This window comes from Artibeus jamaicensis, unplaced genomic scaffold (genome assembly GCF_021234435.1).
Source record: "Artibeus jamaicensis isolate MK-2021 breed Jamaican fruit bat unplaced genomic scaffold, CSHL_Jam_final contig_471, whole genome shotgun sequence".
Lineage (NCBI taxonomy): Eukaryota > Metazoa > Chordata > Mammalia > Chiroptera > Phyllostomidae > Artibeus > Artibeus jamaicensis.
In genome coordinates this window covers 8,417,687-8,691,887 of record NW_026521850.1, presented here as the reverse complement: position 1 = coordinate 8,691,887, position 274,201 = coordinate 8,417,687, and the positions used below count along the sequence as shown (strand labels likewise).

Genomic DNA, 274,201 nt, shown 5'->3' with positions numbered 1-274,201 from the left:
AAATAGTCATTATCATTAATACATTTATTTCCTCCTGCCAACAACCCTAAGAGGTAGCTATATAATTCAACTAATTTTACTGGAAATTAAGGTTCATCAAAGTGAAGTAACTTGCTCAAATTTGCATAGCCAGTAACTGACGGCCTCAGCAAGTGTGGGATGAATTGATTTACTCACTCAGCAGATAGTATCGAGCACGTGCTATCTGTCAGACATGTTTCTGGGAATGAATGAATGAATGAATGAATGGCATCTCAGTCGCCTAGAACCAGTGTCTGTCACAAGTCTGTGTTCAATAAATATTCATCAATTCCCTTTCATTACTTCTCTGGGCCCTTCGTGTGAAATCAGAAAATAAAGCCTCACCCACCTGCCTCCCCAGGAATCTACTGATGAAAAAGTTTGAGTATTTGCTGTGTCACCAACTCTTTACTTTGGTGAATGCAAAAAGGGGAAAGACTTGGACTTGGCTCTGCAGAAGGCCTAGACAGGACAGGTCGGAATTCAACATACCTTGGGCTCCCGGAGTCAGTAAGAAATTATAGAATGAAGGATGCCCTTCACAACATTCATCAGAGTCTCTCTCACTCCTGCTCTGGGCTCAACCCTGAGGGAATAGACAGAAGGTGTTCAGATGTAGTTCCTCTCCCCACCCCCACCCCGGTTTAGGTTGAATTGCGTCATCTCAAGATTCCTGTGTTAAAAAGTCCTAACCCCCCAGTAGCTTAGAGTGACCTCGTTTAGAGATAGGATCTTCACAGAGGTAATCAAGTTAAAATGAGGTAATTAGGGTGGATCCTAATCCCATATGATTGATGTCCTTATAAAAAGGGGAAATTTGGGGATAGACCTGTGAACATGAAGGCAGAGATAGGGTGATACTTCTAAAGCCAGGGAACATCAAAGATTGCCAGCAAACCACCAGAAGCCAGAACAGGGGCCTGGAACAGCCCCCAGCAGGAGCCGAGCCTGCCAACACCTTGATTGCCGACGTCTAGCCCCCAGAATGGCAGAACAATAAATTTCTTCGAATTAAGCCACCCAGTTTGTGGTACTTTGTTTTTCTAGTTACAGCAGACTGATGCGCCTCACAAGTTCACAGTCGCAGTGTGCTAAGGGCTGATGGAGGGGGCAGGCGTTGGGGTAGGGCGCTGTAGAAGCCTGGAGGCTCAGAAGGGCAGAGTGTGAGCTGATGGGGTGAGAAGACGCGAGGGACAGACACAGCAATGGCTTGGGGTATGGAACAAGCCAAACCAGACAAAAAAAAAACACACACCCCTGAGCATGCATTGTTTTCAGGAACCAGTGTGTGATGACTTTGATGCAGCTGTAAGGGAAGGGAAGCAGAGCCGCCTGCAGCCCCCAGGGGTGGGGAGGTGGGAAGAGGATCAGCCCTATGTCCAGCCACAGAGCTGGAGGAGCCAGAGAGGCATGTAGAAATGACTTGTGACCTCAGTTTGTCCCCAGGGCACTTTTTTTCTTAACTAAGTCTCTTTGGTAATGTTTCAGACCCGAAGTGAGTGGCAGAGGTGGCATTGCCTGTCTATAGCCTCCCAGAGGCTTCCAGAGCCCAGCAGAGGGCGACAGAGAGCCTCCAGGCAACCAGGGCCTGGATCTTGAGAGGCAGAGCCCAAGGCCAAGCAAACCCCACTGGGCCTGGCGCAGGGTCTCTGTACCTGTGTATCTGCAGCGTGTGGAGGGCGACTCTAGGTACCCAGCGCTCAGAGACCCCTGCTTCAGCCCTCCTGTCCAGCAGGACTGCTTCCCCCTCAGACTGCAATCCAGCCAGAACTCCTCCCCAGGGCCTGGATACAGACCCATTAATCCCTAGCAGTACCACCAAACCCAACTGACCTGTAATGCCACGACTTCTGCTCTGGATCTGGCTGTGTGACCTCAGGGGAGCCATCAGGGTCACTGTGCCTCAGTTCCTAACAATATAGAAACAGCCAGCATTGCCTAAGTGCACCCAGTGTCCTGAGCTCTGTTCTAACCGCTTAATATACAGGGTCTCATGATCATCCTAGGCACCTAGAATGTTCCAGACATGAGGAAAATGGGTGATCAAGAGTCGGACACAGTCCCTCAGGACCATGCATCTTTACACCACCTTACAGATAAGGAAACTGAGGCCCCGATTGGCAGTCATTGGCTCAAGGTCTCAGAGCAAGTAAGTGGCAGAGCCAAGATTCAAACCACGCCCATCTGCCGCGCCCCCCCCCCACAGCACCACTCCCCACCCCCCTGATTATTCTGGCCCAGCTGGAACCCAAGTTCCCATGTTCCCTGGGGCTTTGGCAGAGCAAAAACAAGGTTTCCTTCTCCAGGTTTCTCATCCCAGCTGGGCTGACTCCCAGCTGTGCCCTTGGAGGCCCGCCTCTCTGTCTTCACCTCAATTTTCTCATCTGTAAAGTGAGAGACCATCGCCGTGGCCCTTAGCTCCTGGGCATCGGATGAGAGCATGCAATGAAAATGGTAAAGCCATTCACTCCTCCACTCCTCCATCCGTCCCATCACCCAGTATTCATTAAGCCCCTCCGTGGCGCTGGGCTCTGTGCCAACTCTGTGCCAGATCACAGCCTGGACAGGCATTGGTCTGGGAACTACACCTCCAGCCCACTCTGCCAAGCGCCCTAAGGGACACATACCAGAGCATGGCCAAGGAAGGACCCCCGCGTAGGCCTGAGGCAGCAGGGTGGGCAAGACGGGAGTTAGCACTGAGACCAGGAGACCAGAGGGGGCATCAGCCTGCACTTGCCAAGGGCCTTCCCCCCACCTGCAGCTGCTAGGAGCCCGGTGTGGGATAGGCCCTGCAAGGCTCATCCACCCTCCGTCAGGATACACACACGTCCGAGGGTGCCCCCCCCACCACCAAGAAGACTTGGCCATCTTCCCATTGCAGGAGAAGCAGCCCGTGATGCTCCTCGTTGCTAAGGCAACTGGGCCCTTGTTTTTCCTTCTTCATAAATAAGCTATAAATAGACAGGGCAAACCTGGGCACCTTCCTTTGCATGAATTAGAGCAGCTGCTTCAGGCTCCAGGGCCCTGGTGCAGCACCCGGTGCCAAGCCTCGCTGCACAGGCAGGCGACAGCCAGCAACACCACGACACAGCTCCAGTGGAAAGGCACCCCACCCACGCCAGACGTGCCTGGGGCACGAAGCAGCCTCTGGGGCCCTGCTGAGACCCGCAGAATCCCAACCACTGTAAGCGGGGCCTGGGATGGGTGTTTAACTAGGTACCCACGAGACAGGAGGGGCTCCGAGTTGGCCAACCCCCACTGCTAGCGAGCGGGATCGAACATCCTCCATCCCTCCTACCTGGCACCTGTGCACCCATTTCAGACCCTACAAATCCTTTCCCCTCCTGGTTTAATTATCACGGTTAACATCTACCGAGACCTTTCTAGGTGCCAGGCCCTGTGTCAAGCACTTTACATGCCACAACCCCACGAATTCTGCCAACCCTGGTGCCGTTACACTTTCCAGCTCCTATGTGGGAACTCTCAGCTGGGGGAGAGGAAGTGCCTGGTTAAGGAGGGAATCGGGATTTGAACCCAGGCTTGTCCTGTCACTTGTTCTTAACCCAGCCTTCCTGTTCAACATGTTTCATTCTCTTAATAACCTATGAAGAAGGGAAACCCTACGTAGGAAATGAACAGAAAGAGAAACGAAGTCTTTAAAAGGACCAGGGCGGGCCATGGCCACACAGTGAGAATGACTTGGGTCCCTAGAGGGCGGGCTGCAGAAAGTGGGGTCATTTCCCCTGCAGAGGGGGGATCCAGGGAGCCATGACTACCTGGTGGGGTGGGGCGGGCTTCCCGGAGGAGGTGAAGCTGAATGAACAAGGTCTGAGGATGACAGTGGAGAGAAGGGGAAAGCGTTCCAGAGGGAGGGCTCCGCTTGTATGGGGAGAGTGTGTCGGGTCCGCAGAACAGCAGGGAGGTCCGTGTGCTGCCTGGGAGGGGCCAGGTGGGGGAGGTGTAGGCAGGAAGTGGACAGGCTCCAGCGCCGAGGACCTGTAGGCTGGTGCAGAGCCCGGCCTGTCCCAAAATGGCCAGGGAGCCATAGAAAGCCTTCAGCACAGAAGAAGCATGTCCTCTCGTGGCAGAAAGGGCTGCCTGCTTGCCAAAAGGAATTTGAGCAGATCATGTCACCCAAAGACGGGCAAGGTGTCCCACGAGCTGCTGGACCACAGCGGAGGGGGACACACCAGACCTCGCCGGATTCGTCTCTGAATGTGAGGACAGGGACATCTTCCGGCTCCATCTTCTTCCCCATGGTTCTAGACCCTCCGTGCCCTTCCTCAGCTGGAGGATGCTGCCTCATTCATTCACTCACTCACTCATTCATTCCTTCCGACATTCCTTAAACAAACTCCAGTTCTGTGTCTGCCACAGGAACGCAAAGACTCTACCCTGAAGGGACATGGGTACAGAAACCAATGAGATGGTTCGAGGCGAGAAGGTTCTGATAGGGGCTGCACAGGGTAGCAGAGGCTAGCCGGGGCCTCGGGAAGGAGAGGACAGGTGCTGCAGAGGAAAGGACAGTGCAGGCAGACACGGGGGGGGGGGCATGAAACAGCTGGGCCTGCTGGGGAGCGTTAGTGAGAGGACTTAGAGGGGAGGCAGGCCGGAAACTCATCAGGAACCAGGGCAGGCAGGACCTGGGAGCCGATTCCAGGGTTAATCTGTGGAAGGCTGTGATCACATTGGTGCTTTGTGAAAACTAGCTTGAGAGCGGTGGGAAGGGGGAGTGGGCAGAAAGGGACTGGAAGTAGGAGAACCATGGACCAAGGAGGAGAGGAAAGTGACCTGAAGTAGGGTGGTGGCAGTGATGACAGCGAAAAGGGACATCACAGGTGGACAGACGGACAGGATGTGGTCAGAGAGTACATGTGCAGAGCAGGGAAAAGGCAGGATCCACGTTCTTCGAGGGGGTCTGAATCGAATGGGTGAGCAGATGGTCCCTTGGGGACGTGTGTTGGAGGTCTGGGCTGGGCGGGCGGGGTGGGACTTCTCACCCCTGAGTGTGAGTGAGAGGCCACGGCAGAGTGGGCAGAGGGAGTGGAGGGAGCAAGGTCATTGTCGGGGGCGGGGAGTAATCTTCAGGCAGGCAAAGGTGAGGGGTGGGCAAAAGGTGGAGAGAGGAAGCAGGCAGGGAGGCAGGGCGGGGGGCGAAGGTCGGCGGAGGCAGAGTGTGCTGGGAGAGGAAGACCATTCCCACAGGCAGCAAGCAGTCTTCCTCTCAGGTCGGGCAGACTTATCTCTAGTAATAACCCTCAGGGTGAGTGAGGGTTTGCTTGCCCTTTGCTCACGTAGTTTGGAGTGTGATGTGGCACAAACTTTCTGGAAAGCCGATTGCCAAAGTAGTTCAAGATCCCACACAGCACAGGCCTAGAGTTACCGTTTGTCACGAGGGCAGCTCTCGGGTTAAGCGCTGTTGCCCTTCACAGACTCCTGAGAAAAAAGGGACCCAGGAGACTCGGGAGAGGATGGATCCGCGTGTCGCCTGGACTGAGCGATGGTCCCTGAGGGGAGGCAAATACCCAGACTCATCAAATTGGGTCCATTAAACCCATGCAGTGCTTTTCATATATCAATTAGAATTCCATAAAACTATTTTTACAAAATAGTTCAAGATCCTTGAAAAAAATTCAGAACATTTAATTCAAAAATTCCCCTTCTAGGGGCTCTATCCTCACACAAAGATTAATATGTAAAGATGTTCGTTGTAGCATTATTTATAATGAACACACTCATATTACACTTTATAATGGGTTATATCTTAGATATATGGACAATGGATTGTATGTATTGGATAGTATAACGGACTATACATTACAATACGCAGCAATTTTATAATGAAAATCTAGAAAGTGCTTTAATGTCAAACAAAGAGAAAATGGCTAAGCAATGCATCACGGCATACGTGAGGCGATTAAAAATTGGGTTTTCAACGCACCTTTGATGACACGGAAGAGAGGGCGAACATAAGTGGAATGTATGTGGTTCCAACTTCATGCGTGTGCACATGTACATTACATTATGTGTGTAAAAAAGAAAGCCATCTGACTGTCAACCACGCCACTTCCTGGGTAAGATATCAGGTCCTTCTTCTCCTATTTGCATCATATTCTCTGCTGTGCATGGTCATTAGTTTCCCCGTTTCATTCTGAAGCCGGTCGAACCTTCGGGAAGTCTCAGAGCAGTACAATGAGCCACTCCCCCAACGCCCCCCCTTCTCTCTCTCGGGAATCAACTGAAAGTTCCCAACACTCGACCCCTAAGTACCAGAGCACGAAGCTCCAAAAAACAAGGACATTCTCCTACACAACCACAAAACCGTTCTACGGATTCGGCATTTCCATCTAATATTCAGCCAACTTTCAAATTTCCCCAGTGATCCCAATAATAATCACCTTTATGGTTTTTGTGGTTCAGGGTCCAATCAAGGATCATACGGTGAATACGGCTGTCCCTAAAAGCCTCGGCAGAAGTGTCCTAAAAACAAGGACATTTGCCAACAAAACCACAATACTGCGGCCACATTCAGGAAATTGAAGATGGGTTCATTGTTATCTTACTCCCAGTCCTCACCCGCACGTCCCCCATCTCACCTTTCGCGTCTTTGTGACCCAGGATCCTCCCAAGGGCCCCACCCCCACACCCCCAGCGACATCAGTCGCCGAGGGTCGGCAGGCTCCTTCCGTCTGGAGCCATCTCCAGCCCTTTCTCCCTCTTCTCACGCGGAGGTCAGCGGGCCTTTTGGAGAAGGCTCCTCACCGTGGATTTACCTGATGATTTTGGCAGGTGAGCACTTCCGGCAGGAGCGCGTCCTAAGTCACGCCGTGCCCTTCCCCCGGGCACCACACCAGGGGGCGTGCGATGTCGGCTCGTCCCGGCCTGAGTGGCGTTCAGCGTCAACATTTCCGTGAGCTGGTGTCTGTCACTTTCCTCCCTTGGTAAAGGCACCTTTTTCTTGTCGTCATTAAGAAGTGATATTGTGCGTGGACCTTCAAGACTGCGCATCTCTTCTTCCCGGCCTCCCTCCCAGGGCCGAGAGCCAGCGCCCGCGTGGTGCGTTTTGCCCAAATCGATTACTGCGCCGTCCAGTGTATGATTTTCTCCCTCCTCAGGTGGCGCTCTTCTGTGAAGAAGAGCTTCCCCTTATTCGGCTCCCTCTCTTTCTTTAATTATTCTTTTTTAATTCAAGGATTCTGCTCTGACTGGTGTGTCTCAGTTGGTTGGAGTGTCGTTTTGTCACCAGAAGGTTTCGGGTTCGATTCCCAGCCAGGGCGGGTGCCTGGGGGGTGGATTCCATCCCAGCAGTTCGAGTTCTTACTTGATTTCTGGCACAACATGGTGTTCCGGACAGGGAGGGGAGTACTGGCTGGGGCCACCCAGCCTCCCTGACCGGGGGAACAGCCACCCACCTCTGGACCCACGGGGCGGGCCTGCAGGAGGCCAGCAGGCAGCGAGGGAAGCAGATTCGGATTTCTCTCTCTCTCAGAAGCAGTAATAGCCCAGCTTTAACGAATGGCCTGGCTTCGAGGAGACCGGGCACCAGCCCACTTGGCACCTCATTTGACATCTCATCTGTTTATTTCTGGTGCCCGGAAGGAGGTTAATTATGGTGCAAAGATAAAGAAAAACTGTGTCCTTTCGCAGCTTCCCAAGGAAAGGAAAGCGTAGAAGGGAAAGGCCTGTGAGCGTGTGTGTGTGCCCAGGTTCTCCGGGCCCCCGCATCGCCTCCCCTCTTCTCTCCCTTCCTCTTTTTCTCGTTGAGGCAGACTTTGCATGCAGTGAAATGCAGAGATTTTAAGGATCCAGCTGGCTGGGTTTTGAGAAACGTGTAACCAGCGCCCCAACCAAGATATAGAACCTTTCGGCCACCATGGAAAGTTCTCTCATGCTCCTTCTAGTCAGTCGCTCAGACAGGCAGCCACTTTCTGAAATCTAAAACTTGTAGAACTTCACGTGAATGGAGTCATACAGTGAACCCACCACCTTCTTGCCACATAAAAAGGTGGTGGAAGCCCAGCAGCACTACATGTGCTCCCAAAGTATTTCTGGGGCTTTGCCGGGGAGAGAAAGGAGCAGAGTGCTTGTGTCTGTCTGTGGGATCTCTCTCCATCCCTGCTCCTGGGGTGGTGGCTGAGAAGGGGACCTAGCCCTGGCTCATTCGCCTACCCAGAAAAAATCACCTTCCTTAGCCGAGAAACTATGGCCGAGAAACCCCACCAGACATGGCAGGAGCTTGTCTACCCGGCAGTGAGGCCCAGACATTCTGGGCCCCCCACCCTGTGCCCCTTACTGTGGGGACCCCCCGGGGGACTATGGTTCTGTCCATCCACCAGCAGGAGCAGCGAACGGCACCAGTGACCAGCCCATCCTCCTGCATTTCTGCTGTCAATCTGCCCGCTGCCCTGGGTTGTTTACTGGAAGCTGGCCTCCCTGCAAGGGTTCAAAGCCCTGGCCCTGGGCACGTCTGCGGCAGGAAGCAGGCCGGCCAGTAATTGGCGGTGCGGCTGTGCTAAGCGGCCAGCCCTGACCCGGCATCTTCCTCCTGTCGCCGCCTTTGAGGGCTCCACACTGACCTTCCAGCCCGCAGGGACTTCCTGCCGAGCGCCAAGCCGGCAACAGCAACAAATTACTCGTTCCCCGAGAAATCTATTAAAAGGTGACAGCAGTTTGGGGGGCAGGTGGCCAGGGGGCCCCCAGTACAGGAAGCCTAATGTCTTCTGCTCCCAAGAGCCCAGAGCGGACTCCTGCTGAACTAAGGGGGAACTGAACTAGAACTCTAAACTGGGGGGTGAAGGAAAAACGATTCAGAACTCAGGAGAGGCTGAGGCCCGTCCTGGTTTCACGAAGGGAGAGGAGGCAGGATCCGGAGTCCCCCAGATCTCGGCTCCAATCTGCCATTTCCACTCTGGGTAACCCTGGGCAAGCCACTTGGCCTCTCTGAGCCTTCCACGCCTGTGAAGGAGATACGACGCCCACCCTTCAGCTTGGCAAAAGGCAAATAAACACACGTGAAGTGCCAGGCACCGTGAGCTTTGCTGGATCAGAAGTGGGCTGTGTTTATTTCATTCTCCAACTGAGAGAGAAAGGAGCCCAGACTGACCTCCGTGCACGTGCCCACATCCACAGTGATGTGGGGTCCGAGCCACGGGATCAGGTGGGGTGGGGCTGCAGCTGCCCAGCCTGGAGGGTGGGGGCAGGCAGGACATGGTAGCCTTTTATTTTCCCTGGGTGAAGAGCTCCTCCCACCTCCAGCAAGGCTCTGGCCGAACACTGGACCATTAGATGAATGAACGAAATGAATGAATGAATGCCCACATCGTTGGTAGGTGCGGCACGCCCAATAATGGCCCCCCAAAGACGGTGACACCCTAATCCTCGGAACCTGTGAAAATGTCACCTTTTATGGCAAAAGGACCAAAAGAGACTTTGCAGATGTGACTAAGTTATGGGTCTTGAAGTGGAAGATCAGCCTGGACTCCGCAGGGGGTTCAACGCAATCACAAGGGTCCTCAGAAGAGGGAGGCACATCATTTGTCTGCTGGGCCTGCTTGGGCCCAGACTCCAACGTCGGATTTTCATCATTTGAGGAAGAGCGGCCGTGCCCACGTGACCTGATGGTTTGGAGGGCCAGAAAATGCCAGCTCTGCCCCTGCCAGGGTGGCTCCGCTGGTTGGAGTGTCATCCCCTAAACCGAAAGGTGGGGGTTCAATTCCGGGTCAGGGCACATGCTTAGGCTGCGGGTTCAGTCCCACAGTAGAGACGTGTACAAGAGGCAACCGGTTGATGTTTCTCTCCCTCTCTTTCTCCCTTCCCCTCTCTCTAAAGTCAACAACCATGTCTGTGGGGGAGGGTAAAAAAAAGAAAGGAAAGGAAAGGAAAACGCCAGCTCCTGAGGGACAGGCAGCTCCTATCTCGCAGTGGCCGCACGTCCCACGGGCAGCTGCCCAGTGGGACACCAGAGGCTGGTGTCCTGAGGGTGAGCAGTTCTCTGCTACAGAGCCATGGACTGGCTTCCACATCCCAGTTAAAAGAAATGGTTTTTGTTTAATTGATGCGTCTGATTCATTTGGCAAATTGCCCATTTCTTAAGTGCGTTAATCACTTATTAATTGATTTTTGGTGAATTGGCCTTTCAGGTGATTGGTTGTTAGCAAAACTGACTGGTGCTGGCTTCAGAGCTGGCTGATCCAGCTACAGAAAGAATGGCCTCAAGAGCTCTCTCTGGGCAGCTGTTACCATGCGGTCCCCAACAGCCCGAGGATCACCCATCCTTGGGCTGACACGGTCCTCGAGTCATTGTGTGAGGGCAGGGGGCAGCCGGGACTCCCGTCTATCCCAAGCACCCAGCCCGGAGCCTGGCGGAGAGGGGGGCAGAACAGTGGAGAGGAAGGAAGAGAGACGCAGTCCCGCCTTCCTTGTCAAAACAGAGGGACGAATGAAATCCTGCAGGGACCCACAGACAACAGCCCACTCTTCCTGGAGTGGCAGGAAAGTGGCCAGTGACACCGAGCTGAGCCCCGAAGCGTGGCTAAGAACTCCCTAGAGTTCCCAGACATCCGCCAGGCAGGGAGGCAGGAGAGGCAGTTTAAACGGCCAGTACGGAGTGTACAGAGGCCTGGCCTCGGGAGAGAAGGCAGCGTGTCTGGAACTTCACGAGGAGCCTGGTACAGTCCCACAGGGTGTTTGGAGAAAAGAGGGGACAGCAGAGGGGACTGGGGACATTAGAAAGGACTTCCCGATATGGGCGGAGGAGTTGGGATGCAATCCCCTTGATTTCGGGGAGCACCTGCCAGGCGCTCACTGACTTGGTTGCATCGCAGCGACGTGGTCAACTGTTAAACCAGATTAGGAGGAGGGAGCCCCCAAGTCCAACCACTGGTGGGGGCAGAAGGCCCAGGACCCCAACCCTGCCTGGGCCTCCGCGCACCCGCCCTCCCCTCCCACTTACTCCAGCCTGGATGTTTTTCTCTGCGCTTGATGAAGTTAAAATGAACCCTCTCTGGGGTGAATCACAGGCGTTCAAATTGGATTGGCACGCAGACATGGAGCAGTTGGTGGCAGGAGCCAGGGGACCCAGAGAGCAGGTTTTCGCTGGAGGGGACGTGAGCTTTATTTCCCTCTTGGTTGCTGACGAGGAAGCAGCTGTCCTTCCCTGATTATTTTTACCTCGAGTCACAGCCGCTGATGCTGAGTCTCCCAAGTGCCCACCCGCCTGCCAGGGCCAAGGTGCGGAGCCCTCACCCCGGCCCAGCTCCACCGTGCGCCTTGAGCTCCACCTACCGCCAGCTCCTTGCGGGACAGCAAATAGCCCCTGCCTCGGGTCCAGACCCTTCCACTCCAAGGTGGGTCACCACCCAGAAGAGAGAGAGCCAGAGCAGCCTCGAACAATGTCTGAAACAAAAAAAAAAAAAAAAGAAAGAAAAGAAAAAGAATAAGAAGGAAAAATTCATGATCGATTCCCTTCCTCTCACACAATAGCTCATTTCTTCCCTTTGTTTTAGTTCAGATTTTTAGTCTAATTCAACCAAACCTAAATAGCTCTGTTAACTAGGCACTTCCAGATCTGTCCTGTCTTTCTATCCCTGAAAAGCCTGACAGGTAGATGCATTAGCTCCGTTTTACAGCTGGAGAAACTGAGGCTCAGAGGGGAAGCAGCCCACCTAAAGCTCACACAATAACAGAGTAGGAGAAATGGGACTTGAACATGGGCTTCTCCAACTCCAAATCTTGTGCACCGGCGGCCGCATTTTCAGGTCTTTGTCCGTGTATCTGTTAGAAGTACTCAGCTGCCACCGACCACTGGGCTGTGACCAAATGGGGCTTATTTTCCCCAGCAGCAGGGGGTCTCTGGCAGAGTCAGCACTAGCACGTCATGGACCTGGGGTCTTTCAATCCTGCTGCTCCGACGCTCTCCCTCCCACCCTTTAAGTGGACTTTATTTTTTGCAGTGGTTCCAGGTCCACGGCAAAATTGAGCAAAAGGCACGGCGATTTCCCAGCTACCCTCTCACTCACCCGTGTAGAGTCTCCTGTACTGTCAAGCCCCTTCGCCAGAGTGGTGTGTTCGTGAAGCTGGACGACCGTATCTTACCACGTCACGATCACCCCAACCCACGGTTTACATCAGCATTCGTTCTCAGAATTGTGCATTCTGTGGGTTTGGACAAAAGGGTAGTGACTTGTCGCCATCATTATGGAGTCACGCAGAGTGTCTCACTGCCCCACGAACCCTCGGTGCCCCGTCTACTCACCCCTCCCCGCCCTCAGCCTCTGGAAGCCACTGGTCTTTACCTAGTCTTTGTGGTTTTGCCTCTTCCAATACATCATATAGTTGGAATCATATGGAATGCAGACTTTGCAAACTGGCATTTTCCACTTAGTACCATGCGTTTACGTTTTCTCTGTGTCTTCTCATGGTCTGGTAGCTCCCTTCTTTTTGGCACTGAGTAATATTCCACTGTCTGGACGGACCACAGTTTACTTGCCCCTGCGCCTGTGGAAGGGCATCTTTGTTGCCGCCACGTCTGGGCAGTTCTGGATGGAGCTGCTATACGCTCCTCTGTGCAAGGGCCTCGTCACGCGTAACAGGTTGTGTTTTGGCAGGCTTGCTGCCTCGTCATCACACGGGGCTACTGCTGCTCCAGGCATCTTACTTGTATCCATTTTTTTTCTTTTACTGCTATGTCGAGACAAGGGGCTCGTCAGAGCCTCTGGCCAGTAAAGCCGATGAACAGCCCTTGGCTGCCCGCCGACAATACACGGGCTCCTGGGAGGAGAGATTAGGCCGGGCCTCGGCCCAGACTGCTCCGGGTCCAGGCAGCGCCCCCACCCTCAGTGCCGGCCATCTCCAGGAGTGGCTCCTGGGGAACGTGGCCCCACAGGAGAGAGGGACTTGCACCGGGGGCTCCAGGGGCAGGGGTCCGCCAAGGGTGGGGGGAGGATCTGGGGGTCCTCAGGCAAGGAGGGCCCGGAGACCTCCGGAGGAGCCGGAGAGAGCTGGCGTCAGCAGCCCAGCCGCAGAGGGAAAACGCGCCGGCGCGCCGGGGGAGGCCTGGGTCCGAGCCTTCCCCGGCCTGAGAGCCCGGCCTCCTTCCTGGGCTCCGTTTGCACAGGTGTAAAATGGGGCCCCAGGGAGCCTGTCTTCAGGGAGATGGTCCACGTGCGGAAGGGCCCACCCAGGGCCGGGCACGGCAGGGCTCCTCCCGCCGTCCTGGTCCTGCCCGCCCTCCTCGCTGGCTGGGGAGACTGGGCCGGGGTGTGGGGAGCCAGGGCCGGCCTACTTTCTGCCGCCCGGGAACCTGGGGATTGCTCAGAGCTCGGTCCGTCCCGAACGAGGGCCCCTCGTCTCCCAGCTTCTCGGGCGGACAAGTCTCCAACCTGGAGAAGCACTGGGAGAGGAGCACCTGGAACGCAGGTGCCGTGTCCGCCTCGACTCCCCGCCTCCTCCCTTCAAAACTAAACCATGGTAAGATGGTACGTTCTGTTCCGTGTATTTTACCACAATTTAGAAAAGGAAACTGGAGCCCTAGCTGGGTAACTCGGTCATCCCGTCTTCCTGATACACCAAGGTCGTGAGTTCAATCCCCAGTCAGAGCACATATGAGAATCAACCAACGCGAGCATAAATAAGTGGAACAACAAATTGATGTTCTCTCTCTCTCTTTTCTCTCTCTCTCGCTCTCTCTCTAAAAATCCACTAAAAATTTTAAATAGAGAAATGGAAAAAAAAAACCAGCAAACCCTGTGTTGCCGGCAGGTTGTGTTGACAAGAGTAAGTTAAGCGTTGACAAGGCTGCTGCCAGGACTGGACCTACTGGGTCAAAGCCATTTAAATGGCATCACGACCCATGAGCTGTGTGCTATTCACCAGCCACAGGTTACAGGTGGGGAAACTGAGGCTTAGACAAAGTACCCAATGTGCCTCAGTCAGAGTCAAGATGTCCACCCTCTCTCTGCACCCCCGGCCCCACCACCTGGCCCGGGCTCTGCCCCCAGCGGCCCAAACCGCCCATTCCCTTCCCCCAAACAGGGCCTCTCCTTCTCCTCGTGTTACCTTTTGAATGATGTGGATGAAAACCAAAGATCCAGGTTCAAGGCTGGGCTCTGCCCCTTGCCAGCTGTGTAACTTGGGGCCAGCCCTCCCGTGGAGAATGGGTTTGATGCAGCCCCTCACGGTAGCTTGAAGGTAAGGAGACGAGGCTGGCGAGGGGCCAGCCAGGGCACGCGGTGGGCTGGGTACGAAGTGCTCCCTTCTCCTCCACCTCCTGGTCCGAGACAGGACTGCGAAGACCGAGGATGCTTCAGCTTCCACAGGTGTATTTAGCATCTCAGCCTCACAAGGTGGGCCCTCTAATCGGTGACCTTACCTGTGTATTGTGGGGAGATGCATGACAACAGGCCCTGCCCTGAGGGACTGAGTAACTCGTGGTCCGCCGGATTCCCACGTCTCGGGCTGGCCCAGCGTCTGCCCGGTCTGCCAAGGAGCAGGGTGCAGCGGGATCCAGGCGCTGATGGGCTGGGGCCAAGGGGAGAGGACTCTTGGCACCCCCACAGGTACCGCCGGCACTGTGGTCCCGCCGGCACCGTGGTCCCGCCGTGAGGCAGAGAGCTTGCAGATGCAGCTGCCAGCTTTCGGTCCCCCAACTCCTCCTGTGAGCCGACCGCAGGCACCAGGCCAGGTGAAGTGGGTGAGGACCTGGGCTGCGAACAGAGCGGGGATCCATGCGCCCGAAGGGGAGGCTCTGGTCCCAGGCCCACCAGCCCAGAGAAATTCCCCACTGGCCTCTTTTGGAGGGGAGACGAGCAGCAGGGGCCAAACTCTGCATCTCTCTCTTGGTGGATAAGGAAGGTGGGCAGTTATGTATGGGCCAGCGTGAACGGGAGTGAGACAGTCAGCATTTACTAAGCCTCAGCCCGGGACCACACTCCCACAATTTCCTCCACCCGTGTCAATGTGGGGGTATGTTTGGACACAGGTGTTGTTTAAAAGAGGGGAAGGTGCCCTGGCTGGAGTGGCTCAGAGGATTAAATGCTGGCCTGCAAACCAAAGGGTCGCCGGCTCGATTCCCAGTGAGAACACATAACTGGGCTTTGGGCCAGATCCCCAGTAGGGGGCGCACGAGAGGCAACCACACGTTAGTGTTTCCCTCTCTCCCTCCCTTCCCCTCCCTCTAAAAAAAAATAAATAAAATCTTTTGAAAAAAAATTAAAAGCAGGAAAGTGACAATACATCAGGGCTTTTCAGAGTCCAAAATGTGTGAACCTCCTGGCCTGCCACACTGGGACGTGTTTGATTTATTTTCACGTTTACAGACTTTACCTGGGAGAGGGAGAGAAAATGAACTATCATTGGTGAGGGCTCCAGGCTTCCAGGGGGCAGGAGGCCAGCTGGGGAGCCCAGTGGAGCGTTTTTCAACTCCAGAGTTTTCCGAGACCCATTTCTGCCTGGCCGGGCTCTCCCCTGCCTGAGGAAGCAACCAGGCCACCAAGAGCAGCCCCCAAATCACCTGAGACTGGGGTTTCCTCAGTTTACCGAGCGCCTGGCCGCAGCAGGCCTGGCCTTGGGCTGGGCAGACGAAGGAACAGCAAACTGGTCCTGTAGGTGGCGCCCCTGAGGGACTGGGAGGCCAGTCCAGCAGGAGGGACAAGGTGGTCAAAGGTCTGGGGAGGTGGCTGCCTGGGGAGATGGGGACATGGGGGCAGTTTCGGAGCAGGGGAAAGGTGACTGCGTGGGGTGATGGCGAGGCCAGTGAGCTCAGCAGAGGCCTGACAAAGCAGAGCCGTGAACGCCAAGCTGTGAACCCCGAAGAACTGGAGGAAGCCTGCAGGGCCCTGAGCTCTGCGTCCCTCTGTGGGGGCCCAGCACTTCGTCCCTTCCACCCCCAGTTTACCAGGGCGACAGCATTTCCCAGCGGTCCTGGAAGGGGGTCCTGGAGACCATCCCGTTGTGCAACTAAATGTCATCCCCAGTGGGTGGGCCACCCCATCCGGGTGTCCAGCCCAGTGGGGTGTGGGAGCCAAACAAGGGACAAGATGGCCCGGCAGACAGAGAAGTAGCAAGACAGGACGCTGAGCCGATTTTCTTTGCTTTCTTCCTTCCTGAGTCCACACTGGCCACACCTGCAAGCCCTACAGCTCCTCACCCGCCCCGCTGGATCCAGAGTGGCCCGCTCTACCTGCCACTGCCTCCTCTCCCTCCTGGTACCTGAGCTTCTGGGATGGGGGAGCCAGGGAGGAGGCCAAGGGGACTCACAACTACTAGGGTTCCAAGTGGCCACCTCACACCGTGAGGTCACTGCGAAGATTATAAAAGATAAGCCCCCGGCATAGAACTAGAATAAAAGCATCCACTAGGTGCTACACCTTTTTATACTCACTCACCAGTTTTATTACTTGCACGGAGGAACCAGGCTCAGGACAGAGAAGTCGCCCACCCAAGGCCACACTGTGCAAAGAACTTGAACCAGGTCTGACGGCAGGGCCTGCAGCTTCTACTGCACCCCACTGGGGCACACAGTAGGCACTCAGGGACTGCACACGTGGGGGTGGGGACCTGACCCAGCCCCCACCTGCCTTCTCTGTCAGGTATGGAGTCTCTCTGGGACCCCCTCCAACTCCCCCAAAGAATCAAGGAGCCCTCAGGACACAGGTTGGTACAAGGGAGTCCCCAGATGCTCCCCTTCCCCAGTTCCACCAGCCTGCGATCCACTGGTGCACTGGCCTCCCGTGCAACGAAAGTGAGGAAGCGCCATTTAGTTCAGGCCCTACACGCCTGGCCCGGGGCTGAAAGTTTCTCTCCTGTCCATCTCATCCCTGCCATTACGCCGATGACAAAACAGGCTGGGCAAGAGAGACAGCATGGCCAGAGTCCGTCCCTGTCCAGCCCAGAGCGACCCCAAGCCGAGTGTCCTTGTCCTCCCACCTCCGCCGCCCCACCCCCCTCAGGTGCTCACTCGCCACTCTCCCACAGCACCCCTCCTCTCGCCCTGCAGCTCCAGTGGCCCTCGGTGAGGTGCTGGAGACTGCAGGTGGGGTGCGCAAGTTCCCAAGGCAGTGGCTGAGCTGATGGCAGGCCCCGGAGTCCTGCGCTCAGCAGTTTGGCCACTTGGCACTGGGTCCCCCAGCTGGGGTCCTTGCTTCACCGCTGCCCCACACCATCTGGGTGGCCCAAAGAAAGGCCCCTTTACAAAGAGCCCCTCGGAGGCGTGAGTGTGGGCTGGGACAGTCAGGGAGGTAGAGGCTTTGGTGATCTCCAGAGATGGGAGCCCACAGTGGAAGTCCTTGCAGATTGAGCCCAGAGGAAGTCCCTGTCACAGAGAGGGTTGATTCCGGGTCATGGGCCCTGGAGCCCCCACTCCTTCCTTCCCGAGGGAGGTAGGCAACCAAAGTCAAGGAGGGACGCTGCTGCAGCGCCGAAGGGGCTTCAGAGGTAGGATGGTGTGCGCAGCTGGGGAGGCTGAGGTCCCAGCCGGTGTATCCCGGCAGGCGCGCGAACCACGGCGGCGCTGGTGTTCTGGGAGAGGACCACCGACCCGGCGGCGCGGCTGCGGAAACCCCTGCCCGCGCTGGGGGCGCCAACGGTGTTCGTGCACGCGCAGTGGGACGCTGCCTCTACCAACTCCGCCGCGCTGTCCTCTCCGGCCGCGCCAACACTGGCTAACGCGCGGCAGCTGCGCGCCTTGCACGTCGCGCTCCTGACGCGCGGGCACCTCGAGCCCTTCCTCGCCGCCTTCCGCGCTGAGGGCCGCTGGCACCACGTGTGCGCCACAAGGGAGCAGCGTGGCTGGCGCTGGGCTGTGTTCGCGAACCCGCAGCGGCCCGCAGGAGCTCGGGGACTGGGCAAGGGCCAGCCGGTGCCACCTAGCGGCATCCTCGCACCGGGTCAAGATCAGGATTCTCGGTGGTGGCTTCTTCGCGCCTGATGCCTTTAGCGGCAACCTCACCGACTTCCACCTCTGGGCCCGGGCACTGAGCCCCGAGCCGCTGCTTCGGGCACGGGCCTGCGCGCCTCCCTCAGGCAGCCTGCTCTTCCGATGGGACTCTGGTGCCCTGGACTTCACACCCTCGCTGCTGCCGCCCGAGCTGGTGCGCCTTCTCTGTCCGCGCACAGCAAGCCAGACCTGGTCCCGCCCTGTGGCTCAACGCCCCGCCCCCTGGGCCCCTTACACTGCTTTCTGATCTTGGGACCCAAACCAGCTTGTGACAACCTGGCCACCGGCAACTCTGGCCTGCCCTGTCCTCTCCAGGATGGGGGGGGGTCCCTTGGGTATTCGTCCAGTGCTAATAGCTTAAGCGGGCTCACCCCCTAACTGATTTGCTCCGCTGGGTGCTGCCTGCAGTGCCCTCCTTCCAGTTCCCAAGCCGGGAGTCCTGGTGCCCTCTCAGGAGTGCAGGAGCCTTTAAGGCGAGTGGGTCTTGGGGACCACTGGGGAGCCAGGATGTGGCCCTGACACCTCTCCTACCTCGGCCAGTGCCCTCAGAGGAGTGCCCTACGTGGGATCCAGGATCCGGCATTCAGAGCTCTTTGCCCTGCCTGCAGCGGGGGCCCTTCCTCTGCTGCTACCCGACAGGTGTGCCTGCGCCGTGTTCTGGGTTCTGCTGAAGGGAAAGCTGGGTATAGACCAGTGCGGGCCCAGCGGGAGCGAGCTGTTGACACAGCCTGGGAGTTCAGAATCTTTTCAGAGTCTCAGGGCTTCCAGGGACCACAGGTCAGTGGATCCATATAGACCTGAGGGTGAATCCCAGCTGTGTGATCTTGGACAAGTGATTTTGCCATCCTGTGCCTTGATGCCCCCACCCAGAACACCATGTATAAGACTCCAGACACACAGCCATCAGAGTGTTCTTCCTCCCGGGCAGCGCAGGGTGGGTGGGGCTCCCTGGGAAGAGTGTTGCCTAGATCCCAGCCTGGCACCCCTTCTGCAGAGACCTATCGGCAGCTGCAGGAAGCCCAGTTGTGGCCTGGCCAGAATGTTATCAGCTGAGTCAATGCCTTGGCCAAGGCCATGGTGGTAAGCCCACTTCCAGGGTGCTGAAGAGTCTGGGGCACCATGGGTGACCTCCCTGCACCTCACTTTCCTCACTTGCAAGGGGACACCTAATGTGTCTGCAGGAATTAGGGTTGCTTATGTTCCCTATTTTGGAGTCCTCGAGAACCGGGGAGCTTGTGACAAGGTAGACCCGCCAAGAAGGCCCTGGCAGAGCCCAAGTGTGGGTGCTGGGGATCCCCTCCTGACAGCCAGACCAGCAGTAAGTGGCCCCTCTGCCCACAGCTCCTCCATGACCCTCTCTTGGAAACCCAGAGAGACCTGTCCCCCATCAAGGCCTCCAGCTTCCTGGGTACCCAGGCAGAGGAGGCCGCGCCTCTGGGGCCGGCTGTGCTGCTTGCTGCACTTCCTGAAGAGTGTGACAGCCCTTGGGGCTGGGGAGCTAGAGCCTTGATGGGACCCTGGGAGGAGCTGGGCCAAGGTGTCTGATCTGTGGCCAGCCTGGTCCTGGAGGAGCAGCTGGCTGGTTCGTGGCTGTCAGTGAGCGAGGTGAGGTTCACAGAGCTGTGGGCAGGGGCCTGGGCTCTGGTTCCCACTTTGCCACCAGCAGGTGGCGCAGCCATGAGCTCCATCTCCCTGTCCGTCAAGAGCAGTTCCTCTTTGGTCCTATTTTATGTGAATCTTGGTCCTGTGTATGTGAATTTTCACATACAACTGCTCTTGGACGAGAATTAAAGATTATTAAGAGCCACTGATCAATATGGGCTTGCCCCATATCCAAGAATCTGCTGACCACCTTAAGTGGGAGGTCCTCCGGGCTGAGTGAGTGTTCAGCCACCATATCTGCCAAAAAGGCCCGGCCTCTGGAGAACACCAGCAATGCTATCCAGACGGTGAGGGTGTTGGAAACCTCACCCTAGTGAAAGTGGCTGCAGGCTTGGGAGTGATCGGCCTAGAGAAGGGAGAGAACAAAAGGTCACGGACATTGCCTGCAAATCCCTGGGGCCAAAGGAGCAAAGATGTTCCCCCTTTGGCCCCAGAGGGCAGAACTGGGACCCAGGCTTGAAGACTGGGAGGGGATGACACAGCATGGGAGGCTGGTTCCAGGGAACGGTTCACCTGTTCAGGTGGTGAGCTCCCCATCCTGGGAAGGGTGTAAGCCCACATTTGACTGGGGATCTGAGTCTCCGTGGTAGATTAGGAAATGCTGGACTCTGAACCTCTACTTCTTCCTGGAGAATGGGGATGATATGCTCAGGCACTAGAGAGGAGTCAGGGGGGCCCTGGGGGACTCGCCCAGCCCTGAGTGAGTAGGTGCCCAGGGGTGTACAAGCTCCCCTCCCTGCTCGGTCCTCACTGCCCCCGAAAGGCTTTCTTTGGGCATTTGAAAGGTAAGCCCCTATTATAGGTCTAGCTCTGAGTCAGACCAAAGAAAGGGGAGGCATGGCCCCGCCTTCAGAGCGTGGCTTGGTTGGCAAAGGACAGGCCAGCAGACAGGCCACTTCACAATCACTGAGAACGTGTCAACCTGGAGGTCAGGGCAGGTGGGGGACCAAGTCTGAGAGGGAGCTGAGATGCGCTTCCTCCCAGGTGGCTGGCAGACTCTTGGCCCTGGCGACCTCCAAGCGGCCCCAAGTGCACACCCAGCACCCCCAGGCCGGTGAGGCCGCCACCCGTCCGCCCCCACAGCGGGGCTCCGGGTGGGGCCTGGGCTCAGACTTCTCTCCTTGGCTCTGCTCCCTGCCAGCCCTCTGCACTCCCGGACACCGCGCTCAGTTTCTGTCTTTGCCCACGCTGTGTCCTCCAACCAGAATGCCTTTTCTCTCTGACCTAGCAAAGCCCTGCATAGCCTTCAGAACCTGTTTAAGCATCGCCTCCTCTAGGAAGCCTTCCCCGGTTTGGGCTCTCTCCCGACAGTTCCTCCCTTCTCTGTTACCCCAGCATCTTGGATGTACCTCTTGTTGCATTTGTGGTGATCACATAATTCCACCCGAGGCTTGCAGAGTGCCAGGGCTCCTTCTGAGTCAATTCCGCATCTCAGGGCCAGACCCAAGCACACACTCAGGGAGTCCTTGTAGACTGAATGGGGGAGCACTTACGGCGGAACTTCAGGCAAGACTGACGTCCTCACGTGCCGATCAGTGTCTGGTGGCTCACAAACATTCAGGTCCTGCCCGTCCCCCCACCCCTGTAACTTCCTTCACAGTGATGCCCTCCCCCGGATTCACCTGGGACAAGTCACAGAACCTCTCTGAGGGGAACAGTGGCCCCCAGACCTGTGGCAGGTAGAGCAGGAGCAGGCTCTGCCAGCTGGGCCAGCCCCGCGGAGACACCTCCCCCCAGGGTGCAGCCACCCAGCCCCATTCGACCCCAGGCCTGGAGGTGCGGAGCCTGCACTTGGGAGAGGCCGGCACAGAGGGCTGCGTGTTCACAGTGCCCGACGGGCACCGGAGGGGCCCGGGCACGTGCGGGTGCCCGCAGCTGAAGTGAGGCGGCCCCTCGGGAAAGGTGGGTGAGGATGGAAGGGAGGTGCGACCCGTTGGGGTTTGGGCCGAGCAGGGCGGCCAGCTCTGCTACTTAGAGTAAGTGACCGCACCTCTCAGAGCCTGTCTCCTCCTCTGAAAGATTGTCGTGTTGGTAGTGGCCTCGTGGGCTATTAGGAGGCTGAAAGCACCTGGTAGCAGGTGTCCACTCAGCGTCCTCCACTGAACCCCACACGTCCTCCGTCAGATGTGGGTGAAGGAGGGAGCCCCCGCCCCGTGCCACCCGCCGGGGGAGGATTAGAATGAGGAGCAAAGGGCCCTGGCGCTGCCAGTTTAGACACATGACCTGGGGCTGGGTCTCTGGCTCTGCCACTTACTAACTGTGTGATCTTCGGAGGACATGTGACCTCTGCCAGCCTCAGTTTCCCCATCTGTAAGGCGGGCAGAGCCTTCCCCTCGGGCCAAGCCATGGTGCCTGCTCAGCCGGTCACTGGCTGGGGTCTCGGGCCCCTCCCACCCAGCTGGGCCTCTCTGGAGCCACGGTGGTCCACAGCTGGTTCAGCTCAGAGCCTTCCCGCACACCCTGGGGGGGCCTGGCCTAGGGCCCCAGGCCCCTGGCGGCTCTGAAGAGGCGAGCAAGATGCACAGGCGCGTGAGCCCCCCACCCCAGCAGGCTGCTGAAACCCCAGGTGCCCTCCCCAGGACAGTCCAGGCCCCCATCCCCTCCCACGCCTCCTGTTCTAGTGGGGAAATCTGCCCTTAGCCCGGGGCCAAAGCCCCTGCTCCCGACACACACACTCGCGTGTGTCTGGGCCTGCCGGAGGTGTGCTCGTGGGATGCGGCTCACTCCTGTCTGGGTCCTGGCTTCGGTGTTGAGACTCAGGGTCGGGGCAGGTCCTAACTGGAATTACCAGCAAGTCCCCAAGACAAGACTGGATGAATGGTGTCGAACCTCCCAGCACAGGGCTCTTCCTGATGTTTCTCTGGACACAAAGGGTGTCACTGCCGCACTGGCCTGGACGAGAGGGTCCCCAGCCAAACACGACCTCTCCCTCAGAGCCAGCTGGTGCCCTTAAAAGCTGGCTCTCACCCCACAGATTCCTGCACACACACGTGGGGTCAGCCATCATCTCTTCTGAGCTATGGGACGAGACCGGGGAAGTCACCACGGCTGTGACTTTCCACCTGTGATACCAAGCCCAGGTACCGGGGGCACGTCTGGGAAACAGCCACCTCGATACACTTTTCTTGGTTTGGCCTCTCCCTCCCCTTCATATTTGTTCATTGGACAACCAAAGTCTAAAGATGTTCAAGAAAAATCCTCATCCACAAGCCACCCCCATGTCCCCAAGGGGAGGTGGAAGGAAGGACCCACTTTATGCCCCGGCCACAAGGAAGCCCCATGCACTTGCTCCTCCAACTGCCCATTCCACGTAGGCAGAGAGTGAGCTTGGAGAAGGTGCCGTGATCGTCCCAGAGCCGGGGCTTCGTCACAGGTCTGGGAGACAAAAACCTGGTGGTTCCCGTTGGGACATGCAGGCAGGTGTGTGAGGCCTTCAGGGTGACCTGCTTCGTAGGAGTGAAAAATAACCTAGATGTCCGTCATAGGGAACGGTTTAACAAGCCACGTGGGGCTACACAACGGAACGGTCGGCCGAAGTTGAACGAGAAATGAGGTATTTTGCCATAAACCGACATGGAGCTACCTCCAAGATACGGTGTTTGACTTCATTATCTGTAATACACACATTCTTCCTTGCTTCTGAAAAAACATTAGCACATTTCAGAGAAAGATGAAGTCTCCCTTGCTTACCACCACTACTCCTGGACACACGCGTGTGCGCACAAGTACGCACACATCTCACAGCTTGTATATCGTCCCAAGACTTTTTGCAAATCAAGTGGACTGAAGCACATAAGTCCCCACACACTGAAGCATCCCTCTTCAGTGATACACTCGATGAGCTGGGACCAGTGTCTCCACAGGTCACACCACCGCCCCCGTCAACATGGAGAACATTTCCACCTTCCCCCAAAGCTCCTTCACACCCTCGGCTCCCCTGCTCTCGTCCCAGGAAATCACCGACCCACCCGCTTTCGGTGCCTGTAGGTCATACGGGTCTTTTCTGAAGTTCCGTGTGAATGAATGATGTGGCGTGCGCTCTGGGTGGCTACTTTCGCTCAGCTGGTGTTTTTGAGCATCATCACGGTGTTGCCGTCTCAACAGTTCGCTCCTCCTTGCTGCCGAGTAGCCTCCATTACGTGGATGCATCACAATTTGACTTTCCATCTACCTGTTGATGGAGCGTTGTCTCCGCTCCAGGTTACTATGAGTAAATCTGCTGTGAACATTCACATACGTCTCCTTGTGGACACGTGGTGTCTTTCTATTGGGTGAATACATGAAAGTGGACTTTCTGGTTTGTGTAAGTGTATGTTTAACTTCCCAAGAAACTGCCTGTTTTCCAAAGTGGTTGCACCGTGTCACTTCCCACCAGCAGCGTGGGAGAGGTTCAGCCGTTCCACACCGTGTGTCTGACTCTCCCACGTCATTCATCGTGATGGCCATGCGTTAACAGCTCACTGCGGTTCTAGGCTGTAACTCGCTCAAGGCCGACGATTCGGCACGTCTTTCTACACACTGATGGGGCATTACTGTCTTCCTTCGCTAAGTCTACGTTCGAATCTTTCCCCCGATTTTTAGACTTATTTTTAAATTTTAAGAATTCTTTATATATTTTGGATCTAAGTCCTTCATCATACATGTGTTTTGTGAATAACTTCCCCTAGTCTGTGGACTGTCTTTTCATTTTCCTGACAGTTTCTTCGGAGGACTGCGATGAAGTCCAACTTGTCAATTTTGTTTCCTTGCATGGTTTATGCTTTTTGTGTCCTATCTAGTAAATCTTTGCCCATCCAAAAATCACAGATATTCTCAAAGAAGTTTACCATTTTAGCTTTTACATTTAGGTCTATGATTTATCTCATGTTAATTTCTGAGTATTGTACCAGGTGAAGGTTGAAGTTCACTTATTCCACAGAGACGTCCATGCCCAATGCATTTATTGTAAAGGTGGTTTTTTTCTCCCACTGAATTATCTTGTCACCTTCCTCTTGTTGAAAGTCAGTTGTCTATAGTACATTTACACAATGGAATTCTATGCAGCAGAAAGAAAAAAGGAGCTCCTACCCTTTGCAACAGCATGGATGGAACTGGAGAGCATTATGCTGAGTGAAATAAGCCAGGCGGTGAAAGACAAATACCATATGATCTCACCTTTAACAGGAAGCTAAACAACAAAACAAACAAGCAAGCAAAATAAAAACAAAGACACTGAAATAGAGAACAGGGGGACAGTGACCAGAGGGGAGAGGGGAGAGAATTTCAGGGAAAAGGGAGAAGGATTTGCAAGAACAAGTATAAAGGACACATAACAACTAGGAAGGGGTGGAAATGGGAGGGAGGTGGGGAGCACTGGGCGGGGGCGGGCTGGGATGGGAGTAAGAGACAGAAAACTGTTCTTGAACAATAATTAAATTAAAAATGCTTTAAAAAAGAAAGAAGGGTCTTAAATATATATTTTTAAAAAAGAAAATCAGTTGTCCACAGATGTGCAGGTCTGTTTCTGGGCTCCGCTCTGTCCCACTGATGTCTCTGTCTCTTGCTCACTCAGCCTGTACTGTCCTGATTAGCGCAGCTACATGGTGAGCCTCAAACTCAGCCAGTGTAAGCCCCCCAGCTTGGTTCTTTTTCAAAACGGCTTTGGCGATCCAAGGTTCTTTGCATGGCCATATAAGTTTTAGAATCAGCTTGTCTACAAAAAAAAAAATTCCTGCTGGGATTTTGACTGGGACTGCATTGATCTGGCATCCTCACGATGAGTCTTTCATTCTGCGATCGAGGTAATCTCTCATCTATTTCAGGGTTTCTTAAATGTATCTCAGCAATGATACGTAATTTTCAGTGTACGAGTCTTAAAGTATTTTGTGCAATATACCCTCAAGTATTCCAAAGTTTGAGAAGTTGTTGCAATGGTGGTGGATTTTTAAAAATATTATATATATACATATATATATATATAAAAGATTTTATTTATTTATCTTTAGAGGGGAAGGAAAGGAGAGAGGGAGAGAAACATCAATGTATGGTTGCCTCTTGTGCATCCCCTGCTAGGAACTGGCCCACAACCCAGGCACGTGCCCTGACTGGGAATTGAACCATGGTTGTTTGGTTCCTAGGCCCACACTCAATCCACTGAGCTACACCAGCCAGGCTTGGTGATGGTTTTCTTAACTCAAGTTTCATTTTTTTATGACTGGTTATAAAGCCCGGTGGGTTTCATCCAGCACCCTTGCTACACGCAGCACTTACGACAGCTCTCATGGAGTTCTGAGGGTTTTCTGTGCCTGGGTCATGCCTTCTGCACACGAAGGCAGCTTCCTTTTCTCCTTCTTAACCTGTGATTTGCCCTCTTTCTCCTTCCTTGGTGCAGCGGTGGCACCTGCTTCAGTGCTGACTGGGAGTGGAGAGGCTGGACATCCCTGTCCCGTTCCCCACCTTCGGGGAAGGACATCAGTCCTTCACATTAAGTGTGACGGTCACCGTGGCTTTTCATAGGTGCCCCTTCAGATTCAGTGCCGTTCTATCGAAGTTTCCCAAAGGTGTCGTTTTCTCTTTTATTCTATTAATATAGGAAATTGCATCGTTTGATTTTCAAATATTAAAGCAACCTTGGAGCCCTGAGATTGACCTCATTGATTATATTGTATTATATATCGCTGGACTCAATTTGCTAATATTTGTGAAGGATGTTTGTGTTTATGTCCGTGATCTGTAGCTTTCTTTTACTCTTGTCCTCTGGGTTTGTAATCAAACCAACGCTGACCTCAATGAGTGAGTTGGGAAGTGTTCTCTCTTCTCGTGTTTTCTGGAAGAGTTTTGCAGGATCGGCACTGTCTCTCCTGAAATGTCTGATGGTTAGTGAAGACCAGTGACCTCTTCAGGGCTCAGTATTTCCTAGTGGGAAGGTTTGAAGACGAGCCCGACTTATGTAACTGATAGGAGGTGATGGGGGCGATTTATTTCCTCCTGAGACGGTTTGGTAACTTGCGCCTGTCAAGGAGCGTGTCCCTTGCACTGGGTCGTCGAAGTTCCAGCGCAACGCTGCTCGTAGGATACTTACCACCCTTTTACCTCCTCCAGGGTCTAGAGTGATGTTTGCCTTTTCGTTCTTGGCCGGTCTAGCTGGAATTTTACCAATTTTGTTCACATTTTCAAAAAGCTGTTACGATTGTATTCATGTATTAACTCTATGATTTAAAGTACCTTAAAATAAAAAATAATTAGAAGTGAGAGACCGTTCGTTGTGGCAAATCTGGAAAATACAGAAAAGGGTCGGGAGGACACGGCCTCCTCCTCGGAGACAGCGGCTGCCGCGGAGGTTCGCTGGGTTTCCCCCTCAGTCTTCCCTCGGGCGTGTGGCACTTATATTTTTCCCTTTTTCACAATCAAAGCCGTTGTTTGTTCCTCTGAGCCAAGTCAGCGGTGTGTTTTCCACTTTCCCTGCAGGTGTTATAGCATTGTCTCCGTCACAGACGTCCCTTGGCCATCCTGTCCTTTCAATCCTGTGTAGGCCTCGACTGCAGCCAAGTTTGGAACCACCACCTTCCCCGGGCGACGGTCCAAAAGGAGCGTGACCCCCTTCTGGTGGTGCACGCAAACCACCCACAGGCTTTTCTTCTGCCCCAGCTCACCCTGCAAACCCTGCGAGAATCCTCGCTCATGACCCACGTTCCGGCGACTTTTTCCCGGGGCTACATAGCCAGGTTCAGGGCCACCGGCCACAAATACTGTGGCAGCTTCTGAATCTCCAGCCCCAGTGATGGCTCCGTTTGCCCCCTTGGAGGTGCAGCTGGTGGAACGACAATCACCTGCTTTGCGAGCGTGTGGCAGCTTTCGTGGTGACCCCGGCACCTAACCCAGTACCAGAGACCAGGGACAAGTGTGATGAGCATGTGGATACCTGGGGCGATGACTCAGTTAGCCGGAGAAGTAATGCTTTCTCTGCAGGCAGCGCCAGGGAGCAGCGGGAAGCGTGGAGGTGACTGAGTCAGGGCCGGGCGTCAGCTCTGCGCTGTGTGACCTTGAGCAGACGGACCCCCTCTCTGAGGCTGTTTCCTCACCTGAAATGACAGGACTGTATACCTGTCTGCGACGTTACTGCGGTCGCCCACACCAAATCGCATGAAAGAACTTTGCAGAGCACAATGTTCTAGCGAGGTGACGGTGCCGTCGCCCTCCCCATTCGGGACAAAGAGCCTAAGCCCAGAGCTCAGGCTGCCTCCCTGCCTGGACAGGGGCTGGTACGGCTGGCCGCTGGTGACAAAAAAACCTCTGTGGTCACAGTTTAAGGGCGGTCAGGTTACCTGCGTGTTTGGCTGCAGACCCCTCCTGTGAGTTTTCTCACTTACATCGCCCTTATTTTTTCCTACATAGATGGGTTCACACTCTGCACGTGGTCGGGCAGCTTTTTTCTTTACCGAACAAAGTGGTGGAGCTCCTCCCCCATCTGCTCCCACCGGGTGCAGAGCGTCCAGGCGGCTCGACCCCTCCCCAGAGGGCGGGCTCGCTTGTCCCCGTATTTCTGTATCATACGTGAAGCTCACCTCGCCTTGCTTCTCACAGACGTCTCCTCCAGCCCCTTCACCCGTGACCCACGCTGGGCGGCCCCCAGCCCCTCAAACACAAGGAGGCCTCAGGCCTCCAGTCTCCCTCATCTCCCTCCTTCACCACACACACCTGCCCTCTCCCTGTTTCCCGCCCTCGGGCCTTCCCTCAGAAGCTGGTGGAGCAGGTCTGTGCTTTCTGGAACTTCAGCCTCTGGTGATAGTCCATTGTCAAGTTCTTTAACTAAGGCAATTTTTTAAAGACATCCATTCTGCCTGGGGATGAGGCAGGACTCAGGCGTTTTGAGCTTTCATTCACCATCTGCCTTGTGAGGGAGGCTTCAGGCCCCAGTCAGGGGGAGCCTCTCACCCAGGAGATAGTGAGCTCCCTGTCATGGGAAGTATGTAAGCTTACTCTGTGGGGTGCCTAGGAAGAGGCTCGTCTGTCGAATAGGTCTTAGAGTTGATATGTCCAGGACCAGGGCCCTTGGGTATCGAAGGGACAGAGGAGGGTACAGGGGTCATCAAACTCCCCACCCTGGACCTTGACCTGAGGGTACGAACATCAGTCGCTCGCTGTTCCTGGGAGCCTGGCTGGGTGGGTGGGTCAGGGAGAGGCCCAGTCCTTCAGGTCAGGGTGGTGACTGGGCTCTGGACCTCCGTCCCTCCCACGGAGAGGCACAGAGGAGCAGTCCCTACGGAGGACACTCCCCTTCGTGGGCCGCGGCGTGTCCTTCTACACACTGGCCACCATCTTCCTGCTGTTCCCGGCAGCCAGGAGACACCAGCTCCCCACTAGGCCTGGCACCTGGGGCCTCTGAGTCCCTCCTCTGGTCGGGGTCCGTCCCTGACACCAGAAGGTGGCCCAAGGCCTCCTTTGAGGCTGCGGGGCCTCTTTGGGGCTGCCCTGTCTGCTCCATTAGCCCGTCCATGGGGACTCAGGCGGGCAGGGGCTGAAAGGGGGTGGCAGCTGGCGGTGGTGTCCTGTTAACGAACTCCATGGCCTGTTCAGGGTCCCCAAGTCAGAGCGAGCTGCAGTCCACAAGAAAGAACCTCACCTTGTCCCTGGCCTCCACCGAGGACCTCCTCACGGCCCGCGAATGGGGGAGATCCAACAGGGTGGGCAGCCACTGGTGGGCTTGGGAGCTCAGGGGGCTGGAAAAAGACCTTAGGCCTATCCTGGGTGCCCTGTGGCATCTTCATTCGGTGCCATTTCCCTGGAGCAGGAGGGGCCCTGAGTGTTGGAGCTGGGCCGGGTGCTGCAGGAGACGTCACCCACTGAGACTTCGAGGGTTGGCATCGTCAGGCACCGGCCGGGGGCCCAGGCCGAGGCTGACCCTGGTTGTACCCCCTCCCACACACAGGTGGCACGTGTGGCTGTCACACACCTCCTCTTTTTGGTCTCATTCTCCTGGACGTTGGTGGAGGGACTGCTGCTCTGGAGCAAAGTGGTGGCCGTGAACGTGTGTGTGGGCCCCAGGACGATGCTCTGCTACGCAATGGAGGGGCCTCTGTGCCCCGCAGTTGCCCTGTTCTCTACTTGGCCTTGCATGACACCACCACCCCTCACCAAATACCACCCTGTCCCTGTCCCCCCACAACTTTGTGGCCGCTGGACACCACTGGCTCGACGTGCACACAAACACCCTCTGGGCCTTGGCGGGACCCGTGCCCTTCGTGCCGACCGTGCGTGGAAGGCCAGGGCCCGGTCGGGAGGGACGGGCGTGGGGGACAGGGGGAAGCCCCTCACCCACGGACACCAGGTCTCCAGGCCATTGCCTGCATCCTGGTCCACGTGCCGATGGTCACTGTGTTCAGCGCCTCCATGCTGAGCCCGCAGCCCCGCCTGCAGCAGCAGATCAGGGCCCAGATGTGGTGAGGCCCCAGATGGGCAGGGGGCATCAGGGAGAAGTAGGGGAGCCAGGTGTGCGGCTCCCTGGGTGTGACCATGTGGAGTCCATCGTGGGTGGGTGTGGCCGTGTGTGCTCATGGGTACGAGGCTGTATATAAGCACATGAGGGGTTGTTTATGCTTGTGTGTGCATGCATGGTCAGGCATGTGGATGTGTGTATAAGTATGTGCCCATGGTAAGCATGTGGGGCTGGTAAACTGACCCTGTACATGGTGGCATGGGGTGGACACCAGCCACTGTCCTAGGGGCTCACCGTCTACAGAAGGCACTGATGACTGGGTAGGGACAAGGGAGGAAGACCCTCAAATTAGGCAGTCCGCAGAAGTTCAGGTTCAGGGCGATGCTCTAGGTCCCTCCCTCTGCACTCTCCAAGGCCCTACCCTGCTGGAGAGGGGTCACCCCTGGCCTCCCTCCAGAAGCTCTGACTCCAATCTGGCCTCTCTCTTCCCCACCCATCCTCTGCCAAGGGGGTGCCACACAAACCAGTGGGTCCCCAAAAAGCCAGGGGGCTCCAGGGCCTTGAGGAGGGGAAGAGGAAGCCCTTCCAGTCTCCATGTGCCCCTGGACCCACTGCCAAGGCCTCGGCCCTCCCTCTAGGCAGCTGCCACCCCCTCCTTCCTTTGGGACTGGAACCTCATCTCCTAGTGCCACGACCCCTCCTTCATACTACCTCTGGGTCTTGGGGAAGGGACAGTCGAGACCAGCCACACCTGAGTTCCAAGTCTTGATCCAGCCCCGCAGCTCCGCCCTGGGCTCCTCCCATGTGCTGCCCCCTCCAGGAGCCCTCTTTCCTCAGCCTGGCCTGTTCTTCTCAGAGCCGCCGCCCTAGAGCCTGCCCTGGGCCTGAGCTGGCTGGTAGGCATGCTGGTGCACCCCAGCCCGGCCTGGGCCTCTGCCGCCGGGGCCTCCATTCCTTCCGGGCACCTCCAGGCCCTGGAGCCAGTGGGACCGGGGTTCTAACATGCACTGGAACCCAGAGGGGTGACTGGTTTGTCAGGGGACTGGGGAGGGAGTCACCTCCCTGTCATGGGAGGGACCCACAGCAACCGGGGATATTGTCAAGAGGAGGGGGTGGGAGCAAAACCTCAAATGGAAGTACTCCATGGCCCATTTGACAGTTGGGGAAACTGAGGCCCAGAAAGAGAATCAGTAAGATCCCGCTGCCCTAACGTTCAAGGACAAGGTGGAAGTTCCAGTGCCAGGCTGGTGCCAGAGTCACGCTGGCCTCAGCAGGAAGCTGGGGAGGGTGGTACGGGACAGAAGGCACATCTCTCCCCTCGGGGCCTGCGGCCTGCCGCGGGGTCAGCGTGGGCTGCTCCGTCGGTGAGTGCAGCGGTTAGCAGAGGGTACGGCTGGGAGGACCGTGCTTGACCCACACGAATGAAGCAGAAACGCTGGGACTGCGGAAGCCCCCTGTGTGCCTGTGTGGACCTGTGTCCTGGGCCACGGAAATGGGTCGGACTAGGTCCCTGTCCTCAGGGGGGTTGCATACCTGTGGGCACCCGGATGTGGACACAGACAGCTGCGGCCCAGCGGGTGCCGGGAGAGACGGGGGTCCAAGCAGGGTTCCCCCTGCCCCCACCCTTCCCCTCCACCTACCTTGCAGTGCTACCTCTCCCCCCACACACATCTTCCCGCTGTCTGTGCCTACTGTTCCCAGCGCCCGCCCCCGGCCCAGGTCCCCCTCCGGGCCAAGAGGTGGAGTGGCCCATCACCAGACAAAGGCAAGCCCACCAACTCAGGTGCAAAACTCCATCCTGGGTCCGCGTGCCCAGAGCTGGGCCTTCTGGTCGGAGAAGGGGGCTGCAGTGGGAACAGTCCCCTCGGATGCCCGGGTGCTCTCCCTGAGCCCCTGCCCCTGTTTTTATCCCTGAACAAGCCTTACAAATGTGGAGAAATGGACACTCTACAAAGCCACCTGCCCAAGGCCTCACAGTAGGAAGGGGCCGCGCTGGGGATGGTCTGGAGACTGAGCGGTCAACCATCAGGGGTTCAGCCTGGACCACAGCGGAGCCGGGCTCGTTCCTGGAAGCTTTGCTCCTGGGGTGCAAGTGGGGAGGCTGCCCTGACCCAGTCACTCACCCACCCTCGTGAGATGCTTTAGACGCCCACCAGCTGCAGGGCACAGCTGGAGGCGCTGGGACACAGGAGCAAAGCGGGCGCTGGGTGCCCTGCGCTGACAAGTGTGGGGGTGCAGGCCATGACCAAGATGGGGGAGGAAGGGCTGAAGGAGCGCTGAGCAGGGCACAGGAGGGTACCCACGGCGCTGGTCACCCAGGGCCTGCTGGAAGCCATGTCCAGAGAGGGGCCTGGAGAGTGAAGAAAACAGGTTCCACTGCTGTCCTCAGAGAAGCATGGCTCCCAGAGACCTGTCTGGACCTGTGCGGTTGGGGACAGAGGGTGTCGCTGCACCCCGTCTCTCGCATCCATGAGCCCTTCTCCCAATACCCAGCTCTCTTTCAGAGCTCCATGGGTTCGAATCCCAGCTCTGTCCCCTTTGCCACGTGGCCTGGCCTGGGTTTCTCCACCTCGCACAGAGTGGGGTGGGCAGCATCCTCCCGTTGCCATGGTGATGACTCCAGCTCCATCCCTGCCCGTGGCCCTCAGCTGGACAGAGCTGCAGCAGCCAGTGCCACCATCCGCACCCTCGCTGCCTCCCTCCCTCCCCCTTCTTCTCCTTTCCTCTCTTGGCGTCTTGTTTCTTTGTCTCGGCATTTTTCTGAGGGACTCTGTCTCTGTCTCTCAAGCTCTGTCGCCGTCCCCTCTCCCTGTCCCCTTCTCCTCTGGCATGCATCCCACCTAGCTCTTCCAGGGCCTCCCTCTCTCTGTCCCCATTTTGTGGACCTTTGAGCCCTTGGCCTTTCTGTCACTCACCTGGCCTCTCCATCTCTGAGGGTGACCTCTCTGGCCCATTCCCAGTCACCTCAGAGGGGCCGAGGCTCTGTCCCCACCCCAGGCCACAGGGTCCCTTTCCATCAAACGGGAGGACAAATCCACCCACCTCCACCACGGATCTGCTATGAGGGGCAAGTGAGACACCGAGTGGGATGATGCCTGTTCCTCACGTGTAGGGGGTGGAGCCAGCCACACCCCAGCCACTCCACACGCAGCCCCCTCAGCCCGGTTAGGGGGCAAGTCCTGGCCTCGCCCCCTGCTCCAGAGGAAGAGACAGAGGCTCAGAGAGGTGCAGTCCGCTCTGCTGGAGGCGCAGTCAGAGTGTAATCATGGTTCTGCTGTCCCAGGACCTTACTTAGCCTTGGAGCTTCGGGAAGGTGCACCTGCTCTCACCCCCCCCCCGCCCCGCAGCAGGGTGAGGCTGTGAGGATGGGCAGGTCTGGAGTGTGAGGCATGGAGGGAGGGAGGGCAGAGGCTGCCTCGTGGCCAGAGGCTGAGGGGGTGGCGTGGTGTGGAGCAAGGACCCCCTGGTTCTCTGCGCTGTAGTATTGCCACAGCGGCCCTCCTCAGTGTGGGGGTGGGGGCTGGGCAGTATCTCTGAATGTCTCTGGGTGAATCCCTGCTGTGGCCCCAAGCCAAGTGGTTGGGGGGTGGGTTACACGCAATGCCAGCTACACACCTGTTGAGTTTGTGCCCAGGGGCCGTACATCTTCCTAGTCTACGCCGCCTACAATGGGGAGGTGAGTGGTGGTGGGGGGACATGAGTGGGGGTGGGGCAGGAGGAACTCACCTTGATGGGCTCCAGGCCCACAGGAGCTGGGGGAGGGTCCCGGGCCTGACCCCAATGCCCGTCCCAAAGGTCGGAGGCGCGCTGCAGAGGATGACTGAGAAGAAGGCAGCAGAGGTATTCACGGCAGGCACAGGGATGGGGCGGCGGGAGGTCCCACCCGCAGCTGGGTCCCAGCTGCCACAACCTCTGCATTCAGGCCCACTCCAGCCCACAGGGCTGGGCACCCCACCCTAGGTCCTCAGGTCCCCGAGAGGCAGCTCCAAGCAACCCTGTCACCTTGGCTGCATCCTGAAAACACTGGGCTCTCAGAGGTATGTCCTCACCACCCTCCAGTACAAGTGCTACCCAGTGCCTCAGTTTCCCCAGTGCTCAGGTAGAGCTGGGAAGGCAACAGCACGTCTGAAAGACAAAGAGCCCGAGGTCCAGGAAATTCTGCAACCTTGGGGCCTGAGGGATGGCGTAGAAATGGCTGGTTTCCTCCCGCCACCATCGACCCCCCCCACTAGGGAACAGGGGCCCTGGCACCCAGCCCGGAGGCAGTATTTGCCCAGGGTCCCCTTCCCTGGGTACCCATGCAGAAGGGGCTTGAGGGGGTTCCCGAATGCAGGTGGGTGGATGAGGATCAGGGCCCTGAGACAAGGGGGTGGGTTGGATGACCTGCAGGCCAGGGCAGGAGTTCCAATCCCAGCTCTGGTTCACTGCTGTGTGATCTTGGGCAAGTCGCCTTCCTTCTATGGGCCTTTTATTTCCCATCACTGACCTGGAGGGTAAACCCTTGAGTGGATTCTTAGGTTCTTTGATAATGAGGTCCCCACCCAGGACGGGGGAGCACAGAGAGCTTCCTGCCTCCCCAAATGTCACCTCCTTGAGTGTTTTACCCCCCCAGAGACCCACGGCTCCAGGATCCCTTCTCCTGCATTGCAGAACCCAAGAGACCGGTGAGGCCGGGACAGGGGCGAGCGGGTTTTGCCAAGGGGCTAGTGAGTGTGGCTGGCAGGGCTGGGGAACCACAGGCTTCAGGGTGGGGCTGAGGCGGTGGGCTTTCCCTGGGGGTCCAAGGGCCCTCATTCCTCAGTTACCAGGCCGACAGGCTCTGGCAGCAGCTGGGAGGTGCAGACTGCATGCTGGCAGATCCTGAATGTCAAGGCCACTGCGGGGTGACGGAGTTATCACCAAGGTAGCCTCGGGCCGCCAGGGCAGGGGCGAGCAGAGGCGCTGTGGGCCCGGCCCCCTGCCCATAGCCTCTGTCCTCAGGCTGTGGAGCTGAGGGCATCAAGTCTTCGGGAAGAGCACCTCCCCCCCAGGGGGGTTCCCCTTTCCTCCTTGGCGTGTGGACGTCCCTTCCCTCCACTGTGTCAGAGTATTGTAAAGTGATTTGAGAAGCAGCCACACCTGACCTCTCTCTCACAACGAGGCCCCTTTCTTTCACTCTGCTCCTCGTTGGTGCCCACGAGCTCACCACCCGCCCTGTGAAAACGCAGTGCTGCTCGGGAGAGGGTTATTCAGGGTCCTCCTCCCAGAGCGGGCGCTCCGGAGGGGGCAGTGAGCAGGAAACCTGCCTTCCTCTGTGTGCCCACGCGCTGGCCCCCCAAGCCTGGCCTCAGCCCTGTCAGGGGTCCCCCTGCTGATACCTTGGGCTCTAAGAGGCCTTCCAAACACAGGGAGGAGCAAGTGTCCCCTCCAAGGCCTCAGTTTTCCCACCGGACAGCTGATGGGGACATGACAGGGGCAGCTGTGGGCAGTGCAACCAGGCTGGAGCCACCCGAGGCCCTGCTCAAGTTGGGGCAGCTCTGCCCGGCCTGAAGGGAACTGCGAGCATCCAGGTCCGCCAGCCTCTCTGGGCTTGAGCTCCCGCCATCTCAGGCGCCCCTACGAGGCGGGAGCTGGGCTCTGTCCCCCTCACCCCGTGATTGTTTTCAGCCAGGGCAAGAGGCCCGTTTACAGAGCTCTGGGGCTGCGGTTGTTCGCTCCTCCCCTGGCGCGGATACGGAAACCGAGGTACTGAACGGAGTCCGGACGAGCCAGGGTCAGTGGCGAGGTGGGGTCAGCTCCCCGCCCGGGCAGTTACGACAGTGAAGTGCAGGTGGTCACACAGGTGTATTGTAGGCACATTCCAACCCAGGTGTGTGTGACCCCCGAGCTTCCAGTCGGCCGTCACCCCGCCTAATGGCCTCAGGCCCCGGAGTTATAGCTTCTTCCCCTTTCGCAAAATGGGCTGGAGGCGCCCCCTGCAGGCCTGCAGGGAGGACGCAGGCGCCCAGCCGAGGGGTGCGTTCCCCGGGGACCTGAGTTTCCCCTACCCTCGCCCAGAGCCTGGACATCCCCCCGGACTCCCACCCCCACCCGCACAGCGTGTCTGTGGGAACAAGCGAGTGGCACGGCGCCCGCCTCTGAGCTCAAGTGACTGCGCCTTTGTCTCCGCTGAGTGAGTGGGTTGCTAAGGCCGCTCCTAGCAACCGAGACACCTCCCCTCCGCCCGCGGCCCCACCCTCTGGACGCCCTAGCGCCCCCAACTCCACCCCACGACTCACTCAGGTAACCTGAGCTAGAGGCGTGAGGGAGTGAAGGCTGCCAGCTGCGTGTCCCTCACAGTGCCGGCCCCACCCTCCTGAAAGCCCACGGAGCCATCGAGGCCCACAGGTGTTCTTTGGATGGAGAAACTGAGGCTCGGCAGGGGAATGAAGAAGACTGACCAGGGCACCCAGGCCAGGATTCCCACCTAAGGTCTTACCCCCGCCTCAGTTCTCAGCCCCCTCCCTATCTTGGGGGCCTCTGGGGTCGCCCACTCTGATTCTCTGCCAGCCCAGCCCAAACGGCGCCCTTCCCTCCCAGGTTTCTAGAGAGTGCTTGGGGACTTTTCTCCAAGCTCCTTCTGGGATGCCTGGAAGACCCAAAAGGAGGCCCCAGTGACAGTCACCAGCATGGACCACCACCTGCTCCCAGCCCCCAAAGCCGCTCCCATTCTCTAATGCCGAGCCCCCTCCTGTGCTCCCGCAGACCCCACCAAGGTCCCACAGCTCTGTCCCCGAGAGCTGGCTGCCCCCACCCCTTCCACCTGTCCTAGAGTTCCAATGGCCCTGTGGTGTCTCTCATAATAAACCTCTTGTGACCTGTCTCTCTTTGGGATTATCCCGGCTGGGGATGGGGACAGGATGCTGGGCTCCCTTGGGGGAGAGAGGGACAAGGGAAGCTGCCACTCTAGCTTTGGGACTCTAAGTCCCAGTGTCACCGTCAGGGTAGGCGCAGCCAACACCTGTTAGCACCCCCTATGCAGCTGGCTGGTGCTGAGCCCACTACCGCCCCGGAGCCTCAGGCCATCTCCTCAGACCCGAGGCCACCGTCGCCCCGCCTCGCAGAGAAGAAACAGAAGTCTCCGTGGTTCAGACCGGGGTCTCCCAGCTGGGTAGCACGTGGGTCAGGGTGGCTGTCGGTGTGGATGGCAGCCGCTCAGGCAGACTGCTCAGAGGGGGCGCTGGGGTGGGGGGGGGATGGCTCAGGTCCATGAACATCATGCTTCGGGAGGTGCCCAGCTCCTCGCCAGGCCGTGTGGCCGGGTCCTGCCACTGTCCGTTCTGAGCAGGAGTCTTCTCCGAGGCTGGGTCTCTTCTTGGGTTGGATGGTTTCGGGGCCTAACTCGGATGCTGTGCTAGGGCGCGGCCCCAGGGCAGGCCCCGAGGCCAGGGGCAGTCAAGGGGGCCCCCAGGGACCAGGACTCAGGGCACAGAGGCTAACTGTCCTGTTTGCCTCTGGCTCAAGCGCTGCCTGGGCCAGAGGACGGCGGGGCACAGTGTTGGAGTGTCAGAGCAGCCACCCTGGGGGGGCAGGTGATCACGCCAGGCTTGGGTGGGTGGAGGTGGGCCAGGGCAGAGCCAGCCAGAGCCCCGAGGCCCTGCAAAGTACAAGCTGCCCCTAGCTCCCTGCAAAACCTGTGTCCCCACCCTGGGCCCTGCCCAGTTTTCATCTGGGACAAAATCTACAGGGGGTGGACTGAAGTGGGGGGTAGACCCTCCACACAATGACGGAGGTCTGGGTATTTCATTCTGGGGGGTAAGGGGCACTGGTGAACCTCTTGAGGCCAGTTCATCATCTGCATGCAGAACAAGGAACTTTAGCTTCCGAAAAAGAGATGGGACAAGCTGGACACTGAAGGCAAAGCCCTGGAAAGGCACCTGGAGCACGGGAAGCCTCTTCAGAGGCTGGACTGCTCACTGCTGCCACCAAGTGGTGGGGGAGGAGGAAGCAAGGGAATCAGTGAGAAGACCAGGCCTTGGGGCCCTGGGCTGGCCACAAGATGGTCAGAGAGGGCCAGGCCAGTGCTCTCAAGTCAAGGGGACCCAGGTCTGATTCTGTCCCTGCACATCACTTACCGAGAAGCACTTGCTGAGGGCCTCTCCTGGATCATAACTCCTGCCTTATTGAGCCACCATGGGGGTGGGGAGATGGGGGATGGCACACAGTAGGTGCTCATGTGAGGGTTGCTCCCTCCTGCCCAAGGTGGGGTCTGAGCCGCACCACCAGGGTGAATGGAGGCTCGAGCCACAGAAACTAAGCGTCTCCCAGGCCTGCTGGGTGCGCCCATGGCCCAGCAATGAGCTGGAGCCCAGAGCTCCCCTACCCACAGCTCCTGCTATTCCCCTGCACCCCATCCTGCCTCCCCAGAGTTTCAAACCAAAGGTTACCTGCATGTCACCTCTGTCCCAGTTGGAGTGCTACCTTCCACCCCCCCACCCCACTCTAGCCCACCCAGGCCCACGCAGCAGCTTCTGCTTTGGCCCACAATGTAAACAGCCAAAGGTAGCTGGAAACTAATTGCAAAATTTATTCCAAGGCTGCAGGGGCTGGGAGATTCTTAAGGGCACTTCTCGTTTGGGGCTGGGGTCTCTGGCTTTGGTGGGGGCACACGCTTCAGTGGGCAGGGGTGGGGGACTGAGTCAGGCTGGTGGAGGGCGGGGGCAGAAATGCCCAGTCACCTCCTACTGGGCAGACTGGGCGCAAGCTGCAACGGCAATGAGAAAGCAAAACAGGTGGGTGCCCAGCCAGGGGACAGGGGACGGCTGAGGCCTCTCCCTGGGGGCCTGGCCTTGGAAAGTGTCGTTTAGGACACAGGACAGAAGGCCAGGGTGTTGAGGTCCAGCTATGAGGGTTTGCAGCGAGGGACCCAATGGGACGGAGCCAATAAGGGAGGGGCTTATTAGCGATGTCCCTGATCTGAAGAACCATACACCCTCCCCGAAGTCACCCATATTCCCACCCACAGAGTCTCTGAGCCCCCCACAGGACATGCTGCTGACCACTGAGTTGAGGGGGTCCCAGAAACAGTGACCCAGCACCATGGGTGGGGTCCTTGGTATGAGGCTATGTGGCAGGGGTGGGCACGGACTATACTCGGTGCTAATCCCCAAACCCCAGCCTCAATCCTCAAATCTGTCCCCTACTCACCACACACACACACACACACCTTTCAAGGAATATCTAGATTCAAAAACAAAACAAAGCAAAAAACTTCCCTACTGCCTGCTCGCGCAGCCTCGCAGGTAAGTACCAGCCTGGCCGGCTGGCTGTGGGTGGGGCTAGAATGTCGAGTGTGCGGACCTTCTCCTCCAGTGGGAGGGGAACAGAAAGACCATTGCAGCAAAATTCTTTCCGGATAACAAGCCGAAGTTCTCCTCTGCGAGGCCAAATGGGGCAGAGGGCTGAGGAGGGGGTCCTCCTGTCCTAGCCAGGCTCCCAGGGCCCGGGGACCCGCTAGGCCCTGTCCAGCTTTGTAGAAACCCAGTTATCCCCAGGTCGCAAAACAGAGGACTTTCCTCCTGGCCCCTCTGAGGGGACTGGAGACCCCCTCTCCCCAAGTTGGTGCCATTCAACCCCTTTCTACCTGTTTCCAGGACAAGGGAGGGGATGACCTCTGACACAAGGGACATCGAGGCCCACCAGGGACTCCTGAACCTCCTCCCCAGACCTGTGCTCCAGACCCCAGGACAGACGACTGGGAGCTGGGAGCAGGAGGAGGGGTAGGGGGTGGTCAGCAGCCACCACCTGGGGACACTCTTGAGTGGCAGGCAAGTGCCAGTGGCTCGGTGGGGGCCACCCCAACTCAGCCAGGCCCTGCCGCCCTCACCCACTTCCCAAACACAGGGCTCCCCAGAGCACAGGGGCATCGGCCAACGTACAGGGCGGGGCTCCTGGGTCAGCACAATAAAACAAGCCATCTGGAGGGCCTCGGGGCGGCTGCACCCCGCCCCTGCCCGGCCGGTCCGGCCCCACCGGCCCCGGCTCAAGTCTGCTTGGCCTGCAGCATCTCGATGAGCAGGTTGTTGCGGGGCATCTCGTTGCCCAGGTGCTTGTGGTACAGGTACTCCTTGGCCTGCGTGCTCAGCGCCCGCACCTCCACCAGGCACAGCAGCAGCTGCTGGAACTTGTCCCCGCAGTGCGGATAGTGGCACAGGGTGTAGTCCAGCAGGGCGGCGTTGGCCTTCTCCTGGGCATCCTTCACCAGGTTGTGGTTGTTCAGGAACTTCACGTCTGCAAGGGAGGGGCTCCGTCAGCGCCGCCGGCCGGCCCACCGCCGACGCCGGCAGCCCCGTGACGGCCCGAGACGTGGGCACTGCCACCCGCAGCAGCAACAAACGCAGCCAAAGTCTCCCTGTCCCCACCACGGCGCCATCACCATCGTCACCACTGTGGCTGGCAAACACCGCCACCGTCATCAGTCACCGATACTGACACCCTGGCGTTTTCCTCAATTGTGGCCACTGCTGCCGCCACCCACCAAACTTCAATCGTTCCTGTCACCAGCATCACCATCGTCACCGTAGTTGGACACTGCTACCTCAGCTGTCACCAAAACCAGCATCCCTGCAGTTACTGTGATTACCACCAGCCCAGCCCCTGTCATCAACCACCCGACCTCAGTCACCTGTCATAGTCATTACTACCGTTGTCATCACCACGCGTCACGGTGAAGACCTCTACTGTCCCCAAGACCGTCCCCAAAGTCACCAGGTGGATCCCTGGACATGCTATTTAACCTCTTAAGTGCCTCGTCTGTCAGATGGGGGGCAGGGGTGACAATAGTGCCCACTCCACAGCTGGGAGAATTCGGGGTGTCGATACGTGGGAGGTGCTCAGGGGGACAGTGTCTGCAACCTGGAGAAGCCCAAGATGTCAGTCGTCAGTATCATTACCCCAATCCCCACCGCCTCTGTGATCAACCCCGTCCCTGTCCTCATCTCCACGGCCAAACCCGTCCTGTCACTGTCATCCCCATGGTGGTCCCCACCACTGTCCCCACCACGGGAGAGATGCAGCATGGGTGGAAGGGTCCCGCCTCGCAGCTGCGAGGTGAGTGCGGCGGTGGCCCTGTTCTGGAGGGTGACAGGCACAGCGTGGGTCTACCCGCTGACCAACTAAGAGGCTCCGGCACCGCAGGGAGACTCCCACGGGGCCACAGGGGCCATGGACGTTCTCGGTGGCGGTATTCATGGTGACAGGGAGGGGGCCCGGGGGGCCACGCGGTGGCCGCACCCCACACAGTCCTATAGGTGGCGGTAATGGGCCGGCGCTAACACAGAGACAATGCCTGCATCTTTAAAAGCTGGAGGCTGAGTGGAAAAGAACCAAAACGGGCAGATTCAGAATGAGGTCTATAAGGCAAAGATCTCTGCATAAATTTAAAGAGCTGCACACAAAGCAGGCGTGTTATGTAAGATCAGGGAGGGGCCTGCGTTACACAGGAAGGGACTAGTGTCCGTGGGAGGGGGTGGGGGTGGCTGGCTCCGAGTGGACCCAGGGTCCTTCGTGCCATGGACAGGTGTGCGATCGGTGCACCCACCCCACACTCCAGGTCCAGGGAAAAGACAAATAAATAAAAATGTCTTTGGAGACAGATGGGGGTTCAAATCCCGGCCCCACCATGTAGGAGCAGTGGCCTGGGCCCCGCCCCCCCCTGACCTGAAAGGCCCTCTTTAAGTAAGGGGCTGTACCCGCCTTGCAGGGGCAGGGGCGTGGGTGCAGAGGTCTACACAGGTGCCTGGGCCCCCACGGGTGCCCCACGAGGGTCAGTTTCTTGTTGCCCAAATCCTCTTTTGGCTCCTGGGCAGTACCTGCAGCTGGTGCCCTGCATGAAGGCTAAAGGTCAGCAGGAACCCACAGGATCGGTCCCCCACCCCCAAATCCTAGCCAGGACTTGCCTGGGATGTGGCGTCCAGTGGCTCAGAAAAGGGCCATCCACCCGTCCACTCCCCCTGTGTCCCCACCTCCCCAAGCCCTGCTGCTGCGGGGGAGCTGGGCGCCCAGCGTGGGCAGCCCTGGGCCCTTCTAATCCCTCTTAACACCCAGTGCGCGGGGAGAGCTGTGCCCTCCTGGCAACCCTGATCCCCGGCCGCCCCCGAGCGCCTGCCGAGGCCTGTGTTGTCCGAAGTGGGATTTAGGGAAACCCGAGCTGGGCCTGGGGGAAATGGCTGGACCTGGCCCCAGCCCTCCACCCCTGCTCCCAGCCCCTCACCCCGCTTTGGTAAGTAAGCCAGAGCCATTTTCTTCCTTGCCTCCCCAGCATGGCCATTAGCGAATAAGCCCATCACTTTTGTGCCGAGAAAGAAGTCCCCCCTTGTCCACAGAAGGACAGCTTGGCGGCGGATCTACAAGCTGGATTTCAGCCCCTACTGGTCCCCTGTCCCCGGCCTAAGGGGCCTCTGTGCGGTGAGCAATCTGCCCAGCTGTCCTCAGGCTGGCCAGCTCCTGACAAACTCAAAGGCCGAGGCAAGTGCCCCCACGTGGCTCCATCCCCATCGCAGCCTCTCTCCATCTTAACACTGTTCCCTCTGCCTTTACCCCTGCCACTCCTGAGGCCGGGCAATTCTCCCGACATTGTCTTCTGACAATTCACAATAGGAGGCTGGGGGTCCAGAGCAGGGTAGGGACCAGCTCAAGGGTGCGCAGCAGTGAAGGGGCCCAGAGGAAGTAGCTGGGGCCGAGGGGAGGACTGGCCAGGACGCTGCAGTGGTGGCAGGCGGGGGAGGCGGCAGAGGCGGCAGGAGGACCAGAGCCTCGGCTTTACCAGGATTTACTGTTCTCAGCAGCACCGGACCAGGGACAGCGGGGCGGGGGCCGGGGCTGAGGACGGAGGAGGCACAGCTTTCAGGGACAGCCCCCCTCCTAGCAGTTCCACGGGTCTCTTGGCTCTCCACAGACTGGAAGTGCCCACTGTGCCCACGAGGTGGGCACCAGGGCTGCGAGGGGAGCCCAGTCACCAACTGAGCCCCAACAACTACAGTGGAAGCGGACCCGGTTTCCTGGGCTCCTGCCACACACCTTGCTCCCAGCTCAGTCGACCCCCGCAGGCACCCGGGCAGGCAGCACAGTGCGCCCCCCCACCCCCAGCAGGGGCAGTGGGCAAGCCCGCGACACACAGCAGATGCCAGGCCTTGATTCAAAACCAGGTCTCTGGCTGCGAAGCACTGTGAGCGGTTGGGGGCGGGCTCGAGCCAGGACACAGGCTCCTGGAGGGCTGGACGTGGCAACTCCGTGTTTCATCCAGTGCAGGGGTCCCACCCGAGGGCCCCGCCTCGGGTCCCAGTTTCCCCAGAGAGGCTACTCTGGGCTCCAGACTCCACCTTGTGGTTCTCGCCTTGGAGGAGACTGTGGTCAATCCTGACCCTCTCCCAGCGCCCCCGTGGCCCCGTTTAAAGGGACTATATGAGGACTGTGGGAGAGCAGGTGCGACAGAGCCAATGCCCCACAGAGCACCGTGCCCTTCATCCGCCCAGTGCAGAGCAGGGCTCACACACACCGAGAGACTCTCTTTTAGGGTGTCACGGGTTCAAATCCCAGCTCTACCACCAGCTGGGCAAAGTCCTCGGTCAAAGTCCCTTCCCCTCCCAGGGCCTCGGTTTCCTGTGACCTGCGAAATGGGGCCAGATGAACATCTCCCTCATAAAGCACGCAAGAACTGGGCCTAATCTGTGTGCCCAGACTTGGGCCCTGCGCTGCCGCGGTTTGGCGGTGGGCACCTTCCAGAAAAGCCTGACCGCGCCTCCGAGCCTGCGAGCTCCCAGCAATCCTGGCGGTGGGGAGGCGGGAGGGGGCTGGAAGCTGGCGCCCCCGCCTCAGAGAGCAGCCCGCCAGCTCTGCGGAGCTGGGGGCCCCCAGGTTCTCAGAAAAGCCCCCTTTTCACGGTTTAATTGAATATTTGAATAATCCTTTCATTCCGGCGAGGCATAAAGAATGTTGTCCCAATAGCGGTGACTCAGGCAGGCGCCCCCGCGCACAATGGCCCCTCGAGTGGGGCTGCATTCAAGCTGCCTTTTGTTGGCGCGGAGCAGTGGGTAAATTGCAAACGCTTAAGGGAATGCTGCCTCCGCCGCCTCAATGGGAGTCAGGAAATCGAATGTTAGGTCGATCCATTAAGCTTCGATTAAGTCCTCTGCGGAACAATGCCCGCCGGGCCCATCTTCATAAACACCGTGATTGCCAGGAGAGAGGCACTAATTTTAATTAAACCTCCTTACCTGCCTCCTCGCCTTCCCGAGACGGCTATTTAGACGCCAAATGGCACCCTTCTGCAGAGGCAGGCGAGAAGCAGGCGTGGAGAGGGCTGGAGGGCAGTGCGGTGGGGTGGGGGGTGGGGGACAGGCCTCACACGGGTTCGGGCCGCCCAGCCCAGGGAGGCCCTGCCGCTGGGGTGACGCCCAGAATGCCTACTGGAGGTCGATGAGCAAGTGGCCAGTCCGGGCCCCTTGGGGACCCAGGACTGGCGGTCTTGGGAGGAGCACCCCCCACTTCCAGGCTCTGGGCAAATCTGCTCCCTTCTCGTGCCCGAATTTCTCCACCTCGCCCAGACCTTGGGCTGTGCCTCTCGCCTCTGGCAGGGCTCTGGGCTGCCCGCAGCCAGCCTTTCCCTGCTGCAGCCCGAAGCACCTTCTGAAATGCAAATCCAATCCAGTCGCTCCCTGACGAAGACCCTTCCCAAGCGAAGGGTCAAGGTACTTGGCCCGGCATTCAAGGCCTTGCACGTGGCTCAGGTGGCCTCCTCCCTCGCTGCTTTCTGTCCACTCAGGCAGGCCTCTCCCCTCACATCTCAGCCTCCCCGCAGTTTCTGGCCGGCTGGGCTCGGTGCTGTCTCCCTGCCGCCTCAGACCCCGAAGGCACCATGCCAGCCGCAGCGTGTGCAAGAAAGACGGAGACTGACTCGCTCATTCACTCGCTCTGCCCATTAACTTGTTCATTTGCTCATTAGCTTCATAATGATGGTTATGATGAAGGCAATGCCGGCACACATTCTCATTAAGTCCTCAGAGCAAGTTAATATGGTCATTTTACAGATGGGGCCAGAGGAAATGACCAGATGGTCATTTTACAGAGGCTCAGAGAGGAAAGCAACTAGCTCAAGGGCACACAGCCAGAGAGAGTCCAGATTTAGAATCTAGGTGGGCTGCACCCAGCCCCACCCTGCCTGGCATCGGTGCGCACACAGGCAGCCACTCTCACTCCCCCGTCCTACCCCGCCAGCCTGCTCCCGCCAAGCACTGAGACTCTGGGGCTCTCGGGCCCCAGCTTCCTCCTCTGGAAAACAGGAGGAAGGCGAGCGTGAGGGGGCGGGCACTCAAGGCTCCTTGCATGGCCCCTGGCCCAGGCCCAGGAAAGAGGGCTGGGCTCAGCTGTGCTGTCCTCTGTAAACCCCTAGGATGAGTCCTGGATTGATCAGGGGCTGGAGGCGGGGCTGTGCCAGGCCTGGTCATTCCCCTGGAGCCCGGGGCTTTGGAGGGAAGAGGGGTTGGGGGCCACAGGGCATGTACCTCTGCCCCGGGTAGTCTGGAAAGCTGAGACCTGGTCCTGCTCTGCAGGGGGCGCCCAAGGACAGGTGGAGCCTGAGACCAGGGGATGCCTGGCTGGCAGCTCTCCCTCCACCCAACCTCCCAGGCTCCCCCACCGTGGGCTCCTGACGGTGGTCAGGTCACCTCACAAACCACCCAGACCGCCACAGAGCCCGCCCTCCAACTCCATGGGCCCCAAGCACTTCCCATCAGTCTAAGACCCTCGTCTCCCCTCTCCTGTCACCCCACCATCACACTCCGACTCCACAACGTGACACACCAAAACCACAAGCCTGTGAAAGCTCACAGCCTGCCCTGTGTGACAACAAAGACACAAACACCGAGGCACACACCCCCACCAAACTCCTGGAGTCCCCAGATCCCCCGCCACGGCCGTCAGGGCTTCCCAGCAGCTGGTCCCCAGAGCCTGGCAGCTCCTAGATGCGGCTGGGAGGAGGGTACCCCTGGAGGCAGAGGGAGGATGGGGCTCCCCCTGCTGGAGCCAGCCTGGCCAGGGCCCCCGAGTCTCCTCCTAGAGCCTCAGGTCCCAGCTCCTAACTGGCTGCCCGAGATTCAGCCCCGAAGCCCACCACGGTTGTCCCCAGCAAACTCCACAGCCCCTCGGCTACCAGCCTATTGAGTCAGAAGACCCAGCCTGGGCACCCAGCCCCACGGCCGCAGACTGAGCACCATCATCTCGGTCCCTTCACAACTGCCCCTTCCCAGCCCCCCTGCTCCCCCAACGCCCTGTTCTCAGGCAGACTGTGGCTATGACACCATCTGCCACAAAGACCAAGTCTCGACTGCTGCCCCCTCCCCATGTGACGAGGCCCTCAAGCCCCTGTTCCAACCTTCCACTCCCCCTCCACTTCTGCTGAAAGATTCATCTCCCCAACAAACTCCTGCTCGTCCTCCAAGACCCTGCGCTGTCCCTCTTCCAGGAAGCCCACCAGGCAGTCCTTGTTCCCCAGCCTGGGTTCCCCACCTCGCTGTCCCAGCCCTCAGGGCACTGGCGGGAGGCCTCTCCCAGACTGGGAGCCCCCTGAGAGCAAGGAGCACCTCTGTGTTGGCAGCACCGCTGCGCACCGGGAGGACATAGGGTAGAGATGGCTTACTGGATGAGGCAGGATGGAAGGAGGCTGTCCATTTTACTAATAATTCCCCTAATTTATATATTTTACAGCCATCTTAGGCTCATACCTCCCTCCTCAAGAGAAGGTCAGCTTCTCAAACACAGGGATTTTTGTTCATTCTGTCCCTGGTACCTTGCCCAGGGCAGTTGCTCAGCAAAAGTTTGTGGGATGCATGAATGAGTGAATTAGTGGGCAAGGGTGCCTGGGCCCCGGGAGCTCATAGTTAGAATTTGGATGCCCCCCTCCACCCAGAGCAGGGCGTTGGGATTAAAAAGGGATGCCAAGAGGAGACCCAGGAACAGAAGCTCCTGAAACCATGTGGGCCTTTTCTGGGGCTGGTATGGGCACTTCTCTCGGGACCTCAGCTGGGAACTCACCACCTTCTCAGAAGGGGTCCTCGTTTCATCACGGGCAAGACTTAGACCTGATCATGACCTCTGGACTTTCAAACAGAGAAACTGGGGCCCACAGAGGAAGCAACCCCCATTGTATGAGCCAGGTCCCCTCACTAAGGGCCCTCAGCGCGTAGCCTCTCTTGGGGTCTCAGTGCCCCGCTCAGCCACTGCCCCGTCACCTGTGACTCACCGAGGCTGAAGAGGATGAGGAACTTGAGACAGACGAACTCCTGGCGGTCCAGCTGCAGCGCATGCATCTGCAGTGCGAGCTCCTGCGCCCGCAGCACCAAGCTGTGCAGCAGCGAGCCAGCCTGCGCGGCCACCGTGCTCAGCTCCACCTGGGCAGGCAGACAGGGGCTCAGGCGAGGCTGAGCGCAGCACGGGCAGTGTCTCCCCAGGCCCCGGAAGCCCTTCCAGCCTCTGCGCCCACCCGGGGCCCAGGCTTGCCAGCCCCCCTCCCACGGCCCGCCAGAGCGGAGGGCCGCTGAGGCAGCAGTGTTGACACAGGGCAGGTGTGTGCGGAGCGAGACTGAAGGGCCCTTCACATACAAAGACCTGCTGCCAGGCCAGGGGCACACGCCGCTTCTGTGTTTGTGCGGCGTCTGCGGCACACACTCCGTGGTGCTGGGCGTGGGGGCCTCACAGGGCAAGTCTGCCTGGGTACGTGTGGATGGGGCCACATCCCAGCTCACATTCACATACACTCCCAGGGTTGCCCACCCGCTTTAAGAAGTGAACACACACACACGTATGGTCAAATCAGGGCAACACAGACGGACACACGCCCATGTATGTGTTCCTGCAGACCTAGTGACAGGCAGATCTGGACACTCACACGTGTAAGTGCCTGGAGATATTTGCACAATAAAACACAGGCAAACACATACACACAGGCTGTTCTCATGGCCTTGAGACTTCGACCTGCATGTCAACATGGACCAACACACACACACTCCGCGGCCTCAAAGTCATCCCTGGGACCAGCATTCCCTTGGCCCTGGACACCCAGGACACCTGGCCTGAGACGCCCAGAGTGAGAACTGAGGACAAGGACAGAAGAGCAAAGGGCCAAGGTGGACTCGGGGCTGGGGAGAGGGCCTCAGCCCACCCCCGGCCCCTGCCGCTGGAACATGGGAGTGGGATTGTGTTCCCACTCCCATGTTCCAGCCCAGGTATGAGTGAGAACACATACGTGGCCGTGTGCCCGTCTGTGTTGCCCTGATGTGACCATACGTGTGTGTGTTCACTTCTTAAAGTGGGTGAGCAACCCTGGGAGTGTATGTGAATGTGAGTTGAGGTGTCGCCCCATCCACTGTACCCCACTATCCCCTCCCCCCGCACCCCCTCCAGGATGCTCCGCCCTCCACCAGGTGAGACCCTCCTTCCTCCAGTGCCTACACCTCCTCTCACAAGCAGGGCCCCCCCCGGAGTGGTGCCCCCCATGCGCCCCACATTCTGAGCAGTGGGCGGCCGCCTCCCCTCGTGTCCTCACCTCCCATCTCGCCCCGTCATGTGCCCCAGAAACCTGGCCACGTCCTTCCCCACTAGACAGTGTCCCCTTGCCCCCTGCTCCGTTTCAGGAGTGTCTGTGCCCCAAGCTCCCACTCTGCCGCCCTGATTCCCTGCCCTGGGGGTGCTCAAGTCTGACTGAGCCCTTTGGGGGCCAGATCCTTCTGCTCGTTCATTCATCCTCTCGTTCACTCACTGAGGATTTAGGGCCTGCAGGGTCTTGCCCAGTCCAGCCCCCAGCAACCATTCCAGCCTTACCTTCCCCCCACACACACAGGGTCCCCCAAACCCACGGTCCAGCATACCGGTGGCTCCTGGTGGCTCGGGTCCTAAACGTCCCTCTCCGAGCCTTTCCTTACACCCTCTCCTCGGCCTGCAGTGGAGGTGGGTGGCCCCCAGCACCTTTTCACTTCATGACCAAGACCCGGTACCACCACCGCCTCCTCCAAGGGCCTCTCCACCCTTCGAACATCCCTGAGCTGCTCCCCCAGGCAGGGCTCCCAGGGGCGGCCTCCTCTCAAGGCCATGGCCAGGGCTGACCAGAGGCAGGTCAGGCCGGTGGCTATCCCATGAACTTGGAGAATGGCCTGATAGTCAGGGTCCCCAGAGCCAGGCCTGGAGAGGCCTGAGATCTCTGCTTGCCCAGAATTCTGGGAGCGGGGGTGGGGTGGGGGCGGGGCACAGTGGGGCCGGTCACCTCCTGCCCGATGACCAGCAGGATGCTGTCCTCCTTGCCGTGCTGCATCTGGCGGTAGATGTGGTCGAACACTAGCAGCTCACTCCAGCAGTTCTGCAGCAGCGTCATCTGGTCGGCCACCTGCAAGGAAGCGTCACTCCGGGGTCGCGTCCAGCATGGGTCAGCCAGGCGCCTTCCTCTCACCTCTCCCTCCCCCAACTCTCAGTGCCAGTGGGGTATGTGACTTGGGCCAGCTGCTGAACGTCCCTGTGCCCGCCCTGCCTATCTGCCTACTTCATCCAAGTGGGTCAGGGGTCTAGCGAAACAATAACAGGGACCAGCTGCAGGCCCCAGCTCTGCCTCTTACAAGTGGTGTGACCTTAAGCAAGCCCCGTGACCTCTCCGGGCCTCAGCGTTCTCATCTGTAAAGGGGACAAAGTCCTAGAAGGTGGCCTGGCACACAGCACCCAATAAATGCTGGTCTCATTCCAATGCAGGGAAAGAGCATTATTAATTTGAGCTTGTGCCCCTTTGTCCTGTGGTCACCTCTCTAGCAGCTCCCGTCACTTGAAAAGCAGCCGTGAAAAGGAAACAGAGATTTCCCTGGGCCTCATGCAGAGCCTTCAGGCTCAGGACGAGAAAGAAGGGACCCAGGTCCAGCCCGGGCAGTGACCAGGTGGAGGGCAGAGGTCTGACCGCAAAAGCAGGAACAGAAGAGTGACAGGAGCCAGATTCTGAGCCCTCGGGCTGTAGGTGGGGCACTCAGCAGAAAGGCAGGGACTGCCCGGGCAAGTGTCCTTCCGCTCTGGGCGTTCGATGCCTTCAACACCGCAGGCTCGGTCACTCCTGACGGTGGGGCGTGGGGCTCAAAACCATGAGCCAGAGCCAGGAGGGTGGTAACAGAGCCAGGAGGGCCCCGAGAGGTGCCCTGACCCAAACCCCTATTTTTCACATGAAGAATCTGCCACCCAGGGACGGTGAGGGACCCTCCTGGGGTCACAGAGAAGCATAGCCAGCCCAGGGCCACAGCCAGTGCTCTCCGTCCCCTTCTCCTCACGGTGACAAACAGTGAGCCCTCCTCGGTGTTCGGGCCATGACTGGGCGCTGTAGGTATCCGAGGAAGACACCCTACAGACCCTAGTCCCTCTCAGCCTCCGCAAACAGCCCCCATCCACCCAGCAGGTACCCCCTGGCACCTTCCCGGGCAAATGCAAACACGACAGCTAGCCGCCGCCGTACTGCAGCTGCACAGCCCTGTGAGGTCGGTGTGGCTCTTATCCCCACCGAAGGAGAGGGGGTGAGGAGCCCCCAGGTGTCAAGGGCTCTGCCCAGGGTCACACGGCTTCTTCTGGCTCCAGGTGTGCACTCTTAGCCCCCAGGGGTGGCAAAGCCCCCTGGGCCCTGGCCACCCCAGGTTTCATGGCACGCTCTCTACCGCCTTCCCTGGGGCCCCAGCCAGCGCTGCCCTCCCTTCTGGGTGCCCTCACCATCCTCTGGATGCGGCACCTGTGACATCTGATGGCGCCTACTCATGCCTCTGCTTCCCCCAGGACAGGTGGGATCTGGGAAGGCAGGACTGGGGCCCCATAGGAGGGGTCAGTGAGCAGTGGATGGACAAACCCGTGCTCCCCAAGACATGCATAGAGAGCACTGCAGAGCCACCCCTAAACCAGAGGCCAGAAGGGGCCAGGCAGCTCCCGGTCTGAGCAGAACCGCCCAGGCCTAACGAACAGCTTTCTCCTCTGTGGGGTGGAAGCCCCTCCCGCTCTCTGGCGCCCTCCTCTCCTGTCTCAGGCAGACAGAGGGAGAAAAATCATGGACGCAAAGCCAAGCCAGCAGCAGGGCACACAGGCTCCCTCAGGGCCTCTCCTGCCCACCCCTTCCCCAGCCCACACAACTGAGGGCAGGAGGGAGGGTCAGTCCTCCCGTGCTGCCTTCCTCGCCCCATCGCCAGGTCCTGAGCCCAGCCCCCCCCTCCTCCCCGGCAGAAAGCTCTTCCAAGAGCCAGTTACTGTTGGAACAGGAACGCGCCCGCGCCCGAGGGTCAGCAGCAGCTCGCCCAGGGCCGCAGGGGCCAGGGTGAATCACAAAGACGCCTCTCCTCCGGCCACCTTATCTGTCCTGCGGAAGTGGCCAGTCCCCAGAGGGCTGGCAGGAAGCCTCCCAGAACGGTCTCCGGGGAGGGAGGGAGGCTCAGAGACTGCCTGTGACCAGGCCTGGGCCAGGACTCCTCACCCTTTGCCCTATCACCATTCTGCCCGTACCCCAGATAAGAAAACAGAGGCTCTGCCCAGATGCGCACCCCACTGGGCTGGTCTTGGGGAGGGGGGCCTGGGAACTGCCAGAGGCCCCGGCCCAGGAGTCCCAATGGCCTACCTTGGGAGACCAGTTGGAGGCAGAGGAGGAGGAGAACGTGCAGGGCTGGGCTCTGCCCCCCACCCAAGGGGGCCCTCGGGAGCAGACTCCCGCGTGCCTGGATTGAAGGAACAGGGGTGGGGAGAGGCAAGAGTGAGAGACGGGGGAGAATTAGGAGATAAGCAAGCTGAGCCTCGGGCAGAAAGCAGAAGGGGTCACAGTGACCCGGCTGGCCAAGCCCTGGAGCAGACTCCGTGCCCAGACCTCAGCCCCCCGCAGCGGGGGCGGCCTCGCCCAGGGGGGCAGATAGGGGTGGCAGGGGCAAAGGTGGGCAAGACGGTGGCAGAGCTTTGGCGCCCGGGGGCCTTGTGCGTGATTTCCAACTCAGCCACACACCCTTCTCGGCCCTGATTTTCTGCTCTGGGAAATGGGAAAGACAAGCCTCCCTCTCCGGGTTAGAGAAAATGCGTAGACACGGTGACATCACAGTGAAGAGCTCTGTGGACCACGGCTGGCTCTCCCCTGGGGACGGGGCCCCAGCCTGGGTTCCCGACACCCCAGCCAAGCAATCTTTCCTGCCGGACTTTGTACTCCCTCTTCCCGTGGACAGACAGATGGACACATAAAGACACCAAAGTCCAAGATACTTGCCACACAGATGGGCACACACACGCACACACTTCTTTTTTATTTAGAGGGAAACCAGAGGGCCGCTACCACCAGCCTTTCTCCACAGAAAAGCAGGTGGCTCAGAGGCTCACTGGACCAAAGAGGGTTGGTTTTTACCCTCCATAAGTTTCCCCCTCAGCAAAAGGTCCCTCCTCTCCCCAGCCCTCCCCACTGCCCCAGGAACAAGGACATTCGCTGTGCGGGCCTTGGGGCCCCTTCTCAGCCTGGCCAGCGCGCCCAGCCCACCAGCCTCCCATCAGTCCTGCTGTCCGCCACAAATCTCCCCGGAGCCTTGACTCTTCTCAGCCTGCCTCGGAGACGGGGTATTTATGGTCGAGGAGCTGACCTCCCTCCCGGCAGGCCCCCCTTCAGAGCCCCCTGGGATAGGATCAGTCTGGCGGCCGAAGGCCAGCAAACTCTGCAACTCTGCAGCGAGGCCGGCACGGTGCTCTCCTGGCCCGGTGGTCGGCAGGCCGGGCGTCTGTCAGCCCAGAACTGACAGGGTTACTGTGGCTTACATGAAACCATATATCTGAGCAGTTAAATCTGTTGCCAATCAGGGGCCTCAGAGCTGATGTCAAGATGGGTCAGTAGGCACTCTTGGCCCTCGCCTCCCCCTCCCTGATTCCTATCTGTCATCCCCTCCCCCGGGCCTGTCCTTTCTGGGAACTGCCCGGACAGGCTGACCGCCTGGGCCACTGAGCAGCAGGTACAGGTGGCTTCTGCTACCCGACAGGGAGGAAGTTGCTTTATAAACCCAGGGCCACGCGGGTCCCATTTCTCCCAGAGTCCTACGTTTTCTCAGTCCTTCTAGCCAGGCCTGCGCACCACCTGCCGGGGTAGATCAAATCCCAGAGCAGCAGACAAGCGGTGAGGAAGGGCGCCGTTCCCGTGCTAAATCCTTTACCTGCCCTGGCTCACTGGGTCCTCGCCACGGCCCTGTGCGGGTGTGCGGAGGGGGCTACGTTAGCTCAGCTCTCCCCGTCTAAGGGAACGAGCCCAGAGGAGTGAAGTGACTTGCCCAAAGTCACACACCTGGGAAGTGGCAGAGCTGGAACCTGAACACGGTCCGCTCTGACTCTGGTCTTTGCTGTCAAGTCCAGTGCCACTGTCCGATCTGACATGCCAGGAAAGGTGAGGGGGACAAATGCCAGGAAGTGTGAGACAGAGAGATCACCAAGCTGGGAGACCGGGTGAAGGGGGAGGACCCCCAAAGAGCACCCCGAGCCCCCACATCTCGGCTCCTGGCATCCCGACAGCTTACCAAAGACCCCAGGCCTCCCGCTGGCCATCAGGCAGCAGCTACATGGAGAGCAGAGTGGGCCACCCGGAAGAGGGTGCGGGGCCCCAGGCAGCCGGGTTGGCTGTCCATCACCGGCTGCCAGAGGCCCCCCTCCTGGTCCTGGGTCTGCTCCTGCCCCTGCCAACCTCTCCAGCCCTGCCCCAGAGGGCCACCTGAGCTCTCGGACACACACTGCCTGCCTACACCTTCGTGCCTTCGCCTGCGCTCTTCCCACTTCCTGAAATGCCTCAACCTTCTCACGCTGCTTTCTGGAAAGGCAGGGAGCAAAGAAACCTGCCCCAACTTGCGTAGAGAGGGCCATTTCCCCTCCCACCGGGCCCCCTCGGCCCCTGTCCGGGCCCCCTCCGCCCTGCGTGGGCATTAGCCGTGTGCACCTCTGCCTCTTCCTCTAGCCCGGCCACCTCCTGGGTCCAACTCACTCCAGTGTTCCCGGGGCCCAGCCCAGGGGCTGCCTGACTCTCCGAGGTCGGGAGCCCCCACTGGGTCTGCTAAAATGCATCATGCCTGCTGGGGGGTGGGGGGGGATGAATGGTCAGCCCAAAGGGAGAACAGGTCACTCAGCACCGCTGCCACTTCTCTGCCTCCCCGCCTGTGGGCGGGGGACCAGCGGGAAGGAGGCTCCTCGCGGCTGGTGAGAGGCCCCCTAGGGGCTGGGCTGGAACTTATCTGCAAGGCTCCTTTGCAGAGGGTGGTGGCCGTGGTTCATATTCCTGGGCTCAATTGAGAGGCTCTGGAAGGGGAAGCAGGAAGGTTTGGGCCACAGAGAAACCAGAAGCAGGAAAAAACACTCAGCAAAGCTGGGACAAAAGCCCTTCCCATCCTGCGTGAAAAACCCCAAGAGACTAGAAAGGCGGCCAGAGGAAGCGCCCCGCCCCTGGATCCAGGGTTCTGGGGGCCGGGAATGCTCTTCTCCTCCCCTCCGCACGGGGGATCGCGAGGAGTCTACGGCGAGCAACCCAACGGCGCTGAGATCTTCATCCCCACCAGAGCCTCCAGCATGAGCAGAAGGCAGATGGGATTGTTCAAGGCCCTGTCTCTTGTCCCGTCCACGAGGGCAGCCACAAGAGGACGCAGGGGTGAAAGGGCCCACTCATGACACATGGCATATCCCCAAGCCTCAGCCAAGACAGGCCCTCTACAACAGAACCGTGGGCTGTCCCCACCAATTCCTGACTCCCAGATGAACCCCGGGCCCCCAGCTCCACGAGGCCTCAAGGGCTCAGTGCCCATCCCCACCTAATTCTCCCCTGTGCCCAGCCCAGCAGGCAGTGCCCCCGGCCCATCCGGCCACCTGCCCCAGAGGAAGCCCAGGCCCAAGTGGCGTCAGCACTGACAATGCTGCTCAAGGCTGCGGTGCCCCAGCAGGGGGGCAGCAGGCCCTCCTGTTTACGCCCAGTCCAGAACAGCCAGCGGCGCTGGCCTGGGAAGGGTGAACTTCGGTGGGCCGAGACTAAAGACAGGGGGCCTCCAGGCCAGGGAAGATGCGCCTTGGCCGGGCTTGGAGTGCCTCTGAGGGCAGCAAAGTGCCCTGGTCACAGGGAGCCAAGGTCCTAGGGCGGCAGCTGCCAGGCCATGGACCCTGAAGTCACGAGGCAGGATGACTGGGAAGTTCCTCCTGTCGGGCTTCGGTTTCGCCTGCTGCCTTAGCTGCAGGTCCCTCCGCCTCGGGGGAGGCCACACTATAGCGCAACCGGCCTCATCTGGAGGATCCGTGGCAGGCCCTGCAACACCCCCCCACCCTCCCACCCTGCTCCCCACACACACAGACACGCAGACACACGTATGGCACCAACCACCGTGCACGAGACAGTAAGATCCTGCACCTCAGCGGAGATGGAGAAGACCCAGAAGCTCTGCAAACTCAGACATGAAGACTCATCTATGGCATTTGAGGCTGGCGGGGCTCGGCGCCTCAGGAAGGGCTGGACCCTTTACCTGACGTCGGGCTGGGGCAGCCAGAGACAGTGTCCCGAGGACTCAGCTAGTCCTTTGGGGGCCTAGGTACTCAAAGAAGTACCTATAGAGACCCTGAGAGAAACAGGGACAGAGGGGCTGGAGAAACACAGAGAAGCAGAGAGGCAGCAGGCCCAGCAGAGCGAGAGGGAGAGAGGGAGGCAGAGGTCCAGGAAGCAGAGGCTGTGAGAGAGAGAGAGACTCAAGAACTAGCAGGGGGTGGAAGTGAGAGGGGAGGCGAGGAAGGCTGCGAGGGGCCAGCGGCACTCCTCGGGGGCTCCCTGCCACCACACAGTGCCTAAAGCCCGTGGGCAGCCTGGGCCCACCCGAGGAGTGACTGGGATTGAGGCCTGGGCAGCCAAAAGGACACCCCAGACCCAGCTGCCAGACAGGTGGGAGGAGGGACTCACCTCCAGCTCCTTGAAGACCATGCACCTGCGTGCCCAGTCCACGATGGAGATGAAGGTCTGGTCGGCCATCCTGCACAGGAGGTTGAAGGGTGCAGGCTGGTCGGAGCGGCCTTTGGCGGGCTCCTGCAGGCAGCCCAGGATGCGTGCCCGCACCTGGTCCTCGTCTGGCTCCAGCTGCAGTAGCTGCAGGATGAGCTCGGGCACGCCAGGCCCTCCAGAGAAGGGCTCCGGGTAGCCATAGGGCGGCCCAGGCTGCGGTGGGCTGGCGTAGGGCTCCGGGTACTCGGACTTGATGGCCCGGCCAGGGAAGGTGGGATAGAGGTAGCCAGCCAGGGGCCCGTGGGCACCAGACATGGCCATGGGCAGTGCTGGGGCCCCGAAGTCACCCAGTGGCCCGGCAGGTGGACCAGAGGCCAGGCCCTTGGGCTCTGGCGCATGCAGACTGGGGGTTAGCATGTAGTCCGGCGGGGGAGGAGGGGGTGGGGGCACCCCCACCGGAGGGCCTGTCTCCATCTTGAAGCCATTGGCTCGAATCTGTGCCTTCTTCTGCTGCTTCAGGGCCCGGTCTCGCTTGTACATGGGCCCAAACTTGTTCCGGCCACCCCGCATGCGGTCAGCACGTACAGCTGTGGGCACAGGTGAGGGTCAGGCCCCCCCCTCCAAACCACCCCACTCACAGAGCTTTCCCAGACAGTTCTGACTTTGTCACTCCCCAGTTCAACACCCTTTGCGGCTCCCTCTGCCTGCAGGTAAGGTTACTCACCTTAGTGTGGCACTCAAGGCCCTGCTTACCTTTCTAGGTTGCTCCTCACAAAACCCTGTGTTCTTTCTACCCCACCTCACCCATCTCTCTGTTCCTCAACCTGGCACTCCTTCCACCCTCCCTTTAATATTCCTTTTGCCTCAAACCCCTTCCTTCTCTTCTGCCTGATGAACAGCCAGCCCTCAGGTCACGGCCTCCGAAAAGTATTCCTAGATTCGCCCAGGTGGAAGCCCCTGTCCAAGCCCCAGATGTCCTGCCTCTTGCCCACTCTCATCCTGCTGAGAGGTATCATGCCATGTGACCCAGTCTGAGAGCTCCTAGAAGCTCAGTCTGGGTTCAGGTGCCCAGCCCAGGGCCTGGCAAGGAGATGGCGACAGGAAGTAGTAGACCCTGGACAACTTTGTTCATAGCTGGGTCCCAGTGTCCAGCTAGTTGCTGAGTGACCAGTTGACTCTGGCAAATCCCTGTTGCAAAATGACTCCCGTTCAGGCTGCCTCAGGCTCTGTGATGGGGGAAGAGTCCTCCCTTGCTGAGCAGATGTCCTTCTGCCTAGCTAAGAATATGTCACTAGCCAGACCCAAATGTTGCAGCTCTGCAGCTATAGTATGGCCCCAGCCCCTCCTCAGACCGGGAGCCCAGCCTGGGAGCTGGGAGAAAGGAGAGAGCAGGAGGCACAGAGGCGCTCAGCAAGGAATGGGGCTTGGGGGCCCACCCAGCCTCCCTCCTGCTGCGGGGGTGGGCAGCTGTGCTCCCAGACATTAGGCCCCACCAGTGATTTCTGCTGCTCACAACAACCAGCTCTGCTGGCCACCGAGGGCCTGGATCTGGGGACATGGAATTTGGGGACAGGATGAAAGGCCTCCATCAGGAGCCCTTCCTCTAGGTGGCAGGACTGTGGCCTGCAGCTCTGAGTCACCAGGGGTCTTCTGCGTTTTAAAAAACCTACGCCAGCAGCTGCCCGCTCCGGCACAGCCCAGCTGGGGCCACCAAGGTGGGACCCTGCTACGCCCACCCTCAAAGAGCCTGAGTCCTTCCTGCTGAAATGTCTTTGCTCCTCCTGTGGGCTGCGAGCTGGGGGGTGGGGTGGAGGTGGGGAGGTAAGGATGGGCCTGGGTTCTCTGGGGGGGATGGCTCCCCACTCCCCAGCTCTCTCAGGGTCTGGCTAAAAACGCGCTGGGAAGGAATCTCACCCACCGAGTGAATGGACTAAGTGAATCCTTTGGACGGATGGAGAGATGAACAGAGAGGGAGGCTGGATGAGTGAGGGCTGGACCGGGAATCACGTAAAGAACGGTGGTGATGACGATAATGGCTAACCTGTTGAGCACTGACTACAGCCAGGCACGGAACCAGGAGCTCTTCACGCAATTCTCTCACACTAACTCAAGAGGAAGGTGCCGCGGTAAGCCCATTTTGCAGAGGGGGAATCTGCAGCTCAGAGAGGTTAAGGAACCTGCCTAATGTCACCCAGCCCATAAGTGGCAGCACTGGGACTCCAACTCCGGCAAAAGCATTGAAAGCCCTGGCTCTGGCCTGCGTTAGGTGTCAGCAGGGGCGTCGTGGAGCTTTTCGCAGAGGGGGCAGCTCCGTGAGGCTCTGCCCTGAGTGCTCAGCCCTCTCAGGGGCTGGGGAAAGGCTCATTTCCCCGGGGGCCACATTCAGACGCTTCTCAACGCGGCTCTGGCGGGTCCTGCGCACGTCCCCGCCCGGGCCTGAGCAAGACCAGCTCTTACCCCTTCCCGAACAGGGCGGCTCTACGATCACATGAGGGGCCGCAGTCGCTGGGCCCCAGAAACTTTAAGAAGGCCAGCGGCGCCCTCCCCTCGCCCCTTCTTTCATCCCGCCTCGCCGGCTCGGCCCCGAGGGCAGGGGCCTGAGGCCCGCGGCGCGCGCACCTTCCAGGCGCATCCCCACGGTCAGGCACTTCTGGAAGCGGCAGAAGGGACAGCGCTTGCGCTGCGTCTTGTCGATCTTGCAGCTCTGGCTCTCCGTGCACGTGTAGTGCTTGTTGTTCTGCACCGTGCGCTTGAAGAAGCCCTGGGGGGGAGGGGAGTGAGCGCGGGAGGGGCCCCGGCCCTCTCTACCTCTCCGAGGGGCTTTGCCCCGCGCACCCCGGCCCCCGGCACTTGCGGCGCGCCATGCGCTTTGCCCTGCCCGCCAGCCGCCCCGCTCACCTTGCAGCTCTCGCATGTGAGCAGCCCGTAGTGGTAGCCGGACACCTTGTCCCCGCACACAGGGCACAGCTCGTCCAGGTCCTCGTCGTACGAATAGTCCATGCCCGCGGCGTCCGCCTGAGGACGGAGGACGGGGTCAAGGCGGGCGGGACGGCGACCGGCGATGCGACACACCTGGTCCCCGGGGTCCCCGGGCACCGCGGCCGCGCCCCGCCCCCGGCACCCACCTCGCGCCCGGCCCCTGTCCCCCAGGACGGCACCCCGGGCAAGGCCGCCCGAGGCGGGCCCCCATTTGAGCCCCCTGCGCCCGCCCCCAACTCCGCGTCCTTCCCGGGGCCTCCTCGGGCGCTGCCCCGGCGGGGCCCCAGCCCGGACCCAAGGATTCGATGCGCTTCGAGCCGGATTCGTTTGTCTGAGAACAAAACCCCGATTCTAAGAAAACGAGATGGGCTGGGCCGCGAGGGAGACGCCAGTGAACCCGGTTGGAGTGGCTCCGGGTGTTCTGGGACTCGGCAGAGGGACACAGAGACGAAGTCTGAGCGAGACAGAGAGATGGGCAGAAACGACAGCGACAGACACGGCTGGCGATGCGGGACGAGAACGGCCTCGAGCCGACAGACGCGACCACCCGAGTGCCAGGCGCACAGCGAGGCCGAGGCCGAGAGGACCTGGGGAGACGAGACAGACGGAGAGAAAGACGGACAGACGGAGAGGGCGAGAGAACGGAAAAGCCAGCGATCAGACACCGAGAGGCAGAGGCCGACGGAGGAAACCTGAGAGAGACGGACGCAGCCGCGGAGACGCCGTGGCCGCCGAGACGGAGCGAGACGGCGACTGAAACCTGCGGAGAAGGAGGCGCCCCGCCGGGGGTCGGGACGCGGAGCCGCACGGAAGCTCCCCCGGGCGGGGACCCCCGAGGGGTCGAACCCGGACAGGGGCTGGAGCCCAAAGGGTCGGTAAACGTCGGTGCCCGGGACCGAGGGCCCCGGGGGGACAGACAAAGCCCGAGACGTCGGGCGGACGGACGCGGAGAGGGCGCCGCGGGGACGGCGGGCGCAGCGCCCGGAGCCGCAAGCCGGGCGGCGGGCAGAGACCTCGGGCGGAGAGTCCAAGTCCCGAGGAGCGAAGGGCGCAGAGCCCGGGCCGGGCAGCGCGAAGGGGCGCCCACCTGGCGGCTCCTGCGAGCGGCAGCGTCCGCGTCCCACCCGCGCGGAGCCCCGCACCTTCCGGCCGCGCCGCCGGCGATGAGCCGCACCCGGGCGCAGCGCCGCCCGCCCGCGATGACGGGCGCTCGGGGCTCGGGCGCTCCCCCCACCCGCGCCTCCCCGCCCCCGCCGCCTCCGGGGCCGCTGCACCGCGCACCTGGGACCCGGGCCCCTCGGCAGCCAGTGCGCGCCGCGCGAACCCGCCGCGCCCGGCCCGGGGCTGGCCCTTCTATACTGGCGCGTGCGGTATCCGGGGGCGGAGGGCCGGCCGAGTCCTCCCCACGCCGGGCCGGGCCCGCGCCCTCCCCCGCCGCCTCTGCGGGCTCGCGCCTTCACCCCCATCCTCTGCCCCTCCCGCCCCGGCCTGTTCCCCCGGAGCCCGCGCGCCCCGGAATCCAGGCAGGTGCTGGGCGCCTGGGAGCCTCGTGCCAACCGCCGGCGGTGGGAGGAGGGGGCCCCTGTTCGTTCACCCGGCTTAGTGGCGGCGAGGGCCGCGCGGGGGGCGCCGGCCGCTGTGTCCTGTGGACGTGGGTAAGGGCAAACGCGGGGGCCGTGGCCGCGGCACGGGATCGAGGCGACAAACCAGGCTCTCGCCGGGACCTGCCGCATTTCTCACTGAAGACTGAAGCAGACCCCACTCCGTGTCCGGCCCTCAGTTTCCTCATCTGTGAAATGGGACTAACGACTGGCCTTCCCTGAGGGGCGGTCATTGGTATGAACCGAAGTGGAGTTGACAAAGCCCACGCTTAAACTTGGAGGCGATCGCTAGTATCCAGCGAGGAGCCCTGGGCAAAGCCTTTCTCCTCCTGGGGCCTCAGTTTTCTGGGCTGGAAATGGGACGCTTAGTTATCCCACCCCGCGAATTTTCCGAGGGGTAGGGAGCACCCGGAGCCGCCGAGAGCGCGCGAGCTGGTAGCACAGACCCTGGGGTGGAAGGAACCGTCCAGCTCTCGAGCTGCGCCCGCACCCGGCTGGGGGCGGGGAGGGAGCGCGCCGCAGCCCCAGGGACAAAGGCGTCCCCTGGCCCTGCCGGCTGAGCTGTCTGTCGCTCCGGGCTGGGGAACGCCGCGGTCACTCTCGGTTTCTCAGATGGAAAGATTGAGGAAGGAGCTGTCTCGCGTCCCGCCCCCGCCCCCTGGTCACCTAGGGTCCCAGAAAGCGTTGAGAGCAGCGAGGCCAAAAAGCCGCGATCTTGAAGCCGAGAAATAGGCCAGTCCCGCGCCTCTGACGGCCGCGATCCGGAGGCTCAAACCCTCGGCGGCCTGTGCCTGGGCCCCCGGACCCGAGGCTTCCCGCTGCAGCTAGAGCTGGCTCCTGGGTCCTGCGAGCCAAGGCCTGGAGACCCCGCGCAGACCGCTTCTTTCTCGCTCACCACGCCGGGACGAAGGGCAGAATCTGCAGCCGACTTGCTGTGCAAGCTCGGGCAGGTCACTTCGCTTCTCTGAGCCTCAGTTTCTCGTGCATGAAACGGAAAAGATCGGCCCTATAGAAGGGGTTCAGCGGTTTCCATGCGATTCCATGGATGAATCTTGGTGAGGAGGAAGGAGAGAGAACCAGAGCCCCGGTTAGCTGCAGAACCCCCCACCTCAAGCCCTAGAAAGAACCGCATTTACCAGAGCTGGACGGGGAGTGAGGGGCCACTGCCTCTGAACAGCTCCCCATCGGGGAGGGGCCCTCAGAAAGTGGGAAACGGGAAGGGGCACCTCCTCTGCAGGGGGGTGAAGTGGACTGAGGGGGAAGGCTGTGCTGGGGGGGTCAGAGTCGCCCTCTCTGGGGTAGAGCCCCCTGGGGTCTCCTGGACATTGGTGAGAAAGACCTAGGCTGTGTAAGCACAGCCTGGGCCCCCGGGGGGTAGGCGGGCAGGTCAGGTTGGGGCCCTGCTCCAAGCTAGTCCCCCACTTCTCCCTCCAGCTTGACCCACCTCTTCCCGGGAATTTCTTGGGCTGAGCCTCCAGGCCCCACTGCACCCACCCCTCAGTCCCAGGTTCGAGCCCACGTGGCGAACCACAGCTCCTCAGCAGCCTGCTCAGGGAAGCAACACTGATCTGGCCCAGCCACAGACCCCCCGGACTGACAGACGGACACTGGAGACAGACATGCAGACCCATATGGGTCTCCGAGACACCCACCAAGGCATCACAGACGCGCAGGCTGCTAGACTTGGGCCAGAACAGCCGTGGGGACACTGGCCACGCATCAACAACAGTGACCCCCACGGTGCCTGTCCCCCAGAGGCCTAGCTCCTCCCACCAGCCGCCCCCCGGAGGGAAAAAGAGGGAGTAGCAAGCTGGGAGGGCAGGTCTGGGGAGATCCCTGGCCCCTTCTCTGCCCAGAGCAGTGGGCACCAGCCACGCAGCGGAGCAGGCAGTGGCCCGGCCGGGCCGCAGGGCGGCACTGAGGCGGGAGGCTGGCCGTTAGAGGCCTGGGCCCAGGCCTTCACTTACGGAACGGAAGGCGAGCTCTCGCGCCGGATGAGGGTGGACAGTGGGTACCGGGGTCCAGAGGGCGGCCCTGGCGGCCCAAGTGGGGCAGTGGTGACCGTGGGCGCACGGGAACTCCTTCACGCCACGGCGGGCGGCGGGCAGACAGCAGGCTGGCCCTGTCCGGCCGTCCTCCTCCTCCCCGCCCTGGGGGGGGCCACCAGAGGCCCAATTGGTCTCTGCCCCCACGTGACTCTGCAGGCCTCGCTCCTTCTTTGTTGGTATTTCTCTTCGCTTAGGTCTATTTTTTTCTTCTCCTAAAAGAAAAAAAAAATACCCCTATCTATCTGGGGGCCGCGGGTGGGGGTGGAGGCCAAGGCACTCTGGAGGCCTTGGCCAGCTGGCTGCTCCAGGCCGTTGTGGGAGCCCAGAGGCAGGGACCCCACGTAGGCGGGTAGGCAGCCCCGCTTGTTAGCGACCGGGTGGGAGTGGGCCCTGATTTATGGCCAGCTCCCCCACCGGCCTGCAGCCCAGCCTCTCTCCCCTTGAATGGCCACCTCCCTGGGGCCTGGCCCAGCGGGGTCCAGTCTGGCCCAGACATGGGAGTAGAGTCAGGTTGGCTTGGCGTGTAGGCAGGGGCTCGGATAACTTGACCAGGTGGCCCTGCGACTTTGGCCTGGGTTTTTTCCCCCCCTTCCAGAGGTGAAGAAAGGAAGAGGGGGACAAAAGGCAAGCAGGTGAGCTGACTGACCGCCTCCTGTGCGCATTGTGCGCTGGCTTTCTTAAGGCTCCCACGTCCATGGGCTGCTATTGCTCCCTGTTGGTCGCTGGGAGGATTGAGGCTGGGTCAGGCGGCCGCAGTGGCTCCAGTCTGGGCCAAGTGGGTAGCTAGGCAGGGACAGGGCAGGGCAGAGGGGCGGGGGCTTTGTGTAGAAAGTCAGGCCTTCTCTCGCAGCTGGGGGTGCTCCTGTCCGATCCCAAGACTCGGGCCGGTCCTGGGTTGTCCTGGTCCAGTCGGGCCCAGATTGCTGCGCTCTGTCCCCCTCCCATGGCTGACACACTCATTAGCACTTCCCTTCATTCATCCCACCTTTACTGAGGGCCACTAGGTGCCAGGCACTGGTCTGGACACTAGACAAAAGGGAAGCAAAGGTAAGAAGTCCATCCTTAGAGGATTTACCTCCCAGCCACTCATCATGGGGGTTGGGGAGGGGGACTGGGGGTCAATCGCCGTTGAGAACACTTCGTTGGAGGAAAGACACCAGCGACACAGGACACCCCATCTACCTGGCGTGGGACTAGAGGGGTTTTTCTGGATAATTGAAACCAGCTGCATTTGAAAGCTAGTGTGTCTTCCTTACTGTGCTGCTTACGAGAGTCTTTTAATTGTGAAAATGCATACCAGACAGTAATTTTCCTGTCATAATTGATTCTACCAATTAGTATATTCTATCTACAACATAACATACAACTCATTCCCAACATGCATGACCTCCTAATTATGTGTTTTTCACTCACAGAAGTTCTTATAAGATTCACTTCTCTTGCATGTAACTGAACCTAACTAGTCTCCCCATTTTAATGCAACGGCTTTGTTTCTGGATTAATACCACTTGCCCTCTGAATTTAAAAAAGGAATATGCCAGCAAACACCCTAAAGGACCAACATGTCACATAATGTAACAACCAGCCGTCACGGTCCTTTGCACCTCTTTGGAGGGGGGACTTGGTGAGACAGGGACCACCTTCCCTGCCTTCCTGAGCAGGGGCTTTCGACACCATGGTGCTGTGCAGAGAACCAGCCTGGCTTGGCCTGTCTCCCGCGAGGCCTTGAGGGACTTGGGGCAGAGATGCTGGATGAAATCCCAGTTCCGCCATTTCCTCGCTGTGTGACCTGGGACGAGTCACTTCCCCTCTCCGGGTCTCATGTCCTTTCCATCAAATGAGGACAACGAGACAATCCATGCAACATATACAGGCTGCCCCTGCCCGGCACGTTGCTTGTGCTCCGTAAATGTCAGCAAAACACGAGAAACAAGGAAGGACTGGCAGTCCATCCTTGGGGCCCCTTTCTGTGTGCAGATTGACACTGCAACATCACCCTGCACACGGCCTGCCCTTCTGTGACCGAGGGATGCTCCCCGGCCTGGACAGCCCTCAAGGAAAGGCCCAGCGCTGATGCTCACTCTGTCCCCAGCAGCCGGCATGGCGCAGATGAGCCTCTGAGCGTGTGTCCAGCTGGCCTCTGCACCAAAGGCCCCCGCACGCCGCCAGCCTCCTCCTGACCTGCTGCCTTCTCTGTACGCAGTCAGCTGGCACTTGTCACCATGCTCCTCGCCCCTCATCACCCTGGATTTGTTCACTGACACCTCCTTCCTCTGTGCCACTGCTCCCCAGCCCTCTAGGAATGAGACATGCTGGGAAGGGACGGCATGGCCCTAACACAGAAGTGCCTCCTGTGTGCTGGGTCCCCTACTAACCAGGCCACACCCGTGGTCAGTCTTGAACCCTCTCCACCACCCTGGGAGGTAGGCTGCATCTTCCCCTCACCTCCCATGAGCAGCATTGGAGAGATGAGGAAACTCGTCCCAGAGTCTCCAAAAGTCACAGAGCAAGGCTGTGATGGAACCCGGATGCGAATCCAGACCCAGGAGTCCAGGGCCTGGGGTGGCCGAGTCAGGGTCCTCTCCACTCAGCCAGAGCCCCTGGGTGGCCTATTTGTCCTTTTCTTCAAGCCCAGCCCAGGTGGTCCCAGGCCATGAGACCCACCCAGAGGGGGAGGAGAAGCGGAGCAGTCCTGCCCCAGGCCCCCGCCTCCCTCCCCAAGCAAACAAAGCCCAGGGTCTCTCTTCCAAGTGGGGACTTTCCCGAAGTGCGGGCCTGTTTCCTGGAGGTGGGATGAGGAACAAACAAACCAGAGACCCAGACACTGAGATGCTGAAGATTGAAAGACAGATAGCAAAAGAAACCCTGGAGAAATGAGCATCACAGACCCAGAGACGGTCAGAGAGAGAAAGTGGGAAAGGAGAGAAGAGGGAGCGAAGGAAGGAGAGAGAAATTCATGGAGCGAGAAGAAATGGGAGAGGGACAGAGACAGAGCGACACTGAGGCAGAGGATGAAAAGGGAGAGAGGGGCAGGGCCCAGAGCTAGAGGGTGAGGGGGTGTGGATGCGGAGACCCCTCACAGGGCAGTGGGGGTGGGGCTGCTGGCAGCCACAGAGGCTGTTTCCGCTGCACCCCTTATCAGCCTGCTGCCAGATGTTCAGATCCGATGCCAATGTCAGAGAAGTCCACAGTGCCGGGTCAAGGCCGTGGCCAGCGGGAGCCTCAGCTGCAGTGTGGGGAGGGGGGCCGGGGGGACGGCGATAGACCTGCTTGCTCTTCCAGCTCTGCCTAATGGTTCTCTGGGCTGGACCACCTAGTGGGGGTGGGAGAGGCCAGGTGCCTCTGGGGACTTCTCCAGTCCGAGAGCAGGGACTTGCGGAGGCAGAGTGGGGCTCTTGGCAACATGTGGACATGTACACCTTTGCACACCCCCATGCGAGAAGCACAGGGATCCATGCACACACAGCTACATGGGAGTGGCTCAGTCCTGCACACAGCCTCGACACTGCCCCTCTCCTCTGCCAGAGCCCTGCTCTGCCTGGTCAGTGTGGTGACCACGGGCCCCTCACCTGAGCCAGGGCTGCAGCTGCAGGGAGGCTGTGCAGCCGCAGGGGTCCCAGGACCCACATTGCTCGTCTATGAACAGGACACCCACAGCATCTGCCATGCCCTTGAGGACTGGGCTGAGGGACCTGGGACCTTCCAGAATATGAAGCTGATGGAGCCGCTCGGGACCAGATGCAGGACTGGGAGACACGGGGCGGGGCTTCAGCCTTGGGCCTCGGCCTCTCCGCCGTGCTCCTGGAGCCCGCAGCGCAGCTGGGCCCCCTGCCTGGGGTGGCTTATCTCCCAGTGCACGCGCTCGGCCCTCAAGGGGTGACCCAGCCTTGCTCCCCACATTCCTCTTCAGCCACGCAGCCGGTGGGCCCCCCACAGCCTGAGCCAGGGCCTGTACTTGGGGGTGGTCAGAGCAACGACTCAGAGCCACCCCGCTGCCCTCTTGGCGGCCCTGTCTTTGCTTCCCTCTCTGCTTTTGTCTCTGAGCATCTCTCTGATGTTGTCTCTGCCCCAATGAATCTATCACCATTTTCGCCTCCGTCTTTCTCTCGGAAGATCCCAGCTTGTTTCTGTTTCCGTGTCTGCCTGTCTGTCTCTCTCAAGGGTCCTTGAGTAGGACCAGGTCTGGAGATATCTCTGCTCTTCTTTCTGGCTCCTGGTGGCCTGCCTCAATGGGAATGTATGTGAGAAATCGGGCTGTGGGCAAGGGGCAAAGGGCCTCAGCAAGGGAGACTTTCAACGTATAAGGGGGGAACTGGAGCAGGCCAAGCGGAAGTCCAGACCCCCAACCCACACTTGCAAAGACTCAGCCAGACAACGGACATCGATGAGGGTGTGGAGCTGGTGGGCTCCCTGGTGTGGCAGAGAAGACGGGTGGGGGGAGGGGAGGGGAGGAGGAGGAAGCTAGGGCTGGAGGTCTCCAGGCCTGAGGGCCTCCTTCCTGTTTGTTGGGAAGTGACTGCCTCAGAAAGCTGCTCAGGGGAGAGGAGGAAGGCCATGGCGACTTCCGGGAAGCTGGTCCGAGGCCACACTCCCTGGGCCCACATGGGGCCCGCTGGCCCTGGCTTAAAATAGTGCAGCGCCTCTGCTGGGGCGGCTGCTGCTGCGGGGCCCCTCCAGCTGAGCCCCGGGGCAGGGGGCAGATTCACCCAGCTCTCCAGTGCGCCCCAGACTAGACTGGAGGCTGTGTCTGGACAACGTAGGAGAGTTACAGAGAAAGCAGGGGTTCCTGAGTTGGAAACCCTGCATTCAAGTCTCAGCTCCAACACAGACCAGCTGTGAGACTTTGGCTGGTCCACCTGGTCTCCTTGGGTCTGTTTCCACTTTCATGAAATAGTGTCTTCCCACCTGATATCATACATGTAAAGTCCTGATACATACATGTATCATAAATGATATCATACACGTAAGGTCTTCAGAACGCTGCCAGGCATAATGTGGACCTAAAAAGTGGGGGTTTCCTTTGCCTCTCTTGCTGGCCGTTAGTCCAACTCCTCACCCTGAGGAAGGGCCCCCTTGGGGCTTTCCTTGGTTCCCGCACTGCTCCTAGGACGAGGTGTTGAACAGGGAGCGTGCAGGGAGGGCAAGGATGGGGCTGTGGTCTCCATGGTGAGACTTGTTGCCAAGGGAACAAGACTCCAAGAGCCCTGGGTCTGACAGTTGAACACTTTTGCCACAGGATCTCAGGCAGGCTGATTTCAGGTGGAACGAACGGGGGCTCTGGTGGGCAACCAGGCCAAGGTGAGGCCGAGCCCGAGCGGTGGTTTCTGGCTCTGCTGGGTTTCCGCTATTGGGCTGTGAGGGGCCGCAGCTCGCCTCACACAGCTTCCTTTTATGGATGGATTTCACCGAGCCCCAACTTTGAACCAGTCTTGGTGAATCCTTATCTGACAGGGAAAGCGCGGATCACAGAGGCATCTATCTGGGTCAGGGCCACATACGGCTGGTAAGGGGAAGAATTGGAATTAGAACTGAGATGGTGAGACTCCTGGTCAACGTGCCTGCTGTCACACAAGCTGCCTACAGGAAATGATCCCTAGGGAGAGCTTTAGGAAGCCACGTCCAGCCTGATCCCAACGCCAGCCCTGGCCACCACTTCTGCTGTGTTCTGGCTTCAGACCTACAAACCCAGATGTAATAGTTTCCTCTTCAGTTACACAGCCGTGATCTTACCTTGGGGGGCAGTCTGCGTACCAGTAAGGATCTCAGCACACAGATCCTCATGTTACACACTCAGTAGTGGTTTACATTCATTCCTGAGGTCACACGCACACTGTGCAGCCTTACACAAAGGACCGACCCTTTCTGGGCCTCAGTCCCTTATCTGTAAAACAGGATCATTATAGCACCAACCTCAAGGGTGGCTTTGAGGTGCCTGTCATCGTGTGTACAGAAAACACTTCGCCATGCTCTGAACATTAATCATTTACTTCCAGGTTATTGGTGGGCACTCAAGGAAACCAAAAGCTCAGCATCAGTTAAGTAGCAGTTTACAAACTCAGAGCAGCGTCCTCCATTTTGATCCTGGGAACACTGTCCCAACAGAATCCCAACAAGAAAATGTTTCATGCCCAAATACTTCTGGGTGGACCCAAATTAGTTTTCTTTAGGAAGGACTTCTCAGAGCCTTTCCTATGCCAACAAAGGGTGGGGATCAATAAGGGAAAGAGTGCAGCACTTCCCAGATATTTGGCAAAACAACTCCTACTTCCCTCTCCGTGGGGCCACCTTGCGGGTTGCTATGCTCTGAGGACCACACGGACTTGGTGCCTGTAGTGGTTGGCGTGGATCTAAAACAACACTGATTTCCAGACCTATTTGGCTGGGTCCGCTCTCGCCTCTTACAGAAATTAATCCTTTATTGTTGAAGAGTTTTATTTATTGTGTTAATCGCAAAAAGTTCAACCAGAGGCCACTACTGTTACAAACTCCAGACATTCATATTCGGCACTACCGAATTGCTAAGGCTGGGCAGGGAGGAAGCCTGTTGTAACTTTGGTTATCAGATGGACCTGGATTTAAAAGCCAATCCAGCCATTTACTCATGTCATCCTGGGCCAAAGGCTTCACTTCGAGCCTCAGTTTGCTGAGTAAAATGGGACGGAGACCCATAACTTGCAGAATGGTTATGAACATCACGGGAGACAATGCAGAGAAAGCACCAGCACCCTGCACACACGAGACCGTCAGCAAACGTGTTCCTTCCCCGCCTCGCATCTCTGTCTTATCTGTTCCCTCTTGTGGGCCGAGAAACAGTCTACTAATTAGTTCTGCAGCATTTCCTTTGTTCTAAAACCTCTTTCAGAGCACAAGGGCTCTCTGGTCCCTTGTGCTGGAGGAGGCCGAGGTATGGGAAGGCAGCTGGCTTCCCCTCGTTTCACACGTGAGGGTTTAATAGACTTTTGATCAGATTCTCCTCAGCCTTTATCTCCCGAGGAGCCTTCCTCCTTCCCATCTGTCTTCACATTACCCTCGGCCCAAGCTCTGGCACTTCTCTGATCATACGAACAGCAGAATTACAGGACAGTTGGGCTGCTAATTTGGGCAGATCTGGGTTCAAGTTGACTCTGACACGTCTTGCGTGACTTTGGACACACCCCTTGACCTGTCAGAGCCTCCATTTTCTCACCTCTAGGAACCCTCCCCTATTTTCTGGAGGGACAGGTACTAATCGGATGGACGACAACGACACACTAGGCAGGCCACCCACCCACACACCGCGGTCCCTGAGATGAAGCTCTGTCCCGAGACCCAGCAGATGGCTTTCCTTCCCCAAACTCCAGCTGTGGCCACCAGGGCCCCCAAGTCTTCTCCGGCCTCAACTCTAATTCCTTCGTCTGCCACGATTCCTGCCAGGCAATCCCTTGTTGTACCTGAACATTCGTACTTTTTCTGATTCGCAGCTGGATCTTCAAACGCGCTGTTTGTTGACTCCTCTCCTTGGTCTCTCCCCCCCCCACCGGGTGGCTTGCTTCAAGGCCCACCTTTTAACACTTACTTACCTGCGAAGCCTTCCAGAGTAGAACAAGCCACTCCTTTAGGCCATTACAACCCCGCGTTTGTCCTCAGTAACAACCCAGAGCCCCGTCCGCTGCCTGCCTCTCCCACAAAGATTCAGCTCCTCCAGCTGTACCACTTTCTGGCTGGGTGGCCTTGGGTGAGTCCGTTCATCTAACCTTAGTTTCTTCATTTATAGAGATGAAAACCTTTTCCAATTAAAATATTTTTTTAAATTAATTTTTACAGAGAGGGGAAGGGAAGGAGAAAGAGTGGGAGAGAAACATTAATGTGTGGTTGCCTCTCATGTGCCCCTTACTGGGGACCTGGCCTGCAACCCAGGCATGTGCCCTGACTGAGAATCGAACCAGCAACCCTTTGCTTCACAGGCCCGTGCTCAACCCACTGAGCTACACCAGCCAGGGCTGAAAACCCTTTAAATTCAAGGAGTTTCAGGTCTGTGAGAGGTCCCAACACAGAGCAGGCACCTCAGTCACTGCTGGTTCATGAATCCGAGCAGTTTGAAGCGATGCCCCTCTGCCAGATCCTCAGCAAAAGGAACTGGGGTGGGGTCAGCTACAAGCAGCCACAACAGATGTGCGGGCATGAGCCAGCTCCTTAGGACACCCCACCGCCCCCCCCTGAATGCCAGACAAGCTTCACAGACAAATGCCATGTGCAGGATTCACATTTATTGGTTCAAATACAGTACCTAACATTTTCTAAACATGCATTTCACACTAATTGGTCACATTTCCACAGGTAGTCAATTCACAGAAAAGGGCCCATCCCTCGCTGGTCGGCAGGGTGGGAGGTAGCAGAGGGCCCGGGCAGCCTGCAGCGCTCGCCAACTAGCGTCTGGTCGTGCAGGGCTGATGGAGCCAGGCTGGCAGGAAGCCCTTGGCCGGCCCTTTGGGGACAAGGGCTCAGACATCCGTTCACTTGATTCCTACACAGGACTGTGGGTAGAGGTGGATCTCGGACACGTAGCCCAGGGGTCAGCTTGGGGATACACGTGCCACCAGGGTCCCCGATGGTAGGGCTGTGCTTCCTGCGTCTTGGATGGTAGAAGGGAAACAGAGGCCCCTTCAGGGGGCCGCTTGTCACAGGCCGGGCAGGTGTGAAGGACTGCTGAGATGCGGCCCAACATCACGACGCACCCACAAGCCCCTATCACAGGCCTGGGATGGCAACACAGACCAAAACTCCAACGCCCCACGCAGGAAGGGCTTCTCTCCCGATGGAAACATGGAAACAGAGCAGGAGCTACGACGTTTTCCCCCACAGGATTTCTCAGAGAGGAATCGACCAGGATGTCACTCAAGAGGTAGTATTTTTTTGTTTTTCATGGAAATTTGAGTCAACAACATCATCACCTATTATAAAACATTTCAGAGGAAGGAATAACGATCACAAAAGGGCAAAAATTGATACTTTGGCTGGCAGGGCTGGCTCCAGGACTTGGAAGACTAGCTTCTACCAGTAACACAACTTTTCTCTTGGGCTTGGAGCAAGCTGTGGTCCGACTCACAGCTTCTTTTTGAGCCTGTGAATGATTCCCGAGCTGGCTGCGGCCCATTAGGGCTGCAGGCCAGACAAGAACTGGATTGGGCAGAGGGACCAGGAATCTTATGTGTGGGCAGAAGCAGGGTCGCTGTGGCTCATGTCCCAGGCCAGTCAGTTGTCAAGTCTCTAGGTAGCCCAGGAACGGCCCCAGAGGAAGCCCCAGCTTGCCCCGGCCCCGGAGTGCTCCGTGGGGCTCCAGCCTCTGAGGAAACGGTCCAGGTTTGGCTCCCAAGCCCAGAAAAGAAGCTACTGCTCGTGGTGGCCAAGAGAGGGGTTTCTGGGGACCCTGTAATTAAATACACATCCCTGAGCTGTGGCCCTAGAAACCCTCGCCTCAAGGCTGACCAGTTCCCAGCACCTGGTGGAATGATCGCTGGTTCTCATCCCGAGACACAGACAAACATCATTCACAGACACTGGATAGAGATCTAGCTTCAAGTTGAGGAAAATGGGAAGAACGATCAACTGCAAAGGCAGAGGGGCGTGCAGGGGAGGCTCATAGGTCATTTGGGGAAAGTAAGGGTAGTAATTTTTTTGTTTAGTTTTTTGTTTTTGAGATTTTTTTTTTTTACTTTAAAAAATCAATAAAGAAAATAAAAGGGCTGGTCTAAAAAAGACTGGATTTCTTAAAACAATTGCAACAAAATTCAAACAAGGAAAAAAGACATAAACCAGGGGCTCGGAGGAAGAGACTGGGAACCACTGCTCAGCTTCCTGACCTACAGGGAGACCAGGGTCCCTTTACTTTAGCCAACCTTGGACGTGACCTAGGGGTTGCCCACGCTAGGCTCGCCTGTCTGTCTGTCCCGCTCCCCAGAAAATCAAGAAGGAACAAACTACAGTAAGAAATGGGTAGCGGAGCAAGGGTGCAAGCTCAGAGAGCCCAAGGGTTCTAAGGCCCTGGTGACACATAGCAGGCAGTCATCTCCCTGAGAAAGGAGGTGGCAGGTAAGAGGCAGGCTGGCGTGGAGTGGGTGGCTGTCAGTATATGCCACGGAGGCCCTCGGTCCCCTCTATTCTTTCTCTGGTTCTGGAGACCAGGGCAGGGAGGCTCCTGCCTGCTGCCTTCTGTCCCTCACTCGTGGGTTGGGCATGGAGACTGGGTATCTGTCCTTTGAGCCAGGTCGAGTGCTTTCCGGCAGGTTCTGGGGAGTTTCTCCAGACCAAGGTCAAGACCACCAAACCATGTGAAAGAATCCAAAAATCTACAAAGGAGCCAGAGAGCCTAAGTTGTAGGTGAAGTTCCAAGATTGCAAATTTTTGTCTTGGGTCAAGAAAACATTCAGAGGGAAAGGAAGGGGAAGGCCTGTATGTTTCAATGCAGTGCAAGGAGGTGGGATTCTCCTTGACCACCAGCTTTCAGGGTCATCTTTTTGTGGTGGAAAAATTCTCACTCAGAATGAGTGCTGTCAGCGGCAGGAGATCAGAGAGAGGACAGAGGAGAGGAGAATGTAGAAACCACACGCACAACTTTTTTTCTTCTTCCACTAGCAAAAAGGCTACCTGTTAACCAAACATTATGGGAAGAAAGGCAAAAAACAAACACACCAAACCTCCCCCTCCAACCTTTCTGTGTCCTTCAAACCAAATTCGCAAACACATCTAGTGGCTGACCTAATGTCTCCACGCTGCTAGCTACACTCCTACCACCTCCTCATAATACCTGAGTTTGCAATGCAACACATTCATTCTACCCTGTTTAAAAAAAGCCCACGTCATAAAAGGACTGGGTGCAGAACACATTAAAGGCGGTCCACAGGTCAGGCTCTGGCTCAGAACACACGGCCACTTGGCTCGGAGATTCTGCAGGGCACTCGGCAATGAATGGGCTCTTTGTTCCGTGGAATCTGCTGCAAACATTTGTAAAGATGGATTTGTACAATGGCAACTTGCAGAACCTTTCCCGCACTCCACAAATTAACAACTTGCTCTGTTTAATGCTGCATTATTGGAGAGACATGTTCTTGCCTCATCAGAGAGCAATTTCCTTTGATACCCAACCCACTGACAAAATGCGTAAGAGAAAAGCCATTTCAAAAAATAATAATTGGACAGATGGAGGTCTAAGCAGAGAAAGATGGTGCACACAGGAGCCGTCTTGGAGAAGGGTCTCTGATATTTGTCTCTTCCCCACAGTGAGGAAAGCAGTTGGAGTCTGACCTGTAGCCAAAGAATGTGGTCTAGATGGTTAAATAAAACATCCAGGGAAACAAAACTATTGTGAACTGAGAAATAAACAGTTACACACAAAAAACTTCCCATTGATATGTGAAACAAACTCTGATTAGAGCTCTTCCTGAGAAATGCATCTCTTCCTTCTTTCTTGGAGCAGTCAGGGAAATGGCACTGAGGAATAATGCTCTGCTTTAGATCCATCAAGGGACAAAGTCATCACTCTGCTGGTACCCGTAACATTTCAGTGGGAAGAGAGAATTACAGTCTGACACAGACGACCGGTCTGCACACGATGTGGCGGCAACCGGGCCAGTCTGCCAGGCCAAGCCGGAAGAGAGCAAACGGTCTTTGACTAAAGAGGCAAAAGGAGGTGCTGTAGGCTCCTCAGGCCCACCCAGGATGCACCCCTCTCAGTGGTCTGTCTGCTGCGTTGGCCATCTGGGGCCCCTGGGTGTAGGCAGGAACAATGGCTGTAGTAAGGCAGAGAAGGGAAAAGTACCCAAAAGAGTTCCAAGACGGGTATGGAGTGGCTGCTGTCCAGAGCCAAGAGGGCCAGGAACACTTCCCAGGACCAGGTGGGGCAGGTAGTAAAAGAACAAGGGGTCCGGGAGAGGGGGCAGCCAAGCCCTTGGGAACATGAGGTAGTTTAAGGCCCCCCCTTCCCTTTCCAGGTGCTCGGGACTCCAGCCTTCCAGGCCACGGTCAGCCAGGCTACTGATAAGCTAAGGGGCGGGTGGGCCACTCTGGACCTTGGACTCTCTGTCTTGAGAAATCCTGGTCTCGTTTTGGAGAGATTAGAAGAACTCACAGTAGAAAGTAAAGGCGAAAATTCTGATCAGTAGAATGTAACGGTCCTTTCCACTGTGTGAAAAAGACTGCAGGTTTTGGAGTCAGTCTTGGGGTGGGACAGAGAACTCCAAAGGAGGAGTGCTTGTTCTTTCAGTCGGGACTTTGCTCCAGTACCCCTTGAAGCAAGGTGATAGGAAAATAAATCAGTAGTGGGCACCAGGACTCAGAGCACGACGTTTTGTTTAGCTGTTTTTTTCAGAGGGCCAATAGGAAGTCAAATTGATAAGGGAAAGGCAAAGGCAAACTTACGAGGGACAGATATCTAAGGCAGGCAGGCCTCGGTAGACCCAGGCAAGGAAACGAGGTAGCCTGCAGACAAGTCCCAAGGATTGCCTTATTGCCAGGACTCTGACCGTGGAGAAACTGACCGTGGTGGGTCTGACGGTGGGGCAGGGGTCCCACAGCGTGGTATGGGAACAGAAAGCCTTCTCCCTGAGGCCTTGTTTGGAGGAAGGACGCCTAACTTCGGCTTGGTCAGTGTGCCCCGCTCTCTCCACTTCCACGCTTTCCAAAGGAAAGAGAGGGCTTATACCCTCATCTCCTGCCTCTTTCACACTGCCTCACCCGCTCCGCTAGGTAAACCTCCTAACACCACTTTGCCCTTTTACGGTGTGTGCTTTTTCCCTGTTAGTTCTGTGGCTAGAAAAAGGCAGTTTGCTCTCTGACAGACGAACGTGAGTCTGCTGAGAACAGGTGGGAAAAGTAGGGATGGCCGCACCCCTCCTTTCCACTGAGGTAGTCGTCTTTGTTAACATTTATGGAAATAGTCATCTCAGCCCCATCCCACCCTCCCTCAAAATACAAAAAAGAACTATCTTTAAACAATGACAACACTGTAACATTAAACATCTTCACATTCTGTAAACTGCAAGGAAATGCATCGGCTGCATTCACACAAAAGCATGTGCATCGTGTTGAAGGCCATACATTCAACTCTGTCGTGAAATAAATATATAGAAAAATGAGCTTAAAAAAACAGACAAACAAACAAACACTCTTCTTGCTATGGAGGCGACCGGGAATGCTGCTCCACAGCCTCCATCTTGGTCTCTGGCTCCTTCTTCTGGAGCCTGTCCTGCCCACCCGCGGCTCTGCGGTTGGCCTGAGGAGGGGCACCAGGACAGGTCACTCCTTGACCACACTTGTCTTGCAGGAATGCAGCACCACCTTAAAGAGGAGCGGCAGCTGCTCCAAGGGTACATTCACCATTTTTCCTGGGAACAGGTGGGAAAAAAAGTTAGCAGTGGCTACTAGTGGGAGAGCGTGTTCCTCTCTTTATGAGCTGGAGGAAGGAGAATGCGGCCTGAGTGGCTGGGGCAAGGAGAGTGCCAGGAGTATCACAGAGACAGACAGACGGGGCTGATGTCGTGATACCCAGGCCTGTTTTGGTGCCCGAGGGAGCCTAGCAATAGTGCAAGTTCTACTCATTGCTATTATCCACGGAACATGTACTCTGTGCTAGGTGTTTAAATGTATTATCTCATTTAATTCTCACAATATTTCTGTGTGACAGATATTACTTTTTTATCTGTTTTCTTTTCCCCCCTGATAGATTCTCTAACTGGCATTCTATAAAAATTGCTCTGCATGGTAGTATAATGGGTTAATAAAAGTATTGAGGAAAAAAGGAAGTGAGAGTGCCACAGGGGCAAACCAACTGAGAATTTCAGGGCTGGAGGGCGCACAGGTGTCTGCACTGGAGGACTTCTCAGAGCACGAAGAGCCACCGTGAATATCGGGGGCGGTGCTTCTCCCTGACAGTGCCTTAGAGTCACCGGTGAGTGTGAACAAAATCCCGATGCCCTGCACCCCCCATACCAATCCCATCAGAATCTCTGGGGGTGCAACCCAAGCACGGACATTTTTTAAAAGCCTCCCAGGTGATTCCAGGTGTTGCCAGGGCGGAGAACATGGCTCTGGCAAGGGGGTATAATTACTGACCTCCCTTTATTTCAGAGATCACATGATGAGTATCTCATTTGGCAGAACAGCACTTTGAAAATGCTGAGACAGAAATATCAGAATGCCCCCAAAATTCCAATAGCTGAGGCCCAGTTCACACCTGCTAGATTACGGTGGGCCCAAAAAGTAGAATAAAAATTCCTTTGTCAAACTGAAAAATTTTTGCCTTCAAAATTGTACTGCTGAATCTGACGAGAACAATCTCTGTGCAGAGGCTTCGTTTCTGAGCTGCCCTTCAGTAAGTGCTGGGTAACTGTGAACAGTAATCTTCACCAAACAAAGTAGAGCAATGATAACTAAAGCTAGAATCCTTATTTAAATGGGCCCATTAAAATGTCAAGCGGCTCGGCAGGAGTCAAGACCAGAAAAAAGAGAACAAAACTTCTTTTGCAGGCATAGAACTGGGGAATTATTTTAAAGATACCACTTTAAATGAATGAGCCCCTAAAACTTATAGGCAATTCTATGAAATGAAGTTAATTTTTTAAATTGAGATAACGTTAATTCACATAACATAAAATCCACCCTTTCATTGCACCCAGTTCAGGAAATGAGGTTAACCCGAGAAGCTTCGAGCCTGCTTCCCCAGGTACAGAATGGCCGCAGCATCACCGACCACCAGGCCTGCAGAGATCTGTCCTGAGGTTAATGACTTAAAGCCACAAGGTGCCCGGCACATCACAGGTGCTCAGGAAACGTTAGATTCTCTTCTCTACAAAGAAAAGTGAAACTTCTCGTTGTAGCCTAACTTTTCTGAGGGCAAGGGTAGTTAGTACTGCTTTTATGCACTTGGTCATGGGCTTGGAGTGAGCATCCTGAAAACACTGCTTGACTCATTTTCTTCACTAGCTACAAAAAACGAGAGTTGGAAACCTAGCACCAAGAATGTTACCTGCAATATACCGAATCTCGGGTAAGCACATCATGAGGTCAGGAAAGCGGTTGGGTTGGTGTGTGTATTTATATTCAGTGAAGTCCTGGCAAATGTACCAATATCGCTTGTTCAACTGTTCCAGCTGTGAGGCACTGGTCAGACCCCTGATGTCTGCGGAGAAAACCACACAGGAAATGGGAGGGGCTTTCTAATGTGGAAGAAACACCAACTCCTCAAATAGGTGCACAGTTCAACGAAAAGTTATTAAACGTTATTACAGCAAGGGATCTTTTCTCTTCCTGATGCAGAAGAACAAAATTTTAGATCAGGGAAGAGAAATCAGATAAAGAAGGAAAAAATTATACAAGACAGTCAGTCACTAGACGGAGCCCCCAGCTCCCAGCACAGGGCCTGATACGAACAGGCACCGGTAGATGCTGAACAATTAACCAAGTGAATAATCGACCTTTCCTAACCCATCCTTCACAGCACCTTCAGATTTGCCCTTTGCGGGTACCTACACGTTCATGCTTGTACATGTACTCCTGTGGTCTCCTGTGTGTCTGCTCATACTACTCTGTGACATCACTCCACTTTTTCCTACTAATTATTATAGAGTTCTGTCTCTCTCTCTGATCTCCTCACACACAAACTACTACCCCTTTTTTATACACAGAATCTGGATGTTCTACATATAAATATTACCCAGTCTTTGAGACCCAAATCAGATTTCTCCTCTCCTACGTAGTTGCTACTGATCTCCCCCCATCTGAGGCGCAAGTAATGTGTCATGTGACATCAAAATATATTTCTTGACGCCAGGGACCTGGAATCTGCTTTTCGATGTTCTGAATGCTCACCACAGGCCCAGGTCTAGGGGAGGCACATGAAATGCCAGATAAATGCACGAACAGTGCAGAGGCCTGAGGAGGAGGTCCGGCCACTGCGGGGGAGGAGAAAAAAAGAGGAGGGGACAGACAGTTTCTGGACGAGGCAACTAAATACAGGACAGATCACTTTTCATGTCACAGGCAGCAAAACAGTTCTCCAAGAGCAGAGCGCTCGTATGCTACTTTGGGGGAAAAATACAAATTCTCCTTCCTACTCTGGTCACCAGCAGCTACCAAGCACCACTTTGCAGGCAACACTCCACATCAGCCCTGTTCAGCGAACTTCTGATTAAAAGCCGTGCTTGATGTGCATGTGTGAGCTCTTGTGCACCCCCGCTCTGGCCTGAAGGGGCCGTCAGAACCACTGCCAGCCTGTCACGGAGGCCTTATCTCCAACAGTTTCATCACTCTGCTCTTCTTCAGTCACTGGTAAACTTGGTACACATTTTAAATGACGCATGTACTGTCCTTGATGTCTGCGTTTAAATGCATTGAAACTGACTAAACAAAGCGAATCCTCTTTCTTCCACTATGAGTTATAGAGACTGTGGCATTTACGTTTGAAGAAAAAACCCAGAGCGTGCCCTGCACCATGATGATGAGGGAAGCACAGGCCTTCCATGCCCGGCATCTATGTGGTGTGCCACATTCTGTGTGGCAGTCCCGAAGGTAAAGGGGGGGGCGTGAAACATGAGGGGAAATGTTCACAGCAAAATGGGCCCATTCTTCCCATACCGAAGCCACTCACCTTGATTTAAGAAGTTAATTGCTTTCATGCACGCATACTCCTCATTGCTGACCTTCAGCTGATGGAACTTGTGATACAAGTAGATGAGCCGCTCGATCACCTCCATCCCTTCATCACTAAATCTGGGGAACAGACGGAGCTGTTAACCATGGGCTCTGAGAACAGCAGAGGTCAGGGAAAGGAAGACCAAGATTTCTGACAGCTTAAGGCATCTAACAGGAAAAAGGCTCAGGTTGGGGGAAATGGAATCCAGACTGTGAACAACAGTTGGGTCCATGGTTTGTCAAGGGGCCCAGCAGGTCACTCATACAAGCTGCTGTGCCCAAGATCAGGTAGGGTCGATCAAAAAGCCAGTTCCATCACATAAAGCTATGGAGACCTTGGGGAAGTCATATGACCCCTCTAAGCTTTGAGGTCCTCCTCTGTACAATAATGCTTGACCGCTTGGGGTAACAGGGGCTCCTAAGGAGGTTTGGGATGTGAATGTGGAAAAATATGCCATCATTAATATCCTGCTATTGTAGAGGTACAGCTTCAGTGTCAGTGGCAGCTGCCATGGTGACTCCATGCACGCCTCTGCCACAATGAATAGAAAGCTGCTGATTGTATTTTCCAGGTTCACTGTTTCTAGCAGGGCTAAGGTTATGCAGTGAAAATTTTTATTGACTTTAGCTAAGGAAGGAGGGACACATGAAAGTCTCTGTGCTGGGCACTTTATGTGTATTATCTCATTTAATTTTCTCAGCCCTATGGTAGGTGACTTATCATTACCACTATACAGATAAGAAACCTGAAGTTCAAAGAATAGAGGGGACTGGTCCATAGCATTTAGCTAGGTGATGGCAGAGCTAGAACTTGGACCTGGGGCTAATTCCCCAAGGCCTTGGTTTTCCCAATATCCAAGGTGGCATATCACAGCAGAGAAGGCTCAGTGCTTCTATCTTTGGATTAGAAGTAAGCTCCTTGAGGAAAGACCAAGTTTTTAGGCAAAAGAGCACCAAGCTAGAGGACTAATACTCTGGGTCACAGTGGGGAATGTCTCATAACAGAGATGGAAATATCACCAAACTAAGGAGGCAAAAGCTTAGTGGGGAAGTAGGAGTTTATAAAAGCTGGGGCCAGGCCCAGTCTCCCCCCTCCTAAGAGTGGGCCAAGGAGAGTTCCAGACGGGTCTTAGATACAGCTCAGTCACAGAGATGTTCAACCCAGGGCTGCTTCCTGGTGATTATGTTCAGATCTGGGGAACGAACATAATGGTACAGCCCTGTGCCAGGCAAGAAGGCCCTAACTAGGTAGGGTCCAGAACACCTGGGCATCTTTACTGCCTTCTGCATTGACCTCGTAGGCTTTGCGAGGTCCTGGGGAGAGCCTGGCTGGGACTAGAGGTGCCTGGACTTCTCAAGCACCAGGGGGAGCCACAGAGACAGCTCCTTCCCCTGGAGCCCAGGCCCTCTGCCTCCAGGTCTGGCGCCCAGTCAGTCTGAGCTCAGGCTGCTTTCTGTCAGCTGATTTGAAGTCTGAGGGCTGACTCTGTTTTTCTCTGCTCCTGGCCCAATGGCTTTTTACAACTATATGGTATTTTCCCAGACTGGCTGGTAAGACAAATTTATATTGAAAAGCCACTATAAATAAATGTATCAGCTACTGCACCACTGGTGGAGTGTTTGCTGCTTGCCAGGCACTTTGTTAAATAGTCTACACACGTCGTTCCACGGGATACTCCCGACAAATCCCCCAAATGGATGTCATGTAATCCTCTTTGTTCACAGGTGGAAGCAAAGGCCGACGGCTACTTCTTGGGTCCCTGCTGCATTCTCACGCTTCAGCCTCCTGGTAACTTGTGAGGCAAGCGCATCGCCTCAGGGTGAGGGTGAGGAAGGAGAAGAGGGGCCTTCCCCAGGGTTACACATAAAGGCACGGTGCTGCGCTAAGGTTTAGGTCGTGTTTTCTAATTCCGAGCCTGTTGCTTTCTTAGCACTACCGTGTCTGCTCCCTGACTGCATTGCTCTCGACCAGCAAGTGCGGGAGGCTACCACACGCCACTGCAGGGCACCTTGGGGGCCCTCTGTTCCCACAGGGACTGAGGCAGGGCCCGACCAGAGCTGCCCTGTAGGCTCCCGTGGTGTCGAGACTTGCAGGAGGCAGGGTCCCTGGGAGGGATGAACCCATCTCATCACGGTACTCAGTTGGCTACTTCTGTTCTTGAGAGGAAAGGGTCTTCAGTGCAAATTCCCTCTAGTATCTGCTTGGGGGGGTGGGGTAGGGTATAAAAAAGGAGGGGTAAGGTGGAGCAACAGTGTCAGCTCCTGTCATCTGGTGGCTGAGCAACCAGTGTAGCAAGTGAAGATAACACTGTCTCCCTTAATCAGCAACCTCTCGCCCAAGAGCCCGCTCTGGCGCTATAGAACCTGCAGGTGTGTGGCTGTCAGCCAGACCCCCCAGCCAGGACTGCCGGCCTTGTTCCTGGTTAAGTCTTGACCCGAGAGACACAGATGAGCTCCCAAGTGCCTGGCCTGAGTGCATGCCCCAACTCTGCCTTTTCTCTGGGGAAAGCACGTATCTCTTTTCCAAATTTCTTAGGACAGGCCACCATCACGGACGAGGCGATGGCGGGGGGGATGGCAGCCAGCCCAGCAGCCCCCACTCAGTATCCACAGGCTGACTGCAAAGCTTTCCTCCACAGCCCGCATCCCACCCCTTGATAAACAAATTGTTCTCTGTTCCACGGGCTGGCTTTCTCCTGCAGCCGTGCCTCCTCCACATCTGCTCGCTCCACAGTTCCAACGCCCCTGTAGTCTCTGTCTACAAATTATCAGCATTCAAAGCCAGAAAGTTGGACAAACACACCCATTCTTCTTCTGGGTTCCCATTACACAAGCATGCTAGGACAAGGAAAACATTCCTGCCAGGACCCCCAAACCACTGGACCATTCAGGCAGCGACTGGAGCTGACACTGTAAGTTATGTGCCACGAAGGGGGCCGGGAGGCCCGGTTGTCTCTTCTTCATTCATCTGCGGGCACTCGCGCTCAGAGGCAGTCATCGGCCCCAACCTTCGGGCAGCTGCCCCCTCACACCACATACAGACTCCGAGATGAGAAGTGAGACTGCGGCTCCGGGCCGCTTTCCAGGAAGTTACACCTCTGAGGAGGCCAAAGCATCCAGTGCAGAGCAATGGCAGAGGGAATGCGGTCTGGAGCACAGGAGACCTAGTTCAACTCCATCTCTTTCCAGCTTTGTAACCTGGAGTTTGCACCTCTCTGAGCCTTGTGCTCCTCACCTGAGGAACGGGGATAACAGTGGTGCAGTCTCTTAGGGTGGTGGTGAGGACTAAAATAATGTTTGTAAAGCACTTGGGATGGAATTTGGCACAATAAACAATCTATAATTCTTAACAACTATCATTATTAATAGCATCAGCACCATTACTCCCATTACCACAGCACAAAAAAAGAAAGGAAAAAAAAGATTGTGTTTCCTAAACATTAAAGCTAGGGTATGAGCGGGAGCGCTGGGAGGGAAATTTCCAGAGATCTGGCAGAAAGGCAGCTCGTGCTCCTGAGGTGCAAGTGCCCATTAAAGCCCATCTAGTTAGTGCAAGGCATCTTCTCCTGAGAGTGAAGGAGTCTTGATTAGGGCCAGGAGCAGTCGCTGGCTGGTGCTACAATCTGCTTTAAATCAAATTCACCCAGCTCACTGTCTGATAACAGCCTGATTAAGGAAAATGGGCACCATAAATTTGATTCAATATTTGAGAAGAGAAAAGGAGGTGGTCATGCATCATCCGGGAAAAGCCTTTTTGTGACAGCAGGAGCTCACTTGCACTCAAGAGTGTGAAAAAGTAAAGGCATTGGGGGGGGCGGGATCGTACAGAAGCGGACAAGGTAAGAAAGAGCTACGGCCAGTTCCAGACTCCACACCCTGGGTTTCTAGTAGCGAGGGGACTGCTTCCCAGTGACGAACCTGACTCCAGGGGTTCTCAGAGGTCCATTTCCTCTGACTCTTGGGCACTTCCACACGCACCTCAGACCCAACAGACCCCAAATCAAATTCAGAGTGGCTCACCTCTCAGCCTGTTCCCCCCCCGGCCCCACTATCTTGACTAGGAGATTGGTGCCCACCTGCTGGCAGCACCTCCGACTCATCCGCCTCCTTGCCCTTTCCTAACTTAGTGCTGCCCTGTCCACTCCCAGTCACCGCTGCCTTGGCCGGGCCTTGTTTACTTTCGCCTGGACTAAGGAACAGCCTCCGACCCAGACAGCCCTCTGGCGTCGTCCCTGCCAATCCGTCCCGAGCTTTACAGCTACAGGGATCTGCCTGACATGTGACCCGACTGCGTAATCACTCCATTTAAAAGTGTCCTAGGACGTAATAGTACTTACACAATAAAATACAAGTTCTTTGGATTTTAGGCATTTGAGCACCTTTGTGACCTGTCTTTTCTGTCCCTTTCTCTCCAGTCATCCCCCCCCTCATTTCTGCCTCAGATACATTCTCTCTGTACCCTACTCCGCAGGACTGCTTTTGGTTCCCTGCACAAAGCAACCATCCAAAGATCTCTAACTTCCAGGACTTTGTGTTACTCTCATGCCTTCCTCCTGTTCTCTATAATCTACCAAGAAAAATCGCATTTCGAGATGCAGCTCAAATCTTTTCTTCTGACGAGTATTCTTTGATAAAGCAAATAGAGGCCCTCACTCCCTAGCCTATGCTTAAGTCCCCCACATGCCCCTCCACCACCACCAAAAATATCACCCTAGACTGTAGACTGTGTATCTGTACCTATGTGTGTTCCAACACCCTGAACCAAGACTAAGGACTCGCATTTCAGAGTCAGAAACCACGTCCGCACCGCCTGTCATCCCAACCCCCACTCCCGCCAACACACAGAACGTGCTCAGGAAACGGGCGTGGAATCAGAACTAACGTGGTAAGTCTAACTCACATTTTCCCATTGAAGGCTTCCATAACTGAGTAAGGGTCCTAACAATAAATCTCTTTCTTTTTTTTAAATTAAGAGTTTATGTATTTATTTTTAGAGAAGGGAAGGGAAGGAGAAAGAAAGAGAGAGAGAAACGTCAATGTGTGGTTGCCTCTCTTGTGGCCCCCACTGGGAACCTGGCCCTCAGCCCAGGCATGTGCCCTTTGGTTTGCAGCCTGCACTCAATCCATGGAGCCATACCAGCCAGGGCCAAATCTATTTCTTATCCTTGAACTCACCTGAGAGCTCAGCAGCAACATGTGTTGAGTCATATTTGTTCAAAAGAACTTACCGTGATGATGGAAATAGTCTATATCTGCACTGTCTGATATGTAACCACTAAGTACATGTGGCTACTGAGCACAAGAAATGTGGCTGGTGCAAATGAAGAATTGAAATTTTAGTTTTAATTAACTTTAATTAAATTTAAAAAACCACCTGAGACTAAAGGCTACTATATTGGACAATGCAGCTCCAGATTTTCCTTGGTAAAGAACCTTCCTAGGAAATACAACTTTCCTCACTTACTCAGCTGTTACTGGGCTCTGCCTTGCTCTTGGGGTACACGGAATTAGATACAGTGAGTGGGGTGCCTTACAAAGGTCAAAGCCACAGAGAGCCCTGGATGACCAGTGATCCCTACCTACCTGTAGAAGGCTCAGGAAAACCGGTCACTTTAGAGGGAGTGAAACCCACAGGCTGCCTTTGTAGGCAGTCCGGGGCGCACTAGGGGATTCCAGACAAAGAGGGAGGCTGGGCTCACTGGGCCAGCTCCGCGAACCCTGACAATATTAGAGCCGGCTAACTGCTATCCAAACACGCCGTCAGCCCAGAGTTACAGAGCAGGAGACAGGAATTTGATGGAAACAATGAATTAGAGGCCCAAGACAAGGGGTTAGGTCATTTGCAAAATCAGATAGCTCTGTTTACAGGACAAAGTGTCAGCTGGGTTCAAAACTCTGTCATTTATAGATCGCCCTGAAGCCAGTAGGCATCACTAAAAAGGAAATATTAGAAAACCAGGGGAGAGTCAACACCCAGACTCCTCCTTCCCTCAGCTGTGCACGGGGCCCTTGAGGGTCTCAGAGCTGTGCTCTCAGCCTAAGTCTCGGCGTGTTTTTATGCCATGTGACTGGGCGCCAGAGGGAGACACGCCCCAGTCCTGTGTAGACAAGTGTGAGCATTCCACCCTCTCTAGCTTTCATTGCTGGGCGTGTATGTTTTTTTCCCTCTTTCTTGGTGCTCTGGAATCCCAAGATTACCACCATTTTATATTGTCCAATAAAGGTGAATTATTTAAATAGCTATTTAAATGTTGCTTTAAGCTTTAGTTTTCATATGGTAAGGTTAGTAAGCCAAAAAAGTTGTATCGGCAGGTCACTTGCCCCGACTCTGGGTGGCACCATGTGCTCCAGGTCTCCAGAGTGAGTGTTAAAGACCTGCTCTACACAGGGAGGTCAGAAGGATGCCGGCCGGCTGGGACGAGACTCCACGCTAGAAAACGTGGGGGAGAACAAGTCTCCTAGTCCCCTGCTCTTACTATCTCACTGCAGCTCAGATGCTTGTAAAAACGCTTAAGGCTGTGCAGTGGGGCAGGCACAGGTTCAAATCCAGGCTCTGGATTCAAACGCAAAAACCCTCAAGGGCAGAGCTCTCTCTGAACTTTAGTTTTCTCATCTGTATTACAGGCATAACCATAGCTATAATGCTGGAGGCTACAGTAAACAAGTAAGACAACCATAAAGTACTGAGTCCAATGCCTGGAACACAGTAGGTACACCACCATGAGTCCTGGGTCTTGCTCTCAGATTGTAAAACTGTACCTTGGAGCCCCTCACTTTATAAGCTAAGTTTGGATTTCTGTTTTTTCCAGATATGTCATCTTACCTCAGTAATCCAGATGTGATAAAAACAACAGCTCAGCACTCTGCTAAGCTTCACTGCACAATATCATTTGCTTCTCTCAACTGTCTTGTTGGGGAGGTTGTTATTATCCCATTTGTTACTTGTATTGCTGTTATCCCATTTTATAAATTCAGAACCTGAGGATCAGAGACTTGACCAAGGCCACAAAGCTAGTCAGTGGCAGAGTAGGGTTTTTAATGCCCATCCTCGGGTGTCAGCAACCCTGCTGCCTTGCAGGGATGACAATGGACTGGTTGCTTGGGAACGCCTCCTTAGCCAGCGGTCCTTACCTGTGTAGTTCTTCATCAGAGGGTGAATACTTGGCAGTGACATCAGCCAGCTCCCCAAAGATCTGCTTGCTGTAAACGGTGAGTGAGGAGAGCAGAATTAACTCCTGCCATGTGGAACTCAGGAGGCACGTGTAGTCTTTGATTGAGAGCTCGCAGAAGAAAGGCAGCTTCCTGATCCAGGCAATCTGCCTAAAGAGCAGCTCGTCGGCCAGGCGGCAAAGCAGGGCGAACAGCTCTGCCTGGGTCACAGTGTACCTAGAGGGTAGAGACAGGGGCAAGTCACTTCCAGTGGCCAGAGGGTGAGGATGGGGGCACCGGGAGAGGAAAATCCTAAGGGTACAAAGGGTCTCTGGCAGTGAGCTCCTTGCCTGTCACCGTCATCTCCAGCTCCATTCAGTTCAGTCTGATAAAGGGGCAGGACTAGAGCTAGCAGCAAATGCAGGGCTGCAGAGGCGGGTTTGGTGAGAAAAGGGTGCTGAAGAGAAAGGAGTCTGAGAAGTTTGTGCAGTTATCAGGGAGTATGGCTTTTAAAGCTGGTGAATACTAGTGCTTCATGCGTTAGAAAAAACTCCCAGTCACTCCCGCAGTTGTTTTGGCAATGAGGGCTCCATTAGGGGGATCTGGTGCCCACCAAATACAGGGACTGGCAGAAAAATGAGCCTGGGGCCAAATGGCTGAAAAAGAACAGAACACATTCAGAAGCTGTTCCTGTTCTCACTGCGCCCCCTGGTGGTGACAGCTCAGGAACTGGAGTTAGAGTTGCTCAGCCCTTCTAAGCTACTGCAGGATTCAAAGAGCAGGGCATTCCTCATCTCTGGGCTGGATCTCAAGGCCCCTTGGTGTGGCTCTTCCTCTAACCCCTGTATCCAGATTTATAAAGTTTCTGTGTGGCCTTCTTGCAGATATATCTGAATTTTCTCTCTGAAATTAAGAATCTAGCTTAAGAACTCTGAGGGTCCTTTTTGGAATCTGAGGGTCTAAGTTCAGAAATAGTCAAATGGCATATGCTCCAGGACAAAGGAGTACTGGGTGCAGCAGTGGATGGGTCTAAAGACTGAACTATTATCTACGCAGGTCAAGCTAACAGAGGATTGAATGAGTCCTCCCTCCATCCACTGCACACAGCGCACATGGCACCAGGCCACCATGGCTGTGTTGGCTAGGGATGCAGGCAGGCTACAACCGGGTAGTGCCTTCAGTGTCTTGTTAAGGAGCCTAAACCTGATGTATGATTATCCCTAGAATAACAGCTCATCTCTGGCTCGGAAGTGCTCAGATCCATCCCACAGTTTGGTTTACGTAGGCCCAAGCAGAAACAAAATCCCTTTCTCCTAATTCCAAAGGGATTGATTAATAGCCCGAACTCTATGAGAAAAGATGTGCAGGAGAGCCCTGGCTGGTGTAGCTCAGTGGATTGAGCGCGGGCCTGCGAACCAGACAATCGAGGTTCGATTCCCAGTCAGGGCACATGCCTGGGTTGCAGACCAGTTCCCTGCAGGCCAGTTCCCAGCAGGGGATGCACGAAAGGCAACCATACATTGATGTTTCTCTCCCTCTCTCCTTCCCTTCCCCTCTAAAGATAAATAAATAAAAATATTAAAAAAAAAAAGAAAAGATGTGCAGGAGAAAAGTAAGGGACCACTGACTTCAAAGATAAGCCCACACTTACCCTCTGATGCTGAGTCATCACTCACTATCCCTGACATATGCTGAAGACTGATAAAGAACCAGGGATGAAGGTGGATGTGGGGTAGGAAGCATTTTGAAGCTGCGAGGGCTACACAGGGCAGGGCTCACTCACCCATCCTCAATCAACATGGGCGTGCCCAATGGCTCCAGGTCCTCAGCTGACACCAGCTGGTGAATCAGACTGTATGACTGGGGATCCAGGCTGCGAGCTTGCGGGGGCAGAAGTGGCGAGTGGGCAGAATAGTTAAAAAGGTGCGGTATGTACTGATAATGTGGAGGCACAGACATCCCCATGTACTGTTCCCTGAATGCCAGGAATCCATTCAGTTCCACGGACCTACCAGAGAGAAAAGTCTCATGTCAAGCAGAATCATCAGGTCTACTGCCTACTCAAAGGAAATGGGCCAGAAGGTGGCTCAGGTGTTCTTTGGCTATGCAGTCTGTCTTCATCAAGCTGGGGACATAACTAATGGTTACATGAACTCTCCCGTTAGATAGGGACTCTGTGAGCATGGGTACTTTTGGTTTACCAGCAGACACACAAGACCTGGCAGAGCAGATGCTGAATAAATACTGGCTAAATGAATTCTTCAGATGGGTGCTACATTTAGAATTTTTAATGGATATGCATAGACTATGATGACAAAGGTGGATGTTTTATTTTTTTACTGCTAAGAAAACTAAGGCACGGACAGGCTAAGTGCCTTGCCAGGCCACAAAACAAATCTAGTACTTAGAAAAAAAATCTGGCATGTGGCAACAACTCCCTACGCATTCAAAGGAAGGAATAAATTAAGGAACTGCATGGATACAGGTTATAATGGAATATGAAGAAAAAAAGCAGATTCTTATCTTCCTTCCCTGTTTTGGAGAAATCTAGCCACTCTCAACCAATTAAAAAAAAAAACATCCTGAGGTTTTACCTGGACGCACCTCCTATTAACGGCGATCAGCACACTACGGCCCATGGCCTGTTTCGGTGAATCAGACTTATCAGAACACAGCCCCTCAGTCACTGACATACCGTCTCTGGCTATTTTCGCACTATGGTGGCAAAGTTGAGTAGTTGAGCCCTAAACCACAGACCCACAAACCCTAAAATATGTACTACCTGGCCTTTATAGACAGTGTGTTGATCCCTGTTCTGTAAGAAGGATTTCTAGGGGAAGAAAGCATTCTGTGGTAGCTAATGGATTTACTTCACACCTAACAACTCACTTAAGTTACCATTCTTGAACCAAGAGTCTCCAAACTGGTATTCCATGATAATAGCAGCAATTCTGACTAGGTTAAAAAGTTTTCCGTTTCCTAAAATTTATAAAGTGAAAATCTTCACTCCTGCCAAGGCAGAGAATTATAACTCAATCTGACATTGTCAGTGTGGCTTGTTTACTTCAGCAATAAAGTAAATGAGAGAAAATAGCTCTGTCTGAAATGCTGCGCTGTTCAGTGAAAAATGTATGGGCATGGACAGCAGCTATAGCACTTTTTCAGTCTGCAGAAGAGACCTGATATTTTCGAGGTCTTTAGCAAAAATGGGTTGCGAAATGCTGCTTTGCATCATCATGGACCCTACCCCAAAAGACTAAGGGCGCAAGAGTGCAACTGCTGAGATGGACTAGCAGGAATACCCAGCCCAGAGGGTTCCGTGTGGGTCTACTTCTGAGTGATCTCTAGATGATGCTGGGTTTGCCTTGAAGCTCACCTGGAGGACAGAGTGGAGCCCGGTGAGGGCTGGTTGCTCTCGGAAGCCCTGTTCCCAGGGGAACTGTGGTCGCTGTCACCATGGTTGCTCCAGTGATTGGCCTCTTCCTCAAATTCCTGCCCCGACATGATCCTTTCAATCTCTTCCTCTGATATCTTTGACCAGAAAGTGACACGTTAGAGTGGGTGCTCAGGATACCTTCTGTTCCTTTTTGAGGACTGAGAACTTATTTAAACCTCATGGAGATTCCCAACGCCCCTAGAGAGAAACCCAGATACCCTTCTCTCTACCTCCATAGTCCAGGTCTCTCGCTAAGTTAAGACAGCTTGGTTGCTTGCTTCCTAGCACCATGGCTCACTATGGCATTTCTCTTGCCCATTTACCCCTCTCAAGCCATAAAGTCTCTAGGTTCTTCAATACTACTCTTTGTTCTTGAGTCTATTCTTTCCCAAAACACCCTTCCTCAATAATAAATTATTACTTGCCCTTTAAGACTCAGTTCAAATGCCACTTTCTTTGCAAGTCCTTCTGTCATTACCTAGACAAAATTTTAGGTCCTGCTTCTATCCACTCAATTCTATGCAGTGAGAGAGAGGATTAATAGCATAATGGTTAAGAGTATGAATTCTAGGGTTAGACCACTTATGTTCTAACCCAGGTTCTACCACTTTCTGGTTGTACAATCTTGGGCAAGTCATTTAACTATTTGAATCTAAATTCCTTCATATGTATGGTGGAGAGAATAATAGTATCTATCTTGTAGGACTGACATTGAGGATTAAATTAGTTAATACTTTAACACATGTTTAGAAAAGAGCCTGGTGCATAGCAATAATTATGGAAGGCTGAAAATATTCATTGTTAATGTTATTATTTTATATCATATATAGTAATGAATCATAAAAATATCTTCTATAAGATCTAAGGCCATGATAGGGTTTTTAAAAAGTAAGTGGTTAATAAATGCATGTTGGATAAATGAACAAATGCTCACTTATTACTGACCACAAACCTTTACATGGATTTTTTGAGTTAAGAAAGCTGAGATAAATGAACTGACTTGACCAAGATCATACTGTGTGCCCACGTTTGGGCAGGAGTTTGAAAAAGAGGTCAAAGTACATCCAAATTGTTCAGTCCAGTGCTTAAGCTACTACACCATAGAGGGAGTGAACAAACGGGCCTGTGATGCGTCAGTTAACCCCAACTGGCCAAGCTCAGCATGCAGGATGAGCATGAGTGCTAAGGTGGAAGGCCAGGTACATTTTTATTCCTTGTTCTTATGAAAAGGATGAGAGGACATTGTCTCCTAGGTCTGTCTAATTCAAACCTGCATAATTCTTTGCTCTATGAGCCTGTGAGGAAACCCTGAGCAGTTCTGATCATAAATACAGAAGGCATGTAGCACTGAAAGCCAGCCAGCACACAGGAATCGGAGGGGAAACAAGAAACATTTAACTGGTGTATAGGTTGAGTGATTGGTTTTAAACAGATTGGACTACATGTTGAATTGAAGGGGATGTCTTTCTTTATTCAGTCATAAGCAACAACAAATAAATAAACAAGCAAAAAATAAATAAAAGGTATGCTCTCTTAGGGGCCCCGAGAACACTGACATCACTGTTTGCACTTTTTAAGTCATGTGAAGATAAACGATGCCACCAGACTACAAGATACCCACTGAGGCCCCCACTGAAGCGGCCTCAGTGACGGTGGTGAGAGCAAGACCAGAGCTGGGTGGACGTGGAATAACTTGAGCCGGGTGAAAAGGGCCAGTCCTGGTAGCATCAGCTTATTCCAGCTGGGATCCCAGGTCAGATTGCACCTGTCTCTCCCTGTGGGTGCCGTGGGACACTGGAAAACCACTGATGCACTGAATAGGCAGGTGACAGAACTTGTTGAGAGTGCTTGAAGCTGCGTTCAAATCTCATCTGCAATTTCCTAGCTGGACTTTTACTATTGGACAAGTCACTCAAATTCTCTAAGCCTTAGCTCCCTTATCTGTAGGAGATAATGGAGATACTACCACCTCTCTCATAGCCCAGGGTTCCCTCACAGGGTGCTGGAGCAAAGAAATATGCAGGTTTGAGTTATATAGACTTGGGAGGTTAATCTAAGATAAAGTTACAAAGTATGGGTATACAACAGGTGCTCAATAAATGAAAATTCTATCCCCCTTATTTTTTTTAAAGATTTTAATTATTTATTTTTAGAGAGGGGAAGAGAGGGAGAAAGAGAAGGAGAGAAACATCAATGTGTGGTTGCCTCTCGAATGCCCCCTAGTGGGGACCTGTCCTGTAACCCATGTATGTGCCCTAGACTGGGAATCAAACCAGCAACCCTTTGGTTCACAGGCCAGTACTCAATCCACTGAACCATACCAGGCAGGGCATATTCCTTGTTATTTTTAATTACGCTTAAATACAGTTAAGAACTTGGCAATCACAGCTCTCTTTCTAACACACCCTAGAAACAGTAAAGGGTTAAAAGGAAAATTAAATGCCCAGTGGTGTCAGTAAGTCAAATGCAATGATGATGAAATAGGCTTCTCTGAGTATCGGCTCCCTCAACTCTGAAGAGTCAAGAGATGTCAAGAGAGCCACACAGGGTATGCACCCACAGTGACCATTATGCTCAATGGTGAAAAACTGAAAGCTTTTCCTCTAAGATCAGGATCAAGGCGAGGATGCCCACTCCTAACACTTCTATTCAACACAGTACTAGAAGTTCTAACAGGGCAACTAGGCAAGAAAAAGAAATAAAAGACCTCTAAATCAGAAAGGAAGAAGTAAAATGATCTCTGTTCACAGATGACATTATGTCACAGGTAGAAAACCCTAAAGATTCCACCAAAAAACTGTTAGAATACAAGAATTCAGCAAGTTGCAGGATAGGAAATCAACATATGAAAATCAGTTGCATTTTTACACTAATAACGTATTATCTAAAAAGAAAATTAAGCAAACAATCTCATTCATAGTAGTATCAAAAGAATGAAATAATTAGGAATAAACTTAACTAAGGAGGTAAAAACCCTGTACACTGCTGAAAGAAATTAAAAACATAAGTAAATGGAACCATATCCTGTGTTCACAGAATGACTTACTATTGTGAAAATGCCCATGCTAAATCCCTATCAAAATCCCAATGGTATTTTTGCAGAAATAGAAAACACAATCTTAAAATTCTTATGGAAGCACAAAGAACTCTAACCAGAACAATCCTGAGAAAAATCAACATAGCTAGAGGCCTTATAGTCCCTCATTTCAAAATATACTGTGAAGCTATAGTAATCAAAACAGTATGGTACTGGCATACAGACAGACATGTGGACCAAGGGAATAAAACACAGAGCCCCAAATTAAACTCATGCACATATGGTCAAGAGATCTTTGATAAAGATGCCAAGAATATACAATGGGGAAAGAATAGTTTAAGACAAGTGGTGTTAGAATGTAAGATCCAAAAATATAAAACTCCTAAAAAAATACAAAGAAAGAAAAGCTTCTTTGACCTTGGCTTTGGCAATGATTTCTTAACTATTACACCAAAAGCACAAGCAAAAATAGGCAAATGGGATTACATCTAACTAATATACTTCAACAAAGCAAAGGACACAATCAACAAAATGAACAATTAACCTACAGAATGAGAGCAGATATTTGTAAACCATGTATCTGATAAAGAGGTAATATCCAAGATACATAAGGAATCCCTGCAACTCAATAATGAAAAAACAAATAACCTGATTAAAAAATGATCAATCCATGGCCAGGTGGCTCAGTTGGTTGAAGCATCATCCATATATCAAAATGTTACTGGTTCGATTCCCAGTCAGGGAGCCTATGGCAGGCAACCAAACGATGTCTCTCTCTCTCACGCCAGTGTTTCTCTCCCTCCCTTTCTCTCTCTTTAAAATCAATAAACATATCCTTGGGTGAGGATTAAAAAAAAAGCCAAATGCCTTGAAATAGGCATTTCTCCAAAGACATATAAACAGCCAATAGGTATATAAAAGATGCTCAATGAGACTAATTATCACAGAAATGCCAATCAAAATCACAATGAAATATCACTCCACGTATATTAAGACAGCCATTATCAGGAAGAAAAAAAAAAGCAAAAGAAATGCTGGAGAAGATGTGGAAAATGGGAACCCTTGAGCACTGTTGGTGGGAATGTAAAATGGTATGGCCACTATGAAAAACAGTATGGACATTTCTCAAAAAAAGACAAATACCATATGATCTCACCTTTAAGTGGAACCTGATCAACAAAACAAACAAGTGAGCAAAATATAACCAGAGACATGGAAATAAAGAACATATTGACGGTAACCAGAGAGGAGGGGAGAGGGGGATAACTTGGCAAAGAAGGGGAAGGGTCATCAAGGAACATGTATAAAGCATCCATGGACAATGACAACTCGGGGTGGGGCAAGAGAGTTGGATGTGGGGGGTGGGGGTAGGCAGGGCAGAGGAGAGTAATGGGGGAAATGGGGACAACGGTAATTGCACAATAATAAAAAAATTAAGAAAATTATGGACGATTAAAACTAGAAGTATCACATGACCTAGCAATCCCAGAAGAAGAGAGAATCAAGGCAAGCAGCTACAGAAGCCCATCCCTGGGCTTCCGGGATGGATTACAAAGAGCGAGGCCAAGAACTCACCTGGACTGGCCCAATGCTCTTATTCCGGCCCCCAGGCATGCCATCTTCTCTGATTGCTGGAAGGAAACATAAGCAGGAGAGTCAGAAGCACGCTCACAGAAGCTAGGCACAAAAAGAGAACTTCTTTGGCCAAAAGCACAAAGTAGTAATGGGTGAAGCCAAGACAAAAACATAGGCCTTTTTGACCTCAAAGCACATATTCTTTCCCTTATCCCAGGCCATCTCGTAGGCGGCAGATACTTCTGGCCCCTAAGGAATTAGGTACAAACTACGCACACTATGCAGTCAGTGTGCTCAACTTAGGTGACAGCATTAACAGCCCGCAGTCACGAATATCCCATCAGGATAATGCATCTGAAGACTGGTAAACTGAAGGACAGGAATAGAAAGAGTAAGTTTGTTGTTACCTATTTTTTATTTCGTCAAAGTTTGCGTCTAATTTGTAGAATGAGAAGAACAGGGTTTTTTGTCTGATTTTATATTAGATTATTTACTTCACTCATTGCTCCTTAGAAGGGCAGACAGTGGAGTTCCCTCACCATTGATTTTCCACTCAGGTGATTCAACGAAAGTATGAAGTTAGTTAGCATTTTCTAACTGTAAAAAGCATCCTTTAAATAGTACCAGCCTCATTAAGAATTACAACCACTAATGCTATACTTTCATTGTCATATGGGGCATGGAAAAGAAACCCTTGATCTGCAATTATAGAAAGGCTCTGGTGTTTGGCAAAGCTTTCTGTAAAGACAACTTCTGAACTGAACCTTAACAGATGAACAGGATTTATGCGGACAGAAGAAGGCCTCTCAGGCCGATGCACAGAAAAGCTGCAAGTTGAAAGTAAATATGGAGTGCTGTTTCTGGGAATTCCCAAGTGGCAAAGTATGGCTCAAGCGCGTGTGTGTGTGCATGTGCACATGTGTGTGTGCGTGTGTGTGCATGCATGTGTGAATGTGTATAGAGCAGAGCAGCAAGAGATGAGGCTGGTCAGGCCAGATTAGAGAGAGCCTTGAATACCAGGCTGAAACTATGGACTTTAGCAGAGGAACCTGAGGATAAGAAGGAATGCAGAAGAGGGTAGGTGAAGTTGGCCTTTAAAAAAATCTGTGATGATCACTGCAGAGGGTGGTTAGAAGGGTGGCATCACATGACAGCAAGCTTTGCTCTAATATACCTACTAGGAAAAACAACTACCATGAAGATGTAGAAAGTCCTTGGGGCAGCGTTAGCTGCCTGAAAAGGTGAGGGCTCCAGGTATAACACTCAATTCCTACGATAACTGAAAGGCTGGCAGGAAGTTCATTCCCCTTAAAGCAGACATGAGTCATGGTATCCTTAGATTATATCAGAATTAGGTAAGTTTGAGCCTAAATCCTATGTCTGCCTTGTCTGTGTAATTACAGACAAGTTTCTTCACATCTCTGAATAAATAAAACTTCAGAATAAATTAAATTTACTGAAAAATAAAGAGGGGCTATTACAACCTGTCTCGTGGGGTTACTGTAAGGATTCTACATAAAATAATACAGCTAAAGCACAGAGCCTGGCTTATAAAGTACGTACTCAGTAACCGATCCTTCCCTCTCCCCAGCCTCTTTTCTCCAAACACAAAAGTTAAGAAACCAAGGATCCATTCTCAACTTTGCTAGAGTCTCAGTATCTTCATGTGTGAAATGAAGTCAACAGAGTCTTTTTTACAAGACTGCCGTGAATTTGGAGTAGAACAACACACAGACTATGTCAGGGGAAGAAGCATGCCTGGTTGTCTGGGAGCTCTCTATCGGCTTAATTTCAAGTTCTGAAAAATCCTTAATTCCTTCTCTGCTGTTCCAGGGTCAATGGCAGTCTTCAGGCACTTCTATTCCTAATACTAACACCTCACATGCCTCTGCTTCAACTCATAGGCACAGAACAAAGATCACTGGCATATAAAATGCCGAATATATTTCTCTTGAAATCTCACTCTTACTGTCTTAGAGATGGTGAAGGAACTCAACATGCTTTCCTCTTTGTTTAAGGGACCATAAACTTTAAAGATTTACATCTTGGCAATTTCTTATGCTGATATTTAAAAGCCCATGTTGTCCTTCAACCCCATTCATACACTCACTAGGAAAGTATCAGCATCACTCCTATTGAACAGATGAACCTAAGGCCAAAGAAATGAATGAACTATTTTGCCTAAGGAGACAGAAACTGAACAGCAAGATCGGGGTTGGAATCCAGACTAGCAGACGAAGGCCGGCTTTTTTCCGGCACTATTATTTTCTATAGTGTGTGCATCCCACCGGGAAGACATCATTTTAGGTGGTACATAGATAAACGCTTATACACTTATCTTACATGCACTAAACACTACTCATTTTTCATTCACCAAGGAGATGAAAAAATTCTCTTTGAAAATTAACCCTGTCCTGACTGGAGTGGCTCAAAAGGTCACTGGTTTGATTCCCAGTCAGGGCATGAGAGGCAACTGATCAGTGTTTCTTTTTCACATCAATGTTTCTCTCCTTCTATCTCCTTCCCTTCCCCTTGCTCTAAAAAGAAACAATCTTTAAAAAAAAGAAGATAATTAACGTTTTCTAAAAAACTGACTTACAGAAAAATAAAAAGTAAACAGTCCTGGTTTAGTCAGAGACGGTAGAATCTGGCAAGATGGCGTGAAACTGCCCGCAGTCTGGGAAACAGCACAACGGCTGCAGCGCCTCTGTTAAAGCAGAGTTGGCTCATATTATAAAGCCTATAATGCACCCACATGTCACTGCATTTGGTCCTCAAAACAACCTTGGAAGGTGTACATCATTATTATTCTATGCAGTTTGGAGATGAAGAAAATGAAGCTCAGAGAGGTCAAGGGACTTGTTCATGATTACTCAGGAAAGGGCGGACAGACCTGGAATTTCCATCTGGCTCTTCTGATTCTAAAGCTGTGCTTGTTCTGTGATGCTACACTGGGCTAAGAGCAAGTATTTCAGCAGGGCTGAGAGTCTTTCCTGGCAGTGAACTGATTAAAAAGAAACAAGCAAACAAAGGGCTTTTGGGTACGAGAGCACAGGAATGGTCTGCTGCGCCTATTGTCCAAGCCGAAGAGAGCGGTGCCAGTTCTGGTTCTTCTATCTGCTCAGAAGCACAAGTACTGTTTCTGGTCTGGAACACGTGTATCTACCATCCCTCACTTAGGCCTGGCCAACCAACTGAATCCAGAAACCAGAGTCACCAGCAGGACACAAAGCTAACTACATCGATGCCCTGCTCAAAACCCACTGCCAGCTCCCTTTGCTCTGTGAGCTAAGTCCAAGCTCCCTAGCTTTACATTTAACACCACTTGTGATCTGGTTCCTCTGGGGTTCCCCACTGCCACAAATGTTACATACTATGTAGCTACAGAGAACTGTTTGTTAGTCCCAGAACATGCCATGCTGTTTTACTTACATGTTGTTGCCCTGACTCAGAAAGAAAATTTACAGTGAAAAAATCTGGCAACATCACCTTACTCAAGTGGGTCAAGTTAACATGAAGAATAAGGGGACAGACTTAAACCATGTGCTCTTGATATAATGCACTGAAATGGTACATGATCACTTTCGTGGAATTCTTGCTAGAAATGCGTAACCTGAATCTCATCATGAAGAAGCTGACAAACTCAGTCCAGGGATAGTCTACAAAATAAATAACTTATTTTCTTCAAAATTGATAATGTTATTAAAGACAAAATAAGGCTGAGAAGTGACTTCAGATTAAGATTAAAGAGATGTAAAAACTAAATGTGATATGTTGGCTCCTAGATTAGAAGAAACAAATTGCTATAAAGAACACTGGGATGATCAGTAAAGTCTGAATAAGGTCTGCTAATTAGATAATAATGAGTCATGTTGAATTTCCTGATTTTGATAATAGTACTGTGGTTATGTTAGAAGCAACCCCCTTTGAATGTCTGTAACAGCCCCCCCCCCAAAAGAAAAGAGGGAAAGAAGGGGGCTGGGGTGGGATCATTTTTAAAAAGCTCTTTAAGTTTGTAAGGAGCCTGAACTTCTACTCCTTCCAGATTGCTCATGAGATTTCTCAGGGCTCCATCTTTATCCTGGTGCAGTGTTATTGTGATGCTACAGATCTGCCTCACGATGCCACTGCACAAACGTGAACATCTGCCAAGAAGCTTTCCTTAACCCTTTTAGAATTTCAAACTAGTTAACTAGGAAGTTATGAGACAACAAAGTTAAGGGAATTTTCATTTCTTTCACATAATTACTTCACTGACATGAATTTCTCCATGAGACTCAGTTTAGCCCCCTCTTGCCTCTGATGATTTTAACAGTAGGGCAGTCCCCTTATCTGTGGTTTTGCTGTCCACGGTTTTAGTTATCTGTGGTCAACTGTAGTCAGAAAATACTAAATGGGAAACTCCAGGTTAACGATGCATAAGTTTTAAATAGCGTACGTACCATTATGGGTAGTGTAATTAAACTCTGTGCAGCCCTGCCCCCGACGTGAATCATCCCTCAGTCCAGCACACCCACACTTTGTGCGCTACCCACCCACTAGTCACCCTCCACTACTAGCTATCTTGGTTATGAGAAAGAGAAACGCAGGCCACATTCGTGTAACTTTTATTGTAGCATATTGTTATAAATACTCTATTTTCTTAGCAGTTATTAATGTTGATCTCTTCCTTTCCTAATCTATAAATTAAACCTTACCATAGGTATGTATGTATAGAAAAACATAATATATATGAAAGAGACCACAAAAAAGCCCTGGAATTTATCTATAAAAAAGTGTGTATTTATTCTTACATGTTTAAAACCGCAGTCACCTTCAAAGTCCTCTCCACCTGATGCAATACACCTATTTTTTTGGACCCTGCCTCGTTTATTTGCAGAAACGCCACAGGAGGACCCCAGCCCTGAGGGTGCACCAGTCCTCTGTCCACACATTGGCATACAGAGGCCTCTACTATGGAGCCTTTGCAGGGGCCTGGGTACCTTTGGGAGCCTGAGAATGAGCCTGAGGTGGAGCCTGAGCAGCAGCTGCATTTGCAGCCTGGGGCTTGGTCTGGGCCTTTGGCCAGCAGAGCCAGAGACCCTTGGCGATGCAGGCAGGAGCACATTTCCCCAGCTTGGGGTGAGCAATGTAGGCAAGTCTACTGAGCTTGCAGCTGCTGCCCTTTGGGATACTGGGCTTGGCCTCCTTTGACTTGACCAGGGCCTTGATAGCCTCAGCACGTGCGCTCATGGCCTTGGCGTTGTTGGCCTGCATCTTCTTCAGGCCCTTCTTATTGTGCTTCTTGGCAAAGTGCACGTTCCCCAGGAACTTGGGGCCTACCCCCTTAAAAGACTCCTATCTTTGTATTTGGGGTGTCTTGGTGCCATTTCTGGGACTGGTTGTGTGTGGTGTGGTTCTTGGACTTGGCCATATCTGCACCCAACCCATGGCTCTCGAAGCACCTGAGACTGAAAGAAGTAAAACACCTATTGAGATGTTTTTTCCACAGCTGAAAAGTTTTTGAACTCATTGATTTTGATGCCTTTTTAGTGCTTCTGCCACTTTTTGTTTCACCTCTTCCACATCAGCAAAACAACTCCTTTTGAGGATTTTTTCGTTAGGGAAAACAAACAAAAAAAGTTGCTCAGGGCAAGGTCAGGTGAACAGGTCAGGTGAACAGGGACCCATGGTGGGGCATGGGGATGAGTTTTGGTCTAAAACTGCTGAACACTCAGCTCTGTGTGCGCAGGTGCGCTTGTAAATCACCCATCATGAAATGATCAAACACATGGAAAGAGTCTTAAAAAAAACTTCACTGAAGCCCAATGCAGCCTCTCATAGCACCAGTTGGTACACTGATACAGATGGATTCCTCGAGCACCCACCCAGTGGGGGAAGCCTGTACTGCAAGGGGCCCACCCTCCAGAAGATAATTTTGGTTTTTTTAAGGTCCCCCCTTGTATAGAGTTTAGTATTATCCATGGTTTTCAAGCATCTACTGGGCATACTAGGACATACCTCCTGCAATTAAGGAGGGGACTATTTTGTTTCTCCTATCCCACGTCGTGCCCGGGCCCCCACCATAGTCAATCCATCACGCCAGGAAGCACCCTACCTTAACTGGGTTACCTGCTAAGGGACACAGAGAAATTAGGACTTGGTATTGAGTCCTTGAGGGGCTCACTGTCTGAAAATGAGGGTGGGGAAACAGACAAGAGAACAGACAGAGACAGCACAAGGTGACCAGGGCTGATGGCAGAGGGCAGTAAAGAGCTGCTGAAGCACAGATCACCTGGTAGGAGGAAGGTATCAGAGAAGGCTTCTTAGAGGATGTCATAAATAAAAGCTGAGCCTCAAAAAAAAAAAAAGTGTATACAGTAGGGTGAAGAAGAGGGGGCAGAATATTCCAGGAAGATAAAATCACACATACGAAATTCTGCAAATGGAAATATTCAAGTTTTGGCGAGCTGGATGGAATGAGGATTGCATGTGGGGAGCAGCAGAGAGAAAAGGGAGGGGTGAAGTGGCTGACGCCAGAATCAGAGGGGCCCTAAGAACCACCCTGAGGTGCCCCTTTATCCTGTGAACCGTCAGACAGTGGGGAACACGTGTTTAGGAGTACTGGGTTAGCAATGCGGACAGACAGACAGGGCCCAGCCTCCGCTCACCACCCCATTTAAATCTCACTTAACGTTTTGCTAATTCATTGCATAAACAGCCAATTTCCAAGTCTGAAAAGATATTTATGTCCAGAAATGGTGAACAGCGGAGGGCTGACTCATATATGGCAGCTGCATTTTTTAAATTAACTTTTAAATTCTGAGGTAAGTTTCAACTTACAGAAGAGTTTAAAAAATGCTGCAGAGAATGTCCATATACCTTATTCCCAGCTTCCCTCTCTGTTAACATCTTATGAAACCAAAGACTACTCACCAAAAACTAAATGGACTTTGGTACAACACTATTATTATTAACTAACGTTACAGACCTTATTCAGTCTCCCCCAGTTTCACTGACGTCCTTTTTCTGTTCTAGAATCCAACCCAGGACCCACAGAGCACGAGGCTGTCATGTCTCCACAATCTCCTCCAGCCTGTGACAGTTTCTTAGTCTCTCCCTTGTCTTCTGTAACTTTGACACTTTCGGAGAGGGTTTTGTAGAATGTAAGTTATTTTAAATAATGTCTCTCAATTTGAGCTTCTCTGTTTTCTCAAGATTAGATTGAAAGGAACCTATCCCTGTGTATGTGTATGTATATGTTTGTATACACACAGAAATATCTAGATCTATCTGCCTACACATCAGGGAGTTACATGATGTCAATGTCAGCACACTGGTGATGTTAACCCTGACTGCCTAGCTAAAGTGGTACCTATCAGAATTTTCTACCAAAATTTATTCTTCTCTCTGTAATTCCTAAATATTCTATGCAAACTACTGTATCTGTTTAAACCTATGCTCTCTATATTTTGGCATGTATCAATGGATCTTGCCTGCAGCAGCTATAACTGGACTTCTAATATTCTATTTCTCTCATTTCTTCTTTTCCTTTCTTTCTTTAAGAAAAATTAATACTTTCTGGCACCACAAAGCGATGCAGGCTCATTTCTAAAAAATGTATTGATTTTTAGAGAGAAAGGGAGGTGGGGAGAGAGACAGAGACAGAGGTATCTGTTGTCCCACTTATTCATGTGATCACTGGTTGATTCTTGTATGTGCCCTGACTGGGGATCAAACCCGCAACCTTGGCCTATCACGGTGACACTCTACCAACTGAGCAACCTGGTCAGGACCTACTCAGGCTCACACATTCCCTACCTCAGTCCTAGACTCAATCAGTAGTCCAAGGAGTCATGATTCCTTCCTTTTATTGATACTTAGAAACCAAGATCTGGGTGCTAGGTATGCTCATTGCTTTTAGCCCCTCTCAATGGACAGAGCTAGAATATATCAAGAATGGTTTGTATGACATCAGTGTAACCTTGCATCCAAGGAGAGTGGACTGGAAGGCACATGTGTGAACAATGATGACTTCACTGTACTAGTCGGTGGGAGCAGTAGATGCCTTTGAGTGAGCATGTGTACTGTGTGGCTGTCACATTCAAAATGACTGAGTGGAGCAACACAGCTGCATCGAATTTTGTGTTAAGCTTGAACATCCTCCACAAAAACTATGTGGATGATTCAGAAGGCCACAGCTATGGACAACCAGTGACTAGCAGCTTCATTGTGACGATGTGCTGGCTCATACATCATGTCTCATGCAGAGCTTTTTGGCGAAACATCAAATCACCTAGGTGACTCAGTCCCCCTATAGCCCAGATTTGGTGCCCTACGACTTCTGGCTTTTCCCAAAACTAAAATCACCTTTGAAAGGGAAGAGATTTCAGATCATCGGTAAGATTCAGAAAAATATGACAGGGCAGCTGGTGGTGATTGGGAGAACTGTGTGAGGTCCCAAGGTGTCTACTTGGAAGGGGACTGAGGTATCATTGTCCTACATACAATGTATCTTATATCTTCTTCAATAAATGTCTCTATTTTTCACAGTAGATGGCTGGGTGCTTTCTGGGCAGACTAATATCTATATACCCACCTGTATTTTGCCATATATAATATGCAGGGGTTTTTGCCCAAATTTTGAGGGAAATATAAGGATTTGCATTATACATGGGTGGTACCAGTACATAAAGTTTCTTAAATCATACTATGTTGAAAAATAAATGCTAAAATTCCTTTATAATAACCCCCCAAGTATCTAAATAAATAAATAAATACTCAAATTTTAAAAATTAAAAGGAAAATTTTTTTCCCTCAAAGTTTAGGCCAAAAATGTGGATTTCCATTATACATGGCAAAATAGAGTATCTACTGATCTCAACTCATGCATCTGCACATATCTCTCTCTACATGTTTTTATCGATCCATCTAAACATGAATCCATATGGATACCTCTGATTCTAATCTGGCACCAGAGGTTTTACTCCAGCCGTCCCCTTTCCTGATTTATGACTTCCTTCTCAGAGGTGAGAAACCCGACCCTCATTATCTACAATATAATGACTTGTTTGTTCAACCCTAGTATCCAAACAAAGTAGTGATGAATTCTAAGCCCAAGGCCCTGAGAAATAAATTTACAAACTAGGGTGCTTTGTTTATATACAGTTCTTTTTGTCTTCAGCCTTATGGTATACAGTCAAAACACTGGTTTTCCAAGGTCAGCAGCTCCTACCTTCCCGTTGCCTTCACTGCGGCTATGTGATTTATCTACTCAAATTGCAGACGGACCTCGTATATCAATTAGATTGTCACAGTCCGCATTCTGCCCCCACCCCCTGCCACATACAGGCTGCTTACAAACAAACAAACAGACAGACAGACAAAATATTGCCCTGACTGATTGGCTCAGTTGGCTGGAGCGTCATCCGGTACACCAAAAGGTTGGTTGCCACCCCCCAGTCAGGATATGTGTGGGGGGCAACTGATCGATGTTTCTTTCTTACACTGATGTCTCTCCCTCTTCTCTCTTTCTCTCTCAAATCAATAAACACATCCTCAGATAAGGCGTTTAAAAAAAACAAAAACTATATACATTAAAATCATGGTGTACAATTCTATAGGTTTTAACAAATGCATAAAATTATGTACTGAACATCATAGTTCAATGCAGGACAGTTCCATCACCCAAAAAATATTCCAATGGCAACTTTAATTTTAATTCCACTTTCCCAGTAGCAACCAGGAGGTGGCAGGGTTTCTCTCTTAGAGGCAGCCTTTGCAGGCAGCTGAGCCCGTCGGCTCTGCACACACAGGGACCCAGGAAGCAGCTCTCCGTCCCTCATATCCCTGTGTCTTCTTGCTATGATTGGAAAGGTTATGAGGTCAAGCTTCTTCTTCCCTAAAATAGGTGAGTTTGGCTGGAAGGCTCAGAATCTCACATTCCAACTGAATACGTAGGATGATTCAGCTGGGCAGTCAAGAGGGCATCCCATAAATAAACTCTGAGAAAATAATCTTCTCAAGGAGGGCAACAAAGGGAGATGAAAAAAACTACAGACCAACACAAAATCAGATGAAGGTGGGTAGATGACCATACACTCTTTTCAAGACATTTCTCGTTTGATATTGGTGGCTGCTGTGGACCAAAAAAAAAAAAAAAAAAAAGGCGGGGGGGAGGGGATTCCATGGAAAGTAACCTCCCAAAGTGATCTGATCATAAATTCTTAACTGGGCAAGTCACATTGGGTAGTCACGTCCTAGTATATTACTTCTTTAGTAAAAGGCTTATCTTTGCCTTAAGCAAGTCCTGTCCATTGTTTCCGAGCAGCTAGGTTAACAGGTCTTTGAAATAAACCTCCCTCAAGAGAGCGCATAATCTTAACCACTCTGTAATCCAATCCACATGACCACCCTAGAGACCGCACATAATCTTAACTGCCCTGTAATCTTCTTACATTCTCTCCTTAATCTCAAATGCATACTAAGAACCTGCAGACTGCAATTCTCTGAAGCATTTATCTCAGTCTGTTGAGGTCTTGTTTCCAGGTGTATCCTCTTTTCGGCTCAAGTAAACTGGCCATTCTTACCTTGACATCACTACTAAACTAACAACTGGGGTAAGATCATCTTACTTCCTTAAACTATGTCTGTAATCTGAGAGTTGTGTGTATGAGGTAATGTAGAGAAAGTGCATAAGAGTTTCCAGTACACGTAGTACTCATAAATATTAGCACTATAAATAAATTATAAATGTTCTAAATTTATCTCAATGACTTGCTATTTATTTCTGACCTTTTCCCATAATGGGCAAATTTTCAAAAGATTCTTCTCACACACCCCCCCCCCATACACAAAAACCAATTTTAAGTCTGTCAGGACGCCTGCGTTCTTTAATGTTACAAACCAATTTGGATAGCTCGCTAAAGCTGACTAACTCCCAGCCCTGCACACTGCTACTAGGACTTCCTAATACTGGGCTGAGTACTTTTATATACACTGTCACACTTAATGCTCCACAGAGAACCCCGAAAGGTATCATCATACCATCTCAAAGGTAAGATAATTGAGCATCAGTGATATAGAATGAACTGCCCAAGGTCACAGAGCTAGGCTGACTCCAAGCTCTTGCCTCCAGAGCCTCCATTCTTTCTACTGAACTACACAGCTCCCCCATCCATGACCACACTCCTCCGGCTGTGGCACTGGCCCTCTTCTGCATCCAAGTTCTTTTTGGGTGATTTCTACACTAACAAATTCTACCACCTGTATGTCAACGGCTCTACAACAGCTCTGCAGGCAGGACTTTTCACCCCAGTTCCCATCCTGTGTATCCCACTTCCTTGGTGAGCATCTGTATGTGTCCTTCTCAGGGACCCCCAACTCAGGATTAGCAAGGCCAGCGTTTTGCCCCACCCTGCTTTTCTAGCCTGACTTTTTTTTCCTGGTAGGGTCGGTACTATTAATTCAAACCTTCAACCTCAACTTCTGGCGCTGCCCAACAGCCAGCATGTCACCAGCTCCTACTGGGTGAGCACCCCCTCTCTCCCCATCTCGGGTCATTACTTTCCCTTCCTTCAAATCCTTCACGCCTTTCTTTGCATTCTTCTGAAAACTTTCTAGGTGGTTTTGTGACACCCCAATATGTTCTTCAAAGCTGCCCCATGGATAAATCCTCTTAGAATATCTTTTTTTTTTTTAATGTCATTTTGGGCTAATGGCTCTTGGAAAGCTTCCAAATAAATCCCAAATTCTTCACCAACCTAGATGCAGATTCCTGAGCATGCCTCGTCTCTGAGTATGCCCTGAGTCCAGCAAATGCAACAAAATGATGTTACATTTAGAGGACTTACTGCCTTCCTATCTTTTCAATTCAAATTGCTCCTTCCCGTCATCATGCCCTGAGAGAAGAACTAGTTCAGTATGTTAGTCCCAGTTAGGACTTGATTGTTAATTGGGATCTTGCCACGTGGAGCCTGTGCACTCATTCTCACAGAATCCTTAACATTTCAGCAGTCTTCTTCCCCATCTAGTCTGGAAGGTCCCTGTAGGCGGTAACTGTCCCAGATTCATTTCTGAGTTTTAAGTACACAGTACAAGGCCAGCATACGGTGGAGGCCCGGGAAATAAATAACTCCAAGGCTTAACGGCTGATAGTAAAGGTAAGATGGGTGAAGGGTGGGTAGTAGAGCCACAAACACCACTTACCCTTCCGGTTCATCCCCATCTGGAGGCATTTGAGCAGGCGGCAGTACTGGCACCTGTTCCTCTGCTTCCGAGACATGACACAGTTCTTGTCACGGCTGCACCGATATACCCGCTTGTTGCAAATACTCCGCTTGAAAAACCCTTTGCATCCCTCACAGGAGATGATTCCATAGTGCAAGCCTGTTGCGCGGTCCCCACAAATGAGACAGGTTCGTGGTTCAGCCCGATCATCTGGAACAGAAACTGAACATGTTCAAGTTAGAATACAGTGGAAAAATGGCTTTACACCTGCATTTCTAAAGCAAACAACCCTGCTCTGGCTAGATCAAGACCATCACCATCGCCAGTATAACTGGAAAACAAAGGACATCTTTAGAACCCTTGTCCTAGGAACAGACTTCTGCTTCTACCTGCAGATACCAAATACAGCCTATCGGAAAAAAGAACCCATACTCTTCCCCCTGGATTTCATTATCACTGGGACCAGTATCCAAGTCAGAAAGCTGGGAGATACCCTTCCTCTCCTTTATTCCTCCCTCTCTCTTAGCTTCCTCCTGCCACTGCTCATCACTTTTACCCTGTAGGAGGGTGTTACGGATTACTAAAATGCATATAAGTGCCCAGCACGTGGTACACTCCCCCCAAACGATCACTGTAATTGTTAACAAGAGGCTTTAACCACGCCCAGCTAAGCAGACAGCCACCCAACAGACATGTATTGAGCAATTATTCTAGCCTAGGCACTATTATAAGGCATGTGTACAATAGTGAATTAAAGTCCCTGGTGAAGCTTACACTCTAGCAGAACATCTACTCTGTGCCTAGGTTCCGCCCTAGGTCCTGTGTATTCAGAAATGAATCATCCTAATACCCAGATGTTAAAGAACTCACTATCTAACAATGAACGAATCAGTCAAAGAGGAAAGTCAGGCTGGAATACGGCTCTCCACTTCCTCTCCCCTCCAATTCCACTTGCTCAGGACCAAGCAAGTGCCAAAGAACAGGCATGTGACCAAAAGCGCCCTGGTACACTGGGATGTCAGACCCTGCTAAGAGGCGCAAGGAACCTCCAGGAAGGTTTTGATCAGAGGCCAAGGCAGGAAACCAGAGATTTGAGCCCCTGGTGAGTAACAGGCAAGGGTAATGATGAAGTACACAGCCCTTAGAATTACTTTTTCCAATAAAACTTTTATTTACAGACACTGATGCTTGAATTCCATTTGACTTTTGCATCTCACAAATCATTATCCCCCCAGCATTAAAAAAAAACGTAAAAGCCATTCTTCATCCATGAGTTGTACAGAAACGGGTAGTTTGCAAGCCTCTGCTCTAGGTGTTTCTAATATATATTTAAATAGATTTTATTTTTTATAAAAGTATAGGTTGTCAGCAAAATTAATTAGAAGGTACAGAGGTCGATGATGGTGGAGGCTACACATGTGTGGGGGCAGAATTACAGCCCCTAGAATTAGAGGTTCTTATTTGAATTCTAGTTCTTTACTTATTCATTTTTAGACAGAAAGGATGGGAGGGAGAAAGAGAGAGAAACATCAATGCGTGGCTGCCTCCTGCATGTCCCCACCCCCAGGTCCCTGCAGGACCTGACCTGCAACCCAGACATATGCCCTGACTGGGAATCGAACCAGCGACCCTTTGGTTCCTAGGCCTGTGCTCAATCCACCGAGCCGCATCGGCCAGAGTGAACTCCCGTTCTGATATTCATCAGCTGGGTGAACCAGGCAGTTAAGTTACGGCGCCTCTGAGTCTGGTTCCGCTTATCTGTAAATGGGGATTACAATGGCACTACACACCGTGGGTAAAGCATCCACAGGGACTCGTCACAGTGCTTGGGCCACAACAGACTGTTAACAAACAGTAGCTATGATCTTCATTCTCATTATTATCCTAACGGGTCCATATTTAATGTAATGACATTCCTGAAGAGCATTTGAACATAAGGTTCAAGGAGGGGCATGTGCTATATACCAGGTCTGTTCAGAAGGTGTCCAGCCATGTGATATAAAAAATAGAGACATTTATTGAAGAAGATACAATATATAAGAAACATTGCATGAAGAACAATGACACCTCAGTCCCCTTCAAAGTGGGCACCTTGGGACCTCACACGGTTCTCCCAATCACCATCAGCTGCCCTGTCATATTTTCCAGAATTTCATCGACTGTCTAAAATCTCTTCCCTTTCAAAGGTGATTTTAGTTTTAGGAAAAGCCAGAAGTCACATGTTGCCAAATATGGAGTTGAGTCACCTGGGAGATTTGATGTTTTGGCAAAAAAACCTCTACACTAAAGCCCTGGCTGGTGTAGCTCAGTGGACTGGATTGAGCACTGGCCTGAGAACCAAACAACTGCAGTTCGATCCCCACTTAGGGCACATGCCTGGGTTGCAGGGCCAGTCCCGGCAGGGGGATGCAAGAGAGACAACCAACCATACATTGATATTTCTCTCCCTCTCTCCTTCCCTTCCCCTCTAAAGATAAATAAATAAAATCTGTAAAAACAAACAAAAAAACCTCTGCACTAGACGTGATGCATGAGTGGCCATACTGTTGTGACAGAGTTGCTGTGGCCTTCTGAATCATCCGAATAGTTTCCACAGAGGAATGTTCGTGCCTAACGCAAAATCTGATGCAGCTGTGGCTCCACTCAGTCATTTTGAATGCCACTGCCACACAGTGCACATGTTCGCTCAACAGTGTCTACTGCTCCTACTGATTAGTACAATGAAGCCGTCACTGTTCACGCATGTGCACCTCAGTCCACTCTCCTTGGCTGCGGGGTTACATCACACTCACGCAAACTGTTTTAGTTATATTAACAATGGCTGCAGTTTTTCTGGACAGACCTTGTATAGAGGCTCTTGCTCAAAGTCATAAAGCAAACAGCAGGTATGCAGAGAGAAGCAGATACATGAGACCACACAGGGAAACAGAGAAAGACAAATATGTAAACAAACAAACTAAAGTAAAATGGCCCTAATGGTGCCCAGCCAGGAAGCACGTAACAGATTTCGATACCTCCTATTCTTGTAAAGGACTTAAAGGATATTTGAAGCATATTTACATTCATTACCTCGCTGGTACCAGGCCAGGACTAGGGTTATTCTTATAGATAATGGCAAAGAGCACTCCGTGAGCACCAACTGTGTAATGTTCACGGAGCTTTTATGTGTGCTGTCTCCTTCATCACAGTACTGTGAGAAGTGTCATTATCCCCATTTTACAGGACTTAGAATCTTAGAGTTAAAAAGTGCCTTAAAAATTGCCTTGTACGAATCTTTACTTAAACTCTCTAAGATGAGGCAAAAGTAGGTTTATAGTTGTTCATATGGAAAATAATACAATAATTAATAAAAACATAAGAATAATCTGTTTCACATACTCACAACTGTAAACCTACTTTTGTCCCACCCTGCATGTAAGAGTCATGATCTGCCCAAAATTTTGTTTCTGCAAAATGTTCTAATAATCAGTAAAATATATTTTTTAAAAGAAAAAAAGTTCTAAAAGGAGCTTTATTACTCACAAATATAATCGTACATGAACATTATTAGAAAAAAGGTAACATGCTTGTCTTTGCTATAGTCTTAAACCTTAAAAAAAAAACCCTGAAGATTGTTCCTAAGTCAGAAATTATTCTAGTGCAGGTACAGGGACTATCATATTAGATTTCATTCCTTCAAATGTTAACACTGCTGCGGAGATAGATAAGGGGGCAGCAGATGCAGAGCTTGGCTGGAGTCTCTATGGACACAATTTTCAGAGGCAGAAATGTCAAATTCAAAGGAAATAATGAAAAAGATGAATAAAGCAGCTTATGTGGTTGGCCTGGGAGATTAATAACCATCTGAACCAGGCACAGAGCCCTAGCAACACCTCTTCAGAGCACCACTGACATACGTCTGCTCAAACAGATGAATGTTGCATTTCTACAGCGTTCAGCAGGAATGATAAGTAAATGAGAAGAAAGATATTTATAAGCAAATCTGGTCACCAATATGAGTTCTTGTTTCATAAAAGTGGAAGGACTCCTTAGTTATAACTAACTGAGGTTGCACTGCAGGTTAAGTCTCAACCAAAGAGATTATATTAACAGCAATATCTGACACCATGATTTCTACAGAGAAGATGCTCATTTTACTGAATGAAAGAATGAATGAATGAATGAATGAACGAACAAACGAACAATAAATGAGTAAATGTTTGTGCAGGGCTTTCCAAATTACAAATCATAATCCATAGTATCATGAGTAGTATTTTTGGAATAAAGTAGAAAATATCAAAGTGCATCACATGGAGTACAGGTATTGTGAAAGCTTTCTTTCATTTACTGTGTGTGCAAGTCGTGTGTCAATACACACATGTGCATGGTAGAGTACTAGAATCACTGGCTTAGTGGTTCAGACACACTGGGTATGAATTCCAGCTCTGACTGCCACTTCCTAGCTTTGTAACCAGGGACACAACTCGATTCTCTAAGTCTCACTATCAACTATAAAAGAGAGATAACATCAGTAGTACTCACTTCACGAAGTTACTAGGGATTAAATAATATAGACATACAGTGAATAACAGCTAACCCACACCCAGAGCTTATTATGTAATAGGCTTTGTTCAATATGTGTTGCATATAACAAGTCACTCATTCCTTACAATTCTTTTTTTTTCTTCAAATATTTTATTTATTTATTTATTTTTAGAGAGAGGGGAAGAGAAGGAGAAAGAGTGGGAGAGAAACGTCAGTGTGTGGTTGCCTCTCATGTGTCCCCTACTGGGGACCTGGCCTGCAACCTAGGCATGTGCCCTGACTAGGAATCAAACTGGCGACCCTTTGCTTCACAGGCCCGCACTCAATCCACTGAGCTACACCAGCCAGGGCTCATTTCTTACAATTCTATGTAGTAGATATTACTATTCTCTCCATTTCACAGACGGAAAACATGAGGTACACATAGGTTAAGTAATATGCCCACGGTCTCATAGCTAGTAGCCAACAGAGCCACAGTTCAAAGCAGACAGTTCTGCACTAGGCTCTGAGACCTTTCACACCATACTGCTTAGTACAATGCCTGACACAGAGGAAATGCGCAATGAATGTTAGCTGCACCATTGTTACTAAAGATAGGTTTTCTGTAAGATTAGAACTTGATAAAAATTTGCAACTTTATGGAACATTCTGGGAAGTATTTTGTTTAAAAAAATCAATCTTAAACAAAACCAAAAAATACTGCTTTAATTAAAAGGGGGGGGGGCGCCTGGCTGGTGTGGCTCAATGGATTGAGTACCAGCCTCCAAACCAAAGGGTTGCCAGTTCAATTCCCAGTCAGAATTGACTGGGCATGGGCATATGCCCATGTTGTAGACCAGGTCCCCAGTAGGGGGTGCTCAAGAGGCAACCACGCATTGATGGTTTTCTCCCTCTCTTTCTCCTTCCCTTTCCCTCTATAAAAATAAATTAAACTAAAAAAACTTTTTCAGTGGATTGAGCGTGGGCCTGCGAATCACGCGATCGTGGTTCGATTCCCAGTCAGGGCACATGCCTGGGTTGCAGGCCAGTTCCCAGGAAAGGACTCACGAGAGGCAACCACACACTGATGTTTGCAACCACACACTGATGTTTCTCTCCTTCTCTCCTTCCCTTCCTCTCTAAAGATAAATAAATAAAATCTAAAAAAAGATAAAAAAAAACTTTTAAAAGGGTTTGACAGAATTCAACACTTAGGAAACCAGGAATAGGGAAAAACTTGTTTAATATGATAAAGGTTATCTACAGAGAAGTACATCAAATATTACACTTAACTGTGGCATGCTTTTAAAAAGCTTTTCTTTTGATATTGGAAGTAAGACAAGGATGGCCCATTACCAATACCTTCATTCAACATTATATAAAGGTTGAAGCCAGCAAAGTAAAATAAACTACATATAAAAACTAAACATATCTCTATACTAGCCACAGATGAATTTTTAAAAGATGGCATTGACAACAGCATCAAAAAACATAAAATGGCTAGGATGCAATCTTATAAAGATATAAGATCTCTATTGTTAAGTTATAATAGTTACTTTATGTAACATATTTCTAAGATAAATTGAGGAAGCTTCAGTAAATGGAGAGAAACACTATGCTCACAGACTGGAAAAGTTATTACTGTAATGATGTAGATTCAGTAAAATCCTATTCAAAATCTCAACTGTGTGTGTGTGTCTAACTTGACAAGCAATTCTAAAATGTATATGGAAATGCAAAAGAACAAAAATAGCAGACACTGAAAAACAAGACTTTATCTACCATATATCAATATCTATATATCAATATCCATTTCAATAGCAATTAAAATACATTTTATTGGCTTAAGGATAGACAAACAGACCAAATAGAACCAAATGGAGAATCCTACAACACAGTCATGCATATACAAATATTAATCTTATGATAAAGATGGCATTGCAAAGCAGTGAGGAGAAGACATACTTTCCAATGAACAGTGTTGGGACAATTAGAGAGCTATAGGGGAAAAAAAAGAAACCCAATCCTACCTCACACCATGCAAATGTTTAATTCCAAGGAGACTAAAAAAAAAACCAAAGTAACTATGTAAAAAACCAGAGTAACATTCCTCTCAGAAAAAAGAAGAATATCTTCAGGATCTTGAGTTAGAAAGATATTTTTAAAAGAGGCCATAAAAAGCACAAATCATAAAGTAAAATGTTAATAAAATTGGACTGTATTTAAATGAAGAACTTTGATCAACAAGTAAAAAGCAACCTAGCAGAAAACGAGGCAAGAGATCTGACATGGATTTCACAAAGGAGGCTAAACAAACTTATCAGCAGATGCTCAAAGCCATCAGTATTCAAAAATATGAATTAAAACCACAATGATGTATTGGGTTGGTCAAAAGTCTGTATGATTTTTCCATGAAATAAAAGACACATTTTCCATTTTCACCAATAACTTTATTGATTAGGATATTTTGAGTAGTCTGCTATCTCCCATGTGGTATAATGTCAATTATTCTCAATTCGTGTCTCGATTTGACCACTATCAACTTCAACTGGTCTACTCACCTGTGGAGCACTGTCCAGAGAGAAATCTCTGACATGAAATTTCGCAAACCACTTTTAACATATTCGACCAGTCACAACTTCTCCATACACTGTACAAATTTTCTTCTTGTATTTCAATTGCGTTTTCACCTTTTTTAAGTAATAAAACATAATATGCCGAAAATTTTGTGTATTTTCTTCCATCTTCAATATTAAAATAGCTACCAAAAATTCACCAATTTTGATAATTTTTTAAAATGCAAACTGATATGACAGCTGCTGTCACAATATGATCTAACAAAACTGTTTTGAATGAAGTTAAAGACAACTAAGTGCTACCAGAGCCATCTTACAGAAAAAAAAAACACAAAAAAAACGAACGAACTTTTTGGCCAACGCATTTCCATTATCTATCCATTAGAACAGCTAAAATAAAAAATGACTTCAAGTTATGGTAGCAATTTGAAGAAACTAACTTTTACGTACTGTTAGTAAAAGTATTTATTGGTACGACTACTAAAGAAAAGAGTGTGTCATTGTTTTTAAAGTTGTGACCTATCCCCCAGGATCTACCCAACAGAAATGTGTGCACATGTATATCAGGAGACAAATGAAAGGATGTTTAAAATGGCATGTTTTGTAAAAAGCCCCAAATTAAAATTAACCCAATATTCATCAACATTGCTACAGACAGTAGCAATGGAATACTACTATATAGCAGAAAAGATATTTGAACCAATGCAACAACAATGACATATGATGTTGGGTAAAAGGAGTCAGAAAAATATACTGTAGGATTCCATTTATATTAAACCACTTAAAACAAACAACAAAACGAGCACAGAGGAGAAAGAAACACAGTGAGGAGAGTGCTGGGTTGGAAGGAGCTTTTGGATCCTCTATTCTTGACTTGGGTGGTACTAGCTTTATATTAACCCATTAAGCCATATATTTGTTTTATGTACTTTTCTCTCAGTGTTAGATTTCACGATAAAAAGGTTAAGAACAAAAGCTAGCAGGGCACTCCAGGAAAGAGAAATGACATCAGCAATGGCAAAAGGAAGGAGAACGAATGTTAAGTTGTGTTTGCACAGCTTATACACACATATATTATATATTACATATTACAGTTAAGTAGTGAGATCTTACAAAGAGTGGTCAGAGATGGTCTCACCATTCTTCAGACCATCTTATGAAGAATGGTCTAGAAAACTAGTTTGGAAGAGACTGAAATAGATTTTACCCCATAGATAAAATGGTACTGAGATTTTTAAAAAGAGGTATGTCTGGGTCAAAGTGAGATTAGGAATATTAATCTCAAATGATGTGCAGGTAGGTGGATGGCAGGGGCCATCTAGATTCCAGAGGGGAGATTCTAGGAGATGTGAAAGTGTCAAAAATAAACTGGAGATTCTAAACCAATGCGGCTATCAAAAATATGGTATCATTAATAAAGTTGGAAAGCAAAAGCTGAGTGAGGGACAAAAATCAATGACTTTAGTTTTAGAGAGGAAGACGGGTGAGTCAAGCAGAAACATATCCCAGGCAAATGATTTAGGGGGCAATGGTTAAGCTGGAGGGAAGGGTCTGAAAGTCATCTACACACGGCAGAGTTGAAATGATGGCAAATTCTCCAAGGAAGGAGAAGCAACAGTAGGATGAAACATGAGAAACAGAGAAGGGAAGGGAAAGAGACATGACATGATCGGAGGAGAGACAGGTAAAATTTAAAATCCACGGCGGGTCACAGAGTAAACTGGCCAGTGATGGAGCTGCTTCAACCTTACTACTTTTCCAAAGACAAACTTCCCATTACACCACTACCTCCGAGGGGGGTGGGGTGCGCGAAGAGAGGGGTGATATGAACCAAAACTGAGCCTCGGTGCTGCTGCTGCTTTTTTTTTTAAGCCAAAGAAACATGAGTTACAACCAAATCTGACAAAACAAAGAACTAGAAGTATTCTTAGGATCCTGTGAGTGAACACTAACTACCTTCATATTAGTGACCAGTTCTACTTTCATTTGGCTAAATACAGACCAAAGCCCATAACCAAAACACTGCTTACTCTCTCTCATACCTGGACTCAGCTCTGCCAGTTAACAAAAATACCTCCCCCACCCTCAAGACCAGCATTTTACCCATTCCAAGGGTTCGGGTTACACAAATTACATTTGTAAACTGATTTTTATCAAAACCTGCTTTTCACACTGTGATGAAGGCCAGATTTAGGAAATGGAGAGTACAGCTGCTCACTCGACCAAAATTATACCGACATTTAAAGGCAATCTGGAACTTGCCTGGCTAAAGGGTATTTAAAACAAAGGGGATCTGTTTCAAATGGATTACGGGTTCCAGCTCCCTGATCAGTTGCACATTGCCACCATCTGAAGGGAAGGTGAAGGCCTCGGGTGATGTGGCAGAGCTGAAATCAGAAATAGGTATCCTCAAAACTTCCTTTGCAAACACAGAATTTAAACAGAAGTAAATAAAAGTCAGAGGATTTCTCCTTTACCCATTCATCTCATCTTCCACTGCACATACCACTATAAAAATCCATTTCCAGAGTCCATACATGAGTTCCTCATGTTCCTGGGAACATGAGTTCCTAGCATGAACTGAATGATTGGGAGTTATCCTTACAGGCCATTGAATAAAAAAATGAAAAATGACAAAAGAATACGTTGCCATCATTAACTTCTTAGGCCTAGAAATAAAGATGAAATGGCTCACAAATTAGCTGAAGCCACAGGAAATGAATCCAGGGAAAGGGCTAGCCTGTCACCCAACAGGTGGGGGCAAGAAAATAAATATTCAGACCACAGTCCCTGGTTCCTTCATGTCTCTTAGATGTAGGAATTTCTGAATTAAGAATCAAGTTTCTACTTATCATGATAAATTTTCATATTCATTCACATTTAGGTTTTCCAGTTGAAGGAAAGAACCTGCAAAACCGTGGTTTGTCCTACTTGGATTATTAATGGAAATAGGAAAAAGAGAGTTAAGTCTAAGGAGTCTTCTTGGAAAAAAAAATACAGATATTTAATCAGTAATAGACAGCTTGGAGCCACATGCTACAGTTCTAAACAAATAAGTATTTTTGAAGTTGGGAGTATAAAGTAGACATTGACTCATTAATAATTATTACTTCTTGCTTTAATCATCTCGACACTTAGTCACTGATAACTACCTGAAGGGTCCCTCTGTGCCCTTCGCGTACCTCACAATATTGGTGAGGATTCAGCTAGGCTTTTGATCTCAGACTGGTCATTTTTCTGCATACCAAAAAGTAAAATAATGAGTATAGAGTTTTTTTAATAACAAAATTTCTCTTATTTTTCAGTTATATTTTTATAGTTATACTTTTTGCCCAGTTTTGAGACATAATTGATGCACAGCATTGTGTAAGTTTAAGGTGTATGGCATAATGACTTCATTCAATAGACTGTGAAATGATTACCACAAGTATAGTGATTAAAAGGATGAGCTATGAAATCAAAATGAGTTCAAATTTCTGCTTTTACATTTGTTAAATACATGGCCATACTGTCTCAGTTCCCTCAGCAGTAAAGGTGGATAACAACAGTACTTAAATCACAAGGTTGCTGTGAGGATTCAGTTAATACATGTAACATGCTTAGTGCTGAGAAGAGAGGTAATATATTTGAAGTCCCTAGCACATAGTAAATGCTCAATAAATCTGAGCTGTTACTATTATTGTTATCATATCATAACCATTTTTTTCAGGATAGCTATCAGTAAAATAAGGACAGTGATTCCCCTGAAAAGTTCCTATGAAGACCAAACAGAAATGTTCGAGAAGTGGCCCGTATATTCTAAAGTTTAGGGTACCTATGAAGAAGGGAGGTAATTCACCTGAATGCGCCTCTCTTCTATCTATCTATCTATCTATCTATCTATCTATCTATCTATCTATCTATCTATCTATCTATCTAGATATAGAGGGGAATGGAAGGGGAGAGGGAGAGAAATATCAATGTATGGTTGCCTCTTGTGCATTCCCTGCTGGGAACTGGCCTGCAACTCAGGCATGTGCCCTGACTGGGAACCGAACCGCGATACTTTGGTTCGAAGGCCTGAGCTCAATCCACTGAGCTACACCAGCTAGGGCAAGCCTCTAACTCTTAAATGCCTGGGTCTTACCGGGTTTGTCTAATAGTCAGGTACAGAAAAGCACCTTCTTACGGTAGCTTAACATATCTAACTCTCCTCAATAGACTGATTGTTCCCCTTCACATCTACCTATGGTTCTGGAGATTACTGCTTAGGTTAGAGAACCAAAAATTTATTTCTTGACCTTGTGCAGTAAATTACTCTCGACATTTTTTGTTTATTGTTACCATAATTATAAAGTCAAAAGCAAAACTAACCAATATCCACTAGTTGATCAAGCCTAAAATCTTGGAGTTATTTCTTAATCCCTTTACTATATTCCAGCATCCAAATACCAGCAAACTGTTCATTCTTTTTCTGAAACAGATCTCAAATCTACTCTTCACCTCTGCTACCACCAGCCATAGTTTAAGCTACCATCATCTCTCACCTAGATGACCAGTTCAGTCTACTCCTCTTGGACTCCTACAATCAATTTTCCAATCCACTCTATAATGCAGTGTGGGGAGGGGAGATCTTTAAAAACTCTTCTGCTCAAAACTCTCTAATTACTTCTTCTTGTACATGAAAGAAAACCTGTGGCCTATCTATATATAGCCTTAAATGATCAGGCCCTAGCCTAATTCTTTGACCTTAACTAATTCTACCCTTCCTCCACTCTCTATGCCATACACTGGAAATAACCCTTTCCTATGGTCAAACAGCGATTTATAACTAAATAGAGGATTACAGAGGGCTACATCATAATACATCGATTCAGTTGTTTAACATTTCTAAATCTCATACAGCACTGTAGGATTGTGAGAAAACGCCCTGTGTCATAAAGTGTAGGTTGGCTGTTAAATAAAAAGGCTGTGAGTTATAAAAGGTTTGAGACAAACTACGACTTTAGAATTACCTGGAAATATAAGCAAATTGTATCCCCTTTCCATCTTTAGTCACTTAACTTTTGTAAAGAAAACTTGTCCAAAAAAGGGACCATATAAATAACTCTCAAAATTCAACAATAATAATTTCTTAAAAACCAATTAAACATGTTAAAAAAACTTGGACACTTCACCAAAGAGGATATATGGCTGGCAAAGGAGCATGTGAACAGATGTTTAACATCGTTACCCATTAGAGAAGTGAGAGAATACTACATACTAAATTCAAAATTTAGTGAGAGAATGCTACGTACTACATTCGAAAATTTTAGATGGCTAAAAAATTTAAATAACACCACCAAATAATGGTGAAGAGCCAGAGCACAGGTGGCAAACACAAGGCCCGTGGGCCGAACCCGGCCCTCCACCTTGTTTTATCCCACCAAGCACCTCGTTTCTACCCAGTGGCAGCCCTGAGCTCTCGCTTAACTGTTAAGGAGCAGTTACATTCATATGGTCCTAAAATTACATCCGGCCCTTTGAAGGCAACCACAAGGCTGACGTGGCCCCCGGTGAAAATGAGTTTGACACCCCTGATCCAGAGCATTGCAAGTAAAAATGTAAAATGATACAACCACTATGGAAAACAGTTTGGCAGGTTCTTATAAACATATACTTACCATATGATCTGTCAAGCCCACCCCAGGTATTTACCATAAAAACACAAAAACTTAAGTTCACATACAAACTTGTACATGAATGTTTATGGCAGCTCTAGTCATATTCACACCAAACTGGAAATAAACTAAATGTTCTTCGAGAGGTGAATGAATCAACAAACATACAACAGAATACTATTCATCAATTTAAAGAGAATAAACTGGTGATATATGTAACAATTTGGAACCTCAAAGGCACTATAATGAGTGAAAGAAGCCAACTTAAAAAGACTAATTATATATATATATATATATGACTCTATTCATATAACATGGTCAGGAAGATAAAATTACAGGAGTAGGGAACAGATCAGTGGTTGCTGGGGGACAGGAGTAAGGTTAGGCTGTGACCACAAAGGATTAATGAAACTGTTCTGTATCTTTATTTTAGTGATGATTACACAAGTCTATATTAATAAAACTGCACCTTCAATTTTACTGTATGTTATTTTTAAAATGAAAGCACCTAATACTACCTTACCCAACATTAGTATAAAGCTTTGCCCACTAGGTCATCAACTATTTCACCAAGAAATAGGTAAAATTACAATGATTATCTCAGTAAAAACATACACAACTTGCCCTAGAAAACCAAAAGAAACTTTTAATCTAAACTAGTGAAAAGGTCTGGGTAAGCCATTAAGACTCTATTTCTTCACGCATTCAAAACCAAACCAAACAAAACAGACTCCATCTCAGTTTGGAACATTCCCCCAGAGCACAGATGGTCCCTAGGCAGAGTGTATAACTTACAACCATTTAACCAGGGCCTCTCCCTCCCGCACTTTGTAACCAGGTTAAGTAAGGCTACTACTGCAGCTTCTGCCTAAATCCAGCAACACTGTTCAGGCCTCTAGCTCTGAGGTGAACTTGTGTTCCTTTAGAGCAAAGTACACTAATTTCTTCAACACATTTGCAAGGGGAGGACTGACAGGAATGTGAAGAGGGCTCTCCTCTGCTTAACAGGCGTAGGAGGCCTCCATCCACAGACCAAAGCTCTCTGGGGTTTCCCTTCCACCTAGAACAAACCAATCTTTCTGTTCTACGAGCCTTGTAACTCACCCCACACCCTGTCAGGTTATTTTACATTGTCATGCCTTTGTTTATGCTGCTCCTTCTGCCTGGGAGTCTCTTTCCCATTTTACCAGCCTGACAAACATCAACCAATCTCTCATGATGCCTTCCTGGTTAAAAGCCTAACCTGAGAGCCCAAGCAGAAATGAGCACTTCTATGTCTGCGCGGACTCTGTACCCTCCAGAATTGCTGACGCTGTGCCTCCAACACTTTGCTGTATGCCCCACAGCCTGTATCCCTAATACATACCAAGCACAGAGCAACCACTAGAGAATGTCAGCTGAATGAATGGTGTAGCTTCTCTACTTGCAAATCAGAACAAACACTTTATAAGAACTCTATAGACAACAAACCAGTGGGCCAGCCCAGAAATCTTGTGTCAATGCTCGAAGCTTAGTACTCAGTTCCGTGCCCAATTCTAAGGTCCTGGTGAAAGAGAGATCAATTAGCATGCTTTAAATAAAACCATATGTTTTAGGAGAGTGGAAAATGTAGCTGCCACAATGTCTTACCAAAAGGTCACTTTCTCCAGAATTCTGATCGGATTTAGTAGAATGAGCCCAGAACACAGATACATACATTAAAGGAAATTCCCATCCTACTGGCCAATAAGTGTTATTTTATAATTACATCCATGTGTAAAACAACGATCAGAGTAAGTGCAGGAGTCTCTCTGCATTCATCACTAAGACCACAAATTATGAAACGTAAACAGTGCATATGAGCATTACACTCTCATGGTTTTATTAATGTAGCCATCAGAACCCAAGGATTTCACTTCCCTGAGGTACTGGATCAATACTTTCATAAAACCAGCACTCCTTCCCCTCACTCTTCAAGACCCCCTAGACTTCATCATTCTCTTACTAATGCTGTAGTATGACTAATGCTGTAGAAATGAAGAACAAAGAAACTGAGTCGAAATATTTTTTCCACATAAGGCATCAACTTTCCATACAAAAACTATTCCATGGTGGGTAGTTTTTCTCTAGTATCGGACTGGTAACCTCACGGCAAGTGTTTTAGTGTACCTGATTCCAAAAGGCATGTGGGAATCAGAGCCGAGGTGCCACAGGAGAATTAATTTCTACACATTAAAAATGATGACGACGACGACAAACCTAGAATCCTAACAGTACAGTGTGATGGTCAGTTTCTTAAAGTACCACTTTAATACAGGACGTGGTTAAAGCAATGGATGGCTGGACTATATCCAGTGACAGGGAAAGACGCTAATTGCAGCACATCATCACCTCACCTCTATCTGGCCCTACTCAAATCAAAGAGGCAAGGGAAGTAGATATTCAGTCAGTAGCAATTAACAACTACCTCACAGAGAACTTAAAGAACAAAAACCATGAGTGCAAGAGAGTACGTAAATGTAAACACACTCTTAGAATAGCCAAGACTTCAGGACTAGTGCCAAGCCTTTCACTACACATCTCTTCTTTCCAAAATGACCTATGTGCACATGTTTGTAATTAAATGGTTCCCCCCGACTCTTCTCTTTTTAAGTGTATGCACCAGCCCTGGCCGGGTTGCTCAGTTGGTTAGAGCATCACCTGGATACACCAGTCAGAGTTCTAGGTTTGATTCCCTGGTTAGGGCGCATACAAGAATCAATCAACAAATACATAAAAAGAAGGGGAACAGCAAATTCATCTCTCTCTCTAAAATCAATAGATAAAAATATTTTTTAGAAAAGAAATGTCCAAAACATATATTTGTTGTACAGTGGTAATTCTATAAGCTGTAACTGACATTTAACAAGTTATCCATAACAGCTCCTTTGGAAAGCAAAGCGAGGTCGCTGCAGCCATCACACTGAGGGCACATGCCGAGACTTCACCAACAGAAAACTTTTTGCAGCGAAGAGGATGCTGACACAGAAACGAGAAATGATGTTTAAAGTCTCTCCCACACTTATGCCAATTGTAATCCAGGAGTCTAATTCTACTATGTTAAGAAAAATATTCGAATATTCTCTTCTGCAAACATACATTGGAAAAGCAAAAACAAACAAACAAAAAACACAGTTTAATAAATGCCTGGTAAACAAAGTAAAAAAAAAAACACTAAAGAAATATAGGAACCCAAAGTGAAAACAAATCCCACTGCCAGTTTTGAATAATGATTTGGCTGCCAGATGTTCCTCCTTGCCCTGCAATTACTCCTAAAAAAAAAAAATCTATGTTTTAACTGATGAATAGTTAGTATCTGCTAAGCAACATTAAAATTATTTTTCCATCTTCAAAGTTCAAAAGAAGAGCTGCAGTTCGGGTAAGAAATTATGTCTGCTTCATCTATGATCCCAGAGTTTAGAACACAGTAAGTGCTCAACTGATGTTGGCTACCTAAATTATAATTTTATATGCAGAGATCAGAATAATGAGCCATTGATACAACCTCTAAACCCCCAGAAGGCAGGGAGAGACTCAAGATTCAAATGGTAAGCAGAGCAAGGATTAGCATGCTAACAATATTCCCACCTTTGCCCCGTCATGGTAAAGCTTCTGAGAAGGGACTATTAAGCTTGGCGACTGTCTTGGCATCTATTTATCTACCGAAACACATGGAACGAGGTATGAATAACGTGGCTCTCCTTTTCCTGATTATGATTTAACCTGTGTGTTCACTTACAGCCCATCCCTTCTCCTTTTTCAACCAATCAACTTAATTGTAAAAGACTCTACTAGGGAAAAAGCCTAATTTTTGCAGGGTTCCACTAATTATGTGGAATGCTAATTGCAATGCTCAGGAATAGCACTGCAATTCCTTGTGGGAGATGACTCAAGCAGCTCATCTCACCAGTTGTTCAGCATTTTCAGAAAAAATTTCCAAAGGGTCCAACCCTGAGTGCTGCCGCCCACTGAACAGACATCATTCCTTGGGGACCTTTCTACTTGGTATATAATGGCATCAGCCACAAGTTCACCCAAGAATCCTCTTCCTCCTAATCTCCCTAAATTTGCTACTCTTTAAAACTCATTTCAGCCTTGGCTGGTGTGGCTCAGTGGATTGAGCACTGGCCTGCGAACTAAAAGGTCACTGGTTTGATTCCCAGTCAGAGCACATACCTGGGCTGCCAGCCAGGTCCCCATTTGGGGGCATACAGGAGGCAGCCACACATTGATGTTTCTCTCCCTCTCTTTCTCCCTCCCTTCCCCTCTCTATAAAAAAATAAACAAATAAAATCTTTAAAAAGAGTAAAAAAAAGAAAACAACTCACTTCAATTTCAAGGCATGTAAGCATGTGTTGGGCCCTGGGACAGAGGTTCTCTTACTTAATTCCTACTGCAACCCCGAGAGACTGGCATTACTATCTGCTGTTGCACATGTGAGGAAATTGAGGCTCACAGAGGTCAAATGACTTGGCCAAGTGACAGAGTCAGGCTGCTCAGGTTCCTTCCCCAACACTGGGTGGGAATCCTGCAGCCAAGTTTTTGTGAGCCCCCTGGGCAGCAGGGCCCAAGTCCTTACCATACAGCCTAAGGGAGCTGCTCAGGGGCCATGGAAGCAGCAGCAGGGGCTATTTTTGGTTTGGTTTGGTGTGAATGGATAAAAATTCTACAGGAATTCTGACTCGCCCCAATGACAATTCGCCAAGGCCCACCAGCCAGTTGACTCCTGACCTTCCATGCTTCTCATCCTAATTATGCAAGGTCCTTGGATCACAGTGTGAGCATCAAGACCCTGTTAGAGTTAGCAATGACCTTTACATCTATCAGCTTTTCAAAATATGTAAAGCAGCTGTGCACTGGAACGCCCCCCCCCCAAAACTTGCAACCTTGAAATACGAGTAGGTCCATTTTTCCTAATTATAGTATTTTTACTAAGTCTTTGGGACATGACTTTTTATGTCTAAAAAGTATTTGAAGAGTGACTAGTTTTTCAATTTCCTAAGCAATTCACTGAAGCATGTAAAAAGAAGAGTCTTACAAATGACTGATTTCCTTGGCTTAAAAAGAAACCCCAGTAGCAGGGAAGAGGGAGAAAAAAAAATTTGAGGGAGGGGAGAATGTTTGGCTTCCTTGCTTGTGCCTCTGATATACTTTTGTTCTCCTCCCTCATTGTATTAAGGATGCTAAATCAAACATGATTGCAGTGATGTTTGTGTGTGAAAATGACAAAAGCAATGGGCTAAAATCCCAACCTCATCTTGAACCCTGAAGACTTTTATGGCTTTTCCTTCACTAGGCCCTCCCCCTAAAGCACATTAAAGACCACATTGTTCAAAAGGGTCATGGTAGGTTTCATACCCTATTTTAATACAATGTAAATGGTAACTGAACTTCCAAGTTTTGTAGTAATATTTGTATCTCTCTGGAAAATGCTGATTAAAAGAGCTCCATCGGTTTAAATATTAATGAAGAATTATAATATTGTCAGAGAGGCAAAACAATGGTATTAAGGAGGCGCTGTTTGTGATTATTAGATTCTCTTTATACATTATTTTCCCTAGGAAAGGGGTATAGGTTAGAGGTGGATTAAAAACATCCACATGATCTTGTGAATGTCTAAGTATTCTCTTAAGCCTCAAAACTGTCCAAAAGAATATGTCAGGTCTCCATTCAAGAGGCACACAATGAATTAAATCAGAGGCTCATTTCAAATGCAGGCTTTCTCCCGCTTTTACTCCATTTGTATGTTTGTGAGTCACATTATGGCCCCCCAGTTGGTTTATACACTTATCCCTGGAAGATCTCATGTTGGGAGAAGGCTATTAGAGGCTCTTTATAATTTCCTTTTCCACAGCTGTTACTATCAGTGTCACCAACACTTGAGGGGGGGTTTAGTGGAAGAGAGGCAGGAATGACTCCAATACTCTTTCCAACTGCCATAAAGAATTTGTATCATAAAAGTATCTACTGAATTACTGCCTTAATCCACTGAAAAAGGATACAGTAAAACAGGGAGGTTACAGTTGAGCTTGGGAAAGGGAATCTGGAAAGATGAAAATCTGGGCTGGAGTAAAAAACAAGCTTGGTAGCACTTTTAAAGTCATTATTTCTCATGGACATGGGTGACAGGGTGGTGACTGCTGGGGGGATGTTATAAGGGGACCAAATAGTAATGGAAAAATATAATAAAGATTATATACTAAAACAAGTTATAATTTTATTGGTGGAACTGCTCACTTTCCAAAGCTCAAGTATCTGTTTAATACAAATATAATATGCATTAAATGTGGTACGACATTACAACTTAAGGGCATTTTAAAATTAGACCTATGCTTTTTGTATATTTGTTGGCTACAAAATAACACAACAAGAGCATCTGTTTAGCTCAGTCGAACTTTCCAGAGCCAATACCAGCTGTTGGGGGAGGGATTTCAAACATGTGTTAGTGAAATCCTAACTAAATTTTGTTATTTTTATTCCCTTAATGATGCCTCCAACACTAATAGGGTAAAGCAAATGTTAGAATAAAAAAGAAAGAGAAAGAAAAAAGAGAGAAAGAGAGAGAAAGAAAATTACTCAATGCTTTGATGCATGGACTAAGACCAAAATGATCACCCTCTCCAATTCAATACAATATTAGCATGAGTACAAAAGGCATTTAAAAATCAATTTAGAGTTATTTCTAGTGGGGATTGCTGATCGTAGCAAGTTGAGGAGTGAGAATATTCCTAACATTAAAGGGGCATTCTTAAGTATTACTTCTCCTTTAAGAGCAATCTGATTTTTCACAAGGAAATCATTTGGTGGCATTGTTTTGGTTTTAGGTGTCAGTCCTGCCAGGCAGGGGCTGTGCACAAGGGCTGCATCTATCTTGAAGTGCGCACAATGGCCTCTCTTGCGGCTTGCTCTCTGTTATTGATCCTTACAGATGCTCCAAGGCCCTTCCCCCACCTTTCTCCAAATCCCAACCCCCATTCTGAAAGATAGCTTAAGAAATAAGACTTCCTGCCTAGCGACTGGCAGGGCTGAAAGACCAGATTGTAGGACTCCACAGATCAGGCCTGCCACAGTGAAAGCTTGAATAGAGTTAACCCTCTGTGAACTAAAACAAAACATTTGTATGCCCAGCTGTGACAAAGGTTAATTTAAGTGGACAAGGGCCCAATATCTAAAACGGGGCAATGCTTTTTTTACAGTAGCATTTTCACTGGTCTCTTTTGTAAGCAGTTTGATTTGCTTTTTAAGCTTCCAGAGACCTCCTTCATCTGGGATAATTTGTTTTGCTTTACTAGAAATTTTGTATGAAAAGATTCAGGTGAAAAATTTTAAAATTCACTTCCTTATTTTATAAAAGCTCTTATTTTAATACCCTAAGTTATTTTCTGCCATTGAATACCTAAGAAACATCGAATTTTCAATGCTTAAATAAGCACCGAGGGAGAACTTTCTGTTCAAATGGTTTTTCACTTTCAGAACTTGTGAACTATGTATCACTAAGAAATTCAAGCTGCTGAAAGGAAAAAAACAAAACAAAAAACACAGCCAAAACCTCCAGAGCTGTGCTTTCCAAACTCACGTCACCACCGCTGGTATCTCTGCCTACTCCCAAACTCCCACTCCAGTGGATCCAGAGCAAATCTTATTTCTTAAACTACCGCTTCTAGAAAAGCTAGTACACCCAGAACAGTTTAACTAAGACTTTCTGTGGGACTAGGGGGAAGGAGAGACGCTGGTCAAGATTAAAAAATAACAGGTCTTGCACGTAACTGGTCATTTCTACAAACTTTGCTGTTTTACTAATTTACAATAATAACCAATGACAATGTAATTCTGGTATATAAGAACATACGAAGGACCATTACTATATAGTGTTACTATCGGTGAGAATGTTATGAGGGGGCTCCATCCCACTTCCCGAGTTTGTGCATCCTCAGGGTGAGAATGAAACTGCAAAGCTGCCTGAGGGGCATGTTAGCCACGCTGCAAGGGGCTGGGAAGCTTTCCCAGGATGAGCTATTTCATAGGTTAATGCCCTAGAAATTTACCAACTAACTCAAAGAGCCTGATACTCTTCTGGCTATATAGCTCAGCAGTGCTTGCCTGTAAGAAACCAAAGTTTCGGCAAACTCTTAGACTCCAAACTTTATAAACACATCAAACAAATACAGCACACCTTTAATAGTAACATTTATCTTCTAGCTGTTTCTTTAGCTGTGTAGGTCTTTCCTGGCCCAAATAATAAAGGTGCAGGGCACTCACACACAAGTAGCAGTCCACCTCCAAATACATAAATTGCAACACTATCTAAGAGCTATTAATGAGAGAAAAAGAAATTTACCCATTTTAAAAACAACCCACTTAAAAAGAAATTAGCAGTGGCTTAGTCATATGCCCCAAACTGCCGAGTATCTAAGTTACCCAAAGGGACTGAGGCTGCCTTATCAACAGCTTGATGACCCCAATACTACCTATCATTAACCGCACTAAATAAGGCTTTGGCAGATGGCATGAATGGATTAAGGAATTTAAAATACCAACAAATTCTGTCAAGAGGTAAACAGACCAAATTTTTTAAACGTAAACTTTACTTAAGAACTGTGATATAAAATTAAGTTTAACATTTTCCAAGTCACTATAAAATTTAAATTAAGTTTTTTCTTTTTTTCCTGCTTTTTCTCTTAAAAACATCAACCACAACAATCAATTTGCTACAGTTTCCCTGGATTTTCTCTATTCTAAAATGTTTACAGCCAGCTGCTACACACACAAAAACTTGTTGGCTGAATTCTGCCAAAACACAAAAGAGGAGTGGACTGTCTCCCTCCTCCCTCAGGCTACTATTTGTGTTAAACCCTCAAAGAATTTCTAAACCTTAGATTTGGTCCCGGTCTTAAACAGTCAGTTCCCTTACCTTCCCATGTCTCCATTTCATGCTTCTTGGAGTTTGTTGAGAAGTGCTATTGCAGCCATGAAGAAACAGATTAGAGGACAAGTCCAGCTTGATGACCAACCACCCTTCCGACACTTGGCCAATTTCTCTCTCTTAGCAGGGACTACGACAGTCATCCTCACAGGTCAGTTTACAAGCCGGTCATGTGATTAGAAAGTTCAGGCGCTAAGGTCACAACGTGTATGGAGTTCGTTTATTACCAAAGGTTATCTAAGTGGAACTGATGGACTTATTTTCTTTAGTTAACAATACTGCCTAGCATGTCTCTCTGAAAACTATAATGGAAACATTTAACAGGAAATACTCCTCTGATGTTCTTTAAACTGAGATTCTAAAATTAAAAGGGAACATTTTAGAAGGACCTGGTTTTCATTTAATTTTAAAAAGTTCTAATATGTGGGAATTTTCCCTCTGCCCTTTTCCTTTCAAGAACTATTCTACACTCTGGATTAGAAAATGCAGGAGTTGAAACATTTGGCACAAGGAAAAGACAAACAGAAACTCTATGGTATGCATGTGTTTAGGGGAGGGGGGAAGGGAGAGGAGGGGATTCCCTGCCTTTTGTCATTATAATAAACAATGACAAGGCAAATTTTTCTGAGAAATTACAACCTGGAGCTCTGAGTTATTTGCAGGGTTCACTTCAACTCTGGTCCTTAATTTCTACATTCTGGTTATACAGACTGGTCTCAAAGGATGTGGAGAAAGGAAACCAGGTCTGCAAAAATCCTGTTAGAAAGCAAAGGTTAGAAATTCCACCCACTGCCCCCAGCCAAATTCTTAAACCTTTAAGTAAGCTTCCTGCTTCATTCCTTTAAAACTCCTAAGATCTTAAGCAATGTCTCCCTGCTGCGTGAGCAGTATCAGCAATACGTGACAAGGTGTGTCACACTGGGTACACAAAACACTGTTCAAACCCTGCCACAGAGCTGCACAGGACGGCAAATGTGAGTCACATGCTTACAGCACATGATGCCAAACATCCAGCTATTCATTCAGATGTCAGAACCTAGAAAGAGGGCAAGTTCCACTTGGGAGGTGGGATGGCCCAAAGAGAGACTGATTCCCAGGGATAAATGTTTTTTAAGTGCACAAAGTGTTTCATCCAATGAAAGCTCCCTTCTACTCTAGCCATGGGACTAACTTAAAAGCCAGACACATTTTACAGCAGTGTTCCAGAGAAAAGGAGACCCTTCTTGGGGTGGGAGTGGGATCTGTCACTTGGCAGCTGTATAACTGAATAGCAAATATTGCTACCACTGTTATTAGAGGGCTTTCCCAACCAACAGAGAGCATTAGGGTCATCTTACAGAGCAGGACTTAAAAAGAAAGTGACCAATGATTTAGAGAAGGAGAAAAGGCTATAATTTATCTGTCTAAAAATAAATGTTCTGCCACTGCCACCACACACCTCACCCCAAACATCAACCAGCTTTCCTACCCCAACTCCTACCAAGTGAAGAGATTAATATTTTCGTCTTAATCCCTGGGTAACTTTTTTTTTTTTTTTAAATTTTATTTGGTTACTTTTCAAGTACATTTTTTTTTCTCTTCCCCCCCCCCGCCCGGTCTCCCCCCTCCCTCCTCTAATCCCTGGGTAACTTAATGTAGCTCCTACAATTTTTGTAAAGTGACTATAAATAGAATATGGAGGGGAGGCTGAATAAGGGGAGAAAGTCCATCAGCAAAAAGCTATTCAACTGGGAATTCTCATTGGAAGGCAACTCTGTTTCTCTGAAGTATACAGGCTTATCTGAACCTAGTTCCTACCCACAACAGAAGTATAGAAAGCGGGACTTCTGCCAAGATGGAGGAGTAGGTGGAAACAGTTTGCGTCCTCGCACAACCAAACCTAAAAACAACAAAGTTTTAACAACAATAAATGCAACCAAACCACACAGAAAATCGACAATACGGAGTCCGAAAACAACGAAATGCTCAGCTAAACCCATGAGAGGGGCGAAGCCAGCAGCGGAGTGGGTCGGGCAGGGAAGATCCCCCGACTGGGGAGGTGCACAGGCAGCCGAGGACGCGGATCCCAGGTGCGGGCTAGCTACGGGCGGACACAGGGAAGAGGTGCGGCTGGCTGGCTGTGGTCGAGCATTTGTGCACAGATAAACTAGTGAAGAGGCGAGCATTGAGACCACGCTGCGCAGGGCAGCAGGCTCACACATTTGCGCTCAGACAAAAAGGCAGGGGGCGAGCGGTGAGGTGGAGCGAGCGGAGAGGACTGCCACTGCTCCCTCTGACCCTGCCCCCACATACAGCATCACAAACCAGCGACCTGGGTGACCCCGCCCTGGTGAATGCCTAAGGTGCCTTTCCTCATATGTAACAGGCACAAACCGATAAAAACATGGCTCAAGAAGAATTCAGAGCCCCAGAGCCAATAAATTTAAGCAATGAAGAAATAGCCAAACTATCAGATGCACAGTTCAAAACACTGGTGCTCAGGATGCTTACAGAACTGGTTGATTTTAGTCACAAATTAGAGGAACATATGAAGGCTAAACTAATTGAAATGAATGGTAATGCACAGGAAACCAATAGTAATGGAAAGGAAACTGAGAAATCAAGGGAGTGGACCAGAAGGAAGGAAAAAATGACAGAAAAATATGAAGAAACAAGAATTCAAAAAAATGAGGAGAGGCTTAGGAACCTCCAGGACATCTTTAAACGCTCCAATATCTGAATTATAAGGGTATCAGAAGGGGAACAGGAACAGTCACGAATGGAAACCTTATTTGAACAAATAATAAAAGAGAACTTCCCCATTCTGGCAAAGGAAATAGACTTCCAGGAAATCCAGGAAGCTCAGAGAGTCCCAAAGAACTTGGACCCAAGAAGAAACACACCAAGGCACATCATCATTACATTAGCCAAGATTAAAATGAAGGAGAGAATCCTAGAAGCAGCAAGAGATAAGAGGACAGTCACCTATAAAGGAGTTCCCATCAGATTGTCAGCAGATTTCTCAAAAGAGACCTTACAGGCAAGAAGGGGATGGAAAGAAGTATTCCAAGTCATGAAATCCAAAGACCTACAACCAAGATTGCTCTATCCAGCAAAGTTTTCATTTAGAATGGAAGGACAGATAAAGTGCTTCTCAGATAAGATCAAATTCAAGTTCATCATCACCAAGCCCTTATTATATGAAATGTTAAAGGGACTTACCTAAGAAAAAGAAGATAAAAAAGATGAACAGTGAAAGGACAGCAAACTCACAGTTATTAAGAACCACACCTAAAACAAAAACAAACTAAGAGGACAGCTAGATCAGGAGTGAACCATAGAAATGAAGATCATGTGGAGGGTTAGCAACAGGGGAGTGAGAAGAGGAGAAGGGGGGAGAAGGTACAGAAAATAAGTAGCATAGACAGTAGATAGAAAATAGATGGGGGGAGGGTAAGAATAGGGGAAATATAGAATCTAAAGAACTTGAGACAGGTGTTCATGAACTAAAGGGGGGGAATGGTGGGGGAGGGGTATGCAGGGTGGAGGAGAACGGAGGGGGGAATAGAACAAATATAATGGCATAATCAATAAAATATAAAAATATATTTAAAGTAAAAAAAAGAAGTATAGAAAGCCTCTTTGCTGTATGGCACCACTCTTCGGAGGAAAAAATGAAGTGGGAAGCTATTGGTCTGGCTTCTAGTATGAAGACTGAAGCAGAGCCCTCAAATTTTTAAGGGTGGGTCTTAGCAATAATCCTTGACATACCCATAAGCCTGAGAACAAATCTTTAATATAGTTTAAGAAGCTGGGTTAAGTCTTATCTTTTACAGAGTCATATTTCTTCAACATCCTCAGTCTCACAGGTTTTTAAGGAGCCTTTGTAGGCTCTACTGAGAGGAAGGGGGAAGAGAACATGCCATGTTCCTTACGGGCCACCTGAGTACAAATGACTAACTCTAAATTTTAACTGGGGCTCACAGTAAGACTTACAAACAACTGCAGAGGAAAAAACCTTTTAAAAACGTTAAAAGGATTTTTGGAATTTATGAGTAGTAGGAAGAGGAGAAAAGGAAATAAGAAATCAGCACATTTGCTACTTGCTAATATTAACTTCGTACTGTAGAGAAAAGTAGATGAACAAAATTCTGCATCCAACCAACATCTGCAGCATTTGCATACTGCATATCTAATAGAATTCAAAATCTGAATTCCAACTGTGAATGGTGGAGCCTTACTTAACCTTGTAAGAAACTGTCTCCACTTTTATTTTAAAGATACAAAGTATAGAATTTGGGGAAACTGAGGCCTAAAGAAAGAAAGGAAGAAAGGAAGGAAGAGGAAGGAGTCATTAGACCAATTGAGAAGAAAACCAAACATCTTAGTCCCTCATTTCTTCCACTATACCACGTATCTTGGATAGAAAAAACCTTCTGTAGATGTTACTATTCAAGATTGTTTCCCATCTGTTTGTTTATTCAAATAGCAGTTTTCAAAGAAGACTGCAGGTTTTGAAGCTACAGGGGGCATCAAGATATAATAATACGCTTAGTCCTTCAATGTAATACAAAAGGCAGCAACTGTGTTACACGATTCCACACAATTGCTGGAATCACTACAACCTTATTTGTTTCTAAGAAGTTTCAATGCAAAGTGAAAGCTATATGATCACTCTGATGGAGGGAAACTATCCATTTTAGAAAACTAGAAGTATGCAGAAAATGTCCTAAGTCCTTTATAACCTTGAAAATGACAAAAATAAGAGCCCAAGCTCTCTGGTTCTGATCTGTCAGATCCTTGATACAGATACTCCCTAGGGCAAAAGACAGAGTTTAATATGACTAAACAGGAATAATGAAACACAGCCAAATGAAGTTGATACTGTGGGACTAACAAGAAAACCTCCTAAGTGAAGGAAAAAAACGAAGCAACAAAGAACATACTCAGATATAATTTCCAGTTTTGCCTTCTATTCCTGTAGTTGGAAAGGGGAATTCATAGTTCAGTAAACTAAAAACAGCTAAGGTTTAAAATAAAAATATTCTAGAAACTAGGTTTTTAAAAAAAATCCAATTCTACAAATATTTGCAGAGTGTCTCCTATGAGTTAGGCACTATGTTGGCTGAGGTGACAGAAATAAACTTTATGTCACCCTCGCCCTAGAGGTGCTAACTCCCCGCTCTCTCTGCAGCTTCCTTTTCCACCCCTCCATACTGACCCACTTATACAGTACAATACAAACGCACGAAACAAAAAAATGACAGTATGATCTTATGAGCACTGTAAAAGAGGTAAGTACTTACTGTTAGGGAAACAGAGGAAGGAGCAACTCGCGAGACTGCAGTGGAATGCCACAGAGAGGGGCAGGACATTTGAGCAGAACCTTCACATTCCTCAAGTAGATAGGAGAGGTATTTCGGGACTCAGAGCAATGGTGAGAACTGGGACGACCTCGAAGGACTTTTTAATGCCTGTGCTACAAAGTCGGGAATTAAATCTGTATGCAGAAGAGTAACATTATATATGTGTGTGTATATTTCTATTATATGTGTATAACATATATTATGATATATATCTCAACCCAATGTAATGTATGTACCTTATTTGGATCCTGATTTGTGCAAATCAACTGTGAAAAGACATTTCTGAGACAATCAAGCAAATATAAATATGGGTAGGGTATTCAGTTTCCGCCCTGGCTGGTGTAGTTCAGTGAATTAAGCTCAAGCTGTGAATCCAGGGGTTGCCGGTTTGATTCCCAGTCAGGGCACGTGCCTGGGTTGCAGGCCAGTTCCCAGCAGGGGACACAGGAGAAGCAACCACACACTGATATTTCTCTCCTTCTCTCCTTCCCCTCCCTTCTGAAGATAAACAAATAAAATCTAAAAATAAATAAATAAGTAAAAAAAATTTAAAGTATCAGAATAAAGAACAGATTATAGTATAAATCAGTCTCTTTTGAATGAAAAGAAAAAGAAAAGAACCAGATATTCAGATAAACATAAGTGGAACCAACTACTATATATCCTGAGAGATCGGAACAAGTTGGACTCAAATCATTCCAATCTGGCACCCCTTCACAATTAAAAATCTAGGTCAGCCCAGAGGTTAATGCAAATAAGTATTATAACCCTGAATATAGCAACATTTCAAACTGCTGTTAAGCAACATTTGCAAATGAAGTTAAAAAAAATCAAAGTTGTATAAAGCAAGACTTCAGGATAGGGCAAATGGACCTAAAGCCTTTCTCCTTTGGTGTGGCTAAACAGGAAGACCACTCGAAGTCCAGTATTTTCCAGATGAACTTTGGCCTGAGTCCTGACTTAAGTTGTTTCATTTGCCTATCTACCCGACTTAGAGGGAAAAAAGTCAGAGGGAGATTTCTGCCTACAATTAACTCCTCCGAGATAAAAACCTGAATTACTGTTGCATGCTATCACTGTGCCCAGTCAATGGCTCGCAGGCACCTAAAATATCCAGGTCCACACCCCAAGGTGCTTTACCACCCAGCCCCTGCTGATCTCTCCAGCTGCATTTACCACCACTCCCATATACACTCATCACTTGAGCAATACTGACCCACCTGCAGTGTGAGTACCCATCTGCCTGGATAACTCTTCTCACTACTTCCTCATAGCTTCCACTACCACTCATCTTTCTGGACTCCGTTCAAGTATCACAGCCACTGCAAGGTATTCTGACTCCATCTTCCCAGCCCTCAAATTAGAGAGAGTCAAGTCTCATCTTTCTTCTATTCTGCCTCGATCCCTAAAATATATCATGATAATGCATATCACCTAGTATTTTTATTTTACAGTTCCATCTTCTTTATTAATCTGAATGTACCCTGAAGGTACAAGCTTTAGTATTTGTATTCCCAGGGTCTAGCCTTACATTCAGGTTATGGTAGGCATTCATAATACGCTAAAGTAACTAGAAGGTTCTCATTATGTGTGTGTTGTGTGGGTGGGTGGGTTGTGGTGCCATTATTTCATTAAACTTAATGGCACATTCATATTCTACTTCATTTTCACATTTTCTTCATTTTCACATTTTCTAACTCTTTCATCTTACTTTGGAAGAAGTTTTTACCCCCCAAATTTTACTCCAGAGTCCTTAATGTTTTGGGCCCTTAATTTAATTTTTTCTGATTTTGGAGGCTACCTGACAATGAATCTTTCAATAATGAAGGTCCAGAACTGGCAGAAAATGATTTTTGACCAATATCTGCTATTTGCTGAGCTCCTGTATCAGTGAGGAATCACATGTTGCTGATGATCTTTTGATTAACAATCAATCACGTAGGTCTATCTTGTTAGCTACTGCTTTTTTCTATCTGTCTATTCTTCCCCTTCCATCTTCCCTCCAAATCCATTCTCTACCAGGCTACTTTCTAAAACTCAAATAAAACCAGAACACTTTAAATCTGTCAGGGAGGAATAAAGCACCTTCTGAAGATTACAATACAAGGGCCTTCCTGACCAAGCCACTGGCTCAACTCTCCCCGTCTCTTAACAAACAGTGCTCCTCGCAGTTTCCCAAGCGTGCTTTTGCATGTACTGTTCCTATTGCCTGGACAGTTTCCATGAGTTATTTAACTTCCAAAAAACCTCCAGTTCTTCCCTGCCCTAAAGGTTCCAATCCTACCGATTTCTACCCAGTTTCATCCCTTTGCATGACTGACTGCCTGCCATGGGTCTGTGAACACTTCCAAGAATAGGGACAAGATCTGCTTCATCTCTGTATTCCTGGTACTTCCCGGAGAACCTAGGACAAGATGGTACTTGATTCATGCTTGACTAGTTTTTCTTTTTTTAAAAAAGGCCTAGGCTTCCAAAGAACCCATCATTCTACAGAAGAAGCTAACTAAAATAAGTAGCCTGAAATTACATGCTTTAGAATTAGACAAATTTGGAACCAAATACCAGCTATACAACTTACACTAGATTTTGTACATTCGGACAATTTCATCCCTGAACTCGCAGCCTCCACATATGTTAAAGGGGAAGAGTTACTCCACAGGGTTATTGATTAAATAAGTATACAGATCAAAGTAAGTAAAATTACCTTTAACAGCTTGACATAGTGCTGTGCTCGCATGTCAGTGACAGAATTGAACAACCTCCAGGACCACTATGTTCGCACCCTCACTCTTCCACTGGCAGCCTGTCTAACCCTGGAGGACTTGGCCCTGCTCAGATCAATAGGGCCAACCTCCTGTTGCTTGGCAGGTTGAGGAAGGGGAAATTGCTTCCCTCTACTTTCCTCCTACCTGCTGCCTCTCTGTGCATTCTCTCATCTGCTTTTCCCCTCTGGTGAATCCTGAAATATGACCCAATTCTGGGCTTGGGAACTCAGATTTTTACAAGCCTCACCTTTAAACATGTTGAATAAAGGGAACAGAGATATCAGAGGCTGGGATATACACTCCAGAGCAAGGGACAAAGACCTTTTGTACTGTTCCAGAACGTCTTGGAGCTGGAACTCAACCCATCCTTTCATCATGCACAGGACTATTCCTTTTCCTTTTACAGGAAAATAAAAAAGGTAAACAGACAAGTTCTGGGGTTAAACCTAGATTCAAATTTTGTACCCTGCTTTTACTAGCTATGTGACTTTAGGCAAACTCTATAACCTCGGTCTTAATTTCCTCATCTATAAAGTGAGTTAACAGGCTCTCGTTGGGTTGGCTTAAGCGTGATCCTGATACCTCATGGTTGTGGGTTCAATCACTGGCCAGGGCGCACACAAGAAGCAACTAATGAATGCATAAATATGTGGAAAAATAAAACCGATGCTCCCCCCTTAAAATAGATAGATTTGAAATTAGTTAACAGTACCTACCCCAAAGAATCTCTGTGAGAACTGAAAGACAGAATCTTATGAAAAATACTCAACACAATGCCTAGCATATACAGTATATTCTCAATAAACTATAGTTGATATTATTTAGAACAATATTTTTTAAAGACTTGTATTTATTTATCTTTAGAGGGGAAGGGAAGGAGAGAGGGAGAGAAATATCAATGTATGGTTGCCTCTCACGCGTCCCCTGCTGTGAACCGGCCTGCAACCCAGGCATGTGCCCTGACTGGGAATTGAACCGCAATTATCTGGTTCGCAGGCCCGCGCTCAATCCACTGAGCTACACCAGCCAGGGCCTTCAGGTGACAATCTTAAGGAAGCTCCCATGAAGGTGACTAACTGCTTTTTTTCTTGCTGCTTTCAAGAATCTTTGTGTTTAAACTTTGGCATTTATTTTTATTTTTTAGTATATTCTATTGATTATACTATTATAGTTGTCCCATTTTTTCTTCCCCTTTATTCCCCTCTGCCCTGCACTCCTCCTCCCACCAGCATCCCCCTACCTTAGTTCAAGTCCATGGGTCATACATATAAGTTCTTTGGCTTCTCTATTTCCTATACTATTCTTACCCTCCCCCTGCCTATTTTTACCTACCATTTATACTTCTTATTCCCTGTACCTTTCCCCCATTCCCCCTTCTCCCCCTCCCTGCTGATAACCCTCCATGTGATCTCCATTTCTGTGATTCTGTTCTTATTCTAGTTATTTGCTTAGTTTGTTTTTGTTGTTTTTTTTAGGTTAGTTGTGAGAGTTTTGAGTTTGTTGTCATTTTACTATTAATAGTTTTGATCTTCTTTTTCTTAGATAAGTCCCTTTAACACTTCATATAATAAGGGCTTGGTGATGATGAACTTCTTTAACTTGACCTTATCTGGGAAGCACTTAAAAAAAAATAGAAGGGCAGATAAAAATTTTATTTATTTATTTTTAGAGAGGGGAGTGAGAAAGAAAGGGAGAAAAACATCAATATGTGGTTGCCTTCCTTGCGCCTCCTACTGGGGACCTGGCCTGCAACTCAGGCTTGTGACCTGGACTGGGAGTTAAACCTGCAACTCTTTCATTCCTAGGCCGGCACTCAATTCACTGAGCCACACCAGCCAGGATGCCCTTCCATTCTAAATGATAGCTTTGCTGGACAGAGTAATCCTGGACGTAGGTCCTTGCTTTTCACGACTTCAAATACTTCTTTCCATCCCTTTCTTGCCTGCAAGGTTTCTTTGGAAAAATCAGCTGATAGTCTTATGGGCACTCCTTTGTAGGTAACTGTCTCCTCTTCTCTTGGTGCTTTTAGGATTCTTTCCTTATCTTTAATCTTGGATAATGTAACTATGATGTGCCTTGGTATGTGCTCCTTGGGTCCAACTTCTTTGGGATTCTCTGGCTTCCTAGACTGCTTAGAAGTCTATTTCCTTTGCCAGATTAGGCAAGTTCTCCTTCATTATTTTTCAAGTAAGTTTTCAATTTCTTGCTCTTCCTCTTCTCCTTCTGGCACCCTGATGATTTGGATATTAGAATGCTTAAAGTAAACCCAGAGGTTCCTAAGCCTCTCCTTTTTTTTAAATTAAAGATTTTATCTACTTATTTCTAGAGAGAGGGGAAGGAGAAAGAGAGGGAGAGAAACATCAGAGTGTGGCTGCCTCTTCCACACCCCCTACTGGGTCCTGGCCCACAACCCAGGTATGTGCCCTGACTGGAAACTGAACTGGTGACCCTTTGGTTCACAGTCCATGCTCAGACTACTAAGCTACATCGGCCAGGGCTCTCCTCATTTTTTTTGAATTCTTGTTTCTTCATTCTGTTCTGGTTGAATGTTTATTTCTTCCTTCTGCTCCAAATCATTGATTCGAGTACTGGTTTCTTTCCCTTCACTGCTGGTTCCCTCATGGTTACAAAACCTTATAAGCATAAGCTGAACCATAAATCTTTTTAAAAGAGATGAACAACAGAAGAATGATTATAGTAAATATTCAAATGTTCATGGAATTTAGATAACTAAAGAGCCATAGTTAGAATAACTGAAGTCAAAAACCTCTGTAACTTATTACTTATATAATCTTAATTTCTCACCTATACATGAGGATTATTATACCTACTGTCCTAACTCAGGAGTACTCTGAGAAACAAATTAGAATGTATGTGGAAACACCTTATAAACAGAAATGCCAAGCAGTTATTATTTTTAGGAAAAAATAACAGATATTTTAAGAAGATACTTAAGAAAAATAGAACAATTGGGACAGAGAAGACAAGAGAGCAGCCTTGGTTCCAAGTTTATTATCCAGAGTAACCACCACCAAAAGGCCACACTGCTTTGGTTTTTCTGAATTAAACATTCGTCCTTTTTTCTTTAGCCAGAAAATTTCTGTTTCATGAACTATAAAAGAAGTAATCACATACACAGAAAATTTAAATGGAAAAGTATTGGAATAAAAAAATAGAAGAATGTATTTTTTACTATTGGGGGAGGGATGTCATTCTATGCATAGTGTAAAACTAAAAAAAGATAATCATACCTGCACTTACATTGTAAGTGTCTAGCTTCCGAAAGGCAAAGATACCTAAACATAACACATATTAATATTTATAAACATAAAGAGATCCTATAAATCAGTAAGAAAAAGACAAGCAAACTCCCCAATGAGCAAAGAATATGAATGAGCAGAGATGCCCTAATATGATTACAGTATAAATAAGAATGAAAGTGTCACTAAAAAAACTCAAATGAAAGCCATTACTATGTATCATTTAGCATCCAACAAACTGACAAAAAATTGAGAATGCTGAGAATGTTTCAGTGCTGGGCAGGTCTGAGAAAACGGATATGCTCATGCAACGCTGGTGGCTGACACACAGCTTGAATAGAGCTTACCAGCATCTACTGACATTTAAACTGTGCACACTCTGACCCGAGGACCCCACTTTTACTACTCTATCTTATGGAAATTCTCACACATGTTCACAAAGATACCCGATGAGGATGATCACTAAAAGTGTTACAATTTTTAAAAGCTGGAAGACACTCAAATATTCATCAATATAGAAAAAGTCAAGAAGTAGAAAAATGACTAAGGAAATAAGAAACCAGACTTTTTGACCATATCTGGTCACTGTGCAAGACTCATTCTGGATTTTACTCAAGTTGTCAATCATTCAGCCATCCCTTCTCACCATCACTATGTGCCTAAGGTGATGTTAAGCAGTAAGTAGTAAGCAGGCGGGCAACCCATTCCTGATCATCCGCGCAGGCTGTCCCTGGCTACCCCGTCCCCCAAACAATGTGGAACGAAACTCCAGCACAACAATGTAGGCATTTTTCCTGGTGTTAAGATCCTTATACGAAAAATAGAACAAAGGGGCAGCAAAGTATATCCTTGGTGCAGGGGGCGGGAGGTAGGTAGGTAGCACATCCTGGCAGTGATTTTGAGAGAAACGTGTAAGTACGCTGTTGATTTCACAGGACTACTCAGACTATCTGAAGAGCAAATCACACTTTCAAGGATTAACTCATTAGTGGGCTACTCCTCCTTGTGCTAAACCCACACACTGAAAGCCAAAATAGTCAATTAAAACCTGCTCAACCAGACGGCCACTTCTCCAGCCCTGAGTCCCTAGGCTCCAAGTCCAAGCTTAGTCTGAGAAAGGACAATGAACAATCTATCCCATCACACCTGGGATGACATTTTCCCCAGCTTTGAGCACGGGGCCTAACAGAGTAAGTGCTCAGGGACCATCTGGGAAACTGGGCTGATCCCGTACTTACATGACCCGAAGCATAACTACTGTCTTAAATTTTACACTTTGGGTATCTCATTTGCCTCATTCTAGTCCTGGCCCTACTGAAAACTGAGTAACATTATTTGTTAAATGAAAGGGATCAAGATATATGAATATTTTTTATTCCCACCCAAATGTTGTGTGGCAAGGTGCTTAGTTTTAGAAAGCAGAACTTTTGGTTTTTTTGAAAGGCTCCTTTCCCTCCTAAAGGCTCTTTACAAAAAAAGTTCTCAGAAATATCAGATAACCTATCCCACTGAGCATCACTTGAAGTACAGACCCACACAGGGAGGCAAGTCGGGTCCCTGTCAAACCCCGTTAATGTCTACATTCTAGCTGGCCTCCTCTATTGTACAAGAAACCACAGGTGAAGACATTGTTCAGGAAATTCCTGCCACAGCTGGGGTGCCGGTTTTAGTGTTGCTTCCTAACGCACCATCTTACTGTCCTAGGAAATTAGGTCTAAAGGAGGACTACACATCATAGAAATGTTTGTAGTAGGCCACTCAAATGTCAAGTATTTGTTTCAGGAGAAAAGACAGAGTGAACTATACTACAGAAATTTATGGGCATTCTGTTTTACTAACAGTATAATGAGACATCAAAGGAAATCACCCCAGCTTTGACAACTATTTCTGAGTACTCCCAATTAGCCGTTATCCTCCATAAGACATATCCCCCATGACTGCAATTGGTATTCTCTGCTTGGTTTTTGTTTTGTGATAAGTATTTTCATTCTTCCATGTTGTCTTTTACATAGCCAATTTTAGCAGCTGTTTATAAACCCGACTGCTGGACCTATTATTTTGCTACCATAGATAGTGTTATAACAAAAGTCTCAGTACTTGCATATTTTCTAATACCTTCTGAATTATTTTCATAGCAAAAAAATCTTAGGACTGGTTCGCAAAGCTGGAGACTAGAGAACTTTACAACTCTGGCTCCATATATCTGTGTCAGTTCCCCTAGTGATCAGACCTATCCCAAGTTGTAGCTGTCCTATAGTCTACCAGCAGAGGGCAGCATCCTCCAGACTAAGGGCCTCAGGATGGGGAGTAGAGAGGAAAGGGATGGTCAGTCCAAGACAAAGGCAAAATCTACAGAGCAGTGCTAATCAGGGCTCCCAAGATCTGGAAGGTGTGGTAGGCCTTGGCTCATGAAGAACAAGTAGGGATCAACTACAACTAACAACTAGCAACATCGAACACTCTTGTGTCCTTAATTCCTTTACTGGCACCATGATGAAAATTTTACTTTCCCTTTAACAGGTACATAGAGTACTGCTACACTGGTTACAGAGACCATGCCAACTTGGATCCTGCTTGTGAAAGAGATGACTGGAGCCTCACCCATGAGGAGGCTAAAAAGACACAGCATTAGGCTGCTGGCCTCACCTTGGCTGTTTTTGTTGAGGGAAAGAATAGAAAGGGCAAGCACTTATCTATCACAGATGTCCAAGTTCTCAATTCCCCTTTTCTTGACTTCACTTTAAACTGAGCTGGGTGTAAGGCAGAAATGAGGCAAAAGGTAACCGGGAGACCAGAGGGTGAGCGTATAGGCTGAAGAACATGGAAACGCCCGGACCTGAAAGGTCTCAATGTTTGTTAGATTATCGACCAGGCTGAGTCATACTAAATTAATCTGAACTACAGTTTGGGCTACTCCAATACTGCAGCTCTTGAGAATCTAGATAAATGCCAAATCCTTACCAGTCAAAAGTCTGGAAACTACTGGTAAGCTACTCCCCACTACCCCTTGCTGAGACATTTATATGATTGATATCATAGCCCACATTACAGAGATAATGCAGCATTGATGAGGGTGGAAAAGTAGGGTTTCATATCCTGAGTGCAGGGGTGTGGAGATTGGGGGAGGGGTATTATTTACCATCTTCCAGCGTGAGTGTGGGGGTAGGATTTAAAAGCACCAAAATCTAAATGTACAAACCTCTCGCTTGGAAATCCCACTTCAGATTTTATGCTGCAAAAGGAATGCCACACATAAGCAAAGCATTATCCAAGTATATTTGATGCAGTCCTGCTCATAGCAGAGAACAAAGGAAAGCAACCAAATGCCCACTCACAAAAGATGAATTAAATAAATCCTGGCCTGTCCATTCAATGTAACCATAAAAATAATGTGACAGGTGTATAAATCCTACCACAGAACAATCTCTAAGACAAAATAAGTGAAATAAGCTACAGAATAGAATAAGTATATACTTTTTGTTTTTTTAAAAAATGATATTTTGGAATGCCTGGTAGAGCATACATCATATTGTCCAAGTTTAAATTTTGACTCTGGCACTTAGTAGAAGTGTGACTTTACATTTAATCCTCTAATTTCAGTATTCTCATACAAAGGGAAAAAATACTATCAACTTCCAATGAGTGTTTCATTGATTCTTTCATATATATCTTACATTGTGTGTGTGTGTGTGTGTGTGTGTGTGTAGTCTGTCCAAAAGGTAGTCAGCCATGAATATGAAAATTAGAGACATTTACTAAAGAAGACAGATAAAAGAAACATTGTACATAGAACAATGATGCCTCAGTCCCCTTCAAAGTAGGCACCTTGGGACCTTATACAGTTCTCCCAATCACCATTAGCTGCCCTGTCATATTTTTCTGAATCTTATCAATGGTCTGAAATCTCTTCCCTTTCAAAGGTGATTTTAGTTCTGGGAAAAGCCAGAAGTTGCAGGGCACCGAATCTGGGCTGTATGGGGGCTGAGTCACCTGGGTGATTTGATGTTTCACCAAAAAACACTACATGAGACATGATGCATGAGCAGGTATGTTGTTGTGATGAAGCTGCCAATCACGTTTCCCATAGCTGCTGCCTTCTGAATCATCCGAATAGTTTCCGCGGAGGAATGTTCAAGCTTCGTGCAAAATCTGATGCAGAGATTCACTGTTCAGTCATTTGGAATGCTACAGCCACACAGTACACATGCTCACTCAACAGCGTCTACTCTACCCCCTGACTAGTACAGTGAAGTCACTGTTGTTCATCCATGTGCATTCCAGTCCACTTCTCCTTGGCTGCCAGGTTACACTGATGTTGCACAAACCATTCTTGTTACATTAACAATGGCTGGACTTTTTGCAGACAGACCTCATACATACAGATACAACTGGATTAAACTGCTGCCCTACAACAGATATGGCAACACAGTGCTAACACAGCCAAGGCTCAGAACACTCAGATGAGGATAGATGATGATGATGATGACTATTAGTACTATCATTACCACCTGTGGGAAGTGTATTTAAGGGGGTGACTGATTTACCAAGTTTCATACGTTCTTATATAAAAAATTTTCAGGGTAAGCAGGTATTACTTTTATAATTAAAAAATATTTCTAAATTCTAAAAAAGAAAACATATGTCCACACAAAGTATGTGAATGTTCATTGCAGCATTACTCCTAATAACACCTAACTTATCCATGAATTGGTGAATGGATAGACAAAATGTATAGTATATTTGTACAATGGAATACTATTCAAAAAGAGAAAACTACTCATCTGTGCTATGGCACAGATGAACCTTAAAACCATTAGGCTAAATTAAAGAAACAAGACACAAAGAACATATTGTTTGATTCCATTTGTATGGAATGTCCAGAAAAGGCAAATCTATAGAGACAGAGAGTGGATTAAAAACTGCTTGGAGCCCTGGCCAGGTGGCTCAGTTATTTGGAACATCATCCTGTACACCAAATAGTTGAGGGTTTGATTCCCGGTCAGACGATTTTGGGCATGTTCAGGGAAGTATGGACGTAGACCAAAGAGAAAAGGAAAATCATGCTCAAAGTTACATAGCTAGATTGTAGCCACTGCTAGCAAGTAAAGGAACCAGAGCTCAGACCCGAAACACAACTAAATCAATAAATGTGACGGTAAAAATGTGCTGAAACTGCAAGATGCCAGGGATAATCAAACAGGGATCACACTTCAGGTGAATACTGAAGAACAGGAGTTTTTTAATTCTTAGACTTTTTGAATAAATGTACCTTTTAGAAAGCTTACATAAAAGATGTTATCTCCCTCTTATACACTCTGGGTAAAAAGTGAGGTCATTATGGATATGCAGCAATTCCCAAAAGCAACAAAAAAATTTCCACTGAGTTGCTCATGAAATGCTCAGCACCCAGTGGAGAGTCAATGCATTTTCCTAACTTCTATGAAAAGTAATTGAAATTTCAAAAACTTAATTTGAGCAATATTCTAACTGCATCCCATACTTCAATTTGTACAGGAAAAACTGTAGAGAAATGACAGGAGATAAAATTCAAACCATTAGCCATATAGAACATTCCCTCTCCCTCCCTCCCTCCTTCCCCTCTCTCTGTTTCCTCTCTCTCTCCCCCTCTCCTCTCTCTTTCTCTCCTTTGGCTAGATCATTAATTTTTAGCCAAATATATTCCTAAACAAGCATAAAAGGCTGCCTGCATCTGCAGTCTCCACAGGCCTCCCCAGAACCAGGAAAGCACCTAAGAAATGAACAAAAGCCTAGTGTGGCCAATGAATGTCTTCCTGACTAGGTGCGGACTACTATAGTAGGGAAGACCTGGTTCTGTGTAAAAACTCCTGTGTCTAGCACACTAAACTGGACTGATAATGTGAGTAGTCTCCCTTACTCCCATTTTAAAAATGCAAAATTAGTTCAGACCAGCAAAATACCATAGAAGTTTCCCTTGATCACTGGCATTTTCTCTTGATCACTGCTAAAAAGATCAGGGCTCTTGATTTGTTAACTCAAACACTTTGACCTAAATCTTGACAATTGAGATAATTTTACCAAATCACATTTTCTGAGAAGAAAGGCCTTACAAATAATTGATGAACTAGAAAAGATCTAAGGTCAGCAAATTACAAACCCTGGACTATTACCTATTTGGGATTTATTTTTGTCTTCATACCCTATGTTATACTTAGGATTTGGGTACCTAGAAGTTAGAGGCTATTAGGAAAAAGCCACAAGCCAATGGTTTTGAAATCCTAGTCAGACCAGGAAAAGTACTGGGAAAACCTAGTAAAAGAGCAGGAAACCACGCTTACCCTGGGCTCCTGGGGCCTTCTCACAGAGATGCAGATCCTGAACAAGCAAGGCACAATGTACAAAAGGGTTCAATTTTTGCACGATTTTATGCATAGAGAAATAGATCTTGGAAATAGTTTATAAACCCATGGGTGCTAAGGTACCTCAGAAGACTCACAGTGTAATAAAATCACAGTAAGGGAGCTATGAACCCAGCACCAGGCTGGGTGATGTATCTCACACATTAATGTTTCTCTCCCTCTCTCTTCCCTTCCTCTCTCTGTAAAAGTAAATAAACTAAAAAAAAGAATTGTCAAAATGAAGTGAGTTGAAGAAAGGTAAGGATATGATAACAGTATAAAAACTGACCTTCGGTAAGCTCTGAATTATCGGAAGGTCTTGAGGTGGGGTGGGCAGCAGTTCTGGCAAGCCAAGAGCTAGTAAGGAAAGTTGATTCCCTTCACATAACCGAGAGCAATAGTCTATACCTTGTGAGTCCAACTTCTTAGAATCATAATATTTGCCTAAATTTCCCTTTCCCATCCCTGACTATTAAGTAAAGAAAACCTGGTTTAATAATTCTAGCCCTATCTCAGCTGTACTATAAGGCCTTGAGCAATAAACCATTTATCTCTGCTTGGGCTGAAGTATTGAAGAATACAGTTCTAACTCCCCACTGAGGCCTGTTTGGTAAACAACTTAAGGCTCACACCCCACGCTTTTTCTTCCACCTTTAACTGAGTCCTCACTCTGTGCTTGGCACCAATGCTAAATGTTTTATGTGTATCATCTTACCAGAATCTCATAAGAAGTCTAGAAGTAAGCTTATCATTATTTAAGTGGTAAACTGAGGCTCAGAGAGGTTAGGTAAGTTGCCTAAGGTCACACAGCTCATAAAGGGCAGAGCTAGAATATGAACTTAAAACTATCTGAGCATTAAAGCACAAGCTCTTAACTGCCATGCCTTCGTGGTGGTAGCAATTAGTAAGATAATTCAAAGGTATGGTGATTTACAGGGAGGGCAGTCAATCCACTTGTGAGGCTTTTTTTTTTTTTTCCAGATAAATGACAGATGCTCTATTTTTCTTGAGGGTTGTGACAGTCTCCTTGTACATGGTGGCAGCAGTGGGATCACAGTCACAGGACAGCCAGGCTGGCAAATCAAAGATCCTGCCCTCAAACAAATGAAAGTATTACCTTTGGCCTTTTTCTTGGTCAATTTTCTAATACCAAGTTGAACACTGATAAGACTTCCGTTTTTATTTCATTTTCTCTCTGAATATTAAGACCCCGATTTTTTATATCAGCTGTCTTCTCTTCCAAATCCCTGTTGGTATCATGCTCCCTGCCTAGCCTGCGGGTATGGAGGGACAGACTGCTGGGATGGGAGCCATGCTAGGACACACTGACTACCTACAGGGCACCATGACGCAGGCTCCCAAAAGCTGAAATAAAAAGGTAGGTCCCCTGACACAAGAGTTTCTCCAAACAACATGAAACAACTCTTTGAGATATCAAATACTGCTCAGTCAAAACCTGCTATTTGAGCATTGCCATTGGTGGAGTCTCTGCATTTTGGGCAGCGCCCTGGGTTTTGCTCCAGATCCGTCACATTGCATTAGCGTCCTTCCTCCTCACTGCCTACAGAAATAACAGCCTTGAACATGGCAGCACAATCCATTTGTCCTGCTCTAATTATTTTTTGACATTACTTTTTGCTGCTAACATCTTCCTTCCCTCCCCTTTCCTCCCACTCATCCTTTTCTTTCCCTTCCCACCATCCCTCCCTCCCTCCCTTCCCTGCCTCAGGTCATCCTTAGAGTTATATGAAAAAAAAAAAAAGATGTTTAGGTTCTGCCACCAAATATATTTTGTTAACTTTCTATTACGAAATGGTTCCAAGACAAAGTAGGATATTACTTGTAAGAAAAGCTGCAAGCCTCTCAAAATCACTTCCAGAATCCCCCAGCTGACACAAAGACAATGGCCAATGTGGGGGACACCTGGGTTTGAAGTCACAGAGACGCAGTAAGTCATACGAGAGCTCTGCCACTCACCGGCCATGAGACCTTGAAGAAGTCTCTCATCTGTGTCTCAGCCTTAGCACACTCTTACACGAACACGGTTTCACCCCTACTCCAGCAGCCTCACGGGAGCTGCTATGATCAACGGAGATAATATACATGAAAATACTTTGAAAGAGCTGTGGTCAGTGATGTTATTATTAAGAGGCACAAAAATGATGATCAATATTGAATTTCTAAGTCTTGTGTTCTTCATTAAACTTAGTGTGATGGTTAATTTTATGTGCCAATTTGGTTGGCCATTCTGTACCCAGATATTTGGTCCAACATAATTCTGTGTGTTTCTGTGAAAATGCTTTTGGATGAATTAACACCTGAATTGGTAGAATGCGAGTAAAGTAGATTGCCCTCATAATGTGGATGGGCCTCAACTAACCAGTGGAAGGCCTGATTAGAACATAAAGACCAGCCTCCCCCGAGCAAGAGAAAATTCTCCCGAAGAATGCCATTGGACCTGATTAGAAGTATCAGCTCTTTTGGTCTGTGGCCTGCTAGCCCACCCTGAAGATTTTGGACCTGACAGATTCCATAGTTATATGAGCCATTTCCTCATAAAAAATTTTTTATCTACACCTACACCTACACACACACACACACACAACCCATACTGGTTCTGTTTCTCTGGATAATTCTGGCTAATACATTAATACATCTAGGGTCTAGTTTTGTTTAGAATACACAATGATTATCCTATGCACTAATAATAAGGGACAAAAATGTCATGGATAAATTAAATCCAGAGGTTTATCTCCAGAGCTCTTTTTGCATGGCAGATCCTGATTTATCAATTATGTATGTTCCCAAAGTCACATTTAAGCTAGCTCCCTGGAACTTAAAAGGCTTTTCTCAATAATAAAATGGAGCTTAAGGACAAAGGATTGAGAAGCTATCCTTGCAGGAGTGATTAACACAGTGATGAATACATGTCTCTTGGATAAGTGCAAGAATCGATGTTCCTCTATTTAGAAAATGCTTTTGGAAGAAAAGAGTACAACATTATTGAGCACTTCCCATGTGCTAAGCACTCTAGTGTTTCACATACATTTTTTTTCAACACGTAGTGCCTGTGAGACAAAAACGACGTCTCCCATTTCTGTAGGTGACAAAACAGCTCTGAGAGATGAGAGCTTCGGCAGAGGTCCCACGACTGGAGTGTGGCAGAGCTGAGACCAGACTGACTCTACTGATCCATATAAGCTATAGGATAGACTAGTATGTCCCCACCCTTATTTTTCCTTAAAGTGGGGGGATGAACTATGACATCTTTTTCCCTTTCTTCCACTCACTCCTAGATATGGGATGGCAAAGAAGCACTGGGCTGCAGCAGGCTTTGAAAACGCACAGGCTAAGGGGTTTTCAGCAGGATGTCACAGTGAACAGTTCCATTATAGCCAAAGATTAGGTATAAAGAGCACATCTTCGCAAACAAGAGTAAGGTTTTCTTTTAAAACTTTGTTTTGTGCTCCGGCTGGTGTGGCTCAGTGGATTGAGCGCTAGCCTGCGAACCAAAGGGTTGTGGGTTTGATTCCCAGTCAGGGCACCTGCCTGGGTTGCCAACCAGGTCCCCAGAGTAGGGGGCACATGAGAGGTAGCCACACACTGATGTTTCTCTCACTCTCTTTCTCTCTCCCTTCCCCTCTGTAAAAATAAATAAATAAACAAAACTTTGTCGTTTTGTTTTTTAAGGAATGCAACACAAAATGCAGTGGTTCCAATGAACATGGGGGAAGACAGTGTGTGTGTGGGGGGAGGGGGCTTTGTTTTTAATCTTAACAAGCCAGCACATTCTCTCCGAACTTACCACAGTGAGTGACAAGTCAAGCCAAGCCAGGCCAAAAAGGTCTCTGTCTTCTGTAGCACCCCCTTTCTCATCTTAGATGGCTTTCAGGATCCATCCTGAATTCCCATCATTCCTGCCACACATGTATATACACTTAAAAGAGAAAACTATTTTTGCATTTTGTTCTGCTGTACAGAGCCCACCAATCAAGAATTGGAACCTGCAGAACGGTGAGTAACGAAACAAGAATTTTTACTATTATGCCAAATTAGTTAAATGAATTCAATTTAAACTATATTAAAATAGGCCGAGCAGAAACCAGCTGCATGAGAAGGTATTTTTCTACAACAAAGTATGGTAGCAGGTTACTTAAATGTAATTACTGTTGCAATTACATCACTGGTAAAATGTTGCAATTCCACTTACAACCATGACTTCAAAATAACTCTGTAAGAAGATATCATTACCGCACTTTATCCCAAGTGCAGAGAGCTAAGACCCAACTCCAAGTTTTGAGTGTTTTTTTCTTTCTCGAAGCCACTTCCCAAAGCTATCAGAGGTCTTGTCTACCAGGGCCTCGCACTTTCTTGAGGTGTCCTGCCTCTAACTTCCTCCATTTCCTGGGAGAAAGAATGGTTTCTTCCTGTGGTCTCAACACATTCTGGGTAGAGTGTTAGATAAACACTTCTGTAGTTACAGCTTCTTAGACATTCCAATCTAGAGAATAAAGTCATATCTTCCAAGTTCTAAATAATTGGCATGGTTTTCTAGATAAAGTGGTCACTGGCATACATAAGATTAACTTGCAGTGATACAGATTTTCCTCTAAATTTTGAGGGAACTTTATCTCATAAATCACTTGTTAAATTGTAAACAATCTGTGAACTAAAGGCAAGAGCCTTTTCCAAATAAACATTTGAGATGCTAAAGTAGTAAATTATATTTTCTAATTTTTTTCATCCATATAATCAAGAAAGTAACACAACCTGCAAGATGACAGTTCTAAGTCAAAACAAGTGTTTATGAACACACAGCTATACTGAATTCTATTTTATAGTACAATAACTATATAACCCCCCTCCCATTATATTTTGAATTATGGGACCTTTCTGAACTGAGCCATTCCAGTTCTACCAATTATCATCTTCTTAAAACTAGTAGAGGCTGCCTACTTCGGAGGGAAAAGGGCATGGATTCTGAGATCAGAGAGACTTAGATTCCGATTCACACTTTTAATCCTTGGGCAAATTACTCAGTTGCTTGCAGGGGTGTCCAGTCTGTGGCCCTAGGGCCGCATGCGGCCCAGGATGGCTATGAATGCGGCCCAACACAAAATCATTAATGTACTTAAAACACAGTGAAATTTTTTTGTGATTATGTGTCTCAATGTATTTAATGTGTGGCCCAAGACAACTCTTCTTCCAGTGTGGCCCAGAGACACCAGAAGGTTGCACACCCCAGCTCAGAGCCTCAGTTTTGTTATATAAAGTAGAGATATCATCCCTTACCTCTTATGGTTATTTTAACACAAAGTAAATGAATACGCCAGGCAAACTCAGTTCCTGGAATATAGGTAGGCATGTTCAATAAATGGCAGGGGGTACTTACTGAATGCTCGTTATGAATTATCCTATAAGGAATGTCTCTTGTTCCTCATGTGACCCAGAGAGAAGGGAATGAAGATTAGTGATGTGATACAAAGTGGTAAAAATAATCTCCACTTTCAGTATTTCTGCATTTTAGCATTTCTTTTCCAAATTAGTTAGAATATAATATATAACTGGAAGTTGGCTTTAAGATGAAATCTCTGGATAAAGAAATTTGTTATCAGTTGACTAAATAAAAAAATAAGTCTATGTACTAAATAATCTCCAGATTGCTACAAAGCAAAACCATTTCTACACAGCTTACATTTCTGCAGTGTAGCTTTAAAAGAAATGAAGCCACTCTGTAATCCCATAGACTACGCCTAAAAATAGAACAACGGGCCAGCTGTCAGATGCACACATTGTAGGGAAAATGGGGCCAAGAACCTCTCCCCAAAGAGCACGACAACTCTCTGGCAGTTACTCCCATAAAGATGAAAAATCAATCTACTCAATTCCAGCAGCTACTGCTTTTTTACTGGACATAGGACAAGGGTTTGGAATTCTGAAGACTTATGAAATCTCCCCAAATTTGCAAAGTGCTACTCTTATCAGACTTATAACAGAAGTGTCAGGCGTGATCTGGAACCACTGTGTCAACATAGGTCCATTTTTTTAAAATAAATTTTACTCTTCTGTGAACTCTTCCTTTCAGAGTTATTTAACATGTTGAAAAAAATTAAATGTGATCAGGATGGGGTTCTAGTCCAGACTCTATCATGAACTTGCTGAATACCTTAGGCACAGTATGCCTATGAATGGGTCTCATGTTTCTCATCTGCATAATGAGACAGTTTTAGGAGATATCCATGTAAGGATATCATTCAGCCGTGATGCTCTAGGATTTTCTGAGCCTCAGAACTTACAAACAGACTGAACAGAAGTGAGAGCAAACACTCCTCTGCAGCTAACCAATGTTTTGAACTACTTCAGTCCCAATTCCCATCTAACTAACCAAGAACTCAGTAACCCTAAAAAAGGCGACCAAAAGAAATTACAGCACCTTTTCTGCTGATTGTTAAAGAAGCACAGGGCCAATTACTATGGGTAAATAAGAAAAGTGCTCTGATGAGAAGGGGGGAAAATGGTATCTGTCTGAAAACACTGGACACATGTCAAGGAAATAAAACCTGAGTCCTATGTAGGCCACAAATGCATTATTTAAATACTTATTGAGCAGTGACTATCATGCAATTGGCACTTGTCCAGGTGCTAGAGACAGAATGGTGAACTAGACAGATACACTTCCGTCAAGAGTCTCACCAGCAAGTATCTCCCCAAGGCAGGCACAAATCCTACCCAGGTCAGCTCCAAACTCTGACCCTCAACAGCCAAACGGAAAGAATGTAAAAGGCCTCACATCTGATACACACAATACACGCTGACGGAACACGGATAAGAACCCAGCCTACTCCAACTCCTCTGCAAAGTTGGCAGTTTCAAAGAAAAACAATCACATACTGAGTTTGAGTGAGGAGCTACTGGGTGAGAGATTACATATCAAAATACTATACCAGCCACTGTGGGCACATGTTTCTTGTTTTGTTGCTTTTTTCCCTCTCAGGGGATAGTACCATCATTAGTAAAAAAAACTCACACAGTGGAAAACACAAGAGAAAAAAAAGCCCAGTTAGTGTAAGAGTGTCTACTCTGCACTACAGCTCAGAACCTAAGGGAGCGAGCGCCTTGTAAAGGACACAGGTGTAAGAACCTGGCAATGACACTGTGACGACATCAATCTGGTGTGGGACGTTTTTCTCACATGACTGTCGGCTTATTCTTTGGTAAACCTCTGACACACTAAACATGTACAATGTTGAAACAATCTGAGGTCTCTGGACTCCCAGAGAATGCAATTATCTGTTCAACAAATATTTATTGTTGGGTACCCACAACCCTCATGATGGGGATACAGAGCAAGCAAGACTGGCATGCTTCTGCCCTTATAGACTACTAGTAGAAGGGCAAACGCTAAGCAATTATGTAAAAAAAATTAATCCTAATTGTGGTTAAGTGTGCTACAGGATGCACGTGTAACAATGAAGGGATCTAACTTGGCCTGGGAGGGGTGGAAAAACATTCAAGCAATGGATAATGAAGAAAGTGAGCAAAGCCCGAACTATGCAGAGAAAAGTCAGACATGGTTTCTTTTTAAAAAATGGCCTATCTCTTCTCAGTGCTTCTCAATACCCTGTACTTCTTGGTATTACTAAGATGATCTTACTGCAGGACGACCAGTTTGATGAATGTCTCTCTCTTACCAGGCTGCGAACTCCTCCAGGACAAGAACATTATTCAATTTATTTCTGTGGCTCTAATACCTAGCATTGGGCTAGAGACTGAGGAGGGCCTCGGAAAATGATGGCTATTATCATTATAATTACTGCTCTTCAGACTGGTTATTAAACAAGTTATGCAACTCTGTTCCTGTTCATTAAAATCCCCCTCCCACCTGGCAGAGAAATACCAACAAGTCAGTCCCAGGAACAGATCACCTACCACTGCTCCGACTAGCACCACTGCTCTCAGTTTCTTTGCAGTGGTAATTTTGGCTTGTTTACATAGATGGTTCCGAGCAGTCTTTTCCACTGTGCTGTGGTGACTTTTGATGCAAGCCTACTAACCAAGAATACCAATGTCTTAAAAGATAGTGATTTTTAAGATTACAAGATAGGGAAGGGGTAGGGTGAAGAGAATTAGGACACTAGTTCTGTAGTGTCCTGTGGGCTAAAAGAGAGTCAGTGTATCACAGAAAATTAAATCAGAGGCTGAACGTAATCCCCAGTCTCCTGAATAAACATAAGCAGGACCCATGGTACTGTGTCACTGGCCACACTGGGGCCATGCTAGGTCCTCAATGACATCCTGTCCCATACCCCAGGATCATCCTAAATTGAGGAGGCAAGGTCATTGCTCCGCCAAGCCAAATTCTACAAAGCCCCAATTGCCCCAGACAGAAAAAAGAGGATGCCAACTGCTAAGTCCACTCTGATAGCTAGAGGAGGATTAAAGAAACTGCACACATGGTGATGTCCAAATCTGAGCAACGAGATTAGCCACGTGGGCTGCCTCCACCTCACAGGTTTGTAACGAAGATGTGCCATCATATTTTCACTTCTAGAATTCAAGTTGGAGAAGCCCTAAGAGAGATACAGTAATGCACCCTGTTGCCTCAGAATTCTAGAGAAACACTAACACAGGGTCACTGTCCTCTGGAAGTTGTGGGGCAGACAGACTGGGAGATTATTTACAGTGTCATGAGAAAAGCACAAGCAAGGTACTGACGGGAACTCACAGGCAGGAGCGATAAATCTATGCAGGGTGGGGAAGGGCCTGATGAAAACTTCCGTCAGAAGTGTCATTATAGCTCAGTTCTGAAGGAATAGGTTTGAAAAGGGCAAAGAAAGGGGAGTAAGTAAAAAATGCATTCCAGGCAAAAGCAGTTGCATATACAAACGTATGGTAGCATAAAAGCACAGGTTGTTCTGAAATGGCAGGTAATTGTGTGTAGCTAGAGTTTAAGGCATATGACAGTGAGTGGCAGGAGAGGAAACTGAGGGACACTGAGGAAGGCCAGGTTGGGAAAGGTCTTGTACCAGGCTAAACAGTTGGACCTCTTCCTATGGGTGGGAATAACATACATTTACTATTATTACTGTTTATTTTATTGAATACCTATAGTGTACTAGGCAAGATGTTTTACATACTTCATTCTATTTAATGTTCGAAACTCTGTCACATGGGTATTTTTCACCCCATTGTACACACAAGAAAAAACACTCAAGAGAGGTTAGGTAACTTTCTCAAATCAGGTCTGTTTAACTTCAAAGACACACAAAATCTCAAACAGGATTATTGGTATAAGAACTCCTAGATGCCTGATTTCAAACAACCTAGAGCTCTTTCCAACATACTACAGGTTATAACGTAAGTTTCAGAACACTCTCACCTGAGCCTACTGCAAACTTAGTGAGTGGCGTATAAAAATGTTCATGAAGTCCTTAAAATAACTGGCATCGGACTGGGTAGGTTCACCTACCATTTCTTAGCAGTCTCTAAAACACAGGGATCCTAAGAAATCTAAGGTCAGTTTTTCTGATGATCCTTGTCATAAGGTTTCTCTTTCCTGACATTACTACAGCATTTGACTTCAACAGCTACTTCAGCAGAAATGTAGCCAGATTCCAAAGTTGAGACAGGAACAGGATTAGACTGTGGCTTAGATACTACCAAATCTGGCATCTGACCATAACAATTCAATAATGAGAAAATAAGGATTCTGGTAATGTGTCCAGACTCTGAAACTTATTTGCTGGTTGAATTTTTTCATGTTACTTAACCTTTATGAGTCTCAGATTCCTTATATTTAAAATGTAGTAATAACCCTGATGAATATAGATGATAAAATTCTCAACAAAATATTAGCAAACCGAATACAGCAATGCATCAAAAAGAACATACACCATGATTAAGTGGGATTTATTCCAGAAATGCAAGGTTGGTACAACATTCACAAGTCAATAAATGTGATTCATCACATAAACAAAATGAATGATAAAAACCGCATGATCATATCAATCGATGCAGAAAAAGCATTTGATAAAATCCAGCACTGATTTATGATAAAAACTCTCAGCAAAGTGGGACTAGAGGGAATATACCTAAACTTAATGAAGACCGTATATGACAAATGCACTGCCAGCATCATACTCAATGGGCAAAAACCACAAGCTGTCTCTTTAAGATTGGGAACAAGACAGGAATGTCTGCTTTCACCTCTCTTATTTAGCACAGTACTGGATGTCCTAGCTACAGCAATCAGACAAGAAGAAATAAAAGGCATCCAAATTGGAAAGGAAGAAGTAAAACTGTCTTTATTTATAGATGACATGATACTGTACACAGAACTTCAAAGATTCCACCAAGAAACTACTAGAGCTGGTAAGTGAATAAACTGTAGTAATGAACACCATTTTCAGGGTAGCTATGAAAGCTATATAGAATAAACAATGTGAAGGAAGGACTCAATACCTAAAGCATGGTAAGCGCCACACCTACCTACCTTTCTTACTTATGCACACACTTAGCAGCATTCTGTCTGCCTACCTCACAGGATTTCTGTGAGGCTTAAATACAGTGATGTCTGTGAAAGTCCTTAATCAAGTAAAATATAACTATGTCATTACAACTAAGTTCAAAACACTGCTCAGGGCACAAGAATGAACATTTTATAATCTTTGTCTTCAAGGGGCTAACCCTCAGACAAGAGAGCTTACAAGTACACAAATGAGTACAAAACAGGTAAGAAGTAGTAAGTGTTAGAAGAGTGGTAATAACATAATGGAGCATTTACAATGGGCCAGACCTAGTCTAGGTGCTTTACCTGTATTATCCCCCTTAATCCTGAAATAAGCCCTATGTAGCAAGTACTATTATATCCACAGATGTGGAAACTGAAGCGCATGCTGGCCGGGTTATTTGATTAAGTTTACACAACGAATGGTGCAGCCAGGATTTAAATGCAAGAATTCTGATTCTAGAGCTCATACTATTAAGATACAGAGATGTACACTAAAGGAGTGCAGAAATAAAATGGGAACAATGGCGTCTAATAATGGACTAATATTCAATAAGAATGGACACTGTGCCTGGCCTTGTGCTAAGCACTTTACATGCAAGTTTTCACTGAATTCCGAAATCCCTCAGTGAGCTTGGTACCATCCTGATTTTACAAATGAGACAAAAGACTTAATGAGGCTGGGTTATTTGCTCAAAATCTCAGTTACCAGCAGAACCAGATCTCAAACTTAGCCTGTCAATGTATAAAGCACATGTTCTTTGCTGTATGGCTCAGTGGCAGGGGTTGTGTTCAGTCTGGGTGCTGAAGGCCAAGTAGAATTTGAATAGCTGATAATGAATCCGTGTGAGATTCCAGACAAAGGATGCAGTATGAATAAAAGATTATATAGAGGAAGTCTAGAAATTTAAAAATAATCCTTAACATTTATTGGTGTATAAGTACCCATGGTTTTTAACACACACACACACACACAGTATTTTAAATAACAATAGGATCACTTTAGATGGATCCCTGAGTTGTCAGATGGGCTAGATTACCCTTTCCACCATTAAAAATAACCTTTTTAATTATAACAACAGTATCTGTGTACAGAACACTGGGAAATGTAAATAATAAAAAATAAAGCATGTCACAGACACGATGAAAATGAATTATGGAAAATTAGTTGGGAAGGCAGTTCAGGGACTGACTGCAGCAGCCTTGGCCTTGAGTGCCAGGCTGAAGCACCAAACTTACATACACTCTACATGCATCAGAAGACTGAGCAGAGAGGCCATATATAATTACAGCCTTATTCTACACTTAAGACAGACTTAAAGGAAGAGACAAGAGGCAAGAGGATCAGGTAGAAGACTATTGTAAATAGTCCAGGTAGAAGTTAAGGGCTTATTAAGCACAACATAAGGCTTATGAATAGACTCCTTATCACGACCACTATAAGCTCAGGCTGAGGCAGACCTAAACTGGAATTTGGCTCCATCACTAGCTGTGTGGCTCTAAGTTACTTAAACCTTGTGAGCCTCAGTTTTATCATCTAAAACAGGGGTTTCAAACCCATTTTCACCGGAGGCCACATCAGCCTCGCGGTTGCCTTCAAAGGGCTGAATGTAATTTGGGGACTGTGTAAATGTAACTACTTCTTAACAGTTAATCGAGAGCTTGGCACTGCCGCCGGGTAGAAACAAGGTGTTAGGCCGGATAAAACAAGGTGGAGGGGAGGGCTGGATTTGGCCCTTGGGTCTTGTGTTTGCCCCCTGTGATCTAAAAGTGGGGATAATAAAAGCCATGTAAAGAGTTGTGGGAACTAAATAAGATGTGAAACAACATAATTCAAGTTTTTTGATTTCTATACTATTGAAATTTTTGGCCAATAATCCTTTTTGAAAAGTTTTTTTTATTAAATCAAGGAGCTGTCTGGCATTATAGGATACATAGCAGTATACCTGATCTCTACCTACTCACCTTTCCCTTGCTGTGACAACCAAACATGTCCCCAGACATTGCCAAATTAAGTCCGGTTGAGAAACATTTGGCATAGCTTTTGACATATAAAGTAATCTACATATATATATGTATGTATGCATATGCTGCCCTGGCTGGTGTGGCTCAGTGGATTGCGTGCTGGTCTACAAACCAGAGCCACTGGTTCAATTCCCAGTCAGGGCACATGCCTGGGTTGTGGGCCAGGTTCCTGGCTGGGGTGTGCAAGAGGCAACCAGTCAATGTATCTCTTGTACCTACCTCTCTTCCTCCCTCCCTTCCAATCTCTCTAAAAATAAATAAATAAAATCTTAAAAAAATTAAATGTAAGCTTTAAAAAATGACTGCTGAGGAGGAAGGGAGTAGACTGGTGGTTACTTGATGATGAAGGCAGAAATATAAAAGGCAATGTGTAAGTGGAGGTGACCGAATTGGCTGGCTGCCTAGACAAGGAGGCCAGAAAGGAGACAGCAGAGGTGACCACAGCTTTAAAGCTGTTATTCACCCCACCAAAAAAATAAGACGGCAGATGGTGCAGGTCTGAGGGACCAGAGGGCGCACAGATGGAGATCATTGGAAAGCATTAAGGATTCTGGCTTGTAGCGAGGGAGAAGGGTGAGTGCAGGTCTCTTTAACAAATATCAAAACCACTCTTTATGCTTCCTGAGCTTTTAATGGTTTCAGTTTTATCTGATAATTCCAAAGTGAGTACCTGACATACAACTTCACTGTAAAGCTCTCAGGAGAAATAAACTTAGAAGACATGTTTAACAAATGTGTATGCACTGCCTTTGAGATTAGAAAAAAAGGTATTCCATTTTCAGAAAGAAATACAACCAGAAAAAATATATAAAGCCCATAAGACAAAAAACCGCTATAAATTTATTCATAGTGACAGACTCGTTTTCCATGCTTTCAGTGGACAGCTGAAAAACAGGTTATGTATTAATCCTCCTGAAAATTAAACCAATTTCTGAGCTTTTAATATGTGCCACATATTTTAGAAATATTGGTGAGGAAAAAGAGATGGGACTTCTGGTCAAGATGGAAGCATAGGTAGATACAGTGTGCCTCCTCGCACAACCAAAAGAAGGACAACAATAAATTTAAAAACAAAAAACAACTAAAACTGACAGAAAATTGATCCGTATGGAAGTCCAACAACTGAGGTGTTAAAGAAAAACCATTCGTACAGACCAGCAGGAGGGACGGAGATAGGCAGCCAGGGCAGAGAGGATTCGTGGCAAGGTGGCAGGTGGTGGAGCAGGTGCTCTCATGTTCTTGTAAAGATAAACCAGGAGGAACTAATAGAGAGCGAGACAGACCGTGCAACCCAGGGTTCCAGTGCCACAAAATAAAGCCTCAAAACCTTTGGCTATAAAAACCTGTGGGGATTGAGATGGCAGGAGAAACTCCCAGCCCCACAAGAGAGTTCATTGGAGTGACCCACAGGGTCTTAGAATGCACACCAAACTACCCACCTGGAAATCAGCATCAGAAGGGCCCAATTCGCTTGTGAGTAATGGGGCAAGTGACTGAAAGCCAGCTGAAAGTGGAGCAAGCAGCACTGTTCCCTCTTGGACCCCTCCCCCACATGCAGTACCACAGCGCAGTGATGTCGGTTGTCCTACCCTGGTGAATAACTAAGGCTCTGTCCCTTATACTATGTAACAGGCACCCTGAGACCAAAAAATATGGTCCAAATCAAAGAATAGATCAAAGCTCCAGAAATATTACAACTAAGCAATGAAGAGAGAGCCAACCTATCAGATGCACAGTTCAAAAGACTGGTAATCAGGATACTGACAGAATTGCTTGAGGATGGTTGCAAAACAGAGGAAAAAGTACAAACCATGAGAAATAAAATAAAGGGAACCAACAGTGAAGGGAAGGAAACCAGGATGCAATCAATAGTCTGGACCAGAAGGAAGAAATTAATGTTCATACAGAATAGAATGAAGAAACAAGAATTTAAAAAATGAAAAAAGGCTTAGGAATCTCTGGGATAACTTTAAACATTCCAACATTTGAATCATGGGGGTACCAGAAGAAGAAGAGGAAGAACAAGAAATTGAAAACTTCTCTGAAAAAATAATGAAGGAGAACTTCCCCAATCTGGCAAAGCAACTAGACTCCTAGGGAGTCCAGGAAGCTCAGAGAGTCCCAAAGAAGTTGGACCCAAGGAAGCACACACCAAGGCACAACACAATCAAATCAGCCAAGATTAAAGATTAGGAGAAAATCTTAAAAGCAGTAAGAGAAAAGGAGACAGTTATTTACAGAGGAGTTTCCATTAGACTATCAGCTGATGTCTTAAAAGAAACCTTACAGGCAAGAAGGGACTGGAAAGAAGTATTTGAAGTCATGAAAGGCAAGGACCTACATCCAAGATTACTCTGTCCAGCAAAGCTATCATTTAGAATGGAAGGGCAGATAAAGTGCTTTCAAATAATGTCAAGTTAAAGGACTCCATTGTCACCAAGCCCTTATTATATGACATGCTAAGTGGACTTAGCTAAGAAAAAGATAAAAAGTATAAACAGTAAAATGACAACAAACTCACAGCTATCAACAACCAAACCAAAACCAAAACCAAAACCAAAAAGAACTAAGCAAACAACTAGAACAGGAACAGAGTCACAGAAATAGAGATCACATGGATGGTTACCAGCAGGAGGGGCAGAAGGGAGAATGGGAGAAAAGGTACAGGGACTAAGAAGCACAAATGGTAGGTACAAAATACACAGGGGGTGGGTAAGAACAGTATGGGAAATTGAGAAGCCAAAGAACTTATATGTATGATCCATGGACATGAACTAAGGTAGGGGAGTGATGGTGAGGGTGGTATAGGGTGGAAGAAAATAAAGGAGAGAAAAAAAATGGGACAACTGTAATAGCATAATTGATAAAATATATTTTTAAAAAGTGGCTGGATCCAAACCAACGTGCTTTCAAATTCTAGCTGTATGCCTTTAGAAGCCAGATCTATCTGACTCTGTTGTCTCCAGAAGCCCACCAGCACTTATAACAGCTCTTGCAGACTTTGCAAGCCACCTGAGCAAACAAAAGTGCATCCCTGTTCCTCACCTACTCTACAGTCTATTCCATAACCCCTTTGGAGCACTAACCAAAGCAGATAAGCACTGGAACTGATTGGTGGAGGCCCCAACATACAGTAACTGTACCTTGGGTTTCCCAAGGATATTTTGTTCTGTGGTCTCCATGAAACAATGTTCTCTAAATTCCAATATTCAGGAAGTCAAATCAAATCTCCATCTTAAAAGCCCATTTGATATCATGATACATTTGCCAAAACCCATAGAATGTACAATACCAAAAGTTAACCATAATGTAAACTATGAATTCTGGGTGTCAGTAAAAGTACACTGGTTATAAAAATTGTACCATTTTGATGCAGGGTGTTGATGGGGGGTAGGGAGGATGCTGTGCAGTATATTTGAAAGGGTGCATATGGCAACTCTGGCAGGGCTGACCTCCGACCTTAGACATCCTTTCCCATATCTGAGTGCTGCCTTCAAGTTACATTTCAACAGCTCACTTTTGAGAAGCCACACTCTCACACACAGAAGCTAAGTCTTACACGGCTATTATTTTAAGAAGCCAAGATTAACTCAGGGCTAGACTGAGTAATGAGATACAAGTGCTTTGGGAATCTGTGGCTTCCCAGCAAAACTAATGAGTACTATCAACAGTATTCTGTCCAAGATATGCACATATCCAAGTGGCCAAGAGCTCATCGTAAAATGCAGACAACAATCAGAGGAAGAATGTTTCTGCCCCTTCCTATATAGCTTCTGCTTAGGAAATCAACATTTTATATAGCTATTATTAAAGGTCATTTGTAATGGTTTTTTTAAATTGTATTTGATTATGTTATTACAGTTGCCCATATTTCTCCCCTTTGCCCCCCTCCACCCAGCACCCCCCACTCCCTCAGGCAATACATGGGTGACGTGTATAAGTTCTTTGGTGACTCCACTTCCTTTACTGTATTCCCCACGGCTATTCTGTAACTTCCTGAATGTACTTCTTAATCCTTTCACCTCTTCACCCATTTCCCTCACACACCCCTCCCATCTGCCAATCCCTTCTAGCCTGCAGTTTCTTCTGAGAAATCAACTGACAGTTTTATGGGAACTGCCCTGTAAGTAACTAACTTCTTTTCTCTTGCTGTTTTTAAGATTTTCTCTTTATCTTTAACCTCTGGCATTTCAATTATGATGTCTTGGGAGTGGGCCTCTTTGTATCCATTTTGTTGGGGACTCTCTGTGCTTCTTGGACTTGCATGTCTACTTCCTTCACCAAATTAGAGAAGTTTTCTTTCATTATCTTTTCAGATAGATGTCCAATTTACTGTTCTTTCTCTTCTCCTTCTGGCACCCCTATAATGCGAATGTTGGAGTGTTTGAAGGGGTCCCAAAGACTTCTTACACTGTCCGAGCTTGAATTTTTACATTCTTTTTTTTCTTCTTGTTGTTCTGATTGGTTTGTTTTTTTCTTCTTTATGTTCCAAATCATTGATTTGAAACTCAGCTTCACACACTCTACTGTTGTTTTCCTGTAAATTGTTCTTTATTTCAATTACTGCATTCTTCATTTCTGACTGGATGTTTTATGCTGACTAAAACACTAAATTCCTTGAGCATCCTTGTAACCAGTGTTTTGAACTCTGCATCTGATAGACTGCTTACCTCCCTTTTGTTTAGTTCTTTTTCTGGAGTTTTGGTCTGTTCTTTCATCTGGGCCACGTTTCTTTGTCTCTTCATTTGGGAAGACTCCCTATGTTTGTTTCTATGCATTAGGTAGAGCTGCTATGACTCCCTGTCTTGATAGTGCAGCCTAATGTAGTAGGTGTCCTACAGGGTCCAGTGGCATAGTCTCTCCTATCACCCAAGCTGGGTATCCAAGGCGAGCTCTCTGTGTGACCCGAGTACACTCTCCTCTTGTAGTTGAGCCTTGATTGCTGTTGGCAGGTGAAATGGAAGGATTAATCCAGCCAGTAAGCTGCAAGGACTAGCTGTTGACCACTGACCAGGAACCTCCACCCTCCCTGGAAGATCAGCTGTGCAGGGGTAGTGTGGTGTGCTTCAACGTGGTCTGCAGCTGTCCACTGGGTGCACAGGCTCTGGGGTTCCCCTGAACAGTGCAGGCCAAGGTCAGCCCCATCTGTGTCCTGCCCAAGGCCACCCTGCCTGAGCTATAAAGCAATCTGAGATGGCTGCTACTTGTGCTGGGCTTGGAGATTCCCAGGTGAAATCAAGCTGTGAATCTAAGCTGACTGCTGCTAGTGCCAGGCCTGGGGGCCACTTAGCAAGAGGTACAGGGGCTAGGGGCTCACTGTGGCCAGCTGTTGCTTATTTCAGAGGATTTAGAAAGTTGTGAAGTATGAGCCAAGACTAGCCATTCATTTGGAAAAGTCACAGTTAACAGTTTGGGTGGCCTGTAAATGGGGTGGGATGGAGTCTCAGGGGATCTCCAGGGCAGAGCAGCGTTAGCCAGGTTGATGGAGTCTTAGATATGGCACCTGCCTGCCAGCTCTGTGGCTCCATGGAGGGAGGGTTCAGAAAAGAGGCAATGGCATCTGCCCACCTTTCTGTTTGGGAGGAAGCTGTCCCCCAGCTCCCGTCTTGATGCCACACACTTCGGTTTTTCCCTGTATGGCACTGGTGCCTTTCAAGCTGCTACCCTCGTGCTGGAGCTCAGAGGGAGTGAGTCTAAGACTGTGTGTGGGTTCTTTAAGGGGAAATGCCTGGGACTCCAGAAGTTTCTTCCACTGACTTAATCCCCAGATGTTTTTTGCATCCAGAAATTATGGGGGACTTATCTTCCTGACACTGGAACCCTGGGCTGGGGAGGCAGGTATGAGGCTGGGACTCCTCACTCCCAAGATATCCATCCCGAATTTTTACCCTCCACACACTGATGTGCAACCAGCCCATTCTGCACCTCCATCACTCCTACCAGTCTGGATGGATGTGGATTCTTTAATTCTGTAGTTGTCAGACTTCCATCAATTCAATTTATGATGGTTCTGAGTTGAGGGCTGTTCTATATTTTAGTTGTAATTTTGATGTGGCTGTCTGAGGATGTGAGCCATGTCTGCCTGTGCTGCCATCCTGACCGGAAGTCTGTGGTGGTTTTTTTGTTTGTTTGTTCAGTTTCATTAAAGGTTAGTGTCACTTGGGAAACCATATAATGTGGTAGAAAAAACTAAGGGCTTTGGAATCACGCTTTGCTTCAAGTCCTGGCTCTGCCACTTCACTGCTATGAACACTAGACAAGTCATACTCTCTCAGAACTTCGGTTTTGTCACAGTGCTTTGCGAAGTTCAGGTGGCCCCATCAATGAGTTTTAAATTCAATTCAGTGGCTCCCAAATAACATTTTCAAGTAAAAAATAAATAAAAGAGAAAATATCATATGATACTACCCGTAATAAGGACAAGTACTATTTTATGAAAGTGAAATTTTACACATATAGATATTGATAGATAGACATATGTATGAATTAAAATATAAAATATATTTCTTACACTAAACAGATAATGGTCAAAAAGCTTGAAAGCCACTGACCTAAAAAATGAAACGGTCAGACACGTGTAGTGTTATTTTCCATGTTTTTCAGAATATTTGAGATTTGAAAAAATAAAATAATGTGGGTCAAATGTTAGCAATTACCCCTCGTAGAGTCAGAATATCTGAATACAACCTTATTTAAGAATACTGGGAAAGTTCCTCTTTATTGGTCAATTTCAGATTCCCATCAATTTGTCTTTAAGTACATGATATAAATGAAACAGTCAGCCATCACCATCTGCCAAAGACAGGTCTTCTAAATTATTCACACAGAAAGATATCTAATTAGAAACTGAATTTTATCTTAAATTAATATAAAGAACCAGCCTACAAGAGCTATCCAAACAACAGTAATGTGTGAAATCACCTAGAAGCAACTCTTGTTGGACAAGCCTTCTCTGATGGAAAAAGCAATGAAACCAGTATTAGCCCTAGCAGTGTTCTAAAGGAAACCTCATTCCGCTAGGACACCCCGAGCTGGCCACTAACATGTGAAAGCCTTGACAAAGTCCCCACCTTTGGAAGGACTCCAGTTAAAGGTGGTGTCAGGAAGCCTCGGGAACAAAACCAAATATGTGATTTGGTTTCAAAGCTTAGGCTCAATCTCCTGCTTATAAACCCACTGATCATCATCTCACTATGAAAGTTGCCTCTAGTATAATGGATCTGAAGCCAAGAGAGACAGGGGTTCAATCCTAATGATATCTTTATATGCTGTTAGGCCTTAAGCAAGTTTCCTCATCTACTAAATGAAGACAACAGTACTGTTTTGAAGAGTAAATATGCTAATGTTTAAAAAACATTCGATACATAATAAAAGCCCAATTAAAATTAGCTGTTTTTATCATTATTCATTCATTCATATTTTCCCCAACTAGTACTTACTGATGTCTACTCTGTTACAGGTCCTGTGCCTGGACATCGGGCACGGGCACAGTTCACGAGGGACTGGCTCCAGTGCCTGCCCAGGAAGAGTTCACAATGTGATAAGAAAGATAAAGCCATAAACAACGAGTATAAAAGACAGGAGTGTAGTATGTACTGTCTCATCCAGGAAGGCTGAAGAGAATCCATCCGCCCTTCTCTAGCAAATCTGGGAAGAGGGTCCAGCGTCAAGTTAACAGGTAAACCCAAACCCTTCCAACTTCTAAAACAAAACGGCTTCTGAGATGGGTCAGAGAAGCTCTGTGAAGAAGCCCTCACAAGGCTGTAAGAAGAATGGTCAAGAAAGACTGCCATAATAGCCAAAAGGTGGAAACAGCTGAAGTGTCCAACACATTTAAAAGGATAAATAAAACGTGGTATTTACATACGATAGACTATTATTCAACTTTAGAAAGGAAATTCTGATACATATTATAACATGGATAAACCTAGAGGACATTATGCTCAGTGAAGCCAGTCACAAAAAAATAAATATTGCATAACCCCATTTATATAAAGTATTGCAAATAGTCAAATTCATAGAGACAGAAAGCAGAATGGTGGCTGCCAGGGGCTGGAGAGAGGGAAGTTAGTGGTAGGCACATGATTTCAGTTGGGGAAAATAGTGAAAAAGTTCTGGAGATGGCTGGTGCTGATGACTGCACAAAAATGGGAACACACTTAATGCTACAAAACTATACACTTAAATGGTTAATTTGGGCCCTTGGTTGTGTGGCTCAGTCAGTTGTTATGTTGTCCCGTACACCAAAAGTTCGCGGGTTTGATTCCTGGTCAGGGCACATACCTAGGTTGTGGGTTCAGTCCCTGGTCAGGGCATGTACGGGAGGCAACCAATTGATGTTTCTCTTTCACATCAATAAAAACATATCCACTCTTCTGTAACTTTGACCATTTTTATATCTGGTAGTATGTCAACCCAGCTTTATTCCCAGGTTGAACTAACATGAGAAGAATTCTGGGGCAGTCCTCATACACAGGACAGGGTGATGTAGTTAACACTCAAGAAATTACAAATACCAATATATAAACTCAAACCCTAGTTTATAGCAAAATAGAGAGATGCTATACACACTGACCATGGGTTTATCTCTCCAAGGGTAAGAGAAGCAGAAAATAAGCCAAAGTATTTTTATGTCTAAATAACAAGTTTGGATTATATAAGCTAATTCCTAAAGAGACAAGAAAGTCCCTGGAAAAAAAAAGTTCACATTTAAAAAAAATGTTAATTTGCATTAAGCAATGCCACTTTCATAGACTAAGCAAAAATGTCACAACTGACTGTCCTATATAATGACCTGGTTTCCCAGTGGCCCAGAAAGATGGGAAATAAATCCCCCAAACCCCAGTTTAGGCAGATTGAAGAGAGTAGACTGGGGCTGTCTGCATGATGAAAGGCTATGTCACAGCACAAAGGGACCAATGCTTTGCTAGCTTCCCCCCAGGAGTCCCTACTCTTATCCCAGACTGAGGACTGGGAAAGAGGGACAGCTTCCCCCTCGTATGTTCAAAGACTCCAGAATCCAAAATTTAACTTCTCTGCTGTCCATTCATCCAATTTTCATTAAGAGCAATTTATATTATCTAGAAAGCTTCAAAGTCAAACACCACCTTTATTTTTACTTTATCAAACACATTAAAATCAAGACAGGGTATAATCTGGACATGGGATTTAGGATCACAAAAAAAAATCTCAAGTCAAATAACTGGTTTAAGTTAGAGTCAAGTTCATCAATAATAAGATGACAGCTTCGGGCAAAGCCCGCTGCCTTCTTGCATTTCAGAAAGACTAGCATTGCCTCTGACACACTACATAGGTATAAGCAACCTCTGGGTGGGTAATGCCACCAAACAAAAGAAACACCTTCAAAGTATCTCTTAGTGACTAGAAGCAGCCAGACACTCAAACTGCCAGTCCTGAATTACGGCCTCTGAATGGTGAGGGCTTCACATTTCACTGATCAGGGCACAGCCCAATCAGAAGACAAACCCCTGCACTGCCAGGGACCAGCAAATCCGCTTTCTTCCAGTGTGCACATGACTGAATGTGCTTCTGTCCATCATCTGGGTCATATATAGTTCAATGCGAGCTGAGCAGACAGGGCTGTAAGGAAATCTGGCGCGGTTCAATACCTCGTCTAGCCTGGGTTCCAGTATCTAATTTTTTTTTACTGACAAACTCATTTCTCTACTGGGACAGGATGGTGTGCTGGCTGGAAGTTCCATTTCTACAGCAAGAATCCTATCTGGAAACACAGAAGTTGTCCTCTAGCCACAGCAGCTCGAACTTTTTTGATTGTTGTTGCTGCTTTTCTCCCATCACCCCCACCCCCTTTTGACAAAGATCCAACTGTAAAAAGTCTTACGTAACAGTTCAGGACTACTTCGGTTCTTTTACTGGGTAAGCACTTTCTTTTTTTTTTTTTTTTAAACTAAAAACCATTTTAACATTGAATCTGTTGAGAGGCTTGTCTAAAATCTTTTAAGTAATTTGTGTAGTGAAATACTGTCAGCGGATTTTTTAGTCTCATTTCTGCACGTGCTCCTTTGTTCTCGGAACAGAAGCTTTTTATACACACCCCATAACGCAGCTGGAGAGAGTTATGAAGTCAGTTATTATAAGGAACACAAAGGTTGCTTTGCATTCTTTGCCTTCAGAGAATTAATTTTGTATTGTTTTCTTACAACAGAGTATTTAATGAAGGGAGAAATTAAAAAAAGAATAAACTGTTGGAGAATCTAGCAAAGTTTGAAGTTTTCACCACCTTTTCTATCTGTAGTTTTGTGTGGCCAAACACTTGTGCCGCCTGGGGCGTTGGGGGTAGAGGCAAGCGTAGACAGAGAGGAACTAAGCCAGACATGGACAAAGGCATGAGCCAAAACCAGACAGTCCTGGCCGCTTGATAGGCCAGCAGTGGGTGAGACAGGTCAGCCAGCTGCAGGGGAGGGAGAAGGGGGGGAAAGGGGCATGGATGTGTGAGGTGCTCATGCGTGCAGTCGTGACTAGATTCTGAAACTGCCAGCCATTTTCCCAGCTATGCTTTGTGCAATCTAAAGGAATGCATCTTCTCTAAAGCAGTCTTGCCAGAGCCCAGTGATAGGCAGGAGTGTGATAAATACCACAACATATGGAATCAGAAAATACTGGGATCTGGGGTGGGCAAGAGGGAATGCAGGGGGTGTGGAAATTTTTTAGTGATCTGGAATGTGTTGAGTGACAGGAAGTGCTCCAAGCTCCCCCCTCCACAGCCCAACTCTTCTCAGTCGCGCCTGCTTTTGTCTAACTCTTGTAATCTACACACTACTGCTTACAAAGTGTCTGAGTTTAAGACAAAAAGAAACATAAAAGGCTCTCCAACCCACAGTACCTGTGATATGGAAGGAATGTAAAAAACATGGCCCTTCAAGCCTGTGGACATTTTTTCGGGTGTACAAGAGAAAGATAAAATAATTTTTCAAGGATAAATAAGAATTATTAATTATAGCTTAGCTTCCAAATCTGATTTTTAAAATCCTGATTCTGCAATACTTACAGATGCTTAAGTTGGTTCCTAATTTGAAGGAGGCTTGTTTTGTTTGGTTAATATATTGTATTTGAAGTTGTTTGTATTTTCTTTGTATAAATTTGGACTTTGGGAGAAAAAATGCAAATAAGCTGAATGCACTGAAAAAAAAAACCAAGGAGGATTTTTCCCTTCATTGGTTGAAATGCATTTAAAGGGTTGGTTTCTTGGAAAAACACCTTGCTCTCTCTCTCTCATTTTTGCATATATGCTACAAAGATAACTTTATGCCGTAACAAATATAAGGTGGAAAACTTACGACAGAAAATAATACAGTGTTCTAAGTGAAAAACATTTTTTCAAACTTTTGTATTATCAACATAAACACTAAAACTTGAAGAAAAGTAGTCAAATAATTCAATGGCTAATCCTACTTTTGGGTGGTGAAATGGAAAATTAAGTGTGAATCAAATGATGCTTGAGACTATTTCTACCTCCTACCACAAAGGATATTAGTGGTCAGTCTAGGAGTTAATCTTTCTTAGTGTGGCTCTGAGCCTTCATGCCGAGCAGACATTATTCACATGACGACTCGAAAGGTCCATTCATATATCTCGCTACCTGGATTTGAATAGAAACCAGACAGCAATTCTTTAGTTCCAGCCACCATTCGCCCCACTGGACAATAGCGATTTGTTAGCACAGAGTCACAGGCTGTGGGACACAAAGCTTGGAGCTGCCGAAAGATGAGGGATTCGGAGAACAGGAAATTACAGGCCTGATGCACTCCTGGCAGCTCTGAGAATACAAAAAAAAAGGCAACACAGGGATGCCATGTTTGAGAGCTACTTCTGGCTTTTTTAACCACCTCCAATGTCATAAAAGCTCTATTGTTGGAGAACATAAATTCACGAGTCCCATGTGCTCTCTTTTCTCACTACAAGGAACTTCATTCAATGCTCTGGCACAGTCAGAAAAATCAAAAGCACCCAGAGTTGATTAGTCGTGGGCTCTGAGATAAAGGACAGGAGTGTTTCCAAAATAAAATGTTAGAAAAAATATGCTTAATAACACAAGTGATGCATAATAAAGTTAGTATCTTTTACAAATTATTTCATAAGACAAGACAATCAAAATGAAGATTCCAGGGAAACAAATTTTTCTTCAAAATATCATATAAAACCTATTATTTAATTCCATCAAAAGTTTCTTTGGAAGATACATAACAATTTAAAAACTAATCTTACCTATTACGTCTGAGTGGGTTGTATTTCCCAAAACAAAGAACTAAAATCGAAGTCCTAAGGAATTATTTTGGAATGTTGGAAAGGAAAGCTCCATTTTACTGTGTGGATTATTAAATTATTATAGTCCCAGGCTAAATTAAAAAACTCCCTCTACTTCCCTCACTTTAGCCTTTAAAAAATAAAATTAATGGACGTTCTAGGTGAGGGGGAGAAAGAACTCTCTGATCCCAGTTAACGAGCAGAAGGAAACAGAGCAGGGGCTCCCACCCAGGCCCTCGCGCTGCAACCTGAGCGCCCACAGACTGGACTGGTGTCCGTTTCAGCAGGAGACCCCGCACGACGCAGTGGTAAATGATTTTCTTCTGCTGCCTTTCTTCTGTGACCTACCAGCAAATACAAGTCTTAAAAGATGTCATACCTGATATACTCATTGAATGAGCTCACAAATGATCAAAAGTGCTTTGGAAATGTTAACTATTCCACTCTATTTGGTCCCATGGCTTTAAGTTGAACACACGGCAAATTTAATGTTGCTGAAAAACAAATCAGCAACTATAAACTACCAATTATTGAATTTTCTCAAACTCTATCATTACTCATTAAATACAAGCATCGGTATGACCTTAAATTGCACTGCCATCCAATATGTGGCTATTTTTACTTGAATTTAAATGAATCAAAACTAAATAAAATAAAAAATTCAGTTCCTCAGTCGCACTAGCCACATTTCAAGCACTCAGTAGCCCCATGCAATTAGTGGCTGTCACACTGGACAGCACAGATATGGGACAGTTCCCTTACTGCACTAAGTTCTGTTGGACGGCACTGATCTAGACAACGCTCATATCCACACTACCACCTGTCTTCAACTACACACCCAGCTGGACATGAACGAAATGAACCTCTAAGTAGAAAATGCCATGATAAGCACTATAATACTTGAGAAATGTCTTTATAAAAGCATTTTAAAATCAAAGGTTTCATTTCTCTTCTTGGTCTATAATAGAGCTTATGAAGATTATTAAGATAGCAGTGACAGACAGGAAGTAACAGCCAACATAATTAAAATGTTCCAGAATGGCATTAACTTAAGTGCCAGAAAGTTCTTCCTAAATACAAAGTAACTAATTCTCTAGTCTCCTTTACAGTATCAATGTCACGGACAACAAGGAATAGCAAAAGAGCAAGGGCCTTTGAAATCAGTCAGGCCTGAGTTTGATTACCACTATTCACTTTACTAGCCAGATGGCATCAGATGAATGAATTCACTTCCCTGAGATTATCTGCAAAGTGGGGAAATAGCTACTCTGCAGGATGTATGGAAGTACTCAAAGTATACAAAGTAAGGGGATGGGCATGCAGTAGAGATTCAAAAAAGGGCAGCTAATATTTATTATTATATTTTCCCCCTCATCTTCATGACTCCTTATAGAGAGATAGATGCTATTCAACACAACAGCCTGTATGAACAAGTATCTTAAAATACTAATGCTGACCATGTTAGTAATTCAACTGGAATAAAAGGAAAATATCTGTATGCTAGACAGACAGTTTTACCAGCCAGTGTGTGACCATGCCACCCCTGCAGTCCGGCTTTGCCAGAACAATCTCATGTCATACTTGCCTCAAATACTCAGCACGGTCCCTGTATATTCATTCAGTCTTGTATTTATGAATCTGAGCTTAGGTTTTAGATGAAAGGACAATGCTAAAAAGTAGCTAAAAAGTAAACTCTATCAAATACAAAACAATGGTTACCAAATACTGGAAACCTGCCACTTGTTCAAGAGGAAGAGAAAGGCTATTTTAGAAATGCAATGACAAGAAACCTCATTCTCCCTTGGGATGACCAAAGCACAAAACTGTGGATAGAAACTGTTAAAAAAAATTACTGAACTGAAGCTTTTTTAAAGGAACGTTTAAATAACCTACATTATAATAATGGTAGTCTTGAGGCCTGGCTGGTGTGGCTTAGCTGGTAGAAGCATCATCCCGTAACAAAGTGTTGCAGGTCTGATTCCAGTCAGGGCACAAACCTAGTCTGCAGTCTGATCCCCAGTCTGGGATCTCTAGTCTGGGCACGCACAGGAGGCAACGAATCAATGTTCCTCTCTCTCTCTCCCCCTTCCTCTCTCTCTAAAAGCAATGGAAAAAGTGTCCTCTGGTGAGGATAAAAAAAATAGTAGTCATGAAACAGGCAAAATTTTCAATGCCTTATGACCTTCAATTACTGTGAACTTGGTTTATGGTCAAGACCAGACGTAATGAGTGGTGTACCTCAAGGCTTTAGTGGTTTTTTTTAAAAAAATGCAAGCAGCTTCTATTATTGTTACATGTCTTAATCTCCATTATCTACCATCAAATGAACTAGATGTCATAAATAAGAGTATGAGGTTCTTAAATTTTGATACCATTCTCAACCCATACTATGCTTGCCTAGGTCCAAGAAGCGTGGGTCTTAGGATCCAAGTTGATATGGGTTGGAATCCTGGCTGTACCGCTTATTTACTATGTAATCCTTAAAGTCACTTCCTGCTTTTGTCTCCAACTCTTCATACATCAAATATGAATATTAATACCTTACTGACAGGTCACTTTAAGGACCATATATATAAACCATCTTGAACTGCTCCTGGCACATGGAAAACACTATGGAAATGTCAATTCATTCTGTGAAAACACATAATTGAGTGTTCTTATCTGAGACTCTTCTCAAACAGAGAATGAAAATGGAAGGATTCCAGGTTGATTTATACCACACACCATTCTCTGTTTAAATTTTAATTAAAACAAACATACACAGATAAAAGCTGTCAACAATGAACAGAGAATTTCAAGTCATAGAAACATAAATGAATTGACTGAATGAATACAGGGAAACTTAGTATTTGAAAAGTGAGGTGGTGCCCTGGCCGGTGTGACTCAGAGGACTGAGTGCCAGCCTGGGAACCAAAGGGTTGCTGCTTTAATTCCCAGTCAGGGCACAAGTGTGGGTTGCGGGCCAGGTCCCTGGTGGGGAGCACGTGAGAGGCAACAACACAGAGATGTTTCTCTCAGTCCTTTTTAAATTAATAAGAAAGAAAAGGGAGGTAGTACATCTGATTTTAATATTTAAAGTGCAATTTAATACTGAAACTAATTCTTGGTTGTTAGAACAAAAATATCAAAATTCTAAAATATTGCCCAAGATTAAGAAATTAAAATAGTCTCCTACAGGTATGGGAAAGAAAACTCATGTTTCCAAAATCAAAGCCATAGAAGAAATTCTTGGGTAAAACATTTTCCAACTATATCTGTAGACTCATTTTAAAATTGAAAATAATCCAGCAGGAACTAGATATAGTAGGTGTTTCTTGATTATGCCAAATAACCAGGAAAAAAATGTTGGCTGTGCTACATAATCTTTCAGAGTATGTAAGGCCGTAGGTTTTCCAAAGCAAACAGAAAAAAACTATAAAGGAGATAGTGTGGTGGGAAATCTGAAGAGGTACATTTATCTCCCAGAAATGGGCTGGATCAGAAATAACATCAAATCTTAGCTCTGCTCCTATCTAGCTGGGTGACTTTTAAAAGTCATTTCTGAGGCTTTGTTACCAGTGGTAGTTCAAAATAACACATTTGTACTAGTGGCTAAAGAACAAATAGCACTTAAAAGTGAGAAATTTGGATTTGCCAGATGGTGTTCGAATTTCAGTCTCAGGTGGGTGGAGGTAGAAGAGGGTACGGGGGGGGGGGGGGGGGGTTGCTAAAAGATAATGGAAAGAAAATACAATAGAAAAAGAACTGTTACAAGAAAAAAATCAGTCTCTGCAAAGCCTGACTTAAGGGACTGCTTAAGCAGACAGCTTAGACAGGATAGACATATAGATATTGTAGATCTGATTGCAAAGATTTCCATGGATGCCATCAGCATCAATAAATAACTCACAAAAGGCCTTCAGAGAAAAGGTCCCTCAGCAGGTGTTTCGGGGTTCTTACTGAATGTTGATCAAGCACAGCCCTCTTTCTCTAGACATTCATCCAACGAATCTTAAATTCCCAATATGTATAATGCACAGAGCTAGACCCAGGTTGAGTGATGAACTAAACAGATATATCAGCTGCCTCCATGAAGCTGAAAAGCTATAAACTGGAATAACTATGGCCAGAAGCCATATCATTTAAACAATGGTAGGAATCTGGAGTTTAGAAACTTTCAGAACGGGTCCAATAAGTGGGGAAATGCCATGCTCCTGAAGTTGAACATAGTTCATACAATAATAATAGACTGTACACCCTCAGTTCCATTTGACTCAAGCAAAGAGATCTAAACTACAAGATCTTTCTTTTTAATCCTCACCCAAGGATACGTTTATTGATTTTTGAGAGAGAAGAAGGGGGAGAGAGAGAAAAATTGGTTGCCTCCTGTGCACTCCCCCACCCAGGAGGGAACACACAACCTAGGTATGTGCCCTGACCAGGAATCAAAACCACAACGGTTTGGTGTACAGGACAATGCTCCAACTAACTGAGCCACCTGGCCAGGACTACACTACCAGATCTTAATGGACTTTAAGCCATTAAGGAAATGAAGTATCTTCAAACACATAGGCTCATTTCACAATGACTTACTACTCAGATCTGTGGTAAACCACTATCTTATGTAAAACTTCAGTCTCCTTTTGATGATGTTTAAAAACAAGGTATTTTCCTCCTTCTTATGGAGGTGATAGAGTAAGGGAGGGTCTGGGCAAGGAATGACATTCCAGGAGCAGATCATGATAAACCTGAGCATTGAATGTGATTAAAAATTTCCTTCATTCCCTTCCCCAAGATTATGTTCTTAGCCTTTACCATTTCTTTTAATGGTGCATGCCATGATCACCATGATGAAACAGCTAGCTAGTACTCAACCCGTGACTCACCTGGCTCTTAGCAATCAAAAATATTTGAGACATATGATAAATACAAATAGGAGAGACAAGAGTCACAAGAGGGCTTCTATGGCAATTCATCTCACAAACCAGAACCATTTACGTCCATGAGGTGTCTATGTGTCAAACTTCCTTCCAATTGGAATATAGTCTTCATGGTCATAGGACTATATAATGAAGTCATTGTTACCAAGTACATCCGTGTAAAGAATATCCATGTACCACAAAGGCATAATGTTATCTTCACAAAACCTGAGGCTCCTAACATCCAAAAGTCTAATCAAGAAATTCCCACCCTAGTTCATTGACACAGAACCTGAGTTTCCACCCAGACTTTTTTCTACTGATAAAGACTCAACATCAGATGTCTTTTGCTTTTTCATTAAATATCAAAGTCAAGTGGAAAAGAGATCTGGCAAATGTACTGACAACAAATTAGACGATTATATTTAAAAGAAAAGAGGATCCCAATCTGGTCATCTATTACTATGACCCAAATTTTAGAAGTGCCTCCATTTGGCTAATAGCATTACCTTTTTGCAGGATTACTTCTCTGTACAATCTCATATTATTATAACAGAATAATTTCTTCTGCTTGGCCTCTTAAAAGCTTTCAGGTATATAGTTCATTCATTCAGGAGGTATCTGTTGTGTTCTTAGTGTATGTTCTAGGCATTGGATACATAATAGCTAACAAAATAAAGGTCTTGTACTTGGGCATTGTGGTCACAAAGCCTTGAATTCACTCTCAGTTTGAGCATTCACTGACTGTGTGACTCTGGACAAATTTGCCCCTCAAGAACCTTCTCTAGGAAAAAAGGGAAAATTATACCATTTCACCGAGTTGTTATGAAAATTATATAATGTTTGTAAGCATCTAGCATAGTACCTGGAATACAACAAACACTTGACAGGTAGTAGCTGTAATTTTGCAAACAGCAGTATGTATTACTATTATACATTCTTTCATATGCATGTATGAAAATCACTCATTTTCTTTTAAATTACAGATTTCAAAGGCTTAAGTGTATCTAAAATATTTGTTTCAGGTGTTACAAACTAAGCAGAATAAAAGCCATTAGAGGAAGAAATGCTACTTCTGGTTATTAAAAAGCTTCTGGCTATATATGCTACACACAAGACAGCAAGAATTTGAGTGAAATACAGGGTAAGGCAACAGTAGGTTTACAGTTGTTCATACAGAAAAAATACAATAATTAATAAATAATGATACAAGAATAAACTCTGTTTCACATACTCACGACTGTAAACCTACTTTTCCCCACCCTGTACTTTGAAGTGAGGACGTCAATAGTGAAATAGATCACTGTACCGCACTCACACAGATTTCCAAGTGTAGGGCACTGTACCTCTAGTAGCCAATTTAACCAGAAATTGTATAGAAGAAAGACATCTAAAAGATTTGCAATCTCAGATCTACCACAGCCATCAAGAAGGGCAAAGAAAGTTTTTCCTCTAAAATTAATATCATTATAAAGCCTCATATAGAAACTAATCTGAAAGCAAATCCTGGTAGGTCTCCAGGTGACAATTATTCTTTAAATAATACTGCTGGAGTTCAGGATTATTTATAATAGAGAATGGAGTTCAGTAGTGAACTCCACATTTCACACACACACACACACACACACACACACACCCCAGGGGAAAAAATATATATATACATATATATTTGGTCTGACCAATTTGTACTCCCACCAACAGGAACTGAGAGCAACAAACCTTCCAACAGAACACAGGGGAGTTCTACATTAGGGTCCAAAAGTCTCAAAATTAAAAGCAAAGCAAAGTAGCAAATCAGAACAAAATAAAATGAATCACTCTATTCTCATAGATGAGTTTCATTACTTGGAAACAATGACATGAATAAGGATCACAGTTTTTAAGAACCATTGCTAAATTAAGATGCACAAAAATCAGTATTTTCACGTCTGAATTATTTTCAAATTTTAGTAGTGAGCAAAGAGTACTAAATATGAATATATATTTTTGGTATCCAAAATGTAACAGAAAATTCTACAAATGATTATCAAGGCAAGAAGACAACCAACATCATTTATTCCATAAATCTTTACTAAATGATGACTTCTTTTCAGGTACTTTAAGAAATCCAAATCCTTTAAGAGTTCTTTACTCAAATAGCTTGCCTTTCACATCCTTCACAACCTGGCCATCTTACATCACGGAACATCTGCCTGCACAACTGCTGGAATAGAAGCTCTCTCAGACCATGGCTAGGGAAAGGACATCCTTTCAGGGCACTGTACTGAATGACCAAATTAAAAATCAAGATTTCCTAAGAGAGAGAAAAAAAAAAACAAAGTCAATACAATCCAATTGCATAGACTGCGTTCACATGGCCTCTTTACAGCACACAGTAATGTTTACCCAAGTACCTACAGTCAAGAGGAATTCAAATATTGACAGGAAGAAGAAAAAAAATCCCTCTTACTTCCCATAGAATAGCTAATAAAACTACTATCATTTTCATTTCTTTGTAATTTACCTGTAAATCCTGCTTAATTTGAGGCTTACAAAAGGGATTTCTCCTTAACAGGAACTAATGCCCCAGGTTTCCTGCAGATGTCTGAGAATATGTGTATCACATAGAAAATAATTTGTCACAGTAACTGCATGCTCCAGAAATGAAAGCTGATCAGTTTAGTGTGAAAGGTCAGATTCTTGGGGAAGCTTTGTATCTGCTAAAAGACTTTGATACTTGCTTACACCTAATGTGTTTCAGAAACCAGCACTGTTACTGGCCTCTCTTTCATTGATGAAGATATTGAAGCTTGGAAAGTAATGACTTGTTCATTGTCAAAAAAATGCTAGAGAACAACAGAGTCCACATTTACATGCAAACAACTTGTTGTTGAGGCCTGGCTTATTTCATTAAAGCAGCTAGAATTTCTGTGGTTTGGTGGGACATTTTCCTTCTTTAAAACTTTTTTACTGTTAGAGACTAGATAAAATTTTTCTCTGCTCCTAATTTTAAAAAGATCACAAGAATGTGGTACAACAGAATGCAATGTTACATAATGATGAAAATAGATTTCTGGGTGTCAGTGAGTATAAAGTCTCAATTATGCATGGAACTTGAACAAATGGCTAGATATCATTAATTTATTAGTCTTCAAGTCTCCAGAAAAAGTAGGAAAAAATATATGACCTCTTTAAAAATTTAGCTAGGTATAGCCCTGGCTGGTGTGGCTCAGTGGATTGCGTACCAGGTTGAGAATCAGAGGGTTACTAGATCGATTCCCAGTCAGGGCACATACCTGGGTTGCATGCCAGGTCCCCTGCTGAGGGGGGGGGCATGAGAGGCAACCACACATTGACGTTTCTCTCTTTCTCCCTCCTTTCCCCTCTGTCTAAAAATTAATAAAGTCTCTTTAAAAATTTAGCTAAGTATAAACAATATAGTCTAATTTTAAGAAATGCATTCAGTATTTGCTAATATGCAGTTTCCACTGCACCAATGCTCTGTGCAAATGTTTTAATATTGTTTAAAAGAGTATATAATATCTTAAAAGAATGGTATCTCTGGATTATCATATGTGAATGTGAAAGTCCTTTGTAAATGGTAAAGAAAATTATCATTAACATTATTATTTTAAGGCATTTGTTCTTCTTTAAAATAGTTCCCAGAAATTCAGTTGTTACCCTCTGTTCACAAATGACCAGAAAAGATCCTTAGTTTGCACAGAAAGCAAAATGTGGAGAAAAAAAGTATAGACTATAAGGCAACATGTGTTTAATCAAAGCTTCATTAGTAAATTTCTAAATAAAATTCTCTGAGCCTCAGGTGCTTCAACTGTAAAATAGAAAACTACTGCCCTGGCTGGTGTGGCTCAGTGGATTGAGTGCCAGCCTGCAAATCAAAGGGTCGCTGGTTCGATTCTCAGTCTAGGGCACATGCCTGGGTAGCTGGGCCAGGTCCCCCAGTGGAGGACACACGAGAGGCAACCATACATTGATGTTTCCCTCCCTTCCCCTCTGTCTAAAATAAATAAAATCTTTAAAAAAAAAAGAAAGAAAAATAGCTAAATGAGAGTCTTAAATGACAAAGTATCTAGTGCCCAACACAGAGCAGTGTTTAATCATCATTAGTTCTCTTCCTTTCAGGGAGTCTCTCTTTCTTTACAGGATATGGCCTGTGTAGGAAAAAGACTGCACTGCCCAAAACTTGGGTCTGGAAATCAACTGACTTTTTAGTAGGTTTGGGATTTGTCTTTCTGTTATATACTTAGACACTTTTTTAAAGCACTGATTAACAGTGCAATTTATTCATTCAAAGACTCACTGAGCACCTACTCCGCAACAAGCTAAAGCATAAAAATGCCCTTAAACCTGCCCAAAGGGAGCTCACGGTCCAGTGGTAGAAACAAACCTTAAACAGATAACACAGCGCTCTAAGTGCTATGATAAAGAAAAGCCTAAGATTATGGAAGCCCAAAGTAAAAGCACTTAACCCGGTAAGGGGAGACAAGTTGGGAGAGGAATCTGAAATGAGTCTTAAAAGACAAAAAGAATCTGTAGGAAAGTAAAGAAAAAGACAAGGAGCTTCTCAGGCATAAGCAACAGTATGAGCAGAAGCAGTAACAGGGTAGACCAAATCATATATTCAAGAAACTACATGTGCAATGTGGCTGGAGATCAGGGGGAATAGAGAAGGTAGATGAAGTAGGTAGGGGCTTCCTTTGTCAGGCTGAAGCTGTGAAATGCATCCCAACACTATGTAGTAATTTGCTAAACTTGTGTAAAGAGAGGTGACTTTAGTCTCATTTGAGAGTCTAATATGCTAGTTCCCCCTAAATCTGCCTTAAAAAATACTTGGCTTTGTGATGGGTGTATGAACTCTATACACTAGTCATTTTCTATCTAGCAGTCAGAAAATACTGTCAGAAGTTACCTGAGCGGGGTAATTACGAGGTGTGTGTAGCTGCTCAAAATGTGCAAACCTCTCTGGCAGTCTTTCTCTTGGCTGACTCATGAAAGTGAATACATAGCAGGCCCTCAATACTTACTAAATTAAATTACAGTGAATGAGAGAGAAACTTCTAATGCATTCTTTGTTCAAGGGCCAAGTAAAATGAAGATTATCAAATAAAGAAACTTCCTTTGTTTCCCCCCTAGCCTTCCCTTCACATGAATTTGGTTAACATATTTCTTAAGATTCGCTTGTTTGTTTTCAGATTAGACTATTTTTAGTTGTTGAGAAAGGTCTTTTAAAAAGCTAGGAAATGGGAAGTCTGTATTTTATTACTAAATTATTACATTCTGTCATTAAGTCTCCAAGTTAGCTCCATGAAGAGGCAGCTGACAAAGATAGTTAGCTTTACTAAAAGTCATGATTCATGGTCAAACATATAGTCACCGGGAACGTGAAAGTCAGTATGATCAAGGAACAAATTCAGAGTGGATGAAGCAAAGAGCGTGTCTATTTGGGAGCAATGAGGAAAGGATGTGACTTAACGAGTCAGGTGAAAGCATTTAGGCTTTATCTAAATATCGTCAGGGCATGACGTTTTCAAGCAAAGTCAAACCTGCATTTAGCCACCAGACAGAAGATAAATTAGAGGTGGACAAAACTGGAAGCAAGGAGACCACTTGGGCTATTGCTGTCATGCAGATGAAAAGATGATGGTTTTGACCACATGGTAGCAAAGATGCAAAAGCTACATGCTATAATGCGGATGAATCTTGAGGGCATTACGCTAAGTGAAATATGCAAATCACAAAAGATGATTAGGATTCCACTTATATCACATACCTACAGTAGTCAAATTCATAGGAACAGAAAATAGAATGGTGGTTACCAAGGGCTGGAAAAGCAGAAAATAGGGAGTTAATAGGTACACAGCTTAAGTTTTAAAACATGAAAATGTTCTGGAGATCTGTTGACCAACAGAATAAATACATTTAACACTATTAAACTGTATATAAAGAGTAAAGATGGTAAGTTTTACATTATGTGTTTACCACAACTCTTTTTAAAAAGATGTAAAGGAAGAGTGAGGCTTTTTAAAATTTGTTTTGTTTCAATATTCTGCTCTATTCGACCTCTGAGTAATATCTCTTGCTAGCCTACTGAATGGTAAAACTAACATAGCTAAGTGAAAACTGATTTGCAGGGTATCCAAATTTCTCCCACATGGCCCCAAACGTCTTACCCAATTACTTGTCATGCTACTCCACATTTCCTTTCATCAAAGTCATTGCTTGTATTTTTTTAAATGCTTTAAAAATTACTGGAAAATAACTCAAAATGCCTATAAGAAGTATTACACAGAATAAAAAGCAAAACCCACCAACTCTCTCAACTATCCTACTCCTGGTGGGTATGAAGTAGTAGTTTGTTTTCTTATTTTCATTCTTTTTTTTTCTAGAAATTTATTATCAAATACAATAATAATTTGTTAGAATACCTTAACCATAATTTTTTAAATGCCTGCCAAATTGCATAAAATTATATCTAATGACATCTGCAATAAACTATTCTCCTCTGAAATTGTTTTTCCAAGATTTTATTTATTTATCTTTAGAGGGGAAGGAGAGAGGGAGAGAAACATCCACGTATGGTTGCCTTTCATGCGTCCCCTGCTAGGAACTGGCCTGCAGGGAACCGGCCTGCAACCCAGGCATGTGCCCTGACTGGGAATCAAACTGCAATCCTCTGGTTCGCAGGACTGTGCTCAATCCACTGAGCCACACCAGCCAGGGCTGTCTTATTTTCATTCTTGTTATCTAGTGATGTTGTTGAGTACCTTGGGCCAGAGTCTGATAGATATTGACTGGGGAGGTAGACTTAATAAATCTTAGTGACCAACTGGTTGGGGAGAAAATCTAGCCAATGACAAAAAGAAAAGATGTGCAGGGAAGGAGAAAACACACTAATTTCTGGAATCATTAGGTCTGAGTTTGCAAAGGGGATGAGTGAAATGTGAAATTCTAGAGCTAGCTGACTGCAACTACTGAGACTCAGTGGGACATATAAAGGTTCCCACGTAAAAAAATAATTTAAAATAAACAAAAATCTTCAATACTTGCCACACCTCAGGTGGTAAAGAAAATAAATTTATGATCCTAAGGAGGCATACCTCAGAAATATTATGGATTCCGCTTCAGACCACCACAATAAAACAAGTATCACAGCAAAGCTGGTCATAATTTTTTGCTGGTGGAGGGTCTTAACTTCAATTTAAAATACACGACATCTGTGAAGCACGATAAAGCAAAGCACAGTAAAACGAGGTGTGCCAACACAGCACAGTATTTCAAAAACAGAGCCTCACGGGTGTGTACCACCTCCTAATCATAACCTTCCAGGAAATCCTGTGACGATAACAACAACAACAAATGTACAGAAAGTAGTAACTCCCAGAGAATGGAATTTTAGAAAAGTCAAAGTCTTAACAAGACAAATTTACCACATGCCATGATGAAAAGGTTAGATAAGAACTCGTTTCCAAACAAGGCAATCTCTAACACCCACTACGTCTCCCTGTTGTGGGGAAGTAAGAAAAGCAAGGGCCGTGACTGTCAGCAAACTCTGAGGATTAAGGACGAGGAAGAACAAAGTCTGGAGCAAGGCTCTGTCCTCTGAGATTTACCTCATTACTGGAATTCTAGCTAATTACAGCTTCCCACCAAATATTATGTGGGAGTTAAGAGCTTGGGGTCTGGAGTCAGGCAAACCTGTATTCAAATCTTAACTCTCTCACTCCTTAGCTATTTGACTCTAGGTGAGTGACCTTCTCTGGCTTCAGTTTTCTCATATCCAGAACGAGAGTGACAATAATTATCCACAGAACTACAGTGAGCATTAAAAGAAATACAAATAAAGCATTTAGTATCATGTCTGACCCACAGTAAGTGCTCTGTAAATGTTAGCTGATATTATCATCTGTAAAATGTGACCAATTCACATTCCCATAAGATTGAAAAGAAGTAACCCTACGTGGGTAATATCTGACTACACAGCGGGAAATCAAATGGTAGATATTATTACCCTCTCACTTTTGGGAAACTGTTATCATTCAATGTCAAACTGAGTACGTTTCAAATGGTACAGTGCACTGTTTAAAAACACAATGGGTCTGGAAATTCTGAATTCAGATTCTGACTCTGCCACCACTTATTATCCATGTGTTCTTGAGCAAGTTAATTTACCTCACTTTGCCTTCCCGTTTTCAGCTGTAAAATGAGAAAAATAATAAGTACCTCTCTTACTGGGTTGTTGTGAAAATTAAATAACCTTTCTTTTAAGTGATTTATATATAAAGTCCTAAAAACAAACCCTGGAACATAAATACTATGTAGGTATTATCTTACATAAATACTACATAAGGGTTTTTTTAGCTTTATTTTTATTCTTTAGCTGTTCTTATTTTAATAGCAGCACTACACACTTTGTCTGAGGCTACTTTGCATCAAAGAAATGAGGAAATAAGTTTGGATGTGAATCATCGCTGTGGGCAGCCCAGGAGCCACCTGTATGTGCTACCCACCCATTAGTCCCTTACCAGCTGTCTCGGTGATCAGATAGACTGCTGCGGTACTGCCCAGTGCTTGTGTTCCAGTAACCCTCATTTTACTTAATAACAGCTTCAAAGCACAAGAACAGTAATGTTGGCAATTTGGATATGCCAAAGACAAGCCATAAAGTGCTTCCATTAAGTGAAAAGGTTATGTATGCATAGTTATGCACCACTTAACAATGAGAATATGTTCTGAGAAATGCACCATCAGGAGATTTTGTCATTGTGCAAACATCATAGTGTGCCCTTACACAAACCTAGATGGTATCAACTACTACACACCTAGGCTGTACAGTGTAACCTACTGCCCCTAGGCTGTAGGCCTCGGAAACATGTTACTATGTATAAAACAACATGAGATTAAATCAAGCACAAATGAGACTGACACGATCAAAGAGATGCAGTAAACAAGGAATATATGAGGCTTCTGTGGGCATGGCACGGCACACCATTTTACAGCAAACTTTCTTTTTAATAAGCAGAAGGAGTACACTCTTGAATAATGATTAAAAAGTATAGTATAGTAAACACATAATCCAGTAACACAGTTGTTTATTATTATTATCAAGCCTTATGTAGCTACATAATTGTGTGCTACACTTTTACACAACTGAGCAGAGCAGTAGGTTTGCTTACACGAGCAGCATTATAAACATGTGAGTCTATGCTATGATGCTACAACAGCTACTACATCACCACAAGACAGGCGTTTTTCAGCTCCATTATGATCTTATGGGACCATTATAATCTTATGGGACCACCGTTGTATATTTGATCCGTTGCTGACCGTAAGTTCACAGCACAACATATGACTATAGAGAAAAACATAGCACATAGGATATAAGGTTCAGTAATATCCGAGGTTTCAGTCATCTACTGGGAATCTTGGAAACGCACCCCTGCAGAAAGGGGGCATCTACTGTACTAGTATTTTCTTTACACACTCCCTAAATCTTTAGCCCTGAGTGAGTCAGAAGAGATACCTAAAGAAGCAAAAATGCTAATAAGCACACTTGAGTATTGATGGGAAATCTCGTGCTTGTTCTTAGAAGGGCACGAAGTTAGTCCTGTGGATTGGTTTTTATAGCTGCCCTAAAAAGTGAACAAAATACTAAGTGGCATCAGCAACAATAAAATTGGTGAACTGAAGTTTATGTATAATAAGAATCTGTGCCTTATTGCCAAAAAGATCTTATTCATCACCAGCATCTAGTGCACTGTCTGGTGTACACAGAAGGTATTCAATAAATGGTGACTTAATCCGTCAGTGAGTACCTCTTCCTTGTGGAAGGTAGCACGTTAGGGGCCTGAGAGCAGTAGCATAATGTTTCATTTATATTGATGCCAAACATTTTAGGTTCTTTAAACATTAAACAAGGCCCAATTTGGTTAAAGAGCTGCAGCTGCAACAGCACCCGCTCTCATCCCAGACTTACCCCCAACAGCAAAGCTACCCTTCTCTCCAGGCCCCCTGAAGCAAATCAAGTATTTCTCTCACACGATGGAGAGCCACTTCCCATGCAGCCCTGGTGGTGGTTCTTCTGCTCAGCAAAGGAGGCAAACTCTAGAATCTTCGGTCATAAAAACGTGATGGTTGGCAAGAGCAGGTGCTGAGTAAGCCTAGTACACTCCCAAACAAAGTCCTGCCATCTAGAATTCTGAATTGAGCATGCCAGACTCAAGAACATCTGGATTTGCTCCTCTGGCTTCAAACGTTCTCTGCGAGGCCAGGAAAGAGTATACTGTTGCCAGTATGTGTAACTGCATATTCAAATACTGTACTTTGGATGAGTCCAAGACTTGGCAAATAGATGGAATGTAGCACATGGAACGTCCTGAATAGAGAACACCATGCAAAGGGAAGAGTTTCCTTGCGAAACATAAACCAGGAAAGGTGTCAGTTGTGTCACATTTTGGAAGCATTCACCCAGGATAATACTCAAAAGTTAGGTGGGAGGAAAATGCTCAAGGAGTATGTGAGAGGGGAAACAGCACCGTTATTACCTCAGAAAGCAGTAAGTTTATCATACAATAACTCTTTATTTCCCCTCCTCCAAGGAGATAAATATATATGTGATTATAAATTGGTACACGCAGAAAAAAAATATTGAGCTGTGGACTCTGGCAGACAGACGGTGTTGAAATTAAACAGTGTGAGTTTTGGCAGCTGTACTAGGTACTTTTTCAAATTCTTACATCATTACTCTGGCGAGGGACCTGTACCAAGTTGGCATGAGTTCTAACGTGGTTTGGAGAGAGCATTTTTTGCCTTTTTAAAAAAGATGACTACAAGCAGCCTTTTTTTACACAACAGGGAAATAAGTATTTCTCTTTACTCCAGATTTTCTTTTAAGGGACAAAGACATATTACCAAGTTATTAAGAAAGTGTTAGAGATCATTCTAAAATTTTAAAGGACACTCAACACAAGCTCTGTAAAGACCTCTAAAATAGTACATGAATGTTCTTTAAATAGTGATTACCCACATCTGTGGCAATACGAAGTCAGTTTCAAAGAATAATAATCACCTTCATATTTATACTCTGACATTGGCAACTTAGGATGTATCCTTTAGAGATCAAGAATGGGATGCCCTCCCAACTTCATCCACGAGAACTTGAACAAGTTACTTGACCTCAGTGTCCTCGAATGCAAAATGAAATAGTAATACCACCCTACAAGACAGTTCTCACAATATCAAGTACAGGGCAAATCCTCAATAAGCAGTAGGCATGCTTATGAAAGACAGAACATTTTAAACTGGTGTTTAATTAGACTACCACATACTTACTGGAGCTAAGTGGTCTGACTTTTTACCACTTGGATTCAAGAATGGGAAGAATTTACATATCACCTGGTTTTGATAACAAGATTGGACTTGAGCTCTTTGAACAAGTGATATCACAAAAACAAGGCTTTATTATCTGTATCTCCCCAGCAACATCCAAGAAAAACATAAAATTCCAAACCTGAAAAATGACAGGTTCAAGGGGAAAGCAGGGTGGGGGGAACTTTAGCTCTCATAAAGTAGATATAAATGAATAGGTTTATGAGGGGGACCCGAAAAAACCCAGAATTATCTTCGGGAGGGCAGGCCCGTTGTAGTACGGGCTTCCCCCTCCTAGATGAGTGTCCTAGAAACCCATCTGTATCAGTGCACCAGAGATCACTGTTGTGAGAGGCTGGCTACTTTCAGCTTCAGTGACTTTTTTTGAAGACTCTTTTAGCATTTGCCCATTTTATGATGGGTGCCTTATAAGCATACCTGCCCACACTGTGCTGAGTGTTCAGCAGTTTTTGACCAAATATGGCATGATCCTGTGCCTCACCCTCCTTATTTACCTGATCTCTCCCTGATCAAGCTTTTTTTATGTTTCCTTGGATGAAAAAAGTTCTCAAAGGGAGATGTTTTGCCAACATGGAAGAGGTAAAAACAAAAAACAGCAGAAGCACTAAAAGGTATCAAAATCAAACATGTAAGACTAAACACAAATTTTTTTATAAAGAAATTCAGGTGTTTTTTATGGGCTCCCCCTCGTAGACCAAAGGGAATTTCATCTCTCGTTTTTATCATAAAATATTTCGAATTTTCATAAAAACAGTAACAATAGTAAAATGAACTATCACTCATACTTAATCAAAATTTTGACTTCAGATGTGATTATTACTATGTTACTTTTTGAGGTATAATCTGCATATGGTAAGGTGAACAAATCTTAAGTTTGATATATCTGTACAGATGTATACACAGGACAAATTATGGAACATTTATAGCAGCTCACAAGACTCCCTCATGACCTCTGTCCCCCAGAAGTACCTACTATTCTGCACTGGCAGGTGTGGCGGCTCAGTTGGTTGGAGCACTGTCCCATGAACCAAAAGGTTTACAGGTTCATTTACTGGTCAGGGCACGTACAAGAAGGCACCAACTGATGTTTCTCTCCCTCTCTCTAAAAGCAATGAAGAAAGGTCCTCAGTTGAGGATTAATAAATAATTTATTATTACACTCAAAAAGCATTATTTTTCACCTGTTAGGGTTTCAACACTAATAATCAGATCTAGATTTTGCTTTTTCTGTTTTCTTTAAAAGTTTGCCAATGTCAATTTTAATCATACATACTTTAGCACACTGACCCCGTTCAACAGAAGTGTATATAAAGACTCTTAATATCAGTGGTAATAGTAAAAACAGGCAAAAGACCTAAAAACTGTACTTCAAAAGGTCTACATATTTAGAGTGCTCAAAAGTCCTTCCCCGACATCTTTAAATGGGCAGAAGATTGAGAATGCTAGTATAAAAGAGAACAAAGGGAAAAGTGGAATTCGCTTTTACTTAAATAAGTCCTAAAGAAAATACACTAGACAATTTGTAAATAAGAAAGCCAATAAATTTCCAATAAATTGGAAATCAGTATGTATTTCCAAACTAATTTAAAGAGAATATGTGACTGGAAATTGAAAAACCTTAATATGTTCATTTTTACTGCCTGACAGTGTCTAAAAAAAATCCCACCCAACTACACTTTCTTTAAAGTTCACAACCATGTTAAGGCCATGCTCCCATGCCTAGAAGCTGACATTCTTCCTAAATGAGCCACATCCCTCCACAGTCCTAGCCCCAGTTACACACCTACACGAATTAAAAGAGAATCCTAATCAACAGCTTTTTCATGGAATAAGATCCTAAGTCTGAACAATGTACACATCACCACCCTTTGGTAACTGCAGAATTTAGTGTTTCAATCAAATGATACAACCTAGTTGATCTTACACACTTAGCAATAATCGCCACTGTTAAATTAATATGTTCATGTGACTGGACAACATATAACCGTAAACTGCTTTGACATATGTAAACCAAGCACTTCCATGGTCAGCTGGAGAACAGTGGAGTGGGACAGAGTATCTCAGTGCACTGACAAATTCGATAAGCACTGCCTTATCAGAAGGGTTGCTGGAAGCATTAACTAAGATAACACAAAGAAAGGGTGTTACTTCTCTCACCTCCTCAGCACTCCACACCCTCTCAGACTCACAGGGAGTGAGCTATGATTTGACAGCAATGCCCTTTCCTCACCTCCACATCCCGGAGCAGCACAAATAAAGACCTAGATCTAACAAGCAAAACTTGCATGAATTCATTTGTGTAGCCCAATATCTCGGAAAGAGTTAGGAAGGAAACTTGGGGACAAATTCCTTTAATCAATTTGCTTTCACATACCCTAGTTAAGATTCTATTGTGGAAATGAAATTTTGGAAAGTAGTTAAGAAAGCCCCAAAGGAAAGGCACAGAATTTGCATGTGGCTGACAAAGAACTGATAGCCACTCTCATGCCTCTACCCAGATCTCAGTTTCCATTCAAGATGCTAACTAAGCATTTGCAATTAGTCACTTCTATAGATGTTAGCCTTGAAATTACCTACAGAGACTACACAAAAATAGAGTAATTATCATAATTGGTTGCTTCTGATCACTGTTTATTTTGGAGATATAATCATCTGCCAGTTACTGGATCTGTTGTAACCAACATCTCATGGAGGATGTTTTGATCTCTAAATTGATTAAGCGGCAAAATGACTCTTCTCTCTTATGTTTGAAAGATTAGCAAGCTAAACTTTTACAACTTTCTTCTATCTGCCCTGATATAAAAAACAAACATAGTATCAACTCAAGTCGGGAACCCCTCATCAACGATCTCATCATATAACCCTCTCTAAGGAGCCAAAGAGGGCACTACTTAATCGACATTAGCAACATGAACGAAAATGTCCATATTTTCCATTGATTTTTAAACTCAGAAGTTGAAAATAAGACATTTGACACCCTCCCCCCCAAAAGACGCACACTACCAACTTCTCGAATAAACAGATTTGGGGGTTATTATTCACATCTCAAGGAAATATTGAATTTATTTAAAAATTAACAACATATTTGTAACCTTTGGCTGGTGTGGCTCAGCAGACTGAGCACCAGCCTGCGAAACAAAGGGATGCCAGTTCAATTCTCAGTCAGAGCACATGCTTGGGTTTTGGGTCAGGTCCCCAGGGGTGGCGGTGTGCAAGAGAAAACCAACCACACACTGATGCTTTTCTCCTGTTCTCCCTCCCTTCCCTTCTAAATGAATAAAATCTAAAATAAATAAATAAAAATAAAAAAATAAAGTCTAAATAAATAAAAGTCTAGAAAATAAAGATCTAAAAAATAAAATCTAAAATAAAAAATTTTAAAAACATAAGTTAATACATTAACTTCATTTATACTGTTTAGAAAAACAATAAATTAAGCAAGGGACACTTACAGTTTACTATAAACATTTATCAATGCCATATATATATCTGTACAAATGTCTGTTTTCACTGAGTAGAAAAGATATGCCTTGTACACAATTCTAATACAAGGTACACCATGAGAAATGTTATAGAACCTAGGAGAAAAAAGGAGATATTGGGAAGAAATCTGGGAAGAAGTTAGGGAGAAGCTAGCATCAGGAAAATAATTACTTCTACCCAAATCAGTCCATATTTCTTTCACCTCCTCTGAGCAACAGGCACTCATGAAAAGTCTGGCACCAGACAAACCAAGGCTCTGTGACCTTGAACAAATCACATCTCATATTAGATTTCGTTCTTCACGTACAAAGTGAGTATAATGCCAAATACCTGGCGGGACTATGGTGAAGATTAAATGCGAATAATGCACAATATTTATATAAAGTAGATTTATGCGCACTATCTGTATATAAATATATCTATATATTTTGTTTTATATATACTCAAAATTTAAATACTTCGGTTCTGTGACATACATACAGGGGTGGGCCAAAAGTAGAAAAGAACTCTGTGACAAAGTGTGCTTGAGTATAGCAAGTAGAATACAAGAATGTGTAAATAATAAAGGTTGGCAATCTGAGGACTTACGAGGTTGTACCTAAGAGCACTGTGTACATTTTGACATTCTTTTGTGTTCATAAAGCTATTATAATAGTCATTAGCTATAACCTGCATGTCTTTTCCCCACATTCACAACTATAAACCTACTTTTGCCCACCCCTGTATATTGAATATGTATATATATTTTCATATACATGTGTATGTATGTGTGGGTATAGCTATGTAAGTTTTACTTACAAGTTTCACTTATATAGATATAAATCTCAATACCTGACACTGATGGGATGCTCAAGAAATAAGGGTATTTATTGTAAGTAAATACCTAAATGCTGAATCCTATGCCAGGCACTATTAACACCTACATCTGAACACTGCTGGCTATGTTTTTTAACTGTTCATTTTTTTTCAAGATTATAAAAAAGCAAATGCTGTGTGATTTACTTATCCCCCACAATGAGAATAAAACACACACTGAAACAATATTTCTATACAATAGCTATTAAATTAACTTAATTATAAAAGAATAACTTTGAACAAACAGATCAGCAATACTCAAAAAATACATGGTGTTTACCATGAGGACATAAAAACTGATTATAAAGTTCATTTATAAGAAAAAGTTGAAAAATATAGTATTTAGACTCTGTGTTGATTGATCCAATTTTACTGAGCATACACTAAGCCCCTATACTATGCTAAGCCCCAGGGAGATGCCAAAACAACATGACAGGGGTCTCTCTTATAGCTTCAACCCCATGAGTCTTATAAGGGATTATAGCAGCTTCTATCACCTGCCTAGAGTTTCCTAATATTTGTACCCCATAGCAATGGCTCTCAAAGTGGGGTCCACAGATATCCCCAAGATCTTCAAGAGAGTCTGCAAGGTCAAAGTATTTATGTATTAGTGATAAAACATCATCTGCCTTTTCTACTATGTTGACTTTTTTTGCACTCATGGCAACAGGAAAAAAAAAACACGCCATTTCAACTTACGAATGTCTTTGATAAAGCAATAAAAATCTCTTGATTTTACTGAATCTCAAGTATATACCTTTTTAATATGTGTGAAAAAATGGAAGTCTACATAAAGCATTTCTGCTATACAACGGCTGTTCTCAAGGAAATGCGCTTTGAGCTACTGCCTGAGTTGTAAGCCAAACTAGCCAATTTTTTCACAGACCGCCATTTTACCTGAAAGAACCAACAGAAAATTATGGTTATTCAGATGTGGCTGTATGACAGATATTTTCTTGAAAATGAGTGAAGCAAACATGTCATTTCAGAAAAAAGAACTGGCAAAATTTGTTGCCAGCAATGAGATTCAAGTCTTCAAACATAAATTAGAATTTGGGAAATCTGTGTCTGCCACTGTAAGATTCATGGCTTTCCAATATTTAAAAGTGTTTCCAATAATATTACTGGTGATATTAACATAATTGACTTATTTGATATCATAGTAATGAAATATGTCAATATTCAGAACAATCTGCGTAACGCAGTGAACCAGCAGCTTCCAGATGGCCAATATGCATGGTGTTACAAAATCTTGCATGGGTAAAAGACCCATATAAAGTGCAAGACAGACTAGCTGGTTTTAATAGAACAGAGTATGAAAGTTTATTGCTTTGGTTTCAAATTCCATACTGTAAATGACCTTTAAGAAACTACCAAGTATGGAGATCTGGTACAGATCAAAGTAGAATATGCACAATTATCTAAAGAAAGTATCTTTAGATATTTTTTCCATACATCTTAAAAATAGAGTCAAGATTTTCTTCATGTAATTCAGCCAAAACAACATATTGAAAAAGATAAATGCAGATGCACATGTATATAGATAGATACACAATTTTAATTGTCTTTTAAAACATTAAAGGGAATGGCAAAAATACAAAATAATAAACATATTCTAAGACTTTTAATAACTTTTTTAGACTTTATTTATGTACTTTTAGAGACAGAGGAAGGGGAGAGAAACATCCACTGGTTGCATCTCACACGCCCCCAGCTGGGGACTTGGCCCACACACAGCCCAGGCATGTGCCCTAACTGGAAACTGAACCAGCAACGCTTTGGTTTACAGGTCAGCACAAAATCACTGAGCCACATCAGCCAAGGCTTATTCTAAGTTTTTAAAAAATATATATTCTTATACTTATTTTTACTGTAAAATGTTATGTTGACATGTAATGGATTTTTTATTTTAAATGAATTAAGAAATATATTAATTTCTAATACAGTAAAAAGTGAAAGCTATAATACACATTTTAAAAAGCTCTTTGGAACTGCAGTATTTTTTATGAATGTAAAGATTCTTTGGGGCTCTGGCTGGTGTGGCTCAGTGGATTGAGTGCAGGCTGCAAACCAAAGGGTTGCCAGTTCGATTCCCAGTCAGGGCACATGCCTGGGTTGCAGGCCAGGTCCCCAGTGGGGGCCATGTGAGAGGCAACCACACAGTGATGTTTCTCTCTCTCTTTCTCCCTCCCTTCCCTTCTCTCTAAAAATAAATTAATTAATTCTTTTAAAAAATTATTTTAAAAAAGGTTCTTTGGGTACCGAGAAATCTCAGAGATGCTGATTTTGTTTGTCTTTGGTTAGTATAATTTTTAATGGAAATTAAAGTAACATGTAACATAACCAAGACTTGACTCTGGGTCTCCTGACTTCAATTTTCCATTCAATCTAAACCACAATTCCTGAATTCACCATGACAATGGTTTAGAAACCCCTCATTCCATTCTTCCTAGTAAACAGGACGTTTGACCAAATAATTGCAATAATAACAATAACTGAAATTTGAATGTTATGTGCCAGGTATTTTTATACTCCTATTTCATTTAATTCTCACAACAATCCTGTGGTGTAAGTACAATTAATTTCTAACCTCCACTCTATAGACAAGAAATGGAGAATAAACCAGATACCAAAAGTAACACAACTACTAAATGGCAGAGCTGAGATTGAAAAATAACACTTCTAACAGAGATATATCAGCAAACATGCTTTCTCATAACTGCCCAACAAAACATTTGTGTGGCCACCAGCAGTGGCATTTATGGAGAGGACCTGGGACTCTGGCCCAGCATACCTTCGGATACAGACAGAACAAAACCTGGAATATGGCCAAATTTATTTCCACAAAGAAAATGGCAAGAAAACAAGCAAGTAAGGAGATGTGCTACAGATAATCCAGCTGCTTCTCTTCTGTACCCATCCAGCATCTCTGCCATCACCCATTCAAAGGAAGTGTCAGGAGGCCAGGGTGAAGAATTCATCACTGACATACAACGGGGGCAGTGAAACTCTTGGCAGGTGTTCTCTAAGCTGTAACTCCTCTCCTATGCAAACTAACGCCCAAGCTCAGTCCTGACTTTATCACACTCAGCTTTGACAAGAGCCATCATTAGTGTCCAAACTCCGCTTCTTCCAGGCTGATGGCATGTGTCAGGCCTTGATCCCTGTGCCACTCCTGCCTGCCAAGTCAGGAAAGGTAATGCCTTTGGCTTTTTTTTTTTTTTTAAATATCTCAAGTCACAAGGCAGCAGCTGACACCGACTCCTTCCTGAGGATGGACACTTGGCCAGGAGCCAAGCTTAAGTTTATTTGGAAGTTCTTGATCTTTATTGAAATCATTTCTGCCTTCTCACTGGCACAATTAAAATAAATTTCTCCCCAGTGAGCAGCCAGAGTTTCTGCAAGCCTCTTGCATCCAGTGGTAGTCAACTTTGATTAGAGAGAAGTGTTCGAGTGTAGCAGCAGCTAATAAATGTCAGAGCCCGGAGGGCCTTCACAGAGTTTTGATCATTTATAGCTATTTCTCATTTCATGCTATGGACAGTTTTTAAGCCAACACCACTCACTGTTGCGTACTTAGTCAAATGCTTCAGGTCAGCATACCAACCAAATTCCAGTCAATGGTCTGGTTGTACTGGTTCTCGGTATATCCCTAAGGCTAAGACGTTTGACCTAGCAGGCAGACGTTTGATTTTGCAGATGCACTTTGCAGATGGCCAACAGGACATTAGGAAACTTCTGCAAAAGGCATGCTTTTTCACAAGGAAGAGGTAGTGTGGTGTAAGTAAACACACACACGTACGCAATGCACGTACACACAGGGCCAAGGATTTCAATTCTAACCCATTGTGTGGTTTTCATTCGCCTTCTGAATCAGCTTCCTCATCTATTAAAGATCCTAGCCTAAATCACAGATTCCCAAATGTCTATAAAATGGCTACATCAGAGTTCGCTGGGGGCGTATGAATACTACAGAACCCACTCCTAGAAGATATCATTTACATTTCCAGGATGATGCCTAACAATATACACTATTAGCAATCTTCACTTCTTAACATTACCACAATTAATCCTGATGCAGTCGGGTTTGAAAATCATTAGATTAAATGATCTCTAAGATTCCTGACAGCTTTGAAAGTTATAAAACTATAAACTGGAATTCATTTTGTTTTTTTCATCTCAGAATTTTTCCCATATCTATGATTAGCATTCCATTCAAACAGAACTGTCCATCAGGTTACCAATGAAGACATAGATCTAAAAATAACATGTCAAGTATTCATAGCTTACCCAACCTGGTAAATTACTATTTCATTTATGAAAATATGAGGTAGATCTAAGCATAGCTTTTCTATCAAAAATAAAGCTTTTAAAACATCGTATTTTACTAAGATTTAGTTATATGCTGGAACTAGCCAAGAAATGCAAAATTTAAACAACAATTTCTCTAAATGTTATGAATCACTAAAAGTTAGTTATAGAATGACTATGTCTCATTACCTATTAACTTAAGCTGCCTGAACACAAAGCTATAATCTACCTCAGGCAATAATAAACTTCATAATAAGAATTAAGTTTTTAAAGCAAGTGCCATATGCTTAAATTTAACCCAATAAACTAAAATAGGTCAAAGGAAGAAAGCCATAGTCCTATATTATTGGTGTATCATCAGGGATTCATTTTTGTAAAAAAGGAAAAATTGAGTTCTTTGATCACTGTTCTTGTTCATTTCTTAACTAGTGGAGGCAAAACACATCCTCTTGCCACTAAAGGACATTAAAAAACTCTGCCAACACTTTCACACAATGCAAAAAAACCCAAGATTCTCTCCAGCTCATTCCTTAATCCCTGTGAATATTAGCTAATACATGATTGTGGCTCCTATTTCTCTTGTGACTTCATGTTCCTAACTTACTGCCTTATGCGGCTTGGCTGAACAACAATCCTTGCTATAGTTACTTCGAAGAGTTGTTCATTGATTACAGATATCCTATGAATTAATTTAGCATGGAAAATGAAGTCCTGCTTTCTGTGGGTTTGCAAAATAATCTAAAATAAAGTCTCAAACACACAAAATCATTGTTACCAGGGGATGAAGAATTCAGGTGGCCCTTAGAATATTTTGATAAGTTTTGAAGTATGTGTCCCATTTGAAGAGAAAATATTCACTGCCTTTGGCACTAGATCAAATTATCTCAGTGAGTTGGCCTCTTCTTGTCTTCCAGACTCATCTAAAGTATCTGGGGTAACTTGATATAAAGTTGCCATGTCAAATAGCAAAATATGCTAAGCTATTAAGTTTAAATTTCTATTCCTACTTCTCAACTCTGATAAAACCTCAAGTAGACTAAATATAAGAATGACCAGTAATTCCATATACAACCTCAATCTGTGGCACACATTTTTCCCCTTTTCCTAATATTCAAGTAAACACTGTGGATTACGCAGGCTCTTTTGTAACCATTGTCTTAAAATAACACATTCTTTCAGCATAGCTCAAAGCCAGAATTAGTAGTCATAGTGCTGGAATCAGCTCCAAACAAATGGTTGCTGGGCCTGGGGCAAGGCAGGGTGGTAGGGAGGGGAACTGGGGGAGGGTGGAGGGAACTGTTGCAAAGTAAGATCATTAAATTAATTCAAATATTTGTGGAGCTTCTCATCTGGAAAGTTATTTTGCAGATTCTACTTATATAAGCAGAATTAGTACTTAATAGCTGTTATCAGCAATTAGTGAACAGCCTGATGAAGTCTAAATAACCACTTTTCCAGGGACTACCATTGTCCGGTTTTTATTGTCTGGCTACACCACACAGGTGACGCATTAGGGAAAAGGTGTGGCTAGATGATGGTGACCATGTGTACTACTGCTGGCAAGAAGCCATTCAATAAAATGAATATCCAGACTTCCAATGACAATGACCAGGGACAAGACTAGACTATGAAGTCTTTGGTCTACAGCTCTGGTCACAATTTCTTAACCTAAAATTCATAGGGAGGCTACAGATGGGTCCTTGGGAGTCCATAACTGAAATCACTTTCAAAATTTTATTTATGTGTATGTATTTAAGGGAAAGACTCCACAGCTTTCTAGGGAGTTTTTAATTATACTATCTAACTTAATCCTCACAGTCTATGTAGTAGATACTAAAACGATTCTCATTTTTATAGATTGAGGAAATTGATGCTTATGGGAAATAAAAACTTTACCTCAGGTCACAAAGAAAATGATAAAGCATTAATTTCAAAAATTTCTTTAAAATGTACATATAAGTAACTAGTGGGGGGCCATTTAACTATAAAAGAGGTTTTTTACACTAATATATATAGACTAGAAACCACATTCTGGGCAAAACATGCAGTTTATTTAGTTACATGTAAGTAATAGTTGCAAATGATTTTAACAATTTAAATATTTTGAAATAACATAATACATATAGCTTTTAACATGTGTCAGGTACCATTTTACACACTTGACATATTTTTACCTCATTTAGTCCTCATTATAGTCCTATGAGAGAGATCCTATCAACATCTCCATTTCACATATACGGAAACAGAGAGACAGGGAGGTTAAGTAATCTGCCCATGGTCACATAGCTGCAAAGTCAAGATTCTAGCTTCAAAATCTGTGGTCTTTATTAGACTATAATAGCGCTTCTCTCAAACAATATATCGACATTTTAAACTGTGGTCACTTTAAAGGAAAAAAAAAACATAGCCAAGTAAGAATCCAACTTGGAATCGTCTATCATGACCAGGTAATTTATCCTACTTAGCACTTATGAACCAAAAGCTAAGAGAAAAGTGAGACCTAGCAATTGCATTTGCACGCTACTTCCACATACACAACCCCCACAGCTTTTCACAACTCTGTGCAAAAGGACAATTGCTATTTGTCCTGCATCTTCACTGATGCTCTGAGAGGTTAATCTCACCATACAACACTCTCCCTCTAATGGAATATCCTTCCTTCTCTGTCAAGTGAAAATTCAACTAAATGTTCAAGGCCCAGATCAAATGTGACCAGTTAGATGCACCTTTCCTGACACTTCTGGGCAGAATTAACCTTTCTTTTCTGTTATCCTGAACATGGTTCATGTCATTCCACCAGCACAGCGATCCCCCTCTTTATCATCAGCTGTGTCTATGTCTCGTTCCCTGGTAGACACTGAGCTCCCTGATGGCAAGGGCCCTATGTAGGAGAAATAATTCTCAGAATTATGCTGCTGAGTTAGTAAAGGAATGAAGCAGAACACTAGCAGTGTGGCTAAGAGGAGCATGAATTCATGCTGACATGCTGTCATCTTTACAACTTAAGATTCATCCTCAAGGACAGAGGCATTACCCCACACACGTCCAGAGAGGCTCCCTGCGTGGTGCCTGGCAAGTGCCTGGGCAGACAGCACCTGTGACAGTGACTCCACTTCTATGGTACCAACCCCTAAAATGCTTCATTTAATTGAGTTTATGCTTCTTGTTTTCTTTCAAGTATATCAAGAGGCCTCAGAAGGACTACGGAAACATTTACCTGTCCACATTGAAGTTTGGTGGGCTTCACTATTTTGTAGCACCTCTGCAAAAGGAAAGAAAGGAGGTAAGTGAAATGATAAAAGATGGCACAGTGAGTTCTGACAGACTCAAAACCCATCTAAATCAAGAATTACATAGTTGGACCAATTTATTAAATATGTAGCTTCTATAACTCTTTGCTAATTTAACCCTTAGACTTTATCCGTGCATTGAGTACATAAACCCTCTAGCCAAACTCACATAGAAGATGCGATATGTACCTTAAATTCACTTGATGATATAAAGTAAAATTATGAACTTAAAGCAAATGAAAGGAATGAGGGTGCTGAAAGCTTTATTGCCATGAAAATAAATATCTCAAACACAATGGGAAACACCCCTGTATCACCTAGAAGCCCACCCTTCACTATTCTCTAGTCTTTCAAAACCGTGAAAACCATTCTTTACCCAAATGGTGTACAGCACTGACATCTCTTCACATCATCAGGCCAAGTAGAAGACCATTTAAACCAAACCCATTTAAGAGCTGTAAAAATAATGCACAAAACAGCTGCTTGATTTTTTGTTGTCATTTTTATACAATTTACTGTCATATCACTGAGAACTCAATGAAGCTGGTTAACGGAAGTGTTCTGACAGTGAAATAACTAACTGATGTAGAATATAAAGTTTACATTCAAACAAAATTCTCAATGGTTGTTTTTTTTATTATGCACCATTTGTCTGCTTTAAAAATAAATTTGAGAACAGTCAACCTTTAATATTTAAACCTAAACCTAGAGCAAATGGCAATAACTATCCCTGATTAAAGACTAACCTAAATTCAGCCAGCAGTTCTGTCAGCCCTTATCACTGCTGAGCACTCCTGGATCCCTCCCATTATAAACCCTCCATTCCAAAGGGTTCCATCCACATAATTCATTCTTTTTCCAGATAGTTCATCAAGGACACCAATAGCCAATACAAATAATCAGTATGTCTATAACCCACTGATACCCTTTCTGCCAAAAGCAAAGGGCACATGACATTTTAATTCCTCTCTTGTGAATCCCTGAGAAATGCGAGCTTTTCCATTAGGTGGTGGAGGGGGCTGTTCCTTTTGTTTTTTTAACAAAGAAAATAACCTGTAAGACTACCACAAACCTCTGTTATAACCCAGCGGTCCAGGATCTTAGCTAGGGAGACTATCAATTATGGAGGTTAATTTTTTTCACCTTCCTGTATGAAACATTCCATCTACAGCCTCGCCAACTACTATTAAAGGCAAATAACAGGATGTTTTACTTGACTTAGCTCTCACTGAAGGTTCTATCCTCAGAAACTCAACAGTAAATTTTGTTGTGGATAAAGGAGGAGGAAGTATGGTCAGTGAGCTCTGCAATCATGAAGTCCAGGGTTGAAGTTCTGGCTTGTAACATTGGCCTTTGGCTACGTGACTTTGGACAAATTGACACTTGATTGCTGTAAGGCTCAGTTTTCTCATGAGGTAAAGTGGGTTGCTGAGATTTTAATGAAATAAAAATATACAAATCTCAGCACGCAGTAGGGTACTCAATTTTAAGTTCTTTCCCTCTCCCTTCAATAATGAACATAAACTACTATAAAATGGGATATTTGACATTTTCAGAATTAAAAGATATCATTCAGAGCCATCTTCTCAGACTTCCACTTGAGTCTGCTTGCGTAAATACTCCAGTCTCACAATCCTGAAGTTCATTAGCTCTCCACTGTATACAAGTTTTCAAAATTTAAATACTCTCAAATTAAAATCTGAAAAGAGGATATCCAGCCAAAATGGAGGCCGTAGGTAGATACACCGTGCCCCCTTGCACAACCTAAAGGAAGACCACAAATTTAAAAACAAAAAACAACCAGAAGTGCCAAAAAAATCAAACTGTATAGAAATCTGACAACCAAGGAGTTAAAGAAGAAACATTCATCAGACCGGTAGGAGGGGCGGAGGCGGGCAGCCAGGGCAGGGACTCTCGATAAGGCAGCATCTGGAGGTCTGGGGTGTGCGGCGGCTGGCAGGGCTGGCAGGGCTGGCAAGGCTGGCAAGGCGATGGCTGGTGGAGCAGGCGGTTCCACATTTGCGTGCAGACAAACCAAGAGGAACAACTGGGGAGCGAGACAGACCACGCTATGCAACCCAGGGTTCCAGCACCCGGAAATAAAGTCTCAAAGCCTCTGACTGGAAAAACCTGTTGTGGCAATGGGAGAAATTCCCAGCCTCACAGGAGAATTTGTCGGAGAGACCCACAGGGTCCTAGAATGTACACCACCCTACCCACAAGGGAATCAGCACCAGAAGGGCCCAATTTGCTTGTGGGTAGTGGGGGAAGTGACTTAAGGCAGGCAGAGAGCTGAGCAAGCAGCTCTATTCCCTCTCAGACCCCTCCCCCACATTTAGCACCCAAGGCAGTAAAGTGGTTGCCCCGCCCTGGCGAATACCTAAGGCTCCACCCCTTACTACGTAACATGTGTGGGGAGTCCAAAAAAAAAAAAAAAAGCCCAAATGAAAGAATAGATCAAAGCTCCTGAAAACACAACTAATCAATGAAGAGACAACCAACCTACGAGATGCACAGTTCAAAACACTGGTAATCAGGAAGCTCACAGAAGTGGTTGAGGATGGTTGCAGATTAGAGGAAAAAGTTAAGGCTATGAAAAGTGAAATAAAGGAAAATGTACAGGGAACCAATAGCAACAGGAAGGAAGCCGGGACCCAAATCAACGGTGTAAAGCAAAAGGAAGGAATAAACGTTCAACCAAAACAGAATGAAGAAACAAGAATTCAAAAAAAATGAGGAGAGGCTTAGCAACCTGTGAGACAACTTTAAACACTCCAACATCTGAATCATAGGGGTGCCAGAAGGAGGAGAGGAAGAACAACAAATTGAGAACTTATTTGAAAAAATAATGAAGGAGAACTTCCCCAATCTGGCAAAGGAAATAGACTTCCAGAAAGTCCAGGAAGCCCAGAAAGTTCCAAAGAAGTTGGACCCAAGAAAGCACACACCAGGCAAAACACAATTACCTTAGCCAAGATTAAAGATTTTAAAAGCAGCCAGAGGAAAGGAAAGAGTTACCTACAAAGGAGTGCCCATAAGACTATTAGCTGATTTCTCAAGAAAAACCTTGCAGTCAGGAAGGGGCTGAAAAGAAGTACTTGAAGTCATGAAAGGCAAGGAAGGACCTAAATCCAAGATTACTCTGTCCAGCAAAGCTATCGTTTAGAATGGAAGGGCAGATAAAGTGCTTTCCAGATAAGGTCAAGTTAAAGGAGTCCATCATCACCAAGCCCTTATTACATGAAATATTAAAGGGACTTATCTAAGGAAAAGAAGAGGATCAAAAATATGAACAGTAGAATGACAACAAACAACATTGAAAACCAAACCTAAAAAATACCCATAAAAACAAAAACTAAGTAAACAACGAGAGCAGGAACAGAATCACAGAGAGGGAGATCACATTGAGGGTTATCAGCAAGGGAGTGGGAGAGGAAGGGGGGAAAGGTACAGGGACTAAGTAGCACAAATGGTAGGTACAAAATAGACAGGGGGAGGTTAAGAATACTATAGGAAATGGAGAAGCCAAAGAATTGGGGAGGACAGGGAATGTGGGTGGGAGGGGTGTGCAGGGTGGAGGCGAATAAAGGGGGGGGGAAATGGGACAGCTGTAATAGCATAATCAATAAAATGGTATTTTTTTAAAAAGGAAGGAATTTTAAGAGGAAAAAAAACTGAAAAGACTGTGAGAGCCACATCAGAGTGGTCTCACTGCTCACTGGCTCCTGAAACGTGGGGACAGACTGAAGAAAGGCCGCCAGAGCCAGGACACAGCCTTCAGAGGGTTCCAAGGAACATTCAACGCTGTCGGTGAGTTTGGGATTTGAAAAAACCACCGACCGTTGACTGTACCCTGGGGTCCTTACAAACACCACTACATTTCCTGAAGCAAAGGAACAGGCTGTACCTTCACGTATTACATGAGACCACCAGGACCAGTCCCACTACCTGTTCCCCCAAAGGTGATTTTTTTAAAGCTCCCCTCTATTTATAGTGCCCATTCTTTGTTTTTTGTTGTGCTTTTGACAAATGTGTTTTGTTTCAACAACATGAGAAAAACTCCATGATAATAAGTGTACTAAATGTCTCCTAGAAATATGTCATTCTGGTGTGAAATAGCACGTAGCAGGAAGAGGTTTTTCTAAAAAATCTACTTTATGATGGAGCAAAATCCAATTAACTATTTTATACTTATTTCTCCCATATACCCTTAAAACTTTTAATTGGGGGCAGGGGAGGATTTAATAAGCAAAAATAGCACAAAATGTCTGCACAGTTGTTATCACATTCTGCCTCAAGTTATAGTTAATGTGGTTAAGTTTTGACAGCCCCATTAGAATATGAACTATTTGAAAACAGCTATTGCCTCACTATTTCCATCCACACATATGCTTATTTAAATGTCAGTTAAATTCAAGTAAAAAGTCAGGTCTGGAGTCAGGCAGATCTGGGACGCATCTTGGCTCAACTCCCTAGCTAGCTGTGTGACTCTGGACAAGTGTCTGAGTCTCGGTGACACTTAAAAAGTAGGAAATGATAATAATACCTACCCTCATGGAATGTTTTGCAATTCAATGAAATGAAAACATAAGGTGCTTTGTACCATTCCTAGAACACACAGCAAATGCTCAGTATACGGAAGATGTTATTACTATTAGCCCAAAATATAACCTGTGCTAATTTAACTTGAAAAGTACTCATATTTCTCGGTACAAAACAGAGAGAAAGAAGCAGGGTCCTCAACTGTTGTTTTTACCCCCAGTATTCAAGCTCTGCTTGTGTGATCACAAGGCTACTTGTCAGCTTCCCCAGGAGCCCTTTCCTGCTCTTCCTGAGCCACAGTTTCCCATCTTTAAGAACCCCCAGCTCTGGTGTCAGTGTTACCAATAATCACGTGGGTTCTCAGCCGTGAGCTGCGAGGAGAAACACCACACCTCGAAGAAACCAGTGTGGAGAAGAAGAGCCAGGAGCTGGGGAGAGCCAAGGCAACTCCACCCAAAGGAAACACTGATGGCTGCACTCAACATTCATTGCTGTCGGTGGGTTTGCGTCTGAATCAGCTCACTGATCAATGAATGCAAACTGCGGACCAAACAACCCAAGTGTACGGCATGTGCAGAGAATTCATCAGCTACTGAGCTAGGTGGCAGCTGCTGCTGTCTCCAATATACTGGCTGAAGTCTCTCTTGCTCTTCGGTTCTAATATGAAATAGGGTCTCTAAATGCCTGGTTCTTTCATCTTTTCAGACATTCTGGAGTTAAGGAAATGATATTTTATCAGAAGAATAAACTACATAGCTTGATGTCATACCATATTTAAAAATAATCAATGCTTTTATAATTTTTAAATTGAAAAGAATCAATGTTACTTTTTTATATTCAAATATAGAAATATATAAAGTAAAAATTGAAATTCCCTCTCCCTATAATCTGCAATCCATTTCTTCAATTGCAATCACCTGTATTATAAACAAGTTTAATAACTTGTTATAAATAAAATACAATAAATTTAGTTTATTACCTTATCTACTTATTATTAAGATAATAAATAGCATAAATGAAATAGCTATCCTTAAAGAACTTTTGGGGGGTTTTTTTGGAGGGTGGCTTAAAATAACTTCATCTTTTACTTACTGCTGTATAATCTGATTTTTCACTCAGTTATACATTATACATGGCCTTCCACAACAAGCCTTGTTACATTATTCTCATTCTTTTAAATAACTATGTAGTCTTAGTATGAATGCCTTGCTTATTACTGCTCAAATGTACTTAAGTATTCTCTTTTGATCAATGCTATTAGGCCCATTAATTCTGGCCTTTGAAAACCATGTCCTTCAAATAAGAAAAAAAATCTAACTGATTTAGGAGATGCATACCACTTTTCTTAATAAAATTTAGTATCAATCTGTGAATCCTATAAAATAAGCTAAGATAAGCCACTAAATCTTTCATCATAATGACAGGAAAACAAGGGCCTTGTTTTCCATACACTTTTTAGCCATACACTTAAGTTGGAGATAAAACCAGATTCTCATAGCAAAATTCAAATTAAAGAAGGCAGTAAGAGGACAGTATTGTCAATTTAGCCTTCCAAAAGTACCGGTTTAGTGAGATAAAAACTAAAAAGGGAAATCAAAGACAAAAGAAAAATGAAAAAAGTGACAAGAATTCAGGAAAAATATGAGGCTCAGGCCAGTGTTTCCTAAACCTGGCTGGGCACCACAATCACCTAGCGTTGTTTTTAAAAATACAGATTCTTGAGTTCTTCCCTAGACTAACAGTAGGGCCCTAAAAAACTGCATTTCATTATAACAAGCTCCACAGGTGATTCTGAGCTGCCAAAGGCTGGTCCAAAAAAAAAAAAAGCCAAACTCACCAACTTAACACCAGCCTCCACCACCACATTTCATGTCATACATTTTTCAGCTGTTTCCCAAACTTTTCTGCCATCATCTGATATTGCCACAACTCTCCCGAGTACACACAGGTATATCCATATTCGTGCTGCTACTGAGTGTCTCCCTTCACAGAACATACGATTTTGCACCATGTTGTGGTAGCCAAATACGTATCAAATTGTATCTGGTGTTATTTAAAGACTGATGCATTTGAGTTTATGCTTTCTCAAAACTAAAACCTCCCTGAAAGAACCTAATGAACAACATTAAATTCAAATAGTCATATGAATGATGTACTTCCACCCAGGAAGTACTTAGAGAAATCAAAGTTTTCTTTTTTTCATTCTGGTGGGAAAAAGTAATTCAGATAGAGAAAATGATTTCCAAATTTTCTGAAAAATTAGAAAAGAATGTCTGAGATGTTCTTTGAAAAATGTATCCCTGAGCAAGAGCAAGTATGCCATTTACTTACAGAGAATCAGTAGTCTTGAAATATGCCAATGAAAAAAATGACCTATTTCAGTCACCAAAATCCTGTACAGTTTCTCTTAGATAAAACTAAGCACTAGAGGGAAGAGAGACAATTATGTGAATTTAAGGGTGTTTTATGCAGATGAGACTGTCAATAAATATCAGCAACAAAGAAAATGTGTGGCATATATAGGGGACAAGAGCAGAAGAGTTCTGGAATTGTGTCAAGGGGTCATGAAGAATAGCACTAGAAAGGTAAAAGAACAAACTACAGAAAATCTTGTGAATGAGGCATAAAAATTTAGAGTTAGTACAACAGAGGACCTCTTTAAGTGCTAAGCTCTGAAAGGCAATAATGAAAGCAAGACTTTTGGAAGATTTACCACGCTGATGTACAGGGAGGAAGGGAAGAGAGACCTAAAAGAGAAAAAGACAGACCTGTTGCATCAAAGGACTGAGGCAGCAGGACTGGAAAGAATGGAAAGGCTGTCTCAAAAAGCCATTTTATTAGCTTTGTTTTTGGTTGTTTTCTTTTTCGAAATAGGATTTTTTCCAAATATGTACTCACTGAAAAATTCATACAAAAGGGAAAAAGGAAGTCCAGTAGTTGGCTCCTCTCATCATTCTGTTCAGTGTATATTCTCTCAAATATTCCAGAGATATTTAAAATACATATATTTATATTTAGATAAAATATCACAAATTATACATAATGTTCTGTAACTTCTTTTACTTAAAATACTGTGGCCATCATTTCAGCTCAATAGACCAGATCCACCTTCCAAGAAACTGGCTCAAACAGGAAAGAGCCAGAAGTCGAGAATGCTACCAAACCCTCTTGACTAGATTGGGAGCCTGGAGTGCACTAAGAAACACGCAGTTTTGAACTGGAAGGCAGAAAAGCTGGTTTTTTGGTTTTTTTTGTTTTTTTACCTGAGAACGGGTATTTGTGATTTATACGCATGGAGCAAAGAGTGAATGCACAGAAAGACGACAGGTGACACAGGTATTGGACACTGCGCACCTCACCTGCAACAAACGCCTGGAAATGTGGAGGAAACAAAAGTGCAAACAGCAGGCCAAATAATCCCAAGTGTGAAAAGCTCCGCAAAAAAGAAAAAGAAGGTACTGTGGGAGCAAATATTGGAAGAGACCAATCTGGTCTTGGAAGTGAGAATGGTCTGGGAAGTGACCTCAAGAAAGTGACGTGTAAATGAGGCTTACATGGTTAAGTGTAAATTGCACGAGACAGGTAGGGTGAGCATTCCGAGCACAAGGAATGGATGGCAAGTGTACATAGGGCGTAGTGCTTTCAGAAAGCGTGGCTTGAAAGTGTGGCTAAAGCACATAGAAGGCAGAGAAGAGGTCATGAGACAAGGTCAGAGAAGAAGGCACAAAATTTTTTAAATTACTGTCTTAGAACAATTTTTTGAAGTAACAGCCATGGATGAAAACAGATTTCTGGAAAGGTAGTGATGAAGAGTTTGAGCCATCTATGTGAACCAGACAAGTTACTTACCTGCTAAATCTGTGTAAAGAGGAGATATGATAATAGCGTTTGCTCAACAGGGCTACTTGAAGAGTAAAAATACATGTAAAACATTTTGCACAAAGCCTGATACTAAACAAAATACCAAAATCTCTGTGTGTGTGCACGCACTGGCTGATAAGAAGTAAAAAGCAGAGTGAAAGTCTGAAAGCAAAACTGGAAAACTGAAATCTCTAGGTTATAAAATTAGAGGTGACTTTTATTTTATGTTTATTATTTTAATTCATCTATATATTCCAAGTGTTTGGCAATAAGCATACACTATTTCAACAATTTAAAATTATTTTAATGTCTCTTTTAAAGCAACAATTTCTTTAAAATGCAAGGTCTACCTATGTTTGGCTGAAAACCAGATGGAAGAATGCACAATGAATTAGGGAAAAAACGATGGACTATTTTTACCAAGAAAGGGGACCCATAGAAAGCACAGATGCAGGGACAGTAGCAAGTAATGGGCCACGGTGGAAATGGTCACTTAGAAGGGCAGAAACACAGCCTCAAAGAATGTAAAACAATGAAGGAAATTCCAGCCTACTCCTGTTCTCCCAGGCTGTCTCTCAACAGGATCCACCTTGATCTTATGATCCCGTATCTTAACGAGAGGCATGGCAGGAAGTGGACATTCCGTAAGTGTCAAGTGAATTTCCTTGTGATTCCTGGCACGATTATATTTATAACCTAGAATGTGGTCTGCCCCTTGAACCAAGCACAGAATACCTTCAAATCTTCTGTACCATAAATTATACCTGTTCCAACCCAGGTGTAATTTTATTAGCTACCAGATATCAAGACAAACCTACCCTGATTATACTGGCTATAGAACCCCTGAACTTATACTAAAGCCCAACTTCTCCTCCTATTTTTCTAAATCTACTGAAAATACATGAAGTCAACCAATCAAAATCACATGCCCCTTTCTCTCCTCTTTCCATTAAATAGTTGAGGCAAAACAGTAGCATACAGATGAAATGATCTGAAATATGGAATCAGAAAACCTGACTAAATCCAGCTCTGCAATGGCTGTGTGCACTTGGACAAGTCAGTCACCCTGTAAGCTTAACTTCTATAAAGGGGGGACAAAGGATATGTCTCCTATCTCACAGGACTGTTGTGCAGCCTGAGAAAAAGTGAAAAGTGTACCACACACAACACACAGCACACAGCAGTACAGCCCAAAACATCTGGTCTGTGATGGTACCATTCCATGGAGTTGTCTATTTTCAGTAGACAAAATTCTCTCACTCCCCAAACTCTCACCAGTTGTCCACCAGCAGCACATGTTTGTAAATGGCTGGGGTTAATCTATAATCCGAGGAGGAAAGCTGGCATTTTTCTGTATCATAAGTTTACATGGTCCATCAGAGCCACTCTCCAAAAAGTTGCGTCAGTCCTCCCAAACAAAAGAAAGTGGTTTCTCCACTTGAGAAACTCCTTTCCAGTGGATTCTTTAGTGGGGCACGGTACAGGGCAGGGTTTGGGCAGCAGCAGAAAGGGAGGGCACAGGTCCCAAGGCAAAGAGTAATTAGAAGCATCACAAATCAATAGGCCATCACCTGACTGATGAACTTAAAACCATTTTATCCAAAAGCATACTCCTTCCAACAAATCTTAGGTCTTTTAACAGCTTTATTTAGGTATAATTTATGTACCATAAAATTAATCCACTGTAAGTATACAATTTGATGACTTTTATTCATTTATAGAATTATGTAACTATCAATGCAATTCAATTTTAGAACACTTTCAGCACCCCAAAGCTCCCCTTGAGCCCATTTCCAATCAGTTTCCACTCCTACCCCTGGCCCCAGAAAACCACTGATCTGTCTCATCTCTGTGAATTTGTTTTTTCTACACATTTCATATAAATAGAATCATACAGTAGTCTTTTTTGTTTTCTTTCACTTAGCATAATGTTTTTGAAGTTTATTCATGCTGTAGCATGTATCAACTGATTATTTTTCATTGTTAAAGAGCATTCCATTATATGACTATTCCATATTTTGTTTATCCATTCATCAGTTGATGGACATTTAGATTGTTTTCAAGTTTTGGCTATTATGCTGCTGTGAACATTGACATAAAGTCTTTGTGTGAACATATATTTTGACTTCTCTTGGGTAGATGCCTAGGAGTAGAACTGCTCTATCATATGGTAAATTTATACTTAGCTGTTTCTTAAATTGCCAAACTAATTTTCAAAGTAATTATGCCATTTTACATTCTTATAGCAATGCACGAGCTTTCCAATTTCTATACAGACTCAGCAACACTTTTTAGAATATTTTTATAACCTTTTTGACTATAAACATTCCAGAGGGTGTGCAGTGAAAATTCACTATGGTTTTAACTTGCATTTCCTTAATGACTAATAATATTAAGACATTTTATGGCCCAGAATATTCTCAAAGACTGTTGTTTCATGTACACTTGAAAAGAATGGATATTCTGCATGAAGAATTCAATAAATATGAGCTATGTTAAGTTGGTTGATAGTGTTACTGTCTTCTATATCCTTGTTAATTTTCTGTCTATTCTTTTATCAGTTATTTCAAGTAGGATATTGAAATTTATAACATTGGTGAATTACATATTTCTCATTTAATTTCTGTCCGTTTTTGCATTATGTATTTTGGTGCTGGTGTTAGGTAAATATTTTTTAATTATTTTTAAAGTTTTTGTTTATTTACTTTTTATGGGGAGGGGAAGAGAGGAAGAAAGAAAATGAGAGAGCCTGGCTGATGTAGCTCAATGGGCTGAGTGCCACCTGCAAACCAAAGGGTCACTGGTTTGATTCTTAGTTGGGACACATGCCTGGGTTGTGGGCCACGTCCCCAGTAGCAGGTGCACAAGAGGCAACCACACATTGATGTTTCTCTCCCTCTTCTTCCCTTCCCCTCTCTTGAAAAATAGATAAAAAAATAAAAACACTGATGTGTGAAACACCATCAGTTACCTCTCCCACACTGCCCAACTGGGGACCTGATCTGCAACTAAGGGATGTGCCCTGACTGGGAATCGAACCAGCAACCTTTCGGTTTGCAGGTCACTGCTCAATTGATTGAGCCACACCAGCCAGGACTGTTAGGTATATTTTTGTAATTGTTATATTTTCCTCTCACAGTCACCACTTTTCTAAAGCATGTCTCTTATTAACAGCGTAGAGCTGGGTCCTCCCTTTTTATCCAGACAATCCCCCTACCTTGTGAACAGGCAGTTAGTCCATTCACATTTTTAAAAACATTTTATTTATTTATTTTTAGAGAGAGGGGAAGGGAAGGAGAAAGAGTGGGAGAGAAACATCAGTGTGTGGTTGCCTCTCATGTGTTCCCTACTGGGGACCTGGCCTACAACCCAGGCAGGTGCCCTGACTGGGAATTGAACCAGCAACTCTTTGCTTCGCAGGCCCGTGCTCAATCCACTGAGCTACACCAGCCAGGGCTCCATTCGCATTTAATATAATTATTGATATACTTGGATTTATATATGCCATTTTGTTGCTTGTTTTCATGTCTTTTTTTTATCCTTGAGGATCTATGTTTATTGATTTTAGAGAGAAAGGAAGGGAGAGAGAGAGAAAGAGAATATTGATGAGAGAGGGAAACACTGACCAGTTGCTTCCCACGTGCGCCCCAACCAAGGATCAAACCCTCAACCTTCTGGTGAATGACATAATGCTCCACCAACTGAACCACCCAGCTGGGGATCATGCCTTTTTAAACCTCTCCTCCTCCTTTACCACTTTCTTTTGTGTGAAATATCTTTTGGTGCATTATTTTAATTCCTCTGTTGACTTTTTCACTCTGTATTTTTTGTTATTCTTCTTTATGGTTGCTGTAAGTATCACAATATGGGTCTTCAGTTACCATGATTTATTAACTTAATTCCAGGAAATATAGAAACTTGCTCCAATATATCACGTATTCCATTCTGTTATATTGCCATATATGCCATATAAATTCAATAATTATGTTATAATTACTGTTTTATATAATCTCATGCCTTTTTTAAAAATTAAGAGAGTAAGAAATATATAATTACATTGACCATTTCCAATGTTTTTCATTTATTACAGATTCCAGTGATCATCTAGTCACTGCATCAACAATAAAAAAGTGATCAATCTTTTTTAGACTTAAGAACTTCTTTTAGTATTTTAAGGAAGGTCAGCTACCAACAAATTCTTTTTTTTAAATATGGGAATGTCTTTATTTTGCCTTCATTTTTGAAGAATAGTTTTGCTAGATGTACAATTCTTGGTTAACAATGTTTTCTTTCCACACTTTCAATGTCATTCCACTACCTTCAGGCATCCATTGCTTCTAATGAGAAGTCAGCAGTCCTAAAGCCTACTGCAGTTCCCTTGCATGCGATAAATCACCTTTCTTGCTGTTTTCATGATTTTTCTTTTTGTCTGTCTTCCAGTTTGAACATGGGATTCATCAAATTTTTTGACTCTGTAGGCTAATGCTTATCAACAAATTCAGGAAGTTTGGGGCCATTGTTTCTCTTAATACTTTCTGCTCCTTTCTCTCATATGTATATCCTTATGTATACACTTTTGTTTGTTTTTGTTTCTAGCGAGGGAGAGACAGAAAGAGGAAGAGAAACATCAATGTGTAGCTGCCTCTCATGCGCCCCCTACTGGGGACCTGGCCCACAACCAGGCAAGTGCCCTGACTGGGTACTGAACCAGTGACCTCTTGATTAGCAGGTCAGCATTCAACCACTGGGCCACACTGGCCATAGCCCTTATGTATATACTTGATGTTGTCCCACAGAGCTCAGAGGCTCAGTTACTACTCGTCCATCTTTTTTCTCTGTTCTTCATAGAAAATAATTTTTACTGATCTATCTACAAGTTCACCATTTTTTTTCCTGCCATCTTGAATCTGCTTTTGAGTCTCTCCTAATTAATTTTTCATTTCAGTTATTAGACTCTTTAACACTTCCATTTTATTCTCTTGTACTTTCTTTATTGAGATTCTCTATTCATTGAGTCATTGCCATCACAGTTCCCTTTAATTCTCTAAATGTGGCTCACTTCATTTCTTTGCAATGTCTGTAACAGCGGCTATGAAGTCTGTGTGCCACACCAACATGTGGGATCACTCGGACATAGTTACTACTGGCTGATTTATTTTTTCTGAGTATAGGTCACACTTTGCTTCTCTAAATCTCTTCTAATTCTTTTGCTGAATACTAAACATTTAGAATAATGTACAGTTAGCAACTCTAGATTCGGATTTTTTGCCTACTAAAGTTTGTGATTTTTGGTTTGTTTTATGTTTTGTTTACTAACTTACCTGGACTAAATCTGTGAAACATGTCTCTCCTGCAATGTGTGGTTTCCGATGACTCAGGGTTCCCCCCACCCTTGTTTTTATTGTGAAGCCTGGATTCTACCAGGTCAGCCCTCTTGTCTGCATAGCCTACTGGTTGGTCAGAGGAGTTCGACCACCTTGAGCCTTTTTACTCTCTGCTGATTGATCTGTGGTTGGGATGGGAGCACAGTCCCACTTTAGGCCTTCGAGTCTGCTACCGTTTTTACTTCCTGCTGGGCTTCCCACATGTCCTTTGCATTGCCCAGAGATGTGTAGGTGGCTTGGGCTCACACTGGTGCGCATAAAACCTCAGTCACCCCAGGATAGCTAGAGATTATCAAGCTCCCTGTAGCTGGCTCGCCTCCCAGGCCTCTCTGTTGGAGTCCTGTCTAGTCTGCTGTTCCACTGTTTGTCGGAAACAGGACTGCAACCAGTCTAGCAAAGTTGCCGGCTCTTCCTATGTCACGTGTCACCAAGACCATCACTTTTAACTGACAACACTCCAAATCAAGTGAGCCCTTCCCATAGGACTAGTGAAGCTGCTGGTTTTCATGGCCCACCTCGCCCTTATCAGAGCTGGAAAAAAATGGCATCAATTCTGGGCAAGATCACAAACTTGTATTCTTACTAAAAACTCAGCGGTTTTTATGAATAAATGCTTCTCAATTTGTTATAAGCATATGATTGTTTTTGACAGTTTTGTCCAACTTTACAGCTGCTTTTTGGGGACAGAATTTACTGACATTTTCACTCACTCATGCCCAAAATAAATCTCTTCCTCAGGTGTGTTGTTACAAATCTCATAACTGATAAAATCCTAAACTTGGTGAAGCCAAACAGCCAGTCTATAACCAAATCTATTTTCCTGGAATTAGACCCAAGTGTCAAAACAGCTAAACTGCTCGAATACAACTCAATTCCAAAATACAACTCAATCCCAAAATACACTGAGGAGGAAAAACTTCCCAGGGAAGGCAATGGGCTAAAGTCACTCTAGAATACTGGAATTATTTTCAATTCCAGAAGGTAACAGTACAAAACTTTGAATATCAAAGAGTCACTTTCAGTTCCTACTTCCCAAAAAGTGCTAACTATCGAAGCCACTACTGCCTTTTTTGTGTATGTATAAACTGAGGAACCAGTCCCAGAGTCAACTGTGGCTAAGGCAAGAGAGTACATGGACAGTCTCAGATCTTGTCACCAGGTAGTTCCTCAAACAGGTCCTACACAAGTAAATACACTGAGTGCTACAGCTGGCCCTGGCCACTGTAATTAAGCCCATCAGCATGCCTGGGTTTACCGTGGGTCCCTTGCTCACCAGTCCAGGCTTAACTCTTATCCATCTGAACAGTATTATCCAAATACCCAAGAATCATGAGTCTTACTGCTTATACTCCCAGTCAACAAGTGGGTGGTTTGAAAAAAATCTTTTCTACTTGCCTAACTTTAGGCATTATGTAATGCCTGGATTCTCAGTGCATTTGCTAAATCCCCATCCTCCCAACCCTATAGCTAGCAAATAATTCTAAATAACCATGCCCTTAAATTTGCCCTACCAAGCCCTGGCTGGTGTGGCTCAATGAATTGAGCATTGGCTTATCAACCAAATTTGCCCTTACTGTGCACTGTCAAACCAGACTTAATGGTGAGCTTCCACAACCTCCATCCTGCTTGTTTCCTGGTTGACATTACCAAAACAATCTGTCTGCTCTACTCATACTCATCTTAGAATGCAGCTCTAGCTTCTACTAGGCAGTCAGTGGGCCAGAGCTCCTGACGGGACAAAGCTACATCTGACCAATGCTGGGCTTATACTCTTTCCGCACTGACAACCTGAACACGAATGCTTCAGTAAGTTGTGGTGAGCATGGGTGCTGGAAAGACATGACAGGGCACAGCAGGGGCATCCATTTTCCATCATGGATAGAGAAGCAAAGAATAACAATCTGAAGGAGAAGAAATACACAAAGCTGAGGCACCAGAGGAGGAGAGATAAGCACCAGCGTCATTTCGCTCACACTCTAGTTTGACCAGTCTCTCCTCCAATATACAGGTCCTGGTGTTCAACACGTATTTTTCCGGCTATGCTGAGTGTCTTTACAAACCCCTGAGACCAGATTATATTCTCTAAGCTCTGAAGATTTCTTCAGTTATGATGAACAGGACAACGAGAGGGAGAGTAGGCTGAAGCTTTTAGTCTTAGCTGTCATCTGGGAACCACCGCCTACTTGCTAAGGGTGTGATGGGGATTATATTAGGTGAGAGTGAAGCGCTTGGCAGAGCATCTGACACACGGTAGACCCTACTAAAGGTACTTCTTCTCTATATGACCTGGATTAAACTTGTAATTCTTAGGTAATAATCGCATCACTAACGTTTAGGACATGGACAGCACCAAGCCCGTCGAGAACACTAAGGAACAGTAAGTCCTGCTGGGTGTGTTCTTTTCACAGGACAGCACCATATTACTGTGAGCAGCTACACCGACTCTCAGTCAACATCTGCTTCTCCCAAACTTGTTTCTAGTCCCATTGTATTTCTGAAGCTTTGAAAATGACTCTGATTTTCCATCTGCATTTATAGGATCATTTCCAGTAATTTGCCAACGTCGCTTATAAGATTTGTTTGTTTGGGGATATTTTTATCCTGTGGTTTCAAAAGAGAAAACAAAGGTCAGAGGTTGAAATTAACTTGTCAGAATTCACATTTATCAAACTTAAGTGGAGAGAATGTAATATATTTTTGGTGAAAGATAACTAAGGATCAAAATTATCATGACTGTTAGGAAAGGGTGATTAAGGCACTTTAAGTTTTTGTCTAACTAAACCTCTCAGAAATAGAGACAGAGAGAGGTACAGAGATTAAATCTCACAATTAAGATTATTTTGATAAAAATCATGTTTAGGGCTTGGCTTACTGCAACTTAGTCATGTAGGACTCTGGACAAGATGCTAAACAACCCAGACACAACAAATCAACAAAAGGTCCAGCACAAAATCTTTACATAAAGAATTTTATTTCCTTCTTAGTTACACAGATGTACTCCATTCAACACAGAAAAAACAATTCCTAGAAGAATCACTTGGTGTTAGAGTCACATATTATTCCTGTCAACAGCACTGATCACACACTGAGTAGCAATTCTATCAATAGTATTAGAGCTATTATTATAAACATCTCTACATACACACAAACACCCAGAATGGGAAGTTTTTTTGTTTTTAAGTCATAAAAACACCCTTTTTCTATTTCACACCTAAGTTCCAAAGGCTGGTTGCACTGAGTCTCCTTGTCACTAGGTTTCAGCCATTTTTCTACCTTCTCTTCTTCCTCTCCAATCTTTTAGCCCTAAGAGTCTCAAGATAGAAACATAAAGAATCCTCCTGGTGAATTAATAACCCACCATTCATCTCCATCTTATGAGTGACTGATATTCGATTTCTGTTTATGAATAAGGCTACCTGTAAGTAGCTTAACTGACTACTAATAAAACTCAACTAAACCTAACCTTAATCCTGAAATTCAACTAAAATTAGTAAGAGCTGTAGTATTATGTTAAGAGTAAGAGTAAAATTAATGAGTCTTTAGTCTTATATTAAGAAGACTGGCTTCCATATGTTTCTCTAATTTGTGACTAAATCACCAAGCCCTTATTATATGAAATGTTAAAGGGACTTACCTAAGAAAAAGAAGATAAAAAAGATGAACAGTGAAAGGACAACAAACTCACAGTTAGTAACAACCACACCTAAAACAAAAGCAAATTAAGAGGACAGCTAGATCAGGAGCAGAACCATAGAAATGAAGATCTCATGGAGGGTTAGCAACAGGGGAGTGGGAGGAGGAGAAGGGGGGAGAAGGTACAGAAAATAAGTAGCATAGACAGTAGATAGAAAATAGATAGGGGGGAGGGTAAGAATAGTAGGGGAAATACAGAATCTAAAGAATTTGAGACCCGTGTTCATGAACTAAAGGAGGAAATGGTGGGGGAGGGGTATGCAGGGTGGAGGGGAATGGAGGGGGGGAATAGAGCAAATGTAATGGCATAATCAATAAAAATAATAATATAAAAAAATCTTAAAAAAAAAAGAAAAGAAACTGGCAAAAAAAAAAGAAGACTGGCTACTGCAAAATGGATGGCAATATTGCAAATATCCTACTACAAATACATACATAACATCAGTTAAAATCTATAATTCTCACAATTTCACTATAACTGTTTTGGGAATTAATAGCAGCTTTCAATTGTTGCTATTCTTGCTTTTTAATCTTCAGTCATGGTTCAATCAACATCATTTTCAAATTATTTGTGTATAATGATAGGTATATTGCCTCAACAGTATCCTTATTTTAAATCTTTTCAGTAATTAGACTTTGAAATGTGTATGTCATGTTTCAAATTTGAACCATACCATAGCTGCTAATGCACATTGATTATCCTTCCTCTGAATTTATGTGCACATAATACTCTACTGCCAATGAATTAGTTTTAACTGGGAAGTAGGAATAGGCAGGTTACCTGGGTAATGGGATTCCACCCAAGTCAGCTGTGGTCAAAAAAGGTGGCATCACTGCCACAACCAATCAAGCAGCTCTAGAGGCCACCAGGTCACACTGCTTCTAGTCCGCTTGTCCCCCAAACTTTTTCTCTTCTTAGCTACTTCAGGGAATATTACAAACTCATTGTGCCCATTATCTTTTAATTTTCACAACCCCACAATTCTACCCATGGCTTCTTAGACTTACACATGCCCTTAACTGACCTTCACCATTATCTTAAACAATTCCTTGTCTAGGAAAATCTCTGTTCTCTCGATTTCCATTTTTATAAGGGCAATCCATACCATAGACTATAGCATTCAGAAAAGCTCCTCTCTTCATCCCCAAGGAAAGGAGTCTCAGACCCAAGGGACAGCATGGAGTGCTGTCTTCCAGCTGTCTCCCTGGAAGTACATTTTCAGCTCTTGGACATAAGAGCACAGCCTCCTTCCCCCACTCCCCAAACGCAGATCACTTAGCATATAGACCAACTCTATCACCTTACTCCTCCATCCCCCCTGTAGTCAAAGAAAAGCAACTGGATAGCCACTGATTCAGTCAAGATTCTCAAGTTTGAAATGCAATGTGAATTCTCATATATTTTTAATCAGTGTTTTCATACATACTCTTAGAAAGAGCTACAGATTTATTCCTTCTCTCACATTTTGAAGCCCAGCATTATTATTCTTCAGAAAAATCTTAGTTAACTGTTGTTTAATTATGACTTTTACAAACATTGTTTTCTTCTAGTTTTCTGATTCCTTTGCTCTTGGCTCTTTGGTTAGTGCTTGTTGCCACCTAGTGGACGATATAAGAATAAACGCCAATGCATAATCACAGGTTCTCATGTCTGTACTTCCAGAAGATACCACTAGATGGAGACTTCAAGCTTGAAGTCTAAGGACAGCTCCTAAAGCTACCCAGAAAACCAGGTATTTGGTTTATTACTACACCAAAAACCTCTAACACAGGTTCACACCAATAAAATGAAAACAAATGTGTCCAAAATAAAGAATGTAAAAAATCTTTTGGAGGCAGTATGGCACGAAGGTTAAGAATACATGCTTTCTAGAACAGGAGCCATTTTCCTCACGTACCCAACCGAAGCAGATCCCTCCCTTCATTCGGTCAAATCTTGGTCTGTTTGGCCCTGATAAACCCTGCTGGCCTCCCCCTGACGTCTCCCTGAGACCCCACCCCACTACAAACGTGTGTGAGCACCCAGCAGGTGGCAGCTAGGCTTGGTATACCCGGGGCGGTTGAGGGCTGGCCTCAGTCCCAGCACTGGCACCAAGTGCGAACCTGTATCTGTCTGGTGAACACCACTTACCCCCACTGGTGACTCACTGTGAACCTACCTACGAGTCAATGGAATAGAACACAGAGTCCAGAAATAAATCCATGCCTTTATAGTCAGTATTTGACAAAGGATGCAACAGTCTACCCAACAAATGGTGTGGGGAAAATTGGACAGATATATTTTTAAAAATGGATTACAGAGTTAAATGTTAGACTTGAAATCATAAATTCCTAGAGAAAACACAGGCCATAAAATCTCAGCTATTTCTTGTAGCAGTATTTTTTATGACTTATCTCCTCAGGCAAGGAAAACAAAAGAAAAAACAAACAAAAGTTTCCGTAACAAACTAAAAAAGTTTTTGCACAGCAAAGGAAACAACAAAACGAAGAGACAACCCCCTGAATGAGAGAACATATTCGCCAATCATATATCTGATGAGGGTTTAATATCCAAAATCTATAAAGAACTTATAAAACTCAACAACAACAAAAACAATCCAATTAACAGGCAACGAACCTGAGTACACACTTCCTCAAAGAGGGCATGCAGATGACCAAAAGACATATAAAAGGATGCTCAATGTCACTAATCAGAGAGATGCAAAGTAAAATCACAATCAGGTAGCACCTCACACCTGTCAGAACAGCTACACCAGCCTGTGGATTGAGTGCAGGCCTGAACCAGAGGATTCCCAGTCGGGGCACATGCCTGGGTTGCAGGCCAGTTCTCAGTAGGGGACCCACGAGAGGCAACCATACATTGATATTTTCTCCCTTTCTCCTTCCCTTCCCCTCTAAAGATAAACAAAATCTTTTTAAAGAAATTTTTAAAAAAGAACAGCTATCATCAATAAATCAACAAACAACAAGTGCTGGCAAGGATGTGGAGAAAGAGGACCCGCGTGCACTGTTGGGGGAGTGCAGATTGGGGCAGCCACTGTAGAGAGAAGTATGGAAATACCTCAAAAAATTAAAAATAAAACTGCCTTATGAACCAGCAATTCTACTTCTGGGAATAAATCCAAAGAAGCCCAACAGACTAATTTGAAAGAATATATGCACCCTATGTTCACTGCAGAGTTACTTACAATAGCCAAGATTTGGAAGCAGCCCTAGTGCCCATCAGATAAGTGAATAAAAAGCTGTGCTACATTTACACAAGGATACTACCCAGCCATCAGAAAGAAGGAAATCTTACCCTTTGTGACAGCATGGAAGGAACTGGAGAACATTATGCTAAGTGAACAAAGCCAGTCAGAGAAAGAGAAGTACCATATGATTTCACTCCTATGTGGAACTGAATGAACAAACAAGCAAAACAGAGACAGACTCATAGAGAGCAGGCTGACAGCTGTTGGGGGCAGCTGGGGGGCTATGGGGGTTGCGAGGATTGAGCAAAGAAGAAAAAAACTCATTGACGGGGACAATAGTGTGGTAGGTAATTGCTTGGGAGAGGAGGTATAGAGAGGGTGAGGTGGGTACTGGGGAGATAAATGGTGATGGAAGGAGAGTCGGGTGGTGAACACTCAATACGGCACACAGATGGTATGTTGTGAAACCGTGTACCTAAAACTTGTATAATTTTGTTAAGCAGTGTCGCCCAAATAAATTCAATAAAAAAGAAAAACAAGAATATATGCTTTGACTCTATGAACATAATCACAAAAATCCACAAAAAAATTACCGAGTTTATTTAGAAATACATAAAAATCACATTACATCATGACCACATGAGGCTTAACCCAGGATTACCAGGCTGATTCAGTTTTCAAAAATGACAATACATTAATGACCATATGAGGTTTATCCCTGGATTGCAAGACTACTCGTTCAATTTTCAAAAATCAATCAGTGTAATTCACCATATTAACAATCTATATAAATACATGTAGAAGTAGTATTTTAAAATTTTGACACCAGTCACAATAAAAAAAAAAAAAACCCTTAGCAAACTAAAAATACAAGAGAACTTCCTCAAGCTGATAAAGGGAATCTACAAAAAACACATAGCTTCCTGACTTCAAAAGATACTACAAAGGTTTTGTAATCAAAAGGTATGGTATTGGCATAAAGACAGACATACAAGCGGAATAGAATACAGAGCCCTGAAATAAACCCTCACATATATTATAAATGATTTTCAACAAGGTTACCAATATCATTTAATGAGGAGAAGACAATCTTCAATACTGTCAATACTGATGACAAAGTTGAATATTCAGATTCAATAAAATAAATAAATAGAATGTGGATAGAATGTTAATAGAATAAATATAATAGAATGTGGATATTATCTTATACTATACATACAAAAATTACCCCAAAATATATCAAAAATCTAAATGTAAGACCTAATACTGTAAAACCTTTGTAGAAAAACAGAGTAAAAGCTTCATGATATGACTCAAAGGCTCAGGTAACAAAAGAAAAACTAAGTAAATTGTACTATATCAAAATTAAGAACTTCTGTGCATAAAAAAGATACAATCAACAGAATGAAAGGCAACCCATAGAATAGCAGAAAGTATTTTCAAACAAAAAATCTGATACGGGATTAATGTCCAGAATATATAAAGAACTATTACGACTAAAGAAAAAAGACTGATTTAAAAATGGACGATAGACTTAAAACAGGCATTTCTCCAAAGAAAATATGCGAATGGCCAGTAAGCACATGAAAAGATGTTTAATGTCTTTTATCATTAGAGAAATGCAAACTCAAACTACCATGAGATATCCCTTCACACCTATTAAGATAGCTACTACAAAAAACACAGAAAGGCCTAGCTGGTGTGGTTCAATGGATTCAGCATCGGCCTGCAAACCAAAGAATTGCCAGTTCTGCTCCCAGTCAGGGCACATGCCTGAGTTGCAGGCCAGGTCTCTCTGGTGATGGGCGTACTTGAGACAGTCACACATTGATGTTTCTCTCTTTCTCCCTCCCTTCCACTCCTTCTCAAAATAAAAATTAAAAAAAAACAAACCAAATTTTAAAAAAAAACAGAAAATAAGTATTGATGAGAATGCATAAACATTAGAACCCCTATACACTGTTACTAGTAATGTAAAATAGTCCATGGTCCAGCCACTGTGAACAAACAGTATAGTGGTTCTTCAAAAAAAATTAAAAATAGAATGACCATATGACCATACGATCCAGCATTTCTGGGAATATAACCGAAAGAATTCAAAATAAAGACGAATTTGAGCGCCGGCCAGGGCACATACAACCAATGAATTCATAAGTAAGTGCAACAACAAATCCATGTTTCTGTCTCTCCCCCTCCATCCCTCTTCCCCCTTCCTCTTTCTCTAAAATCAATAAAAAATTTTAAAGAAAGAATATATGCTATCCCATGTTCCAAACAAAAAGACTTGGAGGTATTTCTACACACATATTCACGGTAGCATTAATCACAGTAGCCAAAAGGTATAAACGACCCAGTGTCCATCAACAGATGAATGCATAGACGAAATTTTCTATATACATACAATGGATGTTGGCCTTAAAGGAAAGAAATTCTGATGCATCCTACGACATGGCTGAACCTCGAAAACACTGATGCTAAGCGGTGGAAGCAGCAAAGCGCAAAAGGACACTGCGACTCCACTGACATGAGCTCTCCGCAGCAGCCAAATTCGGAGAGACAAAGTGGAACGGTGGTGTCAGAGGCTGGGAGACTGCGGGCGTGTGTCTAAGGGACACAGGGTCTCACTTCTGCAAGATGTAGCGAGTTCTGTGGACGGGTGGTGGTGATGGTTACACAACAGAGTGAAAGCACTTAGTGCTGCCGAACCGCACACCTGAAAATGGTCAGGATGCTAAATGTTGTATTTTACCATAATTTTTAAAACCAATGAAGAGAAAAAAAGCCTACAGCTAATACCCTTGACAGTGTAAACTCTCTCCCCTTAAGATCAAAAACAAGACAAGAATGTCACTCTCACCACTTTTATCTACAAGTGGAATGAAATCTTACCCAGTGCGATAAGAAAAATAAACATCAAAAAGGAAAAAAGCAAAAAATTGTCTTTATTCACAGATGTACACAAAAAAGTCTAGAGAAATTTATTTTTTAAACTTCCTATGTCTAGTAAACAAGTATGACAATGTTGTACAATATAATTCAATATACAATCAATTCCTATATACTAGCCACAATTAAAAAATAAAATTTATTTCATTTAAAAATATATAGTGTAAATAATATCATTCACTATAGCATTAAAAAATAATAATACATAGGGCCAAGTATAAAGAAAGATGTACAAGATCTCAACACTAATCATTTAAAAATATTGCTGAGCCCTGGCTGGTGTGGCTCAGTGGACTGAGTACTGGCGTGCAAACCAAAGGTCACTGGTTCGATTCCCAGTCAGGGCACATGTCTGGGTTGCAGGCCAGGTCCCCAGTGGGGGACGTGAGTGGCAACCGCACATGGATGTTTCTGTCCATCTCTTTCTCCCTTTCCCTCTGTCTAAAAATAAATAAATAAAATCTTTTTAAAAATTACTGAGTATAAATGAAGTTCTAAATAAGTGGAGAGAGCACTGAATTCATAGAAAACTCAATTCTAAAATGACAATTCTCCCCAAACTGATAGGATCAATGCAATCCAATCAAAATCTTAACACACTTAAAAAAAACCTGACAAGTTGATTCTAAAATTTTTAAAGAAATGAAAAATAAACCCCATTAGAATAGTCAAAATAGCCAAAACAACTTTGAAAAGATAGAGTGGAGTTGCCAGACTAACACTACCTAATCTCAAAATTTATTACAAAGCTGTAATACTCAAGATATTCAGTATTGGAGAAAAGGTAAATAGATGAATGGAAGAGAATACAGTCTACAGACCCACACATACAAAGATCAAATTATTTTTTAGCAAGTGTATCAAAAATTCAATGAGGAAACTTTCAAAAAGTTTCCCCAGTAGGGCCTGTGCAAGTGGCAACTATACATTGATGTGAATTCTTCTCCGTCTTTCTCCCTCTCTCTAAAAATAAATGAAATCTTTTAAAAAAAACCCATAATTGGTACGTATGAAATGGGGGGAGGGGTGTCAAGAACAGTATAGGAAATGGAGAAGCCAAAGAATTTATATGCACCCACGGACATGAACTAAGGAGGAGGTTGCGGGAGGGAGGGAGGGAGGGGGTACAGGGGGAAAAATTGGGACAACTGTAATAGCATAATCAATTAAAATATATTTTAAAAACATTAATAAAGCAGAATGGAAAGCCACTGATTAGAAGAAAATACTCTCAATACATCTGATGAAGGACTTGTACTGTAATAAACAATACCTACAACTCTATAACAGGACAAAGAACCTGATTTTTTTTTAATTGTCAAGACTCTGAATAGACATTTCTAAATGATGATGTATGCATGACCAATAAGGGCATTAAAAAGTGATCAACATAATTAGTCATCAAGTAAATGCAAACTAAGCCACATCAGTCCCACCTTGGCCAGGGGGTGGTGCTTAGTTGCTTGAAACATCATCCCATCCCATATACCAAAAGGCTATAGGTTCGATCCCTGGTCAGGGCATGTACGGAAGGCAACTGAAAGATGATTTTCTCTCACACTGAAGTTTCTCTCTCTCTAAAAATCAATAAACATATACTCAGGTGAGGATTAAACTGAAACTAAAACACCCACATGAGTCCTATTACACTGCTCACTACAATGACTGAAACTTAGAAGTGGACAACACACGATGCCTACGAGGATGTGGGACTGGAACTCACACGTGACTGGAAGTGTAAAATGTATGAATAACTCGGCAAGTCGATGAAAAGTTTAACATACATCTACCATATGACCCAATAATTCCCAGATGTATGTCTAAGAACAAAAATATCCAAGAAACCTTGAACAGTTTTCAGAGTTGATTTATTCTTCATAGCCAAAGATTACAAACAGCCCAGGTGTCAACAGGTGAATAAGCCGTGATACTGTCAATGGAACACTACTGAGAAATAAAACAATAAAAATATTAAGGCCGCCAACAACATGGATAAGTCTGAAACATTACGCTGGAAAATGCTGAACACAAAACAGCACGTGTTGCAAGATTCTGCTTATTGAACAGGCAAAACTAATCTATCATGACAGAAATCAGAAATTATTGCTTCTTGGGATGGAAGAGTGAGATCAACAGAAAAAGTGTAAGAGAATTTTCTGAAAGGATGGCAATGTTCTATACCTTGATGGAACAGGAATTACAAGGATACATACTTTTGTGAAAGCTATTTGAAGTACCTGTGCATTTCCATGTATGTAAATCATACCACTGTTTTAAAAGGTAACAGCTACACCAGCTTCTGAATCACACAGGCTCCAGCTCTGCAACTTACCAGCTGTGTGACTTTAGCCAAGTGTTAAACGATAAGCTCCTCATCTGTAAAATGGGGAGAACAAGAGTTGAGAACCTGTACAACCAGCACAGAGAATGAGATGTTCCGAAACCATTAGCATAGTGAATGCTCCCTAAATATTAACCAAAAAATTAGACATTCTTTGTCATATATTTCAGCAAAGGGAAACATGAAGGAATAGCTAGAACAGATGAGTGCTGGGCAATTCACATATATTATCTCATTTATTTTTTAAAACAACCCCTAACATAACTCTTATTGTTTAATAAATGAAGAAACTGAGCTTTACAGGTTGCCTATGGTCACTCAGCAAGGAAGTGGCAAAGATGCAAACTCGCACTGGTTTTCCCAGTCCACCATGCTGTCTCCTATTAGGTCACTTTCAGTGATGTAATAACCCTGCAACTGCCAGGAGAGCACAATTCGTATGAGATGCTACTAATCAAGAATGAAGATACTATCTTCATTCTTAATAGCACCTTACTGTCAAGCCTGACACTAAAAAGGAGGCCGATTCTTTTTATTTTTTAAAGGTTTTTAAAAAATTATTTACCTTTTAGAGGGGAAGGGAAGGAGAAAGGAAAGAAATATCAATGTATGGCTGCCTCTTGTGCAACCCCTGCTGAGTACTGGCCTGAAATCCAGGCATGTGCCCTGACTGGGAATCAAACTGCAATCCTCTGGTTCGCAGGCCTGCGCTCAATCCACTGAGCTACACTAGCCAGGGCAAAAAGAGGCCAGTTCTAATAGCCTGATCAGTGAATGGAGGCACAGTTGCAAGTAGAAACCTAAAAATACTACCCTAAGCTTCTACCACGTTTTTGGGCTGCAAGATGGTTCCTACTAGAAGATACTGATTCCCCTCCCTTATAGCAATCTCAAGGTAAGAGAATTCTGAATGTAAAATCTTGATCTAAGTGGGAAGCTAGAGCCCAGGTGGCTGAATTTGGCAGATCTTGGAAAATGGGTAGTTGAAACGAGAACCAGAAGTTTCTTTTTTAAACATACAGTATCTTTTTCTTAATATAAGAGGCTTGTTAAAAAAAAACACACACATAGAAATAATGAAAATGACCCTGTGATCCCATTTGCCCAAAGATACCACTAATAAACAATTCACCACGTCCTCTCCCAAATTAAAACCTGCCTTCTCCTTAATGTTTCTATAGTATTCCCACCAAAGCCCATTTAACTAGTCCCCTATTCAACTTATGAGCTGTTTCCCATTTATTTTTACTATTATAAATGCTGAAAGGAGTATGTGTGAATACGTATTTTGCATACTTGTCATTTTTATAAGATAAATACACATGAACACATGAATATCTAAGAATATTTGTGAACTGCTAAATCTGCAATTTTTATTTTTAAAAATTTAAACTGCTAAATCTGCAAAAATAAATGTGCAAATTTCCAGTTCTTTTTTTTTTAAGGAGATTTTATTTATTTATTTTTAGAGAGGTAAAGGGAGAAACATCAATGTGTGGTTGCCTCTCTCGGGCCCCCTACTGGGGATCTGGCTGGCAACCCAGGCATGTGCCCTGACTGGGAATCAAACCGGTGACCATTTGGTTCTCATGCTGGTGCTCAATCCACTGAGCCATGCCAGCTAGAGCGACATTTCCAGTTTCAACAGCTATTAGTAGATTACACTTTGAAGAGTTCCCATTTCCCCAGACCTTCATTTGCACTTCATTCTTTAATGTAGAAGTTGCAAACTGAAATGCCCACGTAGGACTGACAGGAAACATAAATACCCGAAGGAGGCCATGCAGGTCTGTGACGAACCCGAGAGGGCGTGCTCACTTGAAGGGGCGGCCACCACTCGTTCTAGCCAAAAGGCACCACACAAGCCCAGGGTTTGATTTTTCCAATTTATCCAGAAGACCAAAACCACAAATTTTTATGAAATTCTTGCAGGTTTTAAATGTTGACAACTAACATGCTTTTATTTAAACAATAGTGGCCAAACAAAATGTAGCCTATAGGCCAGACTACATTAGGCACACGGAATTTTGTGCTAGGGTAAAAAGATACAACATATTTTCACTTTGAATCTTATTATTCATGAAGCTTATCTTTTCCTGTGCTTACCAACGAAGGACATATTTGTTCAATTTTGGTTCATAGTGACTGTTAGCACCCTTAGAAAAAAGATGCTGCCCTGGCTGGTGTGGCTCAGTGGACTAAGTGTCGGCCTGCGAACCAAAGGGTCACCGGTTGGATTCCCGCTCAGGGCACATGCCTGGGTTGCCGGCCAGGTCCCCAGTAGGGGGCTCACAGGAGGCAAACACACAATGATATTTCTCTCCCTCTCTTCCCCTCTGTCTAAAAATAAATACATAAAATATCAAAAAAAAAATAGATGCTTATCTTTTTATTTTCGGATTCTTATCTACAACAGATACTGGACCCAAAAAGGTACGTTACTTGAAGTACAGAAGCTAAAGCATGGGTCTGGCTGACCCAAGTGTACCCAGAAAAAGCATGTGAGCACTCATGTAAGACCCAGTTGCTATACTCTCCTCAGCATACATAGAGCACTACAAGATTTTTTAGAGAAAACAGTAATTTGTAAATCTAAGCATAATTTTGAAGAGGAGGCCTGCCTGTAATAATGTAGAGCTTCCCTCCATGACTTGGTAAGTTTACCTAACACAGAAAATTTTCTCTTTGGTGTGACATCAAAAAAGGTAGAGAATTCTCACACCCCCTCCCTTTGTTATCATATTGGATTTAAAGAAGTACTTTCAGTCTTTTAAAAAATAAAATGAAACACAAATCTTTGCTCTCAAAATGGCACTGCAGTACTGCTCCCACGGGAAGAAGTTTCAGCAACCTCCCCAGTGTCAGAGCTTCTTCTCATCCCTTCTGAGTCGTCCATTACGGATCTCCAGACCCAGGCGTTCATCCCCTGCACTCACCAGAGATAATGACATCCAAGACTACCCACGGTCCCAACAATGACTTCTGAATGCAACTATCTTTTCATCAATTGTAAACAAGTCCTCAACTCTTGGCTCCATAGGGAGTCCCTACCAAGTTAGTATAAACTCTGAAACAGGGGCAGAGGTCAAGGGGACGAGAGCTCAGTCTAAGCTCTGGATCTCATGCTACCCCCCACCCTGTTCAAAAGAATCCTTATCAGAAATCCAGGCCTAGTGTTAGATCTTCACAGCAAAAGGTCACATTCAGGAGACTTGATCTAGCAGATTCAGCTGAAGTTTTAGAAGCAGGCTCTTGGAGCAGTTCCAAATGTTGAATACCTAAATCACTAACAGAATGTTGTGGAGGAAAGGTGACATAAAGGGAAAATAGCAAATTTGTGAACTTCATTTTTTTCAAGAAAGAACTCTGATAAATAGTGGATAAATTCTGAACCTGAGTCACAGAAGAAATCTCTTTGGGAACCTTCCCCATAGTGAATTACTCTACTTTGTGTCCAGAATCATTCTAAGGTACGCAAAAGAGCCCCAATGACACTTTGTAACAAAGTCTTTATTCTTCTGTACACAAAAGCCCCAATATATATGTTATAAGTCATTATACTGTCTCAAACTCTTTCACTAGCTTTTGTGACTTGTCACAGTCAAGAGTCTAGAGACAGGATAAAAGATCAGTGAAAACAGCAGCTCTGAAGTCTGAGATACTTCTCCACTATGGGCTTTGGGGTGAGTCATTTACCTCTCCAGGCCTCAGCATTCTCATCTGTAAGACAGGAAAACTTTGTAAACAAGTTTTTTGAGTGCTTAACAAAAATGCAGGTGAAGCATTTAGTGTGTATTAAATATCAGCCATCATTTTTTAATAATCACCTGAGGACATGTTTTTTTATTGATTTTAGAGAAACTGGAAGGGGGGTAGAGAGAAACAATGATCAGCTGCTTCCCACATGCCCCGACCTGAGATTGAACCCACAACCTAGGTATGGTGACCAGGGATCAAACCCACAACCTTTTGGTGTAAGGGGCAACACTCCGCCCAACTAAGCAATCCAACCAGGGCTAGCTATTATTATTATTAGTAGTAGTAGTAGTAGTAGTAGTAGTAGTAGTAGTCGATGATGGTGATGATGACAATAATGATGTTGTAGTAAAAGCCACATATCATCAAATTTTGTGTCTGTTTTCCTAACTGAAACAGAGTCCCTTGAAGGCAGGAACTGTCTTAGCTCGGCACATACATCAAAGAGGAAATGGGAAGGAAGAAAAGAACAATGAACTAGATATTACAAAGTCAAACTTAAAATCAGATATATTTACATAATATAACCATAATCCTCACTCCTGATGAATATATGCAAAGTGCCTGACACATACAGAATACCCAATAAATGTTCGTTTTCTTTCCTTCATTGATCTCGAACAGGCAGCCTTAAGTCCATTCTCTTCAGACCACACTCAGGCTTATACAAACTATTTTCTGAGACCAAAATTGAGACATATAGTTTGACAACTAGGAATGAACCCATTAGGAGATGGTACAGAATATTAGAATTTTGGATAGAAACTATGATTACTCTTATGATGTACATTTCTCTTTTGTACCTTGAAGGATCCACAAAAAGTCTCCTTGGGATCCCCAAACACTTGACAGATAAATGCAAAACCAGGCAGAGCAAGCCAGTGGTGTTAGGCTGTCTGATTCTGAAGCTGTTTTTATCTCACCCGTTCATCCTACTATCAGCCAAGGATCCCTGCTTCATGGGTATCTGTCAGTATGGCAAGAAAGAGCAAAGATTAATTCAACTTTCAAGTTTCTTTTAAAATGCTCATTTATCTAGGTCTTTGCTTAGTAGAAAAAAGTATATACATATATATTTTTTAAAGTCTAGGTCAGCAAAAATCTGAATATGCAGTTTTTTAAATGGTAAGAGTCGGGTTTTTCACTGTACACATTTTTACCTCAGTGTGCTCTCTGTAAGGTCTTGCTACTTTCCAAACAGAAAGTGCATAACCTATTTGTTTTAAGTAAGCAGAGAGTTAATTTCCTAAGAGGTTAAATAAATGGGATGGCAGATGGTCATTTGGGAGGTTACCTGCTACTGGTTGGGGGAAGGGGCCCGAAACATTCTAACAGTCAACCAGATGGTAAAAGCCAGTCCTGGCCAAAGTGGTGAGTAGGGTATGAGCTCCGCTCCTCGGAGGGAGCTACTTGCGAAGCAGTAACTTACACCTGCTAACATCTGGAATGATTTATCTTCATGTCATTAAGAAATACAGGCTAGTCTAATTGAACACAGTGCAGTTACAACAGCCCACAAGAAGTACAGAGAGACTGAGAATTTTAACATTATGTTGCATAAACTTAATAGTATTTACCATTTGCCAAACATTATTCTAAGTACATTTATTACTTATCTTAAGCCTCACCATAGCCCAATAAAGGAGTAACTTTTTATTATCCCCATTTTACTGATGGGAACACTAAAGCACAGAGAGATTACATATCTTGGCCAAGATTGCAGAGCTGGTAATTCCTGAAGCCAAGGAATCTTAAGCCAGAGCCCATGTTCTCAATTCTAAAGAGTTTTTTGGCTTGTATAAAAAGCTAAAAGGGTTCAACTGAAATGCAGAGAAAAAACGTATATAAAAACATACTCATTGTGACATTAGCTGTACCACTAAAAAACTGGAAACAATCTAAATGTCCACCAACAGGACAATTAGTAAATAAATCATGGTAAAGTTATTATAATGAAATATTATCCTGCCATTATAAATATTTATTTTAAAATGTTTCATGACTTGAAATAATGCTGCTAATGTAATGCTGAGTTGGGGGAATAGAGTATAAAATTATATTTATATTACAATTCCTATTTATTTATGTAAAAAATAAGTTCATGCAAATGGAAGGACATTCTCAAAAAGAAACAATGGCTATTTCCAGGTGGTGGTACTAGGGGTGTTTATACTTTCTGTGTTTTCCACAATGAACATGCACTGGCCTACTATCAATGTAAAAAAAGGGCATTTTTTTTTTCTTTTAATCAAGCTACACCAAGATCCTTCAGCAGTTGGAAAAAACAGCTAAAAAGCTCCTACTGTTAACTTCCAAGTAGTTACTTTCCCTGGGATAATGCCCCTGAACATCAAACAACATACTGTAGTCAGCACATACCAAAAAGTATGCTCATCTTTAACTCCAGAAATGGAATTAAAATGAGTATTGTCAATTTTTGGTCAATGTTTACTCTCTATTTACTTGTACAATTATTTTGTAACAAGAAAAATGGATTTAACTATTTACAGGCCAAAAACTCAAAAATGGCTTTGCTGAAATAGATAATTAGGGACAAAAGTTTGACTTTGGAGGAAGAACAGCTGTTGCTAATCCAACTATTTACCCTTTGACCTTCTCTTGGCCAATGACTGAACAGTATCAATTGTTTTCCTGTATTATGTGCTGTTTACAATCCCTGAGAGGCATGAAAGGAATTAATAATTTAGCCTAGAAAGCTGACAGCCTTTACTGGGGAGCCCCTTGTCTGTGGGACAAAAATCAGAGCTAGTAGCTGTCCTCAAGTCACAGGTCCCTTTACTGTTCCTGTTTTATAACCTAATTGGCCCCCAAACATAAATCAATTATTTCTCCTGTTTTAAGCAACAATGACTTCCATTCGCTAACTTCCCTTGTATCAAGTCAGTCCTTGTTCTCTCGAGTTTTACAACTATATGGTAAACATGGTAGCTGAGGAAAAAAACTTGGGGAGCAGGACAGACGGGTTATTTGGAAACAGAAGCACAGAAAGGTTACGCTATTTTGAACTTCTCTTGACCTTTTACTGCCCTTGTCCCTAGCTTATGCTAATAGGCAGGGTACAGAGATGCTTCTTGTAGAAATGAACTTAGCCTGATCCTGTGCCCTAACATTGGACTCCAAGAAGCCCAGGAATCATAGTAAGGCAGCCAGAGTGTGAACAGCTGCCCATATTACAAACATGGCTGGCTACCTACCTGCTCTATAGCAGAAAAGGTGCCCCCCAAAAAAGGTCATTTGAGTTGGACAAAGTTAGTCCTTCCTCATCTAGTTCCAACACATCCCACCTGTTGTCTCAAACGTACTGTCTATAACCACTGCCAGGCACAATGGGAAATTAGCAACAATGGTATTTCCTGTTCCAAATTAAACAAGTATGAGCAGGCTTTCCCTATCAGGAATTCCAGAATTAGGGAATTCCAGAATTATGGGACCTCTAAATTCCCAAGATGCATCACAAAGAGATCCCTATCGTTCTCAATTTTATGTGCAAAAATCATGAAGTATTAACATAGGAGATGTCCTTTCTTCCCAGGCAGAGGCCAAGGAATCTGCAGTATCAACAACTTACAAACAATTGAACGCAACACACACAGAATATCTTAGTCTTGAGATTTTTTCCATCATTCAGTAGTTAGGCTAAGCATGCTCATTTGAACCTCAAGACTAGTTCAAATCAAAATAAGTTTTTATTTCTGCCTATTATAATAACATCAGGCCTTCATGCATCTTTTGAAAGAATAAAAATACTACTAATTTCACAAAGATAATATCGGTATTATTGAGAATACTAGCCACATAAGCTAAGCTCAACTTTTAAAAGAAATGTGACTTTTTTTTTAGGTGATGCCTATTCTGTACTAATGTATTTGTTCATTCTCCTGGAATGGAGAGGTCTATAAATCATCATATCGAGGTAGAGATTCTATGCAGAAATGTTAAATGATTTAGAATCAGTTGGTCCAGAGAGATTATTCAAAAACAATCTTATGAAAACAACATAAGAAGAAGGGCATGATCTGTTTTCAATTGCTACTAAGTGCAGAAAAGGAGAATAAGTTTGGGTACTATGTGCTAAATTAGTCTACTTTAAAAAATATTTTTTCAAATAATTCCAGAAAAGAAAATATTTTCCAATAGACATTTAATGCATGAAGGTTGGACCCAGACTTATTTATGTTATCCCTGGAGCACAGAAATGGGCCTGGAGCAAAGAACAACACTCAATATTTCACTTCTCAATTATCTGGAATGTTTTATATGTGGTTTTGTCTGAAAGATTATAGGACATCTTAATGACCTTCCTAGTGTACAGAAGTGCTTCTAAGAACTGTAACTCAAGACTATAAGAGAACAAAAAGAAAATACTGTAGCATGTGCACACATAGGTACTGGAATTTTGGGCGGCAGAGCAGGGTAAACTGAACCTATACTACCTACAAAACTGATTCTCAACTTTCCAACTTCTAGAAAGACAAATCTATGCCCCTGGTGTTTGATAAGCATTCTGGGATTTATTTTGTGTTGCAAATAATAAGTATTAGTCGAACAAACACAAATGTTTATTTATACTATTAAGATGTGGGAGATACTATTAAATATATGAGAAGGTCCACGGCATCACAGAGATGACATCAGCCAGGATGGTGAGAAGGTGAACTGTAGCAGTTGACCCAACAGGAGATTGACAAGAAGCCAGTTCCATGACCCTAAAAGGTACCAGAACTCAAAAATAATTCTAGATCATCTCATGGAATCTCAATCTAAATCATCGTTAGACTTTTTGGCATTATAGCAAAAACACTGGATATTCCCACATCCTATTTCTAATAGTTATAACAATATCCAAGAATTATGTGTGCCACATTGTGAGAGCACTGGAAACACAGGTGATTATCGATGATCAAGACCTACACAGTCCTGAAAAACATCGTTTACTGAGACCTTGAAATGGTTACTTTCATATCTTAACCTTAAGAATGTACATGAAAGTGCTTCAGAAATTAAATTCTGGCATAAAAGTTATCAATTTTAAATGTCTACCAGGTGTGACCAACCTTTTGGTGTCTCTGGGCACACTGGAATAAGAGTTGTCTTGGGCCACACATTAAATATACAAAAAAAAAATTTTAAGTGAATTTACAATTTCGTGTTTGTAGGCATTCATAGGCATTCTGGGCCGATGCAGCCTGTGGGCCATGGGATGGACACCCCTGGAAACCAAATACAACCTGTCTTTGAAAGAAATCATGTCAAAACTAGTCAATACTTTAGAAAAGTGGCTGTGAGTATATGGTTGTATGTGTGCAAAAATGAAAGCACAATGTTTATTGTTACTGGTTTCATGGGAGGATGGGTGGACAAGGCAAGGAAATTAGAATCAAATGGAAATTTTCAACTAACCAATTTTCTGTGAAATGGCTTGATCGTGGCCACTAAATAATATCAGAAGAAAAAGAAAATATAACTAGAAAAGATACAATGCCCTCCCCATAATAATAAATTAAAGTGAATACTAAGTGAATCAATAAGACCCATCAATGACACCTTCAGTAATACATTTAAAAGTACACACACACACACACACACACACACACACACACGCCCTTTTCTAGTCACGAACACTGGGGAATATTCAGAACTTACTACTTCCTGGGTCGAGCTCTGTCAATTCATCCTGACAAAAACCTACAGAGAAAACAACAGGAAAAAATGGTTATGATTTGTGAATTACTCAAAGGTGACTCCAAATATGAAAATGCAAATATCATATAGTATTTCAAAAGTCTACATTCATTAGTCAAATCTGGATTTAAATCCTAGTTCTATAACATTGAGCTACTAGCTCTCTCTCTCTGAGTTTCTATTTCATTAACTTGATATTAAAAAATGGGTAAGGAACCAAAAAATGGATAGTAAAAGCATTTACCACAGAGTAGTAATGAGGATTAAGTGAGATTCTAATATAAAATGCTTCTTTAATACAGTCCTTGGCACACAGTGGGATCTCACCAAATGAAAGCACAAATAATTATGAGTAAGCATGCACTATTAGTTGGAATAAAAATTTATAGAAAAATTTCAACTCATTTAATATCTGTCATGTGCTACTTAATCATTTTCCAAAAGAAAGCAAAATATACTAAATATGAACTCACAACAAATACAGAGTGATTTTACTTAAAAATTTCACAGATGCTGAAGAATTTTACTTATAAAAAAGAGCAAGTCTTCTATTAGTAGGTGTGGTATTCGGTTAGGGATGAGCACCCCGCAAAGCACGTCTCGGGCCCAGAAAGTCTGAGCTACCTCCAGCTGCCGGAAGTGCGACTGTGACTGCACTGAGACACCAAGCACGGCCAATGGCAGAGTGAGGGCTCCGTACAGAGCTGACAAGCTCTTTTCTCCTGTAATGACTGCCTGCTTTCTCCAGTTTGCTTTCTACTCATTATCAGTCCAAGTATTTCCTCAGAAAGCTTTTTCTTCCCTCTCTTACCTTTGTCTCAAAAGGTCAAAGGGCCATTATAATTTTTTATAATAATTTGTGTACTCATCAACAAGGAATTAATTACTTGTTCAATGTCCGATTGACTCCACTATTAGAATGTTCTACAGGGGAAGGGACCTGACCTGTCTTGCTCACCACTGTATCCCCATTACCTCTCACAAGCCTAGCACGAAGTAGCTGTTCAATAAACACCAACTGTAGTAGTATCTCAATGGTAAATTTGAAAATTTGGAGCAAGGCCTGGCCAGGTAGCTCAGTTGATTACAGTATCGTCCTGATACCCCCAAGATTAAGGGTTCAATTCCCCACTCAGGGCACATACAAGAGTCAACCAATGAATGCATAAATAAGTGGAACAACAAATCAGTGTTTCTCTCCACTCCCCCACCCCTTCTTTCTCTCTCTTTCAAATCAATAAATTTTAAAAAGTTTATGGAACAGCCCTGACTGGTGTAGCTCAGTGGATTGAGCACAGGCCTGAGAACCACATGATCATGGTTTGATTCCCAGTCAGGGCACATGCCCGGGTTGCAGGCCAGTTCCCAGCAGGGGATATACAAGAGGCAACCATACATTGATATTTCTCTCCCTCTCTCCTTCCCTTCCCCTCTAAAGATAAATAAATAAAATCTTTTTTAAAAAACTTTTTAAAAAGTTTATGGAACAAAATTAAGACTAGAGGGATATGAGAGCATTTTCTGTCATCAGAGCTGGGCAACCAGGGAGTCAGGCAGAGAAGAATTCAAGTTGCAGGAAAACTGTTTAAACAACTTTGAAAAGTCCTTTGCAATCCTGAATGTTTTGGCCACACCATTCACCAAACATGCCACATCCCTTCTTGCCTTCCTGTGCTTCCTCCTCCTTCTCTACTTGGTGAAGAACTATTCACACCTCAAGGTCCAGTTCAAATATCACCACCATGAAAGATGGAAAAAAGCAGCAGCCCCTCCTACACTCACCAAAAGATAAAGGAATGATTTAAGTATCTGTCCCCTCTACCAGACAGTGAGCTCTTCGAGGAGAGCGATGGTGCCATCTCCATCTGTGGAGCTGCCCCTAGGACTAGAACAGTCTGCCGATATTCTACAGAAGATCCTAAGGAGCAGGATGAACCAAACAGAAAGCACAAGCCTGCCCGTACATCACAGATGGAGGGAAGAAAGTCACAGAATCAGAGAAGTGTAGTCTAAAAAGTGTGTGGAAGGTATAAGAGAGAAAATATGACCTAAAACCAGACTTGGGAAGGTGCTAAAAAACGTGGCTGAGATGCCTGAGAAGGTCACCTCAGAACAACTTTAAAGTCTTTCCACATAAAGGCAATGGAAATAGGGAAAGCTGTGCGAGATGCCAGGCAATGAGGAAATAACTCGTCATTACACAGGGGTTCAATACTGCCATTTGAACATCCTGCCAGAAGTGCAACTGAGAACAAACATTCATTTAATATGAACTGACTCAAAAATAGGACAAAAGCATGGAAAGGCAGGGTCGTATAATGATATAAAGTTAAACCTCTCCTAAGTTCTCATCCAAGCCATTTTTAAGTTTAGTTATATGACTTTAAGCAAATAATACCCTAATTTGGACTTTAGGTTCTGAACATTAAATGAAAGGGCTGTAACAGAAGTCTCAAGGAAGCACAAAGCATTTTCTGAAAGCAAACAACATTCTGAACTCAAGAGTAACTAGATAAAATACAAGGAGTGACTAAAAAAAACAAAGAAAATCCTAAGAATAGCTAATTGGCCATCTAGTATTTGCCTAGCAACCACTCTCCCATTCTTCTGTTAATGGCATCCCGCTTTTTCTTTGCAGACCTGTCCCTTTTATACTCTCAGTCCATATGCCCCGAGTAAGATGGACCCTAACATTACTATAAACAAGGATGAATAACAGCATCTACCTTACAGCTCTGTTAAATGAGATGGTATATGTAAAGGCTTTGCACAGTACTTGTAAAGTCAGAGCTACTACTAACTAATCCCTAGGGTCCATCCAATCCAGTGCTGTGTTTTCAGTAGCAAAGAGCAGATTAAAGGAGGCTAACTACTGACCTATTCATGACATCATCCTCAAAGACCCGGGATGGAACATCACTAATGTCCCTTTAGTTACCTACTCTGATTCTTCAATCTTTTTTACATGTTAAGCCTATAAATTGCTTGATGTCATAATTCCAGATCTATTCCACCTCCTGAGGAAAAAAAGAACTCTCTATATTTGCCTTTACAAATTCCTTTCATGGTTGCAAAGAGTGTGTATTATGGAATTCAGTAACTATGCCTAAAATCCCCACCCAGCCCTGAGACCACTGGCCAATAGTGTTGTCCCTGATTTTACAGGTCAGCGCTACAGCAGGAGGCCTGAGGAGACACAGAACGATGCTACTCCCACCTCCTGATGACAAATAAGTTAACAGAATGGCTAGATCTGGCTATCATTCCCTAAGTTTTACCCAGATCCTCAGCAAGCAGATCCAGCTAGCAAAATGATTCCTAACTAGAAGAGTCCACATCACTGCTGGGAGTAACCCAACGCGTGTTCAATTCTATTCAACACAAGGGCAAAGGATATTGGAGTTGTTCAGTAAAAAGCATACTCCTAAGCCCCATCAATACACAAACATACACTCAAAACCATCTGCCTCACAGAATACAACACATTAAACAGATCAGGAAATGTGCTCAGAAATCCGAGGTCTTTGGTTGGTGACTTAAATAGTTTTAAAAGAGGATAGACAAGAAACACAAATTGGTTCCTAAGAAGATATATTACCAAGTCAGCATGCTCATAAGCCATCTGAAATCGAGTGCAAATTAACTTAGCACATTTTAACTTAGAAGGCAAGGCATCGGTCTGAGTAGGAGTTGGATTCAAATCCCAGATTTACCACTGTTTTTATTTTATTAACTACCCTGTGCCTATTTTTCCTGAAATGGGGGCAAAATAACTTGTTCAACTGTCGTGAGAGCTGGAGGATATATATAAATCATCTACTTCAGGGCAAGTGATTGATAAATGGCTCTAAGTCTAAAAAATTTCTTTAATTCAAAGAAACATCCAGTTGACAAGCTTTTCTCCAACAGGTATTTGGCAAAAAGAAAAAAGATCAGTGACTCCTCAATCTGTGATTGGCTACAGTGACAGGTTACAAAGTGACTTACACTGCCCTGACTGGTGTGGCTCAGGGGGTTGGGTGTCATCCTACAAACCAAAAGGTCCCCAGGTTGACTCTCAGTCAGGGCACATGCCTGGGCTGTAGGTCAGGTCCCCTGTTGGGGGCATGTGAGAGGCAACCAATCTATGTTCCTCTCACACATCAATGTTTCTCTCCCTCACTACCCCTGTATCTAAAAATGAATAAATAAAATCCTTTTTAAAAAGTTACTTATCTTTTTCTTTACTACTGTGACTATATAAAATTATGAATTTACCACAATAGAACCTTAAACCTTTTGACTTTAGTTTTCGTTTTGCCAAATGTGAATAAATAAAAATTTATGGGTAATACCAGTAAGCAAATTCAAGCCTGACACACTACCTAACCGTAATCTGTAACGTGTCCTTTATAGAAGAAAGTTAAATGTCACTCCAGGAAGGCTTCGATTTAATCGGACGGCAGTAAGGCAGCACTGTCCAACAGAGACCTGGACGTTGGTCAGGTCTCTGTCTATTTTGGAGCCTCAGCAGCCAACAAGCAAAATTATGTGAGACCCTTAAAAGGTAAAATTCTACAATTATAATCAAACATCCTACCTTTCCCAAACAGAAAATGTTTTAGTTGTTGTTATCGTTGTTTAATTTATTGACTTTAGAGAGAGAGAGGAAGGAGAGGGCAGGAGGAGAGACAGACAGACATCAATCTGTTGTTCCACCCGTCCGGGCATTCACTGGTTAATGGGTCAAACCCACACCCTGGGCATATGGGGACAACGCTGTAACCGAGATACTGGCTCGGGTCCCCCAAATGGAAATTACACGTATCCTTACATGACCTGCCACTTCAACTTTATTTCTCTCTTCTCACCCCATCCCACCACAGTGTATATATACTCTACCCATACTGAACTGTATAGGCATACCTCATTTTACCACACTTCCCTTCACTGAGCTTCAGAGAGGTTGCCTTTGTTAGAAATTAAAAGGAAGAGCGCCTCCCCCCCACACCCCCGGGAAAAGAGTATGGCTCATTTTATTGCAATACTCACTTTACTGTGGTGCTCTGGAACCAAACCTGCAGTATTTCCTAGGTGTGCCTGTACAATGCAGCTCACTGAATTCAACACGCTCTTCAGCCTCCATCCATTTGCACATACTATTTTCTCCACCTGAGCCCACCCATTCACCACTGAGTCAAGACTCAAGTCACATCTCTAACCCTCCCCCCCTACACAAACACACACTCACAAGTCAAAGTTAGACAATACAAATACAATAACTGAAGCTATGGTCTTTCGGGAACCTTTGAAAAAGAGAAAACATTGCTTCCAAAATCCAAGAAAAACAAACCAGATCTGCAAATTCAAAGTTAAAATGTTTTAATAACTATGAGATATAGCACTATTTCACCTAGTCAAGTGTAATTCAAGCTTTATATACTGCTACTTCAAATGTGAGATGTGAAATGAAACAGAAGTTCCGGAAGGAAGCCAAGGGTCTAAAGGGATTCCGAAACTGCTCTGGTTCGTTAGGTCCCCCGCTCTGTGCTGCCAAGGGCCCCTGTGCTTCCCCCGTAACACATCACGATCAGGGCCACTGGGTGTGAACTCAGGCTCTACGGAAAGTTGTTTTCCACATTCCTCAACAAAAAAGCTAAAAATCGCTACCCAAGGTTTGTATGAACAGTTACTTCCTGGTCCTTCATGGACCAACCAGCTCTGGTCATTTGCATCAGTTGCCCATCTGCTTTGTCTCCCCTAATTATGAACAGGTCCCCAATGAAACTGCGTATCCTTCTTTCAGTCATATCTGGTCTCAGCCGTAACTATATCCCCACCCAGAGGGCTGAAACATATCCCAGGATCCCAGAAAATAGTTGCTCAGTAAATGTTGAGGAACTACTTTCTCCAGAGAGCAATGGTACTAAACCACAATGCCAACTCAATGAATTTCTTGCCAAAATATCAAGTTCTAAAAAAAATAACAGTTCACTATTCTCTGCCTTTAACGTATAGAAAAGCACCCTGGCTGGAGTGGCTCAGTGCATTGAGCGCTGGCCTGCAAACCAAAGGGTCGCCAGTTCGATTCCCAGTCTAGGTGACATGCCTGGGTTGGAGGCCAGGTCCCAAGTAGGGTTTGAGTGAGAAGCAATCACACACTGATGTTTCTCTCCCTCTTTTCCTCTCTCTAAAAAGAAATAAAATCTTTTTTAAAAAAAGAAATCCCACTCTAATAAATGAATGAATGAATGAATGAATGAATGAATGAAGTGTAGAAAAGTGACGTCCAATAGAAATTCCTACAATGGAAATGTTCTGTCAATTATGGTAGCAACTAGCAACATGTAACAGGTCACTGAGCAATCAAAATAAATACATATACCTAGGAAGTTTGTAAACACCAGTTCAACTCAATACTTCAATAAAGGAACTCTAAAATTTCAAGAAGTAAACTAAAAGCACAGAGAGCTACAAGAGAAAAAATGTGAATATATACTTAATGCTACCGAACTATACACTTAAAAATGACGAAAAAGGCCCTGGCCAGGTGGCTCAGTTGGTTGGAGCATCATCCATATACCAAAAGACTGCAGGTTCGATCCCCGGTCAGGGCACATACCTAGGTTGCAGGCTGAATCCCTAGTCCAGGTGCACACAGGAGGCAACCAAATCAATGTTCCTTCTCTCACATCATCACATCACATTTCTCTCTCTCTTGCTCTCCGTCCCTTCCTCTCTCTCTAAAATCAATAAAACAGATCCCCAGATGAGGATTTAAAAAAATGATTAAAAAGGTAAAAATTTATGTTATACGTATCTTACTATAATAAAAACAGATGTTTTACTGAGCCTAATAAAATAAAGATCATGAAATTAATAATTACTCTTCAAAAATATTAACTGAATGATGGACAGACAGATTGAGATAGATGGACAAGATGCTAGCGGGAAGTAGTGCAGAGTAATAAGTAAGAGCATAAATTCTGATATGAGAACAGGTTTGAGTCCTGGCATCATCATCACGGACTGAGTGTGTTAGCTCAGGAAGTGACTTCACCTCTCTGAGCCAATTTCCTGATCAGTAGATTGTTGTGAGGAGTCAGTGAGATGACACACTTAGGCCAGTGCTTGACAGCTGTTATCATTATCAGTGAGAGAGCAGCCCTGGCTGGTGTGGCTCAGTGGACTGAGTGCCCGCCTACAAACCAAAGGGTCACCAGTTCAATTCCCAGTCTAGGGCACATGACTGGGTTGCAGGCCAGGTCCCGAGTAGGGGATGCGCAAGAGGCAACCACACATTGATGTTTCTCTCCCTTTCTCCCTTCCCCTTACTAAAAATAAATAAATAAAATCTTTTAAGAAAGAATACCAATGAGAGAGCAGAAGCAATAACCATGGAGCCAGGGTCACGTGGAAGGGAGAAGCATTCATTGGACAAACAGGGCTATTTGAGGAAAATATGCAGAGGAAGCCACACGTAAAAGGCATGAACAGAGAGGGGAAACGGAACATCACCTGGTACTTTGATTTGACTGGAACCCTTGCCAGAGCCATATCATAAAAGGTTTAACTGTCATACATGAAGAATTTTTTGGCTTTTTGTCTATAGGTAACAGAATCACTGAGGAAAGGAAATAAAAACATGTACACCTAGGAAGTTTATAAACACAAGTTCAACTCTTAACTACTTCAATGTAGGGGCTCTAAAATTTCAACCAGTAAACTAAAAGCACAAAGAGCTAAAAGAGAGAGAGAGAAAAAGCTTTGTGCAGGCAGCCAACATAAACATGGCCCACCCACAGCTCCTTAAATTCTAAGAACTCTTCCCATTTCTCAGGGCCCTCCCCCAACTCTATCTTCTAGGCTCCTCTCGGTACAATGAATGAATTGGATGGAGGCTGAGAAGGAATGCGGGGGATTTTTGTTTGGGGTTGGGGGGCGTTGAGTATGTACATACATATACAACGTTAGCTGGCCAGACCATGGTGGCCTTACAGTCAGGCCTGCAGCGGGAAAACAGTCCCAGAACCAAGCAGATACAGAAACACTTTTCTCTGGATTGGCTGAGCATTAAACTCACATCTGCCTCTCCCTGCCATCCAGTGAATGGGATGCCACTCGGGCCATTAGCTTTTGTTTCTCATAGGCCAACCTGAAAAACATCTTTCAGAAATAACAAAATGCTTTTCAATGCAGGAACATAGCACGACAAGTCCATAAGCAAAAGCTGGTTGGCACAGCTTCAAGTCGTATTTCCCATTCTCCACCTACAAATGTCAAGGTCACATTTTTCAAAGTGTAACAAAAACAATGCCCTTTTTTATAATGTTATTTTCTTGATGTGAAATCTTAGGGGCAAAGAAGAGGAGCGGGGGAAGCCAAGGATTCTCAATTATATAACCTATTGTGCCCATGTATTTGCTCAGCTTAAATGCTGCTTACAAGTATCTACATTTCTATGGAAACACTAATAACTTCCATCTGATCAACCTAATCACCTTTCATAGCTTTTCAGGCTTCCAGCTTTGTAATTACAGCCTTGAAACCAGACTGAAGGTAGCGAAGCCAGCCCAAGATTATGACATTTCAGTTTTAAGAAATTAAAAAAAAATGAAAACAGTTCACAGCTTCAAGGCTGTGACTACAGAATCAGAGGGCGAAAACCGTTTAGGAAGGCAACTCGGTTTGATGAGTCAGAGGTCATTAGTGTTTCTATGGAAATATAGTGCAGGCATTTCTCAGAAAACTGCATGTACTGATGAGCCTCTGACATTTCTCATTTACAATTTCTGTTCCCTAGCATAACAAAAGGGATTGTTCATAATTCTTCATTCAGCCTGCATGTTAGACAGATTTCAAAATGCACACATACAAAAAATGTGCAAACGAATCTGTCAGTTGCCATTTATTAAATCTGTACTATATGCCAGGCATTGGCTTGATGCTTTACATGAATCTTACTGAAAGTTGCTACTATTACCTCCATCTTACAGGTTTAAGAGATTTGTATTCTGTTACATGGATAGAACCACAAAAATCAAAACAAGATAATATATTCAGAGCAGTTTGGCTAATACATGCTTTGTAACACCCAGATAGGTGAGAATTTAAAGTTATTTCAAAAAACAAACCCTGAGACTCTCCCAAAAGCAGAGCCTCACAGTCCAGAGTCCAGAGTCCAAAAGCAGAGCCTCAGAGTCCAAGAGCCTTAGACAAAACTCCTCCAGAATAATCCAAGATTTCCATGTCTGAAGCAGCTAAAGTAATTTCACCAATCATATCAAACCAAAATATAAAACTTTTACAGACCAAGAAGTTCACTTAAACGTGAGTCAGAGAGCTTTCAAGGTCATTTCAGAAAGTGCCCCATACCACCCAACAGATACTCTGATGGAACAGTAGAACCACCTCTGCGCAGGAAATTAGTAAAGATCAGATACAAGCAAAGAGGTGCCCACAGCAGCACATGTACCTTTTCCATATTCTCATTGAAAGCACCCATATAAAAATGTAACAACACGGATGCATGAAGGGTCTTGATGGTATTTGTTCTTTTGGGTCAATCATGGAAATTTATCTGAAGAAAAGAGTCTAAAATGAATACTACAAAATAGGAAGCCACCTACAATTCAACTGCAGAAGAATGATTAATGAAATTATGGTACCCTATTCAACAGAGTATTTTTCAAACACTGTCAATATTTATCAAGAGTGTATAATGGGCAAATAGTCTATTTAAAAACATGATATAAAACTATACTCTTGGAATGAGCTCAGCTGTATTCCAACACACATATACATAAAAAGGCACATTTTGGTCTATTTTTTCCCAGTGATTATATTAAGTGTGGGTATTGTGGCTGGGTTCTTCCCCCCATACCACTTTTCTGATTAAAAATATGTTGTTTTTATAAACAGAAAAAATGCACATTTCAAAAAATCCTAAAAACAAAATGATTTGGCTTAACCCTCTAAAATCAATCACATCAAATGAAGAGGAAAAAAACTACCAGACATTCTGATTCTTGAAATGCCTTTTGAATTACTTATTAGACACAATTCTGAGCACTAATCTTTCTGACACAGCAGTTAGTCATTAATGCCAAAAGCTCAGTACCATCTCTCATGTCCCAGCTTCAGAAATCTATTGCGTGGCAACAAAGAGATACAACACCTTTAATCTTTCACCTGGGATCTTTGAAATCTTAAGTAAAACTAGTTATATGAAAAAAACCCTTAAGAAATTTTTAAAAACTATTCGAACTTGAAGTCGAGATAGGATGGCAACAACTATAACTAATGTATTTCTAGCACTAAATACAAAGGACACTTCACAAACATTAAGGTGAGCCCTGGCCAGGTAGCCCAGTTGGTTACAGTATCATCCCCATATACCAAGGTTATGGGTTTAATCCCTGGTCAGGGCACACACACGATCAACCAACACATGTATCAATAAGTAAACAACAAATCAATGTTCCCCTAACTCTCAATTTTTTTTAAGTTTTTAAAGATTACGAGTGGAATAAAATCCTGCCTCTTCTTAAATGCTAAACTTTCCTACATCCTAAAATGAAGCTCAACAAATATTTATCTACCCTTTTAATGTATAGGGCATGCACTGTGGTAGATTACAAAAGGGATACAAAGATAAATAAAGCTGGCTACCTGTAGATCCTTAAAACCTGACAGGAAAAGTGGAAAACTGACTGGATATAGGAATTATGAAGTAAATGACCTAACAGAGGAACTAGCGGCACCGGCCAAACAGCACTTACTTCTTCCTAGGGGAAACTGGAAAAGACTTGAGGGCTAGTGCAACGTGACTCAGGCTAGTCAGGAAGGAAAGGGAGAATATAAACACAGTCAATACTACTACTCAGGAAGCCACATGTATCTGTTGAATGTCCTTACCCACATTTCCCCCAAATGCAGTCCTAACCTCAAAAATGAAGATTAGACAGGTCTTACCTGACATGTTCTTTCCCTAAATGAAATCGAGGGGGCAAGAAGGGCCTACCCCAGCCCACACACTACGCTCCCATCCTGGGATGAGATCATTTTATCTACCCACATGTTTTTTCACCTATACTTTCCCAACTGGCGACCCCCAAACTTTCAATTCCAAATGAGACTGTCCTCTCAAATCACAGACCCATCTACCGAAAGGCCTACAGCCAAGATCTCCTAGGTGTATCCTACACAGGCTCCAACAAATCCAGCATGTCAAATGGAACCTATTACTTTCTCTTTGAAACCTGCTTCTATGTTCCCAAGTCAGGTTCCAAGTACCACCGACTCTCATCTAAACCAGAGGTTACCAGGGACTCCTCCTAGGCTCCCCACTTCACCGTCCTCCCCCAAATCCTCACCCCAACCAATCCTATCATTCACCAAGGCATTGTCACTCTTCCTCACATCTCCACAGACCTATTCCGAGCCTCCTCACCACCCTAGAATCTTAGATTATTCTAACTGTTCTCCCTGCTGCCTTTCTTCTCTCACTTCCAGGAATTTAGATTTCCTAATCCACTCAAAAACCCTCTGTTAGCAACTCATCTTCAATTCTTTAGCATGACATTTATGGCTTTAATTACTGAAATAAACAAACTCAATATATGAAGAGCTACTTCTTGCAATCTTTACTTCTTGAAGTTTGAAAAGATTAATACATAAATTCCTATTTCCAATCTCTAATTCTAATTCTTCATACAGAAATAAAAATGTCTATGGCAACTTTGGTATTAAGGTAATTTCCTAATATTGAAACATCAACAAAATTATATACAAGGTAGGCAAGTACCTGAACATGGTTTTGCTCTGTTGCAGTCAAACCTCCCTATCTGCTAGTATTGAATCCATGGATTCAACCAACCAAAGATCAAAAATGTCACAAAAACCCAAAAATTCCCAGGAGTTCCAAAAAGCAAAATTTGCACCAAGCTCTATACTGACTTCATGCAAATAAAGTGATATGTAGGCTTACCCTATATAGAAACAAAGGTTATGTGCAAATATTATGCCATTCTATATAAAAGACTTGAGCAGCCACAGATTTTGGCATCCAAGGGTGATCCTGGAACCAACCTCCCACGGTTATCAAGGGACCACTGTACTATAAGTAATAAGCCACCTGCGCAATGCTGAGTGGTCTACTGTGCTCCATCTTCTCTCCAATAAAAGGAGAAAGTCTGGCCAATTTTCTCAGTATTCCTTTCAGCTCTAAAGTCTATGAGTTTATCTAAAGTTGGCAGTTGTGTGTCCTAGGAATGCAAATCATAATGTTAACCTCTGAGGAACCCTTAAGAGGCTGCCAAGATTCTTTGCCTTTTTCTTTTTTTAACTGGAAGAAACCTTACAAATCATCCCAAATCTCTTCCACCCCACCCTAGCCCTCATTTTGCAGGAGAAAGAAATTGTGTAAAGGGAGTAACATTTGCAGCATCTCTCTGTAACTTAACACTAATCATGGTCCTAAAGGCTTTGGCATTTTCCTAACCCCAAAATGGGAACAGCAATAATACTTACAAGCCACAGGTCTGTTGAGAGGATTAAATGAAATTCTAAAACTTTAAAGCACTCAAGAAAAGTACCTGGCACACAGTAAATATTCAATAAGGGTTAGCCATTATTATCATAGTTGGTAAAGTCATTCTGATCTTCACCCTCCAAACCACAAATTTAAGTTTACTCAGGAAACAGACTTCCTGATCTAAAAATGTAGACCACTTTGCAGCGGCTCTGGAGAAGCTATTCTACCCTGCACAAGCATAGGGAATAGGAGCTTTTAAGTCATTACTCAGTGGTATTACAGAGAGTTGGCTTCTTTTTATTTTATTTTTTATCATGCTCCTTCTTATATGTATTAAAACTCATACCAAACAATGAGTTCTGGGTTGCAAAAGAGGGGGGCTGAGGCTATGACAGCCATGTGAAAATTGACCTCTGGGTCAACCATTCAGAACTCAGATCACTGGACCAGTAAAATAAAATGATCAGGGCATGTTTAAGAGTTATAGACACTAGTTTACCCTGCCCTACTAAGATTATACTCTACTCATATAATACATTCTTCCTTATAGTCTTTGATACCTATTGTAAGTTCTGTTAGCTTAAAGTTCTTTTTCTACTGAGTTGGCCGAAAGTTTTAGTTTTTTTTTCCCCATACCATGGCTCTTAGTAGTGCTTAGTTATCTTTAAGTTCACTCAAAACAATTTTGTTTTGTATTGTGACAGCTGTCACATCAGCGTACATTAAAAACACTTATCAAAATTGGTGAATTTTTCTGCAGCCACTTAAATTTGATAGTGGAAGAAATACACATTTTTGACATATTATGCTTTATTATTTCAACATAGGTAAAACACAACTGAAACCCCAACAAAGATTTACACAGCATATGGAGAATATGCTGTGACTGATTAAACGTGTCAAAACATGGTTTTTGAAGTTTCTTGGTACTACTGACATTTTGGCAAAATAATTCTTTGCTGTGGGGCTGTCTTATACATTGGAAGATGTTTAGCAGCACCCCTGGCCTCTACCCACTAGAAACCAATAGCAGAAGATAGCCAACATACTCAAAATATCCAAATCAATAAAGTTACTGGTGAAAATGAAAACTCTGTCTTTTATTTTATGGAAAAAACTAAAGGGACTTCTTGGCCAACCCAATAGCATTATCATACATTAGCATTAGCACAAAGATAATGTTAGAGCAGCATTCTTACTTCCCTATTATCTCAAAACTAAGTGAAATATGGAGAGTGTCATGCTTCCAAAGAAAGAGAGCGTTACTTGGGATACAGCTGTTCTGATCTGATGTTAGCAATCCTCTCTCTGAATGTGCCTCACATTCCTCAGTAAGTCAAAATGACCATAATTTTCAAAGCAAATATTGGCTAACAAGGTCAGGTGAGAGGAGCACACAGTTGTAAAGTAAACAAGGCTGATGGAAATACAAGATGACTTGCAAATTTAAGCTGTGGAGACAATTGGTTACTTACAGTCCCTGCCATATGACGGTTTTCATGTTTTTACTGAAACAGTTATTCACTTTAATCTTGTTTCAAATATTGACAGTACTTAAGTAGCCTAATGCTATTTCTCTGTTTCCTAAAAAGCATTAAGTATTAAAATTTCCTCTCATTCCACAGAGAAATACCAGCTTCTATGTCAAAGGCCCGGGGCCAGCACAGCCTCCCAGTTGGCAAGGATCTGACCTAAACCCCACGACAACATTCTTCTCCAACACCATAAACTGGCTTTTGTACTTTGTTCTTTTCCAACACATCTTTAAAAAAAATCATGATCAGTTAAGAAAAAAAAGTTACAAATTTTAAACAAGTAATTTTCAAAGAGCACACCTGTTCCCATGCCTAAAAATTGGAGGAAACATTATCTACCATTAAAGCAAGTCTTCTAAATATTAGACTCCTCAAAGTACAAATCCTTCTTAGAATCCTCCTCTAGAGAAGCTGATGCTGAGATTCCAAGAGTGTGAGCCCTAGAATCCAGACAGACCTGGATTTGAATCTCATCTCTCCCATTTACTGGACCAAATCCCTCAGTTCTCTCATCTGCTAAGTGGTGGTAATGTAACTCCCCTTATAAGACTGCTGCATATAATAAGCACACAGTTAGCACATAATAAATTTCATTTTAAGAAAACAGAAAAGGCAAACTTTTAACTACAAAGTTTTCAGAGGAAGACAATGGTCAGAGGTCAAGTATTAATTAGGCTAGTTTTGCATATGAATAAGTTGCTAAATCACAACCAGCTAAGAAATCAGTTTGAGACAAAAACAGGAAGAACAAAAATAGTGCAATGTATGCTCTAAGCCAGAAAGAAATTGAGTTTTTGTTTGTGACTTACAATGTAAGTGGTAAAATTCTTGACAGAACGCATAAATTGGTAATAGAATTTCAAACTCTTGGTTTGAAGTCTCTACTAGGATACTTCATACCAAGGCGTGCTGACAAATCTTACCCTTGGCTAGGCTCTGCGTTGAAACCTGAGGTTCAAAGTATCTTAGAGCAGTGAATTATATATTTTGGTTTATGCCAAGTATTAGAAAAATTTTATTAAGATATGAATGAACCCAAGTTTGGCACATCATACACTACATCAGTCTGGCCCCTTGGATTGGAAACCCATTAAAACTTCCAGCCAACACGGAGGCATAAGTAGATATACTTTGCTTCCTCACATAACCAAAAGAAGGGCAACAACAAATTTAAAAACAAAAATAACCAGAACTGCCAGAAAAATCAAACTGTATGAAAGCCCAACCACCAAGGAGTTAATAAAGAAACACTCATCTGTGCTCGCTTCGGCAGCACATATACTAAAATTGGAACAATACAGAGAAGATTAGCATGGCCCCTGCGCAAGGATGACACGCAAATTCGTGAAGCGTTCCATATTTTTAAAACAAAGACACTGAAATAGAGAACAAGGGGGCAGCGACCAGAGGGGAGAGAGAAGGGAATTTAAGGGAAAAAATGGGGAGGGATTTTGAGGAACAAGTATGAAGGACACAGGGATGAGGACTGGGGGAAGGGAATGGGAGAGAGGGGGGAGACAGGGCGGGGGGGGGGCTGGGATGGGAGAAATAGACAAAAAAATGTACTTGAAAAATAACTAAATAAAAATTTAAAAAAAAAAAAAAAAAGAAACATTCATCCAGACGGGGAGAAGGGATGAGACGGGCAGCTGGGGAGAACTTGCAGCAAGGCAGCAGCTGGAGGACCTAGGGGGGCAAGGCTGTGGCCCACAGACCAGGTGGTCCCACAACTGCATGAGGATAAACCAAGATGAAAACAACAAGGGAGCAAGAAGGACCACGCAACCCAGGGTTCCTGCGTGAGGAAATAAAGCCTCAAAACTTCTGATTGGAAAAACCCGTGGGGGTTGTGGCAGTGGGAGAAACTCCTATTCTCACAGGAGAGTTATTCAGAGAGACCCACGGGGTCTTCCTACAACATACACAAGCCCCCCCCCCCCGGGGAATCAGCACCAAAAGGGTCCTATTTGCTTGTGGGTAGTGGGGCAAGTGACTGAAAGCCAGCCCAGAGCTGAGCAAGAGGCACTGTTCCCCTCTTGGACCCCCTCCCCAACATAGAGTGCCCCAATGAAGCAACCTGGGTTGCCCCATCCTGGCAAATACCTAAGGCTTCGCCCCTTACTAAGTAACAGGCAAGTGGAGACAAAAAATATGGCACAAATGAAAGAACAGATCAAAGCACCAAAAATAGAACTAGGTGATAATGAGATAGCAAACCTATCAGATACAGAATTTAAAAAACTGGTAATCAGGATGCTCACAGAAATGGTTGAGGATGGTCACAAAACAGAGGAAGAAGTGAAGACTATACCAAGTGAAACAAAGGAAAACGTACAGGGAATCAACAGTGAAGGGAAGAAAACCAGGATTCAAATCAATGATTTGGGCCAGGAGGAACCAACATTCAACCAGAACAGAATGAAGAAACAAGAATTCAAAAAAATGAGGTGAGGCTTAGGAACCTCTGGGTCAACTTTAAATGTTCCAACTTCTGAATCATAGGGGAGCCAGAAGTAAAAGATTAAAAGCAAAAAATTAAAAACTTATTTGAAAAAATAATGGAGAACTTCCCTAATCTGGCAAAGGAAATAGACTTTCAGAAAGTCCAGGAAGCGCAGAGTCCCAAAAAAGCTGGACCCAAGAAAGCATTACACCAAGGCACATTATAATTACATTACCCAAGATTAAAGAGGAGGAGAGAATCTTAAAAGCAGCAAGAGAAAAGGAGACAGTTACCTACAAAGGAGTTCCCATAAGACTATCAGCTGATTTCTCAAAGAAAATCTGGCAGGCAAAAAGGGGCTGGAAAGAAATCTTCCAAGTCATAAAAGGCAAGGATCTACATCCAAGATTACCCTATCCTGCAAAGCTATCATTTAGAATGGGAGGGCATATAAAGTGCTTCCCAGATAAGGTCAAGTTAAGGAGTTCATCATCACCAGGTCCTCATTATAAAAAACATTAAAGGGACTTAAAAAAAAGAAGATAATCAAAAATATGAACAGTAAAATGACAACAAAATCAAAACTATCAACAACTGAACCTAAAAACAAAATCAAACTAAGCGAATAACAAGAACAGAAACAGAATCAAGGAAACAGAGATCACACTAGTGGGGAGGGGGAAGGGGCACAATGGGTGGGGGGGAAGTACATGGAAAAAGAACCCTAAATGGACCCTGGCTGGTATAGCTCAGTGGATTGAGCACAGGCCTGCAAACCAGAGGATCGCAGTTCAATTCCCAGCCAGGGCACATGCCTGGGTTGCAGGCTACTTCCCTGCAGGCCAGTTCCCAGCAGGGGACACACAAAAGGCAACCATACATTGATGTTTCTCTCCCTCTCTCCTTCCCTTCCCCTCTAAAGATAAATAAATAAAATCTGTAAAAACAAACAAACAAAAAGAACCCTAAATGGTAGGTACAAAATAGACTAGGAGAACTTGAGAATAACACGGGAAATGGGGAAGCCTAAGAATTTGTAAGTACAACCCATGGATGTGAACTAAGGTGGGGGAGTGATGGTGGGAAGTGGCATGCAGGGTGGAGGGGAATAAAAAGAAGGAAAAAATGCGACAGCTGTAATAGCATTATCCATGAAGTATTTTTTTTAAAAAGGAAACCCATTAAGAATACATTTCACAAGAAGATTTATCAAGAATCATGGTAGTCCTGACCAGTGTGGCTCAGCTGGTTGGGTATCATTCCAAAAAACAAAAGGTCACCAGGTTAGTCTCCCCAGTCACAGCACATGCCTAGGTTGAGGGTTCAGTCCCCAGTGGGGGCACATGCAAGAAGCAACTGATCAATGTTTCTCTCTCACATCCATATTTCTCTCCCTCCCTCTCTCCCTCCCTTCCCCTCTCTCTCTCTAACATATGCCTAGCACAGACAAAGCACAGTAAGACAGAGGAAAATCAATTTGCAAAGTAAACTCCCTGAATAAAAAACTCTTCCATCTTTAGGTCCGCATAGTATCATAACTGGTTTCTAAGAAAATTCCTCATAATTTCTTTCCAAGTACAAAATGTTTCTATGAAGAACTGTATAGCTGTTACTTAAAATAATTCAGAATGAAATCTTTTTCTTGTGTAATAGTGGAACAAACTTGTTAAACAAGAGAGCTACAAAATTCCTCCTTATGTATTTTTACAAAGCAACTGACACAATACAAAATCAAATAAAAAAATGACAGTAGAAAATGTTTTTTCCTATTCAGAAAGTTTTAAAGATTAAAAATCAAATTAATATGTATATAATCTTTTTAAGTAACAGAATTTTTAAAATTCAAACTATAATCTAGACTCCTATTATCTCCACAGGAATACAATGCAATAAAATGTTAACTAAATTTATAATTATTTTAAATGTAAATTATAAAACTATGAAAGACAATAAAATCAAAGAAACTGCCTTCTATTGCTCTGAAGATAACATCTGTTTCAAAAACTGCTGGCAATTTCCTTTTTCAAATTTGCTTTCATAATATGATCCAATTAGAAAACAAAGAAAGGTTTTAACGTCTTTAAAGGTATTTCAATAAATATGTAGGCATACAAATACCTACAAAACTACTGTGTGTTTTACAGCCAACTCCTAGAATTCAGTAAACAACAAGAAATTTCATGTTTGGAGAAAGACCTGATTTTTTAAAGATGAAATCCTATCTGGCCACAGTTAGATGGGGCGGGGAGGACCAGAAAAATGCACCTAAAAATCTCCTCCTCTACACCGCTCTGGGGTCAGCTGAATTCTCCTAAAGGACAAAAAGTAAAGATGAAGAAAGGGGGAGGCAAAAGGAATGATGAAAAGGGAGGAATGAGAGAAGAAAACGGGAGGAGGAGAAGGGCAGCCCAACAGTAAGGTCTGTGAAACCAGTGATTCAACTTGAAACAAGTTCCCTCATGTGGAAATGAGCACACCATCACCTATGTCAGTGTTTCCTAAAGTGAGGCGACCACTGGAAGATTTTATGTGTAAGTAGTGCAAAGAGAAAGCATTTTAAAGCATTCCAAAGTCGTTACCTTTTTGATTCTCTTTCAATCCTTCTAATCATATCAGAAGAAAAATCTCTTGTTTGGTGCTAGTTTGTCTATTACCTCTCTAACGCTCATTAATCACCCTTCTAAAAAAGACCTGACCAGAGAGACTTCAGCAGACAATCTCTTAGCTGGAATTTAACACAATATTATTTTTATTAAGTTTATCTTTACTGTTACCTTCTATTTATGGCAAATTTTTTCCATTTAGTATCATGACAAAATTTCCCTTTAAAATAAATATTGGGATGCAAAATATTAACTAACTACACAATAGTTAAAAGGTTAAATAAACAATGTCTTAGGAAATGACAAAATCATGATGGTGCTATAGGAAAGGCTAAAGTTTGAAAAACACTGGTTTAGTGGAATAGTGGTAAGTTATTTCAACTCTAAGCCACAGTTAACTCATCTGTAATATGGGACTATCACCATGTATCAAAGAAAAGTTGTAGAAAGGATTACATTAGTTTGGTACAGTGCCTGACACACACTGAGCACTCACCAACCATTTGGTCCCTTCTCCTTTTAAGGATATAACCAGAAGGCCCCTTTAGAGACCTCCGGAGAGGTGGGGGGTGGGGAGGCCAGGCTTCCTGTGTGTTACAGACCGGAGCATTTGTTCTGGTTGTGATACTTCTCACCAAGAACCTCCAGGGACCTGGCCTTGCGTTTTACTCCGATAAAGCCAGTTTACTCTCCTAAAGCTCATAATTCTAGTTACAAGCAACTGGAAATACTAAAGTGCTTCAGAAAAGTGATACATATCTTAAATCACTGAGAAATCAGACCCTAAAGGGTAACAAGAAAGGCAGGGCCATTTTATAACAGATGTCCAAGCTAAAAGAAGGTATTTCACATGGGTAAATCTGACAATGCTGTAATGCAGGGGTGTCACTCATTTTCACTGGGGGCCACATCAGCCTCTCAGTTGCCTTCAAAGGGCTGAATATTTTTAGGACTGTATAAATGTAACTACTCCTTAACTAGGGACAAGGAGCTCGCTGCTGCCACCAGGTAGAAACAAGGTGCTGGGCCAGATAAAACAAAGTGGAGGGCCGGATTCGGCCTGTGGGCCTTGTATTTGCCACATGTGCTGTAATGGATGTTCCATAAAACTACCTTAATCACTTCGCCACTTGCTATTGCCCAACTAGAGCCCAAAGGTGAGAAAATCCTGAGGGTTTAGGTGTGGACAGTTCCCTGAGTAGAAGAAGTGCTTAGAAAAAAGGAACTGAGTACTTTAGTAAGTCCAACTATTATGTAGTAATAGGTACTTTATTTTACATACATTGGAGAAAGCCTAATTTCTCCAAACGTAACTGTGAGGTAATTCCAAGTCAATTCACAAAATGGCCGAATCTTCAAATAGCCAATTCTCTAAATTTACCAAAATTTTGCTTTAACTACACTTAGAGAGTTCATAATAATTTGTTTTGAAGGGGCAATTTAATTAACTTTTAAAGATTCCTGCCAAATTAAGAATGACAGGATAGCAGCATTTTCAAGAATGTTTAATTTGTCTCTACCCCAGTTCTGTGCGGCTACAAATGGAGAGTCTGGGCAGAGAGAGGAGCTCCTCTGCAGAAAGATACAGCCGGGTCTGAGCTGCAGGTGATGGGGACGACGGGACAGGGTGCAGGAACAGAGGGAGAAGGAAAAGGGGGAAATGGCAGGATAGCAATGAAGGAGATGGAAAATGACAACAGATTCTGTAAGTTCAGACTCAGCAAAATGATTCTGTTGAATTGGATACTGGGGAAACTGAACACACTTGGCGAGCGAGTTTTAATGTCTTAGGTTTCGGTAAACTGGCTTGTTTGTCTATGAACCAGGTGATAGCAACCTCACTCACAGATCGGAAAACTGAGAAATGTTAAGTACTCCCCTAAAATGTAACACAGCTCCATTCCAGGTTCTTCACACACAAGCTCTTTTCCCTCTCCAGGAGTCTCCACGTGGTGGTTCTTCGTCCTTTTACCACCACCGCCCTCCTCCCCGCCCCCCAAAACCACAAAAGCAGGAGAGAAAGGATTTAAAACCCGGTCTAATTCTAAAGCTCATGCTCTAACATACCTGGTTGCCACTACGTAGTAATAATTCACCAAAATAATTCTTAGCTGCCACCTCCATCAGTGCAGCTCTGTCTGCCACAACACGATAACCACTTGCTCTGTAGTAGAGTGTTTGCTATTCCCAGGTTGAGTGGAATTGCTGACAGACTAAATTAGGGTAATTCAGGGGAAAGTCAAACTTTTATTTTACTTTATTTTATTTACTTATTTTTAGAGGGAGGGAAAGGGAGGGAGAAAGAGAGAGAAATATGAGTATGAGAGAGAAACATCCATTGGCTGCCTCTCCTACACGCCACGCCCCACAACCTACACACGTGCTCTGCCTGGGAATCCAACCAGCAACCTTTCTCTTTTCAGGACAACACCCAACCAACTGAGCCACACCAGTCAGGGCAAAAGTCAAAATTTTAGAGATATTATTTTATTTAGCCTGGATAACCTTATTATGTATATGATTTCAGAATAAGGCAAAATTAAAATCTCCTGAGAAACCTGATTGCCATCTTTACGGACCCCAAACTGGCAATCCCTGCTGTGTTTTACAACTTCTTCCTTTCACCATATTGTTACACACAGACACACAGACACATACACACACACACACATATACAACTTTTTTTTTTTTTAGATTTTATTTATTGATTTTTAGAGAGGGGAGAGGAGGGAGAAAAAGAGGGAGAGAAACATCAATGTGTGGTTGACGCTCACGTGGCCCCCATTGGGGACCTGGCCTGCAACCAAGCCATGTGCCCTGACTGGGAATTGAACCAGCTACCCTTTGGTTCCCAGCCCATGCTCAATCCACTGAGCTACACCAGCCAGGGCAGCATACAATTTTCTGATCAATTACTTCTATCAAAGTTTGGGCTAGTTTCATTAAATAAATGTAAAAATTAATAATTATAAAGTCTACAAGATCCATATAAGATATTAGTGCTTGCTCAAACTATCTGCCTTACTGCTGGACTCTTCAGGCATTTATCACGTTTATACTGATGCTCGGAGACATAACCTATCTCACCCGCTGGCACATAAAACCTGACTTTTCATACAGCACCAATTAAGCTTCCTTCTATCAATCAGACAGTAGTACCTCAAGGATCTCTAAACAACTGAAAGTACATCCTGCCCTTTATGGTAAACAGAAAAACTCTCTATTCCATAGATCTTATGACACAGTCCATATATAAAGCATTTTTTAAATATTAATATTTTTACTTTTATACTGCCTGAGAATAATCAAAAACTTTTACTAGCAAACTTACCTTTCCTGTAAAATATTTTAAGAACCAACTAAACTGGTATTTGAAAAAGCATTAAACATTTGTTGTGATTCCTCACTGGCTTCAAAAATCTCTCTGATGTTAAGATGGGAAAGAGATCTTTTCAGCAAATCTGAATATTGTAAACTGACACAATGGAAATGCCACCCGACATTAGGAAATTTCAAGTACGTATTTTAAATGCTTAATGAAGAGATGACAAATTTAATTTTTAAAGTCCATTTCAGGGGTTTCTTTTGCACTTAAGAGTGCCTCTTTAATTATCTCTGATCTTCAGTGTACACCCAAGGCTACCCTTAATGTTTTGGCAAATAGAATGCAATTCTACCTAACCTCTTTTGAAATCAACAAAAGCTATAAATTTTACTCAAGACAGCTTTTGTAGTTCAGTTAGACTCAAGGTCATCTCAAGGCTTTTAATTACTAACCAGGATTTGAGGAGGTTTGCAATTGGTATAGCTGAGAGAAAGAGCAGCTGGCTTATTTACTTTCTTATTAAAGAGCATTATAAAAACTGAGTCTTGGCAAATTGCAACTTCTCTGACCACCAGTGGTGAGCACAAAGAAGCAGAGCAAACGATTTTCATTCATGTTTACTCTCAATCAACATAAACTCTTTAATTTTAATTTCAACAAATGAGTTATGATTTAATTTAAAATTTGTAGACGGCCAGTTTCCATTCTGAAACCACCCTTGTTAAAAACTGTGAGTGCCTTTCAAATTAGCCTAATATTTATTTAGGTCTCTTCACTATCAAACCCTGAGCAGGATCAGTGTAGAAGTCAGCCACCGAAGAACCCATGCAGATTCTTCAGACTTCTAAAGGAGTAAGTTCAACTTCACTCTTCATGCACTTACTTTCTAATCAAATTCAGTTGTAAGTTTCAGACTTACTGTCCTGAAGTTTCGGGAGGGGAATGATATAGTTGTGTGACACAGACACACTCACAATCCATCCTGAGATTTTTGGAGGCAACCAGAGAAGGCTGGAGTGTCTTCACCACCCATTCTCCCATAATCTGTAATAGACAGAAGGCAGCCACAGAAGAGACCCTAAGCACTTCTCTGACCAGGCTAGAGATACTGCAGTAGGGGTATGGGGCCTGGTACCAGAAATCTAAAGGATTCAGAGGAAAAAAGGCATTGAGAATGACTATCTCTCCCCCCCAAAAATGAGAACAGAGCGAATAGCCTACCACAGTGTCTCAATTCTATCTCAAGTACCAGCATTTATTTAAAAAATAAGTGCTGCTGACAACCCTAGATTTTATTATACAATATAATCTTAGTATAAATTAAACTGGTTGTTGGCAAAGGTACAAAAGTACTTCTAAAAATCATTAAGCATCTTTGTGCAGGGGCAGTATTGTAGCCAATAAGGTTTATCCGAGGCGTGATTATTGCCAATTGCAAAAAATAATTTTAAAAACGAGAAAAAATAAAATCTATCCCTCTGAAATAAGCTAAAACTAAAAGAAAGCGCAAGAAGGTCTGGGCAATACTGTTTTATTAGGAAAAAACTAAAAACTATCCCAATGTCCAACAATAAAAAACAATGGGCTGTCATATAGCTATTATAAATTTTAAATAATTTCATGTTGAGTAAGTTCCTAACATAAGAAAAATAAAGTTTTAAACAAAAAGCATAAAACAATGACGCACATCATCATGACAAGCAAAAAACATAGGATTTGAAGTCCAAAAGAAAACATAGGAAAATTTTAATGAAAGTTGCTTGGAGGCAAGATTACAGGTAATTTCCCCTTAATTTTCTGTATTTTCTACAGTGACCAAGTATTTCTAATTTTAAAAACATTAGATTCCCTAAGCAGTTGACACCTAAGGACCTAAGAGCCACAGGCAATTCAAGCACAGAGCTGAGAGATCACACCATTTAAAATTTAAATACAAGACACAGCTAATTCCCTCCTGCTTTTATTTACATGCAAGCACTTCCAACTGTGTTTCCCTGGCTGTGTCCCTCGGACAGTACTCTGAAGCTGCTTTATAAACAAGGCACTGGAAGCACTGGGTATTCTCCAGCCTAGAGCCCCATCTACACTCATGAAAACTAGCTTTGGGGAATAAATGTACAATGCTTCACATATTTCATATTACCACAAATACTCAGTAACTGTTTTCTTATTAATGAGCACACTATATGAAAATCAAACTTACTATGAAAGATTTTGAAAGGCTCAAAGCAAATTTAAAGTTTTATCTTCAAAAGTTAAATGCATTTCTTCATCACAGTACTACTCTAGTAACTGCTTGCCCTCAGAATTCCAACCAGCCCAACTATCTTTCAGATTTGATCTGTCAGCAAGTAAGGAAATATTTTTTGTAGGAAAGCAATTGTAATTTCCCACATTAGGTGATTGATTAAGTTCTCTCCTCTAAAAGGCTGATTGGTTTCCTGGTGCCAGTAAAATGATTGATGAATATTTCAACTGCAGCTCCCTTGTTGCCCCCCCACTCCACCCCTCCCCCATGCGCTGCCGCCCCTTTCCTGCTGGGTTCCCTTTTTACAGTCCAACAGCATTTAAGGAGGTTTTGCCCTTTTCCTTAATGAATCCACATTCTCAAATGTGGCATTTAATCTTAAGAGGATAGAACTCTTCTCAACATTGAATGAGTTTTGCAGATAAAAATCCTTTCACAAGAAATGAGGGAAAACTCTGAAATTAACTACTGGTTTGATTCAGTGAATGAAACTTACAAAAGAGAAAGTGTGCCATAAAGGGGTTATATATGGGAAGAAAGTTATGTTAAAAAATAAAAAACTACATCTAATTTCAAAATTATTCAAAAACAATTGATAATTTACATTATCAATTATCAAAACACTGGAACCTTAGCTGCAAACATTTCTATAAAGTGAACCTGGAGAATGAAATTTACATGTAAATTATGTGACCCTACAAACTTTAAAGAAGCCAGGAGCTCTAAAATGAAAACAGGGTAACAGTGTAAATGTTCTTGGAGGGATGATTGAACAATATCTGAAACCAAAATCATCCCAGAGAACCTGGCTGTTAGCACCAGTTAGGTGCTTCAGTCAGGGATTTCCTAAATTTCAATTTCCTGTTTTACCAATTCATTCCATCATCAAGCTGAAATATTTCTTCAGCAATTATTTAATATAGCTCCTTCATTCTATAGGTGGGCCCATAGAGATGTGCCTTTTATAACAGAGCTAGAATCAGAACCTGGGCAAAAGGCAGGCCCATCAACTATTTCCTGGACCTCCTCTCACAAATCTTTTCCTACTCAAAACTACTTGCTACCATAATCTATTAACCCCCACTGCCACATCTTTCTTACTCTCTCTTTGCCAGGAAATCACTTTCTTTATTTTACAAACTTTGGACAACTCAGTCTTATATGTCCCTTTTCAAAGAGTCACATCAACTTTCCTGGATTGGTTCTCCTCTCTTTCATATAGCCAGCTTTTGTGTGTGTGTGTGGGGGGGGGGTACAAGAGACAAAGGCCATCCTTTCCTAAACTGCACTTCCCCATGAAGTTGAGCACATCTGTATCTGGTGTATCTATTCACTTTAGTTACAAGGAGAGCCACGTTTCTGAACAAAAGCTACATTCTAATTCCAGCAGGACCCATAAAACCTTGGATTTAGCTTCGACACTCTTGACTTATATATACTGGCCCTAGTTACCTAAAGTAACTGAAAAACACATTCCCTTCCCTTGTAGCATTTTGTAGACTTCCTCTGACAACCGGCAAAGGACTCAGATTCCTTTCTTCATTCATTCACCATTCATGAAACACCAAATCCTTCTGCATAGTGCTCAGGATACACAAATAAGATATGGCATCCCTTCCTTGAGTAGCTCAAACCCTTTCTTCCTTAGCACCCCTTAGATTCTCCAAGGATTGTCCCTGATTCTGCAAAACTGTTTTCTGGTCACTTATTTTCTGGTTGGCTTATTAAACCCAATATAAAAGAAAAGTCACTTGCAACTTTCAGAGTGGATCTTGGTTGACTCTAATCTACAGGCAGCTGATTTCTGGGCCTCCTCACAACTGTAAATGGCCTAGATTAATAAATGCTTGCTTTGGGGTGGACACTGTGCTTGGTGCTTTGCAGACTTTGTCACTAATCCTAGCAACCCTAAAGTAAATTTCAGAAACATCGTAGTGGGGAAGGAGGGTTAAATCTAGGAAACAAATTATTAATGCTGTTGCTGTGAAATCTGGGGCTTAATTTCTGTGGCCTTCAGTTTTCACATCTGTAAAAGGGAGATGATAATAAACACCTACTACATAGTTATGACAATAACATGAGTTAATACATATAAGGTGCTTAGAATATTATATATGACAGGCACTATATAAATGTTAGCTGCTATTACTAAATGAGAACACCAAAGTTCAGAGAAGTCAAGTGACAAAGTCACATAGCTGTGATCTTTGTTCTGCCACACTCCAGAGTCCCTGTTCTTTCCCTCTCACACCACCTAACAAAAATCCTTCCTCCCCGGCACGGACTACGACTGCCACTTCCAAAAAACAAAGCCCTCTAAATAGGTATCAGTGGGGGTTTCCCCCAGGTGGTTTATTATCCTGCTGAAAGTGCATTTTAGAGGAAGGGTTGTAAGGCTAGAAAGGAAGTCTCCTGACAGGTTCGATTTTAACAGTATAGCAAGAATATAGAAGGAAAAAAACAAATGTGCCTCAATTATTAAGTTTAGAAATTAAAGCTGAAACTTAAAGCAACTGATTTAACTCAACTGATGAAGAATGCATTCAAAGATGTCATCTGAAATCTAAAATAAAATCCAAGCATTAAAATGAAAAAGTAAAGGACTGTTTCTTCTTATAACTAAATTGCAACTCCTACAGAATACAAAATTGCTTTAAAAAGGTACATTACGTGACACTCCAAGAACATCAAGATAATTACAGAGCTCTCAGGAAGGAAGCCCAAATCTCACTGATCTTTCGTCACCCACCAAGCTTCATCTTAAATTCTGATCCAGTAACTCCTTTTTGTTATTCACATTGTTAGGTGATGTTTCTTCTGCCAGGAATCTCTCTGCAGAATGAGTTCTACCTAGCAACTATCCTAAGAAATAAATCCCTAACTGTTTAACAGCACAGTAATTGACTTACGCTAAAATGTTACTCACACTAGGAAAGGATATTCTTAAGCCAGAAGAGGAGATGATTCTCTGATATGGATTTTATTACCACCTCCCTCAGTGAGGGAGACACTGAGGTTAAATGGCAAACCATCTATAAAATGATAATCGCAACTTTAGAAGACTCAAAGTCAAAACATCTACTGAAAGCAAATAAGCAAGCTATTCTTGATGGAAGTTTTGAAAAACAAGGCAGAATTTTTATCTTACATATTTCATTCTTTTTATAGCAATGACTCTTAATAGTAAGAAAGTATTTTTGTGTTGTCCGATTTATTTCCATAATTACAAGTCTACCTTTTGTGGGGAAACAGGTTCTATTGCAAAATTTCTGCCACAAGATAATTAACAATTAAGCAACAGGTTTCAAGTAGCAGGTAACGAAGCCTTATCAGAGAACTCAGTGAGTGTGAACTACAACACACTTCATTTGGTCTCACGAAAAAAAAAAGTATGAACTCATTTTCAAAATTTTTTCCCTCTGTAGCTCCTTTACAGAGGGCAGTGGGGAAGGAAATGAAAGAAAAACCCAAAGTAATTGAGTACTAATAATAGTATCTGGCAAAGTCACCATTTTCTTACATTTTAAGTTGAGTCCTTTAGAACAGAGGTTTTTCTTAATCCTTTTTGGTCTGAATGGTATTAACCCATTACATATTAACATAAATAACATTTTAAAAGAAAAGTGACTATATTTTCCAGCAAAAAAAACATTCAGTGAAAAGAGTGGCACATTACATTTTTGTTAATCTCTAGCATCTGGCTTAATTCTGGTAGCCAGATTCTCCTGTACGCCTTCAGTATGTTGTAATTGTTGTAATACTTGTATATTGTTTTTGCTGAGGTATAGAGGCAGAAAATCTGGCCTTACACAGACTTATATTTGAAAAAGGAAGAAGTACATGCTTATTAAAATAACAGTAGATTTTTTAAAATAGTATATCAAAACTCAATAAGTGCTGGTTTCTTAAAGATTAAGTTCAACCTGAAATCTAAACCCACATCAGTAAACTTTGTATACTGTGTTACATTAAAATCCATTGCTCTATATAACATTTTGAACAGGTTTTTTACCCATGCAGGATTCTGTAACATCATATAACCAGAGATTTGGGAAATATTCCTTCAATGAAGTAAGATGCTCTTTAAAATGCTGGCATTTAATCACACAATATCAAAAAATCACAGTTGTTAAAATCATCATCAGTCTCATCAGTAAAGGCTGTAAATATTGAGACGTCATCAAGCTCAAAGTGACAGGTGCAAGATTTCCACAATTCTGCTGCTGCTTGAAAGCTCAAATTTTATTCACCGGCAACAAATACTGGCAGTTTTCCTTGGAGTTGCAGGCTCACTGTTTCCAAAAAATGATCTGCCAAATACCCAAATCTGAATAAACCACAGTTTTATCTATTGTTCTTTCAAGGTAAAATGGTGTTGGGGTGGGGGGGACAGCTAATTCAGCTCACAACATAATGAGCTGCACAAGCACTTTTCCTTAAAACGATGACTCTATTTTGGTATGCAACAGAAATGCTATGTATGTGTCTGCCACAGAGTATCAAAAACAAGTATACTCAAGGGTTGAGTAGTATTAATTTAATAAATCGTTTTTACTCCTCCATCTGAGACATTCTTAAGTGAAAATGTCTTTCTTTTTTTAAATAAAAGTGTGTGGAGGGGACTACATAAGACTATTGCTACAGTTTGGTTCCTTATTTTTCTGCTGAGGTGCCAACAGTTTTTAACCACCACTGTTTTTGCAAGATCAGTGCAAATATCAACATGGTGAAAAAGGCAAATAATGTCAGTATTATTATAAAAATACTTTTGAGCCCCAGAGCTTCCTTGAAAGGGTCTCAGGGACACCCCCAGAGGTTCACGGACCACAATGTGAAGGCTACTGGTTTAAATAATACAGTAAACAACAAATTGAGTGACTCAGTAAGTGGGAAGAGATTAAGTCTGAAATAATCCAGTAATGAATGATCAACAAATGATGAATGGAAGAAAATAATACAATCCAACTAAGTACTACTGCATTAATCATTTATAAATTTAAAAAGCAAGAGATAAGGAAGCAGGCTTCACAGAATTGTAGTGTCGTCTTTTTTTTCTTTTGCAAGGGAAAAACTATTGCACAAACTGCAGTTAATTTATGTTTTTTTTAATATAAATAAATGTATGAAGGTGAAGACTACGATGAGCACTACCACAGTTTGTCACTCTGTGATAAAAAGAATGCTGCATCTGATCCAGTACAACATAAGAATTTTTTCAAAGATCAAGATAAAGTTTTAATCCTTCCAAGACGATACAGCTTCAGGATTGAACTGAGTACATGAATTAAATAAAATTGTTTTTCTTTTTATTGAATATATTGGGGCAGCACTTGAAAATTACTTTTTTAAATGAAAACTCGATACAGGTTAAGTAGCTCCCTTCACTGAATCAGTCTGTCCTTCATTTTGGCACAGATTTGTTACTGAAATGTTTCCTCAGTCTTAAATTAAGACTTAAAGGAAATATCTACCATAGGAAGTTTAAACGTCTGTTTAATCAATCATGTCCTTTTTCAATCAATGGTTTAAGAGAAAATAGCGAACACAAATTTTGACACCACAATGATGGACTGAAAAAGCCAGCAGAACCCACTTGTGGACCTCTGAGTGCTTTTACAGAGAGATCTAAAATTCTACGACGTTACAAAACCTAAGGTAGAAATAAAAGGCCAAGAAGGCTGGCTATCTACCTCTTCCACATGAGGAATTTAGTAGTGCACCGTCTCTCTCAAATATAATTCTTGAGTATATTTTTAAATTAATTATAAGTAATTTCCCATGCAAACAGCTGTTCAGGCAAGTATCTACGTTTGACGCCCACACCACAGTTGCAATAAAACTAAAGCTTATCATGCCAACAATTCCCTCTGTCTCTATTACCAAATTCTTTTTATAATATCTCACTGTGACAACGAAAGAAAAGTCACTACTCTGGTTTGAACCACCCACAGAGTATATCTTCAAATCAAACAGCCAGGATTTGTTTCCAGAATACATTACATGTTGCTGCCTAGGGAATTGATTTTGGAAACATTACACTTACCAGCTGACTTATCAACAGTGCCGGTAGAACTGACACCAACTTTATTAAAGGCAAGAATCCTTCCAGAAAATACAAAAATATGCTACTACTGCCATCTGTAGTTTATGCTTGAATAGCTTCCCCAGTGTCAACAAATTGAAAGGTGTACAGTTCGCAATTAGGATCCAAAGACTTCATTAAGTTGAAGATACTTTAGTTTAAAGTTAACTTTATATAACAAATTGTAGCATTTATTTAGTATATGACAGGAGAATTTGTGGTTCTTTTTGTGAACTTACTATATAATTCTGAAGGGGAAAACCACAAACTGCCTTGAATGAAAATAGTTACAATGCATAAGGACCAACTTTTGTTTTCCCCAAATTTCCACACTCCTAAGGAAATTCAAAAGAATGCTTCCTGCGAATTTATAATTAAGATGTCTTCTCTTGAAACAGTGGTTGTCAATTATTAAAACATTCCCAAAATTTTTAAAACAACAAGTGTACTTTTAAAGAAATCCAGGAATTTTCTACTTAGACATGAGTGTGGTCAGTTTGCCTAGTGCAAGTTAAATTTTAAAGGTTCAATTATTCCTAGAGTATTTTTTAAGAACAAAAATTCCAAAACGCAAATGAAGGCTAAAAGTAGGCTATTTTCACAACTTATTTTCTCTCAGTTTGCTTTCTCAAATGACAACCACTGTAGCTTAGGGATCAAAAGATTCGGTGCAGCTGGGGGTGGGGTAAAAAGCAATTCAGCTCCCCAACAGCCAGCTGAGGAAATCCTGGTTCTCTCCCCAAACAAAGTCACTGTTAATCAGAATTACCGGGTTACACAGAAAAGTTTTGTTTAAATAATCATAACCAGAGGAGAAAAACATTTTCTAGAGAAGCTATTCTACACGGGCTGCTTTTTAATATCTGGTAATAAGGAAACAACGAAATAAAGTACAAAATGTTTTATTATTTAAAATAAAATTCTCTGTTCTACAGTTATTTCTAAACCACACTGAAAAGCAGGTTAGACACAACCGTTTTTTCTAATTTTCCATTATTAAGGAAATTAAGGTCTAACAGCCTTTTCTGTTTTGTAAAGACAATCCATGTTGGAAAACAAGCAATAAGTAAATAGCAGACCGGACTTCATTCTGTGAGTACTGTACATTAAAGTTATATCCAGAGGTGTTTTTTTTTTTTTAAGATTAAGCTCAGATGAATCTGAAACATCAACTCAACACAAGAAAGGGAATTACTGCTCAGTCGGTGCTTCTTGCCGACTTTTAGTAATTCTGGTATCTCTAAACCTTGTTTTCGATCAAAGGCATCCGTAAACCTCTAAGAAATTACCTGAGCCAGGAATAGCTGACATTAAGAATGTGAAAGTTTAAAAGAAAACACTTTCTTTCACAATTTGTAAATATTTTCAAAGTATAACAGAGAACTGGGTGTACTGGATCTCCACTTGTGTGGGCATATTCAATACCACCTTCTGTTTAACACTGCTTCAGAGACACTTTTATTCTTTGCTGAAATGCAAGTTTTGTTTTTAGCTGTTGATTCAGAATTTTGACTTTTCTGATTATGACCCTTTCCTCCTAAAAGATGACTGCTTCACACACACAAAAAAGGAAAAGACTGAACCAAAATTGAAATTTACTCTGTAAGGGCATCTTCTCAAATTTAACTTTCAATTTAATTATATACACGGAAAAAATACTTAAAACAGAGAAATGTCACTTAACTTGGCTACAACGCAAAAAATAAACATAAGAACAAAAAAATTAAGATAAGGTTCCCCAAGATCTAGATGAGCATGCTGAAAAGGAAGTCTCCTACGTCAAAGGAGCTGTCCTGAATTCTGAAGCCAGAAATTGCCATCTGAACACAATTCATTAATGAACCAACCTACTCAACACAAACCACTATCTACTTAAAATACGGATGAAACTCACACAGCCCCAGGTCCCAAAACCAGCAAGAATCATTAGGAATTTAAAGCCAACTGGCATAACAAGCACTACGAGTGATACAACAAACTCCCCTCACCAGAGTAGTTGGCATTCCTACCTTCATCTCCCACTAACATAAAATGAGGTTTGTTTGTTTGTTTTTTGTTTTTTAAAGATGTATCGCTTTATTGCCTAAAATGAGGTATTTTAATCTATAGTTTATTTTCTACCTTTGCTCCACGACACCATGAAAAAGGAAAAAATGACAAACCAGGAAATTATGAGTAAAATATGGGAATGCATGATTCAGGGATATTTTAGGAAATGTACAGTTTTTTTTTTCATTTGCTCCCCTCTCTTTGTCCTCATCTAACTCCCTTTCACATGCATCCACATCCACACACACACCTTTTTACTATGACTCAGAATTCAGAATGACTTACAGATTAGGAAGCAGGTCATAATCAGATTTTGATTACATGGGACAGAAATACCCCAAAAAGAATTTGGTGGATGGCAAATCTAAGTTTAGAAATGTGGTCACCTCACATTTCCACTGTTCAAAATCAACAGCGAATCTTCAGTGTTCTTTGGACATCACAGAACCTACTGAAAAAAAACCTGTGTGCAGCCTGTTCCAAAGGACAGCAGTGCTATGGTGTGCATTTTTTGCAATGAAAGTAGAAAATTCTGAGGTGACTCAGAATTAACTTAATTTTCAAAGTCACAAAACTGAAGTTAAACTGTCATGGCAAACAGCTGTTTTCTTTTCAGGGATAAACATTTGGATGACATAGTGGTAACAGGAAAAAGGTGCCCAATTATTTAGTGAACTTCTTCCATTTCTCCTCAAGTGCTTGAAATATTTAAGTCTACTCCCTCATTCTCTTAAGATAAAATGAACAAATTCAATATTTAGCACATACTTCCCCAATCATTCATCTCCTCTGAAACTCCAACAGACAGCAAGCAGTCTTCTGAAAGAGTTCATTTTTGTTATGAAAACCTACACGCAAACAACTGAAAGTATCTAGCGCAGTTAGCACAGGGAATTCCTGGAAGGGTGATAGTGCATCAAAAGGCTGGCAACTCTGTTCCGACAGAATAATAAAAACCATTTAAAAGACTGTAAATTCGGCATCAGTGACGTTTCCGGCAAGAAAACATTTCTCAAATTCCACCTCCAGCTCATTTTTTCATGACAGAAACCAAAAGACCTCATCGTATCAAGTTAGCTATCTGTGCACAAATTTCATACACAATGGCAGTCAGTGGGATTTTAAAAATTAGAAAAATTCATTTTCTCTTAGAACTTTTGCAGTTTCATTTACTTTCAGAGAAAAATACGTACGTATCAGTAAATATAAAAGAAAAAATGTTTCCACCATTCCAGAGGTAAACTCTCTCTCCCCTGCCTTTTTGGTAAGTCTTCTGTGAGCATGTTAAGTCATAAGAGATACTGAACATTATTGTAAAACAGGACACAATGTTCATTTTTGCACTAAACACTAAAGCATCCCTCGCCAGTCTAATGTTTCGTGTATTTTCTTTTAAGCCCATCAGACTGTCAAAAGTCCCATGTGTTTGCAACAAAAAGGAAATATTTGCAGCACTAAATAGGAATGATGTAAAATATTAAAGCCACCTTAGCCTAAATGGATTGCTCGATAAGTCTTTTAAATGGTTCTGACCAATTGAGGAAATGAGACTATGAATGGGAAATTTGATTGAGTTAAAATTACCACTGAGTTCTTTAAAATGTACTAATGAATAATTAATAGTAAATGCAGTTCCTAGGCTTCCCTTACAACAATATTCTCAAGTAGAACTGAAGTCTGAAGCAAAATCTATCATCTCTGTGTTATGCACAGGTGGGTACAGGAAGTATGCACACACAGAAAGACATTATGAAAATACACTAGTGTGGGCTATAAGATCTAGGGTTGGGTAAAAAAATATCGGTACGGTAAATTTGGGATCAGATTTGCAACATTCACATATTACTACAAAACCAAATCTCCACTTTGAAAGCTTGAAAAGTCAAAAGCAGTAAAGAAATCCTTTGTTCCTGTGATACTGTCTCCTACCCTAACTGGATTCCAGCCCTCCTTTGTGACACGGAATTTTATTGATCTCAAACATGTTCACATTCAGAAATTAGTCTCCAAGACATCCCAAGGGACTGCCAACCACCTACATACCACACATCAGAGACATCTTTAAAAAGGACAAGAGCTCTGAAAACATATCACTATTTGGTCAACAACATCAAGTGAAGTTAACCAGGATCGCCTCTAAACAGACCTTTCCCTTAACTGGTAAAAAAAAAAAAAAAAAAAAAAAAGAGGTCTACTGAATTGGCAATAAACGTATGAAGGTTCAGATCCACCCCAAGATTCCTCTCCTTCGGTAGCTCATTCATTCAACAATTGAGCGCCCTAAGTGACCTATATTCAGGTTACTTTCTTCACACCTGCCAGGTCACTGTCCTGACTAAGAAACTTCTTGCTGAAGCAATTAATTTTTAGTGCCTCCTAACTGTCCCGGGTGTTTGCATTCAATTTGAAATCTGTTACTTGTTAGACACTGTCCCAGATCTTTCAGAGAATTGCGAGTTTATGGCGCAGAGAGGGGAGGAGGCAAGGTTCTCCGAGAGCCTGCCCTTTATTCGGAAATGATGTGAAAGGTGGAAGGCAGGGCAAATAAATAAATAAATCGGGTTTGCTGCGGGAGCGTTTGCCCGCCCGTACGAGCACCCTTTGTAATGCGGGCCTCCTGGGGCTATCGCCTGCGCTAATTGCTCCAGGGCGCTTTCCAAGTTCAAAAGTTCACCTTTTACGACCTCACAAAAGCTCCTTACACTTTACCAATAAAAACATTCCGCGGCAAACACGATCGGGGGGGGAAATATCAAACAGATACAAATAAAACGTCCCGGGGGGGGCGGGGGGAGCCAGGGGGTAGAAGACTAGCCAGCCCCAGAAACAGCCCCGAGGAACCTGAGGACTTCGCCCGGAGAGAGGGGCAGGGGAGAGCGGTCGGAAGGGCCGGGCCAGGTGAGAAATTCTCAGAGCTCAGGGTCCGAGATCGCGAGAAGGACGTGCAGCACTGGGGCGGGCAGGCACGGGCGCGGACCCCGACCAGCCGGTAGACGAGGGAGACAGGTGTCCCGAGCACCCGATCGGGCCAGAGATCCGAGCCAGTAGAAAGTCGTCGCCTAACAGAAGGGGAAGGCGCAGAGAGAAATGGGGCGCGGAGCACGCCAAAGGGTCGGAAAAGGAAACGCTGGCTGAGTAACTAGCGATTTGAGGGTCGGCGCAAAGGTCGAGTACCGGGGTGGGGGCGCGAGGGAAGTGCGGGGCTGCAGAAGCCTCTCCAGAAAGGTACGGGGCAGCGAGAACCAAGGGCATGGTGTGGAGTCCGCAGAACCTGGAGGGAGCATCAGCGGAGGGAGCACCGAGGGGACTGGGGGGAGGGGATAGCTCCGCGCGGAAGGGACGCTAATGGGGAGAGATCCCCCACGGAGGGTACGGGGGCTGGGGCATAGGAAGAGGAGGCTGAGGCAGAGGAGACCCGAGGGGGAGGGGAAGCCCCGAGTGACCGACCCGAGGTGCGGGGCTGGGGGAGGATCCAGGGTGAGGTGACCCAGGGGAAGGGGAGGGCTCAGCTCCGAAAGAACCGGGGGAGGGGGAGAGGGGTCCGTGAAGCAGGGACCCGGGGGTGGGGGTGGGGGGGAGAATTCACACAGAAGGGCTGGGGGAGAGAGAAATGAAGGTCGGAGGAGAGGGAACCAGAAGATCTGCACTGAGAACGAGGGGGGAGAGAGAGGGTGCGCACTGACTAAGACGGGAGAGGAGAGAGAGGGTCCGCGCTGCGGGGATCGGGGTGAAGGTCCACCCCGAGGAGACCCGGGGCCGCTGCAGCTTCCCCGAGTAATAGCAGGCTGAGAGGGCAGGTACCCCCGGATTGGGGGACAGGGGGGGCAGGTTCTTGATCGGCCCGGACTCCGCACGCCCCTCACCCACCGTTGCGCGGCGGCGGAGGGAGCGCGGCGGGCGGCTCCAGGAACCCCGCGGAGCCCCCGCCGCCTCCCCCTCCGCTAGGCGGCCGTTCTTCCCGCTCCATGCGGTGGTGCTCAGGGCCCGCGCTCGGTTCGCTGCTCCGCCATGACTGGCGCCCTCGTCGTCGTCCGCCGGGGGGAGGGGGCTGTCAGGGGCCTGCGGGCTCCAGGCCGCCGCGCTCTCTGGGGCCCGAGGCGCCCGGCTCCGCGCCCCTCTGCGCCGCGCCCCCTCAGCACTGGCCAGCTCCCTCCCCCGACGTCATGCGCCGCTGCCACGCTCCGGCCTGCGGGGCACGCTGGGAATTGGAGTCCGTCCCGCGAGGCCGGCCACGCGGGACTCCAGCAACTGAAGGGGTGGGAAGAACAATTAGCAGCTCTGATGAGGGAAAGCCAAGGCCTGTCTCAATCACAAATCCTAATAAAAACTTCAGTCAAAATGTAACAAATATTGTTTCAGGGCCTTTTCTTCATTGCGATTTATCCACAGTCAACTTTCCTCTGACTCCTGGCATCTCCCCGCCCTGACAATGAGTCCTTCCTAGGAGGTGGGTCGCCAAGGAACCCGGTGAGCACGTGCACCAAAGCCCAGCCCTGGGGGCGGGGCCCGGGGGGCGGAGTTTGAGGTCCCCCAGAGGGTCTCCCTCCGCGGCTTCGGGACAAATTGGACCGGAGATTAAAGGGCCGAGTTTAACTCGAGGTGACTGCGTTCGTATGCAAATAGAATCCATAAAACTCTGCTTGCCGGGGTACTCTTTAAAGGCTTTTACCTCCGGGTGGGCGGGAAAGACTTAAGTTTCTCTTCCTCTTCTTTCATTTTTCCGCCTGCCCGTTGAACGGAAAGGCAAACTAAGCTCCAGGCCAATGATGCCATTTTAAAAAACAATTCTAAATACTCTTAACACCTGGTGTTTTGAAGCTCTTGGTTTGAGAGACTCCTTACCAATCCTTGTTCCCCTTCCCTCTCAGTTTCCCTGTCTGTAAAACGTAGCTGAACTAGGGACGGGGTCCAATTGGAAGATCCCATACACCCTCCGCCCTCCGCCCCGCTGCCCGCCTCAGTTTCCCGGAGTTTGTAGTCTCCGTTGTTCTCGGCTGAGCCCACCTCCTGTGGCCACCAGGAGGCGTGCGGCCATCTGCCTCTGGGGCCTTACGGGGCGTCCGCCTTCGGCCACCCTCTCACAGAAGGACGCATCGCGGCTGCCGCCCTAGGTCAAAGACCTTACCTGGCCTACTTAAAAACAAAGACCCAGAAAACGGATGCTTTGCCCGCCTCCACTCTGCCGGGTTATGCCTCGGTTCTTCACTGGCTGCTCGTTTCCCGCCCTCTCCCCTTGCTGCTCTACCAATCCTTTGGCTCGTGTATGTCATTCCTTAATTTTCAAAAAGTCCTCATCCTGCCATTTGAGTCCCTGTCTGGTCTGACCTTTGCCCACATTCCTCCTCACGCCCCTTCCCTCACCTGCTATGCAGGAGGTTTTGCAACACTTTGCTGCAATTGCGAGTTCCTTATCAACAGGAGTTAACCTGTACTGCACCCTTAATCTGTGCTGGCCACTGTTCCGAGAGATTTACATTAATGCAACGTTGCATGAACCTCACACCCGTTCTATGAGGTAGCTCCAGTATTGTCCCTTTCATACCTGGATGAGGTCACCTAGCAGAGGTTGGGGATTCCAGACACCAGAACCTCAGCCCTCGGTTCCTCCAAGCTGGAATGCCGCTGGCTGCACCCGACTTCCAAGCCTTCACTCACCTTCCACAACCCTGTTCAAATATCTCCTTGGACACCATCCTGAATGTCTAGAGGACATCTAGGTCCCCTCTGTGTTCCCTTAGGGTTCTGTCATCCCCCGTGGGCTGTGAGAAATGGTCTCTCTGTGATTGCTTCCCCACGACCAGTCCCGGGGTGGAGGGTAGGGGAGCCCTTTGTGTGGGGTCAGCGTGGGACAGAGGAGATGGGTCCTCTGAGCCATATCCTTAACTCGGGGTTCTAACATGTGTCCGGGCCAGAACTTCTCTACCACAGGCCTCTGCAGAGTGACCCTTCCTTGGAGATCTTACCAGGGCTAAAGGGCACTGCAGGAACCTCCTGCAGTCCTGGGGTTTCAGTGGTGGACAAAGAGTCTAACTTGAACCTAAGTTCAAAGGTGGGCAGAGCCCTGGCTGGGTACTCGGTTGGAGCATCATCCTGATATGTCAAGATTATAGGTTCGATCCCAGATCAGGGCACATATAAGAAGCAACTGATGAATGCTTACATCAACGGAACAACAAATTGATGTCTCTCTCTGTCTCCCTTCCTCTATCTCTCTAAAATCAATCCATTAATTTTTTTCCTTTATTCAGACTAGTTCTTTTTTAAAATTTTTTATTTAGTTATTTTTCAAGTATCATTAATTTTTTTCATTAAAAAAAATAAAAGGTGGACAGAGAGTTAAGCCAAACACCCAGCCCTGCTATCTCCTGCTCCCAAAGCCTTCCTGGATCTCCCTGACTAGTCACACCCCTTCTTTCTCATTCTCATCATCATAACTGCAACTGCTGAGCACAGGGCTTGAACATGGTGGACACTCAATGACTGCTGAGTGGGTGAATAAAACAGACCTGACTTTTCTGTATAATAACACTTTGGGCATTTAACCTCTGGTTAAGTCTGGTTCTAAGGAGTAAGAGATAATAATGATAGTTGCTACTTCACAGGATCGTTATAAGAATTAAATAAGATGATGCATACGAAGCAATATAAGGTCTGGCCTAATAAATGGGACCTGTTACTAACTCGACTGATGTATAAAGAGTAGTCCTAATACCCGCTTACCACTCTTCTGAAAATGCTTCTTAGGAATCTGCCACAAAACTGAGAAGGGTGAGGGAAATGATGATGGGCTCAGTGCCTAGCCACTGTCCTGAAAGGTACGCACCTACTACACGCTTAAC

At 45.3% G+C, this 274,201-nt stretch overlaps 4 protein-coding genes, 1 non-coding gene and 2 pseudogenes across 13 annotated transcripts; 3 read left to right on the top strand and 4 right to left on the bottom strand.

The window, feature by feature from the left end:
- Window positions 1-14,533: 14,533 nt before the first annotated feature.
- Window positions 14,534-36,149, top strand: ADGRD2 (adhesion G protein-coupled receptor D2). The gene is given in 28 exon segments (XM_053667645.1): window positions 14,534-14,710; window positions 16,608-16,671; window positions 17,015-17,227; window positions 17,508-17,916; window positions 17,918-18,126; window positions 18,494-18,592; window positions 18,948-19,033; window positions 19,295-19,410; window positions 19,412-19,455; window positions 19,458-19,558; window positions 19,792-19,902; window positions 20,600-20,669; window positions 21,384-21,452; window positions 21,455-21,515; window positions 22,016-22,053; window positions 22,056-22,140; window positions 22,590-22,695; window positions 22,930-22,988; window positions 27,405-27,544; window positions 28,837-28,962; window positions 29,171-29,277; window positions 29,523-29,689; window positions 29,736-29,844; window positions 29,930-30,033; window positions 30,850-31,012; window positions 33,664-33,705; window positions 35,676-35,753; window positions 36,066-36,149. Coding segments are annotated over 28 exon segments (3,237 nt in total).
- A 2,401-nt stretch (window positions 36,150-38,550) lies between these two features.
- On the bottom strand, window positions 38,551-62,709 carry NR5A1 (nuclear receptor subfamily 5 group A member 1). Of its 7 annotated transcripts, none has more exons than XM_037163148.2 (8): window positions 62,555-62,632; window positions 61,483-61,638; window positions 58,906-59,022; window positions 58,627-58,768; window positions 55,969-56,594; window positions 49,300-49,419; window positions 47,284-47,431; window positions 38,551-40,277 (listed from the first exon to the last, which is right to left on the bottom strand). In XM_037163148.2, the coding sequence occupies exons 3-8, from the start codon at window positions 59,005-59,007 to the stop codon at window positions 40,030-40,032; spliced, it is 1,386 nt and encodes a 461-aa protein (XP_037019043.2). In that variant the 5' UTR covers window positions 59,008-59,022; window positions 61,483-61,638; window positions 62,555-62,632; the 3' UTR covers window positions 38,551-40,029. The 7 variants fall into 7 exon arrangements, with proteins under 7 accessions (XP_037019043.2, XP_037018967.2, XP_037019452.2 ...); XM_037163072.2 differs by lacking the exon at window positions 62,555-62,632 and adding an exon at window positions 62,240-62,311; XM_037163557.2 differs by lacking the exon at window positions 61,483-61,638 and having other exon boundaries at window positions 62,555-62,709.
- Window positions 62,710-70,866: 8,157 nt separating this feature from the next.
- On the bottom strand, window positions 70,867-271,527 carry NR6A1 (nuclear receptor subfamily 6 group A member 1). Of its 3 annotated transcripts, none has more exons than XM_037162784.2 (11): window positions 271,230-271,527; window positions 234,525-234,566; window positions 199,074-199,118; window positions 106,681-106,923; window positions 94,495-94,550; window positions 89,823-89,977; window positions 88,230-88,454; window positions 86,429-86,683; window positions 79,254-79,375; window positions 77,634-77,786; window positions 70,867-75,993 (listed from the first exon to the last, which is right to left on the bottom strand). In XM_037162784.2, the coding sequence occupies exons 1-11, from the start codon at window positions 271,327-271,329 to the stop codon at window positions 75,905-75,907; spliced, it is 1,485 nt and encodes a 494-aa protein (XP_037018679.1). In that variant the 5' UTR covers window positions 271,330-271,527; the 3' UTR covers window positions 70,867-75,904. The 3 variants fall into 3 exon arrangements, with proteins under 3 accessions (XP_037018679.1, XP_053523719.1, XP_053523720.1); XM_053667744.1 differs by having other exon boundaries at window positions 106,681-106,911; XM_053667745.1 differs by lacking the exons at window positions 199,074-199,118; window positions 234,525-234,566; window positions 271,230-271,527 and adding an exon at window positions 128,349-128,516.
- On the bottom strand, window positions 99,448-99,916 carry LOC119062099 (60S ribosomal protein L29-like). Its single transcript, XM_053667746.1, is given in 2 exon segments — window positions 99,448-99,856; window positions 99,858-99,916. Coding segments are annotated over 2 exon segments (459 nt in total). The 5' UTR covers window positions 99,908-99,916.
- Window positions 247,395-247,454, bottom strand: LOC119035419 (uncharacterized; annotated as a pseudogene).
- Window positions 249,870-249,976, top strand: LOC119035094 (U6 spliceosomal RNA). The gene has a single exon (XR_005079719.2). It is a non-coding gene; the product is annotated as a U6 spliceosomal RNA (small nuclear RNA).
- Window positions 258,355-258,480, top strand: LOC119035628 (uncharacterized; annotated as a pseudogene).
- Window positions 271,528-274,201: the final 2,674 nt, after the last annotated feature.

Bases quoted from the DNA above. Each gene is read 5' to 3' on its own strand.
- NR5A1 (XM_037163557.2), bottom strand. From the start codon at position 59,007: ATGGACTATTCGTACGACGAGGACCTGGACGAGCTGTGCCCTGTGTGC. The intron at 58,769-58,905 runs GTGAGCGGGGCG...CCTCCCCCCCAG, and splicing joins TCACATGCGAGAGCTGCAAG to GGCTTCTTCAAGCGCACGGT. The intron at 49,420-55,968 runs GTGAGTCCCTCC...GCTTCCTTGCAG, and splicing joins TGGTCTTCAAGGAGCTGGAG to GTGGCCGACCAGATGACGCT.
- NR6A1 (XM_037162784.2), bottom strand. From the start codon at position 271,329: ATGGAGCGGGAAGAACGGCCGCCTAGCGGAGGGGGAGGCGGCGGGGGC. The intron at 199,119-234,524 runs GTAAGTTCTGAA...TTCCTTTTGCAG, and splicing joins AGAGCTCGACCCAGGAAGTA to AGGTGCTACAAAATAGTGAA. The intron at 77,787-79,253 runs GTGAGTGGCTTC...TTTTCTCCGCAG, and splicing joins AATTAACTTCTTAAATCAAG to ACATCAGGGGTCTGACCAGT.